At 39.5% G+C, this 288,358-nt stretch overlaps 1 protein-coding gene and 1 non-coding gene across 2 annotated transcripts; one reads left to right on the plus strand and one right to left on the minus strand.

Annotated features, from left to right (window-relative positions):
- The first annotated feature begins 8,741 nt into the window (after positions 1-8,741).
- Positions 8,742-239,617, plus strand: EGFR (epidermal growth factor receptor). Its single transcript, XM_043978587.1, has 28 exons — positions 8,742-9,107; positions 168,562-168,713; positions 169,731-169,914; positions 171,401-171,535; positions 173,270-173,338; positions 174,987-175,105; positions 176,684-176,825; positions 179,437-179,553; positions 182,026-182,152; positions 182,246-182,319; positions 183,458-183,548; positions 187,224-187,423; positions 190,191-190,323; positions 195,135-195,225; positions 196,384-196,541; positions 200,491-200,529; positions 201,786-201,927; positions 203,207-203,329; positions 204,730-204,828; positions 213,057-213,242; positions 221,134-221,289; positions 225,079-225,154; positions 228,097-228,243; positions 233,165-233,262; positions 235,003-235,170; positions 236,060-236,107; positions 236,376-236,478; positions 237,762-239,617. The coding sequence occupies exons 1-28, from the start codon at positions 8,963-8,965 to the stop codon at positions 238,133-238,135; spliced, it is 3,696 nt and encodes a 1,231-aa protein (XP_043834522.1). The 5' UTR covers positions 8,742-8,962; the 3' UTR covers positions 238,136-239,617.
- LOC122737581 lies at positions 85,499-85,602 on the minus strand. The gene has a single exon (XR_006354406.1). It is a non-coding gene; the product is annotated as a U6 spliceosomal RNA (small nuclear RNA).
- Positions 239,618-288,358: the final 48,741 nt, after the last annotated feature.

Here is a 288,358-nt window from a genome sequence, read left to right on the forward strand (position 1 = left end):
TGTTGTATAATAAGGTTGAAAACAATAGGTTGGGAACAGGTAGTGAAGGACTTTAAAAGCCAAACAAAAGATTTTATATTTGATCCTACAGGCAATCTGAAGCCATTGGAGTTTAGTGAATAAAGGGAAAGACAAGATCGGACCTGTGCTTTAGGAAAATCACTTTGGCAGTGATGTGGGAGATATGTTGTGGAGGAAAGAGACTAGAGTCAGGGAGAACGATTAATCTATTTCAATAGTGCCAGAGAAAAGTAAGAAAGGCCTGAATTAGACGAATGGACCTATCGACAGAGAAAAAGGGACAGATAGAGACTTGTTGTGGAGGTAGAAACAAGATTTGGCAACTGTTTGTCTATGTGGAGTGAGGGAGGGTGAGGGTTCCGGCATGTGGCATGGATGGATACCTAAGCAACTAGAAGAGTGGTGATGCCCAGGATAGAAATAGGAAAATTCAGAAGAGATTTGGATTTTGAGGGAAAAAAGAATGAATTGAACTTTGGACCTATTCAGTTTAAGATGCCTATGAAATATCCAGTTTGAAATGTAAGCAGCTACCATACTATCATTAGATCATATTTATCCATTTTGTCCATGAGTTCCAATTTTTTTCAAACGTAATAGTATTTTCTTTTTTTTCCAGTTCCATGTAAATATCGTTTTCAACATCCAGGTTTTTTGTTTGTGTGTTTGTGTGTTTGTTTGTTTTTTGGTGAGGCAATTGGGGTTAAGTGATTTGCCCAGGGTCACACAGCTAGTAACTGTTGTGTCTGATGTCGGATTTGAACTCAGGTCTTCCTGACGCCAGAGCCAGTGCTCTATCCACTGTGCCACCTAGCTGCCCCTCAACATTCATTTTTATATGATTTTGAGTTCCAAACATTTTGTCCATTAGGATACCATAAGATACTTTAACAAGTACTTTGCTAAAATCCAGATATGCTATTTCTACAGTATTACCTTCATTTGCCCACCTAATAACCCTCTCAGAAAAGGGAATGTGGCTAGCTTGGTATAACTTGTTCTTATGGTCCAAATACAGATGTCTGCTGATGAATATTTCGTTTCTTGGTGTCCTTAAACAGACTCTCTTGGAAACTAGATTCTTTACCTTTTCCCTACTCAGAAACCCAATATCATCCTGCTTGCAAATTTCAGCTCAATCAGCAAACCAAATGTACTTCAATTGATAAACCCCACAGATTATGACCTATCCATAGACTGGCTGGTTTCACTTCTGCATCAGGAACCAAGTGAGAATCCAGGAATCAGCCCACATTTAGGATAAAGCCTAAAACTCAGGGAAACTACATGATCTACCAGGCTCCCAACTGAGCATCAGAAGGAAATTCCATTTTCAACTCAAGACATTTCCATTCTTTTTTTAAAAGGACATTTTCATTCTTACAGCCTTGACAGACAGTAAAGAATCAAGAACTGTAGTTAATGGGGATATTAGACACATTAAGAAGTAAAAGGAGGGAAAAGAAAAACAATTCTAATGACTGAGGTTTCATCTGTAAATTAAGTCTGAGAGTTGAGGCCATGAATGTAGTATGGGACAGTGGAGAGAGCAATGAACAAGTTAGATCCAGTTCTTTCTCTGTCACTAACTAGTTTTTGACCCTAGGCAAGTCATTCTCCCAGGGTCTTAGTTTCCCCACATGAAGTCCCTAAATTACTTTCCAGCTTTGATCAAATAAGAACCTCTATCCCATGGCTTCCTCTCTTTCATTTGATATCTCTGACTCAGGGCCAAATCTCTTCCCCATTCTTTGGAATTTCTAAGCTTTTTAAAATTCATCCTTGATCTCAATTCCTATGATTCACCTATTGAGATAGGCACACCCCTATCTCAGATTAATTTTCAAAGTAAAAGCAAGTCGTGGCAAAAGTGATGAAAAATCTGAATGCATGGAGGAAAAGAGGGTTTCCTTTTTTTGCTTCCTCAGAACAAAAGTCACTTCCCTTGGAGCTTTAAAAATAGGTGAATGGTATATCCTAGGCACCGATCAAGTTGAAATGAAATGCAGGTATGGAGAATGGGCAAGATCATTCTAGTACATCTTTCAAAGTAATACTTATTCTGTTTCAGCAACTACTTCTCTATCTTTTCTAATTCTTTTAATTTCTCATCTCTAAAAGGGTAGGAACTGTGATTTCTCTGTATTCTATTCTTGGCCTAGCCCTTTCTTCCCATATAAACCCCTCCAAAACAAAACAAAACCTTTTCATCAATGATGGTAATGCCAATGACAATAACGATGATAGAGATGATAAGGCATAATTTGCAAATGACTGGGACTCAGATTTGGTTTTATGGATTTAGTTCCACCACTAGCTTAACCTTAAAAGTCATGATACCATTCTTAACCTGTTTCCTCATAAATAAAATAAAATGGTTATACAGGATGATCCCTCATCTATGGACTTTTACAAAAGTGCAATTTTATGATTCTATAATTATAAGTGAAAAGTAGCATAGCATAGTGAATATTAATTAGCCTAGAAGTCTGAAAGACCTGCATTCAAGTACCTTCTCTGACATATTGGCTATTGTTTAACTTCTCAGTGCCATAATCATCTTTCTAAAACCACAAATTACAGAGCAGGTGCCATGAATAAAGGAATTCCTCCGTGGAAGTTCCCTACCCCAATGAAATTACAGGCATAGCTAAAAATGCTTATAAACATATGAGTATTTAGCATGCCGCATTCAGCAAAATGCCTCTTTGCATTTAGGCACGTCTATATAAATGGCACCACCTATATACCTAATACTAGCTAGAAAAAAAAAGAAAAAAGGATTAGTCTTGTCGTACTTAATCCCAGAGGGCAGAATTAGGAGGAATGAGTAGAATTATAAGAAGTTGCAAAGAGGCAAATTTAAGGTTGATTTCAATATCAACTTCCTGGCAATCAGTGCTATCCCAGAATGGAATGAGCTGTCTCAGAAGGTGGTGAGCTCAGCCTCATTGCTTTATAACCACTTGTTGGCTGTCTTGTAAAAGGGCTTCTTTAACAAGTATTGATTGAATTAAATGACTACTGAGGTCTCTTCCAGTACTTAAATACAGTGTTTCTAATGACTAACATTTATTTAGCATTCTAAAATGTATAAGGCAGATTTTTAGACATCATCCCATTTGAACCTCACAATGATTCTAGAAGGGGGCAGCTAGGTGGCGCAGTGGATAGAGCACCAGCCCTGGATTCAGGAGGACCTGAATTCAAATCCGCCCTCAAACACTTACTAGCTGTGTGACCCTGAACAAGTCACTTAACTCCAATTGTCTCACTTAAAAAAAATAAAACACAATGATTCTAGCAAATAAAATATCTATATTGCAGATGAGTAAAGTGAATCTCAGAAAGGTTAAGGTGACTTCCCTAAGGTTACATAATATCTTCCTGACTAGCCACAATACTACATCTCAACCTTCCTCAGTTCCCCTCAAATGGCATGATATTATCTGATCCTTAAAATGGCAACCATTTGTTTTTCATCATCGAGAGTCATTTATTCAGAAGCAAACATGAGCTGGCTGTAAGGGGAAGATATGGATTCCTACAAAAGAGGGAGTCACAGGAGTTGAATGGCTGGAGATGAAAAGAGAAAGAAGAGTGAGAAATTTTGGTTCTGGGGCATATAGATCTAAAAATCAGAATTCCTAGCTTCCATCAAGTTTTAGCTCATGAATTTTGTCTTGCTGCTAGTCTTTCCTGATCCCCTCAGCTGTGAGCGCTCATTCCTTCCTTATCCAGCTATCATGTATGCGTACGGTGTCCCCAAAATCTTAGTGCAATCTTAAACTACCAAAGACCTTTGAAATACTCATCGTTGTTCAGTCTTTTCAGTCACTTCCCGCTCTTTGTGATCCTGTTTGGGATTTTCTTGACAAAGATGCTGGAGTGGTTTGCCATTTCCCTTTACAGCTCATTTTACAGAGGAAGAAAAGAGGCCAACAAGGGTGAAATATCTAAAACCGGACACTCTATACATTGTTCCATCTTGGAACATAGACTTCAGCTATGTATATATTGTACCCCCTACAGTATTTACGTTCCTGAAGATCCACAGCTGACTTTTTGTGGGATATTTTGTCTTTGGGGGACCCAGTGATTAATCCAGTACCCTGTATGTAGTAGGCACTCAATAAATTCTGGTTTGGTTGTAACTTCACCAAAAATTGTATCCCCCTCCCCCCTTGGGCAAGATTCAACGTACTCAACATTCTGGGGAAGTATTTTAGAATATTCTGTAATCTTCAAAGAATTATGAACACATTGAACTTCATCACTAACCTTAAACTAACGCAGATGGCAATGGCAAGACCTGATTGTTTTTATGCGGATTATTTCATGCATGGAAGTGCGTCAGAACAATCATAAATTACATGTTCCTTTGTGATACCATCTTAACACACGACAGTGTCTTTAATGCCAGGGGAGTGCAGTTCCCTACAAAGAAACAACACGAGGCTCCAATGTGCATAATTACAAACTCCCCAGCCTGGAATTTAAGGCCTTCTACAGTCTACCTACCTTTCCCGTGTCTTATCTCACCTTGTTAGCATTCACACACTCTGGGCTATCAGTGGTTTCCTGATCTGGACCATCCTGCATTCTGACCTCAATGCATTTACTCAGGCAGTCCCTCACATGTAGAGCACACCCCTCCCTCAGTCACTCTTTCCCTTCCTTTTCGTTTGATCTTAGGTGCCAGCTTCTCCACAAAATCTTCTCTGATTTCTCCCCAGTTGATGGAAATTCTTCAACTTTGTCTAGAGCCCTAGTACAAAGAACTGGATTTGAAACGAGAAGACCTAGCTACTTACTACGTGTGTGACATTTGGAGAAGTCAAATCCCTTCTTTAGTTTTCACTTATCTTTAGAAAGTGAAGGGATTAAACAAAAAACTTCCCTAAAGTTCCTTCCAGATCAAAACAAATAACCCAAGCCAGCCCTTAGAAAACAAAGAATGGAGGAGAAGCTTGGTGCAGACTGAATATCCTGAGGATCGATTGCTGGCTTTGGGTAGCGGTATAGAGTCTGATAGTCATTACCCATGTAACTTTTTCTGGCCTCAGTTTCTTTACCTGTAAAAGGAGGGGTTTGGATTAGATGATATCACGCATCTTTTCTAAATCTATGTTCTTATGATCTAAAGAAACTATGAAGACCTGAAAGCTTTAGGTTATTTCAACAAATTCACTTCAACATTTTAAAAGCCTCTTCTGTGTTCAAGGCATTGACTGTAGGTGTTCAGGGTACCAATATGAAACTTAGTCCTTTCCCAAAAGGACCTTACATGCTACAGAGGGGAGTTGGGGAGGTGTGAGGGGTGGATACCACATGTACATAAGGAAATAGAAAGTAATTTGATGTAAAGGGAAGGACTAGGAAAGACTTCATTCACGAGTTAGCACTTAAATTGAGCCTCAAAGTTTAGGCTTCTGAAATGAGACAGCATTATAGGCATGGTACATGGTTTGTGTGAATGTATGAAAATGAAAAAGAGCATATTAAATTGGGCAATGGCTAGTCATCCAATCTAGCTAGAACAGAGTAGGTGAAAGGAAATACGGTTGAAAAAATAGGTGGGAGGGGGCAGTTAGGTGGTTCGGTGGATAAAGCACCAGCCCTGGACTCAGGAGGACCTGAGTTCAAATCCAGCCTCAGACTCTTGACACACTTGACACTTACTAGCTGTGTGACCCTGGGCAAGTCACTTAACCCTCATTGCCCCACAAAAGAGAGAGAGAGAGAGAGAGAGAGAGAGAGAGAGAGAGAGAGAGAGAGAGAGAGAGAGAGAGAGAGAAAATATAGGTGGGAACTAGATTGCAGAGTATTTTAAATGCCATTTTTTAAGAGGAAGTAGGAAGCCCAAGAATGTTTTTGAGCAAGGGAATGACATGGTCAGACCTCTATCATAAGGAAAAGGAAATTTGATATAAGGGAAGATGTATGGGCTTTGGAATCAAAGAATACAGTTCAAATGCCACAAACTTGTGTGACATTGAGTAAATCACTTAACCTGAGTTTTCTCATCTGTAAAATACAGGGATTTGACTAAATTAAGGCTAAGGTCACTTCCAGCATTAATTCTTCCCTTTTCCTCATTAATTCTTTAATTATATTCCCAATTGTATGAAAGATGGCTTGGAGAGGGAAGAAGAGATGGCAGGGATACCCATTAGGAGGCTATTCCTATAGTCTAGGTGAGAAGTATTGTTGGCCTAGAACAGAGTAGTGTCCTTTTAAGTGGAGAGAAGGATATGGTTGTGAGAGAGGATCTGATTTTTTTTTAATACCACCAACTCAAAAATCAATTGTAATTAGGAACCTAAGGCCTGAGTTTATTCCTTTTATAATTAGTTTCATATTAACTTTATAGAAGAAGCATTCTTACTATTAAATAATCTTATTGTTAAATAATCGGTCAATTAGCCTTTAATCAAGTGTCATCCCATCCATTCACCAAGGTTTCTTTCTAAGGGTGAATTTTTTTTTTTCAGGACAGTGGGGGTTAAGTGACTAGCCCAGGATCACACAGCTAGTAAGTGTCAAGTGTCTGAAGCAGGATTTGAACTCAGCTACTCCTGAATCCAGGGCCTGTGCTTTACCCACTGCGCCACCTAGCTGCCTCCCTAAGGGTGAAATTTTTAAAAAGAGAAATAATTATAATCCATGGCCCCTGCACCATTATAATCTCCACTTCCTGAGCTATGGTATTTATCCTAAGTTCTAAGTACTTTGCCATCATGGGTACAAACAAGATGATTCGAGTTGATGAAAGCCAAACCCAACCCTGCCTCTGTGTGTGTGTGTGTGTGTGTGTGTGTGTGTGTGTGTATGTGTGAGACACAGAGGCGGGGAGGCTAACAAATAGTAAAAAATGCATGCCCAGGCCTTGGAAAACACAGAAATAAAAAGCACTGCTCTGTGTTGCTATGACTAATTTTTGTTTTATTCTTTCTTTGCCTTCCTAATTTTGAACTTGAAAAATCAGTTTTTCTACTATGATAATAGTACACATGGGAATTATTTGTAAGCTTTGAGGGATGGGGGAAGATGTTAGAAAAGGAAGCTTGATAAAAATCTTCTTGGCAAACTGAGGCAAAAGAGCTACATGACGTTCCTTTTTTTTTTTTTTTAACAGATAATAAATCAATGCATTCAGAATAGAGGGTAATCAGCACTTTAGTCTTCTTTCCAGGGTGACATCAGGGAGGATTCCTATTTCCTAATTTATTTCCCACTTTTGTACTTATGTAACCACGTATGTGTGTATATGTGTATATATACACATATAATGAGATTAGGAAGGAAGAATGTATGTAAATGACTAATGATCATTACTGCATTACTAATGGTTCAGTCCCCTTATCTTCATATATATATTTTTAAATGTTTCCTTCACCCCTTGCTGTGCTTTCCCGAAAAACACATCCTTAACTCTTTACACTTTCAGATTTCTGTAACATTCAGTTACCAACTTTTTAAAAATGCACGGTCTTCTAGCTTCTGACCTGGGATTTTAAATCCCTCTACCGTTCCACCAATCTTCGCCATTCGAGTTTCACCTAACCATATGATTTTTAAACTTTTGAGCTTGGGGATCTTCTGGCAAAGATTTCTCAGGCCGTGATGGGAAGTATTAGGAACTGAAAAAGTTTTGTTTTGTTTTTTGGAAAGTTAATGAGCCTGGGAGAACGTTTGCTTCCGCAACCCAGGACTCATTGCACCGAAATGAACCTCTTCCTCACCTCCACCCGGGAGGGAGAAGGGAGGCTACAGGGGAGAGAAAAGCGGCTCTGTCCTTTCTCTTGTAACAGACGCAACCAGAGAGCAGGGTGCATCTTCTGGCCGAACTCTCCGAGAACCCTGAACCACACACTTAGACAAGCGAGATCTAAGAGGTCAGCCTTCCCTTGGGCAGGCAGCAATCACAAATTCTCCTTTTGCGCTGACCACACCTCTGCCCTCCCGGCCCCGCCTATTGTCACCCTGAAATCCACCCACTGTCTTCTGCTTGGCTCTACTACTCGTCTCCACTGGGTGGTAGTGGCCCTACTAAGAGGGGTGGCCTCCTCCCGGCCCCTGTGACGTCGTCCAGCCCTTTGATGGGTGATTCTCTATGGGGAAGCCCGCGAGCAGGACTTGAAGTGCGGGGAAAGTTTTTTGTTGTTGTTTTTTGGTTTTTTTATTTTTTTTTCCCTGAGAGTTTGGAGGGGAAGAAAGAGGAAGAAAGGGGAAGGAAGGGGAAGCAAAGGAGCCTAGAGAGCTTAGGAATCAGCTGTGTGTCAGGGCAATGGCCAGCCTAGGAGTGAAGACACACTCTCAGCGCTTCTTTCCCTGACTCTCCCCCACCCCTCCCTCAAAAGAGAAGGAGGGGGGGAAAACAGAGTCCACACTCGCACGTGTGGGTCTAAGGACTGGGAGTTGACAGCAACCCCCCCCCCACACACACACACACCCAGTCTGTCCTACCCCCAATCCCCACCCCTGGTGCCTAGCGTGCCCTTGGAGCTCCGGCGCGCGCGCGCGCGCGCGCACACACACACACACACACACACACACACACACACACACACAGCACAGAGGCAGGCTAAGGGGCAGCAGCCGCACCGCCTCCTTCTCCTCACTCCTCCTCCTCCCCCTCCTCCTCCTCCCCCCCCTCCTCCTCCTCCTCCTTCTCCTCCTCCTCCTCCACCTCCCCTCCCTCCTGGCGTTCCGGGAGCAGTAGCAGCAGAAGCCGCAGCCGCAGCCGCTTCCCGGCATGGTCTGCTAAGCCAGCCGGTCCGGCAGCGAGGGCGCAAGGGGGGCTTTCCGACGCCAAAGGAAGAAAAGCAAAAGGCACACGCCTCGGCTTCCTTGGGACTGATTCTCCACCTGGCAAAAGTCTACCCTCAGCGGCGTTCCGCCTCCCTTGGGCGCAGGGGCCAGGCAAAGGTGTTGGTGGATGCGTGAGATCACTTTGGGACACCCGGACTGGAACCGACGTCGATCTGGTGGCACGATGGGGCTCTATGGGGCGGCTGGAGCCGCTGTCCTGGGGCTGCTTGTCGGACACTTCTCCCTGAGCTCGGCGCTGGAGGAAAAGAAAGGTAAAGGTGTCGCCCTCGCCTCCCGCCTCCCCCCTGTGTCCCCTGCCCTGCCCCCGCCCGCACCTGGTCTCCCCGCCGTCAGCTCGCCTGCCCCCTTTCCTCACCCCGCCCTAGCCCCAGCCTCAGCCGTAGCCGGCTCCTTGTCTCCCTCGGGCTCGCTCGGTCCCGGTCGGCCGGTGGCTCCCCCTTCCCTCCCCCGTTTCCTGCAGGATCAGCTGTGAGCTCTGGCCTGGACCCTGGTCGGGGCTGAGCCTGGCAGAGCTGCCTTGACAATCCTGTCTGGCCCAGGGAGGAGGGGGGACTGGGGATCTCTGGCCGGGGAATTGAGGTCCAGAGTGGAAACCTGGTGTTAAGAATCACCAGTTCCCGGACGCGCCCTGCTTGGCTGCGCGAGCTCAATCTGCGTTTGTACAGGAAACTTTCTCAGCCGGCTTTCGTCTCCTTGGCCCGCGCCAGTGACTTGGGGTGGGGTGGGGTGGGGTGGGGGGCGTCTTGACATTGGCTGCAGTCTACTGTGGGGGTCACGTTATGCCGAAGAGATAATGGGACAGAATTCCAACACCCCCCCCCCACCTCCAATTATACACAGTTTCCCTCCGGACCATTGCAAGGCGGCCCTTGTATTTCCCAGGAGAGGAAAACACGAAGGTGTGAGATGTCAGGCTGGGGATATGTCCCGCCACTTGGGGGCTACTAAGGCTGTCACCTGTCCAGTCCTCTGGATGGGCGTTGTGGCCGGCCAATAACTCTCATGGCTCAAAATTTAAGACAGACCGCTCTTGCTCCTACCTCACGTTTCATTGATCTTTCTATAGCCTGTCCTAGTCACTGATCCAGGATGGGGTTTGTCGGGGGTAGGAGTAGCCTGAACCCTCACTGCCTACTAAACCTCCAGGTAAAAGAGAAAGTCTCCAGATCCGAGCTTCTCAGCCCCCTTTCCCACTCTTTATACTCACGTCAGTCACCCTTACAAAACGGCAGGATTTAGCCTTGCTTCTCCTTTCCAACTCTTGTTCTGTGTGTGTGTGTGTGTGTGTGTGTGTGTGTGTCTGTCTGTCTGTCTGTCTGCCTGCCTGCCTACCTGTCTCTCCCTCCCTCCTTCCTATTCTTCTCCCCCTCTAACTCTCTCTTTCCCACTCCAGTGACTGTCGGCCTGTGCTCGATCCTTCCCTGCCCTACAAGGTGCGCAGGTCTGCAGGATTCAGCCGTGGAGCTGGGACGCTCCCTGCTCACCTTTGGTTTCCTCACTATCATCCTCCCTCCCTTATGTCTCACTCACGAGTCGCTTCAGACTCTTTCCAGGCTTCTTAAAATACCTTTTTAAACTTTGGCGGGGGATGGGGGGAGGCGGTTCTGGAATCTTGAATGGGTTCACCGGAGTTTCTTTGGAGAATTATATGTTAGATGGGTTATAGAATCCTCAAAACTGACTGATGGCAGGCATCCTTTATAAGGGTTCTAGCGCAGATCATTTTGGGGGAATAACTTTCCAACTGAAGACTTCATACTCTTTCTCCTTTTGGGGATACGGTAGGGAGTAGACAGTCAAACAACTCACGTATATTAAAGAAACCGGTAGAGGTCCACGATTCTCTCCAAACCAAGCATGAGAGAATATGCTTTCGTGACTAATGACAATAAGCTCCCTTGGAACAAGAAACATGCCTCAGAAGATTCTAATTGCACAATCTTAAAATCAAGGAACTCGTGTTCCAAGAGTCAGGTTCCGACCTGTTGTTGATGTCATTGGCACAGGGTGTTGGTGTGTGTGTGTGTGTGTGTGTGTGTGTGTGTGTGTGTGTGTGTGTGAGAGAGAGAGAGAGAGAGAGAGAGAGAGAGAGAGAGAGAGAGAGAGAGAGAGAGAGAGAGAGAGAGAGAGAATATTGGGGGGGGGAGAGGAGTTATAAACTTCTTCCTGGCTATGTTTGCCCTTCTACCGATAAAGATGTTTTGAAACAGTCTATTATATCAAACCTGCAAAATATAGGTGAGAGGGTGAATATTCTCCTTCTATACTGGGGAGAGAATGGTCAGTGTTGAAAGATCAGAGCTGTTTTTTCATTTAGTGAGTAGCCCTGAGATTTCTCATCACAGATTTGGATATTTTGACAAATGTAAAATTACTTTTTTCCCTATTTTCAAAACCAGTGCTATATAAATCCACTTTACCTCACATTCAAGATTCATAGGGACAGACAGAATTCTTTTTCTCCTGGCATGAAGATGCCGTTCTAATAAGATCCAATCTTAATTTTACTATTCAGTTACTTGAAGGTGTCACCCTTCTGAAAAGATATTTTCACAACATGATTGACTTTTGAATATTGATTATGTCTCAACACTTTCTAGTGTTCTGTACTTTAAAATGTTTCAGTTGTTTCTGAGAAAATGTAATTTAATCTGATCTTTTTATATTCATTTAAAATAGAATACCCTTTAATACAGGGATTAAAAGGACCAGCCTATAAGCAATTGAATGTGCACTTAGGATAGTAAAATGAAATGGTTAATTTCTCAATTCAAATTAGCTTTGGGTGAGCCTATTTCAGGAAAAGTATTATGATCAGGTGCATTTAAATTCAACTATGCCTTTAATTAAGAAAGTCTCATCAATGTCAATGAGAGTATTTAAAAGAAATTTGTTTAAATCTTGAGTAGAAATATTTGTACTTTTAAAAGAACAATGACATGTGTGTGTATGTGACTTCAAGCTTTTGACCCTGGGCAGATAATAGTTGACTAGAAAGGGAAATGAACTTAAGCAGATGAACACGTCTTTTGAAAATCAAAGCAAACATCTCCTTGTCCAAAGTCCAGATTTCTCCCCATATTCTTTTCATTCTTCTCTTCCCACCCTCTTCTGTCCAAAATGGTCTCCTTTCTAGGAGGCAGCTCAGGGGCTATACTAGAGGATGAACAGTGATTTCTTTGTGGCACAAAAGCCTCTTCACATCTTGTTGCCTTGATTGCACAGTTGAGGAGCAAACACTGATTTAGGCAGAAGGGTAGGGTGGCTTCTGGGAGCAACTAATAAAATGTTTGTAAACTTTTGCAAATCCAAAAAATCCTGAGTAGTACTATAACTGCAAAAGAGATCTTTGTGTACTTAGTGTACTAAGTGTAAGAGATTAGTCCCATTACTAGTGGGCTGTCACAATGCCTCCAAACTCTTGATTTTTTTTACTCAATAACAAGAAATGCAGTGCAACTTGCACAGGTCAGCCTTGTCCCATATTCTGGCCTGGAGTGTTGGACATAACCAGGATGTCAACATGGGGCAGCTCCCAAATATTCTGCAACTAAAAAATAAGAGATGATGTTGAGGATCTGGTGGCCATTAATATGCTGACAACCTTTTTTTTTTTTTCCTCACTGAAAATGGACAATTCAGCCATGTTTTAAAATACAAACCAGTTTGACTTCTTTTTCCCCCTTTATACCCAGTCTAAGCTTCAGGGCATTCTGACCAATAGCAACCCTTAGTGGAGTATATCTCTTTATACTTGTCCTTCTGGTTACTTCTCTGGTCTGATTTTTACAATGGAATTAGAGTCTAGGAATGTGAGAACATAAAATCAGCTGTCTTCAGCTTCTTCAAGAATCTACCCACAAGACATTTCCTTTGCTCTTCAAAAAAGTTTTGTTTTGTTTTGTTTCTGTTACACTAGACAGATGGATGTTACCCACCAGCAAAAACAAAACCCTGCCACTTTGGACCAAAGCATTTGAGTAAGTGGTTCCACAGAAACTGGTAGAATGGGGTGCCATGACTATTTGAGTGCTTTGAGTGACATGAAGGGTGAAGGAGCCCTTGACACCTTCTCTGCTTCTAAGTATGTCAAGTATGTCTGTCTCAGACTTGGAGCAAACAAATTTTAGCCTGCTGTAAATCTCACATGGGGATCTGAAAAAGCTTACAAGGAAGCATACCACTGACCTTCACTGGTCCTTCCTTGGATAATCAACAAATGCAGAGTACTGTGAACCATCATATTTCTTGCTCACAAAGTTTTCCCATATAATATATTCACATTTGCCTTCAAGATGAGACCACCTTATAACTCCATTGTATTCTTTTGTCCCACAAGTAATTAAGCTTTTTTGGATTTGGTCCAAGGTAGCATAATAAAAAGTACAGTTCTGTCTTTTACCTATGACAGTAGCATTGGTATATGCTGCAGAATGTGATCAGTAAAGTGATTTTTTTTTACTAAAGTGAATTTTGAGCTATTTTTTTCAATATTAGTGATTTGTAATTATCCAGTCACACTATCCTGCTCAGACTGCTCCCCCCTCTCCATGACTTCATGAACACTTTTGCAAGATTGCAGGATGAGGAGAAAGATGCTATCCACTGTTCTCCAACAAAACCTATGACCTTGGCCTCTAGCATTATGCTCTGTTACCAAACTGAGCTAACCATATATACTGAGAATAACATTGATGGTGCTCATCCAGATTATCAGTTTGATTCCTGGCTTGCCTAGGCAGCTGCTCAGTGGACAAAACTGGCCACTGCTTTGTGTTTCTACAGGAATATATGCAAATTGGGCATCATAACACATGTTTATAATGAGCTATGAGACTTTCAATGAGAACTTAGCTAATTCATGTTGGTCAAGAACAGACTGCTCTGGTTTATAAATGAGTGAGGAATCAAGGAGTGGTGGCAGAATGTTTCCCAAACATAGTACACTAGAAGAGTACAGAGGGACCTCATCTCTAGCCAAGCACTTTGCTACCTTAAAGCACATCAAAAATACAAGTTATTTTTTTCATTCTCTTGTTCTTTTTGTTATCCATTTTGGGAGCTTTCCCTTGTTTCTATAGCTACTTTTTAATTTGGGTGGGGGAATAATAAAATAGCATTGATTTGGTATTTTAAGGTTTGCAAAGCACTTTACCTTTTATCTCATCTGAATTTAATAAAAACCCTGTGGGGAAGGGACTATTACCCCTATTTTACAGATTAGGAAACTTGAAGCAGAGTGGTTAATGACTAGCCTGGGGTCAAACGGGATACATATCTGTGGCGATTTGAACTCAGGTCTTCTATGATCTCAAGTTCCGCACTGTACTCACTGGGTCACCTAGCTGCCCACCAAAGAACTATTTAAAGCTCCCTTTTATTGTAACTTTTCACATTTGCTGGCTTTCTTTTCTAGTACCAAATCTCCATTTTCTAGGGACTTTCATAGAAATGTCTTCTATGCCACATATTCATAGGATCATCATAAATTGGGAGCTGGAAGGGACTTTAGAGGCTCGTTTTTTCCAACTCTCTCATGTGAGAAGCTCTAGTTTTACAGTTGGCTGGGGTTTTTTTTCCCTTTATGGTAGACTGGTAGATGTCCACCCATGTGACCTTCATGAAATTGATCAAGTCAAAGGTATTGTTGGTTTTAGAATGCAGATGACTAAGACCAGGTAACATAGGAAAATGAAACTAACAAAGTACTCAGTCAACAATGCTTGCTGAATGTCCATTGGGTGTAGAGAATTAAGCTAGACTTTGGAATACAAACTTCCAGTGAATCAATTTTTTAAAAACCTATTGATCCAATTACTTGGTTTCCTGAAGCCATTAAGAAGTGGCCAAATGGCTAGTTTTAGAGTCTTTCTTCCTGTCTTGCCTATCGGTGGTCCCAATGAATGGTGAAATGCTTCCAATATAGGAAACTAGCAATGGGAAGAGAGGAAGTGACTTGAATTATACTAGGCACAGAATAAGTGTGAAATAACTATTTAATTTGAATTAGACTTGGATAATGACTTTATTGTCATGTATATTCATGAACCGAGAAAAAGCAAATTTTCTCCTGACTTAAAAATGATTGCTTGAGGGGCAGCTAGGTGGCGCAGTGGATAGAGCACCAGCCCTGGAGTCAGGAGTACCTGAGTTCAAATCTGGCCTCGGACACTTGACACTTACTAGCTGTGTGACCCTGGGCAAGTCACTTAACCCCAATTGCCTCACTTAAAAAAAAAAAAAAAACCATAAAAAAAAAAAAAATGATTGCTTGGGGGCAGCTAGGTGGCGCAGTGGATAGAGCACCAGCCCTGGAGTCAGGAGGACCTGAGTTCAAAGTTGGCCTCAGACACTTGACACTTACTACCTGTGTGACCCTGGGCGAGTCACTTAACCCCCCCCATTGCCCCACAAAAAAATGACAGATTCACTCTCTCCTTTCTTTCCTTCCCTCCCCCATGTCCCACCCTGTCCTTTCATAGGCACACTCCTGAAACAACAATCATTTAGTATGAAAATGCTAATATTTAGGATGGATGTTTGTCCTGATGCTTAAAATGTAGTAGTATATAAGAATGGAGGAAAAACGTGAGGTAATGGGTAGGATATATGAAAGTGTTCTTGTTTTTAAGTAGTGGCACATAAATGTCCTTGTTTTTCAGAAATGCTTTTTCTTTGGGTTTTCACATTGGCAAAAAGATGCTGTTATTTCATCAGAAAAGACATCTTTTTTTAAAAAATGCATATTATTTATGACCACAGAACTTAATCTCTCTTACTCCTACTTGTATCTTTCTCCCTTCCTTCCTTCCTTCCTTCCTTCCTTCCTTCCTTCCTTCCTTCCTTCCTTCCTTCCTTCCTTCCTTCCTTCCTTCCTTCCTCTCTTTCTTTCTTTCTTTTTTGGTGAGGCAACTGGGGTTAAGTGACTTGCCCAGGGTCACACAGCTAGTAAGTGTCAAGTGTCTGAGGCTGAATTTGAACTCAGGTCCTCCTGAATTCAGGCCTGGTGCTTTATCCACTGCGCCACCTAGCTGCCCCTCTACTTGTATCTTTCTTGTCTTTTTCTTTTTTGTACATCATCTCTTTGACATGTTGAACTGATACTTCCTGTGGGAAACACTAGGCACTCTTTACTTTTTTGAGTTTATGGGTCATACTTCTCTCACTCTGAGAAAGGGGGCTGCTTGGCTATTTGGGGGTATGGCAGCAGAACTATCAACAGAGAGGGGAAAGAACTGCTAGATCAATGAATAAATCCTTTTCATGCACTCTGGCAAATTTAGTTCATTGTGACTATGAGTGTTTTAGCTATATTCAAAGTACTGCCCAAACATCATTCTCCCCATTTTGTTTATTAATGATTTTGAATGGTATTCTTGATTTCTTCATTCCAAAATGTTAAGATCAATAAAGATTGGGTAATAGAAAAAATATAGATCTTGTTCCAAGGACTCCACTATTATACGGTGCATTATAATAGAACATTATAAAGTATATGAATATTTGCTTGTCAAAATAAACAAAACAGGTATATTATGTTGTTTACTCATTCTACCTTCAAGCTTACTGTTGCTATTACTTCACAATGAATCTTCTTAGCATTAGAGTGTATACTTAAGATTTTAAACATTTAAACAAGTCCCATTTAATTTCATTCATCTTTATCCCTCCACCTTAGAGACCAAGAGATGTCTGAAAATAAATGGTGATTTCTGACCCTTGCGAAATTCATTTTCAGGAGCATTTAGAAAAGAAATCTCTTTCAGAATTGTCTCCTACATTAATGTGCCAAATAATGTGGCAAAAGAGCATGATGGCAAATGGGATTCTATTTTCAACATTAGCCGTTGGTTTCTTCATCCCTGTCGCCATTCTCTTAGAGCCTCAGTAGGTATGGTACACAGATCATATTTATAAAAACATCACTAAGGATTATGTATTGCTCAAAAGTCCATTACATTGTATTTTGTAATCTAATTTTTGCAAGGAAAGAGAACAATTTGGAAATAACCCATGATAGACTAAACACAATATACAACAATTAACTACCTTCACTTTAAAAATCATTGCACTAACTTAAGAGAACACTCATTTATTAGTTAATTCACTCATTTATGTGGGGCCCATTTTGAAAGCAGTGCTATGATACTATTCCTCAACAAAGGCCTTTCTCTATTTTTGGCTAAGAAACTGTCCCCGATTCTAACTGCAGAACCTCTACTTGGGAAAAGAAAACAGTCTAGAATCTTTTTTGATAGTTTTCCCTTCTGTAAAATGAAGGAAGAAATTGCTCAGTCTGATCTTTTAAAAAGTCCCTTCAGCTCTAAATTCTTGAGTCTACAAAAGTTAAAGGCAAATCAAAATGTAGCATTCAGGAAGCCTATTTACAGAACAATAACTGAGGCCTTTACAGTCATAATCACATGTTCCTTGTAAGTTTTCCACTTTATCCATTTCTACACTTGGGTAGTTTTCTTCTGTCACTTCTACTTTGCTTGTGAACTAAAGGAGACTAAATGAATCAAAAGTATTCGATAGACTTTCTGAGTACTACACACTACTGCTACTACTCCTACTACTGCTGCTGCTGCTACTACTGCCACCACCACCACCATCACTATACTACTACTTCTAATAATAACAGTAGTAATAACTAAGACTTATATAGAAGGTTTACAAAGCATTTTATGTATTACCTCATTTGACCCTCCCAAAAGTTCTGTGATATAGGTACTGTTGCTATTTTACAGAAGAAGAAACAGACAGAGGTTAAATAACTCAGCTAAGTACTATAGCTAGTAAATATGTCTGTGGCAGTATTTAAATTGAGGTTTTCCTTACTCTAAGTTTGGTACTCTATCCACTATGTCATATAGTCTTACATTTCAAACTGGAGGTATGTTCATCCCCCCATTCCCCGCTATTTCCCTTTCTCCTTTCTTTTCTCTCTCTCCTAACCCCTCAGTCTCCCCACCTCTTCTGTTATCCCTTCTCCTTAAGGATTTCTGTGGAAATTTCTGGAAAAGTGTGATATATTCTTATTACATAATGGGCTGGGCACTGGATCTGGGAATGGTGAACCCATTTATTTTGGATAGTGAGTGTAGAGGTTCTTTTAAAAATTGTCATGAGCTCTTGAAATTTCATTGAAGAAAAAGGTAAATGGAGAAAATTGCTTCTTTTTTTAAGCTTTTTTTTTTTTTAAGCAGATTGGTCAGTAATCCATTCCTCTGGCAAATTCTAATGGTCTCTGTATATATAGATCAATAACTAGCATTTTCTTCAATTTAAATGAAAACACATAAACAGCCATTACTTAATCTTAACAGAGTTGTAGCACTTAGGTATCTCTGTTTTTAACATAAGCCATTCACCAATCTGGGCTTCTTTTGGAAACTTCGCATGACTATACATTGTCAAAGTAAATATTCTTTTTCTTCACCCTCACTCCATCCCCTATCTAGTACAGAAAATATGACCAAATAGTATTTCTGCTTATGGGGGGGGGGAATTAAAAAGGAGCTAGCCATGAAGGGTTTTCTCCCTTGTTCTAACTTTATTCTCATTTCCTTTTCCCTTGCAAATTGGATCCAATATGTAATTAACCTCTAATAAAAATGAGTAACTGATCTTGAATAACTAAAAACCTTTGGCATCTTTAGCAAGGATTCTATGTAAATTTATTTTGTTTGTTTTTTAAGAGAGATGTACAGTCCCCAAACTTTGATAAATTAGCTGGCTCTGCAGCTAGGCAGCTACAATGATCTGTAGGTTGTTTTCTGGTTATCAGTCCCCAATCCTGCACAAGCTGCTTTTTTTTTTTTTTAGTGAGGCAATTGGGGTTAAGTGACTTGCCTAGGGTCACACAGCTAGTAAGTGTTAAGTGTCTGAGGCCGGATTTGAACTCAGGTACTCCTGACTCCAGGGCCGGTGCTCTATCCACTGCGCCACCTAGCTGCCCCCCATTTCACTTTTAATCAATAGCTGAGGAAAAACAGAAAATTGAGCAATTTGATTAAGTGGGTCAATATTAACTAGTTAAATTAGGTAATTTTTCAGCTCTTTGCTTCATTTCAATTGGGTAAACCTTGTTCTCAGAATCCTCATTGTAGGAATGCACAGTTGTTGATATTTCTGGCTTTGGAAAGTGTTGATTGTCTGAGAAAAACACCAAGTGGGTGGTAGATTTGGGGGGGGGGGTTATCTGAATCTATCTTTCCTCACTATGTTGTATTATATTCAAAATCTTTAGCTTGATAAACTAGACCTTTGGAAGTTGGGTAACAGTTACCAAATATTCACAAAGTTGCCCAGTTACAAAACACTATAAACATTTAAAACAACATGGAAATCAGCAATGTCCTGAGAATCCAAAGCTCAATGAATATAGGGTGAAGGTCTGTGGGGGGGGTGGGGTGGGGGGGTGGAGGGAATCCTTCCTGAAGAGAATCCAATGCCTAGTCCAAAGTAAAGTACTTCTAAGTCTGAAGGAAATTAAATACAAGAATTTGTCACCTGTTCATAATTCAACTCTGATAACTTCAGCTTTCCAAAATAAAACTTAAAAAGAGGGGAGAGGGGAATACTAATAATAGTTAACATCTATGTAAGTACTTGATGGTTTAAAAAGCATTTTACAGTGAGATAATATAGGAGAAGACTACTGTGCTGTCTAAATGGATATCATAAGATTTCTGGATGTCACTCATAAACTCTGAGTTAGGGCCCGAAGGGATTTTCTATTTATTCCCACTTTACACCCACTTCTAATATACTGGATTGTCTGACTTATGAGGTCCCAACAGATCAGTAGCAGCAATTTAGAACTGGGGAAAAAGCTGACAAAGTCAGCTACAACCAATAGTAAGAAGACCTGAAATGTACTTAGCTGTGTGACCCTGGACAAGTCATTTAACCTCTGCCTCCCTCAGTTTCCTCATCTCCAAAATGGGGATAAGAATTGCATCTACCTCCAAGGGTTGTTTTAAGGATAAAATGAGAAAGAACAAACTAACTCTCAAGGCTGTCCATCCCACTTTAGACAACCCTAATTTTTAGGATGCTTTTCCTGAGGTTGGGCCTATTTTTGGCAATTTTGACCCCCTGGCCTTGGTTCTGCCCCTTGGGGTCAAGGACATGGGGTCTTCCACATGGTACTTGAAGACAGCTGTCAAGGGTCTTCTATGTTTTAAAGGCTTCAGTGGATCTTCTTACAACCTGGACATTCATAAGGCAGCCTTAAAACAAGTCAAACAGCCACTTTAGAACTAATGATGCTCTTGTGAACCTCATGGATCCCTTAAAAAAAAAAAAGCGCTAACTAGCACTGGGCATTATCACAAGCCACAAACAAATGGGACAGATAACATTTAATTGTCAGCAGGTGATCTTCAAGTGAGACACCAAAATGCCAGTTCTGTATCATCATCCTAAGAGATGGAGCAAGAACTATTAGCTTTTATTAAGTGTCACTTCTCACCCGGGTGAACCAGTTTAAGTCCCTGACCCAGGGACCTCCAGAAAAAAAAAATAAGTCAACATCTGAAAATCAATTCCTGCTCCCCACTAGGAACTGAGGCAATGGAGATGCCTTCTCTGAGGATTGTTTCACCTGTTCCCATTTTTGCACTGAGCATTTCAAAACTCTGTGACCAGAAGAAGAACCCTGGAAAGATTCTGATTGGTTCAAGCATTTTGTGGTGGGAATATAAATTCAGAACAAAAATAAATGAGATCTGATTACAGCTGGGCAAACTTGAGCATGCACCTTTGACTCCTGAGATATGTGAATATAGTGTTTTCATAGCTGTGAAAGCTGGCTATTACATTTTTTTTTTTTTTGGTGAGGCAATGAGGGTTAAGTGACTTGCTCAGGGTCACACAGCTGGTAAGTGTCGAGTGTCTAAGGTCGGATTTGAACTCAAGTCCTTCTGAATCCAGGGCTGTGCTTTATCCACTGCACCACCCAGCTGCCCCTATTACATCTTATTATGGTTCCTCGAGTAGACTTCACAGTTGTTATTTTTGCAGCAGAGGTCCCCAGTTATTTATACCCATGTATACTACTCACCTCTGCAGCCTAGGGTGCTGTGTCTTTGGCTACCACAATGACCACCTGATACTTTCTTGGTTGGAAGTCTGGTAGGATACATTGATTGTCATGAATGGGGAGAGAAGGGCAACTAGGTGGAGTAGTGGATAAAGTACTGGCCTTGGATTCAGGATGACCTGAGTTCAAATCTGATCTCAGACTCTTACTAGCTGGGTAACCCTGGGCAAGTCACTAAACTTAATTGACTCCCAAAAAAACCCCTTAGTTGTCACTTAATTGCCTCCCCCAAAATGGGGAGAGTATTTGGGAGCATGGTAGTACCTAGATGGTGGAAGGTTTCATCTAGTTCCATCATTCTCTGTGCCTTTCAGTTCCCCCATGGGTCACTGAAGACAACAGACTGAAAGAGACATACACTCCAGAATACTGGTATTCCGGGCGAAATGATTTATTTCTCTATGACCCATCACTGCATGTTTACTATTTGTCTTCCCCTAAGTCTAGGTTCATATCCTGCCTCAGACAAGTAAATTAACTTTTCACTCAAAAACCTCAGTTTCCTCAGCTATAAAATGGGAATAATAATAATAATACTTATAGTATGTAAAGCACTTTGTAAACCTTAAAGGGCTACATAAATGTAAGTCATCGTTATAATTATTATATCTAATGAACTTCTCCAACAAACAGTCCAGCTTCCTACTCCCCTAATCCCTTTTTTCGAAGAAGGGCACACCTCTAGGAACATGTCTTATCCTGTTACTCTCACCTTATCCCTATTCAGACCAAGGTTCCCTCCAGGCTCTGTCCGTCCCTGTCCTCATTCCACTGCGCCCTTAGAAACCCTTGTTTTATTAAAGGTGATTGCTATTATTTTTTAGACCTGTGATTTCATTGTTTAAAAAAAGATCTCTTCATCTTACATTAATTTAAAGACAACTCTCCCCCAATAACTATTTTTCTCAGGGAACTCTGTCTAATACTCTACCTCCCACTCCTCAGTCTCACCAAGCCTAGGATGGAATTGGCATATCCATTGTTACCCTTAGACTTTTTTCCCCCTGGACAGTGAGGGTTAAGTGACTTGTCCAAGGTCACACAGCAAGTAAATGTCAAGTATCTGAGGCCAGATTTGAACTCAGGTGCTCCTGAATCCAGGGCCGGTGCTTTTTCCACTACAGCACCTAGCTGCCCCCACCCTTAGACTTTTGCCCTTCTGCCTTTCACATTCATACCATCTGACTATAACATTCTCTCCCATTCCTTGCTTCTATTCTCAAGCAATCTCTTGGACACTTTCCCCACTTTATCTGATTTCCTTTCTATTGCTTCCCCTTCTAGCATCTTCATAGACTTCAGTCTCCACACTGATAAACCTTCCAACACCCTGTCTTTCCAGCTGGATTCCTCTGGATCCTTTCACCTTCATTTCTGTTGTATTTTTGCCACACAGCAGGGTGAGTCAAACTTGAAGCTTCATTATCTCTTAAAACTGTTTCACGTCAGAAATTGCCTTCTCTGATCACAATCTCCTTCCATTTTTCCCCAGCCCTTCATTCCTGCCATATCTGTTCTTGGACCTCATCATGACCTTTTTGGTCCCTTGACTCCTCTATGATTTCTACCGTAACCTTTTGTTTTCTGACTTTACTTACTACCTACTAAAGTCTGATTATGTCCTCTGGTATTTTAATAGCATAATCTCACCCACTCTCACGTCCTCAGTCTCTTTGACCTTCTACCAATCTCAATTTGCTAACCTTGGTTAACTCCTATTCTCCCCACCTCCATCTATTCCTGCTCCCCGATTTTTATTTAAGATGGCATAACACTGTAATAAAAAAGGAGTTTCTCATCATTTCAGAGTTACTTTGATGGATCATGGAACAAAAATGGAGGAAGGCAAAACACATATAATTTCTTTTGGCATCAACACCTGTATAAACCTGCCTTAGAGGCATTTTAAAATCTGGGTAAAACGTAGATCCAAATATATTTCTGTCCTCAATTTAATTCTAGTCCTCAATTTCTTCTCACCAACCCAACCTAGACAAGGAAGGAGTGGAGAAAGCAACAGGAGCAATCAGATGATTGTGGCCACGCCTTGCTCAACCTTTTTCTTAAAGTTACAGAATAGATTGAATTCTGATCCCTGACCATTTCACAATGGTCACTGGAACACTCTCCCTCCTCATCCCCGAGTCAGATTCCCTGGATCCTTCTGTTCCACCTTCTGCAAGAAACCCCTCAGTCTTCCTTACTTATAATGCCTTCCCTTTGAGACCACCGCCAATTTTTCCTGTATCTATCTTGTTGGTACAGAGTCTTTTGAATGTTGTCTCCTCCATTGAACACAGCTGAACATTTTCATTACAGGGGGGTGGGGGGGGGGCTTAAGGCATATTCCTTACAACAACTCTGGAAGGTAAACTGGTAAATTCCTCCTTTTACCAAGGGGGAAACTAAGGAAAAACTAGATACTTGTCCAGGGTCATGCAGCTAGCTCCTCATTGTCAGAGCTGGGTTTCAAACCTAGCTCTTTCAGTTCTAAGGCCAACACTATTCTATAACAGGGAGGCTGGGCTCTCACCAGTCAATCCCCCTCCCCTTCTCCCCCTGCCCTCCCAATCACACTACTCTGCCATGTGCCCTAGGCTTGGAGGTGTAAATTCATAAAAAGCACGCTCACTGAAATGACATGGGAGCATAGATCTAGAAATGGGAGAGCTACCAGAGGACATCTAGTCTAGTACTTTCCCCCCTCCCCACTCCAGAATATACATTTTTTTTTTTGGTGAGGCAATTGGGGTTAAGTGACTTGCCTAGGGTCACACAGCTAGTTAAGTGTTAAGTGTCTGAGGCCGGATTTGAACTCAGGTCCTTCTGAATCCAGGGCCGGTGCTCTATCCACTGCGCCACCTAGCTGCCCCTAAATTTTTAGTCTTATGCTTTAGAACAGAAAGGAACCTCAGGCCATCTAATTCCCTCCTTTTACAGATAAGGAACCCGAGACTCAGGGAGGCTAAGTGTTCTGTCCAAGGTCCCACAGGTGTTAGAAATGAAATCTGAATGCAGGTCCTCTTGATTCCAGAGCTGATCCTTTTTTTTCCTACACTCTTAAAAGACAAAAACAAGTTGTTTGTGTGAATGGCAGATTAAACCACAGGCTTCCAAATGAAAGGGGGAGGTCATGATTCATCCTATAATAATAACTTACATGTATGTACCTCTTTGCAGTTTATAAGGTGTATTCCTCAAAAGAACATTGGTAGATATATCTGCTCTTGGTGTTCTAGTATGCCTATTTCACAGATCAGAGAATTGAGGCTCCGGGAGATTAAATTAAATGACTTGCCCAAGGTCCCAAAATGGATAAGTAAGACAATTATGATTGGGTGTCACCAGGTCTTCTCATTCCAAGTCCGGGCTCAAGTTTATGAGATTCTGCTGCCTCCCTATAATTAAACGAAGATCCTGCTTCTATTTGTGAAGTATCCTTTGTTCCCAATTATTTTTTTTAACATTAAGAAACTATATTACCCACTTAGGCAAGTTGTTACAATTCCTCTTCCATGCACTCATTAGAAATTGCCTTAATCACTGCACCATAGTAGTAGTAGTAGTAGTAGTAGTAGTAGTAGTAGTAGTAGTAGTAGTAGAACATACTCACAATGTGTTTATCCACTCAAGAAGGCTTGAAAGCTAGCTTCTGGGTGAAGGCTTACTTCACTCTGGACTGGAAAATGAAGGTATCACATGACCAGATGCTTGAAGGTAACTTAACCTTATTAGAATTTGGGGGGCCATTCTTTACCAGCCCAACATTTCTTCTACGTGCCCAGTTTCCCATTCCCACTGTCTGTCAGCCAATAAGTATGTATTTATTAAGCAACTATTTTATGAGAAGGCATTGGTGAAACAAAGCCATCCCCCCCTCCCAACCTGCTCCCCCAAAGGAACAACAAAAAAAACCAGTTCCTGCTCTCAAGGGCCTTAAAGTCTAATGGAGGAGACAACATTCAAAAGACACTGTACCAACAAGATAGAGAGGAAAAATTGGAAGTAGTCTCAAAGGGAAGGTACTATAAATAAGGAAGACTGAGGGATTTCTTGCAGAAGGTGGTACAGAAGGATCCTGGGAATCTGGGAGGTGGGGATGAGGAGGGAGAGTGTTCCAGGCATGGGGGAAACAGTCAATGAAAATGTTCCAGAGTTGGGAGCTGGAGTGTCTTCCATTGTGAGGAGTGTGAGGAACAATAAAGAAGCTACTGGATCCTAGAGTATGTGGAGGAGAATAAAGTGTGAGAAGGCTGGAAAGATCAGAGGAATCCAGGTTACACAGGATTTTCAAAACCAAACAGTATATTATATTTGATCTCAAGTTCATATGGATAAAGAGCTTTTAAAGAGAAAGGATAGATGAATCCAAAAGAATATGATAGGCATAAGGAATGATGCATCCTGACATATGACAATCCATTAAGTTAGATTTAAAAGTCTAACATTTAGAGGCAGCATGACTGAGGAAGACACAGAATGAGCTAGGTGAAGCTGGGCAAGTCAGTTAATTTCACTCAGCCTGTTTCCTTATCTGTCAAATGGGAGGTTGTCCCTTTTAGCTCTGAATATTTGCTGAATATCCCTGCTTTTCCTTGAGAGAAGAGATGAAAAAATGTTACTAAAACACTGTCAGACCACATGGTCTACACATTGCCACTATAGGTGGCAAGTGATGATTTTTCTCTCAGGTCTAATTAAAATGGATTAGTGCCCCTCGGAACAAGTGCAGTTCTTCATTTGACTATTCTTAGGAAGTCAAATTCCTGGTAACTGTCCATACTAGACCTCAGTTATTGACCTTCCGGGGACAATGACACAGTTTGGTGAAGGGTCTGAAGTCTGTCAGTTAAGATTTTTATTTTATTATTTAATGAGCTTTAAAAGAAAGTTTTCCCAAGCTTCTCACAGGACCCTAGAGGCATATAGATATTAAAAGTGTCTGAGCTTATGGCTCCTCCCCCTAGGCTCTAGGGCTAACTCTGACTGCTGGTTGAGTGCTGACTCAGCTTGTGAAGGAATTACTGGAGCCCTGAAGGGATGGAGTAGAAATGAGGAAGGGACCCTGGGAGGCAAATTCAGTGCAGTGCAATGAAGGAGATTTTTAAGGTCACCTTCTAGCTTTTTTAAAGCTTAGTCAAACTTCTGTCACAGAATCACAGATCCAGAGCCTCTTGTTTTAGAGGTATGGAAACCAAGGCTCGTGGACATGAAGTACTTTACCCAAGGTTATGCAGAAGATTTGTACCAAGTTCCATTGACCATAGGACCAGTGCTTGGCTCCATCTTCCCATGTTGCCTCCCAAGAATGTGTTCCATCAAAATGTATTTGAGCATAAGAACATATCAAGAATTGCAGGGTGGATGGGGAGGGGGAGAGAACTCTTCAAACTTACTATTGCAACTTTCCCCCAAGAAGTTTCCAAGAACTTTACATACATTTTCTGTACCCCCCACTTTATTGTACCATGCCTCTTAATTTATTTTCCTACAGGTAGTCATTCTACTCTCCAATTTGTCCTCCACTAACCAAACTAATATAATACTATCATAACTAACATTTGTAAAGAGTACTTTGAGGCTGGCAAAGCATTGCATGTTATCTCAAGCCTGGGGGAGGGGGTGGTGGTAAGTGCTATTATTACCTTCATTTTATAGATGAGGAAACTGAGACAGACAGGTTAAGTGACTTGCCCAAGATCACACAGCTAGCGAGTACCTGAGTCAGGATTCTTTCTAACTCAGGTTTTCCTGAGTCTCAAGACCAACATTTCACCCTCTTCACTACCCCAATTACCCTTAATATTCCTAAAATACTTCTGCCTATGTTAGTCCTTGTTCCTTTCTATTCCCTCTAGGATAAAATGCAAACTCCTCAGTCTGGTATTTATAGGTCTACACAATCTGTCTCCCATAAAACTTTCCAGATTTATTTCATATCATTCCCATCACATTCCAGTTTGCTATTAAACTGGTCTATTAACAGCTCATATCTCAATGTCTCTGCATAGACTCCCTTCCCCAACCCCAACATCCATGTACTGTCACCCCCATCCCTGGAATGCACTCCTTCTCACCTCCACTTTCAGGAATACATGGATTCCTTCAAAGCTTAGCTCAGTTACTGCCTCCTACAAGAAACCTTTCCTGATCCCACCAATTGTCAATAGGGACAGCCAGGTGGTACAGTGGATAGGGCAGTGGCTCTGGAGTCAGGAGGACCTGAGTTCAAATCCAGTCTCAGACACTTGATGCTTATTAGTTGTGTGACCCTGGGAAAGTCACTTAACCCCAATTGTCTCAAACATCTGGGGCCATCTCCAGTCATCCTAATTTATATCTTTTGACTGGACCCAGATGGCTCTGGAGGACAGAGTGAGGCTGGTGACTTTGCACAGTTTAAATCCAGTTCACTGCAAGTCATGACATCACCTCCAAAATGTCCTCTTGGAAGAACAAAGGACAAACATCAATAATTGTCAGTAGCTTCTCCTTTCTTCAAATTATCTTGCACACAAATGTGTTTTTGGTTTTTATTTTGTTTTGTTTTGTTTTTGCTTGGGGCAATGAGGGTTAAGTGATTTGCCCAGAGTCACACAGCTAGTAAGTGTCAAGGGTCTGAGGTTAGATTTGAACTCAGGTCCTCCTGAATCCAGGGACAATGCTTAATCCTTGCACACAAATGTGCAAACTCACCTCGTGTCACACTAGTTAGACTGTAAGCTAATTCATGGGCTTTGTATCAGAGCCCACAGTGACTTATGTATGGTTAGGTATTTAACAAATGATTCCTTAATTGAACTGAAGGTAGATCATACATATAGAGCTGGAAGGTTCTCATATCATCACTGAGAAAATTGATGCACAAAGATGTTAAGTGACTTGCCCAAGGTCAATCAATAAACAGAGTCAGCATTCAAACTCAGCTTCTCCAACTCAATCCAAGATATTTGTCCAACTGTACAATGGTAGATGGGGACAGGTAGGTGGGGCATTGGATAGAGAGCTTGTCTTGGTGACAGGAAGACCTTAGTCCAAATTCAGCCTCGAACACTTCATAAACTGTGTGATCCTAAGGAAGTCATTCATTCTTTATCTGCCTCAGTTTCTTCATCCATAAAATGGGGATAATAATAGCACCTACCTCCAAGACTTGTTGTGAGGATCAACTGACATCATATCTGTAAAGCATTTGGGTAAAATCTTCCCTGAACCTGCCAGACCCTGCATCAAGAGAAATCTGAGTTTTAATTTCCCTATGCACATTTACTAGCTCTACAACTACAGATAAGTTACCTAAGCTCTCTGTGACCCAGTTTCCTCATCTGTGGAGTAGTGCTAGAACCTGTAATATCTACCACACAGACTTATTATGAGAATTAAATGATATAAAGTAAATAAAATGCTTTGATAACATTATAGCACTATGGAGCAATCAGGTATTCTATAGATGATACAACTAAGGCGTCTGGGAATTTGTAGAAGGGCCAGAAACCAAATTCATGTCTCTATTTACCAGTCCCAGCATGAGTGACTTAGAATTCACTTACAGATCCCAGGGGCGTCTAGCGCAACCTTCTGTTGTCACCCTTCAGTGCCATATCCCTCAAGCCAAATCACCCGCCACTAACACCTGTCACTTCTTCTGGTTCCTTTAATTACTGGGGGCCCAAGACAGGTGGAGATGAAGTGGTATCAACTGGCAGGAATATCAACATACTGACCCTCACCCCACCCCACCCACCCTTGAACCTGGGAGGATGAGGAGAGGAACAAGTTTTAGTATATAGTAAGCAGATTCATGCAGTAGACCATGATGTCCCAGTACACTTAGAGATGAGGGAATTGACATACAAAGAAAGGAAGTGATTTGCTAAATAAAGTAACATTTAAGTGACCAGGTACTGGACTAGAAACCCCTTTCCGCCTCCCAGTTCAAGTCTGTTTTCACTGTCTACCTATCCAGCTTTAGAGCATATGGCAAATGGGTTTGGAGACAGATGGACGGCAGTGGAATTGGCTACAGGGCTCCCAGAGTTGGTTTCAACATCACTGGAATGAATTGATTCCCTACTTGCAGAAGAAAAACTCTGGCTTCTCATCTGGCAGTGTATTTCTTAGTCCAGCAGTACAGGGAGGGCCACAAGTGGTATGAAATTGTAGGAGGTCCATTAACAGAACTGCATTTTTTTTCAAATGGCTTACATATGTTTATATAAACTGTACAGTTTAGCCTTGGGTCAATTTCAAGTGAAAATGCTGTTAGAGCTACTGTGAAGATTATATATTCTCCTGATTTTTCTTATCTACATCTTATGGTTATTCACTGTATCAGTTAGAAGAAACACAGAGGGTTGGGTGGGTGGTATTGATAGATACTCATAGTTCAATGGCAGAAGTTTGATGTGCCAATGTCTCACACACAGACACAGACACACTTTTAGTAAGAAAGACAACAGGAGAGATAGAAAACAAGTATTGCAATGGGAGTTAAGGGGGAAAGGATGGAAGGGAGGAAGGGAAGAAAGGAGGAAATGTTTATCAAGCACTTACCTTGTACCAGGCACAAGGTAATACTAAGGACTGGGGTTACAAAGATGAAAGTGAAGCAGTCCCTGACCTCAACAAGCTTATATTCTATCAGGGGAAAATTACATATACATGAATATATAAATGAAGTGTGTAAAAAATAAATCCCCAGGAACTTGGAGGTGCTAGCATCTTGCAGGATCAGGAAAGGCTTCATGTAAATACCAGAACTTGAAGGAATGAAAGGAAGATGGAAGGAAGAACTGTACTTGCTTATTACTAATATTTTTTTGGAGACAGTCTGGGTTAAGTAACTTGACCAGGATCACAAAGCTAATAAGTGTCTGAGGCCCTGTTTGAACTCAGGTCCTCCGGACTCCAGGGCTTCTAAGAATGCATGCATGTATGAATGAATGAATGAATGAATGAATGAATGAATGAATGAATGAATGAATGAATGAATGAATGAAAATGTCTGTATTAAGTGCTTACTATGTATAACACTGGGAATAAAAATTCAAAAGCAAACCTAGAGAACAAGTTCTCACTATTAGGCAAAGACAACATAGATAGGAAGTATCAGCTGCAAATCAAATGGTAAAGCCCAGAAGTCCTTAAAGCATCCAGGGGCAAAGCTGATGACAATGAATTTACTCTAATGTCTTTCTCATAATAAATCCATGTCAGTTTCCAAGGTTGTATCTTGTAAAAAGAAACTTGTACATCCAAGGACAAACTTTCCCTTAAGGTTCTTAGATGTGTAATCTTTAACTTTCTTGTTTCCTTCTCCCAAGTGACAAGTTTTTAGGGTATAGTAAAACATCTATTTGATAACTCCCCATCAACAAAAAACATAATTCAGTGTTAGTAGTGACAAAAAACTTGAATAACACAGTCTATAGACAAATCCTTTTCAATTTATGTCAGGAAACTGCACATACTGTTAAAAAAAACATCATAGCTATTTTCCAATTAAATTTCCAGGACTTGGGCTGGTAGATGAATCAAAGCTATGCAGGAGATTGGCTAATTCCCACTGGCAGCATAGTAAAGTTATTTTTAAAGTAGTTTTAAATTTCAAGTAAAAAATGCTTTTGTTGCAAAAAAACACTCAAAATGGAAGAGCTCTGGAATTTAAGATAATTTATGTCTAAGATATGAAGAGGGAAGGGCTGGATTTGGTATTCAATTGACAACCAGATTGAGGTGTCCTATAATCTCCCAGGTCTACTTTACCTAGCTATGGATTTCTTGATGCTATTAAACTCACTTATGTTTTGATCCTAAGTTCAGTAGTGACAGCACTATTTTTCCAGGAGTCTCAGACAATGGAAGTACCTCTTGCCCCAACAGGTGAGACCTGAATGGAATGAGAGATTCCAAGAACTGAGGTAAGGAGGGAGAAATTGTTCTAAAGGCCACTTTCAGCAAAACAAATGAACACTGGTGTTTTCTTTCTTTCTTTCTTTCTTTCTTTCTTTCTTTCTTTCTTTCTTTCTTTCTTTCTTTCTTTCTTTCTTTCTTTCTTTCTTTCTTTCTTTCTTTCTTTCTTTCTTTCTTTCTTTCTTTCTTTCTTCCTTTCTTTCTTTCTTTCTTCCTTTCTTCCTTTCTTCCTTTCTTTTTTTTTTGGTGGGGCAATGAGGGTTAAGTGACTTGCCCAGAGTCACACAGCTAGTAAGTGTCAGGTGTCTGAGGTCAAATTTGAACTCAGGTCCTCCTGAATCCAGAGCCAGTGCTTTATCCACTGCGCCACCTAGCTGCCCCAACTGGTATTTTAATAGACAGGATAAAGAGCAGTTTCTCATAGAGCTGATCTCAGTCCCTAAGTATGGCAGGCTCCCAATTCTTACTGAGCCACTTTTGTGGCGTTATGAAATCTTGACCTTCACAGCCAATAACCACCTGTGACTTAGTTTTTTAAAAACTAAATTTGGCCTTTTGAAACTTATTGACAAGGCCTATACAATAAAGGCCAGTCAAGGAAAAATTGTGACGATACCATCAATACATTTTTTGACATTTGCCTGGGATAATTTGTAGGTGCTACATTTTTATTCTTGTCAGCAGTTCGTGTTATAAGGTGTTTAAATATTCCATATAAATATACACATAAACTTTTACATTTTGGGAAAAAATACTTTATGCCCTGTGTATATTTTTACCTGTGTTTCCTAGTTGATTATAAGTATAGCCTTTTTTTAGTTACTTCCCACTGACCCATGGTATTTTAGATCAGGAAGGACACTCAGAAAAAGTCACAGCCTTTATTCTGAGCTCCAGGATTTTTAACACACACATACACACACACACACACACACACACACACACACACACACACACACACACGCAAGACACAGTAAGGAATCACACTGTAGCCCAGAGCAAATGACTGCAACATACCAGTCAGGGGGAAGTACTTTTCAAACAAGACCTTAATAGCACTGTAGAAGTAGGAACAGCTATTATCACTCTCTCTCCCTTATGAGGTCCTCTCTATTTTTTTCAATTTATTTATTTTTTTCAATTAAATTTTTTTCTTTTTTTTTATGAGGCTCTATATAAATGCTAGTTATATGGAACAGTCTTTCATATCAGAGGCCATGTCTTTATTTTGCAGGCTGAGGCACAGGGAGGTTAAAAATCCTGAAAATATTGAGTCAGCATCCATTGATATTTCCAGACTTTAAATAAGTTTAATTTCCAAAGTAGATAAGCATATACAAGTGAGACCTTCTTTGGCATTAATCAGTTTTGGAAATTTCATAATAAACATAAAGTTCCAGTTCCAGAGACCCTTCCCAACCTCTCCTCTTCTCCCAAGGTCTGACTCTTGCTGCAAAAATAGGCCTCTCTACCCAGAGCCAAAGTGGGAAGGAAGTTCAGAAGAGAAATGTCCCTGCCCTTTCAGGACAGCTCTCTGGTTCCAACTCCACCCATTCTCCACTAATGGTAGCTCGCAACTCCATCCTCCAGGTACTTTGAACTCTGGAATATATGCCTACAGTCAACTCTGGGAGCAATTAAACCAGAAGTGATTTTCAATACACTTTTGGGAAGGTCTACATGCCTGGTTCCCTTTAAATGCTTTTAAAGGCCAGAACCCTAGCTTCTGGCTCAGTTTTGTTTTACCTATGCTACCACGTGCACACAGGTGATTAATAATGAGTAACTCCTGTACTGTAAAATATTCTCTCCAGGTGTCCTTGTGAGGTCACCTGCTGTCAAAAAGGAAACAAACCCTGATCTCGGCAGGACTGAAAGGAGGATTGGATTCTTCTTAGTTCTAGTGGAAAATGACTTGAAAGAAGAGCCTGATCAAGTTCACCTTTCTCTAGTACATTTTGTTTAGCTACCTTCATTCTTTATTTTGGGGGGGGGCGGCTTATTTTTGGATCATACTTGTGATCTCTCCCTCGCCCTCCCCTCAACAGGGAATTCTCAGTAAAAAATTCTCTCTCTCTCTCTCTCTCTCTCTCTCTCTCTCTCTCTCTCTCTCTCCACCCCCCCAACACCCTCCCACCCCATTAAGATGATACCTTCTCTAAAACTCAGGCTGCCTCAGAGAGTTGCCTACATATACATACAACTGGTATGTATCAGATGGTTCATGGTGTGGTGAATAAAGTCTTCCCTCGGAATCAGGAAGACTCAATACAAGACCATCTTCAGCTTCCCCTTTAATTTCAGCAACTCTCATAGGTTAGACATCATCTTGTTCAGAGGGTCTTTTTCACACAGCCATTGGAATGCCATGCAAAACTCCAGCTTTAGCCAAATTCTATCTAAGTAAGTGAATATCATTAAAATGTCATTGCCATGTAGATAAAGTCCAATATTTGCTGTGTCTAGACGAAACACTGCAAGAAAAGCTTCTTGGTTTGCCATTTTCTTCTCAAGATGAGGAAACTGAGGCAGAGTTAAGTGACTTGCCCAGGGTCACACAAGCTAGTAAGTGTCTTGAGGCCAGATTTGAGCTCAGGAAGATGAGTTTTCCTACCTGCAAGTAGAGCTCTCTATCCACCGAACCATCTAGCTGCCCCTCAGTACTTCTAGAGATAATGCTAAGTGGAGGACTGAGATAATATCAGGCAAAAATCTGACTAGGGTCATCTGAATAATGGTCTTAATCCTCTGTTTGGCTTGGGGTAGAAAGTCTTGGTGTAAGTAAAAAGGGGACCAAGCACTGGTAAGTACAAAATAGATGATTTTTTTAACCTTCATGCCAGTATTTATTTATCAAAATGTTAATGTTTAAAGGTTTCCCAAGCTCTTCTTCATTTTTCACAATTGAGTTTATAGATAACTAGAGATGAATTCGCCTTGTTTCAGTTTTTCAGAGAATGCATGTGCGAGGGTTTGGTTTTTTTTGATGTTTGCTTTTCTGTTTTTAAAATAATTATTTTCATGACTACTATTTTTTTAATCTTTATTTTTTTTTTTGTGATGGGAGTCTGTTTTTTGAAAAGCCTCAGGTTAACATTAAGTAGGCAGTGCATGTTTATCTGATTCTGTTTATAGTAGTATGTGGAACTGAGTGAGGCTTCACATATGCCTTATTCTGCTAACTGGGTGAGAGGTCCTTCGAAGTTGCAAGTTTACATTTGTAATGTTCAGAAATTCAGAAACTCCTCTGGTCAAAGCACACTGAATAAGAATCTGAGGTGTGGTGGAAAAAGCTGGAGATTTGGAATCACATGATACTAGCCCAGATTCTGTCACTACCTTTGAGACGTTGGGCAAGTCATTTAAACTCCTTAGGCCTCAGTTTCCTCATTTGTAAAAAGAAGAGTTTGGATAGAGTTTGGATATTCTTAGGTACCTTCAGCTCAAAAATTATGATCCCATGTTATATATACCATAGGTGAAAAAAATAATACTCATACAAGAGAGCCCAGCTCTATGAAACCATCCAAGACAAAAATTACTCTAATTCATAGACTAACTCATTGGTCTTTTTACTTCCTAATTCTATCTTTAGCAGCACTACTTCAGCATTTCTGTGATGTCAGTATAGACACTCTGGTTAAAGACTCAGATCACAGCTCAATACTTTCCAAGGGTTGCCTTGGCTGAAAAAAGGCGGACCTGGTGGCAAGCCTCTATGCTAGCTGCAAAGAGAGTAGATTAGCTCTCCTTGAAATGCACAGAGATATTCTGATACTTGGATGGATCTGTGCCCTCATCAGCACTCCACTTGTGTATATTGCAACCCCTCCCAGTGTGGTCAGCCTATGCATACCTTGGGCATGTCCATCCCAAAGCCCTCTGGAGACGATATACCAACATGCCGGTAACATGCTTTGAAGTGACTTCCAAGCTGCTGTGTTGTGGTTACTCAGTGCAACACCTGTTCTCTCTCTATTCACTTCAAAACTGACTCCTCCTTTGAAACATGTCCCGGTTGATAGCTTTATGCTACTTCTTTTATGCAAGTCACTGCTGGTGATATACTTGTCTGCTTATCTCCCCCATCCCACCCCCCTCCTCCCTTGTCTTTCTACTGTTCTTTGATTCATCTGTAATTTTAATTCTTCTGAGACTGTGGCATTCCATGATTTGTAGCCATGTACCATCATCCAATAAATATTGAAAAGAAAAGGTGCTTGTTGGATGTCTACCCATGAAACATAAAAGATGCATAGTACAGGGGCAGCTAGGTGGCACAGAGGATAAAGCAGCAGCCTTGGATTCAGGAGGACCTGAGTTCAAATCTGAATTCAGACACTTTACACATACTAGCTCTGTGACACTGGGCAAGTCACTTAACCATCATTGCCAAGCCAAAAAAAAAAAATGCACAGTACAAAACTTATAATAGATGTTCTCATGACTACTGACGTTTTAAGGGTTTCTTTGTTTTGAGTTTCCATCAATAGACCCGGGAAATCTATTGTCTAACAAAGCAATAATAGGAGCTTAGTGGTTTTTTACATTCTTTTTTGCCCTTTGAATAAGGAACAAATAAATTGGTGGAGCTTGCAAAGTTTTTTGTTTTCAATATTTCTTTAACTACCATGTTACCTGTTTTGGTGACTGACAATGGGTCACGATGTCTTTAAACAGAATTGACACTGCCTTTCTTATCAAAGATAGTAAAGGTGGCACCAAACATTGGTAAGCACAGAACAGATGCCTTCAGTTTCGGTAAAATCCGTTTAGATAGATGTGCCTCAGAGCTTCCTTCAGATTCTGCCTTCAAAACCAACCCAGAGCTTTTGACTGTGGATTAAAGGAAACCATGCTTACAGGTTACAGCTGACTCTTTGCAGACCACAGGTGCTATGCTGTAAGTTGGTAGGTTGCTTTTTTTTTTTCCTCTCCTTTCAGCAAGTCAGGATATTAATTTCATACCAGCTCTCCTTGCCAATGAGAGTAAGATCACAGAGAGGCCACATTTCAGAGATTGCCTAAAAATAATAAGCATGTTTTTATTATCTGAATAATAAATCATTTTGAAGCACTTATCAACAAAAAGCTGAGAAAATAATTGGAAGAAGGGGAATTCCACTTAGAGTTAATGTTCAGACAAACTTATCTTTGGGTGTGAGGTACAGCTTCCTTGGTCTTGCCCCTTGGATATGCCTTAATCACTCCACCTACCAATTACTACCTTTGTCTAAAGACAAGGCTATAATTGGGGAAACAGTCTGTATCTGTAGCCTCATTTCAAGACTTGCAAGATTATGTAACTTTAATGTAGAGAATTAGGAATCCTTCTCGAAAGCAGGCCTGAGGACAGATTATTGCATTAGCAACATTTTTCCTCTTATTCTTTTTTAGGCTGATTCTACAGTTTAGTGGAAAGGCAAGAATGGGTCTAGTCTTGGTCCATTTGTGTAATTGGGGAAGTCATAGAATTATAGAGTCAGAAGGGACCTTAAAAGTCAAACAGCTCAACCCCCTCATTTGACAGTGGAGGAGACAGTCTCAGAAAGGTTTGGCCACTTGTCCAATATAACATAGGTAGTATCAGGGTTGGGACTTGAGCTGTGCTTCTATGACTCCCAACACTCTTTCCGCTATACTATAAACTCCTGAGCCTTGGTTTCTCTAAATGTAACATTAGGAATTTGGAGGAGACAATACCTAAGGTTGCTTTCATCTATCAGATTCTAAGCAGAGTTTCTCAGACTTGATGGACAATAATTCTCAGCAGGGCTTTGCAGCTGAGGCATTCACTAAACAAAATTTACTCAGTTGCCATTTTTGACATGTGTGCTGAGGGTATGTTGCCACAAGGGTACAGTGGTATCTAATCCACATGGTCCAAACCAGTGATGTCAAACTCAAAATAGAATCACATATTGACTTAGAAGACCACAAATTAACATTACCTATGTTATCTTGTATTTTTATATATTTTGCTAAACATTTCCCAATCATATTTTAATCTGGATCTGGTGGATTGCTTCATGTTTGATACTTGGTCCAAACTATAATAAACACTTTGTTTTTCCATTGTTTCCTTCAAGCGCTATTCCTCAAAAGGGTACATTTTAAAACATCCGAACCAAAGATTGAAACCCTTCAGAAGATAACTCCCTATGAGGTGAATAGAAAAACAAATGACTAGGGCACAACTTGATACCTTTCTCACCAAGTATCAACACTTTTCCATCATATTTTAATCTTAATTTTTTTTAGTTCAGTTGGCATATTCACAGATTTGATAGAGTACAAAAAGTATCAGAGTTGATATCAATAGACCTGGACTGAAGACCAGGCACTAATAAATACTGTGTGGCTTTCAACAGATCCCTTCGGCTCACTAAGTCTCAGTTTTCCCATTTGTAAAAATGGAGGAAGTAGCTCACAGAGTTGTGGTGAGAAAAGTGCTTTATAAACCTTAAAGCACTATAAAATTTGGAGCTATTACATTTCTGTAGGAACTGTGATCTCATGCTCACAGAGCTGCAAACACTAGGACAGGACAAAGGCACCAGAATCATCCTGGATGGAGCCTAAGGATCTTTTGATAGGAGCCAAATTGTTATGGAAATATTTGATTACAATGTTCTAATGAAGTTATTCTGAATCAGTATGGGGGAAGTATTATATATTTATGTGCATGAGGATACCATCTTTTAGTGAAGTTTAGCTCATCAGGACCAACGACTGACTGGAATAAAGAGCACAATCTGAATAGTATCTGGGTTTCTAATTTTTTTCTGTTTTGAGCAGATTTTGAATGGATAGGTACTGCATATATAGCAAATAGCTGCATGTAGTAGAGGTGAGGGGCAGCTAGGTGGTGAAGTGGATAGAGCACTGGGCTTGTAATTAGAAAGACTCATCTTCATGAGTTCAAATCTGGCTTCAGAGACTTACTAGCTGTGTGAACCTAGACAAGCCACTGAGCCTTGTTCGCCTCAAGGCTTCATCTGTAAAATGAGCTGGAGAAGGAAATGGCAAACCACTCCTGTATTTTTGACAAGAAAACCCCAAATGGAGTCACAGAGTCATGTGACTGAAAAACAACTGAAAAAGAAAGCATCATCCAGGAGGGAGGAGAGAAGATAAAATACTATCATAATCAAACATGTATTGTTTAATTGAATATATTTTTTCATTATCTGGTTCAACCTGTTTGGGGTGGAGACATGGAATATAAAGAAATTATTGATAAACAGTAAGCATTAATTGAACATTTTTCCCCTAAAGGAGAATATGGTTCTGTAGTAGACACTATGAACTTGTAAAGGTGTTTATTAATTAGTGACAAACACCCGAAGTCATGCATGTGTTTCTGTGCCAAAATCTAGCGCAATGCTAGGTAGGCACTGAGCAAACATACCCTCATTCAGCTGACTTGGAATTTGCCACTAGGGAAATAAGGGCCTGGAAGTGGTCATCTCTAAAGGCACTTCAGGTGATAATTCCAGAATGTTCATCTTTAGCCTAATGTGACTATTCCATTTGAAAGTGGTTAAGGACAGAAAAGTCAAATCCTAGATAAAGTTAAAACAGCATTCTGACTTGATTGTCATGAACCAATGGCTAGATGTGAAAAAGAAGACTTTACATTCTCCAAGCTTGGAAATAGCAATATTTTGAAAAAAAATTTCCAACCAATAGAAATGAAAATGAATAATGTACTTTACCATGTAAGAATCTTGTGTGGACCAGCCAGTAATAGAAGCATTAAAAACAAATATGGGGGCAGCTAGGAGGCGCAGTGAATAGAGCACTGGTCCTGGAGTCAGGAGGACCTGAGTTCAAATTTGGCCTCAGACACTTAACACTTACTAGCTGTGTGACCCTGGGCAAGTCACTTAACCCCAGTTGCCTCACCAAAAAAAAAAAAATAAATAAAAATAAGAAGGCACTCTAATGGTGTCAAGTATTATAATGATGAAATAGCATGACTGAAAATTTAAAACCATATCCTGCCATTAGCATATCTTCCTATATGATTCATCCTAAATGATGCTCAAACTCTGCAAAGTCTAAAAACCCTCACTGTGTATGTATGTAAATCAAATATTCATGTTAAATCTTATTTTAGATCCACTATAGAGCTCATGATTGAAAGGATACCTCCAATGTTTTCTAAATTTATCTGCTCAAAGTCTTGGTTTTCCTAGCTTGTTGTTGGTTTGTTTTTTAGTTTCCTAAAAGTTTTTCTTAAAGTTTTCTTTAAAAAACTGCCTATTATTATTATTATTATTAGTAGTAGTAGTAGTAGTAGTAGTAGTAGTAGTAGTAGTATTTCATTCCAGAGACACTGGTCATCTACTCCTAGTATAAAATTGTAGCTTGTGACTTTTTTCAAGATGTTGGGAAGCAACTATTCTGCTAGAATACTTCCTTAATGGGGTAATTTCCAGAACATATTTATCCCCACTGTATTTTTTGACCAGTTTCCAAATGGAAACATTGCATTAATTTGACCACCTTTTTAATGGAAAATAATTCTGGAATGACTAAAACCAAAGAATTCCAAAATGAGTTTCATTCTGGTTTTCAGAATTTAAACAAAATTTGTAAACTTCTATGGAAGATGTACCAGGCCACAATTGCTGACTTTTCCCCCATAACAGCCAATCTGTCACCCTTAAAAGAGATGAAAGAGCATGGATTCAGGGTGTGAAGACTTTGGTTCATATCCTAACTCTGTTACTTAGACCCATGTAATCATAAGTAAGTCACTTCCTTGCCCAGTGCCTTTGTTTCCCCATCTGTTAGATGAGGGAATTCAATTAGAAGAGCATTTTGACTCCTAATTCTAAAACTATTAGAATTCTCAAAGGATCTAGATTTCTTAAGGACTTTACACATCACGGAGCTCAGCTTTCTCTCATTGTGAAGAAGAAACCAATGCCTAGGGAGAAGGAGTAATAACTTGCCCAAGGTCACATATCTAGTATACTGTCCAAATTAGATTTGAATTTAGATTATCCTACTCCATGGTGGGGTCTCTTTTTAAGGCACTGAACCATTGTCTCTGGGTAGCCCAAATCACCACTGAGAGCGGAAACCATTTTGGTCTTTACAGAGTAGTTATTTAATAAATACTTGCTGAGTTAGCCTGAAATAAAGTTCATAATTGATTTCAGCATCACCAAATGACTATATTAACTACCTACATATTAATAGTGCAGAATGCAAGGTAGACTGTCCTAAGCATTATGATTTAAAATGTACTCTAGGATTATGGTAGCCTTGGCAACAAGTGAAGAAAGAATTTGGCTATAGGTTGATCCAGCCCCAGATATCTTTTCATTGATTTTCCTTATGACTGGGACTATTCAAACTTCTCCTTCCTTCCCCAATCGCCCATTTTATGAAATGCCATATCAAAACATACCAGAACATGTCAAGGAAGTATAATTTCCTAAGGGTGCAAATCCTTTTTATTCACCCACACCAAAACCTGTAGGGCACCAGTTCTTAACCTGGGGTCCATGCACTTGGTTTTAAAAAGGTATTTTGATGACTACATGTACTCCTGTGTATTTTATACATTTAAAAACATTCTGAGAAGGGACAAATAGGCTTCATTTATCAGCCTGCCAAAGATGCTTTATGACCACCCAAAAGGGTTAATTAAGGACTCTTAACCTATAGTTTATTAGGTAAATTTCGAAGTCGTCTGAGCCTCTGAGATTGAGATTATGAGATATAATGGTTTTTCCATTTATCGAAAGAAAAATTTGAACCCAGGATTTCCCAACTCCAGTTCTGGCCCTATCCAACTATCTGAACACCCCACATGGACTCTCTCTCTCTCTCTCTCTCTCACACACACACACACACACACACACACACACACACACACTCTCTCTCTCTCTCTCTCTCTCTCTTTCTCTCCTCCTTCCTTCCTTCCTTCCTTCCTTCCTTCCTTCCTTCCTTCCTTCCTTCCTTCCTTCCTTCCTTCCTTCCTTCCTTCCTTCCTTCCTCCCTTCCTCCCTCCCTCCCTCCCTCCCTCCCTCCCTCCCTCCCTTCTTTCTTTCTTTCTTTCTTTCTTTCTTTCTTTCTTTCTTTCTTTCTTTCTTTCTTTCTTTCTTTCTTTCTTTCTTTCTTTCTTTCTTTCTTTCTTTCTTTCTTTCTTCCTTCCTTCCTTCCTTCCTTCCTTCCTTCCTTCCTTCCTTCCTTCCTTCCTTCCTTTCTTTCTTTCTTTCTTTCTTTCTTTCTTTCTTTCTTTCTTTCTTTCTTTCTTTCTTTCTTTCTTTCTTTCTTTCTTTCTTTCTTTCTTTCTTTCTTTCTTTCTTTCTTTCTTTCTTTCTTTCTTTCTTTCTGGGGCAGGGCATGCATTTGCCCCAGATTAGCCTGGGAAGGGCTGGGCTGGGTTGGGCTGGGCCTGGCCTGGCTCCTACCAAGGTTACTTTCCAGCTGCCAGCATTCCAGCCAGCTATACCTGCAGGAGCTTGTTGGACCTGAAAGCTCACCAAGGGAAGGCAAGGACCATTTGAAGAATCCCTAATTATACCCACCCATCAAAGCCTTATGTAAAAAGGAATTTGTGAGGCATTGGAGTTAGAAAGCTGGCTCCTTCACACTTGTAGAAACATCATAAATTTAACATAAAACATTTCTCTCCCCCCTCCCCCCCCACCCCTCCTTTTTGGCAAAGCCACCACCATTCCCCCGGTGCCTGTCCGTGGAATGAATTGCACCTTCTTGCCTGCTCCAAGGCTCTCCACACCCCCTCACCTGACAGCAGTCCCCAAAAAAGCTCATGACAAAAGTTGGGGGCCAGGCAGGAGAGGTGCTTTTAGCTTGCTTAACAGTTCTGATTAAGTGAAAGAAAAGGGTGTGTATGTGTGTGCATCTGCTTTATGGAATTTTGAAATGAATTTTGACCAAAATAATGTGCTCACTTTCAGATGGTTGCAGGAGTGAGTCCCAGATAGGAATGGAAGCAGCCTTCAGTGAGGGTTGCTGAGGATCAGAGGCCCTGCCTGCCAAGGAAGGGTGTGTGGTGCCTGTGTGGATGGGCTTTGAGGTGGAGTAGATCAGGCACTCACTGATTCCCTCTGATTCTTGCAGGGATCCATGAGATGAGGGGTGTGTGTGTGTGTGTGTGTGTGTGTGTGTGTGTGTGTGTGTGTGTGTGTGCTCAAGATACTGTAGCTGTGATCTAGACTTTAGATCTGGTTTCTGTCATTGTAGAAGTTAAGTTCAGAATTCTAATTTTGATTCAATCCTTGACTTTGCTATGGTGCTTGAGGCAAATCAACCAACCTCTCACTGTGTCCCCTCCCTTTTTATACATAATACTTATTGATCCAGCTCAGGGAAAACACTGTGGCTATTAAAAGGATAGCTTTCCCGAGGGCAATAGATGAGAAATTATTAGACAAATGCAACAGGCAGGTAAGTGAACATAATGTGTATGTGTGTGTGCGTGTACAGAGATTTCTGTGCTGGCAAAAGGATGAAAGCATATTGGATTTATTAGCATAACTATTAATAGCAACTAATAATAATGCTGTATATTTATGAAGCGCTTACTGGTTACAAAGGACTTTTACTGACCCTATTTCATTTAATCCTTACAACAACCCTGTGAGGTAGGTGGCACTGATCTCATTATCTCCACTGTATAGAGGAAGAAGAGAGAGCCCAGAGAAATTCAGTGATGTGCTCCAAATCACAAAGCTGATCACTGTCATATCCTGAGTTGTTCCCCCTCTAAGCTCCCTGGATGTTCTATTCCACCACATCTGTTAGCTCCTCAAGGAATACACAAACAGGAAACCCTTCCTTCCATACAAGCCCTTAGGATTTCAAGAGATGAGATGGGTCTTTGGAAGAACAGTCTGCATTTTAGGAAAGATCTTTAAGACTTGAAGTCTGAGAGGACATTCAGTGTGTTGGGAACAGCACCAAGTTTACAGTCAGGACACGTATGTTTAAACACGTGACCCTGAACAAGTCACATAATCTCCTTTAACCACAGTTTCTTCATCCCTAGAAGAGAGGTCATAATACTTTCACTATGTACCCTTGACGGAGTCTTTGTCCACTAAAACTTTGTAAACCCTAAAGTGCTATTAATATGAGTAAATATTCCCATACCCACAATGAAAATCTTGAGTTTTTGCCTTTACTTTCACTGCTTTGGCCTTGAATGCTCTTTTTTTTTCTTTCTTATAAGAATAGTGAGGGGCAGCTAGGTGGAAGAGTGGATAGAGCTCCAGGCCTGAAGGTAGGAAGACTCATCTTGAGTTCAAATCCAGCCTCAAGACACCAGCTGTGTTGACCCTGAGCAAGTGACTACACCCTGTTTGCCTCAGTTTCCTCATCTATAAAACTGAGAAGGAAATGACAAACCACTCCTGTACCTTTGCCAAGACAACCCCCAAAGGGGTCATGAAGAGTCACACAGGATTGTATATAAAACAATACATATGTAAATTAATGTATATTTATTTGTTAATCTTGCTAAGTTATCTTTTGTGAATAAGCCTCTTTTTCCACACCCTCAGGCACTAAAGGGAGTTCATCACATAAAACCTCATCTATAGACCAGTTGGGTCTAAGAAGCTCCCTTTCTTCCCAGCTCATAAAAAGAAGAGAAAGAGCTTAAAATATCTCACAACCTTCCAACTCCCTAATTAATTACTGCCCTGCAATGGGAAATGGTTTTTTAAAAAAATTGTATTATTCTTTAGTCTGTCCTCCTCACCACAGGTACTTACTTTAACCTCCCAATATTAACGTATTTGAAAGAATTCTTCACCCTGGCAACTGGCTTTATGCTTATGTACCTCGGAGCATTTGCTTGTTGTCATTTTTTTGTTTGTTTTCTATACCTTCCATCATACCTTTCTTTTTAGCAGAAAAAAATCCCATTTGAATAAACAAGTAGTTCACAAAGTGCAAACAAGAATTCACATGGTACTTGTGTGGAATTTTGTTTAGAGATTTGTTTGACCTGCAGTTAGACAAATCAATTTCATATAGAAGTAAGCATGTTGACTTTGGGAATCAGAGAGACTCAGTTTGAATCCTGGCTCTGTCATGATCTGCTTAACCATGTGGCTCATCTGTAAAATACGGAGGTTGGATCAAATAGACTCAAAGATTCCTTCTTACTACCTATGTAACTTTGAGCAAGAAACTTGGACTTCATTCTTCTCATCTATAAAATAAGGGGATTGGACTAAATGATGTCTGTTGTTCACTCCCACTAGAATTCTATGATTTTTCCATCTTTAAATCTACAAGTCATAATAGAGGAACTAGAGGGGAACTTAGAAAATAATAACTAACATTTATGTAGCCCTTAGGGTTTGCTTTATATATGTTATCTCATTCAATCCTCATAATAAATCTGGGAAATAAAAGCTACAGATATTCTCTTTCCACTTTATAAATGAGGAAACTCAAACAGAGAAGTTAAGTGTCTTGCCCAAGGTTCCACAGCTACTAAGTATTCAAAGCTGGATTTGAGCCCTCGTCTTCCTGAAATCCAGTATCCTATCTACTATACTACACTTCTAAATGTTGAAGATGGGAGGAACCTTTGAACATAGAATGTTGGAGCCAGAAAGGACATTAGAAATCATATACTCAGTCCTCTTCATTTTACAAAGTAGATAACCAAGGGCTAGCAGGGGTATTACTTCTAATTGATCCTGTATTTGAGTTGTTTTACATAAGTTATTTGCATATTATCTCCCTTCATTAAACTGTGAACTCCTTGAGCAAGGGCTGTCTTTCACTTTTCTTTGTGTTTTACACAATGCCTGGCACATAATAGGTGGATTATATCACTGGATTGCAGAGGACGTGTAGGGAAGTGTGAGAAGACTGGAAAGGTAGGAAGGGGCCAGGGCTTTAGATTGCATTAATTTGTTTAGAAGGCATTTTTTGGGGGGTGGGGCAATGAGGGTTAAGTGACTTGCCCAGGGTCACACAGCTAGTAAGTGTCAAGTGTCTGAATTTGAATTTGAACTCAGGTCCTCCTGAATTCACAGCTGGTGCTTTATCCACTACGCCTCCTAGCTGCCCCTGGGGGCCAGGGCTTTAAATACCAAATTGAGGATTTTATAGTTGATCCTGGATCAAAGGTTCTAGGAAGCCCCAGATAGGAAGCCAATGAAGTTTACTGAAGGGGTATGACATGGTCAGATATGAGCTTTGTGGAAACTTGAGTGGAGGATGGATTGGAATGGGGAGACCAACAAGAAGGCTATTACAATAGTCCAGGTGTGAGGGAAGGAGTGCTTAGACCAGGGGTAGTGTCAGTGACAGAAGGGGATAGGAGGGTATCTATGTGAGAGATGTATAAGATTTTTTTTTTAGCACATCACCCTGATTTTATACACTGATTTCACTTGAATTTTTGAACAAGGATGAGTACATATGTGTGTATATGTACACATGCATATATGTGCATACATGTATGCATGTGTATATGTGTTTATATCTATACATATATAAATATAAATACACATATGTGTGTGTGTTCCCTACTGAGGGAACCACTGGATAATGGTAAGAGAAGAACAATTAGAAAATTCAATAATTTTCTCCTGTTTGTACTTTCACATACTCAATGAGTATTACTAAATGAGATTGCAATTGTATTTCATGAATATCTTTGAATATCATGAGCTTAACAGTAGCCACCTGGGAGTGTCATCAATGCTTTCAATATGGAAACCCCTTTAATAAAAGCCTGACTTAAACTAACATTTAGTTTTTATGTAAATAGAAGGATAATTAATGCATGTCTAATTATTAGAAAGGCAAACTGACTAGAACATGATATGTATATATTTTGAGATGACCACATTATCAATGAGAGAGATGGACTACTGTCCTTGAGGAAAAAATCTTATGTTCTTTATATTCTCAGCCCTAGCACATGCAATAAGCATTCAACAAATGTTTTATAGTTAATGATACCATGTTTAACTTGGGTGATGATATTCTCATTTTAGTTTCTGGTGATTAATATGGAAATTACAAATGAATACAATTAAGAATACCCTGATGCAATTGTCTTTTGGGGGAAATGGATTGACTATTTAAAGGATGGAACAGAAGAATGACACTCCATGGTGTTAGCAGCAAAATAAAAGTGGTGACAACATGGGGAATGTTTTTAAACAGAGATTAGAAACCTTCACCCACAGCAGTATTACAAATGCATGGGGCTACTTTCTCTGCACGGAGTGGAAGATATTCAACTTCTTAAGAATGCCCTCAGAGGTTTGAGGAGTGTACGGGATGGAGGACTGAGTCTTCACAGATTGCTTTTAGGGCAGCTTTAGAAAATGCTGCCCTATCTGTGTAACTTTGGGTCCTTTGTGATGCCATAGGACCTTAGGTGAATATTTTAAGGTCAGTTTTTAAAAATACATGTCACACCACCTTTAATGATATTCATGGGTAGAATACTGTATTTGAAACAGAATAAAAAGCCAAATGAAGTAAATTGAACCAACTGACCTAGAAAGTTTTTTTTCTTTTTCTTTTTCTTTTCAGCAGTAAAAAGTGTGTTGTGTTGTTTTATTTTTCTGCTTTTTGGATGGCTTTGTAAGAAAGGCAGCATGCTGTGGACTTGAAATGAGGGGCCCTCAGTTTGTGGTCCAGCTCTAGGTATGTGGTTCTGGGGTAGTCACTTATGTTCTCCTGGTCTTAGTTTCCTCATCTGTAGAATGGGAATATAAATACTTCACTGCTTCCCTAGCAGGGATCAAATGATTTAATGAAAGTACTTTGCAAATTATAAAGTGCTATATAAATAGTTGCTATTATTATCACATTGCCTAGGAGTGTAAATAGCATGGGGGAAGTTTGTTCTACCTAAAAATACTCAAGAAGTAGAAGCTGCAAAGCCAGAGATGGCTCTTAATTAAGAAGTCCACCATGAATGCTGAGAGCTTGTGTGTAACTTGCACATACCAAACCAAGTCTCTGCAAGACCTTTTTTTCCTCTAGTTAATAAACACTTCCAAGACTTTCTATTTTGTTCTTTGCCTCAGGTACTAAACACCCTTGTTTTTCTGTCCTGATTTATGGAACACTTCCCTAGGGATTTGAATGAGAGAAAAGGTGGAAAGGGAGGTAGAATTCTTAGGTTCTGATATCCAAGTTCTTTGAAATCTGGTGGAACCTTGAGTTAAAATAATGCCTTTTTGTTACACAAATCCATGACAATTGCAGTTTAAACTATGTGTTTCTCTCTCTCCCCATCCCAGGAAAATGGGCAGTTGGGTGGCATAGTGGATAGAGTGCCAGGCCTGAAGTCAGAAAGACTCCTCTTCTTGAATTCAAATCCAGCTTCAGACACTAATTAGCTGAGGGACCTTGGGCAAGTTAATTTAAACTTGCTTGCCTCAGTTTCCCTATCTGTAAAATGAGCTGGAAAAGGAAATGGCAAACCATTCCAGTATATTTGCCAAGAAAACTCCAAATAGGGTCATGAAGAGTCAGATGTGACTGGAAAATAACCAAACAACAAAATTCCATGAAAAATTTGATCTGGCTCAGCTAGCCTGTATCTTGAAGCCATTAAAGTTTTAAGATGAATCCCACCCAATCCTGTTACTCTCTTCTATGGTTCTTTGGGTTGCTTCAAGCTCTTTTTCCAATATTAGGTTGGGCAGAAACCACCCTATTTTTATAAGTTCTTATTTACTGTCAACTTTATATTTGGATTTTTTTGGGTGGGAATGTATTTCACATTTCTTACAAGCTTATTAAAAATATAAAATTCTGTTGGTATCCAAGATTTCATCTCCTTTCTTCCTTCGCTTTTTTTTAGGAAGGGGAGGACTGGTTAGGTTGGGCTCTTGAGGTCAAATGACCATAATACTTTGTCGGGCAAATTTTTCTTGGAAAGCCAGTAAGGAATAATATAACCAGAACTGAACTTGGAAACTAGAGGCTAGGGCTAGAAGTGGGAGAAAATAGCAAGTGGGATGGATAATATGATTGTCATTTCAATAGGAGAGGAAATACACCAAAGAGCTAAAGATATCATATACCTGATGTATATTTTAAGTATTTTTTCACATTTTTATAATACTGAGCGGCAGCTAGGTGCCATAGTAAATAAAATACTGAACTCGGAGTTGGAAAGACCTGAGTTCAAATCTTGCCTCACAAAAGCTGTGTGACCCTGCAGTTGGCCTCTCACAGCCTCAGTTTCCTCATCTATAATATAAGAGGTTGGACTTGATGGTTTCTTGTCTAAGACAAGATCTGGGTGAAGTAGAGGTTTAGTGTACTACTGAGTAACCGTTTAGTGGACATCATTCTCTGAACCACAAGGATTCCCCATTTCAACAAAGCCATCATGATCTGGTATGTCCAATTGAAAGAGTGAAATTAATTATTTGTTAAGAGTAGAAGCAGTGGCTTCACTAATTTGAACCAAATGACAAGTGACATGGGGTTCGCTGAGCTCAGCTCAGAAAGAATCTTGCTAAGAATTTGAGGAAGTAGGTTGAACCTTCTTTTGTTCAAAGCTAGTTGTAGCTTTATCTGGAGATGCTATAAAATTAAAAGATTTTAAACTAGAAGGGATCTTAAGGATCATCCAGTTTGAATACCAATCTGTCAAATACAGGTTTTCCATTTCCCATTCCTATAGGATCAAGGAATCACTTGTTAAGTTATTACCTGATAACTATTTTGTAGGATTTAAATCAGTTTGGATATAATAACAAAAATAATGGAAGAACTCTTTTTTTTTTTTTAAATGAGGATGTTTAGGAGAAAAGGCCAATGCCTTCTGCTTCCTCCTCTTGATATAATCTGCGTCAGAGACTCCATCCCATCCTTGTCATTTCTTTGGGGTATCACTGTCATAAGGATGTCAAAGAATCCTTACCAAGATATTACTTGATAATTAAGTTATAAGCTTATGACGGCTTTTGGAGTAGAAAGTTGAAAAGAAGAGGAACCAAAGAATTGGAACAATGGTGATCGAAGAATAGGATAGGCAGAGGATTTAATATTTGGAAACCGGGAGGCCCAGACCCGTACCCTCTCAAACTATTCTTTTCCTCCCCTAGCAAAGGATAGGGACTCTTCAAAGGAATGCAAACAGCTATACATCTTGGACGAAGCAGAGGAAACGAGGTATGGTAAAGTAAGTCATTAAAGAAGGCCCTTGGCACCTTTCCATAGCCTCCAATTATTCCACAAATCTATATGCTATCAAGTGCCTAATACTACACTAGGTAATACAAAGATGGAAAATGAGGAAGCCAGACAAGCAAAGGAGTAGCACGTACACACACGTCAGGAGAAACTGGAGGAGGGAGAAAGATTTCACTTCCAGCTAGGAAATAAGGGAAGTCTTCCTTATTTGTTTTTTTTTTTTTTGTTTTTGTGGAAGAGAAGGACTTGAGAAGGGCAGAAATGGCTGTGGGGCGAAGTTCATTCAGGATACAGGCACATGTGCAAAGGTATGAAAGAGGAAAGTACAAGATAAAAATGCCAAATAGTGAGTGGGCCACTTTGATTGCAATTGAGTATATAAGAGGAATGCTGGAAAATAAGGCTTGAAAAGTAGTCTGGAGTCAGATTATTGAAAGTGCCTTGAATGTGAGCTAAGGAGAAGCATGTGCTTTATTTTTTAGGTAATAGGGAGCCACTGAAGCATTTTGACCTGGGGGAGTTAAATGATATTAAAAGTCCATTAGGATATAAATGCTGCCAGTGGTGTAAAGCATAGATTGACTGGTGTTAAGGGCTAAAATTCTAGCTAAACTGTCTAAAATATCTAATGAGTGGTCGCCAATAAATTAAAAGCTTTAGCAAGAGTTAGACTTTTAAGCATTTATTAAGGAGAATAAGAATTTGGTAAAGAGAGAGAAAGGCCTAGATTCCTATCTATTAAAGGGAGAGCACATTTCTAGCTCCGCTCTCCACCAGAGTCCAGAGGAAAAAGCGCGAGACTGATCGCCAGTCTCTTCCTCCTTCCTCCCACTACCCAACGTCACTTCCTGATGCCAAAGAAAAGACTCCTGGTCTTGCCCTCAAAGACCTTCGCTTCATGGGCGGAACTCTTCTACAGTAAGTCTCCAGCAGGTGGTGTCATTCCAATCATTACACTGGTGGAGCAGGCAGAGCCTGGATGGAAACAGGAGATGAGTTCAACAGATGCGACAGTAGTTCAGGTAAACTAGGTTGATAGTTAATGGAAGTGGAAGAGAGGGTGAGTGAGAGGTATTATAAGAGCAGAATAGGGGCAGCCAGGTGGCGCAGTGGATAGAGCACTGGCCCTGGATTCAGGAGAGCCTGAGTTCAAATCTAGCCTCAAAGACTTGGCTAGCTGTGTGAACCTGGGCAAGTCACTTAACCCTCATTGCCCCACAAAAAAAAAAAAAAGAGCAGAATACAAAGGCGTTGTTGATTTGTTGGAAGTTGGGGTTGGGGATGAGGGAGAGAAGAATACAAAATGACCCTGGAACTTCAAGTGGGGGTGATTGAGGGGATGGTCCTACCATTTGCAGAATTATTGGAGGAATTTCAGTCCCTATAAATGTGGACCAAATTGTTCAGTAAGTGAAATTCTGGCTATTATGTATAGCAGGTGAAAAAAGGAAACCATTTGCATACTCCTGACACTGAATATTTATTCTTTCACCAAGTCTTTTTTTTTAATTAATAAATTAAAATTTGGGGGGGGGGATGGGGCAATGAGGGTTAAGTGACTTGTCCAGGGTAACACAGCTAGTAAGTGTCAAGTGTCTGAGGTCGCATTTGAACTCAGGTCCTCCTGAATCCAGGGCCAGTGCTTTATCCGCTGCGCCCCCTAGCTGCCTCCCTTACATTACATTTAAACAACACCGAGCCTCCCATTCCAGGGCAGTCTCCCTGACACCCCCAGCTCCCCATTCCCCTGAATCTTTCTCTATGCATACATTTTATTTTGCCCTTCAAGGATGTTGCTCTAAGAGGATCCATTCCAAAATCAGTGCAAAAACATTGTTGTCCCAGACTGTTTGTGTTACAGTGAGGCTTAGGGAGTGACCACACAGTTCGAGAGAGCAGACGAAATTCTTTCCACCACAGAAGCCTCAGAAAGATCTTGCAGATCAGATACAGATCATGGGTACAACAAGGAAGTAAAATGCAGACGACGGTAGAGAAACATTCCTGGCATCTGTTTGGATTCAGCAGCTTAGCACTTCTGGCTCTGTGTCATGTATTGGGGGGGGGGGTGGAAATGAAAGCCTCCAGAGAGTCGGAGTAAAATCCAGAGGGAAAGAGTCCTGGGGCCCAAGGAGACAAGTGAAAGTAAAACATGGATGCTTTCGTGATGGGAGAGGAATGGAATGAAAGCAGCATGACATCACCAGGCGTGTGAAAAAAAGAGAAGACAAAGGATTCTCACCTGCCTCAACTAGAGTTATTGGGGGGAATGTAACCGTTTTTTGAGCTAGGTTTTCTCTTTTAAAAACTTTTGATTACATAAAACAAACATGAAGACCTTCTAGTCACTGGAGGTTCATAAACCAAGACTGTATAACCATTTTGGGGGGGGGAGTGTTATAGAGAAGGAAGAGTGTTGGTCAGGTCTGATGGCCAGTGACCCCAAAGGTCTGAATTTCTATCATTCTAAAAATCACTGGTGATCTTTCACATAAATTGCTTCTGTGCTTCTGGCTGAAAAAGTGAATGCCCATTCCCTAGGGGCAAAATGATTTTTCCACCATCCTGGACCTTGCGTATGAGGGACTAAAAATAAACCCACCCCCTAAGGGCAGCAGGCTTGCTAAAAGACATTGTTTTAGCCTTCTAAGCTGTTAGAAGATACTTTGATTCTTAGACCCAGGGAGGAGAAGAAAAACACCCCATATCCCATTCAACACTCCTCAGGTTTCTGGGCTGTCTTTTTAATTATTACCAGCCTAATGTGTGTTTTGCTTTTTCAAGGAAAATCCCTGTGGTTCCTTTAACATACCATAGTGTCATAGCATCATATTTCAGAAAATATGACTTAATCGGTCTGATGCCTGGGGGAGCACACACACTGTCCAACCTCAAGGTGTGGGGGGTGAAATGGCTTTTCTGAGAGAGTTAACAGAACAGAAAGGGATCTTTTAGCACGACCATCTTTTTTTTTTTTTTTTTTTTTTTGCTGTAGGAACAGGTGAATTGTCTTCACATCTGAACACCCAAACCTAGCAGACTGGTTTTTGAAATGAGTCTTTGGCTGAGTAAAGTACAAAGCTACTGGATTTTAGCCTGCCAGGAATATTTGGTTAAGAAGAGTGAGAAGAGTTATTATGGGATCCATGGGAATGGAGGTGTCCTTTTGGTTAAAGTTAAATCATCCAGACCCGGTTGTCACTGGATCCTACTTTCTGCATGTGTTTTCTGTTCAAGGGGAGCTTAACAAAGTGATTACAGCACAATTCCCATTTCATTAGACAGGCTCAATTTACACTGCTTTCAATTTAGGACTTAACACAATGAAGCTCAAGCTGGCAAAGAGGAGGGGAGAGAGAACAGCGGTTTAAAAAACAGGCCTCTGCTGAGCCTGGCCTTTGGCAGACTCTTCTCTGACACTTTTGGCCATTTCACTCACCACCCCTGATCTACTTTCTCTGTTGGGTGGGCAGAAGAAACCTCCATGATGTTTCCTCTTGTTAGCTTGCCCTGAGCAAAACGACGGAGTTGGTGCTAGAATGATAATGTGGGTTATAAAGTACATTTCAGTTATCCAGTTTCCTATTCTCAATCCCCTAGCTCTTTGCTCCAGATAATGGTGGGCCTTGTGAAATCCAGACTGGAAGGAGATAGAGATAGAATATCTTCTGGGGTCAAATGGTGGTGGGTTTGTCTTTTTTTTTTTTCCTGGTGAGAAGGCCCCCAGGTGACTCATGACGCTCACTCACACTCTCTGGCCTCAGAAAAGTATCTGTTCTATTGAATAATGGAAAATTTTTGTTTGAGGTAAAGAGAATCAGAGCTGCTAAAATTATGTGTCAAAAAAGCGTTTCCTGCCCTTGGAGGGGAGAGAGGGAAGACAGTTTTCTTTCCTTACACTAGAAAATCAAAGTGAATTCAGGTCAGTATAATAAGAGAAATACTAAGACTTTCTGTCAACAACTGCTGCCCTCCTTCCTCCCTCAACCTCCCAAAAAAAAGAACACCTGGGATTATTCTTTCTTCCTTTGTTATTTCCTGGTCATCTTCTGTTAGCCCCATCCTTTCATGTATTCAGTTTAAACATACCTTTTTATTGGTCCAACAGTCTACACCTGGCTCATGCTTTACTCCCTCAGACCACCCTAAACAACTCCTCACATGTCCTCGGGGCCAAATTCTCTTTCTCTGACGTGTGCCCCTCCGCAGCCTGAGTGCCCAGATGAGAGGCAACAACCTGGCTCATCGAGTTCTGGTGTGGCTCCACCTCTCGATGCTGTCTGATCTTGAGTAAGGAACTTGGCCTTGGGAGCCATTTGGCTTTGTGGAGTGGCCCCAGGGAGTTAACGATGCTCACGAATGGGCACTTGAAGATTGAAAATTACTTACTTTTAAGACAGCAGGAAAAAGCTATGTTTGTACAGACAGGAGTGGCATGCAACTGGGTAGAGTGTGGCTCCTATTTAGAACTGTGTAGGGATTTTTTTTGAAGGATTGGCTTTTTCCTGGCTCCTGCAAAGGGAATGGGGCTCTGTCAGGGGCAGAGGGAGAGGGGAGGAAAGTTCTGTGGGACAAGAGCAGCTCCTGCTGTGTGAAAACATTCCTGCTGACCAGGGTGGAGTTGAAAGAAGTGCCACTGTCCATAGGTGTGATGAAGACCCCCTGTTTCAGTCCAATCCAACCTCCATGCAGTAAAGGCTTCCTCTCTGCCAGGCATTTTGCTGGTGGCTATACAAACAAAAATGAAAGAAATCTTTGCCCTCAAGGAGACAAAGGACATCCATGGATGATAAGTAAATGTGAAGGGAGACCAAGCACAGCAAATGAGGGCTATCAGAAAGGCTTTATACATGAAGATGGACCTGAGTAGATCCTCAGGGTTTCCTGACTCCAAGCCAGGCCCTATCCACTGCACCACCGAGTTGCCCCAAATTCCTAGATAATTCCTAGCTATAGCTATTCTAATGATTAATAATAATACCATTACTACTCTTATGAAGACAAAAACTAATACATTGATCATTAAGATAATGGTGAAAGTATTATATATGTAGTTCTTTCTTTTTTTCTCAGCAACTCTAGTTTTCTCTCCTCTCTTCTTCTATTCCCAGGTTTCTGATTTGGGGTCTATTCTCTGTCAAGTTCTATTATGAAAAAGACTGAATATCACTCTCTGAGCTCATTCTGTCATTAACCCACCTCTACATAACTGGGTCTACAGGTCTGGCAGGTGTGGGGGGGAGTCTCATCCAGTCTCTTTCATTTTGTATCTTACAGAGTGATCTCAGCTTAGGCCAGATGCCCATTGAGTTATGGTTGTATGAAGGGAATATAAAGCCCTCAGCTTTGATTGATTGCCTCGTTTTCATCTCTCTGGCTTGTGTTAGTGGCACATATTGAAGCTGGGAAGCTTGTCACTCAGAACCTTATAGGTCAAATGTCATAGCTCCATTCAGTCTTTTGTCTTTCTGCTCACATGATACATGAGATCATCCACACATCAGGAGGGTTTGGTAAGACACACCAATAAACAAGGCACAATCTTCATTAATGGTTTCACTAACCTCTTACAATGCTGAATGGATTCTAATTTTTTTAAAGTTAATATTCTATTTCAGAACTTTTTCAACGCACATTTTATTTCCCTTAAAGCAATATTTTCCACGTGAAAGTTACCTAAGGGAATGCTATATCCTATTTAAAATAAACTTCATTTGGGGCAGCTAGGTGGCGCAGTGGATAAAGCACCGGCCCTGGATTCAGGAGTACCTGAGTTCAAATCCGGCCTCAGAAACTTAACACTTACTAGCTGTGTGACCCTGGGCAAGTCACTTAACCCCAATTGCCTCACTAAAAAAAAAAAATTAAAAAAAAATAAACTTCATTTAAGCAAAAGTTACAAACCTTTAAGTCCATTGTAAAAAGCTCCACACTTTTATTACAGCAGCCTGAAGTCAATCCTATGCTTGGTAACTGGGATGTGGGACTCTCTAAATATCCTTCTCTTTCACCATGAGCAGAGAGCATAGTTCTTAAGCCATGGTTCTTAAGCTTTCTTTGTGTGACGGATGTCTCTGTCAATCCGGCAAAGCCTGTGGACTCTGTGGAATAATGTTTTTAAATAAATGAAGGAAATGCTAAATTTCAATTAAAGATTAAGCCCGCGGCTTAAGAAGTTTTGGACTAAACAACAACAATATAGGACTTTAAATTTTGCAAAGCAACCTTTATCTCTTTCATCCTCACAACTCTGAGAGAGATGAAGAAACTGAGGCCAATAGAGGCTAAGTGACTTACCTGGGGCCACACAATTAGTGCCTGAGGCTTGGATTTAAAGTCTGGCCTTTCTGACTCCAGGTCCAACACTTATGTATACACTGTACTAACTAGCTTCCAATAGTAGGGATAGAGATTGAACCTGTAATTTCACTGGCACAGGGGATTTCTACTACCAGTGCAGTGTAACACCTTCTCTGCAGTTCATAGGGTTAGAGAATTGATAGAGCCAGTGAGAGGTTCAATGACTTTCCCTGAGCAACATAGCCATTATCTATCAGAGATAACACTTGAACCCAGATCCTCTTGGTTTTCAGTCCAGTTCTCTATCCATTATCCTCTGCTGCTGCTCCATAATCTTTTTTTTTTGTGGGGGGGGGCAATGGGGGTTAAGTGACTTGCCCAGGGTCACACAGCTAGTAAGTGTCAAGTGTCTGAGGCCGGATTTGAACTCAGGTACTCCTGAATCCAGGGCTGGTGCTTTACCACTGCACCACCTAGCTGCCCCCTCCATAATCTTTATGAGACATTTAATGTAGCCTTTGATTTTTTTGCAAAGGTAATTCACATATGTTATTCGAACCTTACAAACCCTATATATAACTCATACATGCCATAGAGAACAGGTAGTGATATCTTTATAGATGCAGAAACTGAGGTGTAAAGAGCTTGCCCATCATGACACCAGTGGTGGGCATCAGAGGCAGAAATCGACAGGCCTTCATTACTTCAGGTCCAACATTCTAGTCACTATACTAAGCTACCACTCGTGTTACTCAATACTGTTCAATTTTTCAATTCAACAAATATTTATAAAGCATTTATAACATTTCTATGTGCCAGGCACAGCGCTAAGCATTAAGGATACAAATAAGAAAAAGAAAGACAATCCCTGTCCTCAAGGAGCTTAGCATCTAATGGGGGCAGAGGAGAAATACAATACAAAGGACAGAGCAAATTAAGTGGTTCCAAATGTCCCTCCAGTTCCAGAGTCTTAAGTGGCTCAAGCTCTAGGAGGTTTTGGAATCTTTTCCTTGGTGATGTTATAAAGCATCTATGGTTGTTGGGTTTTTTTGTTTTTGTTTTTGTTTTTTAAATTAATGCTAAACATGACCAGTGGTATGATTTGAGACCTATAGTAAGCTTCTCCAAGTCCCCAAATTTCTTTGTCATCATCTGTTGCCCATCAATAGGTTTCTACCGATAAAACTTCATTATCTTGGGGGCAGCTAGGTGGCGCAGTGGATAGAGCACTGGCCCTGGAGTCAGGAGTACCTGAGTTCAAATCTGACCTCAGACACTTAACACTTACTAGCTGTATGACCCTGGGCAAGTCACTTAACCCCAATTGCCTCACTTAAAAAAACAAAAAAACAAAAAATACCTTCATTATCTCATTCTTGAACTACACATAATTGCATTGTTTAACTATTCCCTTCAGCAATATATTAAAAAAATCTTTGTAAATCTCTCAAAGCCTTATAGAGGTAGGCCTTTGTCTTTGGAATGTAAAAATGTAAGGATTAGTTCTAATGTATTAAATGGAAATAAGAAATGCCCTTGAGCAAAGTGACACTTGACCTGTTACAAGTCATTTGAACTTTAATGAGCTAATCTTACCCTTTCCTAGCAATAGTTAGGCAGATTTAACAGGGGAAGAGAAGAGAAAATGGTTTGAGGTCCGGTGTGGCCAGATTCAGAAGGCAAGGTGGTGAAGCTCAGCTTTCTCCACCTTCACTCTTCTTGCTTTGGGCCAACCCTGTAGACAGAACCTTCCCCTTCTTTCTTAGGGAGGTTTTTCTAAGGTGGTTTATATTTGGAGTTCTTGGTGGTGGCTCCCTCAGCCTTGATCTGAAGGCTGATTGGTTTAGACATTCACTTTGAGATGCCTGTCCTATGTATGTTTTTAGGGCAGATTAGTGGCTTGATTAAATGATTGCATCGACCCTGCCCATTATGATAGCTTGGAGATGAAACTGTACCACAGAAACATTCCCAGGTATGATGTATTTTAATCTCAGGTTCCCTGTCCTCTAAAAAAAGAGACACACCCTACCAGAGAAAGAATAGCCTTCAAAATGTGTATTGTCTCATTCCTGCAGCAAGGTTTAACCAGCCAAATTTAATTCTTCCCTGGCCAGTTCAGTAGTGGCTTTATACATGCAGTGGTGATTACAGCCGGACCAAGGGGCCCACAAAAGCCCCATTCTGTCAGCTAATCTTGCTTTAGGGAAGGATTCTCAGAGGAACATGAGAACACACACGTAGGGGAAAACAGCCCTGGGGACCAGCAACCACAATACTTCCACACCACGAAGGCTCCCCTGGAATTTTTCATGTACCCTTTACTCTCTATTGCTTTGAGTGCACAGTTATCATAGAGCTAGAAATTAATTTCAGTACAATGAACTGGCTTAAGTAAGCCAGTCATATGTGCAGGTTCAATATGAGCAGAAGTGCCATTGTATTCTCTTGGCACAGTACTACAGCACTTCCACCCCACTGCAATTACTCAGCTGCACTGTCTTCCCTGTAGTGCTAACATCTAGTAGCCAAAACTCATCCCACCCCCAACTAGATGACAACGTGTTTTAGTAGGCAGAGCAGTCTTAATAACCCTCAAAAACCACTTGGTTGTAATCATATTTCAAGGCCTGAGATTTCCTACAGTCTTGCCATCTGGCTACTCTTCTTCTGTTGACTACCGTAAGCAAGGTGACAAGAGATAATGATGACTACAGTCAATTAGAAGTTGAAATTCATGCAAGAAAAAAGAGGAAAGTCCAGATTATTCTTAACTAGCTTTAATAAAGCAGTTTGACTAAATACAACCTCATACAATTTTTGTCCATTAAAACCCACCATTGAGGGCAGCTTGGTGGCGCAGTGGATAGCGCCAACCCTGGAGTCAGGAGGACCTGAGTTCAAATCTAGCCTCAGACACTTAACACTTAGTAGCTGTGTGACTCTGGGGAAGTCACTTAACCCCAATTGCCTTATCAAAAAAAACCAAAAACAACAACAAAAAAACCCACCACTGAGAACCATATGCACTATATTCCTTGCCAAACTAGTGGATTCCATTGTGTAAACAATCAAGGATGGCAAAGGAACATTCAATATGTTTCAGTCTTAAATAATTTTCAGCACTTTTAAAGGTTGCCTAGTATTTAGTTTGCAATTCTCTAAAAACAATTTCCAGCTTTGCCATATACTTGGCATTAATTCATTCAGTCAACTAGTTGGTCAGTGAATGTTTCTGAAGGGCCTGTTGTTTACAGAGCACTATGGTAGGTCATGGGGGAGATACATTGAAACATTCAAATTAGCCGTGCTATTTACCTCAGAGCTTGCTTATATTCAGGAAGGAGAGGAGAGTTGGGGGCAGAGAGGAAGGGGAATAAAAAACATATATAGCTACAATTATAACATTATATGACACATGCATCAGTAAGTTGAAAATCAAAGTGTTGTATGGGACCCAAGTGCTGAGGCCATTAACACAGGTAGATCAGAAAAGGAATCATGGGTAAGGTGGCACTTAAGGTAGACTTTTAAAGACAGGGGAGGAATTCAGTAGACCCAGAGGGAGTGGAAAGAAAAAAAGAAATTTCAAAAAACCAGTCCCATCCTTGCTAGGCATTTTGCCTATCATCTGTGATTAGAAAAACAAAATTAATTACTACCTGACAGAACAAGTGTATATGGCAAACCAAAATTAATATAAACTGCATTATAAACTGTATAGTCATTCAACTAGTCACTCTAAAGCACTTTCTTAAATATTTCTCAACCCTTCATTCTCAAATTCATAGGGTTTTCTTGGGGAGGGGAGAATGTAGACACTATTGGAAATATTCCCATTTGGTTCCTCTCTTCTTTCTGGTAAGATTCCCGACTCCTTCCTCCTCAGGGATGTAATGTATAGAATACAGTCAAAGATCTAGACCTGCAAGGGACCTCAGAGTCTATCTAATCTAACCCCCTCATTTTATATATGAGGAACCTGGAACCAAGGGAGGGTAAATGCATTGCTAAGGGGAGGAATCACTCTGTAAATCTTAAGCTATACATTAATATGGATTCTTTATTTTTTTTTTTTCACAGAATGGTCTTGAATAAAATTTGTAGATTATTCAAAGTGCAATGGAGGGGCAGCTAGGTGGTGCAGTGGATAAAGCACTGGTCCTGGATTCAGGAGGACCTGAGTTCAAATCCAGATTCAGACACTTGATACTAGATGTCAAGCTAGCTGTGTGACCCTGGGCAAGTCACTTGACCCTCATTGCCCCACCCCCCAAAAAATGCTACATACATCCAGACCTGGATTTAAATCCCACTTCTGACACTTAGTCTATGTAGCATTGAGAAAGTCACCCACCCTTTCCTTATTTGCCAAATCGAGATAATAGGAAAGAAGGTAGGAAGGCAATGCACTTTGTTAAAAAGCAGGTACAAGGGGCAGCTAGGTGGCACAGTGGATAGAGCACTAGCCCTGGATTCAGGAGGACCTGAGTTCAAATCCGGCCTCAGACACTTGACACTTACTAGCTGTGTGACCCTGGGCAAGTCACTTAACCCCCATTGCCCCACCAAAAAAAAGTGCAATGGAAAGACACATGGTGGGAGTAAATAATCTAGAACACATTCTTTGACTTGAATTTGGGAAATGTCATAAAAGATACTATAGAGGACATGCATGATTAGGAAAGGAGACAAGCTGGTCATGTAGAGAGGGTGAGAAATCACATCTGCACAGCCTTAGTAAAGACCTAGGTTCTAGCAGTAGGTTTCCAGAACATCAAGCATATCTTCTCTGGAAGATTTCTGGAAAGCTTGGGAAAGAATTACAGAGGATAGAGAGGCATGGATGGGTTGAAATCTGGGCTTGTGGAGGGAGTGTCCATATTGATCAGACTGTTCCATCAAAGTATGGAAATATTAAGAATGCCCTCCCTCTTTGCCCCCATTAAATGGACCTAGCTAGACTTTGTTTTATCCATATTATCCAGCACATTGCCCAATGGCCTAGAAATCATTGCTTATTCATGGCCACTCAGTTATTTTGAGATGAATCAATTCAATTTGATGTGATGGCCTAGTAGTAATAGTCTCTTGTGCTCCCAGACATCCCTCATATCTGTGTAAGTGGACTTGAAAAGTTCAGTCAAATGGCCGTTTTCCTGTTGTGTAATTGCAAATATCACAAATAATGTCATCCAAACAGGCAGATGATGGCAAGATAAAATACGCATTCAGCTGTTTGTAAATTCTCTCTTTTTCTTTTTCTCCTATCTAGAAATTTGTGCTAAAAGGAAACTATATACTTGTTTTGACCCTTCATCTGTTCATGTACTTTTCTGAAGAAAGTCCTCATGTGTCATAGAATTCCTGAGTTTTAAGATACTGAAATTAATTTTGAAACATGTCTTTGCTGATTTGCCTCGAGTCAGTCAATTTCAAGGCTTGGCTATTTTCAAGTTTTGGAGGGCAGCTAGGTGGAACAGTGGATAGAATGCTGGAGAAGGAATTGAGTTCACATTCTGACTTAGACATTTACTAGCTGTGTCACCTTGAGACAGTGACTTCTCTCTGTCTTAGTTTCCTTACCTATAAAGGGGATTGATCTATCTGGATAGGTTATTCTCTGTAATGATGATAAGAAAAATCCGGATCATTAACTTGCAAATAACAAAACATTTTAAGGTTTACAAAATGCTGTATCCACACTACCCCCATATATAGGTTAGGGCACACTATTTGGGGGCACACAATTATCCGTCTTTACAGATGAGAAAACTGAGTTTTACAGTGAGTGAGATTAAAATGGGTGTAGATAATACACAAAGTGTTTAATCTACTCGTAGAAGCCTTTATAATGTTTCAGTATTTACTAATTCTAGAAGAATTTAAATGGCTTCATTGATTCACTTTCTCTACAGGGAGAAGGAAAAAGTATCCCGCCCGTTCCCTTTGCTGTACAGATACTTTCCACAACACCCCTCAGATACCTTAGTTGACAATAAATGTCTATTCCTGTATCTCAGAATTTCAGAGATGGAAGAAACCTCCATGGTCACCTTCCCAAAAGAATAACTGCATCTAATTCAAATAAGTGGTCCTTTCATTGAAGACCTCCATTAAGAGGAAACTCACTTTCCCCTGGAGCACCCCATCCCATTTGATTAGGGCTTTCATTCTTTTTTTTCTTTTTTTTTGGGGGGGGGCAATGAGGGTTAAGTGACTTGTCCAGGGTCACACAGCTTGTATCAAGTGTCTGAGGCCGGATTTGAATTCAGGTCCTCCTGAATCCAAGTACGGTGCTTTATCCACTGAGCTACCTAGCTGCCCCATAGGGCTTTCATTATTAAGGAGTGTTGTTGTTTTTTCCCCTTCGCCCCAATGCTCCATCCAGACTAAGTCTACATCTTTGCACCTTCACCCACAGATCTTACTTAGCTCTCCCCTCTGGGGCCAAACTGTGTACCCTTTCAGGCAGGGATTTAGGAGCTCCTGACAACATTGTTCAAATACAATAAAATGCATAACATAACAGTGGGTCAATAATAAGCATTAGCAAACCCTTTCATTTGAGTTTATTTCTGCTATCACATATATAGCTAATTTCCAGGTTTCTGTCTATACTGGAGGAAAATCTATCTCATTGCATTGCTGAAGTTTTTATTGCAGCCAATGGTTGCTGTCTTTTCCTTTATCTCATTCTGTAAGCAAGATAATATGTGATTTTTTTCCAAAAAATTTCTCTGCTCTCCCCTCTTTCCTAGACCCCCATAACCAAATTATGAAGTAACAGTCAACAAAATGACAGATTCCTGAAGGAAATATTTATGACACAAAAGCCCCACACAAAGGTTTCCAAAAATACCCTTTTTGAAAGTATTTGAAAAACTTTTTGAAAAGTGGCCAAATCAATATAAGTCTCATAGAGAGACCAGAAACTTGGGAGCAAGAATTCATGGGTGATTTCACAGACTGTAAACATACATGCAAGGACTGCTGTGACATCTAGTGTTTCTTTCATGGAAATTTTAGCTTTGTGGATCTGAGATTCACATGGGATCAAGCCACCAGCAGCATCAGTGGACAACTTGGGGTTTGCAAATAACAATCAACAAAGTTGAAGAGGTTGGTCACACCTTGACACTGTAAAAAAGAATGGGGGGCAGGGCAGCTAGGTGGTGCAGTGGATAAAGTACCGGCCCTGGATTCAGGAAGACCTGAGTTCAAATCCAGCCTCAGACACTTGACACTTACTAGCTGTGTGACCCTGGGCAAGTCACTTAACCCCGTTGTCCCACCAAAAAAAAAAAAAAAAAGAATTAGGCAAGCTCAGGAAGTAATACAAAAGGACTTAGGATAAGTAGGATTGTAGATTTAGAGATGCATCTTCTAGATTTAGGGTCATCTTGTTCAAGGCTCTCATCAAAAAGTTGATGCAACTGAAGCACAGAAGAGTTAAGTGACTTCTCCAGGGTCACACACATAATAAATGGGAGAGCAAGTAGCTGAATTCATAGTTGGAATAAAGGAGTATGATAGCTAAAGTCCAAAATTCATATCTTCATTCATAAAATATTAGGGCTATAGATTTAGAATTAGAACCAGAACCAGTCCCATTTGTTCATTTCATGGTTAAGAAAACTGCAGTGCAGAGTTACTATGGTACTGATTGTCACAGGTAGAATTTAACCTCCCGTATTCTTAAGAGTAATGAACAGAGTCAGAGGACTTGGGATTTTGCTGTGCCCCCAAATATTAATACCTGTGTGATAATGAACAGGTAAGTTTCCTTCCATAATTCCATGCTTATTTTCAATACAATCAGAACAGATCTACTGGCAGCATATTAGGGTTCCTATCTTCCCACAACATATCCAAAGCTGCTTCTTTCTTTCCTTTTTTTTTTTAAACAGTCATCTTTGGCAGTGAATTTTTGAATTTCGTATGACACTACCAATTTTCACAGGTCTCTTTGACTTCTATAAGGTGGACATTTTTGATACAAAAAGCTCCAGTCTGGCTTCCTTCCAATGAAAATATAAGTGATTCCAAAATAGTTCAGGAAATTGCAACCTAATAAATATCTTATCACTTACAGACATTTCATGATCTTAGCCACTATTTCATGAAAATATCACCTTTCCCCTTAGTCTTCACAGACCACACACAAGGTGACAGGCAGAAGATTGGTTATATGAGAGAAATAATAACTTCAGGGAAGTACTCTTTGCTACAGGCACCATATCTTATATTGAAACATTTCAAATTTGGTCCTACTTCAGTTCATCCAGCAATTATCTATTTCAACGGCATTAATGCCTCAACATTTTATTGAAATGTACCATGGTAAACATATCTTGCTCTGTGACTATTACTCTTATAATAGTGGGAACAGTGGTCATTTTGTTGTTCAATTGTTTCAGTCATGTCCAAACTTGGTGACCCCACTTGGGGTTTTCTTGGCAGATACTGAGGTGATTTGTCATTTCCTTCTCCAGCTCATTTTACAGATGAGGAAATTGAGGCAAACAGGAGTGACTTGCCAAAGGTTACATGGCTAGTAAATGTCTAAGACTGAATTTGAACTCATGTCTTCCTGACTCTGGGCCTGGTGTTCTATCTCCTGCACCACCTACTTGCCCCCATTTGCCTTAGACAAGCTCTTATTGCTGTTTAAACAAGGGACCAATCATTGCTACAACTCTGATGATTTCTACCCTTGCTGACAAGATAAATATCAGCAATTTTGTATTGAGCAAAGAGTAGGGCCTCACCGCAAATTACTTAAGGCAGAATCAATAAGGTTTGCCCACTTTAAATAGGCCATTCAGTGACATTTCCTTAAATCTATATTCTGCCTTTCATTTGAGGAATATGTTGGAGAGGTCACTGGGCCGTGGTGAACCTGGCCACCCACATTAACATAAGAAATTATCCAAATATGGACAGTCCCCCCCCCCCATAATGGTCACAGCTGCTTGTAATTAACCCTAGCATATGTAAGCCCAGTTTATGTCTCCATCAGCTCAATTCTCCCATGTCGATGGGAGTTTTACCCACAGAGGGAAGGGAGACAATGATCTGTATGTTTTTATAACAAAACTCTTCTCTTTGTTTCAGTTAAATAATACAACACTGTGTAATGTAACCCATGTGCTAGATCTTTCACACGGGAGTGAAATCCTTAGTGTAATCAAAAGAGTTTCATAAGTAAGCTTGGCTGTGAGTCTGAAGTCTAACCTACAGTGGGTAAATGCTAAAAACTCTTATAAACATGCAGTATCAAGAGACATATGTGAATTAACATGGGAAACCAGCCTTTTCCACATATGTATTAATTAGGTTAGAATTTAGCTGCAGGAATAAATAGAGACGGTCAATAAACATTAACTAAACATCCACTAGGTGCCAGGCTCCATGCTAATACTAGAGATACAAAGAGAGGAAAAAGGCACTCCCTGCCCTCAGAGCTTACTGTCTAATGGTGGAGACAACGAGGACATCATGTACAAAAAACTACATACAAGGTAAATTGGAAATACTCCGGAGAGGGTAGGCACTAGGATTAAGAGCGGTTGGGGAAGGCTTCTTATAAAAAGTGGGATTTTAGTTAGGACTTATAGAACTGAGGAGAAACGATTGAAGCACAGGGGACAGCTGGTGAAAATGCCCCAGAGCTGGCAAATGGGTAAGTCAGCCATCGTCCATTTTGGCCAGGACTATGTGACCTATTGAATCATCTCATGTTTAATCCTACGCAGTGTCAAGGTCAAATAGACTTGGCATCAGGGAACTTGTGATAAAATTCAAGTGGTTTCTTACTGTCTTTGTGACATTGGAAAATCACTTTATCTCCCTGAGCTTCAGCTTTCTCCTGTAAAATAAGAGAGTTGTATTAGATGTTCCCTAAGGTCCCTTCCAGCTATAAGTTATATGGCAATTACTCCCCAAAAGGTCATCTCTCAGGCATCTCCAAGAGAAAAATAGCTGAACCAGTTTGATTATTTGAAGTGACAGAGCTATATTGACTAATCATCAAATGATTGATTGTTTGGAACTCAGTTCGTTTGAAAAAGCAATAACTAGTTCAGAGGGTAAGGCGATTCAGTGGTGCCATCTGGATATAGTCATAGATGATATGAAAAGATCAGCTTACTACTCATCATACTTAGGGTCGACAATGTATAGAATGAAAATTGGCTGAGTTCACTGGATAGAGCTTCAAGTCATCAATTTGATTTCATTTCCTGTGCCAGAAGCCTGCAATGAAGTACTTGATCAATAGGTAAGAGCAATTTCCCTTTAGCTGTAGTCCTTCATCACTGGTCTTCTGGTTCCTAATGGGTTGCTACCAGCATTTAGGAAGGAAGATTAAGTGGTGAAGTAGATAGAATGCCAGACCTGAAGTCAGTCACACTTAACCCTATTTGCCCTAGTTTCTTCATTTTTAAAATGAGCTGGAGAAGGAAATGGTAAACCCCTCCAGTATCTCTGCTAAGAAAACCCCAATTGGGGTCATGAAGAGTTGGGCATATCTGAAAACAACTGAACAACAATCATTGTCATCTAACTTAGAAGGTTGTCTTAGTTTAGCTACTTAAATTCTTTGAGAGCACAGGATTTCATAGGTACAGGTACTTATCTGAGAATAAGAATGGTGGAATAGATAAAGTCAACTTTGAAGTCAGATGGACCTGGCTTCCAGTCTTGCCTCTTTGGTTCTTGGCAAATCATTTAACCACTTAGTGACCCCAACCAACACACTTATTTGCCAGTCTGTGCTGGTTGAGGAAGTTCCTTCACCGGAAGTTCCCTACAGGCCCGGTCCAAAAAACAGCCTTCTGCAACATGAGATAATCTCCAAAAAAGTATCTGTTGAAGAAAAAAAAATTCAACTTTCTGGCCATCTGGTACTAAGCCTCCTCCAAATTGAATTAAACTGATCCCTAGGCATTGGGCATAAAAAGGACATTACCCAGAGCCCCACTCAAAGCCTTTCTGAATTGGCAAGACCGTCCAGACCTATCAGTTCACTACTAGACTTCAAGAACCCAGTATCACTTGTAAGAATGAGACTTTGCAGTAGTCAGTTGTTAAGGGATAAAATTCTAGCTAAACTGTCTAAAATATCTAATGAGTGGTCGCCAATAAATTATAAGCTTTAGCAAGAATTAGGCTTTTAAGCATTTATTAAAGAGAATAAGAATTTGGTAGAGAAAGGCCTACATTCATCTATCTATTAAAGGGAGAGCACATTTCTAGCTTCCCTTTCTGCCAGAGTCCACAGGAAAGACCCCGAGTCAGAGCACAAGGCTCCCCCTTCTTCCTCCCACAAGCAAACGTCACTTCCTGACGCCAAAGAAAAGACACATGGTCTTGCCCTCAAAGACCTTCACCTCATCGCGGAGCTTTTCTACAGTAAGTCTCTAGCAGGTGGTGTCATTCCAATCGTTACACAGTGCTACCAATATGATTTACTTAACTTATAGATTATCACTCTCCTGTTCTCCCTATTGACAACAGTTACCCACTGCAGAATAAGATCTTCCATGGAACCAGGTGCCTCCATCACAGAATCCTGTATTTTATAACAAATCTCCCATCCCTCAAATATAGATATTTTGTTAAATTAATGAAACCAAGAATCTATAATAAACTGAACTTTCCATTATTGAAGATCATAAGAATTAGAGCAGGAAGGAATAATAGAGGCCAATGTAGTACAGCCCTCTTATTTTATGGTTGAGGATGACTTGCCCAAGGTCCCAAGGGCAGCCTCAGAAATGAGATTTAAACCCTGTCCTGGCTAGCACTGTATCTTGCACCTGGTAAATGCTTTAAAAGGCTTATTGGATTAGGTTATATTGAATGACATACTAGGTGATGAATGCCTTTCTAGAGATATTTCTTTGAGTTTAGGTAATATGGACATTGAAACAAGCAATTAAATTGAACAAGAATATTTGTTTCTTTTTGAGTAACCTACCTCCCAACTTTGCCTTGAGCATAGGTTATATCTTTGAAAATGAAGAGAAGCAGGCAAATCTGACTCTTCCATAAACCTTTGTAGTTCATTTGCTCTCTTTGTGTTGCCCTTATAATTCTGCATTTCTGATGGATACTTTTTGTTGTTGTTGTTGTTGTTGTTTGGGGTTTGGGGGGGGGAAGGCATGGAAAATGGAATTTTCTTTTGGAGAGGGGGAAAGCAAGGAGTGGGCTGGTGGTAAGAGGTGATATTTATCCAGGATACAAACAACAGTGTCTGGACCATCTTGTGAAGCTAAACAAGCAGGGTGTATCTAGCTCCCTGCAAAGCTCACTCCTGAAAAGCACCTATCCCTAAATGAAAAAATGTGATCAGAACGCAGTGCATATAATGGCTGGCATTCCACTCTCACAGATCTGAAATATCATATTCTGAAATGTATACTTTTAAAACTTTATATTTCTGTTGAGTATTAATGAGGGCTTATATTATAATAAAAGGGGTATGTGTGTATGTGTGTGTGTGTGTGTGTGTATGCATGAGAGAGAGAATTTAAACTCTAACCTGAAATCATAAGATAGAGTATTTTTGGTAAGATGGCAGAAATGTACAGAATTCTCCTAGAGTTCCATTAAAGAAGCTATAGCCTAGTCTACCTTCTATTGGCTGGCTCCCACCTACCATGCAATCATGTTCCTATATTCTCCTCATTTGTAATCAAATTGCCCTGCCATATGTTCTTGGGAGATGACTCACCATGTCCTACCCCCATGGATTTGCCCAAGTTGTATGTACCTCACACTCACACACTTTTTTTCAAAAGTACAGCACAAATCAGGTATTTCCAGATCCCCAACTTTCCTTAACACTTTCACCCTCTGAAAAATGACGTATTTTCTATTTATTTCATGGTCATGCTGTATCTTCCCAGTAGAATATAGGCTCCCTGAAACCAAGGACTGGTTTGTGTTGGGATTGTATTCCCAGATTTCACTGCCTCACACATGGCAGATGTTTAATGTTTCATCAATGGATTTGAATTTGCCAGTGGCTTGTGGAAACTATTCATATTCCTTTATTCAAAAGTCAGTACTGGAATTATTTTGTGAATTGTATCTTTTGTCATTTATGCCATGTGATAAAGATATATTCTCTCTTGGGCATCTGTTTATTTGTAAAATAATATGGACACGAGTTCTTTTGTAGTATTCATCTTCCTTCATATAAAAGCTATTTTGGTAATTTATAAACCTTGATCTCTTCTTTCAAAAGCTGAGGAAAAGGTAATATGTGGGCTTGCTTATTGTTAAATTTGCTTCTCTGTTTGGGCTTTTTATTTGACCATCACTTATCTCCTCTTCTTTCCCAATCTTTGGAAACAGCTGGAGTTTGTCTTGTGACATCTTGGAAAGAGACTTCAAATTAAGGGCAGTGATTTCTTCTTCTACAATTCACAAAAGTGCTTTTATTTCTTTTATATCCAGAACTTGTGGGAGTGCTACTAACCTAGGGTATCGTATATTCATTCAGAGGTCAAATTGAAAGAACAGATGGGGTCAAGTTTCTCTCTCCCTCTCTTTGTCTCTGTGTCTCTGTCTGCACCCCCCCCTCTTTCTCTCTCTCTCTCTCTCTGTCACACACACACACACACACACACACACACACACTCACTCACTCACAATTAAGAAATAGATCTACAGGAAGCAACCACTGTTGGCCTCATCTCGTTGGCTGTGTTTGGCTACTCTCATTTCCATCTTTCCCCCTTAGTTCCTCCTTGACTTTGATATGCCTTCTGTTTAAGTCATCAAGGCCTATATTTTTTTTTATTCTTCTTTACTTCATAGTTCAAGATAGAACCACATGTTCTAATGTGACTGAAATAAGATGGCATTCCCTGGACAACCGGGGGAGTGATTTCTTTTCAACTTAAAGATAAAATTGCCAGGTGCGGGGGAGGAAATGTGATGGATGAAGAGTATTATAAAAAGTGAATTTTAAGCCTACACTTATGGAGAGCATTTCCTTCCCAAGGGATCTTCTTAAAGCACTTTACCAGCAGCACACCTTACTCCCCCACACCTGAAATGTAGCCATTTTGGAATCAACCTGATTTCATGCAGGACCAACCATCTTGTACAACCACATCACTGGAACAAAAGCAATAGTTGGCTATTGCTCAATAGGCTAGTGGTAGGCATTGGATGGTGAGCTCCATTGAACATCAAAACAATAGATTGTGGAAATCCAAGAAATCTGAAATATTTCTAGAAATGATTTTCACCCTCATCTTGGATTTGTGATTTATAGCAGTTCTCTTAGTTGGAAAACAAGTATAGGGTTGACTCATTTTTGAGATGCTTTGCTCATTCTGACAAGTTTTTCTTGTTTTCTTTGCCTTTTTTACCTGTGTTGGGAGGGCCCTCCATTAGCCAAAAGAAAAAAAAAAAGGAAATGGAAATAATAGGTTCGTATCCGTCATCATTGTTTGAATGCCACTCTCCCTCTCCAGAGAGCAGTAGCCTCATTACTAAGCTAGTTCCCATTGATGAGATGAATAGTTTTAACTGTTGATCTCAAAGCACTGAAACTCTTCACACCCTTCCTCAGTATGTGAGATATTCATAGAGGGATGTGTGAAATCTGATGCTGGTATTATAGGTTACCATACCTGAACTTAGCTGGAGACAATTGTTTCATGGACAGGGAGGCATTCAAATACAAGTTAAAATATTGGCCAATTCACATCAAAAGGTCATATGTTAATGTTTCTTCTATTCTTTATATGTACTTGGAGTTCATTGAATATTCCTATACATTTGTAAAGAATGAAAGGGGTTTTTTTGTTTGTTTTTGTTTGTTTTTTTAGTGAGGCAATTGGGGGTTAAGTGACTTGCCCAGGGTCACACAGCTAAGAATGAAAGCTTTAATGAAGGGCTATGAATTGGATCATAGATCTCAAGCTGGGAGGGATCTCAATGGTCATCCAGTCCATCCCTCTCTTTTCTGTAGTTGGGGAAATCTGCCCAAGAACAGAAAAGTAGTAAGTCTTCAAAAGAAGGCCAGTGATCTTTCTACTATACCACAACTACTTTTTTTTTTTTTTTGGCGAGGCAGTGAGAATTAAGTGACTTGCCCAGGGTCACATAGCTAGTACCAAGTGTCTGAGGCCCCATTTGAACTCAGGTCCTCTTGAATCCAGGGCCAGTGTTTTATCCACTGCGCCACCTAGCTGCCCTCCACATTACTACTAATAGGCTTTCCTGGTTGCCCTTGGCATGAGAACTAATTGAATTCAAGATACTTCCCCTCTCTGGACCTCAGTTTCCTCTTCTGTAAAGTGGTTAGATTAGACAACCTTTAACTTCTCTTCCAGCTCTAAATCTATAATAAATTACTTCACCTCTCTAGGACTCATTTCTAAAATGAAGGGATTGGACCACATTCCATGCCAGGGATAAATCTATGATCTTATGAATTCTGTCACTCTTTAATTATGAGAAAATTTCAGGATGAGGACTTCCCTTCAACCAAAACAAACCAATTTACTGTTCTCACTAAAATTATACTCCTTACAAATTGCATATTTTCTGCCTTCCAGACAGCATTTCTTTAACAGTTGGTATATGTTGGTAGCAACACACTTTCAATTTTAGTAACAGTTTGCTTATCTGGAATTTACTTGGCTGCTATGTACTAATCTAGAGCATAAAAAATGTCAAAAAACCTAAGCAGTCCCAATAAACGTTACAAAGTTCTTGCACTCTAGTGAAATATGTAATAAGCTATAGAAATCCAAAATGATGCCTTTAATGTTAAGGTTTTGTTGTTGTTGTTGTTGTTGTTTTTAGTGAGGCAATTGGGGTTAAGTGACTTGCCCAGGGTCACACAGCTAGTAAGTGTTAAATGTCTGAGCCCAGATTTGAATTCAGGTCCTTCTGACTCCAGGGCCAGTGCTCTATCCACTGCGCCACCTAGCTGCCCCATAATGTTAAGTTTTAATTGGTTAAAACATGCTTTTCTGAAAAACCTCCTTTCCTAACACGGCCAAATTTGGAATTTGATACTGGAATTTTCTTAGCTTTAACATGGATTCTTGCTGGATTTTTCTTTTTAATCAGTAATCAGTCAGATTCTGTCTGTGGGTAATAATCAACTTTTATGATAACCTATGCATCATATAAAGAATGTATGCATGAATAGAGAACCTATTCATAGAATGAAATAGTTAATATTCCTTTAAAAGATGTTTCATGTATGAATGCGATTTCAGTGATTTGGGGATGTTCTTTCAAGCCAGTTCTCTTACTGAAGTTGTCTGGGTGGGTACTAACTTATTTGCATCATTAAATAGATGTTTTGAGCTTCGGACTGACAGATAACTACAGAGGTGGAGGGCCATAAAAGAAGAGGAGAGTGAATGTGATGTTTATTTTATATTCATTAAAATGTTCTGTTGCAAGAGCAACCAAAAATTAGCTTGGGTTCTTGGTCCAATGAATCATGTTAAAAACATTTGGGCTGTTGTTGAGGATAGGCCTATTAATAAAACGAAGAGAAAGAAATCATTACCTCATCTAGATCAGAATGTTGTTCAATGGAGTTTAGGGCCATCAGGAATTGGGTTTAGTCCAACCCGACACCCCCATCCCCTAAAATAAAAGAGCATTACAGGTATGCAGGTTTTTACTTTTCCTACCTCTCCTCCCACAAACACACCTTTGAAATAAAAGGCAACCGTGCTTCTACATACAGTACATAAACATCCACTGAGAAAGTCAGGATGGGTGGAGTCACAGGCTCTAGAAAAGGGTTTTTGACTTCTGACTTCCTTCAAAGTCCTGAGTAGGAAGGAAGTCATGAAAACAGTTGCCTTGGAAATGTACTTCAGGCATGAGAAGGAAGGATGAACAACTCCAAACAAGGTGGCCTTGCTTTTCCTAACCTCACTTTTTCCTACTAATTATTAGGCATTCATGTGTATTTGACATGTTTTGCTATGCTAAAACAAGCCATTTCAAGGCCATCACTGAATACCAAGGAGCCACTCTATACCTATCACTTTTGGTAATCATAATGCTGGACTTCTAATCAGGAAGATTGAGGTTCTGAACGCTGTCTTGGACACTTAGTAGCTGTGAGATCCTGGGAAAATTACTTAACCTCTCCAGTGTTTTCAACCAAAAAATAAAGGGGCTGGGGAAAAAAATAGTAAAGGGGTTGGGGAATAAAGGGTTTGCACACACTAACCTCCAATGTCCCTTCTAAATCAAAATCTATGATCCTATGATATTCTTCCTTCATGTGGACATTTATTTCCTTGCACTCTTTAGGTGACATTCTGAATTTCAGATTGGGGGGGCAATCATACTTCAAAACCTCTATTGGACAGTAACACAGTAGTTTCAATAATGGCAACATTAATCGTAGCCAACATTAATGCCCCATGTTGATTTAAGACTCAAAACAACCCCTTGTGGGGGAATCTAAGTGGCACAATGGATAAAGCACTGGCCCTGGATTCAGGCGGACCTGAGTTCAAATCCAATCTCAGACACTTGACACTTACTAGTTGTGTGACCCTGGGCAAGTCACTTAACCCTCATTGCCCCACCCGAAACAAAACAAAACAAACAAAACAACCCCTTGAAATAAATTACTGAAGTTTTATTATCTCCATTTGTCAAAGGAACCTATGCTAAAAATGATCAGAAGTCAGATCTTTTTGACCCTAAAACTAGCATTGTATTGATTATGTTCAGATGCCATAGGAGACTATTCATATTCCTTGTAGTATCTCTGACTTTATACTATATCTTTTTGTTTGTTTTTGTTTTTGTGGATTTTGGGGGGGTTTTTTGCAGGGCAATGAGGGTTAAGTGAGTGACTTGCCCAGCATATTATATATTTTTTTCTTTTTTTCTTTTTCTTTTTTCTTTTTCTTTTTTTGGTGAGGCAATTGGGGTTAAGTGACTTGCCCAGTGTCACACAGCTAGTAAGTGTCAAGTGTATGAGTTCGGATTTGAACTCAGGTCCTCCTGAATCCAGGGCCAGTGCTCTATCCACTGCGCCACCTAGCTGCCACATACTATATCTTTTAAAAAGAAATTGTGCTATAATGTGGAGGACTACTTAAAGAAAGACCTGCCCCCAAAGAGGTTTTTTGTTTTTTTTTTTTTAATTTTGAAGCACATTCAGTTATTGGGAGAATGACTATATCAAGGACATCATGATATCTATCTTCAGAAAAATAAGTATTTATTAGGTTTCCAGTTCCAAATCCTTTAGAAGGTAATAGAACAGGGACCAGTACCATATTAACTCTGTTAATTCTGAAAATAACCCTGAAAATAGGGAAATAAGACATGATAGCCATAATTTCTCACCTCAAAGTATAGCAGGAATAAATTTATTTGTGGTTAACACTAAAGTACTTATTATTTAGGGGAACAAGAGAATCACAAGATTTCAGAGTTGGCAGGGATTCCAAGGCCACCTTGGACAGCCCCCCCTGAAAAAACAATCCCTTCTACAACTCACCCAACAAAGGGTGACCTAGCCTTTGCTTGAAGACCTCCAGTTGTAAACAATCCACTAATTCCCAGGAAGTCCATTCCTCTTTTGGAAGGGTCTTCTTATGTCAAACCTAAATTTGCTACCAGTCAACTTCTACTCACTGTTTTTAGTTCTAGTCCCCAAATCCCAAAATGGGACCAGAATAGAACAAAATCCCTCTTCCATATGACAACCTTTTGGATAGTTTAAGATAGCTGGCAGATCCTCCCTGAGTCTTCTCCTTGCCAGCTAACCATTCCCAGTTCCTTCAACTGTTCCTCATATAACTTGTGTTTCCCCAATCTTACCCTCTTGGTTGCTTTGTAGATGTTCTTCAGTTTATCAATGTCCTTTAAGTTTATAAAATGTGGTACTCATAATTGAATACAATACCCTCACCAGTATAGAACACTTTCCTACTGTGAAAGAGGTTCAATACAGGCCAATGTCATTTCAGAATTAGAGGTTCCCTCTCACCAGTGCACCTGAAATTGATTTAATCTGGAAGAAAAAAAAAAGCTATTATAGCCCAGCATCCTTGTGAGATGAACCAGAAAAACACCACCACCAAGAGAGAATATTCCCCTTGAGGGAATTTATTTTGAGGAATTTCATCTATGAGGAGAGGAATTTCATCTACGGAGAAAGACTACATCTTTTTTTTTTTTTTTTTTGGTGAGGCAATTGGGGTTAAGTGACTTGCCCAGGGTCACACAGCTAGTAAGTGTTAAGTGTCTGAGGCTGGATTTGAACTCAGGTACTCCTGACTCCAGGGCCGGTGCTCTATCCACTGTGCCACCTAGCTGCCCTGAAAGACTACATCTAAGCAAAGTATATGCCCAAACAAACAAGTAAAACAATTTTTAAAATCATAAAGACAACTTCTGTCATGTTATGTACCTAAAGTGAGAGCCCTTGCTAAATTTTCAGGAAGAAAATGCAGGTATGTTTTCAAATGGTGTTGTTTTCCTTTTAAGCTCCAGAGAGGATTTCTAGACTTCTAGAGACACCCAGAGAAAAAACTCTGAATTTGGTCTAGGGCACCCTGATTATCAGTGAGCTGCTCTTGGTTACATGGGTACTTGAATATCTTTCATAGTACAAACTCTAGCTGTTATATTCTTTCTCTTACCTGGCCACCAAGTAGCTCAGCGGGTGGTCTAGAGTCAGGAAGATCTGAGTTCCCAGAGTTATTGTGAAGATAAAATGAGCTAGTATTTAGAAAGCATTTTGCAAACCATAAATTGCTATATAAATGCTAGCTATCATTATTATTATTATTATTACTACTACTACTACTACTACTAGTTGATATGATAAAACTTGGGATTTTTAAGTTGGGTTCTTGGGATCAAAGGTGATAATATTTGTAAAGTGTTTAGCAGTGTTTGGCACTTATTTTGATAACAATTACAAAAGAAAAGGTAGAGCTATGTAGATTTCATCTATGTAGATTTCATCTATGTAGATTTCCTCTATGTAGATTTCATCTACATAGCTGGAGTCTTAGATTCAGAGCTGGAATGGCCTTGGAGCATAGAGTCAGAAGACCTAGGTGAAGATCCATTGTTTTCTGTGTAACCTTGGCCTACTTCATTTTACAGATGAGGACCTGAGGCCTAGGGTGGCTAAGTGACTTGCCCAAAGTCACATAGGCAAAATCTGAACTGAGATCCCATGGCTCCAAACCAGTGCTTTTCCTGTTGTAACAAATGACCTTATTCAGGTTATCTTGGACCAGATATGAGTGGAGAAGAAGGAGGTTGTTTTTAAATACTCTCATAGTTCTGGGTGTGTGTTTATATATAGTGCAGGACTCTTGGTTTGGTGATTAGTTTTCCAAGGGATGTTGGGGAAGTCCATCAACTTCTCTTTGCCATCGTTTATATAGGGGAAACTCAGAAAGCACAAGACTTCTGATAAAAAACAGTTTGGGATCCTCAGTTCAAGACTGTAAACAAACTGGAGTCAAATATTGTTCCAAGTTTCCAAAGCCTATTTAGGAACTCAAGTGGAAAAGGTATGCAGGCCCATGCTTTTGCTTTATTCAAATGCATCAATTACCTACTAAAAGATAGAAAGCCAAGAGAACTCTTATAACCAAAGTTGCTGTATATGTGGGTGTGTTTAGCTGGGGGCAAAAATACTTACAGCCTTTTCAGATTAAATCACTTTGTCTGGCAAGATAGAAAACATTTACCCTACATGTAGTAGCATATACCATTCTTCAAAGCAAGTGAATGTAAAAATATTCAGGAATTCTTTCTCCCCCTACCCTTATACCTTCTAACTTCTCGTCTAAAAAAAGAAAAAGCTTTCAATTTATTTAGCAACAAGAACTATGTGTAGTGTGCATGCAATTCTTCTCATAGCTAAGTTTGCATATGCCCTAAGAACAGAGTTACATCAAGGACACATTTTTCAAGTAATGAAAGTTGCTGATTTCCACCACCCCGCCCCCATTCTGTGCATGTAATTCCCTTCTTTATTAAGATTAAAAGTTGTATTTCTAGTTTGTGACAGGTTCAAATTTCGATAACTAAAACATTAATTTTCTGACTTGATTGTTACAGTGACTTAAATGGTAGTGTTCTAGATAGTCATCAAAATCTCTCATTCTCCATCCTTCCCAGCCTACAGCTTTTATTTATGTCCAAATACATTGTGATAACTAGAGTGGAGGAGAGACCTAAACTGTGGAAATTCTTAGCAATTCTCCAAAATGAGCTTTCTCATTAAAGTATGAAATGTGTGGCATGATCAATTGGAAAAAAAATATTGTATCTGCAACCAGAGGGTTTGGGGTTCAAATTTTACCTTTAAGACTTGCTACCTTTATTTGATTTTGGATAATTTCTCTGAGTTTCACTTTCTTGATCCTTAAAATAAGGGGGATAAGCTAGCTGGCCTCAGAGGTCCAATCCTAAGCATCCTAAGCTTCCCCAGAGCCCTTTTAGTCCAGCTTCTTCCTTTCATAGGAATCTGAGTCATGCAGAGATGACATTTCTCTAAATCCTCCAACTGGCCACCATGAGAATTTACATGTACAATAAAATTTTAGGCCACAATAATAATTTTAGTGGCAAAGATAAAGTAAATATTTCCAATGCAGTATAGAAAGCTGTTTTACACATAGCACTCTAACTAGATTTTTTTTTTTTTAGTAACCTACAAAATGAAGATTCTAATCAATACCTTGCCCTTACAAGTTTGCGAGATTCTAGTAAGGGAAGAAGTTGCGTTAGTAGATACAACACTTGGAGCACGGAGTCAGAAGGCCAGGGTGAAGATCTATCGTTTTCTGTGTAACCTTGGCCTACTTCAATTCAATTGGATTTTATTCAGGGGGAATTCATTAAGAACCTACCATACCAGGCCATGTGCTAGATGCTAGGGTTACAAAGTAAAAAATGAAGAGTCCCTGCCCTTTGGGTCTCTCCTCTAAAACCTCCCTCCTAGGTTTTGTGGTAGAGTGGAAAAATATTTTGAATTCAGAGTTAGATAACTAGAGTTCAAATGCAACCTATTTACTATTTGTGTGACCTTGGGTTAGTGCCCAAAGTTCTCTTGGTCTGTGCTACTTCACATTTAAATGAAGGATTTGGAATAGATGTCCTTCAAAGACCCTTTCAGTTCTAAATCTATGATATGCCTCCCAAATGTCATCTGTTTCTTATTTTAATGTTTGTGTTTTCCAAGTCTGGGGGTATAAAACAACAACAACTACATCGTCGTCATCATCAATGCTTATATCTCTGAGCTTCAGTTTCCTTATCTGTAAAGCGATGGGCTTAGGCTAGACAGCCCCTCAAACGTCAATACTACAAATCTAATAAATTATAGTGAAAAGTGCCTTCTATAAGCATAAACAATAATTATTAGTCTTCTGCCCTGTTTTCTCTCTTCTGGTCAGCACCTTTCCTTTTGGTTAAATTAAAGGATTTGCTTGCAAACTGACTTCGATAAGAAAATACGTAGCTGATTTTTGAAACCGTCAGGTCAGAATGTACTATTGCCTCTATCCATGGATGACAAGTGTAAATAGTTTACCAAGTGAGCAGCTGCTGCATTTCCGTTTTCATTCCTTGTGATGATCTTGAAGAAGGAAAAGAGATGGAGAAAGGGAGCAAATCGGTTGGGGGTGGGGAAGAAACACCAAACTGACACATTCCAAGAGATTCTTATTTAATCACAGAAACATACAACGTTTTGGTCTATTCCATGGCAACCTAGTTATACACATTAAGCCAGCAGCTTAAGCAGTGTTGGGCAGGTAGGACTAGAGCCAAATAATGAGGACAGATGAGGAAGTGTCAGTGTGAGCACTGGAATTCATTGCTGCAGCAGTCCTCAGGGTCTGCATTTCAGGATAAACTTATAATTGTCCTTGCCTTATGAAGAGGGCCTCTTGGTATTGGATGCTCTCCAAGATGGACCTGCTTTAGACCGAAATCCCATCTGTAGAAGTGTTTAAATAGAATCCAGTGTAGCCGAGAAGGAAGAAGGAGGCAGAGGATTCGTGCATCTGCTTGTTGAATCATAGGAAGTCTAACTATGATGGGGCAGGCGTGAACTTGTATGAAGAACTCTGAAAATTATGAGCCCATCTTTATTTTCAAAATTGAGGTTGCATTTTAAAAGATCTACTGGTGAGCTAAGAGAATCATTTGCATAACCTATGCTTCTGTGTCCCAACTCTTAGCTACCTCTCATAGAAACCAATCAGATAATGAGGTCTGTGCATGTTAATCTAGGATTTTGAGACTTTTCAAAGTAATAACCAAAGGGTTTCATGAGTTGGTATCATTTTTCAGAATCAGCATTCAGAATTAAGTGCCCTCACAGGGAGGATTCTAAATATTTAACTAAAAGGGCTTCCCTCCTGTGTCTATAATATCTATTCCAAGACACCATAACATCTCTCAGGTATTGTCATTCCATTCTCATTCTCCATAATCTATAATGCATACTCCACCCAAAAGCCTTCTCCACCCTGGAAGATTAGTGACGAATGGTGTACTTCATTCATTTCCCTAGTCTTTTTTTTTTTCACAATACTATTTCCTCCCTCCTTGACAGAATTTAACAAATGTGCATTCAGTATTACATTTTATTTACTGCCATTATGCCCAGTCAAACACCTATACAAAACCTAATAAAATAAAATTACTATTGTCTAATATAAAATTTCAAAATTTTAGTTCATACAATGTGATTATACCAAAATGCAAATTATAATGAACACTTTAAATGGGGGAGGGAGGAGCTACTTAACTTAATTTTTATAAAATTAGACTTTGCTATATTCAGAGCAGATATATAAGGAAAATAATAGTCCATTATGTGTGGGGTTTGTTTTTTTTTTTTTAAATCTCACTAAGGACAATTATCCATGACAGTTCCCTTAGCTAAGAAAGCCAAAATATTTATTAACTAATCAATAAGTGGCATCAATATCCTGACATTTTTTTTTCACTTAGACAAAATTTGGCCACACTCCAGAAATATAAAGACCAGGAAGAGAATCTCAACTGGCTCATCCTCCAAAATCATTCTGGTGGTTCACTTTCTAGCTGACAGATCTTTCTTTTATTATGTGGAATCTTGGATGGATTTGTGATCTTGATTCTCTCTCCATTGGTAGAGATTGTGGCCCATACAGAGTTTCACATCTTGTGCAATTATTATCCAGGTTCTCCCATAATATTACATGGAGCACCCACTCAGTTCACTGGAGGTCTTCCTCTGTTTTTTGGTTTGTTTGTTTTTTGTTTTGTTTAAAAAAAACATATATTCTCACTTATTATCTTTTTTTTTTTGGGTGAGGCAATTGGGGTTAAGTGACTTGCCTAGGGTCATACAGCTAGTAATTGTTAAGTGTCTGAGGCCGGATTTGAACTCAGGTCCTCCTGAATCCAGGGCCAGTGCTCTATCCACTGTGCCAATTAGCTGCCCCTCACTTATTATCTTTTGACCTGAGTTCAATACAAGATCATCCCAGGTTGTTAATTTAACTCCTGATCTTACTACAAGACTCACCCTAACCTCATTTAACATTCTGAAAGTTATGATGGCATTGTCCAGAATCTCAATATCTCAAATTGAGGACTACGCAACTTATTCATTATATACAGAGCATGGAAAGGTTACAAAGTAATTGGATGGATGGATGGATGGATGATAGAGAACTTATTAAGCATTTATGTGCATTCCAGGAGCTTACAGTATAGTGGGGGAAGATGGTATGTTATAGTGATATTGAAAGTTGGAGGAAAGAGATGGGGCAAAGCAACAGGAGAAATGGAGAGTCTATAGAAAGAGTAAAATGAGAGTGCAGTGAAACATTACTGGAGTCAATCTTAAAATGGTGGTCATTGCTAAACAGACAGCCTAAGGGTATAGGCTTCCCAGGATGGTAATGCAGAAGGCCAAGAGAAAGACAAGACATCTGAAGAGAGTCTAGACAAGAATAGAGAAGTATGAGTTTTGATTTAATTTTGAATTTACAAAATATAATTGATCATAATATCAAAATGCAGTTACATTGGAATGTGAGTTTGGTTTTTTAAAGACATTTTGAAAGTTATTTCTCAACCTTGCATTTATTTGGTTTTGGTTTTGGTGGGGCAGTAAGGGTTACATGACTTGCCCAGGGTCACACAGCTAGTAAATGTCAAGTGTCTGAGGTCAGATTTGAATTCAGGTCCTCCTGAATCCAGGGCTGGTGCTTTATCCACTGTGCCACATAGCTGCCCTTCCCTTTGCATTTATTTTGACACTCAAATCATTTGTGTGGCATATTTATGTCTGTAGCAGTTTTCTCCTTCATTGATAAAATGTTTAGAAGAAAATGCATGTTCACTTCATTTTATTTACTACTTTTATTCAGTTCATTCATTCAATGCATTTTTATTAAATTGCTAGGCCAAAGTTTAGATGGGATTGCAATAAGGCCCTCATGGAGCTTCTAGTCTAGGAGGAAGACAGATGCCAACATATAATTTCAAAACAATGGCAAAAGTACTCAGAGGAGAGAGGGATGGATTCCAACTTCCCATTGTGTCCAAATCAATAGCCCATTCTCTGTGCTTTAGGAAACATCATGCTATTTTGCTTCATCTGAACTCTGATATCTCTTTAGCAGAATGGCCTGCAATATAGAAAAGGTACCAGCCAAAATAGATGAGAAATCTTCATAATCCATCTAGAGTAGCTGGATTTTTCAGAAGCCTGAGTAGTGTTGTTTTTTGTTTTGTTTTTTTCTTTTTCAGTGTGTTGACCAGTCAGCTTTCCAAATATTCCAGTCTCTTGAGGTCTCCATCACTCCCCTCGGGAGATGACTCCACAGTTTAGACCATTTTCCTGTCTGGAGATTTTCCTGATATTCAGACTAAGTGTTCCCATCTTTAACTTCATCTTATTACTTCAGAATAAGAAAAGTCTTGGACCTATGTTACAAATAGTTTCTATGTTTTAGCAGCCAAACCTTCTCAGACCATTAAAGATCATGTTTTCTTTTTTTCCCCTTCTAATCCCCAGTTAAGAATTCTGAGTACATTTAGTTCCTCAGTTTGTGTGTTCGCCAAAGAGCTCCTATAATTTGTGCTGAACACCCCCAGGTTTGTTGCTGGCTTGAGAGACTGAGGAACCCCAATTTCCTGGAAAACCCAAGGTCCAGGCTCATACCTATTGAGCATAAAAATGACTTCAATTTCTAGGGTAGTTGATAATTTTTGACCTGACATCATCATGTATATATCATCTCCATCTAGATACACAGTGCTTACCTAGTACACAGTAAGTGCTTAATAAATACTTGTAGTCTATATTTATCTCCTTCTATTTGCTTCTGCAGGCATTGACTTTCTGGTAGGATGCGGGGTTTAACCAATTTGTTAACAGTGATTTTTCCCCCCGAGTTTTATTATTGCAAGAATCAAAGTGCCTGTGGTTCACAGCAATGTGGTAAAGGAATGAATCTGAAAGTGTTTTTGGCAACTTTACTACCTATTCTAAACACTTCCATTAAATTATTGAGTGACCTTCAGTAAAACCACTTTCTTTCCCTTTGCCTCAGTTTCCCCAACTATTGAATAATAAAAGTATTAGAATAGATGATCTCCTTACATCTACTCCCAGGGCCAAATACTATGAATGTATGAGCTTTCCTGTTAAAAATCCTATGATTCTAATTTGATTTATATATCCACTTTTCCCATAAGGTTCAAGGGTTCATTTATCTGATTTGTTTACTTTGGCTCAATAGAACTCAAAGAAAGAAGAGAGAGGATCTATGTTTTGTTTTAGAAGGACTCTTTTTTTAACCCCATTCTGTCCAGAAGGTGGAGAAGGTGTGGGATGAGCAAGTCTGACTCAACTACATTGGGGAAAGATGACTTCCTGGTTTCTCAAGAACACATTTCTACAAGAATACTGATATTCATTGTAGTTGGGTCACACAGGACTATAGGATTTCAAGGAAACTGTGGCCTGATGAGACATTAATATCACAGGGAAAGAGACTAGACTAGTGATTTCATTCCTGGATGAAGAAACTCTCTTTACCAACACAGATGAATACCTTCTGACACTTGCTAGAGCGATGAGAGTTTAAGTGATAGGCATATGATGACATAGGCCATAAGTGTCAGTTAGGATTTTAATGTAAATTCCATACACTCACCATTCCATACACTCCTTTTTGCTAATATCATTATGGATTTTTTTTGAGGGGGGAGGCAGTCAAAATTAAGTGACTTGCCCAGGACAACACAGCTACTTAGTGTCTGAGGAGGACCAGAACTCAGGTCCTCCTGACTCCAGGGCCAGTCAGTGCTCTATCTATCTCCTGTGCCACCCAGCTGCCCCTCATTATAGATTTAAAAGGCTTTGATGAGCTGAACTGAGAACATTATCAACATATACAGCATTGCCTCCATTGGATAATACTTCTTAAATTCCCAATGGCCAGCTTAAAGATGAATTTCTGGGAAATAGGCTGTAAATTGGTGGGGGGGGGCAGGAAGGAGGGATGTCTGCACCATAAACACGCTTGGATTGAGTTTTCTGGTTACTGGTAGTATTGGGGTGAGAAGGGGAAGTGTAATACAGTGGAAAGAACAATGTGACTAGGACTCTGGGGGGATGTATTTGTCTTCAGTCTCTATGTTATGTTAGCTATGTGACTGTAGGCAAGTCACTTTAACTCAGTCTCCTTATTTATAAAATAAGAATAACAATACTTGTACCTTGTACTGATTCATTTTTGATTTTGAATTTCCAGGGCTGATTATGGTACCTAGCACATAGAAAGCACTTAATAAATACTTGTTGATTGATTGATTGGTTATATTATAGAGTAATGAGAAAATGTTTTATCAAACTTAAAAGCTCTACCACACTTACATTATTGTTATTATAGTTTTAGGTGATTACTACTTTACACAGAGGGATGCACATTTATGGACTGTGTTACCCATTGCCATCACTAGTCCCCTATGACATCCCAAGATAGCACAAGTTGAAATCCTAATCGTTTCAAGAAAGATTTCAAGAAAGACTTCCCAGGTTTTTCTGAATCCAAGGGATGACAATTAAGTTGTCATGTGTTTATTTTCAGTGCAGTGTACATTATTGTTCTGGGAAGAGGGTTTAACTGATGCTGTTCCTAGGTAACAAAAGTTCAGTTTTCCCTAAAACAAATCTATAATGGGAATTTTGAGTATCCAGACCACATGAACGTGTATAAAGAACTAGCATTTAGAGTTGGAGGGTGATTCCAAGGCCATCAATTTCAATGCACTCATTTTACAAATAAGAAAACTGAACCCCAGAAAGATTGAATTACTTGTTCAAGCTCCTGTTGGTAGCAGGGGGAGTATCTATTTTGAACCAAGGTCTGCTCCCACTCTGTCTCTAATGCTCTGCAACTTAAATTCAGTTTTTTCTGCCTAGCTAAATTTTAGAATAAGAATGCTTCAAGGTCCAAACTCTCATGATTACTTGGCAAGTTCCAATTTTACACACTTTACAAAACTGTGTATCTCCCTTGTTCTAGGATAAGTAGTGTGTTGGCTGATTCGCAGATCAAATTAAATAAGTTTTTGTTTTGTTTTGTTTTGTTTTTGACAAAATTAAAGCTAGTCTAGCTGGAAATGTGGGTAAGAAGGTCCAACTGTGGTGGCAGACAAAGCAGTTTGACATATGGCCTTGGACTCTGAACCACTTCTGTTCAGGGATGACCCAATATTACTTGTTGATTTTATTAATCATGCATTATAAGGGGCAGCTAGTTGGCACAGTGGATAAAGCACTGGCCCTGGATTCAGGAGGACCTGAGTTCAAATGCGACCTCAGACACTTGACACTTACTAGCTGTGTGACCCTGGGCAAGTCACTTAACCCTCATTTTGCTCCACCAAAAAAAACAAACAAACAAACAAAAAACATCATGTATTATAAATCTTTGGGGGCCACATTAAGATTCCTTTTTGGAGACCATCTAAGCCTCTTACTTATTGAAAAAAATGTCAATCATGTACTATTTACTCCACAATAATAGAGGTAACATTAAAAGGGTCATTCAATGCATGTTTTAACAATAAGCCTCATTCCAGATTCATTTGGTTAACAGGTCCTATTTTAACCTGTTTTCTTCAATGACTAATTTCTCTTGGCTTTAAGAAACCTTAGGTTTATAGGCTCATAGCATGTTAGATCGGAAGGGTCCTTAGAGATCATCTTTGTTTTATAAGATTTGAATTCGAGCTACCTCAAGTTTATGCATTGATTCCTGGGAAGTCCCCAGGGTAGGGCATAACTTCTAGATGTTTGCTTAGTGTATGTAAATCAGAAACAGAAAGGGCAAACAGTTGATATCACATTCCCTCACCTAGCAGGGAAGGCCAGTAAACTCTATATACAAACTTACTTTTGTGAGCTGGGATTTTTTTGTTTGTCTTACTGGCTTGAACAACAGCTTTTTAATAGGTTGCTCTGAATCCCTATTCGTTTTAACCTGGAAATAATACTCCACAGTTTTCTCTCTCTCTCTCTCTCTCCCTCTCTCTCTCTCTCTCTCTCTCTCTCTCTCTCTCTCTCTCTCTCTCTCTCTCTCTCTCTCTCTCAAAGCTTCTACATGAAAACCAAAAGAACTACTGCTGAGTAGATAAGGCGAGTGATGCAAGAACAGTCTTCCTTAGCTTTGGACAACAATAATTGGATTATTTCATCATTCCAGATCCCAGATATAGAGTTGTATCTGCCAAGGATTTGTAGGAAAGCTCTATTTCCCAAGTTTGACCCTTGGAATAGTACAGCGGTCTGCAAATCTTTAAGCTGCCAGATATAACTCTTTATTAAAATGGTCAGAACTAATCCAGCTGAGAATGGAAATGTCTCGAGAATATTGCATAGCATCAGAGCTCTAGAAGAGGAAAAAGACCTGAGAGGCCATTTAACTCAACTCCATTTTGCAGATGAGAAAACTAAGACCAGTACAGGTTGCCCCAGTGACTTGCACCAGTCTACCCAGGCAGTGCGCATCAAAGGAAGGATTTGAACCCAGGTCCTCTGATTCCAGAATGAATGTGCATATACACATGTAATTGGAAAATTGCTTTTTGCGTGTCATCCTTGCACAGGGGCCATGCTAATCTTCTCTGTATTGTTCCAATTTTAGTATATGTGCTGCCAAAACGAGCATGGCAAATTACTTTTTAAAAATTAATTCACGGGGGGCAGCTAGGTGGCGCGGTGGATAGAGCACCGGCCCTGGAGTCAGGAGTACCTGAGTTCAAATCCAAACTCAGACACTTAACACTTACTAGCTGTGTGACCCTGGGCAAGTCACTTAACCACAACTGCCTCACTTAAAAAAAATTAATTCACCACTTGGTGGTGAAATAATTTTCTAGTGGCACAACCTGGATTCAAATCCCCCCTCTTATGTTTACTATCTGTGTGACCTTGGACAAGTCACTTAACATCTTTCATTAGGTTACATTTTCCTCAATTATAAAAGCAAGGTCTTGGACTAAATGACCTCAAAATTCTCTTCCAGTTCTAGAGGTATGATCCATTCACCCCTTTTTAAACCTTAATAACAATGACTGTCTTGTATACAGCAATTTCAGAATAGTTTACAAATATTTTTGTTGGGGGGAGCAGGGCAATTAGGGTTAAGTGACCTACCCAGAGTCACACAGCTAATAAGTGTCAAGTGTCTGAGGTTAGATTTGAACTCAGGTCCTTCTGAATCCAAGGCCAGTGCTTTAGACACTACGCCACCTAGCTGTCCCTACAAATATTTTTTTAGTTTGATTCTTGTAACAACCCCAAAGGGTAGCTACTGTTATCCTCTCCATTTTATGGATGAAGAAATTGAGGTGACTTGCTTGGGGTCATAAAGCTAATAAATTTCAGACATAGGCTGCTCTTTCCATTACCGGGCTGTTTTGGAAGGTTAGCCAATGTAGAGAAAATTCCTATGAACTTTGTTTCAGTTGCTCTCATCAGTTACTTGCTATATTATGTTCCAGGGAGCTTGCTTTGGACAAGGATTGCCATTATTTTCGTACGTGTAATTTAAAATATACAAAAAGCTATATGAGAGGGTGAAAAATGAGCACATGCAAATATACTCTGAGAAAGAAAAGCCCTCAGACAGACTGACAAGTATGTTAAAGGATTACAATAAAATATTGACCTTAAAATAGCAAAAGCAAAAATATTTTCCTTCTTAGGGTTACAGGAATGTGACACTTACTTCATATCTTTTTAATGATTTTGATAGGTCATAGCTCTGGAGTGTTGAGTTTGTTATCCTGTTTTGACGCCTTAAGAGGAGAGTAATCTAAATATTAAAACAATGAAGCTTTCTTTGATGAGCAGAAACCTTCTCTGCCCTCTGGGAAACCTGGGAAACAAATGTTTCATAGAACAAACATTTGAATGAAATGTTTCACAAGGAGGATCTGGCCCCCTTGTCGAGAAAGAAATGGCTGGGTCTGTATGGAATGCTTTGTTCCTTCCCCCAAAGTTTTTCATTACATTGGGAATGGGTCTGTGTTTTGGCATACAGGACTGGGAGAAAGGTGACTCTTCCAGCCACCTTGGAATTTCTCCACTGAAATTTTAACTTGAATGTTAAAAGCACTAAAAAAGAGGAAGGGAAGAAGGGAGGGAGGTAAGGATAGAGGGAGGAAGGAGGGCAGAACTGAAGGAAAAAAGAGGGAAGGGAGGAGAGAAAGAGGAAGGAAGGAAGGAAAGGAGGGAGGGTGGAAGGAAAGGAAAAGAAAAGGAAAGGAAAGAAGGAAGAGGGGAAGAAGATATACGAAATTTAAATTAGAAATTGAAGCAAAAAAGAGACCTTTTAATAACTATGCCACTAGGAAGATGTCATACCTTTCCTGCCTTTTTCATGCTCTAAATTTCAGGTCTCATTTTCTTGACAAACTAAGATGGAAGCTCCTTAAGGGCAGGAGCTATTTTCCCTTTGTCTTTCTTGCTCCCCTTGTGCCCAGCAAGTTCCTGCCACACAGCAGGGAACCAATCACACAGCCTTTATTAAGTGCCTCCTGTATGTATGTCAGGCACAATATTAGGTGTCTTTGTGAGAGAGAGAGAGAAGACTGGAAAGATTTGAAGTTGGTGGAAATGGGTTTGGATATTGGATATTGGCTTTGCTACTTAGAGTAGCCCATCATAGGTATAAGAGAAGCCATTTATATAGCACGCTGAAACATGACTGGCTTTGTTAGCCAAAGACCTGATTTCCAATCATGCCTCTGTCACCTTACTAGCTATGTATTTTGGGCACATCTTAGTTCCTCCTTCTGAAAAAGGAAGAAGTGCTACTAGGATGGTTTCTTAAATTCCTTCCAACTCCAAATCTATGATCCTTTAACCCTAATCCACACTGGGCATTCTTTTCCTTACCTATAAAATGAGAGGGTTGGACTAGACCACTAGATGATGATCTTATAAGTTGAGGTACAGCAGAGTAATGGAAAGAGTGTTGGGTTCAGAGAACTTGGGTTCAAATCGTGGCTCTTTAGTACCTATGTGACCATGGGCAAAGCTACATTTTTACCTGCGCTCACTTTCCTCATTGATAAGATTATCTGGTTGAACAAGATGACCTTTAAGGCTCATCCTGTGCAGCTCTTAGTATGTAATCTTTAGGGCTTCTCTTAACTCTACATCCTCTGAAAATGTTGATTATTCTTTCTGGTTTCTCCCAATCAAACCTTCCACTGTGTTTGACCATACTGACCTCACAGCCAGAGAATGACTCAACAGCAACCTAGCTCCTCAACCTGAGAATAAGTTACACCAAGGAGGGTCAATCTTCCTGAGAACAGGAGCTGGCTTTCATTATTTAAGTCTTAGCAAGGCTGGGCTTTTCTGTTAGGTTCATAAAATATGACTTGGGTCCCAAGAAGGCAAGGCTCAGGGAAATCCAGAGCATGGAGGGTCTGCAGACAATGCCTTGTGCCTGTTACAGCTGGCTTCTCTGGCGAGCTCACAGCTACACGATGTACTTTGGGACTGGGAACCTTCATTTTCAGATGGCTTATAAATGGGATTGCACACACACTCACACATATACACACATCCATGCAAATCAACTCTAAATCAGGGTTTGCTGAGCTAAAAAGACCATCAAATTAAGCACTCTCACTTTTAAAAGAGATGGCATAATAACATAGCTATGCATAATAGTTCCTCTTAAAATGACTAGTAAGCACATTACATGCTAATCTCCATTGAGCCACACATTTCCATACATGTTTAACTCTTATTAACTACCCTTCCATACATCCTACTTCCTGATCATTCTGAATAAAGATTAATTAGTAATGGATTGAGCAATACAGTGTTGAAACTATGTTTCATTTGACAATTGGGAGGGAGATTTTCATTTCTGTTTATAATGGTATTTTACCAATTCAAATTTGTGTTTTATACATACGAACAAGAGTAGATTAAATTTACAAGGTACTTTACATCTATTTTCTCATTTCACCTTCATGACAATCCCATGAAGTAAGTGCCTTTTTTTAATACGTGAGGAAACTGAGATAGAGAAAGGTAACAGGTTACCCAATTGAATTCTGAGGCAGAATTCAAAAGTCTTCCTGACTAAAAATCCAGGGCTGTAGCTGTTATACCACAGAGATACTTTATTTAACCCATCTGAGCAATGGTATTAGAATAGAATTTGCCACTTACTCACCATATAGCTAAAGCATTAATTAAATGATGATTTTGTGTGAGACTCCAGGCTAAGTGCTAGGGATAGTACAAAAATGTAACAACCCCTGTCCTCAAAGAGTCTACATTCTAATGGGGAATGGGGGAGGAGGGGAAAATCATGTAGACATACACACATACACAAAATGAAGAAAGCACAAATATAGGTTATTAGATATTATATTAGAGTTCCTTACAGGAGCTGTTTCCACTAATGAAATTCCTCGTTCTGTTTTTATAGAGGAAGAAAGAGGATGAACTTGTGATTTTATTAGTACAGGGAGATCCCAGTAAAGAATTCCTCCTTCTCAGTTTAACCGCCCCTCCCCCCCAGTTCTGCAATTTAGAGAGCTGCCCGTGGACAATTTTCCTTCCAGAGTCTCCCAGACAGGACGTGTTAGAGGCAAGATGACAGGACTTTTGACCTCTAGGCTAGCCTCTTATCGATTATGTTGCCCCGCCTCTGGTCTATGATACATATATGTGTATGATATACTTCATAGAATCATAATATATAAATGAATGTAGATACATACATACACATGTGCATGTATAAACATATAGTCAAGGACAAAATCATAAGAAGCAGATACAAAAATTCAGGGCTGTATGTAAATTGAGAGAATCTGCTTTGACGAGAGCTCAGGGTGTGTGAGGCAGAAATAGATAAAATTGTGAAGGATCTTGGACATAGTAGAACCTTCTCTCACTCTGTGCCACCTTGGTGTTAGCATGCCATTGGCCCTAAGTCCCTCACTTTCATCTCCACTTGTCATAACCCATGCCATTCTTCGAGGCCCTGTTCAAATGCCACTTATGCCATGAAGCCTTTCCTGATTACTTCAGCCAAAAACAATCTTAGTGCTCTTAGGACACTGATCTTCATACTGTTAACTCAAATTTCCATAGTGCTTTAATGTTTATAAAGCATTTTCCTACCAAAACTAAGGTCATAGTAAATTCCTAATTTTATCAAGAAGGAAAATGAGGCTCAAACAGAGGCTCAATCAGTATTAGGGAAAACACAACATGTTAAAAAGATTTGGACCAGAAAGACAACTAGTCCAACCTCCCCATTTTATAAACATGGAAAATGAAGGTGAGGGAAGTAAAATATTGCCATCCAAAATCACAAGGGTAATCAGTGGCAAATTTGGGATTCATACCCAGGTCTTCTGATTCCACATACAGGACTTTTTCTGCTGTTTCATGATTCCTCCTAATATAATTGAATTTCATTGATCATTTATTTGATTTCATTGATCATTTATTTGATTTTATTTATTTGATTGATTGATCATTTTGCTCACTCACTTTTGTTTTTGTTTTTGTTTTTTAGTGAGGCAGTTGGGGTTAAGTGACTTGCCCAGAGTCACACAGCTAGTAAGTGTTAAGTGTCTGAGGTCGGATTTGAACTCAGGTACTTGTGACTCCAGGGCTGGTGCTCTATCCACTGAGCCACCTAGCTGCCCCTGCTCACTCACTTTTAATCATAACCTCACCCTACTTAGAGATTCTGGATTGAGGGAATAGAACTCTAAATTTTTGGTTTTCAAAGAATTTGCCAGTATCTACAGCAGGAGATTTTCCTTCCCCCCACCTCCACCCCCACCCCTATTGTAGTAAATGAGTATCCCTGAATGATATTCTGAAAACAGGGTTCCCAATAATGAAACAGGAAAGTTACATTAGTAACTGTGTATTCGAATATAATTGGAAGGTATCCATCCCACACTATTGAATGAGGTCACTGATTACTCACTCTAAGGGCCATGTTTCCTCCTTAAATATTATATATTGCTTTTTGAGGGGGTTGTAGGAAAAGCTAATTATAGGTTTTTTTTGTTGTTGTTTCAGGACTACTAGGAAAATCCAAAGGGAACATTTCATCCTGTTCCTCTGTAAGATACAGTTGAAAGCTGTCAGTTTCTTTAATAAATGAACTATTAGTCCGTGATAAATGCTATTTCATTTTAAAAATAAAAGCCTCACATCAATTTAAAAGAAAAAAATGCCCCAGAGGATGCTGAATCATTTTTACCTGTTGATTAACTAGCTAAATAACCAAGAGCTTAGAGCCACATAATGAATCAGAAATTGATCTGAGTTTCCTGTTAATGTGCATATGCACGTTTTCCCTTTTAATTTTTTTTTCTAGAGCTGTTATGCTCTCTCTGATTAAACGATAAAAGGAAATGTTGACTTCCGACTTCTGCTGACCCCAAGTGACCTTACGGCAGCTGTCCATGTTAAGAGACTGAGGTCTTTCCAAGAGCTTTTTCCAAGAACCAGAGAGGGAAAGGGAACTATTCACTCTGACTGACCCAATGCCTGCTGGGAAGCAAAAGAAGCTCTCTACTTAGAATAGCAATTGAGAGAATTTCACTGAGCAAAAATGTTTTGCAGAAGATAACCCCAGGTTGAACTTGATTGAGAACTCATAGGCCTCCAATCTCATCATTTTACAATTTGTTTTGTTTTGTTCTTACTGGGCGCAGTGACAGAGAACTGGACATGACAATGGGAACGGGAGAGAGTGGGATAGAATATTGGTGGCTTTTGCTTTGTTTGAGTATTGAAGTCCTCTGCTGCCCTAATATTTAGCCAGTGAGCTTATCTGCTCTGAACCAATGAAAATCTGGGTGTGGGAGAGAGAAGAAGAAAGAAAGACCAGGTGAGGCCCAGGTAGAAGTCTCAGTAACTAAGGTAGAATAATGCTTATCTTAAAAAAAAAAAATCTCAGAAACATTAACAGAATGGTGCCAATTCTATTTTGGGGAAACATTTGGAACTACTTCATGTCTATAATCTTAATCAGAGTCCTACTCAGATTGCATTAGTAAAATTCAAGCTCTAGAAGATTCTACCAAGTTTCTATCTATCTATCTATCTATCTATCTATCTATCTATCTATCTATCTATCTATCTATCTATCTATCATCTATCTATCTATCTATCTATCTATCTATCTATCTATCTATCTATCTATCTATCTATCTATCTATCTATGCTCTCCAAGGACCAGCTAGCTTAGTTCAAAGAAATTCAGAAACAGAAACAGTTGGTCCAGAAGTTAATGAATTTTTTTTAGCTATTGTAACTCTCAAATCAGTCAATATGCATTTATTAAACACCTGTGTATCAGAAATTGTGCTGGTAATATTGAGAAACAAAATTATATTCTATGTGTATGGAAAGAGCATCTTAACTGATGAAATCATAAATCCTTGACATTCATTTAATGTATCTAAAAAAAGAAAAGTCACCTTAATTATTATTGACTACCAAATCTATGAACAGAGACTATTTTCTTCTATGGTAAGGAAGTCCAGTCTTTGAATTCAATTCAATTTAATTGGCCAAACATACATTCACTCCCTAATATAGGAAGATAGTGGGCACCAAAAATAAACTACCCACTTCCCAATTTTGTCTAAGGTTAGTAGTGATATCATTTGGGAAATTAGTAGCAGCACAATTTCAAAATTTCTTGCTTTGGTTGTCATTGCCTTGGAAGTTACACTATTAGCTTGCCCTCAGCTTTACAAGAGAAAATGGAAAGCCACTGATTAGTGTTCTCATAAGTAACATGTGCATGTTGTAGTCATGCTTCAGATACAAGGTGTCACAGGTTATATAACACAGGGACCCTGACTTCCATACTCAATATTCAGTTAGGGTACCTCTCTCCTCAGAGGTGATGGACTATAGGAAAGAAATGAGGCATACTTTATCAGAATGGCCAATGTAGTACATTATAGCGAAGAGTATTTTGAATCAGAGGAACTTGGTTTGAATCCCAGTGATATGTCCTTTAACAAGTCACTTACTTTCTGAGTTTCAGTTTCCTCATCTATAAGGGTCCCTACTACTTCCAAGTCAATGGTCCTGTGTGTTGGTCATTGGGAAGTAGCAGCAATAAAAACATTTATATTGGGGGCAGCTAGGTGGCACAGTGGATAGAGTATTGGCTCTGGAGTTAGGAGGACCTGAGTTCAAATCCAACCTCAGACATTTGACGCTTACTAGCTGTGTGACCCTGAGCAAGTCACTTAACCCCAATCGCCTCACCAATATATACAAATACACTCTCTCTCTCACACACACACACACACACACACACACAAAACCACGAATTTTGGGCGGGAAAGACAATGTCAGCATATGCTGTGTGTGTGTGTGTGTGTGTGTGTGTGTGTGTGTGTCGGGGGAAGACAAGATTCCATTAGGATGTTTAATTTATTTTGGAGGCACAAACACCCAGCCTCCTTTGCTTTCCTCTTTCCATTACATATGCTATATCTTTGGAGAATTCAGTGAACAAATAAAATAAGCATAGCAAGATGCATCCCAAATGGTATCACTGGGAAGACCCAAAAAAACCCACTCTTGCTGAAGGATGTGACCTATTTAAAGTGAAGGGCTAGCCTAGAATCACTAGATGTGCATCCCAAAGAAGAGGGAGCTGCTAGTTTTTTGGGATTTTTTTTTTAATTCCAAATGACACCTCAAAGTTTCTATCATAGGGCAGTGAATCATGGTCACTCAAGGGAACCATCCAGCCAGGTGTCCTTTCAGGTGAATCAATCTAGGAATGAGAATTATTGACAAGAAGACTCACTCTAACCAACATTTGTAGGAAAGCTTTATTTCTAAAAGTTCTATATGAATGAAAATGCTTCTCAAATTTACTCATAGACTGTTTTAGCCAAAAGGGACCTCAGAGACCATTTTTGCCACTTTTTTGGCACTTTGTGTTGTCACTTATTTTTATGGGACTCAGTTTTTTCACCTGTGTAATGAGAGTGTTGAACTAAACTTCCAAATTTTCTTCAATAACCCTATGACATTCAACATATCTCCCTACACATCACATTCTCTTACATTCCATATTTTGAAAAACCTAAGCAAAATGTCTTGTTTCTAATCGAGATTGTAACTTGGGTGTGGACCACATTTTTTGGCTATAGTATATGAATAGCCTTCTATAGATAATACCAGGTAGAAGTGATCAGTTAGTAAGATAAATAGCTATTAGTTGTAGGTTTTGAGGGGGAGGAAGAAATCATATTTCTTCTATGATTTGTCTCTTCTCGATTTTTCCAGTGTGCATGCTCCTCTCTCCTTCCATCCCTACAGAAAGGATCAATGGTATGGAGAGTACTTGGTGTTTTCATACTCCTAGCATGAAGGAATTGTGTTTGGACGAGATGGTATTCTTTGAAGCATGTGTGTTTCAGATTCCCAGGAAACACAGCTTCCTTAGCAAAGATTGTGTGGGGTGAGGGAAAGAGTGCAGGAAATACTAGAGTCCAAATTGAAACTTGGGTCATGAACACAATGGTGACTTTTAACTGGTTCCTAAACCTCCTGGGTGCCTTAATTTCCCCCTTTTTACAATTTTTTAAAATACTAATATGTACCACCTTGCTATCACTTCCTATCATTGGGCAAGTTTTGCTCCTTGATTGTCTAATGAGAGCAAGGTGGACTAGGAAAATATTAGAGGCTATTAACCATTTTGTTAAGATTTTTGGTTAATTTCTTCAAGAAAATGTGAATTTTTAAAGAAATATCTACCATCCCCCAAAGGGAAAAAAAAACAATCCAAGTCCTAAAACAATAGCTTGTCTTTTTTTTGTTCCTTTGTGGAATTTATATAGGATTACTTAAGAGCCCTAGATTAGGTACTTTGGACAGTCACCTTCGTTTGCAAAAGCCAGTCTCCCAGGCATCCATAGACAGAACCTTTTTAGGGCATTGGTTAAAGGATTCCTAAAAATTAGGTAGGAGGTGGGGCGGGGAATAGGAATCCCAATGACTTCACCAATCTTCCTTCCCAGGGATTTGGACTGTTGTGACATTCACAATAACCTCTACATTGTAGATCTAACCAGGACCCTGGACTACTTTTGTTTTTACAATACAATTATTATTCTTTATCTGCTCTTTCAACCTTCAGGAGACTGATCTATGAGAGAAAACAAAAGACCTAGGTTGTGCAACTTGGAACAATCACTTACACTTTAATTTTTCAACGGTAAACGGGGGATAAAAATACTTGCCCTACCTATGGCACTGATTTGTCCTGAGGCTCACTTGTGACAATGTATGTAAAAGGATTTATAAATCTCAAAGAACCTCATGTAATACTCTTGAGAAGTCTCGAAGATAGTGAGTTGCAGAGAAAGTAGTAAGAGTTTCTTAGCCTGAGAATTCCCTATATCAATGAGGAGTTCATTGTACCAAACTTTGTAGTGCCCCCAAATTCTATAGAAGTCCATCACAATAATGCTATTATCAGCCAGCTGATAAACATTCACTTTGAAGATTTCCCACATTTTTAGACACATCATAAAACCCATTGTTAGTGTCAACTCACCAACAGTACACCAAAGTACTTTCTAGAGTTTAATAGACTTGGATACAGATGTTGGATAACTCTAAGCAAGTAACTTAATCTTTCTCTGACCCCCATGTCTTCATTTATAAAATGAAGGTATTGGATTATAGGCAGTCCTTAACCTTTTTTGTGTCATGGAGTGTAGGGAAGCCTATGGATCTCTTCTCAGAATAATGTCTTTAAATTTATATGTAAAGTTACAGAGGAAACTAATCATTGAAATGCAGCTATCAAACTATATTTAAAAAAAAAATTCACAGGCCCCAGATTAAGAAACCCCCAGAACCTGATGATGTCCATGGCCTCTTTCAGCTCCAATATCCTTGGTTGGTTGGAGCACTGAATTCAGTGGAGATATACACCCTTGTGCCTGTGTCTCGCTATACATCTGTTCTGCATTATACTATATATAGGGGCTTTGAGATGCTTTTGGCCTCTCAGACCTTTACAAGCACTCATCATTTGTCTTGACTGGAGAATGGAGAATGATGTTGTTCCCTCGATGTTACTAGCTCCTATTTTATGATATACATAATGCAATATACAGATCACTGCAATGCAAGTGTTGAATAATGAAAGCTCTCTCTCTCGTGCCAAGAAAGTCAGGCATGTGTGAAAATGGGCTTCTTAAAGACTTCTGAACACACACATTCTCTTCAAGCTCCAGCTTCCCTACCCAAGTACCCATACTCAGCAGAGGTCATTTAAATATTTAAAAGCAAGAAATCAGCAGGCAGCACTATTGCTTCCCCATATGAGTTCTGAATTCTAGAAAAACAAAATGAGAGAAGAGCTGATTCTCATAGGACTTAGATGGAATTTAAAAGGCTTCTTCTCCTTGCTGTGCCAATACTTCCCTATATCCTATCTTTGCCACATGTTAGCTTTGAGTAAGTTTTATTTCAGAGTCTAATGTTTTCCTTTCAATTAAATCACATAACCATCCAGTAGATTTTTTTCACCCACTTCTGGCAATCTGGTGATTGACTAAGTGCCTTTCCAGGAGAAAGAGTGAACTTATTTTAAAAAGTCAGAGAATGGCTTAGTATTCAAGTCAACAAGCATCTATCAAGCTCCCACTGTGTACAAGGCAATGTGCCAAGCATTGGCCATACAGAGACAAAAAAAGAAGTACTCAAAGAGCTTACATTCTGCTGGAGAGATGTGACACCCAAGAAACTTAGCCACAGAGAGAATGCTCACCTTTAAATGCTATCCTCAGGAGAAACCAGTAGCTGTAGTTGGTGTTGATCTTCCTTCTCCCTTACCAACCTGGGCATGTTCCATGTCATTTAAATAGCCATTGATTGGCTTGGACTGGCATGGAATTTTTAGTATGTGTTTGAACCACAACTATTCTATTGGTAGCTTTGATGGATTTAGTTACAAGTCCGAAAGGATGTGAGTGTTGTGTACATGTGTGTGTCATGTGTACTTGCAGTAGAGGAACAGATGGACTGAAGTTTTTAAAGACGTGCTTTGCAAGAGCATGAAGGGACAAATGATGAAGGCAAATATTACAATTTTAAGTGCTGTGTGAGGGCCTTAGTAGAATGAAACCACACACCTTCAAAATGGAACAAACAATAACAACAAAACCAAGTTGCTGTTGCCCTTTCTGGATGAATGGCACTGCCATTTCCAGAAGTATTTGGCTTTTGAAGGACTTCTCTTTTCACTCAGTGGCCAAGGGGGTTGAAGGAGGTCAAGGATAAGTGGAATGTGGGAAGTTTGGTGTTGCTAAATCAAACCTTTGGGTTTGCTCTGGATGACTTCCCAGTCCATGAAAGCAGTCAGGGGACTGGACACTGGATCTGGGAACTTCAAGACGTCTCCTTTTTATCTCACTGTTATTCCTTGTAAATGGCCTGTATACACATTTTGCCCATTTGTTGTCTTTATGTGGCCCTGGCTTAACCTTCCTAAAAATAATGATCCAAGAGATTCTCGATGGTTCACTTTGTTCTGAGGAGGCTAGCAATGAGATATAACTTGTAGGCAGGCATTCACCACTCTGTGTGGTGCTCTAAACCTGCCACATTCTTTCCTGACTTGGCCAGTTCAATGGCATGAATCAAGGTAGAAATGAAGACAGAAAGAGATGTGACCCAGCCGGAAATTTAGATGCTCTCTAACAAGCCAGGAGAATCATAGAACTGAAATGAACCATGGAAAACCACTAGCTTGGCCCCAACTTTTAACAGAAAAGGTACATTGTTAACACTCAGTAATCATGAATAATAAATGTTCTAAAACCTCCAATTTTAATTGGAGGTTTCATGTACCTAAATGCCCTGCTCTCTGCTGAGGGAGAATTATAATTCGTGTGTGTGTGTGTGTGTGTGTGTGTGTGTGTGTGCACATGTGTGCTTGAGCCCTGTAGCTCAGCACCTATTTTGCATAAAACCCTATACTAGGCATTGTGGGTATGAAGACAAAATGAAAAATTACCCTCCCTTAGAGACTGAGCATAGTTCCGACTGTGGATGAACAATTGAAAAATACATGGCTTCCAGAGCACTGAATATGGAGACCTTTATTAATATCCCAAGTCTGCTATTCTTTGGTTGCTGTGGAACCTTAATCAAATCACCTAACCCCTAACCTGTACACCTAACCTGTAAAGTAAAGGGTTTGGACCCAATGATCCCTAATGTTCTTTTTGGCTCTAATACTTATGGCTTATTGTAAGGGGGGAAAAAAGCTAATGAAGTAATTGGACCTGAAAAGGATGTAATCAGTGACCTCTTATGTGACATGGCAGATATGTTTTTTTTGTATAACTTGATTTTCTTTTTCTTTTTTTGTTGGGGCAATGAGGGTTAAGTGACTTGCCCAGGGTCACACAGCTAGTAAATATCAAGTATCTGAGGCCAGATTTGAACTCAGGTTCTCTTGAATCCAGGGCCAGTGCTTTATCCACTGTACCACCTATCTGCCCCCAGATAACTTGATTTTCTACAAGGTACTATATTTGGGCAAATCATTTATACAAGGCACTCTCAGTGAACTATGACTTTACATGGGTGGCCTGTTTTAAATGGACTCACATTCTAACATAGTACATGGCTTCAGAGAAGAACAATCTCAGTAAATTTAGTCTGGGCCTTGTGTTTTACAAATTACACTTTTACAAGCAAACACAGCTGATGCGTTCCTACATCATGTGATTTTTCTTTTTGGGGGGGGGGAAGAGTTTCCTCTCATTACCATAAATAATTTTATGTTTTGTTTTCATTTCATAAGGTGATAGTCATTAGAGCCATTGGAATAACCAAATGGGTTATTTCTTGGTGTGTGTGGGGAAGGGGCTTCATTCCCCTAATTCCTCTATTTTTAGTGGTGATGGTTAAAAATTCAGTTGTCTCCTGCCACTCAAAAGGGGTATATCAGTGGGTCAGGCCATGCATGCATGAGTAACTTCTACAACCCTATCTTGGTATATCCCTACGGTGACTCTCATAGCTTTTTTGTCATTTCGACACGAACACACTTGGATATGTGTTTCTACGGGTCTTTTGTAAAGAACGATTTTTTGGTTTGATTATGCAGATAGTTTCTGAAAGCTCAGAGTTCTAGGAATTCTGGATTCTATCCCTGTTTCACTCAGAAGTTTCAATTTGGAAGGATGTTTGAAAATCACCAACTTGAATGCACAAACGAAGAAAGAACTACTCTTCTCCATCCTTTCAGTTCTGCTCTTCTTGCTAGAACTGCAACGATCATAGCCCTGCCATCCTGAATGATGCTCTATAAATTGGGATCTGGCTCAAATCTTTAAATTTTCATAGCATAGTTTTTCGGGAAGAAAACTTTCTTCCTCCCCACACTTACCCTCCCTATATCCTCTCACATCAAGAAAAAAACGGTCGTAGACTCCATTTAATTGAGGTTTAGAGCCATTAAATTCTCTAAGCAGCGATTGACTATCCCTTCACAGAGCAGTTTTTTGGTTTTGTTTTTGTTTTAACCAAACTCTGCATGGCGACTACAGTCACACTGGATGGCAGTGATTGGAGTGTGGGCTTTAGTGATTGGAGCTGGGCAGGGTCTGAGAACCGAGCCCAGAGATAATGCGAGTCAGTATGCTGAGCCCTTAGAAGCTACAACCGGCAGGCTCTTTCTCACTGCCCCCCCCCCTCCGCCGCACCTTGCTCAAAGTTCACATTTTACCTGGAAAGTAACTGTTTTCTATGTATAGGAGAGAGAGACAGAGACAGATATAGACAGAGACAGACAGACAGTGAGAGAGAGAGAGAGAGAGAGAGAGAGAGAGAGAGAGAGAGAGAGAGAGAGAGAGAGAGAGAGAGAGAGAGAGAGCGAGCGAGCGCTAGGCGTGTTCTGTTGAGCTAGTTCTCTCCTGAAAAGTCTTTGGAATGAAATCTAAATTTTGATGGAAGTCCAGCCTCCCCTGCCCCCACCCCCCTACCCCCACCCCCGAAGCTCTATGCCCTTAGATGGAGAAGAGGAAAAGAAGAAATGCCTGATTCGTTTTATGCCCATTTCCAGGTATGCTGAAAGGTATCCGAGGCTGCAACACGGCCACACCCTTTCTCCCTAACATCCACCCCCCCCAGCGCTGGCCTCTCTGCAGCTTAGCTGGCTTTGGGCTGGGGTCATTTCCTTTCCTCTGCATTTAAAGCACTCCCAGGATTGGGCTGGCAGCGGAGCTGATGGAATGTGTGGCTGTACAGCTAGGGAATGTGGAGGCAGCAGCTGGTCTGCTGAGGCGGAAAGATGTGTGAAATGTGTGGCTTAGACATCCGCGTGAGAAACTGAATCGGGTAGTTTTAAAATGTTATATTCCGTGGAAAGGGATATGCTCTTTTGAACTCAAAGCAGATCGTTATTTACTTATTTATTTTGAAGTAGAAGGGTTAGGGTTCTCTTCAAATTCAAGGCTTGAATAGTCGCTTGGGTTCCCTGAGATCAGTCACATTCTAGTATGTATTAGTTCTAGTATGTATTAGAGGTGGGGGCAGCAACTCGTTCTGTTTACAAGGATTAACCACTACAAACAGTTGATTTTGAGATGTGATGGGTTGAGGGGTAGGTAGGGGAGAGAGAGAGAGAGAGAGAGAGAGAGGGAGAGAGAGAGAGGGAGGGAGGGAGGGAGGGAGGGAGATGGAGATGTAAGAATTGAAGGCAAATTTTTGATGTTGTTTAGTATTCAGTAAAATTATTTAACACTGGTACCTGCAGATGAGGGTATTTTTGTTTTTGTTTTTGTTTTTTTCTGGAAAACTCAAGGGTAGTTAGGTAAGAAAAGTTTGGGGGAAAATACAGTACTTCTGGCAAACTGTAACTGATTTCCTTCCATCCATTTTCTTAGCGGATGGGCAGAACAGTTATGAGCAAATGGATGACTACTGTCAATCAATAAATATTTACTAAGGTGCTATGTGTGGAACTGCGCTAAGAACTAAGGATACCGAAAGAAGCAAAAGACAGTCCCTTCCTCAAGGATCTTTTACATGCGTATGTATATGTATTCACACATAATATGTATATAACGTGTATATATGATACACATATATGTATGTGCACATGTATATATGTGTGGGTATATATATAGGGAGAGAGAGTGCTCATATATATGTATATATCTCTCTATACATACAGAGGAGCTCTATACAGCATAAACAAGACATGATTAAGGAAGGGAAGACACTAGAAATAATAGGGATTGGGAGAGGCTTCCTGTAAAAGATGGGGTTTTAGTTGGGACTTAAAGTCAGAGAAGTCAGCAGGTGGAATTGAGGAGAGAGAACATTCTAATCCTCGGGACAGACAGAGAAAATACCCAGAGCTGAGAAATGAGGGTCTTCTGCATGAAATGAGCAGGAAGCCCATGTCCCATGGAGGGGAGTAAGACTGGAAAGGTAGAAGGTAGAAAACTAGGTTATGAAAGGCTTTTTATGACAGAGCATTTTGTATTTGATCCTGGAGGCAATAGGGAGCCACTAAAGTAAATAATACCTTCTGTAACTGAAATTGAGGGAAATTGCTAGCAGAAGATAAAAGCTACCTTCAAAGGCTTTTGATATCAACTTTCCCTGAAGCCCCAAAGCAATGGAGATGTGCATATTCCCTAAGAAACATTTTGCCTCTAAGTAAAGAGATTCAGGATGATTTGAAAGAAGCATTTTACTCACATCTGACCAAAAAAACAATAACTATAACTGGTAACAGTATGAGAAAATCAGAAAATTAGACATTAGTGAAAAAATTAGTAAATCACATACAGAAATTTGTTTAATTTATTTGCTACTTAGGGTCATTTACTCGAATCTTTAATGGTTATGTTTAGATGTTTTGATTAAGAATTCTATTCTATTTTTTGGAAGGCATAACCAAGTGCAATAAAAAGTGCAACTCTCATTTCCAGCTAACCATGCCCACAGGGAGCCTGTCTATTAAATGGAAGAATAGTCTCTCTGAAGAAATAAACAGTCTCTTGAGGTCTAATTTATATAAACCCAAACTTATAAAGTGACAATAAATGTCACTGTCTTGTGCATAGGCAGAGAAATTGGCCATGTTATTATGACTTCGTGCAGCTGATGATGATCAGATTTATTTTCTCCTAGGAATCTGCTTACCAAAAAAAAATAACAGTTGAATATGCTGAATAATCTTAATCTGCTACCAACATTATCATTGACCTCTAGCAGCATAAGGAAGAATTTATTCACACCACCAACAATACAGTATAGGTGGTGTGGTTGCTTTCTCTAGATGCTAAGGCAGATACTGTAGGGGAGATTACTCTATCAAGCTTGGAATTGGCACAGTGAAAAAGCATGCTACACTTGCAGTTACATTACCACCTGTGTGACTTTGCAAGTCACTTACCTTTTCATGGAGTCTCACTTTTCTCATAAGTAAAATGATAGAATTGGCAAAGACGACCTCCAAGTTCCCTTCCAGCCGCAGGTCCCATGATCCTAGTTCCTGATCCACCCAAACTTTGAGACTATGATAACACATAGAAGGAAAAGACACCATTATTTCTTATTCCTCCTCTTTAACCATTACTTTTTTTTTTTTTTGTGGGGCAATGAGGGTTAAGTGACTTGCCCAGAGTCACACAGCTAGTAAATGTCAAATGTCTGAGGCTGGATTTGAACTCATGTCGTCCTGAATCCAGGGCCAGTGCTTTATCCACTGCGCCAACTAGCTGCCCCCTCTAACCTTTACTTCTTATTCCTCCTTTTGTTTTCTTTTTTTTCTTTTGCAAGGCAATGAGGGTTAAGTGACTTGCCCAGGGTCACACAGCTAGTAAGTGTCAAGTGTCTGAGGCCGGATTTGAATTCAGGTCCTCCTGAAAAGAGGGCCAGTGCTTTACCCACTGTGCCACCTAGCTGCCCCCTATTCCTCCTTTTTAACATTGACATTTCTACTTGTAACATTTGGAAAGCGTATTACTTTGTCTTTGTGAGTATATATACATGAGTATATATATATATACATGAAATATTTTATAGTTACATATATATTATTTGTATATACACAAAGAATATAAAATATATGTATAAACTATAAAATGATTACTACTTGTGTGATTGTAAAATAATTAGTTACTACCTATGTGATTATAAAATAATCAATTACTACCTGTGTGAACTTGGGCAAATTCACTTAACCTACCTTGTGTCTCAGTTGTAAATGGAAGTTGGCTAGAGAGCACATCAATGGACCCTGGAGTCAGGAAAACCTGAGTGGAAATCGAGCCTCTGACACCATAAACTGTGTGACCCTGGGCAAATCACTTCACTTCTGCCTGCCTCAGTTTCCTCAGCTATAAAAAGGGAGTAATAGTACCTATTTTCCAGGGTTGTTTTGAGGATCAAATGAAAGAAAATGTGTTAAGCGCATGGCACAATGCCTGGCATATAGTAGGTAGGTACATTTAGCTAGAATGATGCTCCCTGACAATATAATGTCATACTTGAGGCCTTTTCAACTCATGAAGACAACTCACCAGAGCTAGTGTTCTCCTGATATAGTTCCAAGGCCATATCCTCAAGTCACCTCCAAGGCAGGATGAGGCATTGTATGTAGTTAGATTTAAGAGGTAATATTCTCACCTGCTAATTTTCTCCTGATGCTGAATGTGGGTGTGTGGCTGGTTGACACAGAGGAATCTTCAGTATCTAATTGTCAGTTTCCCCTCCTGTACCTCTTATCTAGCCAAAATCCTACAGAGACACTTGTAAGGGCTCAGAAAGCACACAGCTAATTTAAGGGTAATTTTGAAGTCAACTGCCAGGCATGCACCCGTGCAAATTAAGTGCCTTGTATATTATTTGGATAAAGTAATAGTTCATTACAATATAAATTATAGAGGAACACCTATGGGCAGGTGACACTTACAGTAAAGGCAAATGAGTCCATTGTGCTCTGGGCTTTCCCTATGATTATTGGATGAATTGACGCTAAGAAAAACAAATCATCCACCAGCCTGACTCACTGTTGAGGCAAGGCTCCCTGAGCCTCGCAAAGGGGAGGCCTTAACATTTTAACTACCAGCTCCTTTTCTTAACTGTTGACAAGTTCTTTTTATTTTAAAAGGCTTTCTTGGCAATTTAAACTTCATTCTTCCATTTCTCTCTCTTCCTCACCTACCACCTTTGTGCATCTGAAAATACTGACTTTTCTCCCTTTTTGTATTTTTTTTCCTGTTTATTGTTAAAGGATTTGGGAATAGGGAATTGTTTGGGAATATGTAGGTTAGGAGATAATTAGCATTTACTCAGTGACTGTTTAGGGAAATCTACATTTTAAACGCACAGTATAATAATGGTAACTATATCATGGAAATTTAAAATAGTAAAGCATAATAGCAAAGCATGTTCAACTTGGAAGAGACCTTAGAGATCGTGGCTTTATGGCTAGAAAGGACCTGAAAGGTTATCTGGTCACATCCCCTCATTTTACTTACAAGGAAACTGTGGAAATTCTACCCCTACTCAAGCACCGACTGAATCCAAAAGAGGAAACACTTGGTCCATACCACAACCACACCATATTGGCTTTGCCTTAAGCAAAGAATGATCACGAATGATTGTGTTAACACAGAAGGAGGTCTCAAGTCAGTATATCAGTCTGGATACTGAGGATGTCAAAATAGTTGCAATTATCACAGCTGCCCTACCACCTCACCTTCCATCCTTAGAAATCCAGACAAGGAAGCAGTAGCAAGATTGCATGGGCATTAGGAGAGTAGAACACATTCAATTTTGTAAAAAATAAAAATAAATAAAAATTCAATGAAACTGAAATGAAATTCAATGAAACTACAAAAATGATAGACACTCAGGTTTATAATTAGTGCAGAAGAAGAATTAAAATTTACTTCAGCTCAGGATTAAAAGAAACATTTACAATGACTCCATTCAGTGATCTGGGAGATGCCTAATACAGAAATCATATTTTAAGAAGTCAGACCACTAGTCAGTTGGACCAATTAAGTTAGCTTCCATTACAGCCAACAAGGAGAAATCAACCATACAAATCAATCCACTATGGAAATAGAATAGTTTTGTAAATCTATAGCATTAAATCATGATATCTATATCCATATGGGATGTTGAGTACTGATGTATACAAAGGACAACCTTAGAGCTAGGAACACTTAGACTCAAGTCCTTCCCTTAACACATAGTAACTATGTGATACAATAGACAGGTTGCTTAACCTCTTAGAACCCTGTTCAGACTACTAAAACTTTCAGAAAAAGTTCCTGATCTGGGTTAGTGGAGGGAATTTCCACACTGAGAGTTCTCTATACCAGTAAAATTACAGGACCTGATTTCCTTCTTCCCCAAACTGATACCATCAGTCAACTTGGTCAAAAGTGTTGAAATACAGCTTTAGCTATTTATATAAAACTCTGTGTCTTTTTTTTTTCTGGGCAATTGGGGTTAAGTGACTTGTCCAGGGTCACACAGCTAGTAAATGTTAAGTGTCTGAGGTCGGATTTGAATTCAGGTACTCCCGAATCCAGGGCTGATGCTCTATCCACTTCGCCATCTAGCTGCCCCCTCTGTGTCCTTTTATAGGTCCCCAAACTATTGTTGGTGAACATTTCACTTTGTATAATGGAAACAATAATTTATCAAGGTTTAGTGAGATAATTTGCATTGACCTAGTCAGACCATGTCTGGTGTATTCTGCTTAGGTTGGGATACCACAGATTAAAATGGGTATATTGATAATCAGGAGAATGTCCAGAGGAAGGTGAAATGCCTTGAGAATATGACGATCAATTGAAGGAAATGGTGGTATTTAGCCTAGAGAAGACTCAGGGGAGCATGATAGCTGTCTTTAAGTAATTATTCATATTTTTCAAGGGCTATTCATATATGTGTATATATATGTATATATTTAAATACATATGTGAATTTTTGTGTATATACACACATACAGTTTGTGGGTACCTTGGGGTTATGGGTTCTGTCTCATTGAAAGTCTTTAAACAAAAGCTGGATGGCCACTTGTCCACATGCTGAAGTGTTCTACAAAATCTGCATGATTGGGACATTCGTTGGAGTTCATTTGAGAGAACTGATGTCAAAGGGTACTACCAGAAGTTACTGCTAAAATGGAGTTTAATAATGTTGAGTGGGTTTATAATTTTACTTATATGCAAAATAATGTTTTGATGTCTTAGGATATATCCATTGTCTTTACATCATTTGAGCCAGCCTTACAAATTGTGTGTCCAATAAAAGGGGCAATTTGTGTGGGATTATGTATTAATGCATATGTTTTTATCAATTATAGGCATAGTTACTAAGAAATAAACTTCCATTCACTGAAAAATTGTCTGGCTTTCTTAAGTTTTATTTCTTAAGTTTATTAATTTTACAAGGCATGGCAAACATTAGTTTATATAATATATGTGGACGTTGCATTTCAAAGATTTCGGGTGGTCTATTTTCTTCTCTCTCTCTCTCTCCTTCCTTCCCTCCCTCCCTCCCTTCCTTCCTTCTCTCCTTCCTTCCATCTTTCCTTCCTGTCTTTTCATGGCATGGGAATGAGAAAGAAAAGTTCCATATCATTAGGGGGTAGAGAGGAAAATCATGGTAGAAGTAGAAGGAATGCACAGTTTGGACTCCACCCAAGTCAAATCAGTTTAGTTTTAATCATAGTCAAATATCTTCAATTGTTAATTTTGTCCAGAGAAAATGTAGGCAATGTTTCAACTTTCAAATTCTCCCTGGGAGGCTGAATAAGATCTTATTTTTACAACAAAGGGACTATCTTAAGTGAAGGAGACTTACAGTGCTTGTTAAGGAAGAGATACATGGTCAGACTATGATGAATGGGCCTTTCACCCAGAATTAAATATGACATGAAATGAGAGAACTAGGAGATATATTATGCTGAGTCTGGGATGATGACTACTTATGGAATCTTACATATGGAAAGGGAAGTTGTGTGGGCTGCTCAGGGAATTCATGCCAGGGAAAACTCATAGTGATGTAATGCTTTGGGAGAGGAGAAGAACCATAGATTAGCCTCTAGACATCTTCTTCCAACTCTCTCTCCCTGGCATATATATATATATATATATATATGTGCAACCTTGAAACCTCTAAGGGTGTTCTCCACATATGTAATCATCTGTTAGATAACATGGCAACAGAGACTTGGATTCTTCAATTTTGTAAGTACCAGATGTCGAGTTAAATCCTGTCCTCTGGCCACCAAAAAAAAAAAAATACATATATAGTATGGGAAAACTATTTATTGCTGCTCACATTAACAAGAGACTGTGTGGGTGTAATGTGAGTGTAGTGTTTGTCTGTGTGTGTGCATTTAAATAGCAGCTTTCATATGATTTAAATGGGTGTCTACTTAGCTGTAGCTACTGTAGGTTGTGGGATTTAGAATTCTAAAATTATATAGCTGGAAGGGACTTTAGGCAAATCATTTCCTTTCTCTGGGCCTCTGTTTCCCCTTCTGCTAAATGAGGTTGGAATATGTATGTATATGTATATGTGTATATATATGGCATGCTTAGCAAGTTTTATTTATGAACCAGTATTTCTTTCCTTTTTTTATTTTTTAAAGATTCACATTTGAGATATTTGAAATAATAATCAGACCTGTTTGTTCCCTTTTTAACAGTAAAATGTTTTTTTAATTCATTTAAAAATTTTGAACTCCAAATTCTTTCCTTCCCTCTAGCCCTTCCTCCTAACATTGAAAAGACAAGTAATACGATAACACTCATAGGTGAAGTCATGTAAAACATTTCCATATAAGCCATATTACAAAAAAACAAAACAAAACAAAACCCCAAACCCTCAAACTATGCTTCAATCTGCACTCAGAATTCAGCTATTCTCTCTCTCTCTGGAGATAGAAAGTATTTTTAATCATGAATCCTTTGGAATTGTCATGGATCATTGTATTGATCAGAGTAGCTAAGTCTTTCACAATTGATAATCACTATGATAATATTGTTACCATGTATGATGTACTGTTGGTTGTGCTCACTTCAGTTTGCATCAGTTTTCTGAAACCATCCTGTTCACCATATTTTATTGTTATGTTATATGATTGCAATAGTATTCTATCACAATCATGTACCACAACTTGTTCAGCCATTCCCCAACTGATGGGTATCCCCTGCATTTCCATTTCGTTACCACCGCAGAAAGAGCTGCTAAAAATATTTTTGTACATATAGGTCCTTTACCCCTTTTTCTTTGATCTCTTTTGGGATGGATAGATAGATAGATAGATAGATAGATAGTGTCAAGGGTTAAAATTCTAGCTAAACTGTCTAAAATATCTAATGAGTGGTCGCCAATAAATTATAAGCTTTAGCAAGAGTTAGACTTTTAAGCATTTATTAAGGAGAATAAGAGTTTGGTAAAGAGAGAGAAAAAGGCCTAGATTCCTATCTATTAAAGGGAGAGCACATTTCTAGCTCCCTTCTCCGCCAGCGTCCAAAGGAAAGAGCGCGAGACTGAGCGCCAGTCTCTTCCTTCCTCCTCCCACTAGCCCGCGTCACTTCCTGACTCCTGGTCTTGCCCTCAAAGACCTTCCCTTCATGGGCAGAACTCCTCTACAGTAAGTATCCAGCAGGTGGCGTTATTCCAATCGTTACAATAGATAGATAGATAGATAGATAGATAGATAGATAGATAGATAGATAGATAGATAGATAGATAGACAGAGAGAGATAGATAGTGGTATTGCTCAGTCAAAGGGTATGCACAGTTTTATAGCCCTTTGGGCATAATTCCAAATTGTTCTCCAGAAGGATTGGACCAGTTCACAACTCTACCAACAGTGCATTATAATTTCCCAATTTTCCCACATCCCCTCTAATATTCATCATTCCTTTACTGTCATGTTAGTCAATCTGATAGGTGTGAGGTGTTTTATTTTGCACTTCTCTTAGTAATGAGCTAGAACATTTAAAAATATGATTAGTGATAGCTTTGATGTCTTCTGAAAACTGCTTATTCATATATTTTAAACATTTATTAATTGGGGAACAACTTATTTTTATTAATTTTACTTAATTCCCTACATATTTGATAAATGAGGCCTTTAGCAGAGAAAGTTGCTAAAAAACCCCAACCTTTCCCTTATTTCCTGCTTTCCTTCTAATTTTCACTGCATTTGTTTTGCGTCAAAAATTGTAATAAAAATTATCCATTTTACTTCCCATGATCATTTCTTTGTCTTCTTCAGTCATAAGCTCTTCCCTCATCCATAGGTCTGACAAGTAGTACATTTTTCCATGCTCCCCATTTATTTATGACATAACCCTTTATGTCTAAATCATGCACTCATTTTCACCTTATCTTGGTATACAGTGTGAGATGTTGGTTTATAACCAGTTTCTGCCAGTCTGTATTCCAGTTTTCCCAGTAGTTTTTGTTGAAGAGTGAGTTCTTGCCTTTAAAGCTTGGCTCCTTGGGTTTATCAGACACTAGATTACTATGGTCACTTATCCAGTGCCATATTGTTTGGATAATTACTGCTTTGTAATTGAGATCTAAACCACTTTCCTCCTTTTTTCTTTTTTTTTTAAATTGATTGCCATATTCTTGACCTCTCGTACTTCCAGATTGTTTTCTAGCTCTAGTAGCTTGATTTGTAATAAATAAATTTAGGACATTTTATCATTTTTATGATATTGGCTCAGCTTACCCATGAGCAATTAATTTCTCTAATTGTTTAGATCTGACTTTTTTGTGCAATTATGCTCATATATTTTCTATGATAGATTCCCAAATATTTTATACTGTATAGTTTTTTTTTGTTTTTTTTGTTTTTTGCGGGGCAATGGGGGTTAAGTGACTTGCCCAGGGTCACACAGCTGCTAAGTGTCAAGTGTCTGAGGCCGGATTTGAACTCAGGTACTCCTGAATCCAGGGCAGGTGCTTTATCCACTGCGCCACCTAGCTGCCCCCTGTATAGTTATTTTAAATGGAATTTCTTCTTTCTCTTCCTGTGGAGTATTTTTTTTGGGGGGGGGGGGTAATATTTAGACATTCATTTGGGTTTATTTTATATCCCGCAACTTTCCTAGAGTTGGTAAATGTTTCAGTTTTTTTTTAGCTGATTATCTAGGGTTCTCTAAGTATGCCATCCTATAATCTGCAAATAGTGATGTTTCCTCATTGCATATTAGATAATTTCCAAGATCCCTTCTAGCCTTTGTTTCTAATTCCATTGACTCATTTTACAACCACAGAAACTGAGATCAGGGAAGTCAAGTAACTTGCCAAAGGTCACAAATTTAGAGGATGTCCTGGTCGACCAAGCATTTATTAAGCACCTTCATATGTGCCAGGAACTCTGCTACAAGGAAAAAATACAAAGAAAAAAATGCTTACATTCTGGTTGTGGGTATGGGAGCAGGATAGAACTATGGAAAGCATATGCTCACCAACTTGAGGAGAATGTGAAGGGAGAATCCAGAAAGGTCCCTAGTAGGAGGTCACATATGAGTTGAGACTTGGAGCAAATTAGAAAGAAGAGAGAGAGCATTCCAAGAAGGGTGAATAGCTTGTGCAATGACATGGGAGATGGTAATGCTTCATTTGGCCAGTTTTGATGGAAATTAATGAAATGGAGGGGTAGTATGCAGTAAACTCTAAATGATAGTCTAGAGACAGATTATAAAGGGCTTAAATGCCAAGCTAAATAATTTTCTCTTTAGTTTTTTTTTTTAATTTTCTTAAATTAGAGGCAATACATATACACTGAAGGTCCTAGAGGAGGGGAGTTACATGGTCAAACTTGGGAATTGTCACTAAGGATCAAACATGTTAATTTCCTAAGGATTTGGGAGAGATATCCAGATTAAATTTCACATTCCGAATGACTAATCCTAAGGACTCTATTACTTAGTTTTATTTATTTTTATTTTTATTTTTTAGTAATTTTATTTTATTTTTGCAGGGCAATGAGGGTTAAGTGGCTTGCCCAGGGTCAAACAGCTATTAAGTGTCAAGTGTCTGAGGTCAAATTTGAACTCAGGTCCTCCTCAATCCAGGGCCAGTGCTTTATCCACTACACCACATAGCTGCCCCCCTATTACTTAGTTTTGAAAGAATACTATTAAAAACAAGAGCCATAGTCCCAGCTTTCCTTGTACAAAGCTTGTCCCTCCATAAGGAGAGTGAGATGACTCAGTGTTAGGATGGAGAGATTGGCAAATCCAGTGCCAAAGTCCTTTGGGGGGAGGGTGGGAAGAAAGAGACATGGATTATTTTCTCAAAAAATGTATTAGGATTCAATACCAAGATCAAATAGTCAGAATTTATTCTTCAGTGGTGGCAAGCACCCCAAAGAAATTATAACCTGTTGTTCTACTGTTTGATAAACATGGCCTGATAAACCCCACAAGTTGCTTTGTGTTTTGAATTATCTTTAGCAGTCCAAGAAGTGCCTTGGATAGCTCCACTGCCATGCTAGGGAGTCTTCTTTAATTGATAACTTTCTGTGTGAATGCCATGGGGATTTGGCAAGAATAGAGTGAGCATCTTGGGATTCCACCCCTTTCCCCTCCCTATGTAGCTGGAGTTGTATTAATGATTAAATGATTCAAATTCGGCTAGATTCTTCCAGTCCTATTGCAAGTTTTCCTTATACAAAGTCATATGCCATTGGGATACTGCAATCTCTTGTAGGTGCAGATTGACATTAAGCAGTTGCCTTTCATAAAACATAAGTTATCCAGCAGATTATGGCTAAACCATCTGTGGGAGGGGAAGTGCATCCACCACAATTGTCCAATGCAGCAAGTGTGGGTGCGTGTAATGAATCAGAACTGAAACATTGCATAAAACGTTGTGTTGGCTCAGACAAAGTAACATTTTCCACAGCACAACAGGAATATTTGTCCTCAAGGGGGAACTGACTGACAGGATGACATCTGGTGATAACATTTATTCCCTTAGAATTCATTTTGTAGAAGTGAGTTTCCATTGACGGATGAAGAGAAAAATGTATTGGGTATATCATGGGATCCAGCTGGTTGTCCTCTGGAGCCTTTGCTCTTGGTCTATCATGGGAGGCTTGGAGATGTGTCCTGTTCAAGGGCCAAATCCATGAGGCTGTGATTGGGTTGGTGCCTTCCATAGATTGCAAAATAATATGCTTCACTCTCCAGGCATGAAAATGCTCAGGGGAAAGCCTTGTTGAGTCACTGAGGATAGTCTAAGCACCTACTTTGATACCAGCCCAGGGCCTGGTTCTTCAATTTGGATTTCAGGATTTCATAAATGAAGAAAAAACATGTTTACCATATTTGGTATTAAAGACCTCAACGGGGTTTCTAAAGGTATCCAAAGGATCATACTTTTCTTTTATGTCACTCCCAACCAACAATAACTGCACTCTCTCACCTTTCATCTGTCTCAGGTCCCTAAAGACTTAAGACTTCTATGTAAAGTTCTCTACAAACTGTAACTGACATGTTTAATTTACATTGTGGGTTAAGCATGGAAACTTGATCTTTGGCAGATGGGTTTATTTGCCATTGAATGGTCACACTGATGGGCTAAATAATTAGCAGAATTATTTAGAGCAGGCCTTCTTAAACTTTATCCAGTCGACACCCATTTTCATGGAGAAGATTATCTGTGACCTCATGTATATAGGTATATAAAATAGGTATACATAACCTTTTACTGTTTCCAAATTTTTTGCAACCCCCACATTCAGTTATACCCAATATAGGGTTATGATCCACAGTTTTTTAAGAAGCTTTGATTTAGAGCCATTGAAAATTAACATTTTAGTTAAACTGTTAACTTGTTTCAAATACTTTAAATGTAAATATCCCTGAGTTAAGCACAATAATCAAAATAATTGATCTACTAGTTGATATTTGGAAAACAAGTTTTAAGAACGATGCTTGATGGCTTTGAAACATTCCCTCCCTCCCACCCCACCCCCAATGCATTTCATTGCACCCCCAATGCACTTTTTTTCAACTTGGGCAGGGCCATGTTGAACATTCTGCTTATATCAACTCAAAACTTAAATTCTTTTTTTTTAAAGGGCCACCCAACAATAATGCTTGAATTTTTTTCTTGATATATGGGAACAATGTAATGGAAAGGGTTTTCATAAAACCTGGGTTCAAATTCTGACTCTACAATTTATTTGACATGATCTTGAGGGGAGTGGAAAAAGTCTAGATTGAGAGGAACTGCATTTCACCTTTTGCAAATCACATAGACTCTGGTCCTCCCATTTCCCATCTGTAAAACTTGGGGTTGACCTAGTTGGTCCTTAGGGTCTGCTTCAGCTCTGAGTTGTGTGGTGCACTCCATGGCAACCTCTTGCAGCCTGTATGAAGCTACCAGCTCTTTGGACCCATTTTTGGTTTCTTTTTGACAAAGGAACCCTCTATCACACCTATATAACCCAAAGGAAATCATTGGTGGTGTGTAGATTGGGGGGGTGGCTTTCATTCTGAGTGGAGCATCTGTGTGACATTCATGTAGCTTAGAGAACCAGCAATGTGAAGGTGTTTAAGCCCCTAATGTAGATAACAGACAAATAAGGCAAAAAGCAAAGCACTTTTTCCTCAGGCACCATTTCCAGCATTGCTCCTTCAAATCCCAGAGGAGACAGGAAGCGCAGCAGCTCCAATAAAAATTATTTCACCGCATGCTAAGCCCTTGTATGTTACTTAGCTACAGCCTCATCTTCCCTTCCCATTTGTGGTCCATTTCTGATAACTGTAGATTTCTTTCTTTCTAATAAAGCAGAAGGACAATCTATCTTTACCTTATAGGTCTATCTTTCACTATCTCTTATCTAAATGTCTAATGGAACCATGGAAAGTCAATTGATATTTACTAACCAGGATAAAGAAGACACACAGAAAGAAAGGATGCTGTATATTTATATTACACCTCTGTCCTAGTTAATAAGGATGAGAAAAAAGGGTTAGCTTGAGCACTACTGGATTTTGGAACCTTTAAGGATTTCCTCCTGATTACCTCAACAGTTTCTTCCCACCATGATGTTTCACGTTTGCACAAGTAGATTTAGAACCACTGAATTATTCCATGGATTTATATGAGTATACTTTATATTAGTGAGAAATGTCAGTGATGGAGTCAGGACCAAAGCTTGGGTTGCAGAATAGTCGGGTCTCAAAGTTGGAAAGGAGAGATCTAACCCTCCTTACCTGTGGCAAAAATCCCCTTTCTAGCACATGTGGTCAACCAACCTTTGTCTGATGACCTCCAATGAGGGAGACGATTGTTAGCAAGCTTTTCCTTGTACTGAATCTAAATTCTTCTCCTTTTAAGTTCTAGCACATAGGAATCCTCAGAGAATGGTACAATATGAGCACATTACACTGCTATCTTTGTGGGGAAACTCTTAATAGGTAGATATTCAAATGTCTATTGAAGCAAGTAGTAGTTAAAGCACTGAAATTAGAATTAGGAAGACCCAATTTTGGATCCTGCCTCAGACACACGTAATAGCTGTGTGACCTTAGGCAAGTAATTTTAACTTTTCTCAAACTCAGTTTACCTACCTGTAAAATGGGGATAATAGCATGTAACTTACTGGATTGTTGCTAGAATCAAGTAAGACATGATAATGCTTTACATGTAGACATGATAATGCTTTACATATCAATATCAATAATAATATTTAATAAATAGTAAAAACATTATCAATAATATCAGCAATATTAATATAAATATAAAATAAATTGTCCAAAGGGAAAGTGGGAAGGGAAGAAAACACTGACTCACTTTTGGCAAATCCCGTATCTTTTCTGTGCCTCAGTTTCCCCCTTGTCTTAGAGACAAACTCAAATCTCAGCTGTCTGTGTGACTTTGTCAAGTCACTCTCTGAGACAGTTTCCTCATGAGTAAAGTGAGAGGAGTTAGATCAGAGAACTTCTTAGGTTGATTCTTAGGTAATTCATTGACTCCCACCATGCCTGACATCACTGACAGCTCCTTACACTTTCAAGCTGTTTCTAGACATGGCCAAAATGACAGAGCAAAATACAAGTTCTCCTGCACCCCACTTCCCAGCAGTAAGCAGCACCCAGACACATGGACAATCCTGCTGATAATAATAATAGCTATCATTTACATAGAAAGGCCATTGCCAAGGACTTTACTGGTATCATCTCTCTTAGGAGCCTCAGAACAACCCTGGTAAATGACTATTATTCCCATTGTAAAGATGAGGAAACTGATCCTTAGAAAAGCTAAATGACTTGTCACAGGTTACACAGTTACCAAGTATGTCTGAGATGGGTTTCGAACCAAGTTTAGGATGCTGACCACTATACCACCTGAGGTTAAGTGGTCAAACAACTTACCCAGGATCACAGAACTAGTAAGTGTCTGAGACAGGATTCAAACTCAGGTCTTCCCTACCTCAAGCCCAGTTAGTACTGCCAGAACCATCAAAATAGCATTGTTCCAAAGCACTTCATTCCACTCTACACCCACCAATCTGATGTGCATTGTCACTACAGCCTAAAGGGCAGGAAGCCTTCCTTTTCCCCCATCCCCTACTGTTTTGGCAAATATGCCAGACCTATGATCTGTGGGGGATCAGTGAAAACTTTGAAAGGCTTTAGTATTTTGTGTCTTCTATTAGAACTTATTCATTTATATTTGGTGTGGTTTCAGAGATATGACGTCTCTCCAAGCTGCCTCAGCCTTTGATGAGGAAAAACAAACTTAGGTGACATGGTAGGCCAGGTGTCAGTAAATGAAGTGTCTAAACCACTTCAAAAGAGAGAAGAAATTAAATAGAGAAGAAAAGAATACAGTCTCCTAAGTTTAGGTTTGAATTCAGTAGAGAAAATAAATTTTAAAAGCAAAATGCACTTGAGGAAAAATTGGATTTTATGATGATGCTTCATCATAAAGGATCTTATGTTTATAAAATTACTTTAAGAAGCATAGGTTTGGAAATATAGAACAACATAATGATGGTTTACTGTTAAATTCATTCATATATACTGTGAGTTAAATCACATGCCGAAAGCAGAACATTTCCTTATAGGACTGATGTGCCCAAGCTAGCTCATAAGGTGTTAATCTTTCCCTCTCTCCCCAAAGTGTATTAAAAAAAACATAGGTGGAGGGGGCAGCTAGGTGGCACAGAGGATAGAGCAGTGGCCCTGGATTCAGGAGGACCTGAATTAAAATCAGGCCTTAGACACTTGACACTAGCTGTGTGACCTGGGCAAGTCACTTAACCCTCATTGCCCCGTCCCCCCAACCCCCCAAAAAACGTAGGTGGACATACACATTCATTTATCCACCTGCTTGAAAGATATAAGGTTAGTGGTATAATAGAATAATTCTTGAATCTGGTGAGAAAGAGGACTTCTCAAATTTTGGCTCTGTTTTCTCACTGGCTGTTCTCAGTCAAAAAGAAAGAAAGAAAGAAAGAAAGAAAGAAAGAAAGAAAGAAAGAAAGAAAGAAAGAAAGAAAGAAAGAAAGAAAAACCTCATATTTTTATAGATTTGCAATGTTTTTATGTCTTATTTCATCTGATTTTCACAACAGTCCCATGAGCTAGGGTGCTATTTTTTTATTAGTATTTTAAATATCAGGAAACTGAGGCTCAGGGTAGTTAGTTGACCTGCCCAGGGTCAGACAGATAATGTCTGGAACAGAATTAGCAATAAATCAGTAAAATGAGAGGGTTGGATTAAGGTTCCTTCTGGCCCCAAATCTCTGATCTTTGAACCCACATTGATGCAGGCAGCTTGAGTAACACACCAAGAAGCCTAGAATATGAGTTCTAGTCTAATTTTCATCTGGCCAGTGGAGTGAAGGATCCCTGAGGGACTTTTTGGTTCTCTGTCTTAAGTGACCTTTTATTCTACTCTCCAGGAATCAAATCATAAAATAAAAAAAAATCCACAAAAGATATCTAACATTCTTTCCCCATCCTTCATGTTCAGCCAGTTATAGTTACCATTCATCTTCCAGCTCCTCTGCCTTTCACTGTTTGTATTTGCAAAGATGAGAGTTTAATAAAATCAAATGTTTATTCTCTTAGAACTGATAACTGAGTGACTCAGGGAATGTTATTCAGAATTTACCCTGCCAGGGTCATTGCTGACGTGGGAGACTGAGAAAATTGATGTTCATGCATTGCCTTCCATTTCCATTATTCCTCCAAAGCTCTTTCCAAATAAAAGCACCCAGATTATTTTGTCCTATGGCATTATTTGGAGGTTTTTTGGATCGATCATGTGGTGAGTTCCGAGAGTTTACTGCCTTTCTTCTGCCGCCATCTTTTCACCCATATTATTTTGGATCCCTAGGTTCATTCAAACCAAATAACTTTTCTGATCCCCCCTCCCCATCTATTCCATAAGTAATATAATTAAGAAACCACCATGGGGGAAATAATTTTCTGCCTTCCACCTACAACAAACCTGCCACCTTTTCTACTATCAGTTGTGGCACCTTGCGTCATCAACCAGTAGGGAGGACCAAACCCTGTGATGAATCATGTATAGCAGGAAGCAGGCAGAGGATATGGGCTTATGCTTTGAAAGACAGGAGGGGTGGGGTAGGAAGTCCATGAGGTTGATTGCAATGCCTTCTGAGCATGCCCAGAGAAGTGTTGTATATACATTGGAAAATCCATCTAGATATTGCTTGGTATTGCACTTGTATTGAGCAAATCTACTTCTTCCCACAGTCCAAGGAGTTTTTTAAAGGACACAAGAATTTAAAGATGATTCAAATAAGGTCAATTGAATGTGTTTTAAAGAGGGAAATTTATAAGCACCAGCACGCAAAGAAGTTGGTGAAGCTACCTTCAAGTTTATAACACAGAGGTCAGCAGAGCTGGCAATGTTTAGGTTGGGAAAGACTCGATAGATTCTTGGAGTATTTGAAAGACTATCTATCCCTTTGCCCTAGGGGCAAAGGTAGGAACCTCGAGGAGAATTGCTATAAAAAAGTAGAACAGAGTTTCTTGGTGCGTGCGTGTGCGTGCGTGCGTGCGTGTGTGTGTGTGTGTGTATGAGCATTCTTTCCCCTTGTTAGAGTAGAAAGTCAAGGCAACAAGCATTTATTAAATACCTACTATGTACCAAGCACTGTTCTAGGTGCTAGAGTGACATAGTCAGAACTGTTATTTAGGAAAATGACAGCTGAGCAGACAATGGATTGTAGCAGAGGCCTGATGGCCACTTGTCAAGTATACTTTAGAGGGAATCTCTTTCAGATGGGGATTGACCTAAATGGCCTCTGAGCTTCCTTCTCGCTCTGAAATCCTTTAGGACCGTTTGTAAGATGTTTCAAGCAAGTTTTCAGATCTGGATGTGAGAAAGGCAAATAGTTCTCAATGCGATTATATCTTGGAGACTCAGTTTTATTACCTGTAAATTGATTTTTTGTTTGTTTGGTTTTTTTTCTTTTGTTTTATATTGCCAGTAAATTGAATGGGCTTTAAGCTTCCCCTCCAAAGCATTTTGAGTTTGAGCTATCAGGTAGAGTGTCCACAAGGGATGGGGCATGTCTTTTTTTCATTCGTGTCCAACTCTTTGTTACCCCTATTTAGGATTTTCTTAGCAAATATATTAGAATGGTCTGCCCTTTCCTTCTTCAGCTCAGTTTATAGATGAGGAAACTGAGGCAATCAGGATTAAGTGACTTGCCCAGGGTTACACAGCTACTAAGTGTCTGAGGCCAGATTTGAATTTAGGTCTTCCTGACTTCAGGCAAGGTACTCTATCCACTGCACCACCTAGCTGCTCACCTGTAGTAGTAGGCCTCCACCAGTCGAGGACGACCATGGATCAGCACCTCGAAGAGCCACAGACCACAGTGTGGCTGTGCAGTCCGATACGGGAGTTGCAGCTCCTGAGTGACTTATAACCGGTAACTGCTGCATCCCGTGTTGTATCTACCCTATGAGGAGTAGCTGGAGTGTCCTCTCCAGGACGCTGGCCTGGACAGATCAATATGGAAAACCAGCTGTTGCCCATGCAGCAGATTTTCCCTCTCTGCGACATAGGTGGATCCAAAGGAGAGGCAGAGCCAGTACAGTTTGGCACCAGTGCTGCCACAGGAGTTGCCAGAGGGATGTGATGTCCAACATCCAACTGCCTAAGGGACTCCGACTCCCAAAGCCTTTCCCATATATGGGTATAGCCACAAGGCAGCGGAGGTTTAAAATCAGGGTTTCTTCCCCTAGGCGGGTTGCCTGCCAAGGCTAACAAGCCCCACCTGCTCAAAGCAACTGGTTTTAAGGCACCAGTGACTCGCCTTCGCCCCTTCTCCTGTTAGTGGAAACAGTTCCACCATGAGAAGGACAGGAATTGGGCTTCGTTTGTCAGAGGCTATTTGAGACGCACGCCATTGGAGCATTTTATAGAGAGTGGAAGCTTATCCCCACTCCCACCCTGGCATGACAAACCTTTGGAACCACCTGTATAAATATCCTATTGCAAAGTCAAATTAAGTGAATCCAGAGCATTGCTCTAACTATGGAATAACCCCACTGCCTCCCCTTAGGAAATGCTAAACCAGTGAAAGTCTGTTATGGAGTTGAAGTTGGCTGAATGCTCTTTGGCCAGAGGCTGTCATTAGATATACTTCTAGAAGCCTTCAGGGCAAGGAGAAAGCTCCCTGTCCAACAATTTCCTGCACCACAGGAGATTCCCTCTAGCTATTCAATTCTCTTGGTCACCTTCCTTCTCCCACCCCGAGCCCCCCCCCATTCATCCCTCCAGGCTGTTAATTACAATTATTCCTTATACAATTAGAATTTGGGGCTTTCTTTCTCTTCATTTCTGCCAACCTAGACAATAGGCAGAATTAAAATTTGCAATTGGAATTTGTTTCTTCCTTCCTCTAAAGGATTTAATAAGAATTAACTAGGCCCCAAAAGAGAGGGACACTTGGAGTTGTATATTTTAATTCCCTCTATATCTAATAATAACAATAATAAAAATGGTTCACGTTTCAGTGGTGCTTTTGGACTTGCCAGGTGCAGGTTTCTGGGCATAATACCCAGGGCATTCCACTGGGAGACATCAAGACCCAAGTTGAAAACCTGCTTCAGGCCCTTGACTCTGTGCAAGTCACCTTATCTGTGAAATGAGGCTAAGGAAAGCACCTCCCTCATTAGTTGTGAGGATCAAGTAATTTATATACACAAAGCACTTTGCAAACCTAATTTTGGGACCTAGACCTATGATTTCATTACTTATTGGTAGTTCCCGGTGAGAAAACTCTAACAGGACAGACTTACAATTTAATATTGCCAGTTTCTGAGGACAGTGAGATAAGTGGAAATTGCCTAAGGTCACTTAAGTGTGCCAGAGGATAGACTTAATTAAATCAGGTTCTTCTTGATACCTAGGCCAGCTCTTTATCCAATACACACTAGCTTCCCTCTTGTGAATTCTTCTTCTTCTTCTTCTTCTTCTTCTTCTTCTTCTTCTTCTTCTTCTTCTTCTTCTTCTTCTTCTTCTTCCTTCTTCCTTCTTCCTTCTTCCTTCATCATCATCATGATGTTATCATTAATAATCAATAATTTGAACTATAGGTTTCATCCATTTTTTAAACAGAATAACATAGTTATAGATTTTATAAATGGAAAGCACCCCAGAAGTCATCTAGACCAATATCCTGATTTTACAACTGAAGAAGCTAAATCCTAGGGAAGGTGTACGGTGCAATAATAGTACATTGGATTCAGGGCGCATAGGTTGAAATCCTGTCAGAATGGCAAGTCTCCCCCCCCCCTGAAATTCACTTTTCTCATTTGTATAGTGGATAATAAAACCTTGTGGGGTTGTTGGGAGGACTTTAAACCTCTATATAAATGTTATTTATTATTTTTAAGTAACTTCTTATGTGACAGGTTTATGCAGATAATACAATGATAATACTCAGCATTTAAACTGAGATGATCCCCCCCCAAAAAAAATCTGTCCTTTTTACACTTTAGAAAATGAGACCTCAATTAAGTAGAGATCACCTTAGTTTTGAAGGGAGAGAGCAATTATTTTGTTTGCATCTTTCATTTTAGGAATTCACTAGAGTAACAGTTCTCACTAGGGGATCAGAATCATAATACTAAGATGTTTTAATTTCCAATACAGTAAATATCAATAGATATCATCCACATAAATAAAAGGAAGAGTTGGGATCAGGGGCCTTAAGATAAAAAAGTTTGAGTTTCTTTGCAGGCCAAGGTTGCACATTAGAATTGATCTGCAGGTGCAGCTAGGTGGCACAGTGGATAAAGCACCTGCCCTGGATTCAGGAGGACCTGAGTTCAAATCTGACCTCAGACACTTGACACTACCCTGGGCAAGTCACTTAACCCTCAATGCCTTGCCCCCCCCCCAAAAAAAAAACCAAAGAGAACTTATCTGCACTTGCATTTTGCAACTAGACAGATTACAAAGACAGAGACCGATGTTAATAATAGCTAGTTGCTTTAAAGTTTGCAAAGCACTCACATGTTATCTTATCTGAGCCTTACAAGCCTGTGGTGTTGGTGGCATTATTATGACCACTTAAAGATAGGCAGTGAGGCTCATATTGATGTGCCCTTGGTCGTATGACTGGAGGAGGAATAGAATAGATTATCCCTTCCAGATATAAGCTTCTAGTTCCAGTGACCCTAAATGTTGGAGCCTAATTTGAACCCAGGTGCCCTAACTGCAAGTGTAGTCCTTTTTCTTCTCTACCCATCACATGCCTTCATCAGCTGATGGCACCCATTCACCACTGACCTTAATGTCTGAAGACTGTGGGGATGTGTTATTGAGCTGATGCCCTTCTTAACCACTGCTGAAGGCTGAGCAGATGGTGTCTTCACCATTCACACCATTCAGTGGCACATTCTTCAAGGCTCCGATTCATGAGAAAGCCTGGTTTGAATTTCGCAATGACCACGACCCACCCCCTTTCCACCCCATACACCCAACTCTCTGGCTTTCAAAAAAACAGACCTGGATTTTTTTTTTAATGACAATAAGTCTGAATTCTCAGTCTTAAAAATATACATACTGCTGTTATGCCTAGCACTAGCTGCTAGTTCAGGCTATACTTCAGCTCTGCCTTCATTTTTTAAGGTGGTGGAAACTGTCCAGTTAATAAATGATTGGAATTTAGAAATCTATGGTAGGTGGGTCTAATGAATTTCATGGAGTAGCAATTTATTTTGTGAACAGATTCCAAAGTCAGCTTGGTAGATCAGATATCTTTGACCCCTACCCCTGGCCAAAGAACTCAACAGGGTTGGAAAGGCCTCATGCCATTCGTTACAGATTACCATCTTCTCAGGGCACTCTGGTGAGTGGAGCGGACTGGTACTTACTGTGTGTAACTTTAGTCAAGGTCTTTCACCCTTTCTGAGTTTCAGTTTCCTCCTGAGTTTAAAAAAAAAAAAAAGGTAATGGTGCTTCTAACAACCCCCTCAAGCGCTCCTTAGGAAGAAAGTACTTTGTAAACCTTAGACAACTCCAGAAATGTTTTATTTTTGTCTAGACCTGTGATTTTTGTCAGTAATGAGAACCCTCAGATAAGCAAACCACCACTAGCCAATTCAGATCAAAGTTTTAGTTAGTTCTCTGCAGAACCAAAGAAGTCTTGCCCAGGATATCTCAGTCAAAGGCTAGACTTTATCCAGTATTCCATATCTTCCCTGTACCATGTTGTATTAAGAAGTGGGGGACTCTGTATGTGAACACTAGAAATAAAATGTTGCCTTCGTGAATATGTTAATTTTGTTGAACTGTTGTTGTTGTTTATAATTCTTGATAATAAGGCTCTCTGAAAGGCAGAAGGAAAAGGAATTTATTGGTTATGTGAAAACAGAGGATCAATAAGGGAGAAGTTCAAGGGACTGTTTGTTGTTGACTGGGCAAGATGACCTGCAAGGGTTGCACTGGAGAAAAACAATCAGAAGTTTTCTTCTTCCTCTTTCAGACAGGGACCTTAACCCATGACTTTACCCAGAGCAGGGCTCCCTTCTGGGGGTAGAAGAATGATATGGGGTCAGAATATTCAGCACGGGTCACATCCTTGTATAATCTAATGGCACTCCCAACAAAGAAAAGTCCCAGAAGGCTGGGGAATCCCATTACTTCACTGACCATCGGACTTGCCCGACCTGGTTTCCTTAAACTACCAATCCAATTCCACTCATTTCAAGCACATTGCGTAGCTTTGTGTAGCAAGGGACTTCCTTGTGTAAATCATGAGATCACAGTCACCAGGCCTCTCCAATCACAGCTGTTTCAGGCACACAATAACCGTACACAACCCAGCAGATGTTCTGTGCAAACAGATGTATTAATTATATCTTCCAGCACAGTTCTAGCAAGAGTCTCCTGATTCTGGCCTGGACTTTAAGGTGGGTGGTGGGTGGGTGAGTATGCTTGACAGAGAAAAATATCTGGGGCAACATTCTCTTCCTCTCACAGTTGTTTCTAAACTGTCCTAGAGTTGCCACAGCTGCTTACTGCACGAGCTGACAACTGTGGTTAAAGGGAAGCTTTGGGAAGGAGGAGAGCTGACCTCTGTCTCAGTCTTCATTGAGAATGTGGCATGGAAGTCTTGGCCGGATGGAGAATCCATAGAAATTCTCACCAGTTTTTAGATATGTGTTGATGAAATGTAGGAATGGCAAGCAAAATGCTCTTTTAAGGATTCAAAGGATCTGTGATCTCATCAGATTCAACCTTCCAACAAAACAATCCATTTAGTAAATATATCTGAGGGATTTGCCTAAAATACACAGAGATTAGAGGTTAAATGACCTACCCAGGATCACACTGTTAGAAAGTGTCAAATGAAGTATTTGAACCCGGGTCTTCCCTACATAAAGCCCTACAATAGGTCTGCCATGCAAGCCAGGCTACCTCTTGTTTCAAAAAGAAAGTTACATGATAACTTTATTATATTTAAAAGGAATAGCAAGTTGTGCATAATAGATCTGCAGTTTCATGTACAATCATCTTCCCCCCCCCATTCTACTTTGTTATGGAAGTGCTTATTTTATTTCTTAAGTTCGGAATAAAATAAATGTTTTTGAAAAAAGATACATTACTTGACTGTGTCTTGGAGCCACCTGTAGAAGCCCTGCAAACCTCAAAAGATACCTTTAACAGGTCCTATTATCTTTGTTGTTGTTGTTGTTTTGTTTTGGTGGGGCAATGAGGGTTAAGTGATTTGCCCAGGGTCACACAGCTAGTAAGTGTCAAGCGTCTGAGGCCAGATTTGAACTCAGGTCCTCCTGAATTCAGGGCCAGTGCTCTATCCACTGTGCCACCTAGCTGCCCCACCTATTATCTCTTGAGTACCTGGTAAACCTGTATGTTCCCCCTCCCCATCATCTTCCGTTGCACCTTTTTCTAGATCCTAAGCCTAGATGAAGAGGGGAATAATTATAATGGAGTTGACTTCATAAAAGCCAGCTGTGGGGCCTGTCTCAAGTACTTTTTTTGTTGATATGGGTACATGCCCTAATATTCACAAAGGTGGTTGATATCCATCCTGGATGTATTTGTGTCATGCATATTTTCTTGTTTTGCCCCCAGATTATGGTTCGGTTGTGAAACATTGGGCAAATAACCTAACTTCCCTAGGCCTCAGTTTCCTCCTGTAGATAATAAATGAGTTGAATTAGATCAGAAACCATAGATATAGAACTGAGACTTTCAAAAGTTTTCTAGTCCAAAGCCAGCATTTTACAGATGAGGAAACAGAAGCTGAGGAGATTAAGTGACAACATCAGAGGCAGGATTTCATGATCTTTAAGGTCCCTTTCATCTATGAATTGAAATGTCTATGATAGGATTGTATGCCCGAGATAATATTCACCGGCAAGCCAAAGCTTTGCAATAGGGAGGGTTCTACAGAAGGCAGCTCTACCTGACTCTGATCATTACATTTTCATTGTAAGCATTTCCACCATAGAGACTGGCAGTCACCACAAATCAATGCTTGAGATATTATTTTGTTCACAATTGTCTAACTAGAATTAAGAAAGGAGAAATGTTGGGGCAGCTAGGTGGCACAGTGGATAGAGCACTGGCCTTGGAGTCAGGAGGACCTGAGTTCAAATCCGACCTCAGACACTTAGCACTTACTAGCTGTGTGACCCTGGGCAAGTCACTTATCCCCAATTGCCTCTCTAAAAAAAAAAAAGAAAGGAGAAATGTTTATAAGGCAGATTAAGTTTTAAAGTATTAAAATAGATTTCTTCCCAGAGAGCCTGGTTGTTAAACATTTACCAGAACATCCCTGTATCACTCTATAAACAGTGCTTAGCAGGAGTGCAAGAGAAGGCTCAGGGCATGAAATCATCCCCATCCTGGAGGCCCAGTGACTATAGGTTAATAATAACAATGACAGGCATTTATAGAACTCCCTAAGGTTTGCAAAGTGCATTATATCCATTATCTAATTTGAACCTCACAACATCCTGGCTTTTGTATATCAGTGCAATACAGATAGTAGGGGGGGAAAAGGAGTCTGTTTATCTTCACAATCTTCCACCCATATGTGCCTAAACTGTTGTCACCAGCCTAGTCACTTTTTTCCTTTAACCTTATCTCAGAGCCAAGACACAATCAGAATCAACACTACATTGACTCTTTATTATGAATTTACCAAAATACACTACATATGTAACAGAGGCTGCAGGTATTCAGATGTTAGGAGTAAGATTTTTATCTCCTGTTGCTAATATTAAAGATGCAAGTCTACTTTTATTCTATTGCAGAAATCCATGAGGCCGCCCTCTATGTGAATTTCTCCTGCGTCTTTAAATAGAGCCTCATTGTTAGCTAACATTTCTACAGCTGAGGTTTACAAAACCATTTATATCCATAGTTTTACTTGATCTGTAAAACAAATTTGGGTGGGAGAGATATTTATTGGAGGTATTATATCCTTTTCCCAGAGGAATAAAATATCTTATGTCAAATATCCAGGAGGTATGCCATAATTTGAGCCTAGGTGTCTCTGGATTTTAAATCCAGCACACTTCCCACTATAATTAATCAATCAATCATTTGTTTATCATTTACTATGTGCTATGCTGGAGTAGGTACTGACAAACAAAAAGAAAGCAAAAATCTACCACACTATTTCCCATAAATAAATGTCCTTTCCTAGGTATGACTGTCTTAACTAGTTGCCAAGTGTTCCTTTTATTATAATTTAATTTGGCTTCCAGATTTCATGATGTTACATCCAAAATGAGTGATGTGCACCAAAAATATTGAATTTTGTCCTCTAAATGCTTCCATCATTTGCATAGATGCTCACTAGGCAGTAACTGATTTACTTTTTTACTCAGTTGCAACCTTCCTCCCCCCCCCCAAATATTTTGTTTATTTTTTCTTCTGGTCTTCTCCTTTTATTTTGAATTTGGAATCACAAAGATAAAGAAACTGGGAAACACAATAAGTAATCACTAAGATGATAAATGGAAGAGCTGACATGAATACCCCAGTCTTCTAAATCAAAATCCAGCCCTCTTTCTACTGTATCATTTTACAGTAACCATTTTGGAAGATTATTTGTACCACCACTTCCATTTATGAGGGTAGAGTCACCATTAACTCCTGACATAATCGAAATATGGCTCTCATGAATGAGGAACCTGAACATAGTCTTCCTGAGATGATCCTAGAAAGAAATGCTTCACTAGGGTTCTGTGAAGGAAGTCATGAACACTTGAAGTTGAGTTGAATTGTAAAAGGTCTTGTTATTTCAGGTGTTGTCTTAGATTTGCCTTAAATTGGATGAAATGCAGGTTGGTCAGCCATTTCAAATCACTGTTGTTCTCTATGATGCAAGAATGACTGCTGTGTTAGGTCGTAAGTGTTCAGAAAACACCTCCACCTTCTCGGTGGGAGGGTGGAAAATGACTGTCACAGCAATTCTTTCTGCAGCCTAATTGTGCAGGTGTTTTCAACTCTTTGAGAGCAGAGAGAGTGGGGGGGAGGGAGGGAGGGAGGGAGAGAGAGAGAGAGAGAGAGAGAGAGAGAGAGAGAGAGAGAGAGAGAGAGAGAGAGAGAGAGATCCTGGCTTAATATGTGGTACCTACTGATTTGTCTTCTTTTTTCTTCATTTTGTATCTGGCACACCCATTGGGTGTGGCAGAAATTCCACAGTTCCTTAGACTGATCTTGTTCCATAGATTTAGCAAACTGCTGTCTGCCTTCCATTCCTCATTTTTATTACAGTGATGAAATTAATGCTCTTGAAATTGAAGAACCAAGAATTATATGTTCATGCAGCTAAATTCAGAAATGTTTATTACCAGGTTGGCCACATGATGATGAATTTTTCCACCATGGCAACTGTAAAACAACGTGCATTGTGTATAAACTAATAAATCCAAATTCCTTTCTAATCCCAATTTTTAGCAAAATTCTTCTGCTAATGCAAACTTTAGCATGAAGTACCTATCCATAACACCTCTCAACCCAGATGACAATGTTTAGTGATACATGTTATCCTGCTACTTCTTACTCTCAAACCCAACTAGGCATCATTTCTTGATAACAAAGAAGTAAAAGACAAGCTTAAACTACAGTGGTATTTTTCCTCTATACTTGTAGAAATCTACTCCTCTAAAAAGCAGACCTCTTGTTTGACCTGTAAACACAAGGTTGTTCCCTCAGTCAAAGGCTTGGGATTCAAGCAAACATCTCCTAAGGCCTGGGATGTCTCTCTAGGGTCATATTTCCGTCATGCTTCCAAATTGCCTTCCTCCATGAATTCAGGCTCACATTGCTATTATGCTTGATGTTCCTAAGAGCAAAAAGCGAATTGTATCTTAGAAATAAAGGCTGAAAATGAAACCATGCAAATTCATTCTTTACATATAAATTGGGATTTCACGCACCACAAGGAATAGACAGGAGATGGGTATGTAGAAGTGGCAGAGTTTAAAATCTCGATTAACTCATCTGTGAAGGTGAAGAGATCAATCCATCAGCAATGAGATTATCTCGAACTTTAATGGACCAGATGTTGCTAAATTGGGTCTCTTAACAATTTCATCTTAATAATTTAGGCTTTTCCTTTCTCAAGCACACTTAGGATACCTGTTTTGGCAGTAAAATTAGTGCTAAAGGAAAAATATTAAAAAAACATTTCAGTAACATCTGGTTCATTAAAACTCAAAATAATTTCTTTTGTTGATAGAGGGCAGTTCATGTTGTGAGCACAGTTGCCTCTTCATCCTCTTTGGGTTGTCTTCCCATTTGGTGGTGGGGCATTCATTTCCATCCAAGTTTTGAGAAGAAAAACATCATTCTCTGCAAAAAGTAAAAAGAATATATTTTTCAACCTGATTGAAATTGGGGTCCAGAAACTCCTGGATCTAGCTACTCTCATCTGGGATGAAGCTTGTTGACTGTTAGCATTTTGTTTGTTACATAGTGGACATGAAGGCGAGTTCTACTATAAAATGTCTTTTTATTTCACAGTCAGGAAGATTTTAGCATTCTAAACATCAGTGAAGGAAATATATTAGTAGTGGAGGAGAGCAGAGGACAATAAAGAGACGCCATTATTTGTATCAAGCCCAGGCATCCTGTGACTTTGAATACACATATCCAGGAGCCACCTAGTTGGGCAATGTTGTTGTAGAGTGTGATGGTGAAGGTGGCATGTTTACATTACTTCCCATACTCCTGCAGTGGTGAACTTGCACACAGATTGAGAGAGTCAGCTAAAGTCTTGGAGGTGATTTTTGTAGAAGAGACCCTTTCATTGTGTGGTAGCCTTCACAGTGAGCCCCCTTTCTATCTTCAATGATTTTTCCACATTATCTGAAACAAACCATTCTTGAAACAGCCAGCTTTCTGAAGAAACTGTTTGCAAACTAAGAAAAATATTTAAAAGCCATGTAAATAAATACTGCACACACGCATGCAAATCACAGTAAACACACAGTAACCCATTCTGTTGCAGTCCAAATGAAGTATCCTTTCTTTGTGAACCTTGAAGGTAGAGGCACTGAAGATACTCACTGTTTTCTGTTTCATCTTCCATCCCTTAAATAGAACAAAAGAGCCTTTCTTTCTAAGCTGGCAAAACTTGAGAAAGGTGTTTCTGGGTTTCATGGGGTGACTCATTAGAAAGACAAAAACCCTTCCCTACTCTACCTCTCTTCTCCCCCACCCCTATCTTTTTTTTTAAATACTCTTATAAATTGGTGATTTCATTAAGGTCATACCGTATTTCTCTTATGAAGTAATGATACAGGCTTCACATTCCAATGGTCCCTTAAAGTTGACAAAGTATTTTTCTCACAATAGCCTAAGGTAAATAGAGCAGGTGAAGAAAGGGAGGGCTAGAAAGTGACCTAAGTAAAGTGTGGTTTAGATCTTTGCATTCCAGTTGGAAAACATTAAAGGAGGGCAAACATTTTAAAAAACTAAATAAAGGGGTGTGACCTAAGGCAGGTATGATGACATCCAGCTAGTTCTGCTAAGGGCTGCCCCCATGAGGCGGCTTCTTTCGTTCTTTTCAAATAAGTCTTTTTCAGGAAAGTCCAGTCCTTCCTGTGAAATGAAAAGTCAGTCACATGCTTGTTGCTCCGTAGCTCATAGCACTCCTAGGAATTTGCCAGGAAACAAGGAGAAAGCAAGACAAGACAGGTAATGAAATAACCATTCAAAGCTGTCTCTTTCCCATATGAGTCAGGCTTAGTCAGAATTTTACCTTTGCCATTTATGCCAAGAGTCTGAAAATTGTTTCAGATCTTAAAGGGATACACTCAAGAACATTTGGTGTGAAGATATCTTTCAAAGAGATAGATGGTATCATTCGTTTGATCATAGGATACATTGTTCACCATAGTTTATTTCTAAGGGAAATGGAGCTTTTTTTTGGTTTGTTGAGTGGATCTGTTTAAAAAGCAGGAATTCAAAGGGGAAGAGGTGTTCTTTAAGACGGGACTCACAACTCTTTGCCCCCTGAACTCTGGAAAAGCAATGAAGCCAAAAGAAGTTTTTTAAAGTAATTTTTTTCTACCACCAACTCAACCCCTCTAAGCATCACAGGATCATAGACTCAGAGGATTTAGGTCTGGGAGAGCATTTAGTCTCAATCTTCATTATAACAGATGAAAAAACCGAAGTCCTCAGTTGTAAAATGCGCCTACCAGTATCTTTCCTAAAAACAACTCTCAGGATTATTGCAGGGATCAAAGGGGATGTGACATGTAAAAATCCTACAAAAAGCATATAGTGATGTCAAAGTGTCCAAAGTAATGAGAACGAGCAGACAGACAGAAAACATTCACATTTTGTGAGAGCTCATCATCTTGATGGAGCAAATCCATTTTAAGTCACATGCCAAAGAAAAAAGAAAGAAAGAAAAGCAAATTCTAAGTCTGTCAGTGGAAGAAAATGTTACCCAGAAATGTTTACATTAGTTGCTTCTAGTCTTTCCAAGCATCTCTTGACTTAGGAGACGTTGTCACTGGGAGAGCATAGGCACTGAGCATAGTTCTCTGTTCTGTTGAGGAAGGAGGAGAGGCTTGCATTCCTGATAGACACTGATGTTTCTAAGCACCGATCACAGCTGACATGGTGACATAATGAAACCGAATCATGTCTCATATATACAACGATAGCTAAAATGACACAGGGTTTGGAGGACAGCTCTTCCATGTGTGACACAGGTCCCCCTCATGGCACACTACTAGGAACAGGCTGCTAAACCATTGGAAGTTTGGCACATGCCAAGGTTGTCATTGGCACCAACCTCAACAAATTTCAGTGCTTCATTGTGATCCCTAAATGATTTGAGATCTTTAGAGGGTGCTTATAGTTTATGCAGGTGAATCCATAGCAGATAAAAGATGCCATCACCTCTGTAAAATTCAAGGACCAGGGTATGCCCAATGTTTCAAACTGTCAGTTGCTTCGTTTGCACAGTGCTTCCAGTCCAGTTAATATCAAGAAGTGGAATTTCTACGAAGTTTGGCTCAAGTCAGCATCCCAAATGTTTATCATTTCTCTGCAATTATAAACACTCTATGGGGTTTTTTCAATGTGCAATAAGTTATTGCTTCTCATGCTCTTTTTGGAACTGGTTTCTGTTGCCTGCTTTCCTTTCTCTCCCAACCCTGTGTTGGCTCCCAGCCACCAAACTCCATTGTACAGTGACCAGCTGGCCCCTGGAAGATCTTATGCCCGGTTGTAAAATAGTTGGAGCGTCCCTTTAAAGCTGAGATGGCAGGGATTTCACTCTGCACTGACATTATGGTGAAACCAAGAGTCATACAGAGGATTCAAGTGCTTTCAGAAGAGCTTCCTTCCGATGAGTATGCTTTGGGAGGGTTTCCAGAACCACGCTGCCTTTATTCTTTGAGGCAGCATCATTGCTTGTTTTCCCATTTGTATCCCAGGAACTGCTTTCAGGAGCCATAGAAATCCAATTCTGAATTGTTGAATGTGAGTGGACAGCTGATTGTACTCTTCCCAAGAAAGAGTGCCAACTCTGCGTCAAGTGACACTTGCTATCTCAGTCTTGCATGATATAATGCTTTGACTTCCCCTGACTAAGGCCACTCAGAGCACACAGTGTACTGGAGCCTCACTGCTTTGCTTGAGTCTTCTGCCATTCCGTGGTTTGGGACTTAGGCCGATTGGAGAGGATTTACCAGCCAGAGTCACTGGTTTTACAGCAGCTGTCCAATGTGGGCAGGTTTCATCTTGCTTGACTGAATTTCACCTCACACCTTTGTGATTAGAGTTGGACACAGGCAGCACTCATTTGGGCTAAGCAGAAGCTAGAGCTACCATGTTTCACACAGGGCTACTTGGAAGCAATGAGCTTTATCCAAATAGGGTGGCAAGCTTTGAAACTACCCCAAATTAGACTCAAAATCTATGAAGACAGTGTCCAGATTGACTGAAATCCAAAGGAAATAAACCTTTCAAATCCAAGTATAACTTAGCCAGATTCAGCTCAGTGGTAATTAAATTTAATTGAATAAATACAATTAAGAAGAAATCAAAGGTAATTACCAAAGAGTAGTTAACTTAAGATGTCAGCAGCCTGACCTAGTGGATAGAATAATTGGCTTGGAATCAAATAGACCTGGGTTGCAGTACTGCCTGTGATGCTTGCAAACTATGCAATCCTCAGGCAACTTTCTAGCCCTTATTTACTAGTAATGCAAAACTGTGGGTCAATACTGAGTTTCAAGGGGAAAGGGTGCTAGCGACAAAAGAATAATTTCCCAGAGTATGAAGGAGGAAAGTGGAAAGTATATCATCAATTTAAGAATACTTACAAGGCCATGAAGTAGTGACAGCTGCTTCAAGCTGGTGTTTGGAAGGTACGCTTTACACACGTGCCAATTTTTTTCCATGCCACTAGGAAAGCTCCTGACCTGTAACATTTGCTCCCCCAGATGACCCCTTAAATAGCATGAAAGGATTTTAGGAAAGAAAGCCTGATTGGAAAATTTTTTTTTCATTGAATTCAGTTTGTCACCTTAAAAAATGCATTATTACAATAAATCAAAATACAGAATTTTGGCACCTGGGACATGCTTTACAAAGACTGATCCCTCCCTCTCTCCCTACCTTAGATCCTAAATGAAAGTGATTTCTGTTTATCCACAAAATGTCTCATAGCCCCATGACGAATCATCCTTTATTCTTATCTTACTGTCTCCTTTATCAGTTATTTGTGCACATATCTTTTACCCCTATTAGATTAAAAGCTGGGTTTATGCTATGTTTATCTTTGTATCCCCAGAATCCAGCATGGACACCGTGTACTCTGCTAATGCTTAATAAATGTTTGTTGAAATTAATTAATTCGACATGCAATTTAAAGTATGTTTTCCTCCTGTTCCGTCTTTAGGAGAGATGGAGAACAGTTAGTTATTATGCTGCTACATGCAACATATCACTTATTGATCATGGACTTAGTTTGTTAGCCAGTCAGCCTGGGGCCACTCAGAAGTTTCAGGATTATAAACCATTACAAACAGAGACCTCCAAGTAAGCAGTGTTTCTTGTGTTCTTGGATCCACTGCCACAGTTTTTAGTCAATTTATTCCCAATGAGGAGTTGATTGAGTAGACTGAAATCTACTTAATCCAATCATAATGGAGATAGGTGGGAAGCCAGTCTTTTGGGAGTGGTTTCCAATGTTGCCTATGTTAATACCAAGTAGACATAATGTTTGTACAAGGTCAAAGTCACTTCATAGTTATAGACCAATGGCACCAGTCTTGGATTGTGCTTTCCATTTTATTTTGCATTTTACATTTATGTACATGCATCTCCAAAAATAAAAGAACCTATTTTGGTTGGATGATTTGATGTGGGGGAAGGAATGGAATTATCTTTATTAAGAACTGGGAATATACTGTCTACTTCATCACAGATCAGATCTTCCTCTTTTGAACTGTCCAACTGCCCCACCCCTTTCACATTGCTCTATCTTAAATCACATCATTAGAAACTTACAGAATCAATCAAGAAGACAACCAGAGTGGTTTACATTGAGCTTTATAATTATCTTTAAATTCAGTTGTGAAGAAGAGGCAGCATTGTGGAGAAAACTTTCATAGAAGCCAGGAAGTCCTGGGTTCAAATCTGACCTAAGGCTGTATTATTTTAGGAAAGTCACTTAACCCCACAGTGCTCCAGGACATTTTCCAAGACTATAAGTTGCAAATTTGAATTACTTAGGAAGTTTCCTCTCCCAGCAGTTCCCTATACCCAGGAAATCACAGGTATAGTTCTTAAGGCTGATTCTTAAGTCTATAACTTCAGCTACACCTTGGTGGTGGCATATGCAATAGCACCCATTTGGTTGTCAAAAGTTTTGTCAATTAAATGCCCCTTGAAAACCATCATGAGCAAGGATGAAAGAGATCAGTTAATTCTCATTTGTCAGGTATAATTTCTCTACCCCCCTTTTTTGTCCCCCCCCCAAAGCTATGCTCTTACATGTGATTTGCATTTCTGGGACCCTGGGCTTTTAAAAACTATCCCAAAAGAACATGAGCTCTGGCAGATTCTATCAAGCTGCAAAGGCTTTGCATACGGGGACAGGCATTGAACTGAAAATCCCAGAAAGTGGGTCAACAGGCCAGTCAGTCAACAAGCATTTATTAGGCACCTACTAAACCTACCATTTTGCCTCTCAAAATTTCATATGCAATTTTGTTTCTTAAAACACGTCATAAAATGGGTTCTTTGGGGCTTGTTTTTCATAACTAATCATAAATGATCATCTTAATTAGATTTAGCCAAGCCAGGTCCAAGTCAATGTTTTCTCTTGCCTCATAATTAACTTTTTATTTGACTAGTGGCTATAAAATGATACATTAATGAGAAGACTTGAATTGTTCCTATTTGGGACAGTCTACATGTGAGCAAACTGCTCATGTGATTAGGTGAGGGTATGTCTCACAGAATAAATTATTTAGATGTTAAAAGAGGAAAATAAAAATTAATGACAGGTTAGAGGAACTAGGAATATTTAAGCAGTAGAAGAAGAGATGGGGCAAGAAAAGGAGGGTGTATATATGTTGAATGAAACTTAGAAATCTGAAGTATAAAAATGATACTGTCTTTATTTCATCACATTTTCCATAAAATAATATATAAAAAACCCAAGACCAGTCTAAAATTCTGCTTGATGATGGAACATAGGATCAGGTGCTGGGAGGGACCTTAAGGATGTGTAGTCCAACCTGCTTATTTCACAGATGAGGAAACTGAGGCCCAGCAGGATGAAATTACTTGCCTCCGGTCATACAGTTAAGAGACAGCAAAGCTAGCATGCAAAGCAAGGTCCTCTGACTCCAGAGCCTATTCCTATTACACCAAGCTACCTCAAGATTGTGATCTAGCCCTACCTCTTAATTTCACAGATAAGGAAAATGAGACCAAGAAAGATGAAATGACTTTCCCAAGGCCACACATGTAGTAAGTGTCCAATGTGGAATTCTAATACATGTTCTCTACAAGCCAGCAGAAAGCTTTTTGAAATGCCAAGCAATAGTGGGTATTCTGGACTTCCATTCCTCATTTATAATTCATAACTCTAAATAATGAATTAATTATTGCATGTCGAGGCAGCAGCCATCAACTTATTTTCTGCCTTGTCTTTGCCAAATATTTGCATTTGGCATGCCACACAAGATTTTTTTATATATAAAAATATTTGATGTATTTTTAAAAAGCTCATTGGGTTAATTATAATTAATCTTTAACCAAATGCCTGAGGGGGAAGGAGGGAACCAAGAGTTTTACAGATAAGGTCCAGAAAGAGAAGCTTGGAAAAATTTTTGCAAAGATGCTCTATCCAAGTCATTTCCCTGAAATGGCCCTTGATACTAACATGGAAAGTTGTGATGGAGAAGGATAAAGGAAAGAAAAGAAAGCCAAAAGACATATCCATAGAATTGATAGCTTAGTTCAGGCTGCAAGAAGATGCCTCTCAATGTACCATACAATTCGAGCTGGAAGAGACCGTAAGGATCATCTAGGTCAACCCCTAAGTTGCATGCACAAGGTGAAATGCAGTTCCTTTTAGTCTCTCCTGAAGAAAGGCCCAAAAGTATGATGAGGCCCACTGGGCCTAGGCCTTTTGGGTCCTTTCAGCTCTGCAAGTTGGAATATGGTGCTCCCACTTTGTCATTTGCTAACAATGAAACCAGGTGTTTCTTGAAATTTTTCTGCTATCTCACCTCTTCTCTCTCCTTGGTTCTTTCTCCTCTTCTCACCGGAGTCTGCTGCACATGGACAATGTGGTTCAATAGAAAGCACACTGGGTCTGGGTTCAAATCCTATCTTTACCTGAGTGACCTTCAACGTATCACTTAACCTCTTTGGCTTTTGCTTTTCCACTTTCCACATTAATAAAGTGAGGTCTTGGGCTACATAGTCATTGCAGTAACTTTTCTAACTTAGGCATTCTGTTATTCTGTGAGTTTGAGGGTCAACTGGAAAAGGAAGCTTTATTACAGCAAGGAAAAAAAGACACAAGGTAAATCAAAGTAAAGGGACTCAGGAAGCTTGAAAAAGATTTTGTGGAAAATAGGAAAAAAACAGTTTTTAAATATATAAGAAACAGAAGCAACAATATTTCTTAAATACCTACCATATAAAGAGTTTCCAGTGTAGGAGAGGAATATGAACATAGAAAGAAATATATAATATTACAGGGTAAGTGCATTGGAGGAAGTGGAGTCTGAGGCAGAAAGAAGGCTTCATGAAATAGGTGGTATTTGAGTTGGGATTTATAGATGCGTACGTATGTATGGGTAAGATGTAAGAAAAGGCATGGATAAATGAGAACACAATGCACATTTGTAGGGGGTTCCATTTTTTCTGTGGCATTCAGGGCATGGAGGGGATTAGTAAGAGCTAGGGCTAAAAAGTATAGTGTTGGGGGCAGCTAGGTGGTGCAGTGGATAGAGCACCGGCCCTGGATACAGGAGGACCTGAATTCAAATCCTTCCTCAGACACTTGACACTTACTAGCTGTGTGACCCTGGGCAAGTCACTTAACCCCAATTTCCTCACAAAAACCCAAAACAAAACAAAAACAAAAATATACATCAAGGTAGCAATTTGATGTGTCCCTCTTACTCTACAGGGAGCTAGAGATGAAGCAGCTTCCTGATTCTTTTCCTTCTGTAAAATGTTTAAAGCTGAATCTGACATCAGAAATGATGGAAATCCTAAATAAAAACACTACCGTTTGGGCATGTCTAGAGCAGAAAGCTCTAAGCTTTGAAATTTCTAAACCATCTAGAACTGGCAAGAACACTGAGATAAAGGAGATAATTTCAGATGTCTAGATTCCACTTTATCACTGATTAACTTTGGTCAAGGGGTACACCAAGTGAAGTTTAGGATCTCAAAAGAAAGTTGCCCAGAGTGGGAAATGGGGAAGGAAATCATGTGATAGATTAAGGCAGATATAAGGTCTTTGATCAAAAATATCTTCAAAATTGAGCACATGAGGGGAATCCCCTCCTATGGCTGAATGGAAATGTTTATGTATAATGCTAACAAGGAAAGGAAGCATCTGTCATGAATACATGACATCCCTGCACATGGAAAGTTTCTGAATATAGATAAGTGCATAGAAGGTTTTTGCCTTGCAATTGCATTCAGCCAGATGTTAGAGAGTGCCAGAAATTCATAGAGGCCATAGATGAAATGAAGAGCATGGATGAGTCTGAATTTTTTTTTAAACTATGGCAGAATGAATGCACCATTGCCACAGTAAGCATGGCAGTTTCCATGAAGAACAATGGATTTGACCACAATTCCAATCCAGGCTCTTCTGCTTACTATGTATGTGACTTGGAAAAGTTGCTTTACCTTCTCTGGGCACTAATATCCTTTTCTGTAGAAAGATGGCAGGGGACTGAATAGACCTCCAAGAAATCTTCCAGCTCTAGATTCCTCAAACTGAATTCTAATCCTCTGTCTTGACCACCCACTCTGTGGCCTACCGTGTGGACAAATCATTTACCTCTGTTAGGTGTCAGCTTTTGCATCTATAACCCTGTGGTAAAAAAGAACTGTTATCTGTTCCACATTGAACATTCAGATTCAATTTTATCATTCAGTTTATATCACAATAAGTATTTTACAAAGTCCCTCACAACAAGTACATATAGTATCTCTAATTTACAGATGAGAAAACTGGGGTTAAGTAATTTGGTTTCAAGAACAGATCTCCTGAGACGAAATCTAGTGCTCTCACATTACACAGCACCTTGTAATGAACAAAATACAAATACTACAACATAGAGCAAATAGTTGCATGTACTAGGACTGTTTCTATCTGTCCCAATTCAAATATTTTCTTCTCTCCTTCCCTTTCCCCACTACTGATCCTCGTGTGTTTTTTTCTTGCATCGTAGCTTATTTTATAGGCAATGTCTATAATTCCATATATATTCTATTAGCATATTGGCATGTATGTTCTAGCTAAAGCAAGGAGTCCTTTAATGAAACCAAGGAATTAAATGAAATTTCTTCTAGTGTTATAAGTGGCACTTGTTTTGAGCAGATAGAGCCCATAACCAAAGTCTCTTTGGTATTGGGTAGAATCTTCTCTGGATTAGAAATCAGAAGAATTGAATTCCAGTCCTTACTTTACAATTAAATTGCCATATGACTCCGATGAATTCCCAACTACTTGCAGACCTTTGTTGTAACATTAAAGGGTCATAATAAGTCATGATAAGTAGTTTTGCAGATCTCTTACAGCTCTAAAATTCTATGATTCTCTGTTCTTTTTATCATTTGCATGATGTAGATACCTGTCCCAATTAAGGAAGCCAAGTTTTATCACTTCCTTTATGGGGGGTGATGGCTATCCTCAGCCATCCTAGACCTAATTTGTTCTTATTACTTAGTCCTTTTTGTCATCAGCAAATTTGCCACATGTCCCATAGATTAGCCAAGTAGTTCACCTTTCAAGAAATCATCCTTCTTCCCTCTATTCATTTATGATTGCTAAATGATCCTGTTACAAATTCCTCATGCTTGCATTATAGATCTAAGTTTGGGATGGGGGGGGTTCTCCTCTCCTAGAGCCCTTCTTCTGGGTGGGAATCATGCTGACAGTCTGCCAAAACTTCATCATGATAGCCATCTGGGACAACAGGTTCCACATTCTGTCCACTAGTTTCATAATTCAGCCCACAAATTCTTCAAAACTCTTGGATGACTGTCATCTGATTCCAGTAATTAATTTACCTTGTTTGTCAATTAGATCTAAAACATCGTTTGTGTTTACCACTATTTGATAGCCGTACATCAAAATGCCACCAACTCCTTTTACTTGCCAGTTCAACTGGTTAGTCCATGTATTACACAAGAGTTCAGTATGACGTTAATAGCTCTTGTAATCTTTGGGATAATAATTTAGTATTGTAATTTTCAGCTTTAAATACCAGTGAGCATGGTATATGTAGGAAGATGCAAACACACACTGCCCAATCAGCTTTGAGATATGTCCATATCTTGGACCATAACAAGAGCATTCCTGAACAAGGCTACCCCTTGGTTCATGACCCATATCTTCATGCTTTGGTTACTAGGTTTAGGGCAAGAAGAATTTGTTAGTAGGAATTCATGGGATTTTATGTTTAGCTATCTGATTTTGAAAATAGATTTCATCATCCTAGGAGAAGAATGAATATAATGTTTTGCTTGGGAAGACTTTGCAGCATAACTTCATAACAAAAAAGGTCAACTCTTTTTAAGACATGATTCTTTGCCTTTTACTGGCTCAAAGGGGGTGGGGTGGGGAATGTTGAGGCATGGCAGGGTGATAGAAGGTATACATGAATCTTTTATTTTCAAAAAAAAACTTTTCTAATTTAGGAAACGTCAGGATGAATGACCACAGATGCTTGCTCTATCTTTGTATTGACATTGTTTTCTTAAAACATACTGAAAGTAGTATGCTTTTCTTTCCATACTTCTTTCAGACATACACAAGGCATGTTCTGGGCATGGTGCTGACAGCATCTGTGACTGGTTTAGTTGAATTAAATGGAGCTCTGTGCAGAGAAGGACAGAGACAGTCTGTGGAGGTCAGTTGGCTTTGCTTTGTGAAAGGATCATATATCAAGAGCTGGAAGGGAGCTAGAGGTCATTAGGGTCCAGGTTCCTTACTTTACAGATGAGGAAACTGAGGCACAAACTTACCCATAGCTATCAATGTATGAAGTGGAATCTGAACTCAAATCTTCCTGAGTTTTAAAAGCAGGGTTCTATCTACTCTGCCATTTCAATCTAGATCCTCTAACTCCATCCCAGTGTTCTCTTTACTACATGAAAATAACCTTTAATAACTAAGTAAGTAACTTCTGAAAATTCCAATGCCTTATCTCAAGTCTTGCCTCAAGTCCCAAAGTCATAGAGACTGCCGATGAATCAGCCATCTTCCAGTTGAATGCAATTGGTCATGAGGGATAATGGGAGTATGTGTAGCAAGATCAGTATCAATATGGAACACTTGTTTATGGAAAACAACTTTAGTCTACTGCTTATTGTTCAGTCAGCATCTTCGGCTTTCTCCATGGCCAGGGTAGCTGCATTTTCAGTGTTCAGGTGTTGTGTGTGGCAACACTCTAAGTAACCACTTCATTTAAATAAAGCATCCTTGCTAGGCCAATTTGGTTGGGTTTCAGTCATAAATGTAGGCCTAGAAGAAGCCCTAGATGTTACCTAGTCTAATCTTACATGGGAGGCAACTTCTCTGAGGTCACACAAGTAGGAAGCATCCACTTTGGAAGTCAAACCCAAGCCCAGCGCTCCTTCCTATCTGTCTTATTGCCTCTCTCCTTCCGCACTCTTTAAACTTGACTGGAATCAAGGTGTGACCCATTCAGAACTCCTCTGATTGCACTGCTCTGATATTTACACCCAAACTTAAGTTAGTCAATTTATTATTTCTAACTCAATCCACTTCCTGTATTACCAAGTGTGATCCCAGTTTGGAGAGTTTCACTACCCAGCTGATCTGACTTTTCATCCTTTCCCTTCTGGGTGGAATTCTTATAATCCTAGAATGTCAGAAATGGAATTTTAGTATCATCTAATCTAACTTCATTTGGCAAATGAAGAAACTAAGACCCTGAAAGATGAAGCCCAAAGTCACTCAGCTCAGACTAGATCCCATGTTTCTTCCTTTATCTTTCTTTCTTTTTTTTTTGGTGAGGCAATTGGGGTTAAGTGACTTGTCCTGGGTCACACAGCTAGTAAGTGTCAAGTGTCTGAGGCTGGATTTTAACTCAGGTCCTCCTGAATCCAGGGCCAGTGCTTTATCCACTGTGCCACCTAACTGCCCCCCATGTTTCTTTTAAATGGATCTAATGCTTCTTTCCACTACTCCATGTGGCCCCTATGCTAATTAACATGCTATACAGTGTTTAAGGAGACATTAATATGCTTATATATTAATATGCTTATATATACACAGGCATATATATATGTGTATATATATATATATATATGTATGTATATATATATATGTATGTATATATATAATTTCAGACAGGTGGGATCTCTACAATGGCAATGTGTTTCAAATTGTACAAATTAAATATGAAACTATTGTGCTGGGCTTTCTTTCTCCCAATGACCAAACAATTTAGATAACAAATAGAATTCAAATGCAGGAAGGTATACTTATTTTCAAATATTTCTATTTTTATTCAAGAGTGGATAGAGAGGGGGCAGCTAGGTGATGCAGTGGCTAGAGCACCGGCCCTGGATTCAGGAGGACCTGATTTCAAATCTGGCCTCAGACACTTGACACTTAATAGCTGTGTGACCCTGGGCAAGTCACTTAACCCTCATTGCCCCACAAAAAATAAAGAAAAAGAATAAAAGGAACCTCAGAGGTCATATAGTCTAACCCTTTCATTTACAAATGATAAAACTGAGGCCCAAAGGGCTTACGTGAGTTTTTCAAGGTCACACAGGTGACAGAGTGGAGAGAGAGCCAGAACCGGAGTCAGAGTTCAAAGATCTGAGTTCAAATCGAGCCTCAGACACTTACTAACTGTGTGACTCTGAGCAAGTCACTTAACTGTTTGTCTCAGTTCCTCATCTGTGAAATGAACTGGAGAAGAAAATGGCAAACGATTCCAGTATCTTTGCCAAGGGAACCCCAACTGGGGCCACAGAGATTCAGAAACAACTGAAATCACAATGCTTAGATTGTACTGATTCTTGTTTGGCATTATTCATACTTGACTGCTCATTTGTGGCACCTCAACTGACCCATGTTATAAATTTCTGCCCCCAGACAAACACACACCCTCTCAGTGCTGAGACTGGTATATTGGTGTGTTTGTTATTACGGTTTTCTCCGGGTGGCTATGCCCCTCACCATGAAGTCACATTCCTATCGATCACAAGTTCCTATAGTCAAGAATTTCCTTAACTTGAGTGTAACTAATAATCAGTTGATATGAGTGCCAAAATTACTTCTTTCAACATACCTTTCACCCACTAGGTCTGCTGGAATGGTTCAGACCTTGGGATTTCATAGATATTAGGAACTGCTAATGAGGAAACTCCCTCTACCCATGGATAAAGACCAGCACCTACTCTGTCTTTAAGATCAGGTTCCTGGTCTGACTCAGAGGTTACACTGCTTACAGTCACATTTCTAGAATATGTCAGAGATAGGGTCACAAGCCAGCTCTTCCTGGCTAGGATGCTAGCCATTCAATAGTTATTCCAATAAATTCCAGAAGCTCCCTATCTCCTCCTCCAAGATCAAATAAAAAAGTCTCCTTTTGTATATAATGTCTTTGTGTCTCATATTCCTAGCATAGCTCCTGATACATAGGAAGAATCTATAGCTATATATGAATGTAGATATATAGGCATATCTGTGTATAGGTATATATGTGTGTGTATGTAAATACACATAGAACTTGCTCAAAGGAAATTAAGAGAAAACAATCTTTTTCTTCCCTTTGAGTATATATGTTCAGTTGTGCAGTGAAGAAAGGCAAATAGCTGCATTTTGATGAATACTTTTCATGATAAATAATCTATAACTTTTCTGTCTATAAAGTCCATGTGAGCAGATTCTAAGTTTTAGAACACCGAGCGCAATGACTTTAACTTGATTTCAAGGAAAGAAAATTAATAGCTTTTTACTACTGTAACATAATGGAAACCTTTCTCAAAAAATAGAAATTAAGCAGGGCATCTAGGTGGTGCAGTGGATAAAGCACTGGCCCTGGATTCAGGAGGACCTGAGTTCAAATCCAGCCTCAGACACTTGACACTTACTAGCTGTGTGACCCTGGGTAAGTCACTTAACCCTCATTGCCCTGGAAAAAAAAAATAAGATGCTAAGGTTCTCCTAGATATGTGTGTTGGGGTGGGGGGGGGGGAAGCTCACAAAAGGTTAGTATTCTACTTGACATGTTCACTTTATCATGGACATGATCAAATACTTTGTTGCATTGAAACAATGAATTTGCTAGATCTGTTTATCTGTAAATATGGATTCATATGTGCATTGTACAAAGGGAAATGCCGAGGTTCACATTAGAGGTAAGCAGGCATTTCATCAACATGTAATGATTGAAAAAGATGTAGAATACTATCAGAAAAAGGTAATATCAGGAAAATAAAGAAAAGATGGGGGGGCAAAGAAAGAAAGAAAGAAAGAAAAGAAAAGAAAAAAGAAAAGATGGGCCAGTCACATGCTAAAAGCAAGAAATGACCAGCCTATGTGCTTCTTTAGCACCTCCACCCCACATGATGTCAGGAGAACAAAAGAAAGATGTCTCACCCCTGCATATTGGATGGTCTCCCTGTAGTGTGTATATTTACAGAAGTACATGGACAAGACTGTTTTCACACCAGGAGTTATCCTACATTGATGAAATCACAGTTCTCGAGCAAAAACCAAAACGGAACAAAACCTACTTCCCACTATGACATTAAAAAGAGTTCTCATTTTGAAGACTTTAATTATGTAATATATATTTAGATAATGTATATTTAAATAATGCTTAATGTCTAGTCATTGCTGATAAGAAATAATAGGCTATAAAGCCATCCCTTGGCTAATTGTAACCTTTTGTTTTTAAAAAAAAAAAACTGCTGTGATGATATGCTGAGCAGACTTTCATATATCACACATGATCCTATCACCTCCTTTCCTAGGGAATCTGCTGTCTCAGAGATTCCGGACCTATTTGTGCAGGACAAACCACGGGGTTCTTGCTTTTCTTGAGTAGGAGGGTCATATAAGCTGAATGGCCAATCCTAGAGAGGCCTTTGGACTGGATGATCTCTTTCTTTGCAAAGAGATTTGACAGATTCCTGGAGTGGACACATTTCTCACATGCTTTTTTCAAGGAGTCTTGGGAGCCAGGATAGAAAATAATTTTGATCAGAAATGCTCTTATCCTAGAGAGCCTTGTAACAATAGAGTAGTCCCATTTTTCAATATATGCATTGAATTGTCCACTGAATGGTCTCCTTGAGTTTTGGGGCTGGGGCCTGTGGCCCTTTTCTCAACATAATAGTTTTGCCAGTAGCTCTCAGTTGATTTTGTGATACACACACACACACACACATGCATACACATACATATTCAGAATGTATATATTATTATATTAATTGATAATATATTACACATGTAAATGATTTCTTTGTCTTCACCATTCTTTCTACTTTCTCATGAAGATTAACTTTAACATAAATTGTATCTTAACAACAGGTTAGCCTTAATAGCAAATGTGTTTTGCCTTTGATGTGGGTGCCATTCCACATGTGAGTAACATTGTAGTAAGATTCCTGAGGGCAGAGACCACACGTTTCATCTCTTTTTCATACTTAGTTGGTACTAAATAAGTATGTCTGAGAGGGAGATGGAGGTGAGGTGGGGAAGGAAAGGAACGGGTCAGAGTCCAGTCTTAGCAGATGAATTTTCATATGGCAAGCTCACCTTGCAAAAGTATTTCCCTCTCTCATCCAACCCACACAGGCTGAAAACATAAATACAAACACATACACACGTGCCTAACCACAGGTTTTCAACTTGACATGGTTTATTGATGTACTTTTAACATTTATTTATTTTATTTTTAATTTATGGAATAAAACAAGCATTTCCATAACATAGTGTGATTTTTTAAAAGTTGATATACTGGGGCAGCTAGATGGCGCAGTGGATAGAGCACCAGCCCTGGAGTCAGGACTACCTGAGTTCAAATCTGGCCTCAGACACTTAACACTTACTAGCTGTGTGACCCTGAGCAAGTCACTTAACCCCAATTGCCTCACTAAAAAAAAAAAAAAAAAGTTGATATACTTTTTAACAGGCCTTCCCATCTTCTTTCCCACTTTATTGACACTAAGAAGGAGTGACCCCAGATGAGATTTCTTAACTAGTATAGATTATTGTCAGGGGTGACTTGAAGCTTGCTTTACAGGTTTCAGTGTGACTATTTATAGCTTGTGAATTGCCCAATGATATTGTTTTATTGATTGTCTACAGTTAAGAAAGCGATGGGGAAAATGTCAGTGCTGCAGATTAAATTTAAACGTGTGCCATGCACTTATTTCATTCTTCTCCCCTCACCCCTGCAAAAGCCAGTTGTTAAACATTTAATAGTGTACCACTGATTATTGTCCTAAAGAATTCTCTCCTGTAGCAGTCCTCAGGGTGTTGTCCAAGGTGTCCTGGAGGTCTCCCTTTCAGGAGATCTGTGAGGTAGAAACTTTTCTCATAATAAAATAAAAAGCTCTTTGGGAGGGGGTCCCTGATAATTTTTAATAGCATAAATAAATTCTGAGAACTGGTGCTCCAGTGCAGGATCAGGCCTGTGATAAATGCATCAGGCCGAGACCCTGTGATTCATGTTGGTACTCAGGCACCCAAACTCATGAGCATAAATATGCTCCTAACAATCACCAATGTCAGCAACTTCTTCAATTTAGTTGCTAAAGAGCAGCTTATGTTGGTGTAAATGGTCATCCTGCATCTAGCGACAGACCAACTAAAAATTCACCTTTTTAAAAATTTTATTTAGAATTTTATTTTACGAAATTACATGTAAAAACAAATTTTGACATCAATTTTTAAAAACTTCATGTTCCAAATTCTCATCCTCCCCTCCCTCTCCCTCAAGAACTCAAACAATTCAATATAAGTTAAATTCACCTATTTTTCTCTCTGTCTCTGTCTCTGTCTCTGTCTCTCTCTCTCTCTCTCTCTGTCTCTCTCTCTCTAGTATGTACACAAAATTATTTGGAAGTTGCATTTATTTCCAAGTGCATTGGGATTCACTTTTGTGCATTCATTTGTGGTGGTATAAAAAAATCATTAAAATGTTAAAACTAAATAAAAATTAATGAAAAATCACTGAAATACTGACCTAAAGAACAGGAGTGGGAGTTAGCATCCAACTGCATTTATCGTTATTATTTTTTTCCACTTTATGTTATGGTTTTACAAACCTCAAAAAGTGCATGAATAATGCTTCCTAAAGGAGATGTGGATGGAAACAACTGCAAATAGGTCAAAGGCTTCCAAATGGAATTATGGTTAGAAACTTGTTAGGTATCATTTTTCCAAGATAAGATAAGTCTTTTGGAGGAAAGAGGATGCAGCTTGTTGGGAGTAGGGATGGGGCTAGGAGGGTGAAGGGGGGTATTCAGGAGATGTTGAGCTAGTGAGAGGTCATCTATTTTGCAAGTCTGGAAGATTCCATAAACTCATTCCAATGGTTACAACACAGAATGGTGTCTCAGATAGGGATATGTGATTATGTCGTCCATTTGAATATCCCCCTCACAAGAATCACCCGATAGGCTCTGTGGAGTCTTCACACAACCATGTGACTGGTTGTTCTGAACTGAAAGTAGAATTTGGGTCTGGAGTCTGACGTCAGCCTTTTGAAATGTTAAGAAAGGCTAAATGCTGATGTTATCTGTTTATTAATTAATCATTGCTGCTGTGATCCTGGCAATGGGCAGAGGAAACTGCCCTAAGCAGAGTCAACCTACCAGAACTTGTATTGCAACGTGAACTTGATTCTCTTACAGCAGACCCTAGAGAGTCTCCATAGGCTTCTTTTTGCATTGCTTCTCCTGAAAATTCTGTGTCATCTAATGTCTCTTATTATCTTTTCTGTGAAAATAGCATCAAAAGGATTTTTTTTTAATGTCTACTTTAGAGCATGCAATGGGTCAACAAATAAGAATTTTCTCTTAGGTCCTCAGAAAATGGTGCATAATGTCGTACTTTGTGGCATTTATATAGAGAGAGCACCAGACTTGAAGCTGAGAAGACCCTGCTTCAAACCCTTACTGCCTCTGTAAACTTGAACAAGTCATGTAACCTTTTGGGGTCTTAGGGGCTGAATCCTACACTGGGATTCTGGTAGATGTCCTTAACTTATAGGAATCCCGGCCCATGGGAATTAATAGCTCCTAATTCATATTTTTATGAGGCTCAACTGAAATCATGTATAAAGTGTTGCACAGAACTGACCATAGCAGCAATGTCCATATATATGCTAGTAAGGTACCAATTCTCCTTTTGTGGTAAAACTCAACTTTCTAAAGTATAGAGCTGGGACACTCGGAGGCTACCAAGTATGGCCACTTCATCTTAGAGCTGTGGAAAGCATAGCAGGAATCTCAGAGGTGGGATCTGAATCTGATCCTCTGATGTCAAAACCAGTATTCTTCATATTCTGATTTTATTCCGTGTGTTTTTTTAAATTTTCATTAAAAATAAGCTCTCTAGACAGAGTCCAGTCTCTCTTTTTTTCTCTTATATCAATTTTCCTTTTCTTTAAAAAAAAAGGTACTTCTGGTTTAGGGTATTTATCATTAAAACCAGCACAGAAATATGTCTTCCAAAGATTTGACCTGAATGGAAATACAGTGTCTAGACTTTTTTTACCAGAGGAACCTTAAAAGATGTCTACAAATTCCATTTCACAGGATGACTTCATCTCCTTCTGCTCTAATCTCTGCACTAACTTTGTTTCTACAATGGCAGACTCTGCAGCCGGACAGAGAGATTTTGCAACACCAGTTGGATTTAAAAAAAAACAAAACAAAAACTTTTTTAACAGTACTGAATGGAATTCACCATGTCAGTTGGGTTACATGGCACATATAGATTCTTTCTGTCTTTCTCTTAGATGACACCTCAAGTTTCACATCAGCAACAAATTAAAATTTCGTGTCTCAAACGTTGTCACTATTCTCTTCCCCTGATGTGCGTATATGTGTAGAATAAGAATCATTGTCCCCAAATTCTTATCCCTTCCCCACTTCTAGGGGACCTAGAATCAGGGGCCTGGGCTCATATCCTCACTCTGACACATATAATTTGATTCATGTCCTTTGCAAAGTCACCTATGTTATTATGAGTCTGTTTTCTTATTTGTAAAATTAGGGATTATAATACTGACTACCACACAACAAGCTGTTATGGGGAAAGAAAGGGTTTTTTTTGTTTTTTTTGGTGGGACAATGAGGATTAAGTGACTTGCCCAGGGTCACACAGTTAGTAAGTGTCCAGTGTCTGAGGTCGGATTTGAACTCAGGTCTTCCTGAATTCAGGGTTGGTGCTTTATCCACTGCCCCAAGAACTTTTATATACATATATAAAAGCCTTTCCTTTTGTTTTTGTCATTTTAAATTCTTATCACTTAAATAGCTTTCTTTTCATGTAGTAATCAAACCATCATTTGCAGCTAGGTGGTACAGTGAATAGAGTGCTCAGCATGGAGTCAGGAAGACCAGAATTCAAATCCAACCTCAGACACAAACTAGTTGTGTGGCTCTGGCCAAGTCACTTAACCCTGTTGGTCTCCTCAATTCCTCATCTCTAAAAATGAGCTGGAGAGGGAAAGGGCAAACCACTCCAATATTTTTACTAAGGAAAAACCAAATAGGGTCATGAAGAATTAGACACAAATAATAATAATAAAAAAACCCCAACAACAACTAAACAAAAGTAAGCAAACAAAGCCTAGAGAGGCAATGTGCAGTAGACCTGAGTTTGCTAATATTGTGATCCTGGACAAATCATTTAACCTCTCAGCTTCAGTCTCCACATATATAAAATGGTGATAATAATAGCATTTTCCTCACAAGGTTGTTCAAATGTAAACCTTAATGCATTATATATGTTGGATGTTATTATTGTTGTTATTAATTGGCTTGGGATACAGACTAGGAATTAGGACCACTTTGGTTTCAAGTGTTGCCCCTGAAAGCAATTCCCTATGATTATAAACATATATTATAAATATATATTATTCCTTATGCTGATGATCACCGGTCTGAAAGGTAAAAATATAGTAAATAAGCAATGAAAATTTTGTGTAAAGATGAAGATAAATTCTTATTCTTTTTCAAGTGAATCTTTTAGGCAATATTTCTGTAAATTACTTTAAGCCAGTAATCTTGCAGGAAATAATGTCTACATTGCTGAAATTTTATGTGAACTTTGTATTAAAGGAACTAGTAATGACATGTTATAGAGTGATATATAGTTATTACATAAAGCTTTACATACATTTCCTAATTTGATTCTCACAATCACCCAGTAGAGTAAGCTCATGGGTAGCATATGAGTATGAAGTATAGAACAGGGAGAGATAATCTAATCCTATATTCTCATTGAAGAGACAAAAAAAACCCACCTGAAATCTAAGAGAGGAAAGTGATGACCTGCCCATGGTTACACAAATCTGATTATCTCCATTTTTCACATGAGGAAATGGAGTTTCCTTTCCCAAGATCACATGGCTACTATGTGATAGAGCTAAGAGTCAGACTGGGTTCTATAATTCTAACTTTTTAAGATATTGTGCTTTATAAAAATAATCCAAGGCTATCCCTTTAGGATTTTCAATTCATATCTATAGAAGATGGGGTATTGATGTGGAAACTGTTACATGTTGATATGACCCACTCAGTTTAAAAAAAAATATTTGATGGGAGGGGACAAGGCTTGAAGTTGCTTTTTATGGGGAGAGTTAGTGCTAGTATGAATGTGAAAGAACCTGGAAATAAAGACAGAAGAAAAAAGGATTTAGTGCTATCACAGTAGCCAATCCACATGTAATCATATATATATATATATATATATATATATATATATACAGGCCCCATTCTTTTTGCATGGGGGTAATGGGGGTTAAGTGACTTGCCCAGGGTCACACAGCTAGTAAGTGTTAAGTGTCTGAGGTCAAATTTGAACTCAGGTCCTCCTGAATCCAGAGCCATTACTTTATCCACTGCGCCACCTAGCTGCCCCCCATATATATACACACACATATTGATAATAAACATTTTTATTTAAAGTTTTGAGTTGCAAATTCTATCCCTCTTTCCATCCCTCCCCTCCCCCCTTCCTAAGGCAGTAAGTAATCAGATATAGGTTATACATGTGCAATTATGTAAAACATCACCATATGCAATCATGTTCTTAATGAACTTTAAAATGAAAGCAACTTGAAGTGTCTTCAGAAGAGTTAATCATCTCTAGTATATCATAAGGAATTCATGCCTTGACTTGTATCTTGCCACACTAAGATTTTGTCTTCTTTCCAAACCTTCCTAAGCCAGCTCAGAATAACTCATTGGTAGATAATACATGATGTTCTACCTGGTACCTTTTTTTCCCACTTTGGTGTTCCCTCTTCATATACAAAAGCCTCCTCTTATTCTAGCCCTTTCTTGATATATCTCCAATTTTTATTGTACTCCTTTCATACCCTGAAGAATTTTTGTTTATTCTGTGTATGTCAAATTTTTATCTTTATCTTTGTGTAATGTAATTTCCCCCCACAATAGAATAGAAACTCTTTGAAGGCAGGTACTGTTTCTCTTGTCTTTTTGTTCCTGGCAGGATAAAGACAACAGATAAGTCATTATTTCTTATATAAGGGTCATTTTTTTCTTACATTTTTGCATCTCTATCAGAGATTAGGAAGTACCACTTTTATGGACCAATTTGCCTTGTGGTTATTTGTCTGTGCTCTTTGTGACCCCATTTGGGGTTTTCTTGGTAAAGATACTAGAATGGCTTGTCATTTCCTTCTCCAGATCATTTTACAGATGAGCAAACTGAGGAAAACAAGGTTAAGTGACTTGCCCAGATCACATAGCTAGTAAGTGTCTGAGACAGGAGTAGAACTCAGGAAGATGAATCTTCCTGATTCCAGGTTTAGCACTCTAACCACTGTGCCACCTGGCTGCCTAGCTTTCTGTAATCGATCATAAGCAGCCCTGAATCCAAATCCTGCCTCTGATACACACCTCTTTACCTCTCAGAATGCATGGAAGATTCTCTGAATTTCTGATGCGCATTAATGGATAGAGCTTCTTCATTCTTATAATTCTGAATAACCCACTGGGGCCCATCCACAGTAAAGACATGCTTCCTGGGGGGGGGGGTAAAGTACAAAATATTATGATTACAAAAGAGCCACCCAATTTAGGATGATGTGGTATAGAAGAAAGTGCAAGACTGTAAGAGAGGAGACCAGCTCACAATCATGAATCTGTGACTTACTTGTGTTACCATAGCACAGTCACTTAAATCTCAGCTTCTTTTATGAAATGGGAATGTTGGACTTGATTGCATCTAAGATCTTGTTAAGCTCTAAAATCTTTTTTTAAACTTCATCTCTATGTGTCTTAAACTGTTAAATTTTACATAAAGATGTGATTGTATGTAATAGCAGTATAGAAACGTAGGGAAAAGTATTCTTTGTTTTCTGTTTTTAGCGCCTTCACATCTATGTATCTTTAGTCTATAAAATGAGACATCTGAAGGTTTTGTCCATTGGCTGTGCTTTGGTCTTAGTTTGGTGATGTTCAGGCTTGTTACACATCTCCCTTGAAGCCAAGCATTGGCAACAATGTCTCCTGTGAAATTCCATGCTTTTGCCCAGCAAGGTGTGCAGAGAGCCCCAGTTCTGCTTCAGCTTGCCTCATTAGGATCAATACATGTCAAATCTCTGACATTGGTTGGTCCAGGTGTTTGATAGAAATAGAATAGTCAGGATATATTCCAGCGGATCCCATGACTTTTCCTGCTTTTACTCATTTCCTGAGCTAACCTGCAAGTGCAGGATCTAAGATTTCCCTCTCACTCACTTCTACTCTTATTGTCTTCTTTTTCCAAAAATATGTTTTCTTGACTCACAGTTAATACTAATTTTATATAAATAAACTAATCTGCCATGAGGAGGGTAGACCACCAATTGGGGCAGACCAGGAAAGTCTTCCATCAAAAGGTGGAATCTGGACTGAGCCTTGAGGGGAGGTAAAGATTTCCAGAGGCCAAGGTGAAGGGGAGGACATAAAAAGCCTGCACAAAAACATGGTGGCAGAAGACGGAGTACTGTATACTGAAAATAGCAAGTGGTCCATTTAAGCTGGAATGAAAAGTGTATGAGGACATGAAATTAGTTTGCAAAGCCTGGAGGATTTGCTAGAGCTAGAGTCTAAAGCACTTTAAAATGTCAAACCAAGAAGTCTGTGTTTTATCTTAGGGACCATAGGGAGACACCTTCTCAAGCAAGGATGTGACATGATCAGAGTTATTCTTCAGAAATATCAAACTGAAATCTTTAAAAAGGGAGGATTGAATAGGGGGAAGCCTGGAAACATGCTCCTGGAAAAAGTGAAAGAAACAGTATATAGGACCTTAATTTCTAGTGTTAGTCCCCAAAGCTTTCACACAATCATTTCTTTGTTTTAAATTACTCTTAAGAAGAGAAAGGCATATGTTGGCAAATAACTGTATTATCTTCTTCTCTTGGGAAGGGGATAGGACATCACTTTTGTGAACAGCTTGAGGGGAGGCTTGTGAGTAAAAGGTTAATTAGGGATTGCACTGTGGCAAAATCTCCCCCAAGCATTTGCACAGACACAAAAGCTCCATTTAACCACAAACATTTCAACATTGACTACTGTGTGAATGGACTTGTAAATTTGCTTGTACCCTTTCTTTTCCCTAGGGGAGAACCCACTCCCTTGTGGTGTGAATCCATGCTTTTCTATGACCAAAGATGCCATTATTCTCGCCACCTCTATTTCTAGATGTGCCATTGAGTATTATTACATCATTAGTTAGCACTTGTAAGTAACTTATTCTTTGGTTATATATTTAGACAATTTCCCAACACTTTCCAGCAATTTCCCAATTGGCAATCATAGAATTACAGGATATAGATTCAGAAGAGACCTTAGAGGTCACCTAATCCAATCCTCTGATAAAGACAAATGGCTTGTCCAGCTCTAGTCCTCTGAGTCCAAATTCAGTATCCTTAATAGTCGATAAAGGGCAGGAGAAGAAACTCAAACTCAGAGATGACAGGACTTGTCCAAGGTCACGTGGCAAGTTAGGCACATGGCTTGGTTCTCCTGGCTCTAAGCCCTCTGCTTTCTTTTTACTTCCACTCTCCTGTGAGCAGCACTGTCTGTGCTCCTTTAGAGACAGGCATTAGACAGAGTGGGCTAATAAGGCCAAGATCCTGCTTCTTTTCCATAGTTATGGGTCTATGAGGTGCTTTTTTTTCAATTGCATCACCAATGTTTTTGAACTTTAAAATTACCCTAAGAATTGATTTTATTTTTCCACTGAAGGATGTGTTGGCAGTTTTCTTCCCCACAAAGGGAATGCTTCCTTCCAATCCTTTCCTCTGTCTCTTCTTCCCACCCACCTCATCCTTGTCACCACCCACACAACATCTGTGGTTCTTAGGCAAAAGCACAAGTTATTACAAAAGTTAATCAGATCTACCAAAAGATGCTTGTGTGGAAATGTTTCTTTCTTTTTTTTTCTTTCCCTTTCTACATCAAAACAAGTCTCCTGAATGGGCCTTGAACAGCAGACAAATGAGTGGACCAGAAGATCTCCTTGGGGCCCCACTCCCCACACCCCACCACCCCTTCTTGTTAGGTGGTAAAAGCTGCCCACTTTGGACAAGGAGCTAGAACAAACACCCTAAGGATGAATGTGGTGAAAGACCAATGCATAGGCTGATAGCTGTCAGTTATCCAGCCACAGGCCCAATTGAGAAAGCATACACCTTTTACAAAAATGCCCTCGATCATTCCTGTGATTACACACTCCTTGAAATATGGCCACTGCATTAGGCCTCCTGCACATTAGTAACTGCCTTTCCACAGCAGGGATGATGCAGTAGCGTGCAAGGCTCTGGGGTTACCAGTAATGACTTTATCTTTGTCTCAGCATGTCCTGTCAGGTTGCAGGTGTTGAGACCAAAGCAGGCAAAGTTGGAGTGAGAACAAATGGGCCCAGTTCTGAGCTCCCCAGTGAATTGTTTTGTTTTTCCTGTGGTTGGCTGATCAGGAAAATCAAGGAAGAATTTCTAGTGGGCTTGTTCAGGGATCTCATCTCTGTTTGTTCCACACACTCCACCCCCCATCCCACCGCTCATTTCCACCAAAATGTCAAGAGTCTCCCTGGCTTTAAGGGGAAATACAAGTTACATATGCAGGTCTTTCAGTAAATACACTTCAGAGGAGAAGGTTGTCTTGTTCACCTTTGAATGATTTGTACCTTTCTGGAGCCTATTCGACATAGCTAGCCTTTATAAAGTACTGTCTAAGTCATCTCATTGGATCCTTACAACAGTCCTGTGAATTAGATGCTGTTTTTATTCATTTTATTAATAATTATTAATATTATATTAATTTTATTAATAATTTTTATTAGATGCTGACCATTTTACAAATAGAAAAACTGATTCCTCAAGGTTTAAGTTACTTATTCCCCATCAGGGACATGGAGCCAATAAAGTGAGGAAGCAACATTTGAGCTCTTACTCAATGCATTGCCCAGCTGCTTCTCATGAAAGCAGGTAATTTATCTTTGACCTAGCATAAACACATACAAAGCCTGTTGTCTTTCCAAGGAAGCGGTAATGACCATAGGATTTAGACCTGGATGAGTCTTTCTAGATAATCAAATGAAATGACTTCATTTTGAAGATGAAATCCTAAGGTCCCAAATGACAAAATTGAGTTCAATTATTTTTAACAACCTACCCTTATTAAGCAACCATTGTGTACCAGGGACTGGGGGTACCAAGTCAAAAACAAAATTGTCCTTTACTTTAAACATCTTAAATTCTTGGGAAAAGAACATGTACCATTAATATATATATATATATATATATATATATATATAGGAAGTAGCAGAGCTAGGAACTAGAACCAGTCTTGGGACCTCACATCAGTATTCTTTCCTTTGGACCACATGCCTTAATCCTTTCTTTTAGAACTTTGGTTCTAATATACTCATTTTGAACTTTAGTTATTCATAACATACAAAAATGCAACAAAGGAATGACTTATTGTAAGGTGGACCCAAATATTATGCAAAGTCCCTAAAAGAGTACCCCAAAACAAAGTAAACAAAACAAAGCAAAAACCACCTGAAAGGAAGAAAAGACTTTGAGGGGGAAGAAAAAGAAAAAAGAAAGAGGTTGCTTGAGGGGGAAACAGGATATCAATAAGTCATTAGCCTAGAACCCAAGGTTATCTCTGTCATGGTTGTAATTGCTGTTTATAGATACAGCCTCATTCTTAACTAGAGGTTTGTCCATAACACTGGTGATCAGTGAAACAGGAGACCATCAACTGCAAGAAAATCGTAATGTTGCCAGGTACATTTCAGACACAGGAAGAGAAGAAGCTGTGTCCTTATAGAATTGTTGCCTTGAGGTTCTGCTCTTCTCTGGTACCTAATGGGAGTAATAGGGAAGGAAAAGGAAGAATGGAATGGAAGCAATGGAAAGGAAGGGGGGCAGCTAGGTGGCGCAGTGGATAGAGCACGGGTCCTGGAGTCAGGAAGACCTGAGTTCAAGTCCGGCCTCAGACACTTAACACTTACTAGCTGTGTGATCCTGGGCAAGTCACTTAACCCCAATTGCCTCACCAAAAAAAAAAAAAAGAAAGAAAGAAAGAAAAGAAAAGAAAGAAAGAAAGAAAATGATCATAAAGGAAAGGAAGGGGAAGGGAGAGGAAGAAAAAAATCAATCTTCCCCCAGAGCTCTATTGAAAGTGAACTTATGGTTGCCTGGATCTGAGATCCTCATCATTTAAAGAAATTGGCTTATTTGTAATTCTAGTATAACCTTGAAGAACAGATAAATCCAGAATCATTTGCATTAATAAATAAGATTCAAAAATTTGTGTGAATCAAAAATAATGCAACAATGTCCAAATGGTGCCTTGGTCTGTAGTTATTGTTTAAGGCCCCTATTTTGCAGATGAAGACCTCAGTCTCAGAAGCAGGATTCCCAGCTTTAAATTCAGGTTGTTAAATAACTTCATATCACAGTTATGTGTATTTCTCACCTTTGCCACTATATCATTCCAAAATAAATGAACTTTCATAGCCTTCAAACTATACTATACTCTAGTCTGTAGACAGAGGCTAAATATTTATAATTTCGTTTTTTATCCTTCTCCCTGTTACTTAATATGCAACATCATTCAGTCATACAAATATTTATATTTTAAAGTATGGTATTTTTTCCCTAATGGTCCCAAATCCCAGGGCTGAGTAACCTGTAGCAGTGATTGTTTAAAGCTCTCGTGTGACTCTGTATGAAATTCCCAAATAGAACGTTCTTTCAGACTCTATACAATTGAAACCTCTCTCTGAGTTGGTGTTGGTTAAAAATTTACAGCCAGGTTTCTCACAAAACATCTGCAGTTGTCTGTTCCCCATTGGTCATCTTGGGAACATTCTCTGTCTTTTTCTTAATTGTTTTTTTCCTTTCTGAAATTCCTCAGATATGGTTATTGCTGGCTTTTTCGTTAAGTTCAGCAGTTTTATTTTTTGTGGACCTCATCCTACCAATAAAGAGAAATTTTGTTATTACTTTTTGTTATTACTTTAAAAAATTACATTCCACGAGGGAATGTTTTAGTATAGAAACGAGAATGGCTTTAAAAAGAGATATGCAAAGGTGGGATAAGTGAATGCTTGTTTGAATAGACAGTCGTAGATTTGGATCTACAAAGGATTTCATTGTGTAGATGAAGAAACTGAAGGTAAAGATGACCTTGTATGACATACAACATGGTGACATGAGATATAGAATTTTAGGTTTCCTGGTGATTGAAGGCATTTAACAACATGGCTGGAGGATCATTTGTCAAGGATTCTGTAAAAATTATTTTGATTCAGGATGAGGTTTTCATTCAGGAGTTGGTTTGACTGGATGACTACAGAGATCTCTTCCAGCTTTGAGATGCTGTATTTCTGTAATAGATTGCCAAAACACCTGGTTGTTTCTTTGAAATTCTCTTAATTGGATGGCTTCATGTAACTAAGACTCAGGGTTGCTTGACTCTCTCTTCCACTATTCAACAATGTCCATGGTTGACAGACACTGAGGGCCTTCATTGTCTTATACCGACACATTCAAGGGTCTGAAAAAAGTAATGCAACTCCTATGAAGAGATGAAAAAGAAAGCAGTCTTCTGATTGGTAGAATCAGGTCCCAATTTTTCCAGGGTAAGGGAAATTTGTTTTGTTTGGTTTTGCTTTCCACTCCCCCCTTTCTTTGTTCTCTGCAATAAAAGCTTGGAGACTATGGCTACTATGTAAAACCGATTCCATTATGAAACAACAGATCCCAGGTGTAAGTTTGCCAAATAATTTGGAAATGTCTGCAGAGTGAATTCTGTCCTTCACATCTCAGCTCTTTTCCCTCTCACCCCCACCCCCACCCCCACCCCCACCCCCACCCCCGCCCCAGATCATTTAAGAGTATAGCTGAATATCCCTTTCCTTATCAGCAGCCAATTCTTTATTTCCTTTGGGCCCATGGATTTCCTTGTTTAACTTGAAATAATGGATTCAAAACCTTAGCCTTTTATAGTTATCACCAGGGGACTTCTCTGCACACTAAGTTGGAGAAGATATTCCCCAAATTTTCCTTTGGTTATGTTATTGTTCACCCAGAGTTGCTTGTCATAGTCTCAGCTTTCATGTGGTTTTGTTTCCTCTTCTGCAAAACTGGTATTCAGCAATTTCTTCACCCAGCAAAATCTGGGCTAGAGAAGAAGCTGGGAATAAGGATCTGGTACAAATGTGACAGAGCAAATCTCTCAGCATGTAATAACCCTTCCTGATGTCTGTCTCCTTCTTACATTCCCTGAGCATATGGGTTAACACCATTTGGCACTTCTGTGAAAATATCTGGTTGTTTTTCTTGGAGCACTAACTGCAAATGAAAACGAAAATTTTCATTTTCCCATGGCCCACTGGCCCATGGGATGTTGGCAGAAATGACCTTTGAGAGAGAGCACCAGATTGCGATGCAAAGGACCCCCAAATTGAGGTATCTGCCCCTCACTACACAGACAACTCTGCTCAAAACCATATCCATTCTTATAATATGCCTCTATCTCCTTGTTCCTGTCATTTGATCATAGATTTAGAACTCCTTCATTTTACAGATGAGGGACCTAAGCACAGAACTCTGCAGTGAAAGTGACTGCTTTTTTTCTTTTTTAAGAATGTACTTTTTTTTTTAGTGAGGCAATTGGGGTTAAATGACTTGCCCAGGGTCACACAGCTAGTAAGTGTTAAGTGTCTGAGGCCAGATTTGAACTCAGGTACTCCTGACTCCAGGGCCAGTGCTCTATCCACTGCACCACCTAGCTGCCCCTAGAATGTACTTTTTAAAAGTATGTACTTACCACAGTACCTAGAACATAGTAAACTTTTTTTTTGTGGGGTAGTAAAGGTTAAGTGACTTTCCCCAGAGTCACACAGCTAGTAAATGTCAAGTATCTGAGACCAGATTTGAACTCAGGTCCTTCTGAATCCAGGGCTGGTGCTTTATCCACCTAGCTGCCCCTACATTGTAAACTCTTAATATATGTTTGACTTATTTCTCCAGATCAGCTAGGAAATGTCTGATTTGGAATTTGAAATCATATCTTTCTGATTTCAAGACCAGTGTTCTATCCACTGTAACATATTCTCTCTCTTCTTCCTTTCTTCCTTTTAGGAGGAAAAGAAAGGGAGAGAGGACATCATTATTGCTGTCTCCTCTTTTTTACAAACCAGTAAAAGCATGTTCCGATATCTTGCTTTCACCTTCTGGACTAAAAGAAATGGTTTTTATACACCATAGATTAGAATAGGTGTAGTGACACACAGGTGTATTGGTGAGGAAAAACCTTTGGGAAGGGTATGAAATGGAGGCAGACTGCAACTGTGTGTGGGGAGCTTGGAGCCAGAGTGCTTGCATTCAAATTTGTGCTGGGCTACTTTATTACCAGTATCAGCTTGGGAAGGTGCTTCAATGAACTCCCTGAGCCTCTGAGTTACTTACCCATAAAATGAGGTCGTTGGACTAGATGTTCTCCATCATCCCTTCCAGTTCTTGATCTGCGATTGTATGAAAGGGTTCTTCTGATTTTATTCATAAGTCAGAGAATGTCATGTTCATATTAAGATGTCGCTAAAAAAGATTCTTTGCTCCTCCATGAAGCTGCCTCCAATGGCTCCAATGATCACTGTGGATTCTTCCCCTTCTTGGAAACCCATAGAACTTAATCATCTGTACACTATTTGATTTTCCCCCTCCCTCTAAAATTGTGATTGAACTACTGTAGGGTATTCCCCCTGTGGAAGCTCCCTTTAGTGATGTAGACTTGCCTTGGAGTTGTTCAGTCATTCAGTTGTGTTCCATGCCTTGACAAAGCAGTGATTCAGGAGGCATGCCTTGGGGTACTGAGAGATAAAGAAAAAACAAATGAAAGCACACAACCAGTATGTCAGAGACCAGGAGTGTCTGGCCAGCCTTCTCTATCCATTAGGCCTGGTTTCCTTTCCATCTTACTTAATTCCATTTACTATATACTGTCTTTGAAATTTATATTGTGATATTATGTCCTAAGTCTGATCCCCTCAGCAAGATCATAAGCTCTTTTGAGGGTAAGGACTAGGACTTCTGTTATATCTTCCTTGCACAGTACTGTACTCAGAGTTTGAGATGCAACGGATAACCTTGGTGTCATCACAATGCCTGCTTTAGCTGTCTTCATGGCCTCTGGAACAAATTGTTCTCATCCGCCCTTTCCACCAGGGGGAGTCTTCATATACTTGGGGAAGACATATCCCAAATTCACTGGTGGGTTTGAGATCCCTTGGTTATCTCAACGTGGTTTAGCCTATCTTCCATAATGGTTTACTGGGGTGATAGCTACCCATGCTCTAGCTTCTTGGAGCCACAGGTGAGAGTTGGCTGGATCAGGTGAACACCAAAGATGGAAAGCAGCCCTGAAAAGGGCTTGACAACCTTCATACCATAGGCACTAAGTCTTCCCTGAACATACCCTCCACCCCTCCACATGTGCTTGCCTAAAATACTATTTTATGAACGGCTCACCCAGTGCAAGCACTCAAATGATGGTTTCTCAAGTACTTTGGAATTGATTGCGTGACATGGGAGATGCTGACACAGGACCTCCCAGCATGGTGTGCCTTCATCAGAGAAAGTGCTGTGCTCTATGAGCAAAGCAGAATTGAAGTAGCTCAAAAGAAATGCAAGATGTGCAAATTTAGAGAATCCAATCCAAATGTTCACAAAGCCTTCTGAGCTCATATTGGTCTGGTCAGCCACATTCAGACATACTGTACCTTGACTCTTGCATAGTGAGGTAATTTTGGTCCTTTTTGAGAATAAAGGGTAACAACCATACTGCACTCATAAGGTTATACTTACTGGATTGGATTCTCTAGTAATGAAAAACTTCAACAACTGAGCATTCTAAGGACCTTCTAAGTTCCCCTAGAAAGCAGGACACAATAGAACTGGGGGGAATATTCCTCAGCCTTTGTGATCCAGTGAGTGAAGCCAGTCTTCTGGAGAAGACTTGGCCCGGTGTGGTCTGTGCCATTCAATAACGAAATAGTGTCCCAGACTTACCGGATGGACCTTATATTATGAGGAATACCAGGCTACGTGTTCTCTCGAAGCACCCCACCTACTCAGGAAAAACCCTGGGAACATTTTTTCTGTTGGCGATGCCTCATTGGCAATGGATATAATTCCTATTTCAGTATCCCAAGCTCTCATAAATCACTCTTTGATTCATGCCCCCATTGAGGCTCTCCCTGAAATCCTCTGACTTTGGCTTATTGCCACACCTAGTATCTCTGCTAGGAATAGAGCTCATGATTATATCACTTACATGTCATGCAAGCACTCAGACTAACAATGTATCTTGATACTGTTTACCTACTTGACCTACTTGATACTTGATACCTAGATTATATGCACATTTCATATCTTTTTTTCTTTTTAGAAAATGCCTCAAACTAAAAGTTAATTCATTGGTAAAAAGTGTTCAATTTAGAGATTTGAGCACTTTGTTTTGCTACTTATATCCTGTGCAACCTCAAGCAAATCATATAGTCTCTCTTGGCCTCTTTATAAGTGAGAGGGCTGGATCAGATGAACTTTAAGGTAGCTTTTAGCTTTAAAATCTATGATCCTATGAATAATCATGGGAACCTCAGGTAATCAATCTATCAACAAGCATTTATGTTAGTGTTACTATGTGCTAAATACTATGTTAGATACTAGAATTTAGCTGATCCTATGTCAGGCTGGTGAAAAAAAAATACTAGGGTCTTGATGGAGTTCAGCCATAGGCTCTGGGGCATAGGTGATCACCTAATCTAGGTATTCATCCTTACTATGCTTCTGACACGTATTAAATATAATAGGTACCTTTATTCCAAGAGGAAATTCCTACCTTGCTTGTCAAACTGATGAATCATTTTTCTTAAAATGACTACCTCATGGTAACAACAGCCACTTTTACCCAGGGGAAAAACAAACTCATGACTAGACTTTTGTACGTGTCCTTTTAACAAAGTATATTCTTAGTAACAATTTTGATAGTATTATGGTTGTATAATGTGATGTACCAGCAATAAAGCTAGGAGCTATGATTTTGTAGGTGTTCTCAAACCAACTATAAATAGCAAACAAGCTTTGATGATTCAACTGGTGTCTATTAAGGGACTTAACCATGATCATACATCTGGTAAATGTCAGAGGTGGGATTTAAACCCAGCCCACCCTCATTCCAGGTCCAGCCCTCTATCTGCTACCTACCACTACTTAGGTGCATTATTTTGGGATAGATAGTAGGGTAGATAAGTTCCTTCTGACTTCTGTATTCCAAGAAGATTTCTATTCCTTTCAACCCCATAATACTGAAACCGTTAATTTCTTATGTGATTGAAAAAGCAGGGAAGGATGATAGGGGCAGTGGTCAGAAAACTGTTTTATCTCCAAGATCCAATAAACACTCTCCCTGTCTCCTCACTCACCCATGAGGGAAATGTTTTCCCAACATTAAAGGACAGTAGACATACTGGGACTCAAATGTGTTTCTTGAACTGGTCCTTGTCCATATTGTTAGTTCTCTAATAGTAGACTCAGATGACATGATCCATAAATAAGTTGGAAGCACAGATTCGGTGATGAGGAGGAGGGGGTAAAGGTTAAGCAGTGTTTCTGGCTTACAGACCTTTGGAAGAGGAAGTTGCATTATTCATTTGAAAAAATATGCCTCTATGTGAATAAGCAGCATTAAGTCCCCGCTGAATGGTTAAAAAAATAGAATCCCGGCCAGTGATGAGGAGTTGCTTACTCATGATATCTCCAGGGGGAAAATACCAAGCAGACCACATATGTTACTGTTTATACTTTTTATAAAGATAGATTGAATGCTTGTAAAGGATTTTGAGAAATGTGAGATTTAAGAAACAGAAACACATGCATGTATCATCTTGTCCCCTCAGTCTTCTTCAAACACAAAATATCCTTTCAATACGGACTGCATATCTCATCAAAATCCTTGATTGTTGGCCTGCAAGATACCAAAGACTTAATTTTGTCAATTTTCAATCAAAAGTATTGCTGTAGATGGAGTTTGATGGGCATTGGATGCCATTGGGACGTCTTGAAAACATACTAGTGCTTTGGACTTGCTACCATTGATTTGAAGCAAGGCTACTTATCCCAGGGTCTATAGACTTCCTTGCCATGAATAGATTTCGGGGCAGGGCAGTCCAAGAACTACTTTTTTTTTTTTAAACTGACATATATATATATGTGTGTGTGCACGTGCGCGTGCATGTGTGCATGTGTTTGTGTAGGTAAACCTGAAGTGGTTGCTCCTTCACTTACCTTTACACAAGCCATCTATCCCCATTTCCTGAAATGCACTCACTCCTTACCTCTGCCTCTTATAGATTCCTTAGCTTCCTCTAAGGCTCATCTCAGGTGCCACCTCCTATGGGAAGCCCTTTCTTTCTTTTTTTAATTTTTTAATTTTTAAATTTTTTTTTAGTGAGGCAATTGGGGTTAAGTGACTTGCCCAGGGTCACACAGCTAGTAAGTGTTACGTGTCTGAGGCCGGATTTGAACTCAGGTACTCCTGACTCCAGGGCTGGTGCTCTATCCACTGCGCCACCTAGCTGCCCCGGGAAGCCCTTTCTGATCTCAATAGTTTATAGAGCTCTCTCATTCCTAAAATTTTATAGTATTTACAAATAATACATACTTCTTTCCACACTCATACATGCACACATGAGGACACACATTGGATAATAAATAGTTTCAAGGTTACATTGAAATGCACTGTGTGCCTCGAGTTCAAGAAAGTCTCTCCCATACTCTCAGTTCCATGAAGGCATCTCTCTTCCTGGCACAGTGCCTTCCTTAATAAATATTTGTTGAGTTGAATTTTAAAAGTTAGAGTTTACATTTCAGGAATATGACTATTTATAATAAATAAAATTCATTCCCAGAAACATTTGTAATTACAAGAACTACAAATAACCCAATTTGTAGCCATCCTTCATATGGAAAGTGCTACCTCCTCACAGGATTTCTTTGGCGATGTAAAGAAAATCTTTTCCCTACAACTTCCATTCTTCCCCCCTCAGATGGATTATATGAAGTTCTCCCATTTTTATTCTAGCTCTGCTAATTCTACTTCAGAGACTTTTTCTTATACACACACAAGGCTTCTTCCTCTCTTGTCTTTCTTTTTCAGCTGTATTAGAGCAGGAAAATATCCCCCTCTCTTGTCATATGTAGTGACATAATGTTTGTTATAAGAAATGCTAATTGGTGATTAACATATGGAAGAAGAGCTGGAAAAATATAATATATATGTGTGTATGTATTATATATTTATAATTTAAAATTCTATGATCCCAATGCCTCATCATGGATTGAAGGTAACATTCAGTTCTTGAAGTGTATGCTAGCAAAGGGCAAGCTTTGACATTTCCTATCAAGCTGGGAGGGATTTGAATATGGACACTGTGAGATGTATTGTCAAGGGACCAGTCTATATGAACTTAGCGAAATGTATCATAAGATTGACAACAGGGTGATAAATATTTCTTCCTCAACAACTTTCAAAGTTATGCATGGAAAAAATATTATCTTTTAATTGTTGAGATATATCTATATGTTCCTCTATGTGTCTGAGAAATAATCAAGGAGTCTCTGTACATATGTCAGTAGACCTACTTCCTAACTTGTGGCTGCATTCAAAGCTAGCCATTTCCCTGGGTGCCAGACATTTGGACGCTAGCACAGGGAGACAGCAATTGATTGGTTCAAGCAAAAGTTATAATGAGAAAGCTTCTGGAATTGTTTGATCACCAAGTATATAAACATGCAAAGCCTCTTTGTCTTACTACTGCTGATAACCATCATGTAAATGGTTTTTGAGTCTACTTATGAGTAGACTCATGAGTCTGTGTGTGTGTGTGTGTGTGTGTGTGTGTGTGTGTGTTGTGCTAGGGGGGTTAGGTGGGAGGAGGTGGGGGAATCCCCATAAGATGATACAGGATGAGTAGATTAGTCCATGTGTGATGTTTTGGGGAGATGATTCAATTTACTTCAGAGGTGTCTGAACACATAGCTCATTTTTGTGGTCAAATCATGTAGGATGCAAGAATCACATGATGTTATTTAGAAAATTTAACATGGAGGGCGGGGGTCAACACCAGACTATACAAACATAGTTAGAAATGTTTCCTCAATGGCCCAGTTTTCCAGAAGAAATGTGCCAGCTGCTCACTGAGAGTGAAGTTACCAGGCTGCTTTATTGACTTCCAGCCTAATTTTCATGGCTTTGCATGACTGGGCCATGTGTAATCTCAGCCACAGCTCTTTGGCTGGATATGGGGGGAGGGGAGGAAAGGAAGGAAGAGGAATCGGGCCAATTTTGAATCTAATTTCCAAAGCCACAGGACGTATTTCTTTACTCTCAAGGTAATTTGTGTGTTCAAAGCACAGCCTTTCCCCCCAAATGCACTCTTTCTATTTTACATTTGTTGACACATGTCTTTCAGATATCTGAGTTCTATTTTTCTGAATAGTTCTCCTTTTTCTCTTAAAATCATAGCAGCCAATCATGAGCCTTGATCATTTCACTGCCTCTGCTGAACACTTGGCCAACTTCCCAAGGGATAAAGTGAAACTTGCCCACAGTAAACAGTTTATATAGTAAGTAATACACTAATAATTGTAATTCCCTGGGGGATGAGAGGCAGCTCAGCATAGCAGGCAGAATGCAAGATTTGAGATTAGGAAGTTCTGAGTTCAAATCTCATGCTTGTCACTTACTAGCTGTATGACTTTGGGCAAATCTAAAATCAGTTTCCTCATCAATTAAATAGGAATAATACTTGTAATACCTACCTCAGGGTTGTTGATAGGCTCAAATCAGATTTTGTTATGTATGTATATGCATACACACATATATCCATATCCATATATAATGTATGTACATATATGTATGTGTGTGTGTGTTTGTGCCTATATATGAACAGGGGTATGTGTTGTTGTGGAGGAGGAGGAAATTCAAATCTGTCCTCAGACACTTAATAGCTGTGTGACCTTGGGCACATCACTTAACATTTGTGTGCCTAGAAGTCAGCTAGATGCCCTTAATGCACTGGAGAAGGAAATGCAAACTACCCCAGTATCTTTGCTAAGAAAACCCCATAGATAACATGGTCCACAGAGTCACAAAGAGTTGGACACACCTGAACGACTGAGTATACACACACACACACACACACACACAATTTATTTATTTATCTATCTATCTATCTATCTATCTATCATCTATCTATCTATCTATCTATCTATCTATCTATCTATCTATCTATCTATCTATCTATTTATTTATTTATTTATCTATTTATCTATTTATTCAGTTTTGGCTCAGGTCACCAACTCCATGGTTTATTTTTTTTTCAGGGCAATGGGAGTTAAGTGACTTGCCCAGGGTCACACAGCTAGTAAGTGTCAAGTGTCTGAGGTCACATTTGAACTCAGGTCCTCCTGAATCCAGGGCCAGTGCTCTATCCACTGCGCCACCTAACTGCCCTCAACTCCATGGTTTTTCAACCAAGGTCAGATTATGACCCCTCTGGTCTATACTCCTGGACATCCCTCTTCCTGGAATTGATTCGTAGGTTTACCAAAACATAAGTGGTAGCTAACCAGATCACTCCTTCTTTTCCCTGCTTCCTCTCTTAGTTCCCTCTCTTTCTATCCCCCACCACCTCCAGCTCTTGGTAAATGGAATCGATGGCTGTACTTCCAATAACCAACAATAAGTGTGTCATACTTTAAAAGGATTGTTTTGTATTCAGAACATTTTCCTCCAGGCAGACTATACAAAAAGGCTCTGCCAAAGCATGAATTTGCATTGTTTCAGGATCCCCCTTTCTCAAGTGCTGATATGGGGGGGCATTTTAATTTTAGCTCTGTAAAAAATAACATGGAAATTGTTCTAAGATCACTTTTGTTCCTTCTCTTTTTTATAACACTTCCTCCTTACTCTAGCTTTGCTGCAGCAGAGCAAGTTGAATAAATAATGGGTAAATATTTTTAAATACTTTGTTATCAGGGTTTTCTCTCTGCTTACTGCAGATTCTGGTCTTGTTTTTCTACTAACTTCATATAGTGTCCTCTGTAGAGAGTCTGTACATGATGCCAAACTTCTGAATAAGGAAAAAAAAAGTCAGTTTACCAGCTGTTGAGAAACATCTGGGGAAGCTGCAGATCAAACATCCAATCACTGACTAAATGTTTCAGTCTTTTCCCAGATGCTTGGCATTATATAGGCAAAACTATGTTGTTCCTGTTATTAATGGATTTCTTTTTTACACCTGAACCTCCATTAGTCCCAGTTCATTGATATATAAAATAAGTCAGAAGTGTCTGACAGAAGGGTCCTTTGATCATTGTTTGAATGTGTTTTATTGGTATCAGTGCTGCCCTTAGCAATAAAATTCTGAGGGTGCCTTCAAGTATTGAGAATTCATAGTCTTCTCCTTGTAGAATTGGGTTTTTAATTCTAAGGGTTCGGGGGGGGGGCGGTATATGCATATGTGTGGATGAAAGAGATGTAATTTACAATGTAATATTTTCCCCATCAATCTAGAGGAATTCAAAGAATCATGCGAAGGCTTATTTGAACTAAAACAGAGAAATGAAAGAAACAAGGGAATAACATACTCAATGGCTATAATAATTTAATTGGAAACAACACTAAAAGGAAAATCCTTTTAGTTGGTCTTAATAATAATAACAAGGAAGTTGGTCTTAATAATAATAATAGTTTACATTTATATAGCACTTATTATGTACTATATAAATTACTATTGTGGGGCAGCTGGGTGGTACAGTGGATAGAGCACCTGGCTTGGAGTAAGACATGAGTTCAAATCTGGCCTCAGACACTTCTGAGCTATGTGACCCTGAGCAATCACTTAACCCTGCCTTAATTTCCTCATCTGTAAAATGAGCTGAAGAAGGAAATGTCAAGACACTCCATTATCTTTGCCAAGAAAACTCCAAATGGGGGTTGTGACTAAATGACAGCACGACAACAATATTATGTGCCAGATACTATACTAAACATTTTACAATTGTTATGTCATTTGATCCTCACTACAATCCTCGGAAGTAAGTCATATTATTATCTCCATTTTACAGATGAGGAAACTGAAGCAAACGAAGTTTAAATGACTTGTTCAGGGTCGTGCAGGTAGGAAGTGTCCGAAGCAGGTGTTCTTGACTCCAGTCCCAATGTTCCCTCCATTGTGCCACCCAGATCAAGCTTCTCTAGGTTTCAATTTTTGTGTCTGTAAAATGAGTTAGTCTAGATGCCATCTAACATGCTTGTCAACTTGAACTTCATGATTTCATGTAAATTCAGTGCTAAGTCTTCCTCCCTGAAGAACCATGAATCCCTCTGCTAGAGAGGTGACTGACTATGTTTGGAATATTGCTTAAGCTCTTAGAAATAATCATTATGTGCACTGGTTTTGTTGAATAGGATTGTTATAAAACAGTGAAATAAAAATAAAAGGCATACAACTTTAAAAAATGGATCAGAAATGCATGAAGATTTTTAGAAACTCTAGTTGACCAACTTTGAAATAGTTCAAGCAATAAAATATTATATATCTTAGCTTCTTAAACTGTGGGCCTTAAACGCTGTTGTTGCTTTACTAAATGTGGGATTCACAAAATTTTGGTAACAGTAAAAGGTTATGTATACCTATTTTATATCCCTATGTACCCTGGGTTGCTTAAAAATTTCTCGGGTAAAAAGGGGTCCAGTGGAAAAAGTTTAAGAAGACTTGCTATATAGCAACTCAACCCCCATCTAATTTGGTATTAATACCACAATGAGTGGTCTAATTATGATTAACTAAGCAAAAGCCACTTACCTCTGTGGGTGGCTGTCCTTTCCCCAGAATTCTGTATGACTTATGTGGTCCCCACACATTCTAAAATTTGCTCTCAATATTTCAGGGAACATCATTTTTCTTCTTTCCCTCCACCTCTCTCTACAGTTTGCCAAGGAACAAGTAACAAGCTGACACAGCTGGGTACTTTTGAGGACCACTTCTTGAGTCTCCAGAGAATGTTTAATAACTGTGAGGTGGTACTTGGAAATTTGGAAATTACCTATGTCCAAAAAAATTACGACCTTTCCTTCCTAAAGGTGAGTATGACAGAGCTGATTGTCCTCTTCATCCCAAACCCAAAGTAGGGTAAATGAGAGATCCAATGGGCAATAAAAAGTCTGGCCTGGAGTTATATTCCAGTGTACTTTGGATCCCGAAATTAAGAGTTCAAGACAGATCCATTTAATAGAAAATGTTCACTATGTCAAAATAAGCTGAAATTGAACATCCATATGGGGGAAGTTTGGATCCCGGGAATATTTTGCACTATATCTCTAATTGTAATTTTAGAGTTTATGCTGGCTTCATGGAGGTCAGGGTGGGGAGTTGATGGGTAGGATTTTCATCCAAGTGTGAGGGAAAGTGCAGGAGATTGGGACTTGGGTTTTCCAGTTTTCAACTAAGTTTAAGCAAATACGTCGGCTATGTGTTGAGCTTCCTAGTCAAATGACAGAGCCAGTGACTGGGGTGGGGGGGGCTCTCTACATTAACCAAGAGAGGCCTCCTTTAAGGCCAATTGATTTTGTAAAGTAACTGATCATTTATCTAAATCCTAAATGATTAAGAGTGTCAGCCCCTGATTAGCCAAGTCTAAATACAATGATCTTTTGTACACTGTTTCATGCATTTTTATACTGTTCTCATGCCATGTACATCCAGTGTACATGTTTCCATGCCCTTGTCAAGTTGATCACCATGCCTCTGATGCACAGCCTTCATGATTCTTTCACCCAGGAGGCAAAGCCTAAAATGGTGCCTTCTGCATGGGGCTTATCTTGCTCTATGCTCCTTCCCAAAGTAACTTTCTATTTACCCTGGATAAATTTTGTATTTACTGCATTCATGTTGTCCCCGCCCAGTACTACTCTCCTAAATAGAATAGAAGCTCCTTAAGAGTAGGGAATGCTTTTTGTTGTTGCTTTTAGTCGCTCTGAATTCTATAACTGGCATATAGTGGGTACTTGATAAACACTTGATGGATGGATGGATGGATGAATGGAATGACAAATAATAACACAGAGAAGTATAAAAACACTTCCTTTTTATTTCTCCAGACAATCCAGGAGGTTGCTGGCTACGTTCTTATTGCTCTCAATGCAGTAGAGAAAATTCCTTTGGAAAATCTGCAGATCATCAGAGGAAATGTGTTGTATGAAAATTTTTATGCCCTTTCCGTGCTCTCCAACTATGATGCCAATAAAACAGGAGTGAGGGAACTGCCCATGAGGAATCTACTAGGTAAGAGACTACCCAGGGGTATACTGTAAGGATGAAGAAATTGGAATTTTAAAAGTTGCTCCCTGACCCTCAAAAAAACCCAACAGCACAAAAGTTGCTCCCTGATGAATTAGCAGGCTTTGGATATGGTAAAATAAAAGGGGGGGGGTGGATTGGATGGGACAGGAAGATATTCTAAGCAGGAGAAACAGCATGAACAAAGGTCTGGGTTGGATATGACCTGTCTGTAGGAAGCCCCTCTTTTGAGTCACCAGAAAGAACTTAACTGAGGCTCCCAGTTAAGGCTAGGATAAGTGGTTTCACAAACTCCCCTTTGTTATCCTGCTACCACCATGTTTTCTGTTCCTTGGAGCAAACACTTGTTCAGAACATGGTAAAAATCAACGTAGATTTGTCTGAGTAAAAAATCCACTATAAAAGTACAGTAGCTAATAACAAGGAAACAGGGTAATTGATACAAGGTTTTTAAGGAGAGAATGAAGCTGGGGAGGAACCTAGGAGCAGTAAAGCAAGCACAATCAAGCCACTGGAAAATTCCATCCATGTAGATCAATCCTTAGGCATTTCAGTGAACCAGACAAGTGTCCAACTAGTCAGTTATATTCTGTTTGTCATAGAAACTGGAAACCTTTGAGCCATCTCTGCATTACTCATGTCCTCCATCCTCTATATATGAAGAATTACCAACTGCCTTCAGTTCTTCCTTGAAAATTTCTCATTTGTGCTACTGAATTTCACCCTAGGAGAAGTCCCCATCACCCCAATCATTTTGGTTATTGTGAGACTCATCATTAGTTCTACACAATGTTACAACATAGTCTTCTTCTAATACCATTTTTATCTTTAGCATTCAAAAATCGTGACTGGCTCCCCATTACTTCCAAGAAATGAAATGTTAGGGACAACACTTGTGATTTTATTGATCTTGGGACCTCTCATATGAGAAAACTGCCTTTCTTTCCAGATTTCTAGTCATATTTTCTTCCATCCTCCAACATGAATCTTCTACTCTCAACAACCTCCTCAATGTCCCTATTCTGTCCTTTTGATTTCCCTTCCTAGAATTCTCATTTTCCTCTCTTTTAAAAAAGAATACTTTTTATCGATGGCTTTTGTTTTTATCTCACAGTCACTTCTGTACATGTCTAAACACACACACGTGTGTGCTTGCGCGCACGCGCGCACACACACACACACACAGAATCCTACCTTGTGGTTCCCTGCTGCTATATACCAAAAGGAAATCTCTCCCTTCTCTCCCTTTTCTTCCCATCATCGATCTTATCCATGTTTCAGAGATCAGGTCAAATTAAGTCCCAGTTCCTCCACGAAACCTTCACCATCCACTCTGGCCCCCACTGACCTCCTCTCTGTTACCCTCAGTAGGGCACTTGTCTTTCTTAGAAATGAAGATATTAAAAAAAATATCCCTCAGAAATATTTTAATTAGAATACAGTTAAAGCTTGCTTTCTTTTACATATATAGAAATCCTTGTTGGTGGTGTTCGGTTCAACAATAACCCAACCCTGTGCAACGTGGAGACAATCCAATGGAAGGATATTGTGGACTCTGCCTATTTCAACAATATCACAATAGACAATAACAGCCATCCTAAGAATTGTAAGTGTTCTATAAACTTTCTTCCAGCCGCCAATTCTAGCAATTCCCTGGTTGTGGAAAGCAGAGGAAGAATAATCGCTCAGCATCTTTTCTACATGCCCCTCATTGTTTGCCCGCCCCCCCCCATTTTATTTTTTGAAAGTTAAATTCTTAAGGTAGGTAAAAGGACCCATATAAAGGGTTAGAGGGAGAGAATACACTATTATACAAGAGAAAAGAATCACCTAAGGGGCACAGTGTATATTATTATTACCTGTATGACCCTAGGCGAGTCACTTAACCTCTGCCTATCCCAGTTTTCTCCTCTGCAAAATCAGGGGAAAGGATTGACTTAATAGTCTCTAAGATCCCTTCAGCCTCCAAAATATAATACTATAAACAACTCATTTTATAAAAAACTGAATCCTTTATCTTAGGTCTGTATAGTCTCATGAGCTATGAGATACAGTTGGCTTTTAGGAAATTATTTAATGGGCAGTAAAAAGGATGAAATGTCCATGCTAGTAACCAAACTATCACTCAAGAAATGTTTCTCTAAATATCCTTTTTAACTGTTGAGCCATAGGTTAATCAGATTAGGCAACCGAGAAAGCCTTTCTTTCTCCCCAAATGAACAGTCTCAATTAGGCACTCTTTCTTTAATGATTCTTGCAATGCTTTTAATTCTTCTGGACTGGGGTGGGAGCTATCAGAAGTTAGCCCCTGTAAACTCTGCTCCATGGCTAATCATTGTCAGAATTTTTCTTTCTTGGGTATTCTCCAATAGAGAAGTGACCACTCTGTACAATATCTATGCCATTAATTCAACATAATAAGTGTAGTTTGCATCCAAAGCATGAAGTTGGTCGTTGCTGTTAATGCCTGGTTGCTCTCAATATTCTCCACATTTTGAGTTTGCTCCACATTGTATATGTCAGAGGTGAAAACCAATTATCTGTTAAGGAGTCAGTTTAGTTTTCTAAATGTTTGTTTGAACCAAGTTACTTTTGCCTTCATAGAATGATATTATTGGCTCTCAGTAAATGATAATGAATACATTTTACATTCAGAGTCTGAGATTCAGTCAACATTTTCCTATATTAATACCTATAATTATAACATGGGGATTTTATTAGTATGTAAGTTGATTTTCAGAAAAGGAACTCTAATTCGGTGATTGTTTAATCTTAAATCACTGTGCATATATATGTATATATGTGTATATATAAACATAAGCATCTTTTACACACACATTTTTACAAAGATGTGCATGCACAATAGAGGGCATGAGGACACACACACACACACACACACACACACACGAGGAAACCATCAATTGTATGTGAGGGAACTAAGATGAAAATTGTGAACCCCATAGAAATGAGCTATTTTGAAGGTTGTAAAACAAACAAAACTCCTTTTTACTAATCCTGGCAAATAATAAATATTTTAATTTACCAGAAAAATAAAGGAGAGTTCAGAAATAAAGTTACTTCTAAGTTATAAAATTATTACCAAAAATATATATCCTAATCACTGATTTATTTTTAACTTTAACATCGTTAATGGTTTAGATTATTGATAAACTTTCATTTCTTCATCTGCAGTAGTTTTATTGTTTATTTTTGCTGTGTTTCTATTTTTGGGATCTCAGAATTCATAATAAGCTGGGAATAATGGACAAAATTATTTCAATTGATCAGGCTCCTCATGCTGGAATATTATGAATTTGTCTTTTTTTATAATTAATTTTAGGTGAAAAGTGTGATGCTAGTTGTCCCAATGGAAGCTGTTGGGGTCCTGGACCACAGAATTGCCAGAGTTGTAAGTATATGGATTTTTACATTTTACACACACACACACACACACACACACACACACAGTTTCTTCAAATGATTGGGCAATAACTTGAATATCTTCCAGATTGAGGGGACAATAATATCTGCATTGCCTTCCCCTGGAAGGCTGTCATGAGGTCCAAATAAGATAATTCATATAAAGTACTTTTTTAAAAACTAAAAACATTCCATTAACTGTGTGCTATTATTTTAATTATTTCTTCCATTGGACACATAATCACATAAGTTATTTTTTCTGATAATGGCCCAAATCCTGGGGAACTCAACCTTATTTGACCACAGGAAACAGTAGGCTTCGTAGTGAGTTTTTCCTAGCTGAAACTCCATTAGAATTGCTAGTAACTGAAGTCTTGCAGTGACTAAATCAAATTTGGAAGAAAAATTTTTGGATGAATTTTAATCTCTTCAGATACTTTGGATGTTTTGCTGACTTTCATCCATTCCGGATTGTTCTTCCTTCTGGATCTTCAAGGCTGGATCCAATATTGCCAACTCATTTCAAGAACCTAAATAGGCCTCCTTACCTCTGGTCCTGTCTGTTTAGTTAATATCAGATGAAAATTAAAATTCAGCCTTTATATGACCCTGAATTTACTTCTGAAACTCCATAGAACCTCATACATCTTCTGAACCCATCTATTACCATACTATTCCCCTTACCTGTGAAAAATCTCTATTCTCAGCACAGGACAAAGGTATAATAATCACAAAGATAATTCTAATCAGTGTTTGTAATGGAAAATGCCTGTGATGTTCCTTTATACTGTAAATACAATGGAGACCAGGTTCGATCACTGATACCCAAACAGAAACCATCCTCTTCAGAACTGTAGACCCAACAGAGTATTCTGAGGAAGAAGGCATTTACATATTCATGAAATCCTCCAGGCAAGACCAGTTTAGAGTAGAAACTCATGTGGAACTGAAGAGGTTGTCAAAAGATGACAAGTAGTGTTGCTTTACCAAAAACGTAGGCCTGAGATTAATTTCTGAAGTTCTTAAAAAAGCCTTAGGGCAATGACGAACATATCCCCTTCCACCTTCGAGGGACACAGCAGCACCCACCCTTTCTCCCCTCTCAGCTCCACAGCATCCCAAGCTCTTTTTTTTTTTTTTTGTGAGGCAATTGGGGTTAAGTGACTTGCTCAGGGTCACACAGCTAGTAAGTGTCAAGGGTCTAAGGCCGGATTTGAACTCAGGTACTCCTGAATCCAGGGCTGGTGCTCTATCCACCGCGCCACCTAGCTGCCCCAGCATCCCAAGCTCTTGACACAATTGGCAAAGTAAACTCCCTAATGCATGTGAAGACAGCCTACTCTTATCAGTTTTGAGGACTGGCACCAGAACCTAACCCAACTGGGAAAGAACTCGCCAAAGATTGAAAAAAACTTCCTTTTTAATAAACCTCCAGTTCACCTTTGATAAATCTTACCCACCTGGGAAAGGACTCACCAAATCTTGAAAAACTTCCATTTTAATAATCAACCATTTCACCTTTGATGAACCTAACCCACTTGGAAAAGGACCGCCAAAAATCTTAAAAAGAAAAACAACAAAACACAAAAAATAACTAATGAACACCTGGTTCACCTGTGACCTTTGCTCTTTTTCAGTGACAAAGACCATCTGTGCCCAGCAGTGCTCAGGACGGTGTCGAGGTAGTTCCCCAAGTGACTGTTGCCACAACCAGTGTGCAGCTGGTTGTACTGGACCCCGAGAGAGTGACTGCTTGGTAAGAAGGAGCTATGGTGCAGTCTTCAGCCTTCAGGGAGTCCCGATTCCTGCAGTGTCTGATAATAGGGAACATAACCCCTTAAGATTGGCCAAGTACTTTACATATATTATCTCATTTGATCCTCATAAAGACCTGGTGAGATAGTGGTATTAGTAACCTAATTTTACTGATAAGGAAACACAGTAAGACAGAGGTGAGAGAATTTGTCCAGGTTTACACAGCTAAGTAGTAAGTGTCTGAAGCTGGATTTGAACTAACCTAACTCCAAGTCCAGTATTGTACCCACTTGCTGCCTCTACTCATTTATCTTCGATATTGAACCTTCAGGGATGGGGGGTGGGGATGGGGAAAGTCCTCTTGCTTCTTGGGGAATCAGATGACTTTGGTGGTAGTGACATCACAGAGAGGTCTCAAAACCACTTTGTTTTTCATTGTGGTGACATCTGCAAGAAAGCCTCAGAGGCTGCTTCAAAACCTCCTAGGATCCATTTCACTTGACTAAAGGGATCCTGGACTGGCCACACACCCAGACCTAGGGTTCCTTTGGAATTGGTGTGATCTTGGAATATAGGTATAGGCTGGACAGGAGAGGGACCACAGACTTCCCCTGGAGGGTTGGTGGTGGTTCATGCCTTTGTTCCAGTGACACTGGTCTCCAGGCTGTTTTATGAACAACAAGACCCTCTGTCTCACCACTCGAGTTTTTTGGGGAGCTGTCATCCATGCCTGAAAAGCTCCCCCTCCTTCTATTTTGCTTTCTGAACCTTTAAGACCCAGCCAAAATCACATCTTTTACAGGAAGTCTTCCCCAATCTCTCTTAAGCCCAGTGCCTTCCCTTTGTTAATTCCTATTTATCCTGAATAGAGCTTGGTTTGTATTTATTTGTTTGCATGTTGTCTCCTTGATTCTATTGTAAGCTCCTGAGGATAGAGACTGCCTCTTCTTGTATCCCCAGTACTTAGCACAGTGCCTTATTAATTTATAAATGTCATCATAGAATAATTTTAACTCATTGGAAAGATATATTTCAGGAAATATTTTGCTCCCTGAAGAATACAATCTACTTCTAAGGTACATGTAGCTGATGTTTCTTTCAGATATGGGTTGGCCCCTGAACTTTCCATTCCTGAAATTCATTCTATTCATTCCAGGCTCCATTATATTTTTCTGAGCTAGGCTCTTTCCCAACAAGAAAGGTGTAAGAGATTTCAAAAATGTGTCCTTAAATAGGGCTTGGAGGGAATCAAGTATGCTTGAATCTGAAAAGAAATAGACTCTAGTTAATAGAATAGGTCATAGCTTCATAATGTTTCTATATGTTAGTTGAAAAGTTATGAGACACTTCTTCCTCTAAGCATCCTAATACATACAATTGCTCTAAACAGACCAGGTACAGCAAAGAAAACAAAGAAAAAGTAATATTGTAACTCATTTTTAAGTGACTGGTCTAGTTATCTTTCACTGAAATAAAGTATCTTCATATTGCATAACAGACAATGTTATATAATATGTGGTTTGGCCTGCTTGGAAGTATGTGCCCAGTCCTTTAGCATTGGTATTCTATCTTGCAACAGGTCTGCCGAAAGTTTCGAGATGAAGCCACGTGCAAAGACACCTGCCCCCCTCTGATGCAGTATAACCCCACCACATACCAGATGGATGTCAACCCAGATGGCAAATACAGCTTTGGAGCCACCTGTGTACGCAAGTGCCCACGTGAGTTCACCAGAGCCTCGATGCAAAGGTTGTCAGTTTAACTTCCAGGAAGACCCTGCTGAGATTTCATAATTTAGGAACCCTTGCCAAGTCCTCAGTAGTCTCATTGTCAGGGGTCTGCAGTCTTTTGAACTCCCTTAGCATTTCATTCTCATCTGTCCTTAGGAAGGCATTAAATTAGAGGATTTGTAGATAGAGACCTATCTTCCGCATTGCTGTCTTTCAGTTCTTTTTTTTAAAATTTGTTTTTTTTAAATAAATGTATTTTATTATTTTCCAGTTACATGTAGAAATTGTTTTCAACATTTGTTTATATAAAATTTCCAATTTCAAATTTTTCTCCCTCCCTCCCCTCCCTCCCCCCTCCCCTAGACATCAGGTAATCTGATATAGGTTATATATACATAATAACATTAAACATATTTCTGCATTAGTCATGTTATAAGAGAAGAATCAGAGCAAAAAGGAAAAACCTCAAAACAGAAAACCAACAGCACCAAAAACAAAAGAAATAGTATGGTCCAATCAGCATCCATATTCCACAGTTCCTTTTTTTTTTCTGGATTTGGAGAGTTCTTTCCATCATGAGTCCTTTGGAACTATCTTGTACCATTGTGTTAGTGAGAAGAATCTAATCTGTCACAGTTGATCAACACATAATGTTGATGATACTGTGTATAATGTTCTTCTGGTTCTGCTCATCTCACTCATCATCAGTTCATGCAAGTCCTTCCAGGTTTCTCTGAACTCCTCCTGCTCATTGTTTCTTATAGCACAATAGAATTCCATTACATCCATATACCACAAATTGTTCAGCCATTCCCCAATTGATGGACATCCCCTCAATTTCCAATTCCTTGCCACCACAAAAAGAGCAGCTATAAATATTTTTGTACATGTGGGTGTCTTTCAGTTCTAAAGCATTCCCATCCCCTTGTCTCTTTGTGGTATATTGGAATTTCCAGTGTCTCCTGAAAAGGAAGAGAAGGAGAGATGTTGAGGGAAAAGTGGTTTCTCATTAAGGCCTTTCAATTCCAGTTAAAACAAAAAATAGGCTGAGGTCTTAGATAAGCACATATGGAATAGGAAGTGAGAGATAGCATCATGAACTCATTGACAGACCTTATGCATTCTGTAGATCAGCCCTGTAAAAGGTCAGGACCATAGGAATAATGACGATGATTCTCCCTCAGCATCTATCAGTGTTTTAAAACTTGTAAGGCATTTAAGAAACGATCATTGAATGAATGAATGAATGAATGAATGAATGAATGAGTGTGAGTGTGTGTGTATGTGTATAAAACTGAGGTTGAGAGAGGTAAATTGAGTTGTCCAGGGTCATATAGTAATTTGGTAGCAGACAATGGTTCTTCCTTTCTTAGAAAGTAGTTTAGGTAAGGAAAATTAGTTATATGCATGGATGCTTCAGTCTTTTAGCCTTCAATCTTCAATCCTGTATAGAGGACACTATCCTCAGTAGATTCCCTAACCTATTGAATCCAAAAGGATACTGGATACAAAAGGAAGAGTAGATATTTTGCCTACATGTCTACTGAAAGATTGTTGACTAACATTCAAGAGCTTGTGTGTGTGTGTGTGTGTGTGTTTAATTTCAATGAACAGAGTACAAAAGAATCTCCATGTTGAGTTTGGGTAAGAGACAAATGTGAGGGAACTGACCATGTCAGTCTTTCTAAGAGAACTTAAGATGCCACATAATGAGTATGATGCCAGTAAATATTTAAAGGACAATTTTTGCAGAGCACTTTACATTTCTAAGTTCAAGTCCCACAACAACCCTGTGAGATATGTAATACAAGTATAATTATCCTCATCCTACAAACAAGGAAACTGGCACTCAGAAGGCTGAAGCAACCTGTCTGCCCATGTACTTACCTATGCTACTTTCCAAGAAAGGAAGGGCTATTGTCTGCCATCAAATTACTATATGAGTAAATGGGGTTTGAACGCCAGGCTCCAAGTCCAGCACTCTCTTATGTCAACATCAATTACAAGGGAGAAGTCACCCAAAGAACATAATAAAATGCTAGAAGGAATATCTTAGGAAAGATGATCTGGTCACAAATGTCTGTGATTGAATCATTTATATGTACACACACACACACACACATATATATATATATATATATATATATGCTCACACATACACACAAACACACATATATAATATAACTCATAATTGAGAAGTCTTAAAGAAATAGCTAATTTCAAAGAGTTTAGACTTAGAGATTTTTATGACCATAGGTTTTCTAGAACTGTGTAGGTATTTTGAGGATGAATAATTTAAACACTATTTAAGTAATTTAATATAACATTTAAAGAACAAACATTTTAAATAATTAAATTTATTGAGAATGATTAGAATACATTTCTCCCAGCAACTGTTTACAATGATTTCCAATTTGACTCGTTCATTTTAGTTTCTTACATGTGTTTTTTCCATATAGTTTTATGTTCAAAATCAATAATAAGGGAAGGCACTGTGTCCATTCCACAGTTTGGATGCTGTGGAACAAGAGAGGGCTACTGAACTCATTCCAGAAACAATCAGCTCTGTTCCATGATTCTTTTCTCTTTCCGTCTTCCTTAGATAACTATGTGGTGACAGATCATGGTTCCTGTGTTCGTTCCTGTAATGCTGAGACCTATGAAGTGGAAGAAGATGGTGTCCGAAAATGTAAAAAGTGTGAGGGTCCATGTAGTAAAGGTAAGAAAGCTACAGGAGGCCACAAAGGGTCATTTTTGTTGTTCCGGATCTTTACTTCCTAGGTCAGCTGGAGGAGTCTTCCCAGATTTCTTTGAAACAGTACTTAAGACACCATCTACTTCATATACCATGATTTGTTGACTATTTTCAATGCAATTCAAGCAGCATTTATTAAGTGCCTCTTCTGTGTCTTGTGAATATAAAGACAAAAGTGGAAATCACTAACCCTGTTAGCATGTTAGTGCCAAAAGCTATACATCTGAACTTCACATGATGCAGGATAAAACTCATTTGGGAGCATTAAAACAAGAGCAGAAAACAGTCTGAGATAAGTGTTTGGAGATAAGTCTGAAGGGGTGGGAGGGAGAAGAACGGCAGAAGCAGAGGGGTGAATGCCATTAAAGAATTGGGGGAAAGAGCCTCACTCAGCAAATCTGGAACCTTCAGGAAAGTTCCAGGCACATGCCCTGCCCCCCCCCACCAGGGGGGAATACCTAAAAACTTGGAAATAGGACCCCAACCTAAGGGAGTTCAACAAGGAAAGGTTTAATCTTCATGAGGACAGAACAATTATCAATCATTTTCATTTGGAAGGAGGGACAAAATGAAAGCTGGCCTTTCCCCTTAATTTTGAATAAGCCCTTCATTTTCCATCATATCACAATGCTCTATTTCCACTCACTGCCCCTTCCACATCCTAGAATACTATCTCAAGGCCATAAGAAGAGAGGGAGGGCCATCTGGCATCTGGCAGGCTATGTGAAAAAATGTTGGATTAGAGAGGCAGAGGATGTGGGAAACAGATATTTCCCACAGGAGGGCCCCAAGTTTTTCTCTCCCCAAATTGTGTGTGTTTGTTTGTGTGTATAAACTCACCAAAGAATCTGTGATTCTGTCAGGCTTGGTGATTTTTGTCTCTCCTTAATGTGGAAATTTCTTCTAAGATATTGCACCCTACCTCCATGAGTCAGCTAGGTATTGCTGTGGTTAGAGAAGGTCTTCTTAAACTTTTTCCACTTGTGACCCCTTTTTGCCCAAGAACTTTTTACATGACCCCAGGTGTATAGGTATTCAAAAGAGATATACTTAACCATTTACTGTTTCCAAATTTTTTGCACCCCCCCCATGTGGGGTCATGACCCACAGTTTAAGAAACTTTTAGTTAGAGTTCGGGACTCAAAGTCAAGAAAACCTGCCATAAAATGCTTAGTAGTTGTGTTACCCTGGGCAAGTCATTTAGCCCCCTCTCAGCCTTAGTTTCCTCATATGTAAAACAAGGGGGTTGGACCTGATTGATTCCAAGTTCTAAATCTATGATTCCATGATTATAGGAGATAGTTGGCTGGGACACTGTCTGCACCATGGAATCCATAGACCCCTGGGCATCTCTGAATAGATTTTAGGGAACCCATGAATTTTAAGAAATATTTTGGCAAATGCATTTCCATATACATCCTTTTTTTGTAATGTGGTGTATTTATTTTGTGAATTTAAAAGTATGCTTCCATAGGCTTCACCAAAGGGGCTCAGGACATAAACCCTAACTATATTAAAGCAGATCTGGAAAGACTTTATGCTTCTTCTTATGTTTTACATAAACATATATATATATATATATATAAATGTATAGATTTGTGTTTATTCATGAGCATGTATGTAGTAGACATGGCCATATATATCACATTCCTTCTTCTCTGCCTCCTCCTTCCCTCCCTTCCTTCTTTCCTTTTTCCTTCTCCCTCCTTTCTTGCCTTCCTTCTTTCTCTCTCTCTCCCTCTTTTCCTTCCTTTCTTCTCCCTTCTGACCCTAGTACCTAATATTATGGTACTATTAATATACTTGTTGATAAATGCATGAAAGAGCCATTTCTGTGAAATTGTATAATAATCAGCTGCTGTTACTGATCAAAGGGGGTGACCTTAGGGAAGCACATCACCCTAAACATTTCCTTGGACTGGCAGCCATGCCAGAATTAATGTCCTTCCTGTTCAAAGAAGGAAACTGAGATCCACCCAGGGAGGCAAAACAAATAGTCCCACATCACACTGGTGTCTGGAATGCTAATCTAATTCTCTTTTCTCACTGACTATGATGGGAGAGGGAGAGGGTGCCCCCCCCTCCCCGCAAATGAGTAGTTTAGTGAGATGCTCAGCTGCCATACACCTTCTGTTTTACCTGCCTGGAAGGAGCCAGGGTTAGTGGTTGGCAGATGAAGTTGGCAATATTGAAATAAATAGATTGTTGAACTGAATCTCTCTCATATGGCCTAACGATGGAGTCTTTCCCCTGTCTGAATGGGATTTAAATGCTAGTGATCAGTAATCCACTGATTGCAAAATGAAATGAGGCTTATTTTGCATTCAACAACTGTATGGAGAGCCAAAGGCAATGAGGGAGGCATTTTGAAGTTCATCTGGAGAATTATTCATTCTAGAAACCTGGATTGCATAATCATGTCTGCTCTCTTCATAGTTTGCAATGGAATAGGAATTGGTGAATTTAAAGATGTGCTCTCCATCAATGCGACAAACATCAAAAAATTCCAGAATTGTACCACAATCAGCGGCGATCTGCATATCTTGCCTGTTGCATTTAAAGGGTAAGAAGTTTTGGAAAAGTGGCTTGCATGAAGAAATTGCTTCTTCTGGTGGGTCTATGATGGCTGAGTGGTACATTTCTCTCTTTGTTTCAGTGATTCCTTCACAAATACTCCACCTCTAGATCCCAAAGAATTGAATATTCTCAGGACCGTAAAGGAAATATCAGGTTTGTACAAAACCCCAAAGAACCTTTAAGTGTTAAGTGCTGGAATCAAACTTAGAGGTCACGTTCTACAAAATTCCTCATTTTATAGAAAAGAAATAGTCACAGGGCAGTAAAGTGACCTTTCCCAAAGTCAACTGATTAGTCAGCCAAAAGGTTGTCATTAGAAATCACCCTTATGGCATAGGGTTCAATAATTAAATACATATTTCTATACATGTGCATGACCAGTGGCATAATCTGAGGTATATTAAAAAGAAAGCCAAGTCTCAAACAATATTTAATTGAAATTTCATCATTTAAAATTCTTTAAGTTAAAAAACTAGTGACTCATATACTTGCCCCTAGGTTGTTTTCCATAATCCTTCTGTCTCATCCCAGTAGTCCAATTTCTGTTTTGTTTAAGGGAAGCAGGATTACATCCAGAACAGTCCTATAATTAGATTCCAGAAGGGTAAATTATCAGTTGTCCAAGCATTTTTGATTTCCAAGTCAGAGATAACACATCACTATCCACTAACCTCCTTAAGGTAATGAAAGTTATGGAGAAGAGATAGTTTTCAAGTATTACCGTGAGAGGGTATACCTTGATGGGCAAAACAAACAAGACCATCCCAGAGGTTGGACAGGGGTCCCCAGAAAAGAGATAGGACAGATTTTGTCTGTTGCACTTTTTCATAAGCCTAGCCCTATACATAGAGGGAGAAGGAAAGGAACTAAATCACTGTTTTGCATTTATTCCTCAAGTTCAAATTTCATGGCAGAAGCAGATAAATATATGACATCAGCTGGTTTGTTTCTAAGAAATTGCATAACCTGTAAAGAACTTTCTATTTTGTTGATTTAAATTCTCCCCCCACCCGCCTTCTTTTTAATCAAATTGACTGAAGGCTTATCGAGTTTATTAGTCTTTTCAAACAGCATTTAGTTTACATTTCATTTCTATAATTTTTTTTGTCTCTAGTTTGTCTATTTCTCCTCTAGTTTTAAAAATCTATATTTGGCTTTCTGATTTGTCGATGCATATTTAGTTAATCAACTAGTTTTCTATTTTGTTAATGTACATTAGTAGGAATAAGGTTTGGGGTTTTTTTCCCCTTGGGGACTATGTTAGCTAACTCTAAATCATATTGACTTTCAGGATTTTTGCTGATTCAGGCTTGGCCTGAAAACATGACCGACCTCCATGCTTTTGAACATCTGGAAATTATACGAGGCCGAACAAAGCAACAGTGAGTAGCCAGCAATAATAACTATAGGTATGCAGTAATATCTAAGTCAATGAGAGGTAGGACTGAACTTGATCCATTCCAGAAGCTAGCTCTTTAGGAGTGCAACAAAGACAGGCTGTGGAAATTGCCAGATAATTCAGGTAAAGGTGGATATTTGGGATTTGTTTGAATTATTCAGGAAACTTCCATTGGCTTTGGGAGTGAAATCTGACCAGTTTATAATATAGTATGTTTCTGGCTTTGCTAGCTTTCAACTGTAAAAAAAAATCAGCAATTATTAAATAATCAATATAACCATTTATGAAGGGTTTTAAGGAGAGGGCTTAAGAATGACTTTGCTCTAGCTGTGTGGCCCTGGGCAGGTCACTTAACCCCCATTGCCCTGCCAAAAAAGAAAAAAAAATTACTTTGCTAAATAAATACTTAAATTACTCTTGTTACTGCTGTTTTGCATAACTAGATTTCTAATTATATTCTATATCATCATGTAAAAACCAAGTAAGTTCAAGTCTGGTATTTGTAAAAGCCATTCCTTTCATATTTTTTGGTGGGGGTGGGGGGAAGCAATTGGGGTTAAGTGACTTGCCCAGGGTCACACAGCTAATAAGTGTCAAGTATCTGAAGTTAGATTTGAACTCAGCTCCTCTTGACTCCAGGGCCAGTGCTCTATCCATTGTGCCACATAGCTGCCCCTCATCCCTTTCATATTACAAAATCCTCCTACCTCCTGGTAGTTAACCTGGATTTTCAAAATGCCCACCTTTGGCCAGAATTTATTCAAATCAATTTATGTAATAAGTATTTATTAAGCACCCACTATGTTCAAGATACCATGAATGACACTGAAGACAGAGAGGTAAAAACAAGAAATGCCTTGCCTCTAAGGTAAGGAGCAGACATTCTATTCAGGGCATACAATATGAACCAGATAAGCAAATAGAAAATAATATGCAAAAAGAAATAAAAAGTAATTTCTGGTGGGTGGAGAGAACACCAATAATTGAAGGGATTGGGAAAGGCCTTCAGGAGTAGGTGGAAGCTGAGCTAAGCCTGGAAGATACAGGATGAATGAACTAAGTAAGGACATAGTTCTTACCCAACTTACATTCATGTAGCTTCAAAGCATCATCATATGTGACAAGTCCTTGGTATATTCCTTAGGAACAATAGATCTCACATCCCAGCAGTATGTCTTTGTGGCTCCTTGCCAGGACTACTTCCTAGAGACCTGATGCCAGTTTGTGCATGGTGAATGGAAAGGGGCCAACTCAGGACATCCAGTTTATAGAACACAAGCTGTGAGGAGTGCCCTACCTTTGTGGACCCAGCTTCTATTATCCAGTACCAGATAACCCTGGAGCACCTCACGCGCTTCTGCTTGAGCTATGGGCTCCTATGACTCTCCCAAGGAGAGATTTGCTACTAGCCAGAAACTATTCCACACTTTGCATTCAGTGATTTCAAATGGCCCATTCAATAATTTTGTCACTCATATACATTTGTATTCTCAGTGCCTAGCACAGTGATGAGCAAGCACATCAGAGGCATTTAATAAATGCTTTTCAAATGAATGAATGAATTGAATAAATGAATTGGGGAAGGAGAAGATGGAGAAAGATAATAGGGTTACTAAAAAAAACCAAGCTGCAAATACTGTGGTTTCCCTATGGATTTGCTGAATAGCCTTCTCTGCTGTGCTGATATTAGAATCCACAGAGGGAAGGCTAGATGCCAGGAGACGATTTTTAACCAGAATGGTGTGTCTGGTAGCATTTCACTGATATAGAGAAAATTTGCTCATGAGAAAATCAGAACAGTTATCCTTTCCCAGGGTGGGAGCTGCTGACATTAGTAGTCAGGGTGGCCAAGCAGTGAGTCTTCAGACGGTACAGTTTCACTGCTCTTTGTTAGACCTGGAGGGTGGCATTTGAGAGAGCTTTAAAGACATGGCAGTATACCCAGGAAAGACCTGGTATGTTACCTTCTCGAACCTGTGCCATTTGACTTAACCCCTTGGCACAATTCCCTTTCACACTCATGGGCAGAACGCCTGCCAGGGTATAACTAACAGTGCTTATATGGCCTTTTCTTGGAGATCTCCAATGTGCAAGAATCTCTAGGCTGTAATAGAGTTGATTTGTTGATTGTAATTAGGTTGATGCCTTTGGTTGATGCCCACCAATTGCCTATGCTTTGGGTGGGGAGGAGGGGATCACTTACCACTTCGGGTTTGGCATTGTGATTTGCTTACTCCTCTGCTTTCCTAAAAGTGCCTTTTTTAAGTTGAAGAAAATCAAAGTTCATTTTGGTCTTAGAATGTTTGAGAGTTCTTTGATACCCCTTGAGTTAATTGGGACTTAACTTAGATCAGGGATTCTTAAACCCTTTTTGTGTTTAGCCTTTTTGGTAGGTTAATGAAGCCTAGAGACGCCTTTTCTGGATGCCTACATTTCAGGTAGTTTAAAGAAAAAAAATTCCCATTCAAGTTCAGGGACCACCTGAAATCTATCCATGGCCACCAGGCCACCTTGCGCCTTAAATTATCTCAAAAACATATTTACTAGTTAAACTTCTGGGCACATAATTTCCCTTTTCTTTTGCACAATAATGAGAGTGAGTGGTCTCGAATATATCTTCTAACTATAGAGGAATATCATTATCTATTACTCTCTCTAATCGCTGACCTACCATTCAAAATAAAATGAGAATAAATCTTGATAGTGAAATTACCCTCCCACAATCATGATCAGATCCTCCAATGAATAGTCCTATCCATATAAGGAGGCAATTTTATTCAAAAGGACTATTGGTTTTTGTAGAGAATTATTTACTCTATCAGAAATTTTCTGTAATCAATTTCCATCTTTCTATAGCCCTAAGAAATAGTAGAGTAGGCAGTCACCTAACTAGTGCCCCTTCATAGGACTATGGGCAGCAACCACTATATAAAATTACCAACTCTCCCATATGTCATTTCAAAATTAGCTCTCCATTCCTTTAAGTTTTTCCAGAAAGATTCTAACTCTCCTAGGAGAGGTCACCTATCAAGCCCTTATAAACTGAGATCTTAGTAATGAATGAACCGTTTTTCAAATATTGACAAGAATTATAGTCAGGATAGGTAACCAGGGCTCAGGAGAAGACATCACACGAAGGGAAAAGATGTGAGACTTCACTTAAGAAAGACTTCACCTATGTTCAGAACTCACTGACATGCATCCAGCCTAATCACTAACTTCCAAGTAGGGCTATCCTATGATTCCTATTTAGATTTATAAAAGATACAAAATTCTGACTTTCCCAGACAAAGATAATCATGCATTTCAAAGCTATTGTTGAAAATGCCGGGGGCGGCTAGGTGGCACAGTGGATAGGCACTGGCCCTGGAGTCAGGAGTACCTGAGTTCAAATCCGGCCTCAGACACTTGACAATTACTAGCTGTGTGACCCTGGGCAAGTCACTTAACCCCCATTGCCCCGTGAAAAAACAAAAAACAAAAAAAAGAAAATGCCAGTTTCTTTATAGTCTCCAGGAGCCACAGTGCATGCCTCCCAACAGTTGACTTCTCATTGCAGTGTGTATAAACCTGGGGGCAGAGGGGAACAGGGTCTTCTTTTCTTCTAACTCATTTATAATTATATATCACAATGTTGTTTGTTCTCTCTCCCTTTCAGTGGTCAGTTTTCTCTTGCTGTTGTTGGCGTGGACATAACTTCCTTGGGCTTACGCTCCCTTAAGGAAATCAGTGATGGTGATGTCATCATTTCAAAAAACAGACAACTCTGCTATGCAAACACAATAAAGTGGAACAAACTGTTTGGAACATCAACTCAGAAAACCAAAATCACAAACAATAGAGATGAAAAAGAGTGCCGTAAGTGATCACGCCCTGCTCTTTCAGCTTTTAGGACAAACTCTCTCCCAATTACAGTCATCCCAAGTGGCGTGATCTGTCTTGGTGGGCTTCCCTTCACTGGAGGTCCTCAAGTAGAGACTAAATAACCACTAGTCATGAGCATTGTAGAGGTAATTCCTGTCCACACGTGGAGCTGACCTTTACAACTCTGAGATTCTATAATTGTAGAAAGGATTAATTGGCTGTGATTCAAAGTTATTATCACTTAGATGACTAAACCATCCTTCAGGCTTTAAGCAAGATAGAAGCATATCAGAGAGCCCCTGGTCACTAGCTTATCTTTCCGTTTATGTGATCCAGACTATAATGTTCCTAGTAATTCTTACCTCAACTGAGTTTACCTAATGATGAGTTTTCAGAGTGATGATAAGTGACATTCAAACTTAGATGTGAATGAAGTAATTTCCATACATCAGTCTATTTTCCAATTTCAAATTCTTCCATGATTGTTATTGTTGTTCTGCATTTAGTTATAAGAAGTTGCCTTTTAAGTTTCAGCACCTATAACAGAATAGCCTGTTTGCTGCCATGATTCTAATAACCCCTGCCCCTTTCTGCTTTCCCCCAAAATATTTTGATATAGTAAAGTAAGATTTTCAAGTGGAAAGTGAGTACTAATTTTGTATAAACAGTTTCCAGGGATTCCTAATTCTCAAGTCCTCATCACACACATGACAGCACATGAACATACCTTTGACCTGGGGTAAAAAAAAATCAACATTATAAATGCAGAAGGTCAAAATTGCAGCTGGAGATCACAATTTTGATGAAAAGGGGAGTCTTTTAGTAGAGTACAAGGTGAGACAAGTCTACAGGGTAATAGTTGGAAAACAAGTAATCATCCAGCCTCTGCACTAGACTTTCTAGTGATGGGGAACTGACTGCCCTTGATCAAAACCTTCAATGTACTCAAAGTTCGCTTGAAGACAGGTATAATGTCCAGATGGGTGGAGGTAATAATAATAATGCTACTACTAATAAAAATGATGAGGATGATGAATGGCAACAACAAAAACAATTCAGATGAGAGAACTGAAGCTGGGGCAGGTTGAGTGACCTGCCATGGGTCACACAACTAGTCAGTGTCTAAATCAGGATTCAAATTCAGGTTTTCCTAACCCTACATTCAACACTCCATCCACTGTGCCACCTAGCTGACCTGTAACATAGTTCCACCATATTATGTAGCTGTAATAGGTTGTTTTTTTGTTTGTTTTTTATCTGTAATAGTTCTGCTGTGGTCAGATCATGTTTGGGGTATTATGCTCAGTTCTGGGCAACATAGTTTAAGAGTAGCAGAGATGGGGCAGCTAGGTGGCGCAGTGGATAGAGCACCGGCTCTGAAGTCAGGAGGACCTGAGTTCAAATACGACCTCAGACACTTGATACTTACTAGCTGTGTGACCCTGGGCAAGTCACTTAACCCCAATTGCCTCACCAAAAAAAAAAAAAAAAAAGAGTAGCAGAGACAAACTTTAATATACTTTCCCAAAGATGCCATATCATAGAAATGCTCTTTCTTGCTCCTGCTTAGTGCTTAGAAAATCCTGAGAAAAGCAAAAAAGACACCCTGAATTTGAAAGACATTTGAATTTGAAGCAACATACCTATGGAACACACTAATGCTATGAGAACCTTGGAATTGACTAAACATAATGTTTAACATCTTTGGATTAATCCAAATGGAAGTCCAAGGGGCAATTTTGAAGTTGAAATGGAGAAAACAGGAGCCAGAGGCATAATTAGATATAAATAAAGTACAGAGTTAAAGAGGATGAATTAAATCATGGGAAAGACTTGGTATTCCTAGGTAGGAATACAAGAAGGTGGAAGCTCCAACCTTCTTTTAGATTTCTTCAGATCTGGACATAATGTAATCAAGTTTGATGTCTCATATCTTGAATCTTACCCCAAATGTGGAAGCTATGATGGTGGTGAGAAAAGAAAGAAGACCATGTCATGAGGATTAGCCTGGAAAGGACTTAACTTTTTTTGATTTGGAGGGCTATCATTTGGAAATGGGATTAGATTTGTTCTGCATGATCTCAGTAGCAAAAATGGGTTTCAGAGGGGAAGTTTTGTGCTTTGCATAAGGAAAAAGCCAGCGAGGTGGCTCAGTGAATGGAACATTGGAATCTGGAAGACCTGAGTGCAAATCTGGCCTCAGACACTTACTTGCTGTGTGACCTTGGACCAATCACATATTCCATTTGCCTCAGTTTCCTCAACTGTAGAATGGGAATAATAATTTTAGTACCTATCTCCAAGGGTTGTTATGAAGATCAATTGAAATATTTTATAGGCACTATAGTAGACACTATATAAATGCTGTTATTACTAGAATTAAAACATGGAACATGCTGCCTTTGGAGGGAGTGATTGTCATTACTGAGGATGAAATTGGATGTCCGTTTATTGGAGATTCTTGGTCAAGTGCTTAAGATTATAGACCAAAGGCTGGAAGAGATCTCAGAGGCCATTTAATACAACCCCCTCATTTTAATGATTAGGAAACTGAGGCAGAAAAAGTTTTAAGTGAATTTGCTCAAGGTCACACAGGTTACAAGATTCAGAGATATTTTGGGCTAGATAGATGGACTTGAAAGATCATTTCTGACTTTGAGATTCTGTGAAACAACACAGGACACAAATCAGAAGATCTGTGCCCTAAAGCAGGACCAGGGTACTTCAACCACTCCCCTGAAACTTCCTTTGTCTTCCTCAGGGGCTCTGGGCCATGTTTGTCATGAGCTGTGCTCTTCTGATGGCTGCTGGGGCCCAAAGCCAAGCCATTGCTTGTCCTGTCGCTATGTGAGCCGTCACAAGAAATGTGTCGAGAAATGCAATATTCTAGAAGGGTAAGAAATTTTCCTTTGGCTTTTCTCTATTGTGACCAACAAGAAAAATACTCATGACATTGAAAAAATCAATTTTTAAAGGTTCACAGTTATTTGTTTACAAAATCTCTTTCAGAGGTCATAGCTTCCCCATAAAGTAATTGCTCATTGATACCATACCTCAAGGTTTCCAAAGTACTTTTGCCAAAGCAATTCAATGATATCTGTAGTACAAATATTCTGTCCCTTTTATATTTATCTGTGATTTCATCTCTGTGCTGAATACCTTGACCAATGCAGGCACAATGATATTAGTGAGGTTAAATGACCTGCTAGTCGTCTCACAGGTAGACCCAAGTTTAGGTTTTCCTGATTTTGAAGGTCTGAGCACTATTAGGCTGCCTCTTAACCCACATTCACACAGTTAGCTAGAGCCAAGGTTTCTGCTGCTTTTTGTATGGCTTATTAATTTATAATAACAATAGCTAGCATGTTATATGATGTTTTAGGGTTCACAGTGCTTTCCTTATCATTCCAATCGATACCCACAACAACCTTGCTCAGAGTCACGTGATCTGAATTGCAAGGGACCTAATAGGCTACCTAAGAATCTAGTCTACATCGTACTTAATAATCCACCACAGGCTCAAAGCCTTCCAGTGAAGGGGAACCAGCTGCTGCCCTCTGTTGCAGCCTATTCTACTTTGGGAGAGTTATAAATGTTACCCAACTTAGGAATCCAAGCAAATACATCCATTTGCACTCCTAGTTTCTAAAGTACTTCTAAAAATTTCTAACGAATTTCTAAGAATTGATAAATATAGCCTTTGGCCATCACCCTCCACAGTGAGCTGAATTTAGTCCCAGTATTTGAAGGATTGGGGGTCTTGTTAAGGAGAGCCACTTTTGTTTTTTTAATCACAACATGAAGATGATTCTGGGTAACCCTCTTCCCTACATGTTGACACAATGTATGCATGTTTGTGTTCATGGGTGCCCAGACAATGCACTGAATTCACTGTTCCTTATTACCATTCAGGTTGAAACCTATAGTCTCAGGTATATCCTGTGAAGGCTTTTCACACTTTGGGGATTAACCCCAAGGCTTTTAATGATAAAAGTGTTTGTAAATCCTTATCTACCATAGAAATAGAAGGGGGTGTGCAAAAAATGACTATTCTCTTGAAGATGGCAGGTTTACACTCATTATAATCCAACCTAAAACAAATCCGGGTAGTTGAGTGAGATCATATTTCCTCTTTATTTATCCTCCTCCAGTTACTTCACGTGCTTGTTGTGAAGATCAAATGAGAAGCTGTACGTATGGGAAAGCACTCTGTAAAATGTAAAGTGCTATAACAAATGTCGAAGCTATCTTTGATCTCAGCACATTTCCCAAATGCCTGGCTTGCCTTAAGAAATCAAAACGAGGAAAGCTCATGTACCCTGTTCGCTAAACCCTGGGTCTTTCCTGTGCCTTGAGAAACTGACATCCTCTAAAGTCCCAATCATGTATTATCTTCCTTACTCATTTCTTCATGCTAAGGCCTGGAGAATTCTTCATCCTGACTCAGGACTCTTTGTTAAATAATTTTACTTGAGATGGAAAACAAAATGTTCTGCAAATACTGCAGGATCATGTTTCCTCACTTAGCCAGCGCTCTGACGAAGATGTATTCTTCAGGCATTGGCTTCATCTTTCAGGATGTTCCATTTCCCCCCTAAAGGAATAGCTCTGCTTTTCATTCATTACTTCTCAAGGCCTCCTTCCTTCAAACTTCTGGTTTTTCTTTCATCGTAATCCTAAATGCAATTGCCTACCTCCAAATTTGGACCAATTTGCAGGGTGTGGGGCAGCGAGGGTTTACTATCTGTGGGCATCAACTTTCTGGCTATATATTTGCTTAACACCAAAACAGCTGCTTAATTTACTCATTGCTGTACAGGTATGGACTACATGAATTTGGGATTGGGTTTTCTGTGAAACAAATCACTGCATTTGGATTCAAGGAATTTGCTGGGAAATGGTAGTGACACTAGAGCTTATTGAGTTTGGTATCCAGATACATGTGTTGCATGTATCTTTGTGGAGGGGGATGGGATGTTGGTCTGACAATGGAGAGATCATGCCTCCCTCCCCCAGTGTCCATAAAGTCTTATTTCTTTATCACACAGACAAAAAGATTCATTTTTAGGTAAGACCCTATGTGAATTGTCTCAGAAAAAGAAAACTTTATGCTACTTTTAATGTCCATTTCTAAACCACTGAAATGTTTAACATCCCTCATGATTTCCCTTCTGTGCTTCAGATCCCTCCTCAATAAAATGAAAGATTTTGACTAATTAGCCTGTAAGGTCCCTTCTATCTTTCACATTCTGTTATTCTTTGGAATTCTTTTTTTAAAATGTTGACTCTAAATCTTTTATTGTACCTGAAAACCACTTATTAGTGTTCTACTTTCAACAGAAAAAATTATAATCATCAGCTCTAGAGTAGAAAGGGATCTGAGAAGATGAGCTAGGACAACTGTCTCTTCTTAAAGATGAGGGAAGGGGCAGCTAGGTGGCACAGTGGATAGAGCACTGGCCCTGGAGTCAGGAGGACCTGAGTTCAAATCCAGCCTCAGACACTTAACACTTACTAGCTGTGTGACCCTGGGCAAGTCACTTAACCCCAATTGCCTCACTAAAAAAAAAAAAAACAAAAAAACAGATGAGGGAAGCAGTTAACAGGGAGCTGGAGTGGCTTTTCTAATGTCACACAATTACTAAATAGCATAGCAAGAATGGAGAACATCAGTTATCAGCTTCTGAACAATTAAGCTTCTTCTGTTTGATGCATCATGGTAAAGTCAGGAAGACACAACATCAAGTCCTGACTTTGACACATAATAGTCAAATGACCAGGGGGGAATCACATTACTTTTCAAGATCCCAGGTATTCTCCAAGAATTTGTTTCAGCAGAAGGAGTTTCCATAGTGGGAGGTAGGATACCACCATATGCCACCACCACCACTGCCAGAAAAAAAAATAATAAAGACACTTTTCTCCCCAAGAAGATTTTAAATAACGGAGTGGACTGTAGAAAAAGACTAGAGTCTCTGTCACTATATGTATATTATCTATATATTATAGTCTTCATTCTGAACCATCTGAATTTCCTTGATAAGGCAAAGTGATGTTAATCTCAGTAATGAAAGTTCATAGATAGCAGCAGCATGTATTTGGAGTCAATCAGGATCCAAACCATGCATGCTCTTCAGATTTAATATACTTTCCCAAAGATGCCATATCGTTCCCAAGTGGTATTCTTAGAAATTCTCTTTGTTGCTTCTACTCAGTGCTTAGAAAATCCTGAGAATAGCAAAAAAGCATTTGAATATGAAGCAACATACCTACAGAACACATTAATACTGTGAGAACCTTGGAATTGACCAAACATAATGTTTAACATCTTTTGGATTAATCCAAATGGAAGTTGAGGAGGCAGTTTTGAAGCTGAAATGGTGAAAACAGGATCCAGAGGCATAACTAGATAGTACAAAATTAATAGGATGAATTAAATAATGGAAAAGACTTGGTATTCCTAGGTAGGAAGATAAGAAGATAGAAGCTCCAACCTTCTCCCAGATTTCTTCAGGTCTGGACATAATGTAATCAAGTTGATGCCTCATATCTTGAATCCTACCCAAAAAGTGGAAGGTGATCCGAAAAAAGATTAGTTCTCCAAGATTCACTGGGCCTAGATTGTTACTGTTGCAAAGACAACTATACTCAATTAGTATAATGTTAAGTGTTAACATCAAAGAAGGAATGTTTGCACAACCACAGTGGCATGTATAAATACTTCCAGAATAATTCTTATTAAGGAAACATAGTAACCAAGTCTAATTAAATAACATTTGTGGTGTCCTAGCTAGAAACTTTCATATTAGCATATAGCAACTTATCATTCAGTAGCTGGTACCTTTGCAAGAAAATTTCTTTTGACAAGTGCCTACAATAAAAGAAGAGATGAATTTGGGTGTCAGATTATGAGGGGATTTGATTTAATGAATACCAGTTGCCTCAAATGAAAGTGCTTCCTTGCAATCTGAACCATCTGTGCCAAATTTACATGTTTAAGCATTTATTGTGTGCTGCCTAGAGCAAAGACATGGACTTAATCAGCATTCACATTTCACTTTTCTTAACATCTGTCATTACCATTTCATCTTTTGACTCGGACATCCACTTTTTCCTCAACTGGCATTACAATATATATTTGAAAAAATCTCTACGTAAAACCTTAGTGGTAATAGGGGTGGAGGGGAGGGGGAGTAACCTGATTCACATTTGTAGTTTAATAATCCCTCACTAATAGAAGGTTAATACACCTTGCTTTGTTTCCTCACCTACATTCTACAATTAGCGTTTTCCTACCTGTAATTTTCAAGGTTTGTGATCTCTTTAAGAGGTCACTTAAGACTTTTCCTACATCATTTTTAAAGGCATGCCACTGAGAAATGTAGGAAAGATGTTTTATTATAATTCATTGTTATACTTCTCTTTAGCACACAGATGACCATGGATCCAGGTGACAGGGATGTAGTCAATAATAAACCAATAATGAGTCCTCTTTTTTTCCCCTAGGGTTAACCTGTTTGACCTCTAATCCGTGTCACCAAGTTTGGCTGTATTTCTATGTTGGGTCACATAGGAAATGTTTGTCTTGCATGTAATTTTAAACCTGCCACCTGAGCCAGTCTGAAACTGCATTGAGTAAAGAAAGACTCTTCTGGGATGCCATTTAGTAGAATTGATCAGTTTTCTTCATTTTCTCTTCTCCCAGAGAGCCAAGAGAGTACATGGAGAATTTGAAATGTATGCAGTGTCACTCTGAGTGTCTGCCTCAGGTGATGAATCTAACCTGCACAGGACCGGTAAGGAGATTATCTGATACCCTGGACTCACACTTTTTTAAAAAATTAATTTAATTTGGGGCAGCTAGGTGGCACAGTGGATAAAGCACTGGCCCTGGATTCAGGAGGACCTGAGTTCAAATCCGACCTCAGACACTTGACACTTACTAGCTGTGTGATCCTGGGCAAGTCTCTTAACCCCAATTGCCTCACCAAAAGAAAAAGTTTCATTAAATTTAATTTTTTAATTTTTTTTGGACACACTTAATAGAGATAAGATTAACTACGGTATACTAGTTAGTAAAATTTCACTTATATTCATCCTTTAATATACCTGTTCTTCCATCTGGTCCTTGTTCTGAGCCCATGCTTATACAATAAGCATAAACATAGCACTATGCTACATGATATAGATTCCTCTATTCACTTTCTTCTGAGGAAGTCACAGGGCTTGGCATATTAATTGTATTAGTGATTAATATTCTTCTTGTTTTTAGAAATATTCAGGGTGACTCAGTTTAGGATAGACATTGGAGAACTTCCAGAGGAGGGTAACCAGGGCTATTTCCACGGCATGAGGTCCATGCCATCCAAGGACTAGTTGAAAGAGCTGGTTATATTAAGCCTTACATAGGGAAAGCAGAGAGAGGGTGCACAATAGCTATCTTCAAGAATTATGGAGAAAGAATTCTATTTATTCTATTTGATCCCTCCCAGCCCCCAGTGGGAACAATCAAGGTGAAAGGGTGGAAGTGAAAGGGACCAGTTTAGGGCTTAATACAGGGGGGGGGAGTCTGTAACCTTTAGTGCTTTCCCAAATTGGAATGACCTGATTTGAGTTGGTAGATTTCCCTTCATTGAATGTGTAAGCAAAGGCAAAATGTAGGATTTAGATTAGTTTTTAGAAACAGAAAGGAGTTTAGCAACCATCTGCTCCCACCTCTTCATTTTAAATATGAGGAACCTGAAGAGGGAGAGATCAAGTGGCATGGCAGACCCAGGTCTTGTGCCTCCCAATCCAGTGAGATCTTCCCATGATACCACATTGACTCAATATCCATGTTAGAATGTCTGGCTTCCTTATTTTCTTCCTTCTTAGGATAAAATACAGAATTGAATAAAACATTTGCCACCTTAAAGGATAAGAAAGCTTATAAAATTTACTTTGTTTTGTTCTAGGGTCCTGACAAATGTATCCAGTGTGCCCACTATATAGATGGTCCTCACTGTGTGAAGACTTGCCCAGCTGGAATCCTGGGAGAAAATGATACCCTGGTCTGGAAATATGCTGATGCTAACAAGATTTGCCAACGATGTCATCCTAATTGTACCTATGGGTAAGTAAAAGCTTTAGGGGGAAAAATGTAAAATTACAAACTAATTAATGTGAAAGCAAATGACAAGAAGCTAAGGTTGTATCAGCATGGACCATCTTTTTGCCACAATAACACATCCAAGAAGTCGAACTAGTTGCTGTTTGTTGGTCTGCATTTTCACTTGACTATCTTAGCGGATGGGTTCAATTAATGACAATGTAAATACAAATGCAAAAATCTCATTGGAGCACCATTTCTTCAGCTGGACTGATGGCCTGATTATGTAAGGCTAGTACAAGTACAGGTTGTGCTGGTCACAAAAACCAGTGTCCTCAGACCCTAGGAGTAGTTCTCCGATTTTTCATAGTGAATTTTGGTATTTTCCCATAAGCCATTTTCCATTCAACAGCTCTGCTTCTAGTTTGAATAAAGAAAACAGAGCTAATATGACAGAAAATCTTCTCCACATCCAGAGAAAGAACTATGGAGTCTGAATGCAAATGGAGGCATACTATTTTCACTATTTTTTGTTTTTTGTTTATCATGGCTTTTCATTTTTGTTCTGTTTCTTCTTTCACAACATGACTAAGGTGGATATATGTTTAACATGATTGCACGTGTATTATCTCTAGCAGATGGGGAGGGCACATTGGAGGGAGGGAAAAAATTTGGAACTCAATCTTATAAAAATGAATATTGAGGGGACAGCTAGGCAGCACAGTGGATAAAACACTGGCCCTGGATTCAGGAGGACCTGAGTTCAAATCCGGCCTCAGACACTTAACACTTACTAGCTGTGTGACCCTGGGCAAGTCACTTAACCCTCATTGCCCCACAAAAAAGAAATAAATATTGAAAACTATCTTTACATGTAATTGGAAAAAATGAAATACTATTTACTTAAAAAAAGAAAACAGCTAAGTTTAGAGAAACCCCATAGTTAGGTTCAAAAAGTATAAATCATCAGTCACCCAACATTTTTGAGACTTTTCCAAAATTTCTTAAATCAGAGTAAATATGGCATGATAATAGCACCACTGACCAGGGAACTAAAGCTCTTGTAGTCTTTCCAATGCCTATTAAAATTTTTCATTATCATCATCACATCATTAAGAGTCCTATCTGACATCTCCTGCCTACTCTCTTTGAAGTCCAGTGTTCGTTATTTTCAAGAGCCCAATCGGCCTATGTTATTAGGCAACATACCTTCTTGACAGATGATCGGAAGCCTTATCTCCTATATTAAAGGCAGCGTGTCTTCACTAAATATAGTATGAAATTTCAACACATCTATGATTTCACAGGTTTGGGCACCCACTCGCCTGCACTGGTGAGATCACAGCCCATCCATATCATCTCGCTCTGTGTGTTTCCTGTCCACGGGCTCCAATAAATCCTCCGTACAGGATCCATCTAATGGACTGGGAATTCTCCTCAGGGTCTTAATATTCCACCACTTAATAGGCCACCAGTATAGCACAAAGCAGTAGAATGATTACTGGATTCAGAGATAAAAATCTGGGTTGAAATCCTGGCCATGCCATGGCCTCTCTGTGTGATATTTGAACAAGTCACTTTTCTTCTCAGGGGCTCAGCATCCCCATCTGTAAAACAAAGACTTTGGACTACATGACCTCACAATTCCCTTCTAGCTCAAAATTTATGTTTCTATTCTATCTAAGGATAGAATTAATGAGATACTTTAGCAAATGTTTTACTAAAACACAACGTCATTCTCATAGGGCAGCTAGGTGGCACAGTGGATAAAGTGCCATGTCTGGAAGATTCATCTTCCTGAGTGCAAATCTGGCCTTCAGTGCTGTGACCCCAGGCAAGTCACTTAACCATGTTTGCCTCAGTTTTCCCAACTATAAAATGAAGGGAAGAAGGAATTGGCAAATCACTCCACTATCTTTGCCAAGAAAACCCTAAATGGGGTCACAAAGAGTCAGACACAACTGAAAAATGGCAAATGAAAACTCTTAACTCTCCCCCTCATTACAACACTTCCTGTGTACAAATCATCATTGGCAATAATACTTTGTGGCCCACTTACACCCACTATGCATCTAGCCATTATTCCTTGGAGTCCCTACAGTTTTGATTCTTTGATAGCAATATCCCACAAGTAGTCAGATAGAATTACCAAGAAAATATTGGTATTAATTTTTTTAAGATGCATTTTTATATTGTTAAGCAGCTTGGGAATTACTGAAAGTACTAGTCAGTTTCCCAAAATGCAATCCAGGGGGGCAGCTAGGTAGCACAGTGGATAGAGCACCGGCCCTGGATTCAGGAGTACCTGAGTTCAAATCCGGCCTCAGACACTTACTAGCTGTGTGACCTTGGGCAAGTCACTTAACCCCCATTGCCCCGCAAAAAAAAAAAAAAAAAAAAAAAAAAAAAAATGCAATCCAATCTCATCTCCTTAATTCTGAGCCTGGCTTATTGTCCATCCTTAGCTTTTGTCTGGCTCAGCACAGCATTTTACTCAAGAAGGGGTAGGAAGTAGATATTCACTAAATAAGGGTTTGGGGTCCCCCTCCCAATCTGTTGCATTTGCTTACACAATTAGCATTTAGAGCTATCATCTAAAGGGAAAAAGAGTCTTTAATAGACAGGATCCAAACTGGGTTACAATCTCAGTGACTGAGGGGACATGTTAATGTGATTAAGCCTTTAAACTTTTATAATAGTTTCTATTTTCTGCATTTCTCTTCTCCTGGGACCACAAATCACTTTAACCTCAGGTGGCAAAGGAGCTGAGTAAGGAGTATGAAAAAGAAATACTGCTCTGCAATTAATAATGCTTGGCCTTATCGCCGATGGCTTGGTCCCACAAATTTTGTGGCCACGGGTTTATAAATTCTGCCATTAATTCAACTAAGCACCCAGGAGGAATTTTCAGTGGTTGGAACCCAGATCTTCATTTTCCTTTGGCATTGGGACAATGAATGAAAAGGAGAGGTCATGGGAAGGTCTTGGGAAGCTTAGGAAATTATAAAAAGATAGTTTCTCATTTTGATTAGGCCTGGAAGTAACCTATGCTATTATAATTTGTTTCACCCCCAAAAGGCCATAAATTAGACAGAAACTGACCAGTTAAATTAGATTCAAATGAATAATTATGGGGAAAGTTAATTTTTTAAATCTTGATGGTAATGAAAAAAATTGATCTGACTGCTTGGGGTGGGGAGGGCTGGAAGAGGTTGTATCAGAGAGGGAAAGGGGTCCAGACCAATTATTTCATCAGAGCAGAAAACTCTTGTTGGAGAAACTTCCCCCATTAGTTCAGATCTGTATTCTTAATGAGAGCTACTAGGGGCACTGAGCAGTTAAGCAACGTGCTCATAGTCACACAGTTTGTGTTAAGACCTGAGTCGATTTGTCGATGGACAAATTTGAATCTTGTACGACTGTGAATGAGGATCCACATAATCTCTAAAGAATCCAAAGTGCAGGTCAAGTCAACAAGCATTTAAGTACCTACTTTGTACCAGGCATTGTGTTAAGATCTGGGCCTACAGGGCACCATGCTGGGAATGAGCAACCTGCCACATATTCTTTCTACAATGCTACATATCTGGAAATATCTGCAAGAGTGACTGCATTTTTCACTTTTCATCTGGACAGTAGTCACATCCCCAGACATAAAGACCCCTGTGAGATACATGTGCCTATGGGACATTTATACATTCAGTAATTTAAAGGAAATGTATTTGTAACATTCCTCCAGCTTGGGCCATATCTGTAAATCAATTTGCAAACTTTAAAGCTCAATGTAAATGCCAGTTTGGGGGTTTAATGTATTTTGTCTCATAGGTTGATCAGATTAAAAAGAAATAACGAAAATTCATTTGTGACCAATAGTTCCCAGTAGAATTGTTGACTTTCATTAATTTTTTTTAAGGTATGGTAGCTGATGTTGGTTTGTTTTTGTTTTTGTTTTTTTCTTTCTTTCCTTCTACAGGTGTGAAGGTCCAGGTCTTGAAGGCTGTCCCACACCTGGGTAAGTATTGCAGGTATAACTCTACTGATTTATTAGTCAGTCAATAAGCATTTGTTAAGAGTTTATGGTGAGTCAGATACTTGCTAAACACTAGGGATAAAAAGAAAGGCTAAAAAAGGAATTCCTTGCCTTCAAGGAGCTAACTTTTCAAAGGAGAAGACATGTAGATACTAGGAAATTACAGGATACTCACAGAATCATATGGAAGGTAATCTAAGAGGGGAAGGTACTACCATCTGAGGGACCAGAAAAATGGAATCTGAGATAACCCTTGGAGGAAGCCAGGCAATAACATAGGTGGAGGCAGAGCAGGAGCAGGGTGAGTAAGAGACGATTTGTATTTGATCCTGGATGTAAGAGAGATCCACTAGAACTCACTGTGCAGGGAAGTGACAGGACCATGTTGGCTTCTGAGTGGAGGATGGATGGCAGTGGTAAGAGACCAGTGGCTACAAGACCTGTCAGAATACTACCGTAGTAAATCTAGACTGGGGGTGCTTCGGGCCCACCCCATGTTTTAGGCCTTACTGCTAAAGACCACATCAACTGCCATTGTTTTTCTGGCTTCATGTTTAGACTCTCCATTGCACTGATGGAAACAGTATTGACATAACATTCAAGTTACTTCAGATACTTTAAAGTAGTAACTATATAGTAAGTCTAAATTCAGCCTCCCCTAATCCAGAACCGTTTTCCTCTGGCAGGTTTGAACTAGTGACCATTGATTAAATCAAGTTTTCTTTAAGATATGACCTCCTTCTCATGGGACAAATTACTTGGCACTGTTTTCATTTGCCCTTCTCTATGATTTTAAGGCAAGAAGAAGTTCTTTTCTTCACCCATTCATCACTTCCTCCTTCACCTGTCCATTTCTGAGCCATGACACCTATCTCTCTTTCTATGGATCTTGTATTGGTTTATTCTGCCTTTTTATTCTACACCAGATTTTTTTTTTTGTACTTTGGATGTCATAGAGCCTCCTGCTTTTGCTGTTCCTAGCCTTAACTGCATCCTACCTCATGCCCTACAGAGGGAATTAAGGCAGCTACTTCCTATACTTTTCATTCTCCTGTTGTGGTATTTGACATTTATAGGTTGGGTTTTGTTTTATTTTTTGGTCTTAGATGAGGATTTTTAGCTGTGGGATAGAGGGGAAGGGGAACTTCAGGTGCCAAAATACAAGAAATAAACTCAATCTTATTTCATTGATAAGCCCATCAAACATGCTTTCCTCTTTTTCTCCTTCTCCTTTCCAGCCCCAACATCCCTTCCGTCGCCATTGGAATTGTAGGTGGCCTTCTCTTACTGCTAGTACTGATGCTTGCCATCGGTCTCTTCATTCGAAGGCGCCGTATTGTCCGTAAACGCACACTGCGCAGGCTGCTACAAGAAAGGGAGGTAAGAGGCTAGGATTCCATCTTTCCCATTTGAGAGTTTATTATGCAACTGACTAGACTTGTATGATATCATAGAAAGTGTTCTGACTCCAACGTCGGGGTACCTGGTTCACCTTCTACCTCCAATTAACCTTCAAGTGAAGAGTGAAGCCAAATTTAGTTAAGTTGGTCCTCAGGTAATTGATACTGGACTGTGGTCCACCACTGAACCTCTTCTTGAAGGCTTTCTGATCAAAGCTTTCATAATATCCAAGAACTCAGAGTTGTTTCCATATCATGATGAGACATCAGTGTAGGACTTTATTTAAGGAAATATGGTATCATGAATGAGGGGAGATATATATAGATATAGATACAGATATTTTATACATATATTTAGATGATATATTTTATGTATGTATAATATATATGTATATATTATGTAGCTGTATAATTATATATAATATACATCTATTTATATATATATATATATATATCATATAGCTTCCATTAGGTAGCTACTTTTGGGTGGTTTTATACTTGGAATTATAAGTCAATTCATGCCAGCAACTATATGTGTACTCATTGCTATGCTCACTGTATGGTGTACAGAGTTCAAGAAGTTTAATTCAGTGGGAGGAGGGGGGGCAGGAAGGAAATCACAACTTCCACCAATTATTGCCAGACAACAATGCCTATGGTACAGTGTAGAGAACTGAGTTTGGTCTCAGGTCCTGCCTCTGTTATTACTTACTCATGTGACATTGGCTAAGGTAATTAAAATCCCTAGGCCTCAGGTTTTTCATCTGTCAAATGAGAGCACTGGATTAGGTACCCTCTGAGTTCCCTCCCACTCATAATCCCAGTATACCATCAAGATGGTCACCTTCTAGATGCCTTCTTCACTAAATGCTTTCACTTCTTTCCTGAATCAAATTTTTCCTTGCCTTGGAAACACATCTCCCATATTCTAATCAAAGTGATGGGATAAAAGGATTCACTTGACGAAACAGTGTTCTGTAGCCAACTTTGTTGGATTATTATATATTCCACAAAGCAAGCAATGTTTACATGTGAACTGCTGCTATATTCAGTTACTCTTCATGTTCTTCTGGAGAAAGAACCTCTTTTCTATTAAAAATTTTCCGATAATTAATTGAGATTAAATAAGAGCCACACACAGCTGTTCATTAATATTTGACCTCTATGGATGTTTATGCTCTGAACTTCTGGTTTTCACTGTCCCTGTGTATCATTCACAGCTTTTCAACAGGTCCTTTCATTTGTTTTTCTCTTAATAGCTTGTAGAGCCTCTTACCCCTAGTGGAGAAGCTCCCAACCAGGCTCTTTTACGGATCCTAAAGGAGACAGAATTTAAAAAGATCAAAGTCCTTGGCTCTGGAGCTTTTGGCACAGTGTATAAGGTAAGATGATCTAGACACAAAGTCATAAAGTGAATGAAAGGCCTTTGGTCTGACACATGGACTGTGGATAGGGAGACATACACATGTGAGAGGTGCCAAGCACCACAAGCAATGGCAACATAGGTATATATTTTTACTTATTTTTACCATTTCTTGTCGGTGGCATCAAAGACTTGGGAGCTTCCAAAGTCTTATTCAGACAGCTAAAGCTTTCATGACTTCTGTGAGAGATCAGTGGCCCCAGGGACAGCTTGCGCCAGTGGACCCCACACATCTTGTCACGAAAAGTAACCTGTCTCTGAGCAATGAAGTGAATATAAATAAAGCATGAAAGGGGACATATTGAAAGCACATGGCGTCTAGTCCTAAAATAGGTTTTGTTTTCTACTTTATTTAAAAGCTTCCTTGCTCTTAGTCTAATTTCTTTAAGTACCATATTTGTTTCTTAAATGTCCTAGGCTTACTGTTGTACATTAACCTCAAGACTTCCATGCACTTTATCTAGGTAAATGTACTCACACAATACAGCCTACCCTCTAAACACTTCATGAAAAATCATATCCTTTTATCAGAAAAAAAAAACCTGGAAAGACTTATGTGAGCTGTTGCAAAGTAAAATGTACTGTATACAAAATAACAGCAATATTGAAGATGATCTGCTGCAAATGACTTAGTTATTTTCAGCAATGCAATGATCCAAGACAACTCTGAAGGACTTATGAAATATGCAATCCATCTATAGAGAAAGAACTGATGGTATCTGAATACAGATGGAAGTATATATATTTTTGTTGTTAGTTCCTTTTTTCTAAAGTTTTTTTGTCTGATATGTTTTGAACAACTGAACATATATAACTTCTATTGAATTGTTTGAGTTCTTAAGGGGGGGTAGGGAAGGAGGAAGAGAATTTGGAACGCAAAGTTTTAAAAATTGGAGTTACAATTTGTTTTTACATTTAAGGTGGGGAAAATTCTAAATAAATTTTTTAAAGTTCAAAGCAAGAAATCATAGCCTTTGTCCATCCTTCCTGGCAGGCAGTGACTAAGAAACATGTCATCCAATTGGAATTTATATTTTTTAATATTCATTTTTATTATGAGCCTGACCAACATCAAAAAGCATGAACCTATCTTTTCACAAAGAACAGGATGAATGTATATGTCTCCATGGATCTCTCATGCACATAGCTTTTTTAAAAAAGCATATTAAATTTAACATGACAGTTCCATTATATTGCCTGATTGATCCATACCCCCTTGGTTCTTTTGTATGGATCTATATGGAGTATATTTTCAATAAAAATAATCACATTTGCAATCCAAAGCACCAGAGATAGCCTTTCATGTCTTGTTATGATATGAGCCCTTCTAAGCTAATAACCTCTCTGTTCTTATTGCAGGGACTGTGGATTCCAGAAGGAGAGAAGGTAAAGATCCCTGTCGCCATTAAAGAATTAAGAGAGGCCACATCTCCGAAAGCCAATAAGGAAATTCTTGATGTGAGTTTTCCTTTTCAGTCTCTAGGCCGAAATCTTCATGTATCTTATATTTCAAATAATTTGGGATTTTGGCTGCCAGAGGCCCCTCTACTTGAAGTAAGCACACTACAGTGTGCCTATGCTTATTTTATTTAAGCTTTTTCTCCAGTACTACTTTCTACTTTTCTATTGGTTTTACATGGCTCTTCTCCCTGTTGTAGTTGGGATGAAGCAATGGAGTGAATGAAGCCCCTCACTCCCAGATTGTCTCCTAAAGCGTTGTTCTCCCTTGGCTTGTTTGAGAGGAAAAGGTTTGAGAATTCCAGAACTGAAGGTTATACAATGAGACCCACAAAACAAAATATCTTCAAAATCATAGACTTTTTAGATTATTGTAGTTTAAGTGCTTTTTGCATTTAAGCTCAATGTAAAGGCGCTAAATGCTTATTCATTGATTAAATGCATTGCACGTTGCCCATCATAAAAACACTGCACTGGGGGCAACTAGGTGGTGCAGTGGATAAAGCACTGACCCTGGATTCAGGAGGACCTGAGTTCAAATCTGACCTCAGATACTTGACACTTACTAGCTGTGTGACCCTGGGCAAATCACTTAACCCTCATTGCCCTGCAAAAACAAAAACAAAAAAACAAAAAATAAAATAAAAGCACCATTCCCTCCATAAGAAAATTTGGAGTCAACTCTTGGATATCTATATGTTGCTTATTTACTTTTGAAGCATTTCCAACCATGACAACTTGCTATAGTTTGCCATGTTCCCAGATCTCATTCTATGGCTGTCGATTTGTATATGCTCAGAAAATGCAAGCTCGTTTTAACATTAGCCTAAGCAAAACATCATTAGGGAGATAAGCCTGCTGGAGTCCAGAGGAACAAAGAAAAAAATTCTAGAGTAAAAAATATGTGGAACCCATCCCAAAGCTAAAAGAGGATGTTTGAGATTATGGACATAATATCAAGGGTAATTCATAGTGGAAGGAGACCTACATCAAATAAGGCAAAACAGTGAGAAGAAGCATATTGTAACCTTGAGGTGCTTCATAATTTTGATCTTTATAGTATCCTCTATGAAGTAAAGAAAACAAAAATTGTTATCGTCATGTTTTATATGAGGACATGGAAATCACTGGGGTTGTGACTTGTCCAAGGTCATACAATTAGTGAATATTCACAATCAGTGAATAACTGGTATTTATATAACTCTTTAAGATTTCTAAAATATTTTATAAATTTTAAAAATTTATAAATATAGTTAAGTATTTAAAAATTTATAAATATTTGTAAATGTAATTTTATATAATTTTAATATACATACAAATATAATTTACATGTAAATATAATTTTATATACATTTCATAGATGAAAAAACTGAGGCAGATAGAGATAGTATGACTTATTGTACAGATAGTTAAGTATCTAAGGCTGGATTTGAACTTTCTGACTCCAGGTCGAGTGTTCAATCTACCATGCCACCTCACTGCCTGAAATGCAATTTCTGGTCTAGTGTTCTTTCCAATATACATACAAATAAGAAAAACTCAGACTTTCCTATTTCTAAAGCTCTGAAAACTCAGTTTGTCTTGAAGCTTGGTCACAGAAGTCAGATAATTTTTCCCCTCATTTGGATCCAACCCACAGCATGAAAACACAACAAGAAGCCAATGGAACATAGGCCTGATTGTAATGTACATTGACATGATGCATTCCTCTGTGGCCAAGTAAAACACCTTCTCTGCATTTCACACCTGAATTAATTAACTCTGTGAACCCCTCCCTGCTTTTATGACTTGCTTTGGTGGAATCCTTCTGGATACAAGATGCTACACTAATCAGTTTGGCATCATTGAAATTAATTATAGATTTATCAAATAAATACATGTTCTATTTTAATGATTTACAAGCAAACCACACTACCTACCTCATAACAAGCAATGGGAAGGAACATTTGCTAGTGAGTGACAGCTGAGGTGGGGTGAGAGTAGGGGGGACAAACACATGGCATTTTTCATGTACTGGCTCTGCCCCACCCACTGCCCCTTCCCCTCCCCCAAACCGAGAGAGATCATTATACAGTAGGGTTCCAGGAGATTTCTCATGGAAACTCCCTTTGGTACAGAGTGCTAGAAAGAGTCCTGGACCCAAGACTGAGCTCATGAAGTAGCTGTTATATTAACTTGCTATAACTTTGCCTCATTTGATGTAGATCTCCTTCCAGTATGAAGTCAGGCAAATCATTTCAGTATTTTGTACCTCAGTTTCATCCTCTTTAAAATGATTGAAGTGACCTATATCATCTCTTAGGTCCCAATTATTTTTTTTTGGATTGGACCTTTGATTTCATCAGTGTAGAAAAATATCCAGTGAGGAGGGAACAAACATCCTTGATTAACATACTAATCAGTCAATCTATCAACATGCATTTATTAAGGGCTTCCTATGTGGCAGGTAGTAGCAAGTTGGACTAGTAGATAGAGAACAAGATTTGGAATGAGGAAGATCTGAGTTCAAATCTATCCTCAGATACTTACTAGCTGTGTGATTCAGGGCAAGTCACTTAAACGCTATTTGCCTCAGTTCCTCACCTGGAAAATGGGAGCACACCAGAGAATGAAATGGCAAACCACTCTTGTATACTTGCCAAGAAAACCCCATGGAAAGAAGTCCATAGTGTCACGTAGAGTTTGACACGACTCTACTGTTCATGTGAGACAGTGTTTGTGTGTATGAGAAGAGATGGAAGAGATCAGGCTAAAAAAGTAAAATTTTTAGAAATTATTTATATTTAAGTTAACTCATTCCAATGTACAGACTATTATAAGCCTTTTTAGTCTCTACTGTCTTTGAGGTTCCATCAGTATTTTTAGTGCATTCTTTATCATTTACCTTTCCTTATATGATTGCCATTATCATGTATTCCATCCTTTCAATACTGCTTTTTTTCTCACTTTACATGATTTCATTAAAGTATATGAGCCCATGATCCTATGATCCCTTGTAGATTTTCTCTGAATTCCTATCAACTTTCTTTTAATCACCATATCAGTCTGAACTTTACCAAATTGAGGAGGGCCAGTGAATAAAGGGAAAATGTGATGAATCTGCTGAAGTCCTCATGTTCACAGGCCAATGTTGGCCCCGAGTGCAGGAGAAAATTATTCCCATGGTATAATTGTAGATGAAGGGAAATGGTGTACTTTTGAATTATCAAAGGCGTGTAATTTAAGTGGTTCAGATAACTGAATGTGCTCTGCCACCCCCCCATTGGAAGGCACTTGGCAACTCACACACACAGATTCCAGACCATGTTTACTTTTTATCATTTGGTTAACTAGATAAATCCTTTCCAACTCTTCATACATTAAAAATGTTTCAAAGAATACAGGGATAAAGAAGAAGCAAGACAGAAAAATCATTGCAGGGGTTGGAACAAAATAATGGGCATTTCAAGGTCACCAAAACAACACCAAAAAACCTGAATTTGCTGCTCCAAAAACATCTATTCTCATCTTTTCGTTTGCTTTTTGATGACCAGTCCCACCGGGGCTGGGCTAATTTAGGAGATTGTTGAGGAATACCACGCATACTTGGGGTGGGTCATGGTGTACCTTAATGATTTCCAAGATAAACAGCTAAAAACAAAGCTCACTTTAATTTCTGTGCATTCTGAAAGGGACACCGGCCTGAACAATGATCTTATTATGCTTTTCGTGGATGGGGGGGGGGGGAGTCATGACCTAGTTTCATTTGGGATATCAGATTTAATAGGCACTCAGAGAATCGGGAAGAGGGCCATGTTCTGTGTGGCCCATCCACCCACTCCCCACATTCAGTCCCCCAAATCCCTCATCTCCAGGTCAGTTCCTTTCAGACTGTACAACAGATGGGCAGCTTGAACTGCTCAGGTTTGCAGATTTTTTGTCTTTCCACTAAAATAAAGACAACATGGACCAGAATCTCGACCAGATCGAAAGGAAATCAGAATGGAAAGAGAATTTCTTTGGTGTTGTGATTGTACTGCTTCCCAGATGTAGGGGAGAGACCTGATTAGTACTTGTTTGTAATTCAGCTGTGTGCTGATTTTTGCCTCAAACTTTACAACATCAACTTTACAATATTCAGCAATGATGATGGAAAGAGAATCCAAAATAGTATTGTTAGTACCTCAGGAAAAATCAAATAAAAGAAGCTTCCAGCTTCTGTGTAACTACAATGCTGAAAAGACTATCTTGGACCGAGTAGAAGCATTATGTCTTTTCACACTAGTTTCATGGGAGGAAAACTGAGGCATAATTGATAACTCCTTGAGAATAAAGAATGCTTCAGTCTTTGTATCTGATTCCCCAGTACCTAGCAGGTGATTAATAAGTAATTGTTGACTGACTGGATGAATTGCATGGTGAAGCAAGGAGATCTGTAATGGAAAACAAATGGTACTATGGGTTAGAGCATCTGGGTCTAAGTTCTACTTTAACAAAAAATGGGCCAGTCAAGTCACTTCTCCATTGACATCATGGATTCAAAACTGGAATGGAGCTAAGAGGTCATCTATACCAGCCTTCTCAAAAAATAAGGATAAGAAAATTGAAGCCCACAAAAGTTGTGACTTGCTAAAGGTGACACAGCTAGTATGGGCAAAACTGTGGTTTGAACCTCTGTCTTCTGACTCCAAAGTACTCTTTCCCTTGTACCATGGTGTTTCCTCTTCCGTAAAATAAGGTGCAGCTAGGTGGTGTAGTAGATAGAGCATGGGTCCTGGACTCAGGAAGTCCTCAGTTCAAATCTGGCTTCAGACCCTTACTAGCTGTGACCCTGGGCAAGTCACTTAACCCTGTTTGCCTCAGTTTCCTCATCTGTAAAATGAGTTGGAGAAGAAAATAGCAAAGCCCCTCCAGTATCTTTGCCAAGAAAACCCCAAATGGGGTCATAAAGAGTTAGACACAACTGAAACAACTACAACAATGACACAAGTGAGGGATTCATCTAAATGATACCCCTGGATCTTTCTATATCCAACATTCTACAGGGAAATGTTCTTCCAAGGATATATCTTCCCTACTCAGGAAAATAGCCATCCCAATAGGCTTCAGCTGGTACTGACTTCATTCATTTACGACTCATCTTCTGAGCATCTACTAGGAGCTGAGCCCATGCTCAACTCTTGTGAAGGAGAAACTGTCTCTGTTGTCAAGGATTTCCTGGCCTAGTGTGACCATCAAGTCACACAAATGACTTAGATACTTGTAAGTTAGATACCTCAGCTTGCTCATCTGTAAAATGAGAAAGTTGGACTAGATGTCTGCTGGGGTGCCTTCTGGTTCTAAGTCTAAAGTAATTCATAGGAACATAAATGACGCAAACTTTAGAAATCGTCTGGGCCTAAGCCATATTATAGCCAAGAAAACTGAGGGACATTGGAGAGAAAATAATTTACCCAAGGTCAAACATATGGAATGTGTCAGAGCCAGGACTTGTTCTTTAAACTAGAGTAGAGTTGCACAATTCACTTCATCTCCATTCAATTCCATGACTATATTAGGGATTTACGGTGCACAGAGCACAGTGATCAATAGGAGATAGACATCACTTTAGCTATAATGTGAGCCTTACCATCAGAAATGGAACTATGATCCCTACATATGAACATATGTAACACCTACTGTGTGCTAAGTACTTTACAAATATCATCCCATTTAATTCTTTAAAAAAATTTTTTTAAGTGGGGCAATTGGGGTTAAGTGACTTGCCCAGGGTCACACAGCTAGTAAGTGTTAAGTGTCTGAGGCCAGATTTGAACTCAGGTCCTCCTGACTTCAGAGCCGGTGCTCTATCCACTGCGCCACCTAGCTGCCCCCCATTTAATTCTTACAACAATCCTGTGATGTTTGGTTGTTGTTCAGTCACTATCATGTCTGACTCTTCATGATGCCATGGACCCCCCCCAGGCCCTTTTATCCTCCACTATCTTCCAAAGTTTCTCCAAACTCATTTTCATTGCTTCCATGACACTATCTCTCCATTTGCCTCTTACTTTCAATTTTTCCCACTGTCCGGGTCTTTTCCAATGAGGTAGGTGCTATTATTAGGCCTATTTTACAGTTGGAGAAACTGAGGCAGAGGCTAAATGACTTGCCCAAGGTCACATGTACCATTTGTACTTTAAAGCGAGAGTCCTAGAATTTAAGGATGAAAATTTACAGCTCTACTTTTATTAGAGCATTTTTTTTTTCCTTTCTGAGAGTTGGGCCAATCTCTGTCCAAGAATGGCAGGAAGGTTAAATAAACTATCCATTTATTGATTGGTGTCAACTTCAGGACCCTGACTTGGCAGTCCTTGGTGGATGGTGTGGGTGTAACATTGTGTATAACTCCCTGGTTTTCTCATCACAGGGATGTGGGAAAGTTCATAGACCTTTCCCCACACCATTCCACACACACACACCCCAGCCCCTTTCCCCCCATGGCCCCAGGAAAACAGATAATTAGTTCTGGGTATCTAAATGAAATCCAAAGTGCCTTAACAAGCATCAATTGGAGTTCCTTTAAATCACTTTTTGCACTGTTTCAAATAGGGAATCAAAAGTATATCAAAATATGTTCATTCAAGTGGCCTAAACGTTTTCTCCACAACGAATTAACAAGATGCTATTAAGAACTTACTTTGTGCCTAACATTATGCTAAGTTTTTGGGGGAAAGGCAGAAAACTATAAAAAAAAAGGCAGAAACATGGTCCCTGCCCTCAAAAAGCTCCCAATCTGATAGAGGAGACAGCATGTAAAACCTTGGTACATATAAGATATATGTGTGTACATACAAACATACATAGTCAAGATTTCTCTATGGAAATTCTGTGATTTGTTGGTTCTGTGGTTTGGATGTCCAAAAAAGAATGGAAACCCTGATATGTCATTGTTATCTCCTTCCTTACTGCCCCATTGCATTGTATTCTTGAAGCATTTGACAATGTAGCACAATTTCCGGCATATCCTACAAGAAACTGGAAAGGCTTTGAGTCCAGACCCCACAACAGAATGTGTTTTAATGGTCAAGGGCCAGCCAAGCAAGTTGAGAGGCTTGTCACCAGAAGGCTAGCCACCAGGTGATTTTTTTTGGCTATGGCACCCAATTAAACTGACTCCTGGCATCATTATGGAGTTCAGGTGCTACCAATACCAAAGTTTCTGAGGTTAAAGGACTTCATAAATTAGAAACAAGAACCAAAGGTTATTCATTTCATTCATTCATTCATTCACTCATTCATTCATTCATTCATTCATTCAACAAGCATTTTGGAAGCACTTAGCATATGCCAGTCACTTTCTTTTTTTTTTCAGTCACTTTCTTAGGCAACAGAGAGCACAGAGATAAAAATGAAATAAACTTCCCTTCAAAGAGCTTACATTTTCTTGAAAAAGGAAATGTAAATAAATATAAAATATGAACTAAATAAAGTCTACTTGTTTAATACATTTAAGACCTCTAAAAATGCTTTCTCCATCACCTCAGTTTGACTGACTGCAATAGGGTTTAGTGCCTTCAAATCACCCTAATGGGGTGGATACATTGCTATCTTCAGGGTCCTAAAACACCAAAAGGTTCGGTTGCTCTGGCACCTTTTGGATCTGTAGTAAATATGACTTGAAGGTTGTTCATCAACACCATAAGACAAGATGAAATATGAAAAATTCATCATGCTGTATCTACATGATCCTGATTGGTCTTAAATTTGGAAATATCTAGAAGGTTATATTGAGACAATGAAGTGGTGTAATGGATGGAATTCTAAAATTGCAGACAGGAAAACCTGAGATTGGAGATTGAATCCCTAAATATTCTCTCTCTCTCTCTCTCTCTCTCTCTCTCTCTCTCTCTCTCTCTCTCTCTCTTCCTCCCTCCTTCCCTCCCTCCCTTCCTCCTTCCCTTTTTCCTTCCCTTTTTCCTTCCTTTCTTCTTTTCTCTCTTATCCTTCTTCATTTTTTTTTCCATTTAAAAAAAATTTGCAGGGCAATGAGGGTTAAGTGACTTGCCCAGGGTCACAAAGCTAGTAAGTGTCAAGTGTCTGAGACCGGATTTGAACTCAGGTCCTCCTGAATCCAGGGCTGGTGCTTCATCCACTGTGCCACCTAGCTGCCCCTCTTACCCTTCTTTTTAAATATACCTTGTGACCTTCCCTTTTGGTCTTTGCATTCAAGGTGGTACTGATGTTGTTTTCTCTCTTTCTTTGAGCAGGAAGCCTACGTGATGGCCAGTGTGGACAATCCCCATGTGTGCCGTCTCCTGGGAATCTGTCTGACTTCCACAGTCCAACTCATAACACAGCTCATGCCTTTTGGCTGCCTCCTGGACTACATACGAGAACACAAGGACAATATTGGCTCCCAATACCTTCTCAACTGGTGTGTGCAGATTGCCAAGGTAAATAAAAGGGCTATAGAGCTTGGCAGAAAATATTCATAGAAGCAAGCAACCACAATGAAAGGGGCTAACGGGAATAGTCAAAGGCCTGGAGGCCAGGCTTTGTGAGAATTAGTTGAGGGAACTGTCAATGTTTAGCCTGGGAAGAAGTCATAGTTGGGGGCATACAGTGTTTTTGAATTTAAATGGCTATCAATTGAAAGAAGGTATACAGCTTCAGTGAGTCCAACTAAGAGCAATGGGTGGGAGTTGTAGGTAGGCTTAAAGTAGTTGAGAAGTAGAATTAGGGTCATAGATCTGAAGCTGGAAGGGAGCTCGGACATGACAAATAACCCAAAATGATGATCTCTGAAGTTCTGTGAATGCCTCTGTCATCTCTTCTTAAGTTGGTAAAAATGATTCACACTAAAAAGGAAAGAAAGTTCAACAAGTTCCCAGTGTTTCATTGGACAGCACACAGAGCTCAAAATTGATTCGACATTTTAGAAACCCACCTCTTTTTATCAATTTTTATTTCCTTATCCATAAAACTTCATCAAATCGGGGCAGCTAGGTGGCACAGTGGATAAAGTACCGACTCTGGATTCAGGAGGACCTGAGTTCAAATCTGACCGCAGACACTTGACACTTACTAGCTGTGTGATCCTGGGCAAGTCACTTAACCCTCATTGCCCTGCCCACCCCCATCCCCCCAAAAAAGAAAAAAAACTTCACTGAAGCTATTAACAAAGAACAGATTTAACTGGTGTGACTTTCTCCTCTTCTCCAATCCACTCCCCGGTCTCAAGGAAGATGCTGATGAACCAACAGGTAGCCAAAAGTAGCTGAAGGGAAATAGAGACCCAGAGATCTTCTCTGAAGTGATTGTGTATTCTATTGGTGTGTGTGTGCGAGTGTATATACATACCCTCTTCAGCATTTTGTATTTAAAAATGACTCTGAAAGCACTTTTAACTTTTGCTGTCCTTCAGGTGAAGCTTTATTCTCAGTGTACTTTATTCTAATACCAGATGGAGTCAGCTCAGTATGACCTACATGTGACCAAACAAGTGCCCCAAAATGAGAAGTTCCCTGGATGGAGAGCCCAAGGGGTTGGGAGGGGCATGAAAACTAGCCTCCTGTCACTGTCTGAGTGAATGTTCTGAGTCAGTAATGTATAGTGACTTAAGTCTGGGATTGGAAGTCAGAGAATATAGGTTCAGATCCCAATTCTTCTACTCATTGTCACCTTGGAGAACAATAATTGTTCACCTTTACATAATCCTTTCAGCTTTGCAAAGTATTTTGCATACCATATATCAATTGAGCTTCAATATAACCCTTTGCGGTAGACATTGTCTCTGATTTACAGATGAGAGAACTGAGGCTGAACTAGGTTAAGTAACTAACCTTGGGTCACCCAACTAAGTGGTATTTGAGGTAAAATTCAAATAGAGATTTCTCTCAGTATGCCCAGCAATATGGTATGCCACCCTACCTCCTTCATTTAACAATGGACTGGACTACATCAGGAGATCTTAATTTCTTTGCCTCTTACATCCTTTTGTAGCAGTCTGGTGAAGCCTATGGGGCCCCTCTCAGAATTTTGTTTTTAAATGCATAAAATAAAATACAAAGTTTTTTTTTCTTTTTTGAGTTCACAACCTCCCAGTTAAAAAGCTGGCAACTTAGATGATTTCTAAGTTTTCTTCTGGCTTTTATTCTATGGTTCCATAATTACCTTTGGATATAACATGGGGAAAATTTGATAAAATTTCAAGAGCCATTGTAAAAAAGATTCTTTTTTGTAATTAATCCCCAAATATCAATTTTCCAAGTTATTTTTCTTTCTCTTTCTTTCTTTCTTTCTTTCTTTCTTTCTTTCTTTCTTTCTTTCTTTCTTTCTTTCTTTCTTTCTTTCTTTCTTTCTTTCTTTCTTTCTATTTATAATACTTTGATGCTTCAATGCATCTGCAATGTTACAAGTAGAGGTTCTTTTTCTTTCTTTCTTTCTTTTTCTGCAGGGCAATGAGGGTTAAGTGACTTGCCCAGGGTGACACAGCTAGTAAGTGTCAAGTGTCTGAGGCTGGATTTGAACTCAGGTCCTCCTGAATCCAGGGCCAGTACTTTATTCACTCTGCCACCCAGCTGCCCCTCCAAGTTATTGTTATAATTTTTCAAGTGTTATTTTTTCATAACCTGAGAAGTAACAATTTCTTAGAGTCACATGTCCTAAATTATAGGGCCAGCCATGATAGTGTCTGTTTGTCACCAACTCCACATTGTCAAAATGGAAATCACCCTTCTTCAGAATATCATATTAAAATAGGGTAGTGGTGAAAGATAGTGAATAGCTATCACACTATGTTAGAGTAGTAGAACGGGTCAGTTGCTGGTGTTATTTCTTTTATAGACAAAGATAAACTTGGCCTTGATAATATCTTCCTGTTTCAGAAAATATCCCAAATTAGTTTTCATTAATTTGGGGGTTTGAGATATTAATGAGTAGCCTACTTGGCAAGATATTATGAAGAAAAAAAAGATATTATGAAGAAGTGACTCAGTTCTAAGGAAGATTATAATATTTATGAACTCAGAAGAATTCCTAACTTCCTACTCTACTGAGTTCTCAAAATACCACTACCATGCACAAAATTATATATACAGGGTGGGCCAAAAGTCATGAAGGGGTTTCAATATTTAAGAAATCCTTTATTTTTTGTTTTTTAATTTACAATACCAAAACATCATATTCATTATATACAGGAGATGAAGTTATATCACATGTGAAAAACCAAATCTCATAAATGCTGAAAAATAAAGGAAAAAAATCATTTTCAAAGTGATTAAAGTATCTTGACTTTTGGCCCACCCTGTATGAAATGTGCTTAGTTTTGTGCCCCATATTAACTAAGGACTCAGCATATCTATAAATGCTAAGTCAACTTCTCCTTTCTCCTTCATGATCTATGTGGTCCAATTAACCAAATTTTCTTTCTGAGCTCCCAAAGAGATGACCAGAATAATTAGATTCTTTATTCCCCCATAAATACATTGAAATTTAGTCATCAGAGAGTGTTAGTTCCTGCGAGCTATTGAACAAGAAGAACCAGACACTGACATGTCCTTCACTCTGGAAGTGGTTATATGCACCATCAGACAGAAAAATATCAATCACAGGAATGATGTATGGAGGTCCTGGGGTCCTCCCCAAAATGAAGGGCCCCAACGGAACTCACCAGTGGAAGGATGGCAGTATGGTAGAAAAGATGGTGCTTGTGAGAAAATCTCAGGCATTAAGGGAAGTTCCATGGTGAGAAGCCAGCTGAGTCATAACCCATTCTCTAATACTCACACCATTTTGATTACTCTTGTCTCCATCACTGTATTCCTACATCATGAAGCCCAAAGAAGAATAGACTACTACAGATGTGATTTATCTGTGGTAGAGAGTGACAGAACTATCCTCTGGTTGGCTTTGGACCCTGTCCCTGACTTAATACACCCTAAGATTTCATTGGCTTTTTGGAGTGTTTTCCCATACCATTAACTCAGCAGTGAGCTTATAGTCCACCAATACTCCCAGATGTTTTTCAAAGGAGTTTTTATCTACCTATCCTGTACTTTTATTTTATTTTAAATCAAGTATCAAACTTTACATTTATCCCCATTAAGTCTGGTCTTATTCATTTTGACTCATTATTCTAGTTTGTAGAGATCTCTTTTCATAGTAACTTTGTTATTTAACATGGTATCTTTCACAGCTTTGTGCCATTTGCAAATTTGATGAGTATACTACCCACACGTCATTGATAAAGATGTTGTTCCAGTTAGAGAGGGCTGAGGCAGGCTACTGAGTACAGACAAGCTTTAATAACACAATGCTCTCCTTTCTTTCATTAGCCAGATTTGGATCCCAGGTAATTCTACCCCATTGCTTATTAACTGAGTGTCCAAAATGTGTTTGCCTTTAGCACATGAAGAATAATATTTAATAGCTTGTAACAAGCTATAGTATTGTGCAACCAAGCAAGGGAAGAAAAAGAAAATATCAATTCCCCCCAGCTGCTTCAGAGACATTTGCCCTGGGGTTAGCAATTATTTATTTGAGCACCAATTTCATTTTTAAAAACTCAAAGTGAGATTACCCAGAAGCACTTAGCGGCAGGCCAAAAACTAAACTACTAGCAATTTTCAGAGTGAGATTTATTGATTCATAAATTGCATATCTTAAGCCATGAAACCATCAGCGATCCTGGGATGTTTTCTAAATATAGCTTTTTTGTGTGAATCTGTCCTCTATAATACAAGTTTACTGACCTGAACAAAATATCAAGGAAATAAGCAGAGCAAGAGTGATATAGATATAAAACGACTGGATTTGGAGTGAGAAGACCTACATTTAATTCCCGACCCACTGCTCCTTATCCTGTGTCACCTTGGAAAGTCACTTCGCCCTTCTCGGCCTTAATTTATTCCTTTGTAAAATAAAGGATTGTACTTAATGACCTCTGAGGCTCCTTCCAGATCTAAATCCTATGATCCTACTGTTACTTAAAGGAAATGGGAAAGCAATTAGTAGTGGGTTAAAGGATGGTTATGGGTGGGAAGGAAATGTCGCTCAACCTTGCTGTGTTGGGTGTGACTAGAAAGTCTTGAGCTTGGTTTCCCACAGGCCATGTACAAAAATTAGTCTCATTTTATTCCAGCTATAGCTCATATTATTGTAGGTTTCAAATGAGATTATTGTTTGTAAAGAACTTTGCAATGTCCTGTATCAATTTCTGTTGTTATAGTAGTCATTCCTTACCTCTAAATAAGACATTTAGGGAGGGATGTATACTTGTTCCAATCCTCTGGATTGTTAAGGATATTGCTGCTGCAGTAATATAATCACCAAGAAATTTCTAGCAAAAAAAGCCACCTCTCTATTATTGAAGTGACTAGGCTATAAGCCTGGGGCAGCCAGGAGGGGCAGTGGACAGAGCACTGGGCATGGAATCAGGAAGATCCGAGTTCAAATCTGGCCTCAGACTTAACTAGTTGTGTGACCCTCGACAAGTCACTTAACCCTGTTTGCCTCGGTTTCCTCATCTGTAAAATGAGCTAGAGAAGGAAATGGCCAAACCATTCCCATGTCTTTGCCAAGAGAACCCCAAATGGGATCATGAAGAATCAGAACAAGAACAGCAGCAACAGAACCCCTCCATGTAATGAAGAAGGAAAGTAAATTGAAAGAAAGCAAACTTGGCTTAGGTGAATGTGATACGCCTCATTCTTCATTTATAGTCTGCGATCTTCCTGCAGAGGGGAGGGAGTCACTTCACCATTACTCTTCTAAGGTCAAGAAGAGGGAAAGTGAATAAAAAGCACAATGGATTTGGGATCAGAAAACCCCAATTCGAATCCTTCCTTCCTGCACTAATTAACTGCTGTGTGATACTAAGCAAGTCAATTAAGCGGTCTGGGCCTCTTTTTCCTAATCTATGAAATGACGGGGTTGGAGTAGATGATCTCTGAGGTCTCCCCTCCCTGTTATAAATCTAGGACTCAGAGATTAGTCACTGACTCGCTTCTTTGTCTTTGTTTGTGACTTTCAAAACCATGGAAAACACCTCTGTGAGAATCCACAGGATCTTTCATCAAATCCACAGAAATATTTAAAGCAGTGCTCAGTCTTTTCACATCTCTCACTGGCCATCTTGCAGTCATTAAGAACAACAACAAAAATCTGAAGCTTTTCAAGGAGAACGCAGGAAACACACTTCCCAAGAGACTCTCTGAAGACCTATTCTTACTCTACTTCCTGAGACTTGTTTGTTTGAATACAGGGATTTCATAAGAGAAATTATGGCTCTTATCTTTGGGGGGCTGTATGAACTCTAACCCTTTGGGGCCCTCAAGTAGAATTTCAGATGGTCTCTTGGACAGTGTACAGATGCAAGGATGAATAGATAAGAAAGGAGTTTTATTTTATTTTATTTTTTGGCTGCGGGGCAATGAGGGTTAAGTGACTTGCCCAGGGTCACACAGCTAGTAAGTGTCAAGTGTCTGAAGGGGTTTTATTTTTTAATTGTTATTCTCTAGCCTTGGATGAAACTAAGCCCCATAATCCCAGGACTCCTTAGTGGCTTCATCCTTTATCATTTGGCTTCTTGGTTGCTTCTACTGGGAGACTTAAGATGTTCCTTGCTCCCCCTTTCCACCCTCTTTGAAGACTAGGTCTCAATGATGAGTAACTTATGTTTATCAGTAGGTCTTGAGTTCCAGTCAAGGAAGCTGCACAGTTAAGGCAACTCTTGGACTTTTCAAAATCTTGGGCTTGGGCCGGAAGCAGAGGCTGGGGGGAGGGGCTGGGTTAGATTTATACAATGAAACAAATTTACCAAGTGGCCCAAGGCCAAGTTGCTGGGATGTTTCTTTTGGCAACACAAACAGGCCTCTGCACAGCGGGGGAAGTTCCGCTCACAGGGCCCTGGCAGGGGAATTGGGAGGAAAGGATCAGATGGTGGTCCTTGAGGCTCAGAGGATGCAAACTGCTGAGCCAGAGGATTCCCAACTGCATGTGTTCTCATTATCTTCTCCTAAGTAGGTTGGTGCTTCGGTTGCCAACAACCAAAATAAAAGGTGGAGTGGGAAGGGGTCTTTTATCATTAATCCTCTGTCTTTAAGAAGATATTGTAGAAGAGTGAGTGACTGTGGATCTCAGTGGAACTGACAAGACCCTCAGAAATCCCCATACTTTTGTTTCTGGAAAACAGAAGGAAGGAAGGGAGGGAGGAAGGAAGGAAGGAAGGAAGGAAAGAAAGAGTGAGGAAGGGTTTCAAGTACCTGTTGAAGGTAGTGGTTTCTTTTGCCTGCCCCCAGAAATGAATGGCCCTTAAATGAGGAGGAGGTGTAAGTGAAGGATAAATGAGGAAGTAAAGGGAGGGAAAAAGAAGAAATGGGAGGGGGAGGAAAAAAGAGGAACACACAAAAGGAAAGCTGATTTACTCTTTTTTTTTTTTTTTGGTGAGGCACTTGAGGTTAAGTGACTTGCCCAGGATCACACAGCTAGTAAGTGTCAAGTGTCTGAGGCCGAATTTGAACTCAGGTCCTCCTGAATCCAGGGCTGGTGCTCTATCCACTGCACCATCTAGCTGCCCCTTGATTTACTCTTAAGAAAAAAAAAAGGTGCCATGACTCAACAGCCTTAAGAAGCCAGGCACAATGAACACTTTTTACTTTAGTGTGACTTTTGCACTGCAGATAATTAACAGATTTGCTCTTCTACAAGAGTCTTTAGTAACAATACCCCATACTTATGTTGTTGAAGTGACACATTGGGAGACTTCAATGGCTACATCATCACATTTGGTTCTTCCAGGGGCACAGGTTTTTCTGATAGAGACTGGTCTTAACTGGATAACCATTTCTTTTCCAGAAAATATTGCTATATGTTTGAAATAAAAACCTGGAACAAAACTATCATTTGTATATAAAATAATCCTATCCACCCCCCCAAAAGAAAAATTGTGATTAGCTGTCTAAAAAACACACTGCAAAAGCTGCTCATGATATAGCCTGTGAAACAAAACCTGGTGCAACATAACATCCCCCTTTTATAGAAGAGGAAATTGAGGCTCAAACAGGTAAAGAGTCTTAATTCAAGTCATGAAGCTAGTAATGGCAGAGCTTAGCCTCAAACCTGAGTCTTTTGATGCTAAGTCCTACTCCCCACCATAGTTGCTTATCAATTTCTGCCAATTCCTTCCAATGTCTGATACAGTGAAGAGATCCCGTGGTCTCTTCACAAGCTATTGGGAAGATTGTAGATTTGTGCATTTCTTCTCTGTATCCACAATAGGACAATGGTTTTGTGAGGGACAATGTCTTATTCATTCAATTCCCATTCCATGTCTATGCTTTTTAGGGGATGAGTTACCTAGAAGACCGCCGTTTGGTACACCGTGACTTAGCAGCCAGAAACGTCCTTGTGAAGACACCTCAGCATGTCAAGATCACAGATTTTGGGCTCGCAAAATTGCTTGGAGCTGAGGAGAAAGAATACCATGCAGAAGGAGGCAAGGTGAGATACTACCAGGTTTGACCTAGCATTCAAGGAAACGCCCACTTAATGGACAGAAAACACACATTCAGACTCCTCATCTATGTTGTAGCATGATCGTCTCTGTTGTTATTTTGCCAGAAACCTTTATTATTATATGATGTCATCCCTGAATTTTTTTTTTAATCACAAATCACTTTTAGCTCAGCCACAACAGGTATTGACTACTTGACACGATTCTGTGTGATGTGAAGATAAATGGAGTATAGCAGGCAGAAGAAGCCAGGATCCTAAGTATTTCAGTGCTTTAGTAATTCAAAAGGTCCGTGATTTTATCCGTTTGGATGCTTAACCCCCCAATGCAGATGAGTGCCATCTCTTCATGCTTTATAGTAAATGGCATGATCTCCTATTGCTGTCTTTCTGTTGATGGGCTGGTCCTCAGCTGGTGATCATTATTAACCCTATCCTCAAAGCCCTCCTAATTTTTCAGAATTTTGCCAGAACCTGTGGTCTTCTGGCATAGTCTCTGAGAAGCCAGAGTGACCTCCCTACCCCAATGAAGCAACAGAGAAAGACCTGAGTCAAGAGGCTGAGCCAAGGCCAATAGAAGGAAATTACCAAGTGCTCCTTGAAGACAAGATAAGAGCAATAATAATAGCTCATAAGGCAATTTACAAAATGTGTAGGAACTGAAGTGCACAGGTGAAGTTACTCAAGCAAGGTCACATAGCTAGTAAGTAACCACAACAAAATTCAGTTCAAGGGAAGAATATGGACATGGATTCAAATCCTACCTTTGTGACCTTGGGAAAGTCATTTAATCTCCCCATAGACTTCATTTTCTTCTTTTGTAAAATGAGGAAGCTGGACTAGCCAGTCCCTGAGATCCCTCTCAGCTCTACCTACATACATGATCCAATGAGATACAAACATTTATCAAGCACCTGTATAAGGCCCTGGGATTATAAAGATGAAATGAAACTGTCCCTCAAGGATCTGACCACCTAAGCAGGAAATATCAAACATACATGCAAATTGTTATGTGAAGTATATAGGGATGAGTATAAAAGTGCTTTGGGAGATGAGGAAAGAAAAATAATTTTCAGCTGGAGGGGAAAGGGGGTGATTTTAGAGGAGAAGGAACATGAGCTCAGTCTTTAACAAAGAATTTCAACATGTGGAGTTGGGGGTTTTCTGAAGGGGAAGGGAATAATAATAATGGGGGGAATTTCCATTTCAGCCATGGATGACGTTCTGATCAAAGTCCACACTCCTCCTCTAAGACTTTCTCTTGTCTTTTCAGATGACCGAAGTCCTTTCCTGCCCCTCCCTTTTCTCTCCATCACTGGCAATTTATCTCACTTATACTCCTCCCCAAAAGATCACCCTCCTCTTAGTTAAACCAAGGTCTTATGATGACTTGGTTTGGTTAAGCCAGTGATGACCACAGCCAAAGACCATCCATAAAACCTTCCAAGCTCAGTCACTTGATAATAGAATTCAGTTCGGTTCCATTGGTAATCTATTTGGTTTGTGTGTTGTTATTTTGGGGGGTAAAGGCAATGAGAGTTAAGTGACTTGCCCAGGGTCACACAGCTAGTAAATGTCAAGTGTCTGAGGCTGGATTTGAACTCAGGTCCTCCTGAATCCAGGGCTAGTGCTTTATCCACTGTACCACCTAGCTGCCCCCTTGATTATTTAAAAAAAAAGCATTAGGTTTTGTTCATCTGAAAAAATAAGCAATCTTCAAAAGAATTTTTAGTCAATGATGGTGCTAATATGGCTTGAGTTCACCTTGTTTATTGATGATTCTCATACATTGCGCTTGCCCAACGATTTGTGAGGCAGAAATGATTGGTATTGCTGTTTGCCCAGACTTGTCATTTCTAATCATTGTAACATCCCCAGGAATCTTCCTTACCTTCCCCCAAGGAAAAGGGCCAAACCTGGACCAATGACTCATCATATCAATGTAGGGAAATACTTGAATGCCTGGATGAGGTTTAAAAGAGAGATCTCATGGCTATTGACTCTAGGGTGTGTCTTCCAGCCCAGTTGTGTCAATGAGCAAAGTTTTGATTACAGAGGTAATTTGTGTGTATATATACTGTAAGTTGGGTGGGGGCCCAGGCCCCAAACCTATGTGACTTAGCTATAAGAGGACATTTGCATATCAAGGGTTGGGCCAGCCAGGAAAAAAAAAAAAGTGTGTTCAGTGGAATCCATTTGTCAAGTCACAGGAGCCTGATAAGAGGGATGAATCAAGGTGAAAAAGAGGCAGTTCCAAGGAGTCAAAGACCAGGACCTTTTTCTCAAAGGAAAGATGAGGGGATAACAGACAAACCTAGAAGGGAAAGCTGAAGAAGAGTCATTTTGGCTGGCATTCAGGAGGTCAAGAGATGCCTTCTCAAGTGATCTAGGTGAGGCATCCTGAAGAGGATGTTACTGGAAGATTGTAGGAGGAAAGAAACAACCTTACTGGAAGATTGTAGGTGGAAAGTACCAACCTTTATTCACATTACCACACCCCACAACCCAGAGTTGGTCATCTTATCATCTCCATGATTCAATGAAGCCATGCTCACCATCTGAAGTAGTAACAATAACAGCTAACATCAATATGGCCCTGCAAAGTGCTTCACCTATCTTATCTCATTTGATGCTCACAACAATTCTGTGAGTTAGGGGCTATGATTATCCTCATCCTACAGACGAGGATACTGAGGTTGAGGGAAATTAAATGGCTAACCCAGGGTCACTTAGCTGCTAAGTGTCTGAGGCAGTATTTTAGCCATTTCATCCATCAGCTGCCCCAAGGTTGTAAAGGACTTCCTTGACCTTCATTCTTCACCTATATAAAGCCTTCCCTTTTTTCAGTACCTTACTCGGGTGCTCACCTCTCCATCAAGACTTCCTTCCCACCCCTGCTTCACTACAAAGAATCCACATCACTTTTCTCCTTACACTTAAATTGCAACTCTTTCACTTTTCCCATTCTATTTTCTATCATCATCCTTTGTGTGCATGTCAGCATCTTCCCATTAGTTCATGAACTCCTTCAGAGCAGAGGTTTTTAGTATTCCTATCCACACCACCTAGCACAATACTCTACACAGTCAGTGTCTAATAAATGCTTGTGCAATTGATTTGAATAGATAAAAAGACCCGTCAGGAGAAATACTCAGCTTGTGCCAAGAAATACTATGTTTCTAAATTTGCCAGTTACTGCTCCAACTGTACCTCAGGGGAATGAGTTCTAGATCTGGGGTCCAAGGATCTGAGTTCAATTTCCACTTCTGTCCTTACTACCCATGTGACATCAAGCAAGTTACTTGACTTCCCCAGCTCAGTTTCCTTATTTGTAAAAAAAAAAAAAAAAGGTCGGGGTATGGACTAAATCAGGGCTTCTTAAACTTTTTCCACCCCTTTTCACCAGAAAAATTTTTATGCGACTCCAGATATATAAAATAGGTATGGATAGCCTTTTACTGTTGCCAAATTTTTTTGTAACCCCCACATTCAGTATGGGGTCAAGAGTAGAAAAAGTTTAAGAACCCCTGTGCTACATGATCTCTCGGATCCTTCCAGCTATATAAATCCTTGATCTTCTGATCCTGAAACTTAAATGCCAGTATTTTCCTCATTTATGCAGGCCCCATATAGGGGGTCTCTGACCAAGCAAGAAGAGACGATGTGTTTTTTCCCTCTCCACCCTCCAGGTGGTAGGACACCTGTTTTCTGCCTTTTTTTTTTTCCTTGAAGAGGAGAGCCTAATTGTCTTGCTATTTTCTCTCTAATTATCCCAAGGTGCCTATTAAATGGATGGCTTTGGAATCGATTTTACACCGCATTTATACCCACCAAAGTGATGTCTGGAGCTATGGTGAGTCAAAACCCTAGGTACTAATGAATTGAGACTGAGACTAAGCTAGACTTTTATGTTTGTTAATTTGTATTACATGCTCTGTCATCCAATTATTATCGTTCAAGAGAGTGACTAATAATAATGTAATGGCTGCTGTCTATCTGATATACTAAGTATACAGAGAAAAAGAAATCGAAAATGACTGCTATCCAAAATGCCATTGGAGACACAGTGGAATATGTCTTAAAGCTGAATGTGTGTGTTTGCCTGTGTGCTTGCTTGTGTGTGCATGTCCAGTAATGAATTTAGGAAGTATTTAAAAATAGATTCTTGAAAATTGCATTCCATTGTTTAGATTTGGAAGGTGGAAGACACAAATGTGCAGGATGCGCTTTGCCAGGAACCAGAGGGGGAGACTTCAATTTCAGTTTACCCTATCACAGATGAATTTCCCAGCATCCCAGAATGAGTTTCTGTGGAAGGATCATCATTGTTGTTTAGTGAATCACAATTTTTTTTCATTTAGGAATCAGTGAAAACTGGTTTATACTTAATGAGTGATGGAATTCTAACCACTGTCATCTATCTCTAGGGACAGAATCACCAAAGTGATGTTTTGGAAAGAGGACTTTACTTGTAATCAATAGAAGTAGGTCCAAATTCCAGCTCTGCAAAAGAGCACTGGACTCGGAGTCAAGAAGACCTGAATTCAAATCCAGTCTGAGACACTTAATAGCTGTGTGACTGGACAAATTACTTAACCTCTCTTTGGCATTCAAAACAAGAGGGTTTGATTTGATGGTCTCTAAAATAGGTCTAGATCTAGGATTTCTTTTGCGCCCCAGTTTCCTCTTCTGTAAAAATGAAGGTGACAGGGGCAGCTAGGTGGCGCAGTGGTTAAAGCACCGGCCCTGGAATCAGGAGTACCTGAGTTCAAATCCGGCCTCAGACACTTGACACTTACTAGCTGTGTGACCCTGGGCAAGTCACTTAACCCCCATTGCCTGCAAAAAAAAAAAAAATGAAGGTGACACCTAAAAGTCACATCCAGCTCTAAATTTATGTTCCTGTGATTTCAGAGTGGGATGATACTTCATAAGGCATCTAGTTTTAAGACATACCTGAGGAGGAATCCTCTACCACCCCTAATGAGTTAATTCACTGGTAATTTGATTACATGGTGGGGGAGAAAGCATTAATATTTATGATTGTTACTAATAATAGGTAACATTTACATAGTGTTTTATGGCTTGCAAAGCACTTTATATATATTGTCTTATTTAATCCTCACAATATTTTACAGATGAAGATTCAGAGACTTAAAGAGATTAATTTTTAAGTGACAGACACAGATTCGAACTTGGGTTATGGATGTGACAGCTCAGGGATATAGATATATAGCTATAGGCTTTGCCCCCTTCTTTGGTCAAAAGGTGCATGTGCCAAGGTATGGGATGGTATTTGATAGAGAGGGAGTTAGACATATCTATTGAAAATGAAGTTTGGGGATTGCTCTTGAACTTTTTATAACTTGAAAACTGGGTGTCAGCGGCAGCTAGGTGGCCCAGGATTCAGGAGGACCTGAGTTCGAGTATGACCTCAGACATGTGACAATTGACTTAGCTGGGTCACCCTGGGCAAGTCACTTAGGCAAAAATTAAAACAAACATAAACTTACATATATAAACTGGAACTCTTCAATCCCTTGAGGCAATTTAAGCTATTTCAATGAATTAGGCCTCAGGCACAGACTGATTATCCCCACCCCTTTCCTGTCTAAAACTCTTCCACTTCCTCTGTCCCTTTCCTTAATTATGTTATCCTCGTAGGTTTAATTCAGGATTAAGGAAAATCTATTTGGGCTCCCTTGGAGCCCATGCCTTCCATATCACTGATAGTATCAAATAGTACCTTCCATAAGACACTGATGCAGGAGGAGCCAGGGTGAGGGAACACTCACTTGGTGTGAGTGCCCAGATTTTTCTGGGACTCCAGGCAGCTCCACTGGCAAGAGTTGCTCCCCATTAGTCCAGGGGAAGGCTCTCCCTCATCACACTCCTTTCTCCCCACCTCCACACCCAACATCAATCCTGTCTGAGTCTATTCCCATGCCAATCACAGCACGTTTCAACAAGTTCAGTTTTCTCCACTTTATCATGAAACCCAAAGAGGAGACGATGAGGCAGGTCATGTTCCAACATCTTCAAAGGCAGAGTGATCCAAACACAAAAGATTAAAGGAAAAATGTACAATTCAGCCATTCATCTTTCCAAAAAAGGAATCCCTTACTATGGCATAACTTTGTGGTGTTTTTCCCCCTCCAAGATTGATGGGTTATGAAAAAGAGCACTGGGTATTAAATTATTTGAGGCAAAACCAATTTCCATTGTGTATCCTAAAGCCTGTCTTATTAAAAAAAAATAGAATAGATTGAAGACATAGATCAAGAAACAATGTTTTCTGCCTCTCTGCGCTCATGTGATTACAGGGAGCATAGGGAAAAGGCTAAATCCATTCCCTTACCGTTGAAGGATTGGTTCTTTCAATAGATTTTTCCTATAAGTTGATTTACTAACCAAATTTACTTTCTGTTCTGGTCTTTGGAAAATCCAGGCAATTCTACAGCAAGGCTTGACCAGTGGCCAAGTGTGAAGACATTGTATTGTATGGTTGACTAGGAGTCAGGAAAATTTCTGTGTTCCTATTTCTGTCACTTACTCTTTGAGTAAGGGTGGGCTCATCTGGGTAGTGTCAAGTCAGCGTGTGTGGGGGGGGGGGGGAGGTCTACTCTGGCTGCAGCAAGGGACAAGCCCTCATCTCCATGGCAAGGTATAAAGTGCAGTCCTAGAAGGAAAACGGAGCTATCAGGATCTTTTGACTCACTGAAGAATAGATAGGGCTTACTGACTCAACACTGACTCATTTTCTTCTACTTCTTTCTCCTCCCCCAACTTCTACAGGTGTCACAGTTTGGGAGCTGATGACATTTGGGTCCAAACCTTACGATGGAATCCCTGCAAGTGAAATTTCATCTATATTAGAGAAAGGGGAACGCCTGCCTCAGCCACCCATCTGCACTATTGATGTCTACATGATCATGGTCAAATGTGAGTTGGATTGGTGGGGCTGCAAACACCTCATTCAATTCAATTGTAATTTCATTTAAGTTCAACAATCATTTATTAAGCGCCTGTTATGTATGAAGTACTATGCTAAATTCTGGGGATATAAAAACATAACAGTACCTGTCTTTAAGGAGATTTACCTTCCACTGAGGGGCAAAACCATCTACACACATCAGTAAACACAAAAATACAGGGCATCCCAAAAGTCTTAGTGCAATTTAAAGCTTTAATAACGTAGGCCTACACTAAGGCTTTTGGAACAACCAAAGAGCTATTAAATGTGACACATACGTTATTTTGTTTTGTTTTGATTTTTTGTTTTGTTTTGTTTTTTTGCTGAGCAATAAGGATTAAGTGTGTTAAGGGCTAAAATTCTAGCTAGTCTGTCTAAAATATCTAATGAGTGGTCGCCAATAAATTATAAGCTTTAGCAAGAGTTAGACTTTTAAGCGTTTATTAAGGAAAACAAGAATTTGGTAAAGAGAGAGAGAAAGGCCTAGATTCCTATCTATTAAAGGGAGAGCACATTTCTAGCTCCGCTCTCCACCAGAGTCCAAAGGAAAGAGCGCCAGAGTCAGCGCCAGTCTCTTCCTTCCTCCTCCCACTCGCCTGTGTCACTTCCTCATGCCAAAGAAAAGACTCCTGGTCTTGCCCTCAAAGACCTTCCCTTCATGGGCGGAACTCTTCTACATTAAGTCTCCAGCAGGTGGCGTCATTCCAATCGTTACAAGTGACTTGCCCAGGGTCACACAGCTAGTAAGTATCAAGTGTACGAGGTCAGATTTGAACTCAGGTCCTTCTGAATCCAGGGTCAGTGCTCTATCCACTGTGCCACCTAGCTGCCCCTGACACATAAGTTATTATACTAAGTCATGAGGTCTCAAAAAGAGCACTCAGATATAGGTTAGGAGAGATGTCATATAGAAGACAACACGTACAGTAACTTGCCTATTGTCTCCTTCTTTAGAACATATTCTTCTTGAAAGCAGACAGTGGTTTTGCCTTTATTTGTACCCCTATTTATTACCTGGAATGTAATAAATGCTAAATATATGGCTGGTGACTGACAAAAGAGAGTTAAGGATTTCCGGAGGCAGAGATGAGGAGGGATATTACTCCAGGCATGAAATTCAGACAGTATAAAGTCACCACGGAAGTGGGAAATGGAATGTTGTATAGAGTGAACAGTAAATTGGTTGGTTTAACTGGGTTGTGGAGTGTGTTAGGGGTCACAGTGTGAAACTCTCCAGAAGACACCATGTAGCTAGAAAGCCTTTGTGGGACAGAAAGAACTGAGCTGTTATGATAGCCTTGTGTTTGACAGAAATTCCGAGGGACAGGGGGTGTGGAGTGGGGCTTGTCCATGTAGAAATCCTGGAATAATTTCCAATTAAGAAATAAAGTCCCAGAAACCCATATAAATATGCCCTTTAACCATTATTCAGAAGGCTGAAGTCTGACTCATTGAACAATATGACCTGACACTTGTCTGGGTTTGAAAATATATAAATAAACTGAAGCCCAGATTGTACCATAGCAGGAACAGTTCCTGTTGGCTCAGCCACCTGGTGGAAATCTCAAACCACTGGGAATTAGTTTGGAGGCCTGTTTCCACAGAGACTGGGTGGCTCAAAAAAAAAAAAAAAAGGGTTTTAGTTTTTGTTTTTAAAGCCTAAGATTGGATAACCACATACAGCTGTTAGAAGCACCCTTTCTATTTGGGATCAGGCCCAGTACGCATTGAATTTATGGGAAGATAACTCCCACTTTGTTGTATTTAAATATTTTCCAAAGTCAGGCCTAGATGAATGCCTAGATGAAAGAAATTACCCCAGTAACGTCATCCTTGGAGGAAGCTCTGAAGAGCCAACTCTAGGAGTCATGGAAGCCAGTATTAGATAGTGTAATGGACATCACCTGACCATGCTAATGTCAATATGGATGATCTCGCTTAGTGATGGCTTGTCATAGAATCATGTGTGGGTGTTTACTTAAGTAGAGTAAACACACCCCCATGGGAAGAAGCTTGCTGCTTCTCTGCTTTGGAGTTGGAATCCAAAGTTTACTCCCTTGACCTGCCAGCAGAGTGGTATTATAAGTAGCCATGTGATTTCTAGGCCTTCATTCTGGGCCTCTTGTTTTTTGTTTTTCTGTTGTTTGTTTGTTTGTTGTTGTTGTTAAGAGCCCTTTGCAGGAACTATGATTTATTCTAGGTTAACTTTAGCTCTAGGAGGAAGTAGTTTCCTATTTAGATGAAACTGTTTAACATAAACACTGCTAACAAAAGATAAGGAAAGAAATTACTTTGGTCACGTCTAAAAAGGGATTAAAATGTTTTGCATTGCCACAAGAAGCAGGCTGTCTGCTCCTCTAGCTTTGAAAGCATTTGTAATTGATCTTCTTCAGGGTTTCTTAACCAGGGTCTGTAAAATTTTTTTACTTTTGTTTTGTTTTTTATCTTGATGACTATATTTCTACATAATTGGTTTCCTTCATAATAGTATGTGTTCTATATTATTTATTTTGAAATTTTTTGTGCGAAAAGAGATCCACAGGCTTCACCAGATTGCCAAAGGGGTCCATGACAAAAAAAAGAGTTAAGAAACCCCCTTTCTACTTCAATAATAGATCAAATAAAAACCAAATCTACCTAAGTACATGGGGATCATAGATCCAAAACTGAGAGGAAATTTACATGTCATTCAGTACCTTCATTTGAGGAAACAGAGTCCTTAGAGAGGATAATTAACTTGTGCAAGGTTTCCAGCCAGGAGGGGATGGGACCAGGGTTCAAATTAAGGTCCTGTGACTCCAAATTCAGAGCAAATGGCTTGAAATTCCAGTTAGCTAAGCAGAAATGCAAACACACTGGGGGTGCTAATATTTCACTCTAAAATTTTAGTTTGTTTAATTTGTATTACTGCATATGCGGGGGAGGGGTGCTGTTCTGCTAGTCCTGTAACAGAGAGATCAAAAGAGCAAAAATGTCTCATTTCCCTGAAATGATATGCATTGTTGCCTAATATCTGTCAGACAATGGAAGATTCAAGCCAGGGGCTTTCCCACAATGCTTGGCCTAGTAAGTGTTCAAGGCAGGGTTCAAACCCAAGTCCTTGATCTTGGCTTCTTTGACAAAGCCTTGATGCCCCAAGGAATTATAGCAGGCTCCCAAAAGCATCCCAGAACCCTAGACTGCTCATGGTTTTAAGGTCTAGCTCATAGAATCCAACTCTCTCATTTTACAGATGAGGAAAATGAATCTCAGATAGGTTAAACTACTTGCCCAAGATCACACAGGTACTGTGATTTGAACTAAGGTCTAGTAATTTCATCCTGCTGACTAAAGAGAAAAGCTCTACCTGAGGCAATAAGATTTCACTGCATAGCCTATGTTAGGAGGTGGAAGGGCCACTATTAAAAATCTCACATTTTAATAAAGAGACCAAAAAAAGCAAAACCCTCTGTCTTTCCTGAGATGCATTATTATATAATATTCAAGACACAATAGCAAATATAGATAGAATATAATATCCAAGATATAATGGTCAGGGGTTTCCCCAAACCCAATCCTGCTACATATTTCACTCACTTCAAATGGTGAGAAGACCATATCTGATCTTCTCCAGACACTCTACAATGCATGTGTATGAAGGTTTTTGCTGGAAAAGAAAAAGGGTTGGGATCTTTGTAGCATACTGAGTCTGGGAAACTTCTGTATTGCTTCAGTGTACAAATTGTTAAAGTTAACCCCAAGAAGAAGTTGAAGGACCTTGAGTAATCATTTATTCAATTGATTAACTAACAAACGTTTATTAAGCATTTGCTGTGTGCCAAGCAATGTGCTAAGCATTAACAATAAAAAGAAGTAACAAATATTACTTTAAAATTTTACTTTCTTCAATACTTCAAGACCTCATGATTCCATGAGTATGGGCACTTCCTCGATCAGTTCAGATAATGACACTTCCATACCTTAGCACATGGTCTTCTTGAATTACTGCAGCCACAAAGAGACCATCCCTGGTCTCCTTGATGGTAAGCTTCTCTGAACTAACCTTTTAAATTTTTTTTTTTTTTTACTGTTGAGAGCTCATTTAATCTCTCTGATCTTCATCTTCCTCATCTGTATAATAGGATTGATGATTTTCAAGATTCCTGGGATAACATCCTTCTTTGTCAGAAAATTGACTTTCTTTTTTATTTATTTATTTGTTTGTTTTTAGTGAGGCAATTGGGGTTAAGTGACTTGCCCAGGGTCACACAGCTAGTAAGTGTCAAGGGTCTAAGCCCGGATTTGAACTCAGGTACTCCTGAATCCAGGGCTGGTGCTCTATCCACCGCGCCACCTAGCTGCCCCAGAAAATTGACTTTCAATCCGTTGTCACACTCATACTGGAAGCCTTTTCTAATTTTATAGGACTTGTATTCTACTAGCATAGATTATTTTTTTTTAGTGAGGCAATTGAGGTTAAGTGACTTGCCCAGGGTCACACAGCTAGTACATGTCAAGGGTCTGAGGCTGGATTTTAACTCAGTTCTTCCTGACTCCAGGGCCAATGCTCTATCCACTGCACCACCTAGCTGCCCTTACTAGCATAGCTTTTGAGAACCCACTGTCACCTCTAGCTTGATGAGGCACTTTAAAACAGCTTTAGTGGAGGTAGAAAAATTGACCCCATAAAGGTCTTTTGACTAAGCAAGGATCTGCGCTCACCTATCAAACCTGAAGTATTCATCCTAAAAAGCAGTAAATATAAACTGTCTGGAATCTCTGGGGTTAATTGGACTGAAATGTGCTTCCTTTAAGTTCTTTAAAAACAATCATATTTAATTTTCCTCCCCAATGTTTAACTACATTGCTTTATTTTACTATTTTTGTTTTTGCTTTGCTTCGCTTCTCTAGGCTGGATGATAGATGCCGATAGTCGCCCCAAGTTTCGTGAGTTAATCATAGAATTCTCTAAAATGGCCCGTGATCCCCAACGCTACCTAGTTATACAGGTAATGACTTTTTGTGTTCAAGTTTTGCTCAGCGTAAGAAAACATCTTTAACGCAAATCAAATCAAGGGACAGAAAATCATTCTTTTCACATAAAAAAATAATATAACCCTGTTATTATCTAACCACTCACTTTGGCTGATTATAAGACTTGGATTTGAATCTTGGCTGCCACTTAGTCATTTTCTCACTTCTCAGGGTCTCAGTTTCCCAATATGTAAAATGAGAGATTTTAGCAAACTTCATAAGGTGGCCTTTGAGCTGTCTTTAATTGCCAATTAATGGCAATTAAATGAAACAAAAGCATGACTAAAAATACCTCTTTTCTCTTTTTAAGATTTTAACTTAGATCCCTTTGAGATGAGAGCATTATGAGTACATGAGTCTAAACCTACTGATGGTAAAAATAACCTTGCAAATTTATCAATTTAGAAAAAATTCCAGTCTGCTCCTCTGCTAAGAATCAAACTGGTAAAGAAATAAATCTTGTCTATTACACGTAGGCCTAGAACCTATAGGGTTTTTTAAATTCTAAATGAGAAGGCATTTTAAGAACAAATAGTACAGGGGGCAGCTAGGTGGATAAAGCACCAGCCCTGGATTCAGGAGGACCAGAATTCAAATCTGGCCTCAGACACTTGATACTTACTACCTGTGTGACCCTGAGCAAATCATTTAATTCTCATTGCCCGACAGATTTTTTTTAGTTAAAAAAAAAAAAAGGAACAAATAGTATCAGATTCCAATTCAGAAAACTGTATATGTGATGTGCTGCCCCTCAGCAATGCCAGGACTTTAGTCTCCCTAGTTTTCCTATCAAAGCATTTAACTTCCAAGTCAGCACCAAGCCTACAGTCAGCACCAAGCCCAGCTGAAAAGTAGGTGCTTTGTGTTTGGTACCTTCCCACCTCCTCTTTGTGTTGCCCCTCCCCTCTTCTCTCTCCTCCTGATGTTGTCCCAAAGAAATTCTATCACTCTCCCTAGGACCTAACCTAAATCCCATTCCTATTATAGTTTCTCAGCTACTTTACACTAAAATGTCATTGTGCAGGCTTAAGATTGTAGGGTAATAGAATTAGAACTGGAAGGAAACTTAGAAGTCATTTATTTATTCCAACCACCCACCCACTTTGTAGATGAAGAAACTGAAGTTTAAGATATTGCCCTCCTCAGAATAATTCTCGTTTTAATAGTGAATGCTTAAGGACTAAAAAGCCTTTCACACCAAAGGTACACTTCAAATTCAAGTCTTACAATCAGCCAAAGTGGCAGATGAATCAGCCTCTGCTTACAATAGCATGATAAGTAGGGTTGAAAATAATTAGAAAGATTGGATGGGGGCAGCTAGATGGCACAGTGGATAGAGCACTGGCCCTGGATTCAGGAGCACCTGAGTTCAAATCCGGCCTCAGACACTTAACACTTACTAGCTGTGTGACCCTGGGCAAGTCACTTAACCCCAATTGCCTCACCCCAAAAAAAAAAAAAAAAGATTGGATGGTGGGACCCTGCCCAGTGTCCTGCACTATGTAAGTGACCAACCTCTATCTACTTGTAAAAAAAATTTAGATTTACATGAAATAAAATCAGAATAGGTGGCCTTTATTCCACATGCACAACAAAGAGGCATTATATTTGTATTTTTTTCTAGCTGAAATGTAGCCTCATATGAAGTCAATATAACCTAGAAGGTAACAGTATGTAAAGTGCTGCTGCTTATGGGATCCCCTTTTCTTTGACAGGGAGATGAAAGAATGCACTTACCAAGCCCCACTGACTCCAAATTTTATCGCACCCTGATGGAAGAGGAGGACATGGAAGATATCGTAGATGCAGACGAGTACCTTATTCCACAGCAGGGATTCTTCAACAGCCCCTCTACATCTCGAACGCCCCTCCTAAGCTCTCTGGTAAAAAGCTGTTCTAACTGAAGCTGCATCCAGGGTGTCACCACATGTAAACCCACTTAAATGAATTCCACCTACAAAATGAAAAAACATTGACATCTCAGGCAAAGTTCCATCGAGCAACCAAGCATCATTTGTTCATCTATCTCAAAATTACCAGTTTAAAAGAATTTTTTTCATTATTCCACTAGTAATTTTGGTGTTTTGTAGCCATAACCTTACATATAGGAATGTGGACCAGATTATTGATTTCATGGGGATGGACAACTCTCACATGAGGAAAACCCTCTACTGTTGCATGTATAAACATTCAAGATCAATCAATCAACAAGCATTTATTCAACATATACCAGACACCTTACTAGGCACTGGCAAAATAGTCTATACCCCCAAAAATACCTTCTAATTTTTATTCCATGGAAGTAGGGAGGAAGCTATTACCCCAAAATAAGAGTGAATCCCATAGATTTGCTGAACCCTAAATATTCAGATATTAATTTCTAACTCAGTTGTAAAAATTCAACTAAGACTAGGTGAAAACCAATTCCAATACCAGAACCCAGCTTCTGTTTCTTAAAATTCCTAAGAGGGGGCAGCTAGGTGGTGCAATGGATAAGGCAGGACCTGAGTTCAAACCCAGCCTCAGACACATACTAGCTGTGTGACCCTGGGCAAGTCACTTAAACCCCATTGCCCTGCAAAAAAAAAAATCCTAAAACAAAAACTGAACATTTTAGAATCTCACCTCCTGGCTATTTCTTGTGGAACAGAAAATCTGGGGGGTGAGTAGCTCTTGAGTTGAGCCTTGGCAGGCAGCTAAGGATTCCCTGTGATAGAGATGGGACTGTGTGATGTGTGTTCCCTAAAAGAAATTTCTGAATTTCTCTTTCAGAGTGCTACCAGCAATAATTCTACCACAGTGTGCATTGATAGAAATGGGGTAAGTCTGAATACATACCAACCCATTACTGCCATTCTCCTGTACTGTATCTGTGAAACTAGATAATCTTGGTTTTATAGTTCCCTCTGAACCTCTCTTCCTCTATCTTCCCTATCCATACCAGTGTAATCATAGATCCTTAACATGTTGAAAGATGTTTTCCCCAATCAGTGTCATAAGCAGCCAGTTGATGGGCATAGAGTTGGGCAGCAGTGCTTTCTTGCTTCCTTTAATAATCTTGTGCTTATTTTCATCCCTCTACCAACAGACTTGTCCCGTGAAGGAAGAAAGCTTCATCCAGAGATACAGTTCTGATCCCACTACTGTCTTACTTGAAGATAATGAGGATGATAGCTTTCAGCCTGTGCCAGGTGAGTGCGTTTGTAATCAATATATTCATTGCCATCTTTCATGCCCTTAAAATCCAGCAACCAATTTCACTTGATTCTTCTATAGCTGTCGCAGTGTCCTGGCAGATACCTTTCACAGAATGCAAAGCTATAAATAGAATGGAGTGACCAGGGCTTTGACTTGGAGTGCCAATGGATTGAGGAGGGTGGGGGGAATTCCTTCCTATAGTGACTTCTGTTCCCCTACTTTGTGATCCTCCATGAGACTGCAAGGTACATTAGTACAACTGGCAATGCCCACCATCCTCAGGGTCCTGTTATAGTGACTCTCTTTCTTTACCCACCTTCCTTTTCCACTCCTACAGATTACTAACTGGACTTTTTGCAAACATACCTCATTACTTGACCTCCAGCAACTCAGTTTACCCCAAAGATGAGACTTTCTAGTTGTGGCTCTGATCCGGCATTTTTCTACCTTTTTTCTCAAGTGCTGATACAGAGTCCAAAATATTCAGTTGTCTTCATGAAAATTTTGGAAGAGATATTAAAACAGAGTTTGGGATTGCATGTCAAGCATTATGTAGTGGGAAAAGCACTAGACTAGAAGAAAAGAGACCTGGTTTTAATCCTCATTTCCACATTTCTAGCTGTATAAATGTGATCAAGTACCTTAATTTCTCTGTGAACCAGTTGTTTCAGGTGCAAAATGGGGATTACATCTTCCCTGTCTAATGGAAGAGAGCAAGATTAGATAATCTTTTCAGGTCTCTCCCCCTTCCCTAGTTTGAAGATATCTGTTTCTATGTAAATATTTGATAAATGAATTTTAATGAAGCTTTTATATTGAATTTAACTGGCTGCCTAATGGTTTAGTATATTGTTTCACCTGAGCATGTGCAGACTGCCTATGATTAGACCCAAACAACTAATCAAGACAAATAATTGACAGCCCTGAGCTGTTTCTATCTACATTTGCACCTCAGAGGTACTCCCTGAAATGCCTACTACAGACTCTTAGCCCTATCTCCACACTGTCACATTCTTCACCCCAAATCCCTTAATTCCGTGGTGACATATGATTTCCAAAGAGCCATGACCTCATCCTGACCTCTTAGTCTAGCACTGTACCTCTTACACCAAAGAGTAAAGGAAAGAGAAAAGGTGGGATCTTAAAGAAGAGAACTATTCTCCCCAAGATTTCCTATTTTAATATCACTAGTCACCCAGAGAAAGAATTGTCCAGAGTAGACTGTGTATAATTATCTGACTCATGAGGTTCATTCCCTATTTCTTTTTAATTCTAGAATACATAAACCAGTCGGCTCCAAAAAATGCCCTGGGCTCTGCCATCCAGAATCCTGTCTATCACAACCAGCCTTTAAACCCAGATGCCTCTAAAGACTCTCTGTACCAAAACTCACACAACAACAGTGCAGTGGACAACCCTGAGTATCTCAACACAACCCAGCCCAACCTGGTCAAAAAGACCTTCGACAGCAATTCCTGTTGGAACCCAACAACCAACCACCCAATCAGTCTGGACAACCCTGACTACCAGCAGGACTTCTTCCCCCAGGAAGCCAAGCCAAATGGGGTTTTTAAAGTCCCAGCAGCAGAAAATCCTGAGTACCTCAGGGTAGCAGCACAACAAAGCGAATTCATCCAAGCTTCAGCATGACCCTTTGCCAAACGCCTTCCTTTCCTCCTTCAAACAACCAGGGAATCCAGCTGCTCCAGGACTGAGCTACGGACAGCAAAGGCAGCAATCATGCCGTGTAGAAACTCACTTACACCTTTCCTTTCTAGCCCATGGGCCAGATGTCGCCACAATTGGCTTTAATTTCCTTTGGTACGCTCTGGGGCCCGTCTTCCATTGGAATTGTCCCCCAACCTGGGCATATAATGGAGCCAATAGCTCGCAGATTTTCTGCAAGTGACAAATTGCAGGTACATTCCTTCATCTTGAATCTATGAGGCTTCCCAAATCAACAGCAAGATGCCCAAGAAGCATATTTTTTTCCGTTTGTACAGAAGTTAGTTGTTGTTCTTTTGTTTTGTTTTGTTTTTCTATACCATACATTTGAAAAAATAATAATAATGTTTGTAAGTATTTTTCTTCCTTGCAAGATCCCACTGGCACATTCCTGAAAGAAATGCTTATTGACTGTAAGATACACTACCCTGAAGGGATCCAGACCGGACTGGACAGAGAAGCATATGCTGAAAGAATATGAGCTTTGAGCACTTCGCACTTAGCCAACTTAACAATTTATTCCCTTGGCTTTGTCCTCAGTGACCCTCTTTACAAGCCAAAGGCCAAAAAAAAAAAAAAAAAAGCATTTCTTGGTTCCGTACAGCATCAGCTCATGTTAGAAAAAGAGAAACAGACCAGCCTATAGGATGCTGGCTTCAACAGTTACAGAAATGGAGGGGAGGGAGTCTCTTCCTACACTTCATTGTAAATGTGCACGGTACTTCAAACTGTTTGGTGGTTTGTTTTTTTTTAAGTGTTTTCTGGTTATGAATATTCATCTGATTCTTTCCTTTTTCATTCCATGTCTTTGCAGCTATACTTGTTAAAAAATTTTCTCTCAGTGCTTCTTTTATGGAGTAGGGAAGGTGGGGAGGGAGTAAAGACCCTAAAATAAAAACAGCCAAAGCTGCGGCTCCCTTTTTACTCACCCTCATTTGGACAAAGGGCCTTTCTTTAAGATGGGATGAAAATGCAAAAGTTTGCCAGTCCAAGCAAGAACTCAAGTCTCAGGTGAATCGACACCAAACCTAAAAGTATTTACCTAAACACTAAAATGAATCTTAAACCTAAAAATGAAGATATCCAAAAGGGGTGTGGGGAAAGATTGAAATTGTTCTCTTTTTCTAAATGCTACCATGGAAATTAGATCTTAACAGTTTTCAGATTTAAAAAAAATAATGAATAAGCTACTTTATTCACACCTAAAACATTCCCTAGTGCATTTCCCCCAAATCTTTTCCTTGTCCCCTTTTTTTAGGTTGCAAAAAAAAAAAATGAGCTAGATCCTGTGGAAAAACTATATAGAATGTCTTACAACTCAGTTGTGTGTGTATGTGGCTCTACTTTTCATAGAAGAAATGCAGAGGCAATAATTGAGAGGATGCAATAAAAATCCTAAATGTTAAATAGTGAATTTGAAGTTAATGGCCGTATCTCCACAATAGTCCGTAAATATTTTTGGAATGGGGGAGAGGTGGAAATGACGATTTAAGGTTTGTGAAGACGTCCAAAATGTTTTCATTTTAAAAAGGAGGATTGTGCAATGTTAAGACAGATAAACAAGTTGGACTAGTTTTTCAAATGTTTGAAGCTCCCATCCCACCTTATCGACTAATGACATTCAATGATTGGCAGATAAATTCCACCAGAGCACCAAGTTTGTAAAGAGAGCCCATGACAACATAATGTCAAAAAGGACCCACAGAGCAACTAGAGGAGGTGGTGTTGAGAGCATATAAACGCTGCACCCATGAAAATATGGACTTGTCCTAGAAAATCTGTTACTTTCAAGAAAATGGGTGCTGCAAAGAAAGTTTTTATCAAAAACGTTTGTCTGTCTCCGTAGAAATGCAGCCAGTATTCTTTTGTTTTTTAACTACAAGGTAGCCATGTGGCTGAATCAGACCTCAACTCTGCAGGCAGAAATACAATTTTATGTTACTTTTTCAGGAAAGAGTCTTTTTAGGTTGATATTGCTTCCCAGAGTTCTTCAGATAGCTTTATCCATCACCTTTTACTGTTTGTTTGGTTTTTAATAGAAAAATGAAGCAGTATTTATAAGAAAAAGTACTCGAGGCATCATAGGTAGATTTTTTTCATCATTTCATCTTTCTTGTTCAGAAAAAGCATTTTGTCCTGTAGTACCTTATTATCAGAAAAGCAACTGAGTAATTCACACAATCCTATCTCTAACTTGTTGAAAAATTAGTAACTCTTAGAAAAGAGCAGCTGGAATGTAGCAATGAAAAGGCAAGATGCCTTTTTAAAAGCATTTCTTCTTAGCATATACTGTAGCATCCTCAACTAAGAAGTTAGTTTATGGTACTTTAGTGGGGCACCCTCCCCCCCCAAATATGGTTATAGCTCTGATTATTGTTATTAAATTTGTCATGCTCCCTCACATCAATACAAAGGTTGGGCCACATGAATGTCTAAGGTCCCTTTTAGCTCAAACAATCTATGTACTAAGGTCTCTTACAACTCAGATAGTCTATAGACTATGACTATCGTGCCAAAAGCCTTGATTAAACAGATTAGGGAAAAATGACTTTAATAATTGGAGAAGGCATTTTCAAATGGTTTTCCCAACATATTTGAAGGTCTGCTTTAAAAATGACCCAAGAAAGACTAAATTTCATGTTGCTCACCCAAGTGAATGCCAATCACATACTTGGACATCTACCCTACCCCCATTCTCCACAGTACCACTACTTTGTCATTCTAGGGATGATGTTAAGATTGATTGTCATGGTTGTTGTACTGGAATGACAAATAGGCAAAGCTAAGACATTTGGGACGCTGTTTAGAAGGAGGGGAGTGGTCACTGTGGTTTCCCAGTCCTTTTAGAAGAATCTCAAAAGTGTGTCAATCCAAACAGTCATGGCTTTAAGCAACTATTAGAAAATGCAGGTGCGGAAAGCAGTTAGTAGAAATGCCAACGCCTCGTGACCAGCTCAGTTGCCAGCCTCATTTCCCAAAGACAAAGAGACTCACTAAGAGGATTTTTCTTTGTAAGCTAAACCATGTAGTGGGAAGCTGACAGCTGGCACTGAGGTGATTTCATTTTTCGACAGGGTGAGATTTAGCTGAGTTACCTAATTGTTAAGCATTTTCTGCCCCCATCAAGAGTGAGTAGAACAATGTTATTTGGGCCCAGTGGGAAACATGCTCCAAAATCCTTGGAGAGATCATTCCACCAAGATTCTGATGGACTGGGGTTGAAATTGGACAACCCGGCCTCAAAACTTTAAAATTAGCAGGCTGGCTCTTAAATCAATGCCAAATACTCCTTATGCCTCAGCTTCTACAGTCCAACAGCTCATTCTTTCAGATTGACAGAGACAGTCTTAAGAGTTTTTAAAGTTTTCAAAGGGTCAAGCTTGTGTCTGCCAGTGCCTTCACTTACTCTCTTGGCTTTAAGTTCCATTAAACTACCCCTAACGTTCAATATTTTTATTGCATCAGAATCACACCCCAACCTGGTCAGATCTGAAAGGTTGGCACCACTCCATCCATTTTACTCCTCTTCTGTTATATCCATTGAAGTCTTGATATATAAAATACTCTGAAAAGGTGTGTATTTCATTAGCAGTCTCTTCATTTGTCTTTTTGGGTAAGACTTTTCCCATGACTGCAGTGTCAGGTTCTCTCTTTGGAAACACAGGGTTCAAAGAATGAGGAAGGGCTCACATCACTCCATGAGAAATAAATGGGTACTATCCTCCATAGTCCACATGGTTGTGGTTTCCCACCAGGTCTGCAATTTAAATTATGCCAGATTCCCATAAGCCACTACCCCATCCCCCACCCCAGGGCTTCAGGCACTTGTTAGATTAAACCTGTGGTAAGCCTCATTCTGCTTGAAGTGGATGGATCTGGGCACTTTCCTCTCACTGAATTTACTTGAGAACCAATTATTCAATTCTGACTTCATGTTGAAAGGGGCATTACAAGTCCAATCTAGGAAGATGCTCATGTCCATTCACCCTATACTCTTGGCAATGTTCTTTCACTACTGAATGTGACTACCCACCCACCCCCTCCCCACCCCAGAGGCCGCAAATTCAATTATTAAGCAAGATGGCAAAGTGTGGCAGAAAAAGACTGGGAATTTGAGTCCGCAGACTATTACTATTCTAGTAACTTGTATGGCCTTGGTCGAGTCATTTAACTCCTGCATCACAGTTTGTTCATCTACAGAGTAACAGCTATCATGATATAGAAATCTATGGTGTCTCCCTCTAGCTCCAACTCTACTCCCCAAATCAGGGAAGTCTAAAATATATAGTAACGGGAGAATTCATTAATTGGATCAGGCCATCGTTTATTCTGGTACTTAGTTTTATCAGAAATATCTGTTCATAGATTGCTGGCCTTTTATTTTCATGATTTTATCCAATTGTTAGGTCAGTAGAGGTATGTATTTGGAATTTCTCATTTGTAAAAAATCCCCCATGCCCTTACAGGTTGAGCACATGGTACAGAAATCTTTGATGTAGTAATAACGATAGTAATAATAGTTGGCTTTTTATATAGCACTTTAAAGTTTGCAAAGCACAAGAGACATAGAAAGAGCTGGATAGGGGTTAAACCAGTGATTTTATTAGTATAAAATGTTCTCTTCACCAATGCAGATCAGCACCTTTCTCTGCCATTTGAAGTTAAAAATGACTCTTTAAAAGTTGATTTGGAAAAAAAAATTTGATTAGAGTTGAGAAGTTTGGGGCACATAGCTAGTGGATGTCAGTGTGTCAGGTGGGACTTCAATCCAGGTCCTCCTGATTTTGAGGCCAGCTGTCTCCTACACCACAATGAGATGTGTTTGTGAATGTGCACACACCCCTGATATTTGGACCCTATGCGGTAATTACCAAATGTATTATTATCTTTTACAAATCAGAGTCAGAGAAGGAAAGAGACTTGCCCATGATCACAGTTATCACCTAGTAAATGTTTGAAGTAGGATTTGAACCTAGGTCTTGGGATGCCAAGTTTGTGACTCTATCCACTATACCACTCTATATCTGCTTTATGGATATCTACTCTATCCACTATATCTTGGTATTTATAATTGCTAGTATCCTTTAAGTCTTCACATCCACTTCAGTGTGAATCAGATGGAAGATTAGAGTGATTTACTTGGTAGGACAATTACGTGACTCTGAGTAGGGCTTCATTGGGGAGGTAACAAGAATAAGCACTTTGACATTTTGTATTTCCTAAAGGACAAATACAAAAAATAAATATATAAGCTCCATTTCTCTGATTATCATAGAAATTGACCTGTATTTCTCTTTTATTTTTTTTCTCATTTGTCTTGTTCAATAAGTAAATGTCATATTGCAATAGGATAATATCCCTTTGCCAGGGGGGTAATATAAGCACATAGAAGAAAAATAGACCAATTGGGAAAATTGTGTCTATTTTCATTAACAATGCTTTTGTTTTAGGGCCATGTCTCTCTTTTCACACTATTAAAAGTTAACTCCCAGGTTTCTTCCACCAGTATCTTAGTTTTCTAACTTTGCCAGTACAAAAAAAGAGACTGCTACCGAGAAGACACTCAAGATTTTAGAATTTTTTGTTTGGGTTTTTTCTAGAAAATCTATTTTTTGTGATAAAAAACTCATTAATAGACACCAAAAGGGCTGCAATCATCACCAAAATATTAATAACTCACATTTATTTAGCACTTTACAGCTGGCTTAAACTGCTTTCCTTGCAACAACCCTATGAGATAGGTCTTGCAAAGAGGGTTATCCCTTCCTTCCCCCCCTCTTTTTTTTACTGATGAAGAAATGCAGCTCTGAGAATTTAAACGACTCACCCATAAACACATAGCTAGAAAGTTTCAGATAGGATTCGAACCCAGATATCCCCTTGCCTATCCAGTCTATTCAGTCTCCCACTTTCAATCTTTAAGTGAGGTATAGTACCTCTGTCTGAATTAGTGGAGATATCATCTTGGTTGGGGCTCAGTCCCAATTACCCAGAGTGCAGAGGAGAAAGTTGCTGCTACTTTTCAATGTACAGTTTCTACCACTCTAAGGTCTAGGGAAGTAATCGCATTGGGCTTTAAGCATTTCTGCCCTCCAGTCTGGGTTGAGCCCTGTTGGGTCAGTTGAAATCTCTGTTCTTATTCTAGGGAGAAGTCCCCATGACATCCCCCACCCCCCCCCCACACACACACACATACACGCACACACACACACCATTTTCCTAAGAAAAAGTAATGTTAGTATTGTAATGATTTCCTATGGGCTAAAGAATTATCACATCAACAAAAAAGTTTGTGGTAAATATGTGTGCATGTATGTATGTGTGCATATATATGTTATATATATTATATTATACACAAATTAACACAAATATAATATAGGAGTATTTCCCCATGAATGAAAATGGATTTTAAATGAGTTCCATTTTCATGTCTAACCACTTAGAGTCCCCCGTTCACTGGAACTGAACACAGATTCTACAGCTAGAGGGGCCAGGGCTATATTAGCATTTGTTTCTTTACACATTAAATGAAGACTTTGAAGTAGATGACTTTTCAGGAACTCTCCAACTCTAAATCCTAGGATTCCGTGCACCTCAGTCCCAAGTCACTCTAGGCCAATTTCAGTTCCATTCATCCAACACCTGTCATGTGCTGGGTCCTGTGCTTAGCCCTGGGGATACAAAAACAAAAAGGAAGATGGTAGCTGCCTTGAAGAAGCTTCCATTTTACTTGCATCTGTAATCCTGTTGCATAGGATCAGAAACAAGGATAGAGTCATGAGTTTGGGGTGGAGTGGGGTGGGGTGGGGTTGGGGTAGGGAAAGCAGTTAGTAAACCTGCACAAGGCATCTCCTCTCTAGCATATAAGATAAAGCAAAACAAAACAAAAACAGATTTAAATGGGGAAGGGTGCAGGATAGGTCGTGCTAACAGTAAGATAGCCTATTTCCCCCCTTTTTTGACAGCCTTACCCTTTATTCTAGAAATAGCTGCTTGTAAAATTAGGTAAATACATATTCTCTCCTTTTGCCCCACATAAACTCTTGTTCTACTGTTGTAGGAAAATAGAAACTGTTTCTAAAACTGTCTTAAAACATTCCATTAATGTGGGGTAGGGGGTAATGGGATGGGTTTTGAGGGTATGTTACACTGGTAGGTAAATGGTGTTCATGGTGTTACGTCCAAGAAAGGTATTCTTGCCCATGTGATAAATGAAGAGGGTTGCATCATGTGCCTCTATTAATAGGGGAAAGCCAGCAATATTTGTCCAGTGCTCACTAGATCATTGTATCTATCCCCTTATACAAAAAAAAGATCACAGTCTCATCCCTATTACATAACACTGCAAAAAATTCACATAAATCCATACTGTATGTTGACAATAACAAAAAAACTATTCTTCTAATTTGTATCTAAGATAGCAGTCTTGAGACAGATGCGGTTAATCTCTTAAAATTAATCGAGATCCCATGGATCCACTGACCAGTTAGACTAGTGTCAATATAGCTATTTACTAACTAGGTAACAAGGTCTTCATTTTAGGGACTATTCAGGCAATATCTTTGTTGATTTCTCCATATGCGGTACTTTTTAACAATTTAGTTATGCCACAGTGAAACACTTTGTACACATGAGAAGAGGCAAAACTTTTATATGGTTTCTACTATCAATCAGAAATACTTGTTTGTATATTACGTGATGAAAATAAGGTGTATATTATTCATTGTTTTTTTAACTTTTGAGAACCTATATTGTAATAATGCTGTTTCTTCTCTCTGAACAGTTCTGTATAATTAAAGGAGTAGATGTTAGTCATAAATGGCTTATTGTTCATGCTTTTACATGATGCAAATGAACTTGTTTTTAACGAAGACAAAACCAAGCAATTAGGATGGAGACATCTCCAGGATTGTGTGTACTCAGACATAGAAATTGTATTTTTTCCCTTGTGAGTATTTTGATTTCCTCTCCTCATATCCAGCATTAATGATGAAATTCACCAGGTGCATTCTAAACAAGAGTCTTGAGCTATAATAGTAACTTCCAACCCCACCTTCCCATTGCTGCCGAATGTCTTTGGGAAGTGTTTTCACCCTCCTTCATTTCCTCCAGCCTCCTGGCAGTCTCAGCAGAAGTCAGGGAGAACTCTTGGTGGAAGGGATTTCTTGTTGCAGGCCAAGTTGGTTTGGTTTTTTTTTTCCTTCTCCCAGTCTTCAAAGGGAACAGAAGTCTCTTTGTAATCCCACCACAAGTTCTGAAACCCAAAAGGGATTCCCATTCTGAGCTCCTGATGAACAACATCAGATAGGGCCACACAATCAGCCATTCACAAGATGAATGCTTTTTTTTTAAATGGGTTTGTTGCTTAGATTGTCCTCGTAAGAAAATCCCCTCCAGTGGCACAGAAGACACCAGGGAGGGTGAACATTATTAAAGAAAACCCAAAACAGCCAAAAAGCTTACACATCAAAGAAATTGATCAGAAGCCTCTGGCTCAAGGACGGGGGAACGATCCCTACAACATGAAATGGAGAAAAGTAACTGAAACTTTTGTTCAGACTTATGCAGAGAAGTCAGATCTGTTCTCCTTTGAACAGGCATTAAGTAGTCTTTAACCTGGTAAATGGAGAAGAATGACTTCCTCCATGGTATGAACTGGGGAAGGGAAAGTTTATGTCCCTTTACTCATTGCCTCATGGCAATGGGCCAGAGACATAGGTGTAAATTCATCATCCTCTTCTATGAGATGGGAGCAGATCAACTTTCAGAAGGATCTGGGTCTCAGCAAGGTGGTTAATGGCACAAGATTGAGCACTGGGAAATGTGATTCATAAAATGAGCTATGGAGAGAGGAAATCACCTGGAAATTTCTCTAGTATATTAGTAATGCTTAACATTTTTATTTTAATAAATACTTGGGAAAATAACGGTGTGTTGTCTCAGTTTTCTTCCCCCTGGTGACCAGCAGAAAGAAAATAGAACTGGGAATCAGGAGGCATGGGCTTGGGTCTGGACTCTGGCAATACCTCACTTCATCTCTCCACCCTAAGCTCCTTCATATAGAAAATGGGGAGATTAAAAAAAGATGATCTTTAAGGATTCTGAGAACCCTAAAAGTCTCTTGAATATGACTATCAACCCAATACCAACCAACTCAGGGCCAAGAATAAAATGTTTCTTTCAAATGGAAGACTTACAAGAAACAGCCAAATCTGTGACAACTCATCACAAAACCCCAAATTTGGAAGATACCGCAGGCCATTTAATCCAACCCAGACCTGAACAAGAATCCCCTCTAATAATTACCATACTTATATAGAGCTTTAAGGTTTAGAAAGTGCTTTATAAATATTACATTTGATCCTCACAACAACACTGAAAGGTAAATACTATTATTATTTCCATTTTACAGATGAGGGAACTGAAGCAGAACTTAAGTGACTAGCCCAGGTTCACACATCTATTAAGTATTTGAGTCCAAATTTGAACTCAGGTCTTCCTTACTCCAGGTTCAGCACTCTATCCACTGTTTCACCTAGCTATCATTACAAAATCCTCAACAAATGATCATTCAATCTTCACCTGAAGACTCCAAATGAGAGGGAATTCTCTACCTGTGGTGAGAATTCATAACACATTGTGGGAAGTTCTAATTGTTAGTAAATTTTTCCTTATATCCATGCTAATTTTGCCTCTCTTTAGTTTCTGTCAATTCATTGCTCCTGGTTCTGTCCTTTGGGGCCAAGAAGAAAAAAAACAAATCCCATATCCATATTCACTCTTCAAATATTTAAAGATGTTCCCCTTAAGATTTTCTTTTCTTTTGGGGAGGGGGGCAGGGCAATGGGGGTTAAGTGACTTGTCCAAAGTCACACAGCTAGTAAGTGTCAAGTGTCTGAGGCTGGATTTGAACTCAGGTACTCCTAAGATTCTTTCTTTCTTTCTTTCTTTCTTTCTTTCTTTCTTTCTTTCTTTCTTTCTTTCTTTCTTTCTTTCTTTCTTTCTTTCTTTCTTTCTTTCTTTCTTTCTTTCTTTCTTTCTTTCTTTCTTGGCAACGAGGGTTAAGTGACCTGCCCAGGGTCACACAGCTAGTAAGTGTCAAGTGTCTGAGGCCGGATTTGAACTCAGGTCCTCCTGAATCCAGGGCCAGTGCATTATCCACTGTGCCACCTAGCTGCCCCACTAAGATTTTCTTCAAGTAAAATACTCCTAGTTCCATATTCAAATGGCAAGATCATAGGGTACTTAACCAACTAGTTTTCTCTCTTCTTTCCCTCTAGTTTATTAAGTATCTTTCCTAAAAGGTGTCTTCTAAAACACAATATTCCAGATATAGTCTGATCAGGTTTGTTTAATAGGTTGATCAAATAAGTCTCTTGTTCTAGAGCCTATTATTCTCTAAATACATCCTTAGCTGCCCTATCATACCCTAGACATTGGACCATTCTAACTGCAGCTCTGTCATCTCCCCTAATCAGAAAGTGAACTCCTTGAGAGGAGTTAGGGACCCTCTGATTTTTTCAATTTGGACTCTCAATACTTAGCATAGTACTTTGCACATAGTAAGTGCTTAAATAAGTATTTTTCCATGTCATTCTGTGAAATACACCATCAATATAATATTATATTGTTGTACCAGACTTTGAACCTGTTTGAGGAATTCCTCAATCTTTTTCCTCCTTGTTTTTATGTGATACTTTTACAACAATATTCCTACTGTTTCTCCATATATATACACATACATATAAACATATATATATGTGCGTGTTATACATACACACATATATGTATATATATGTGTGTGTATATATATGTATATATATATGTATATATATGTGTGTATATATGTATATATATATATATATATTGGTGAGGAAATTGGGGTTAAGTGACTTGCCCAGAGTCACACAGCTAGTAAGTTGTCAAGTGTCTGAGGCCGAATTTGAACTCAGGTCTTCTTGACTCCAGGGCCAGTGCTCTATCCACTGTGCCACCTAGCCGCCCCTCTCCATATATCTTTATCCAAATGCTCTCCATCATGCCCACCCCCTCCAATTCTTGGATTGCCTCAACTGAAGACATTGAAACTTCAATGGATCTGTGGCCTCATCAATATGGGTATCCCCTCAAACACTGGTAAGTTGCAACCCACCCATACCTTTAACAATCTACCATGCTCCATAATCCACAATCCACAATAATGGTATTAAAAAAGATGGACTTTTTTCTTCAGGGAGAGATATGCATTATGGAAAGCACTTGACAATTTCCCAAACATAATCCTTCCCACATTCCTCTTTCTGGGAAATCTTGGGCCTAGTTTGTTGTGCATTTGCAGTATTTTTTCAAGACATATGGATAGATGGATGGAGCAGCTCCATGGACTGACTATCCAACTGCCTATCCTGGTCTGTATGTGATTCTTTATCCTTGGTTTTTCTGACTCAAGTGATTATAGATACCATTTTAGATTCTGCAGTGTTCCAGATTGCAATGCAATCAGCTCAGTGTCATCTGCAAATAAGATCATTTGGGATACTTTACCATATATAGAGAATCCTTCTTCAATTAGGACTCACACTGAATATTCTCCAAGAGTGTCAGTATCTTTGGTGAAATTTATATTAATAATTAGATGGCCATCAAAGAAATCTCTCATTTCATTTTTACTAGACTCTCATGTATTGCTTACCCTGTCTGCTAAAGACACCTTTTGGAAGTAGAATTTTTAAGGTGACATTTGCTCAGCAAAATTATTTTTAATAGCAAACAAGCACAGTAGAATCTTATATTCTCTTCACCTTCCAGTCAATTGTATCACTCCAAAGATGGGGTTGGCTTTTGTTGGCCAAAGTGTGACTGCTCCTTCCCCATAATTTCATCAAGAATGCCATTCATATTTATATAAATTATTCTCCCAAAAGTTTGGTAGGGATGGGAAGGTAGAAACCTAAGTAGATGGCTATTGATTATGTTTTTGTTCACCTCAGATGAGTATATCTTCTTAATATGCAATACCATTGTACCTTATTATTGTACCTTAATATACAACACTATTGTAGCTACCTGATCCTTTTTTTTCCCCAGGGCAATGGGGGTTAAGTGACTTGCCCAGGGTCACACAGCTAGTAAGTGTCAAGTGTCTGAGGCCACATTTGAACTCAGGTACTCCTGAATCCTGGGCCAGTGCTTTATCCACTGCGCCACCTAGCTGCCCCCTTGTATTAGCAGTCTATCGCCTTAACCACTCAGCCACCTCGTCTGCCCCTGATCCTTTTTAATAATATTTATACTTCCACAGCCATATTCCTGATACAAATCCCATCTCATCATGTCTCAATGATACCATTTAGGTCAAATTTGTCTCTTTGAAATAGGATTTCATATTTGACATATATTAACAATAGTTGAAGCTAAAGGTGTTAAACATGTGGCTCATGCCACAACACACAAGTATGGCTAGAATCAAATTAAAATATAATTGGGAGGGGCAGCTAGGTGGTGCAGTGGATAAATCACTGGCCCTGGATTCAGGAGGACCTGAGTTCAAATCCAATCTCAGATACTTGACACTTACTAACTGTGTGACCCTGGGCAAGTCACTTAACCCTCATTGCCCTGAAAAAAAAAAAAAGAAAAAATATATAATTGGGAAATATTTAATAAAATAAATTAAAATGCAATAAAATATAGATAATGTTAGATTTTAAAACTAAGTCAATAGGCAGGCACAATGATCCTTATGTGTGGTTTAGTGGCTCCTGTTTCTATTTGAGTTTGATGTTACTGCTTTACGCAGTTGTATACAGACATGTGGTGCCATGGATTTATGTATGTATATATGTATGTATGTATTTGTTTATTTATTGCAGGGCAATGAGGGTTGAGTGACTTGCCCAGGGTCACAAAGCTGGTAAGTGTCAAGTGTCTGAGGCCTGATTTGAACTCAGGTCCTCCTGAATCCAGGGCTGGTGCTTTATCCACTGTGCCACCTAGCCACCCCCAACTTTATTTATTCTTAACTGTTTTCTTGGATTTTTGCTTCCTGTGATGTGCTGGAGAATATCTGTTGCTATTCTTTAACTATTCTGGTCTTTCTGATTTATAGGACTCTAGGCAAATGCATTTTCACCAGCATTTCTAAGGTTTGCTCTATCCCTGGCCAAGAGCCCATTATTTCTGTATTGTAAGCCATGGTCCAGAAATCAAGTCAAATTCTTAGATACTACCTTTTTAACTAGATATTCACTTCCAAACCCTAATTTTCTTCCATATTCCTTATTTTCTACTGGCAACAAAAACCACCATTTGGTCTTCCAAATAAATTCCTTGACCCAGTCAAGGCTGGCCCTGAGCAAAATTGTGAGGTAAAGTTAGCTTCAGGGTCCCTCTCCCCACCCTTTGTATCCTGCCTTAGGCATTGTGTTTCCCACTCACATACACACCCAGCATCCTCATTCTTTCTCCTCTTTATCAAAATCTTCAGATATTTTGAACCCCATAGATCAGGGATATAGATGTGGAAAAGCTCCTGGTGCAGACGGTATCACAGTTGAATTGATCAAATGCTCTAAAAACATTCTCTTAAAACCCCTGCATGAATTGTTGTGCCTGTGTTGGAAAGAAGGTGAAGTGCCACAGGATATGTGTGATGCCCATATAGTTATTCTTTATAAGAACAGTGGAGACAGGAGTGACTGTAACAACTACAGAGGAATTTCACTTCTCAGCATCATTGGGAAGATGTTTCCTTAGACTGTGTAAACTTGCCGGTCATGTTTACCCCGAATCTCAATGTGGCTTTCGAGCAAGGAGGTCAACTATTGATATGATTTTCTCGCTTCGCCAACTGCAAGAAAAGTGCAGAGAACAAAGAAAACCCCTCTTCATTGCCTTCATAGACCTGACCAAAGCATTTGATATGGTTAACAGAGAAGGTCTTTTGAAATTTTCTCCAGAATTGGTTGCCCTCCTAAACTCCATAGCCTGATTCGCTCCTTTATTGCAACATGCAGGGTGTCATACAGTTCGAAGGCAACACCTCTGAAGCATTCAGCATAAACAGCAGAGGCAAGCAAGGATGCATGCTTGCTCCCATGCTGTTTGGAATTTTCTTCTCCATGCTGTTATGTCATGCTTTTGGTTTGTCAACTGATGGCATCTATCTGCATTCCCGGTTGGATGGAGGCCTGTTCAAAACCAGAGTGAGAAGTAGCACCCTTAGAGACCTGCTTTTCTCTGATGATGCTGCACTTGGAAACACTGGGCAAACAGTAAACTGACAAGATGAACCAAATTTGCTGTCTATAGAGCATGCATCCTAAGTACCTTACTGTTTGGCAGCGAAACATGAACTACAAACACTAGACAAGAGAAGCTTAACAGCTTCCACATGGGCTGCCTTCAGCATATCCTTGGCATATCTTGGTCAGATAGGATCACCAACACAGAAGTGCTCCAACGCCTGCAACTTCCGAGCATCTACACGCTACTGAAACAAAGACGGCTGCGCTGGCTCGGTCATGTGCACCACATGCAAGATGGGTGCATTCCTAAAGACCTATTCTATGGTGAATTAGCCTCAGGCCAAAGACCTGCTGGACGCCCCCAGCTTTGCTACAGAGATGTATGCAAGCGAGACTTCAGGGTTCGGGGAATAGACACTGGCAGCTGGGAGGAGATGGCCAAGGACCGCGCCCAATGGAGTTCAATACTCAGGAGCAGCTTGCACGCAGCTGAGATGGGCCTTCAAGCTCTGGAGGAAGAAAAACGAATGAGACACAGGAACTGATGGGCAACAGAGAGCTCAGTTTTCCAATGTCCTCCTTGCAGCAGGAGCTGCGGCTCCCATATTGGATTGCACAGCCACACTGTGGCCTGTGGCTCTTCAAGGCGCTGATCCATGGTCATCCACAAGTGGTGGAAGCCTACTACTACTATAGATCAGGGATTCTCAACCCTTTTTTTTGGTTTCAAAAAGCCCTTTGGAAGTCTGGTGAAGTCTATGGAACCCTTCTCAGAATAATGTGTTAAAATATATAGGATTACAAAGGAAACCAATTAGATTGAAATACACTTATCAACATATCAAGAAAGAATAATTGGTTCATGGACTCCAGGTTAAGAACCTCAGCTACATTACTGATGTTATAGTATAAATCAATTGTCCATTCCTACTCACCTCATTCTGTATCAGTTAATACACATCTTTCCATGTTTCTTTGAAATCTCTTTTGAAGATCTGATGAAGAATAGAATTATCATAACCAAGAGAACAATTTATGTGAAAACACCACCACTATAAAGACAGCTTTGAAAGTTGTAAGAACTCTGGTCAATGAGATGATCATCCATGATTCCAGACCACTGAAGATAAGATATTCTATTCACCTTTTGACAGGTAGATTCTGGGTGCAGAGGGTTACAAACGCTTGTGTGTGTGTGTGTGTGTGTGTGTGTGTGTGTGTGTTTGAGCATGGCCAATGAGAGAATTTGTTTTGCTTAATTATGCATATTTGTTACAAGGAAATGTGTTTCTTGCCCTCCTTCTACTTCCTGTACAGGGTAGATGGGAGGAAAAGTAGATTTCTGTTCATTTAAAAATTTTTAACTAAAAAAGAACCTCTCTAATAGATGTCCCTAAGGTCCTTTCCATATCTAAATATAGCCTTTCTTCTATGAAGTTTTAAGTAACTAACTTTCTGTATATAATGTGAAGTTTTAAGCTTTGTTTATTTCATGTACATTTTATACAGCAGATTCTTTATCCTGGTTCCACATCCAGGAAGCATTTCACTTCTCTACCTATTGCACTGAAATGGATCACTGAGAATTTGACTCTATTTGCCCTCTGGTTTAACTTGTCAACAACTTGTCCTTTCTCCCCACCAATATTTCAACAGGGATCAGTAGTTTTGTTTTGGTTTGGTTTTTTTAACGTGAGGAACATTGTGACTAGGACAAAAGAAATCAGTGTGTGCACTTTCCTCTGATCCATATGCAATGTTGATTTGGTGAAATGATGGGATTTATTAAATGTCTGGTCAGGTACCTTCCCATGCAGATGTTGTAAGACTTTCTGTTGTTGTTCAATTGTTTTCAGTTGTGTCCAATTCTTCATGACCCCATTTGGGGTTTTCTTGGCAGAGAAATTAGAGCAGTTTGCCATATCCTTCTCTGGCTCATTTTACAGATGAGGAAATTGAGGCAAATAGGATGAAGTGACTTGCCCAGGTTTACTCAGCTGATAAGTGTCTGAGGCTGCATTTGAACTCAGGTCCTCCTGATTCCAGAGCCAGTGGTCTATCTACTATGCCTTCTTACTTTGCTACAATCATATTTTGTACCTTCAAATACTCCTTTTTGTTGAAGTAGCATCAGTATTTCATAATAGGCACAGTTCTTCCAGCTCTCATTTTGTGGTGCAGCCCTGGATTGGGTGTTGGGACATCTGGATTCTCAGTCCTAACTCTCCTTATTTGTTGAGTGACATTGGGCACATCACTAAGCATTTCTGAACTTCATCTTCCCTTCCTATAAAATAGGGGATGTAGTGGTGGGATTAGACTATCTGGTCTCTAAGGTCCCTTCCATCCCTAGCATTCTAAGCTTCCCCAAATACCATCTTCTGCCCTTCAAGGGACATTGGAACAAGGTTTAATGAATGAGACTGTAGAGTGTCTTCCTTAGGTCAGGAAAATATATTGACTCTGATCTTTCTGGGATGGCTCTAATCAAGGTAAAAGGATAAACCAAAAGGAATTCTTCTAGGTTTAGGATTATAGGTTCCATAGTATATTTCAGTCCATATTGAAAACTATTATAGTAGAAAGGTAGTGCCCAGGCTTGAGCAGTGACTGTTTAATTCAATCAAGATCATGTTTCTCTGGGTCTTGACTTTTGAAGAATCAGAACACTTATGTGGATTACAGAATGGATTAGCTCAGAGGTTCTTGATCCCTTTGCTTTTACTTTCTGCCTTTACCCTAATTTTAGAATGGGAGGAAACAGGCAGGCTCCTTGAGGGTTGCTATATTGATAGCAACAGCTCTCTTCCTGACCCCAGAGATCAAATGCTTTGCTTCTCTTTGAAAACAGTTTGTGATAGTTCAGAAAACACTTAAGTTCCTACTGAGTAAAGACCACTCTGTTAGGCAATGGATGAGATACAAAGTTTATGTGACACATTTACTGAACTGTAGGTAGATTATAGTCTAGTAGGGGTATATAACATTTACAAAAATAACTATAATACAAAATGATAAATGAGTTAGAAAATTTTTAAAAAACCAAGGTGAATAGGTATTATTGGAAGGAAGGTCATTATTTGACTAAGGGTAATGGAAGGTTTCTTGGAGGAGGTAGTATTTGCCCTGGGTTATGAGGAATGGGAACTAATTCAACAAACGTAGAAGAGAGGGAACATTGCAGTCATAAAGTATGACCAAAAGGCATGGAGTTAATGAAGTAAAAATTTCTTTATAACCTGGCCCCTTCTTACCTTTTCATCTGTAACAGGAGCCATCCCCTAACTCTGGAAAGTAAAACTCTCACCCAGGAGATGATTGGCCCAGGGGGTTAAAGTTTAGCAGCTTCCTCCCTGCTGACCAGATAGCTGTTCTTTCTACATGGAGGCTAGTGGGGTTAAGCCTACATAAGCTAAGTGATGGAGTATATTTGTTTAGTAGCTTTTCTATGGTATGGCTAAGGAAGCCTCCCATTGTTGGCTACTGAATGACCTACAAGTGCCTCACTTTGTTCCAATATGGAATATGAACAAAAGGGATCCCCCTCCCACCAGTCTTCTTACACTTCATTCACCTAGACAAACAAGGATATTGACTTTTTTGTTCCTATGTGAATGCTACAACCCAACAATACCCAACTCTGTGACTTTTCCCAGGTGTTCCCCCAATCCTTCACCCCCAAGCCTGGAATGTGCTTCCTCCCCACCTCTGCCTCCTGACTTCCCTAGAATCCTTTAAGACTCCGATCAAAGATCATCCAATGCAGGAAACCTTTTCTTGTTCCCCAACCTCACCCCTAGGTGATGTTCCTGATGTCTTCCCCTGAGACACCTTCCCACTATTATATATTTTATATGTAATTAGTCATTTCCACATTTTCTTTCTCATTAGAATGTGAATTCCTTGAGGATTGGGACTGGCTTTGCCTTTCTTTGCATCCCTAGCCCTTTGCACAGTACTTGGTACATAATAAGCACTTAAACCTCTGTTTGACTCAATCTACTGGAGAAGGAAATGGTGAACCACCCCAGTATCTCTGCCAAGAAAACTCCATGGAAAGCATGGAGGGCATGACTGAATGATTGAACACAACAACAACAACAAGCACTCAATAAATGCTTGTTTCTTGCCTGCCTGCCTGCCTGTGATCTCATTAATTTGGAAATTCCCTCCAAGGGTAGAGCTCTCAATGCATCTGTGCTGACCTATCTTAGTGTGTACCACAGGAGGTACAATAATAAACTAGAGGGTTTTCTGACTTTCTCCTGAATAAGACTGCCAAGGTGGTGGTAGGCTGGGGTAGGGGGACACTTTTCTCCCCGCAAGAGGAAAGAAAAGAGACAAGAACATAACCCTAATGAACAAGGTATATGGAAGGAGAGAAGGGGCCAGGGAAAGAAAAAAGGAGGAACAGTTAGTAGAAAGCCCAAAGAGCAGAGATTATCTGAAACCAATGGAGTGGAGCCTACCAGTAGGAAGGAGCAGTTAACTGTATCATACACTGGGAAGCCAGAGGCTGAATGAGAATAAAAGGTCATTGGATTGGGTAATTAGGAAGTCATTAGTGAGCCTGGGGGAAGTCATTTCATCACACAGTGGAAACAGAAGTTGGAATGAGAGAACAAGGGGTTGAAGAGATAATGACTAGAGAGGAAGGGAAGGCCTCACATCTAAACAACATTTTCAAGATGTTTTGTAGTGAAGAGGAGATGAACTGGGATGATAGCTAGATACCATGGAAGGATCAAGGGAGGTTTTTTGGTTTTGGATTTTTTCCCCCTCAACTATTAGAGAAACATACTCATGAAATAATAGGGAGAATGAATGAATGAATGATGGTGGTGGTGGTGGTGGTGGTGGTGAGGGAGAGGAGGAAAAGGAGGAGGAGGGAAGGAGACAGGCAAGGAGTAAAGACAGGGGGGGCAGCTAGGTGGCACAGTGGAGAATGCACAGGCCCCTGGATTCAGAAGAATATGAGTACGGAAAGTGGAAAAGTTCTCAATTAAGAGTCAAGGGGGAGGGGCAGCTAGGTGGCGCAGTGGATAGAGCACCGGCCCTGGATTCAGAAGGAACTGAGTTCAAATCCGGCCTCAGACACTTAACACTTACTAGCTGTGTGACCCTGGGCAAGTCACTTAACCCCAATTGCCCCACCAAAAAAAACCAAAAACAAAACAAAACAAAACAAAACAAAACAAAAGAGTCAAGGGGGAGAGGGAGCAGGCAGCTAGGTGGCGCTGTGGAGAACAAACCGACCCTGGATGCAGGAGAACTTGAGTTCAAATCTGACCTCAGACACTTGACACTTACTAGCTATGTAACCCTGGGCAAGTCACTTAACCCTCATTGCCCTGGGCAAAAAAAAAAAAAAAAAAAAAAAGTCAAGATAGTTATGTTCTCATCATAGAATCACAGATTTAGAATTATTGGGGGATGCATAGGTCATGTAATTGCACCCCCTCATTTTATAAATGAAGAAATTAGTTAAGTGACAAATAGCAAGTAACAGAGCTGGGATTCAAACCCAGGTCTTCCAAGTGACCGCACTATCTCTGGTTTTGCCATTAACTCACTGTGTGACCAGCTTAACCTCTCTGAGCTTTTGTCATTCACAAAATGAGGGTCCTGGGCCAGATGATCAAGTTCCTTCTAATTCCAAAGCTATACAATTCTATGAGTTATTATTTTTTTTTTGAAGAAGCAATGAAATGGAGTAAGAAAGAAAGTGGCAAAAGTCCAAAACTGGGAGGGAAAGGGGGAGGGGTAAATGGGCCAGTCTACACCACATGCATATTCATGGTGTTCTCAGCAGAAAGAGGCTCCCCATTGTCTTCTTAGACTGCCTCACTGAGTGTGGTTTGGGTTGGAGATCACCCAAGTCTTTACTGGCAGTTGATACGAGCTTCATTTCTCCTTTCTTTCCAAAGAACAAAACCCCCCAGTTAGAATGCAGCTCCTCCATATGTAGAGTGCTGGCCTTGCCAGTGAGAAAGACACCCTGTGCTATAGCAACTCCCGAAGTTTTGACCAGCAGTCACGACACACTTGCTAAGGCATGTGGTCAGAGGAAAGAGCACCCACCCCCTTTCCAATAGAAATTCTAGTGTTTAGATATGACCCAAGCTCTCAGAGCTAGAACTAGGATTGGGCGAATGGGGTGTGTGTGGGGGGGGTGACTTCCTCCCCTGGAAGGTGCACTCCACTATGCCTGGCTCTGATGTCCTCAGGCATTATACAGAATGATCATCCTTATTCCTCTGCTCCCAGAAACCTATTATTGTTGGGGCTCTTTCCCAAGATGCAACTGCCCTTCCATCCTCTATGGGTGCATAGGCCACTCCTCCTGGAGGGATCCATAGTGATCCTTTCCTCAGCATTGTAGTTGCCAGGCCAGGCCATGACCCCACAATTTGCCTTGGCCACAGTCATCGGTCTTCCTTCTCTTTGATTTCAAATGTGGTATATTGGAAAGGACACAAGATCAGGATACCTGCTTACCAGTTACACTTTTGCCATGAATTGTGTAACTTCAGACAAATCTCATATTTTCAGTCTCAATCTCCTCATCCATGAAATAAAAACACTTTACTTCTTTGTAGTGATTCAATTTCTTTCTTTTTTTTTTTTTTTTGCAGAGCAATGAGGGTTAAGTGACTTGCCCAGGGTCACACAGCTAGTTAAGTCTCAAGTGTTTGAGACTGGATTTGAACTCAGGTCCTCCTGAATCCAAGGCCAGTGCTTTATCCACTATGCCACCTAGCTGCCCCTGATTCAAATTTTATAAAGTACCTTCATATATATTACAGTATCTTAGCTGATTCATGCTTGCAATAACACCATACAGCAAATAGGGATTATCTGTATATTATATATGAGGAAACTGAGGCATGGAAAACCTAAGTGCCTCAGCTAAGGTCGCATCCTTTGGTTTTGGTTTTGTTTGTTTGTTTTTGGTGAGGCAATTGGGGTTAAGTGACTTGCCCAGGGTCACACAGCTAGTAAGTGTCAAGTGTCTGAGGCCAGGTTTGAACTGAGGTTCTCCTGGCTCCAGGGCCGGTGCTTTATCCACTGTGCCACTTAGCTGCCCCTGCCTCCTTTGTAAATGGTAGTTCTGGGACTAGAATCCTTTTCTTCTTGCTGCAAGTCTGGGGCTTACACCACTAACATGGTCTTTCTTTTGAGGAGATTGGACCTAATGAGGACCTGAGCAAATACTACCCAGGTCCTGTGCCAGCAGCCTGAGATTTGGAATTAGAGGACTGGTATTTAAATTCTACCTGAATGCTTAACCATCAAAGTGATTATCAATAAGTCACTCCCCTTTTCCAGGCCTCAGGTTATCCATCTGTATAATGGGAGAGCTGGACTAACCGATCATCCAAGTCCCTCATGCCTTCTATGACCCTGTGAAGTTAGCAGCAGGCAGGTTTGCAATGACGCCAAGCAATGACAGTTTATTTCATCCCCAAATGTCATCTGCTTCCAGGCCTTAGATTCAGGACCTTAATGATGAACATCCCAGGCTTTGGGAGGCATGACAGGATACAAAGTCAAGGAGAAAATACATTTTTCCCTTTGTGATGTTGCTAGACTACCTTAGGAATACATTTCCCTGTGTACAGCTCACACTGCTATAACATTTTAAAGCTTACTGTCCATATAGCACTCCTGTAAGGTACAGAGTGGAAGTAGACTTTGTCTTCTGTCTTCCCATTAGATGACAGACAAAGATGGAGAGAAAGGAGGGGGTGGGGGAGAAACAGAGACAAAAATAGAAACAGAGATAGAGAAAGGGGCAAAGAGAATCAAACAGAGATAAGGTGACAAAGAGAAAGAGAGAGAGTCACACAGAGAGAGACAGAGACAGAGCAGCAGAGAGAATCAGACTGAGATAGACAAAGATAGAAAAAAATTAAGGAGAGAACATTTATTAAGTGCTTACTGTGTGCCAGGCACTTTACTAAGCATACAGAATACAAATGAAAGCCAACAGCCTTCGAGGAGCTTACATTCTTTGGGGGTTTTTTTTGGTTTGTTTGTTTGTTTGCAGGGCAATGGGGGTTAAGTGACTTGCCCAGGGTCACGAGGCTAGTAAGTGTTAAGTGTCAGAGGCCAGATTTGAACTCAGGTCCTCCTGAATCCAGGGCCGGTGCTTTATCCACCATGCCTCCTAGCTGCCCAAGGAGCTTACATTCTAACAAAGGAAGAAAATATACCAGGGGGTGATGGGAAGGGGTGGAGACTTGGAGAGGAGACTGCAGGAAGTGTCATGAAGGCCTGATTCCAGCAAGATGTAAGGTTAAAAGGTTCACCTTTCAGAACTTGACCACAAGAAAACTGAGGTTCAGAGAGGTCTTGACTTGATCAAGGTCACATAGCTAGTGCCCAAGTGTAGATTTGAAAACAGGTCTTTTAGCTCCAAGAACAGTATTTCTTCCCCTGCACCAGACTGTAGCAGTTGTCATTCAAACTCTTCTCTTCCCCTCCCCCACACCCCCGCCCCGCCCCACACCCCCGCCCTTTTCCCTATTTCAAAAAACCCTTGGAAGAAAGGAGTCTAAGATATCAGTGGCCAAGTATACAAAGGGCCCCTCTACAGAGCACAGGACCATTTATTCTCCCCCAAATTCAGAATAAGAATAATTAGAAGCTAGTTTAGTTTGGAGAAAGAACTTCCAAGCAGGGAAGGTTTTGAAACACAAAGTTGCATAGCTTTGCATGGTCAAAATGGTTTCCAGACATCTAAAAATCAGCCCGAGGAGTCTGGATGTATTCAACTTTTACCTTACATCAGAGGCCATCACTGAGACATTCCCTCTTAACTCCATGAGGCTAGGAAAAACCAGCACAATTTTTAATGCATTCCTGTTCCTGCAGAGCTAGCCTCTGATTCATGTGCCCAGTTGTGGTAGACAGATGTTCCAAAAAGCTGGCCTCGGTTCCGTGAGTTGGTCTTTATCAGGGAGAAAGAAAAACTCTATGGAAACTCTTGTAACATTTGAGGTTCATCTTTAGGAAGCTGAGGTACCAGCCTCAGCTTTGGTTCAACCCAAATTAGAGGGTGAAGTAAGGAAGCAGGGTTAGCGGCAACATGGTGAGCACTGAAGAGGAAAGAAGAACATCACTCTTCCCCAGTTTCCTTTTCTCTCCTCCCCTCCCCTTCCTCAATTTTGTTCTCTGACACAGACAAACCAACTGGCCCAATTGTGGGAAGGAGGGAGGTGTCTGGGTCAGTCAGCATGGTGGTTCAAGCTATTAGTATTCCAGTGTGGTGCTAGACCTGCTTTTAGCGAACTCCAGCTGGGATTCTCCATTGGGGCAGCAGTTTCATTAGCAAGTTTTCTGCTGTCAGAAATATGTCGCCGTGAGGACACAGCAGAGCCAGGTGGCTCAGGCCTCTGAGGTGAGATGAGGGGGATGGCCTTGGCTAGAAGAGTCCTCTGCCTCGCTGATCTCCCACTGAGGGGCCGTTAAGGACTGGGCAATCTTGGGCAGACGCGTCAATCTGTTCAGCATTCCAGCTGAGAACCCAATAAAGCCAAAGAATAACCAAATGTAGTAAAGAAGGGAGAGTAGATAAGAAGCATCAAAGCATTGTACTCTGAACAGTATTTGTCAACAAAGGAGACTTGACCCATTTTACCAGTGGGAGGGAACAATCCCAGCATTGTCTGTATCATCTCCACTGCTATTTATTTCTCTACTAGCTTCTCTTACCTTGTCCTTAACCTCACCCTTTTCCTTTCCATCTCTTTTTACTAGTTGTCTCATGTCTTAATTGCTTATTTCCTGTTCTTCCCTTCTTCTCTTCCCTCATCCCTCATCAACAAGGATCATCAGATCATAAATCTAAGACTGAAAGAAAACCCAGAAGCCATCTTGTCCGATCTCCTCATTTTATTGTTTAAGAAAACTATTGAATATGAATTGACTTGCTGAGATCACATTGGGTCATATGTGTCAGAAGCAGGACTGGAGAACGTAGAGAAAAGAGAATTAGCAAACCAAGACTGAGACATTAGCCTTTGTTTAAATGTCCATGTGCAGGGAGCAACTAAGTGGCACAGTAGATAGAGCACAGGCCCTGGAGTCAGGAGGACCTGAGTTCAAATCCAGCCTCAGACACTTGACACTTACTAGCTATGTGACCCTGGGCAAGTCACTTAACCCCAATTGCCTGACCAAAAAAAAAAATGTCTATGTACATCTGAGAGGAAGCATGGCATGATTTAAAAACAACAACAACAATATAAAAAGCAAAACCTAGGTCTGAATCCAGTCCCAGAAACTTACTAGCTGTGTGACCCTGGGCAAGTTGCTTAAGTTCTCTGAGCCTCAGTGATCATATCTGCTAAACGGGAATACAAATAGCTCCTGCCTTTCCGGGTTCTATCGAGGATAAAATGAAATATTGTATGCAAAACGCTTTGCAACCCTTGATGTGCTACATACAAGTGAGCTATTACTATCATTCACTATGTCTCTATCACAAATATATCCCTTGACATGTTAGCACATGATCAGCACTTAGGAAATTATAGATCCCAAGGGTAGGAATAGGCATCACAAGGAGTTGCCCAATGTGAACCCTCTTCCACAAACCCTTACTCTGACACCCCACTGTGACTTTGGGCTCTCAAAAGCTATGCCAGTGAAGTATGAGCTCTAGCCTGTCTAACCAAAATGGAAAAGATAGTAAGTTCCAGCCCATTTTCTCCAGATCTACTCTTCAATCACTCCCTGTCTTTCTCCTTTTCTTCTTTCTCTCTATATACACATGTCTATCCTCTGAAAGTCAGCCAACTTAAAATCCAGAGAGGCTCTTCCCTAGAGCATAGGTCACTGGGAATGAACATTTTAGCCACAGGAACTTACACACAATGCTCATCTCCAGTCTTCCTGCCTTTGTACAAGCTGTCTATCCATCGTGCCTCTTAGATTTTTTAGTTCCCCTGCAAGCTCAGATTGAACGCTGTGGACAACATCAGGTTTTCCTGATCCCCCACCTCCAGCTGCTAGTGTTTTCCTTCACCTGAACCTCCACCCTGAACATCTCCAGGCATATTGCTATTTACCTTGATATCCCCCTGCCCCAACTAGATCATCACCAATCAAGGTCAGAGACCTTGGCTCTCTGTCTCAGTAAGTAAAGCAACTCATCTTGGAACTTCACCCTGTCCACTGAATATCTGAATACCTGTCCACTCCTTCCTATGTTTTGCATTTGTAATACTAATCAAATCAATACTCCAATTGAGTTGAGAAAGGGCATGACAGCCACTGCTCTATAGCTCTACTCCCATCCCTCTCCCTCTGCTTTGACTCTTAAGACAAAAACTTCCTTCCTGGCCACCATTCCCCCAGCTTAGAGTGTCTCCTCCCCTAAGAACGTATGATATTCTATGAAGTAGTACAACCATTCTGGAAAGCAATTTGGAACAATGTAAATAATGTGGTTAAAAATGTTCCTACCCTTTGACAAAGAGATTTCACTCCCAGATATATACCCCAAGGAGGTTGTTGTCAAAAAGAAAGGAATTAGAAGATTCTTTCGTGGTAGCAAAGAAATGGAAACAGTTTAATCAATTGGACAATGGACAAATAAACTGTGGTACCTGAATGTAATGAAATATTTTTGTACAGTGAACCATAGAACATATAATGAATACAGAGAAGCATGGAAAGATTGATATGAACTATGCAAAATATATTTTCATTCTTTTGACTTTGTTTTTATTGTTTCTTGTGTTAAGGGTTAAAATTCTAGCTAAACTGCCTAAAATATCTAATGAGTGGTCGCCAATCAATTACAAGCTTTATCAAGAGTTAGACTTTTAAGCATTTATTAAGGAGAATAAGAATTTGGTAAAGAGAGAGAGAAAGGCCTAGATTCCTATCTATTAAAGGGAGAGCACATTTCTAGCTCCCTTCTCCGCCAGCGTCCTCAGGACAGAGAGCGAGCCTGAGCGCCAGTCTCTTCCTTCCTCCTCCCACTAGTCCGCGTCACTTCCTGAAGCCTGGTCTTGCCCTCAAAGACCTTTGCTTCATGGGCAGAACTCTTCTACAGTAAGTATCCAGCAGGTGGCGTCATTCCAATCGTTACAGTCCCCCCTGTTGTTCCTCAAGAAACAAAATGTTTCCTTGACGGAACAGTAAAAACAATATAATAACTATTGCTAACTAATAATATGTGAACAACAATATAGAAAAGGAAGAGAGGAAAGTTTTGTCCAGAGGGGCGATTTTTTTTTTTTTTTTTGTCCTCATGAACCGACGCTTTGACATTGGTCTTGCAAAGGGAGGGCCTCTGCAGAGAATACATGTTACAGATGGTGTATATTATAACAGAAAGAGAAAAAAACCAACAAAAAGAACAAATCAAAACTGTTCATTTAAAGTCTCTGAAAGTCTTTTCTCAGATGTCCTCTAGGTGTAGTAGTGGAATGGAAGTCTTTTCAGGGGTTGATGTGTGGATGCTGGTAATCAGCCAGGAAAATTTCCTACAAAATTGAGCTTAACACAACTTTAAAATAGCTTTGTCAATAATCAAATCAAACAATGAAAGTTCTCAAAAACATGTCTAAGGGAATTCAGAATCTTAGTTGTTACACATGAAACATATAATAAAACAAAAATTGAACCATTCTTTAAAATTATAATATTACTATAGTCCCCCCTTATGGAGGGTATTTGAGAAGACAATTGCTGCGATATTAATTATTAAAAATAATTTTTTATCTTTGTTTCATCACTTTTTGCATCATCTGCCTAATTATCCTCATGCCATTATGAGAAATTAAAAAATCTAATATAATTGGTAACAGGTGTCAAGGCCAAATTCAACACTGTATTTATCATGACACCTGAGATAATTATGGGGGTTACCATAAAAGAACAGAAAAATGATGGGATATGAGCATTCCCACACTTGAGCAATATATACTGCCCATGCAGTATGCCAGGTTTAAAATAGGTGGATGGAATATATGTCCATGCCACCGAACATATTGGAGGAAACTGAGTCAGACTTAATCAGATGCATGGGATTGAGATGTCCATGGCATCAGGCATATAGGAGGGAGCATAGAAGCCAGGTGTAGAAGTGAGATGGGTGGGATGAATACTTCCAGCCATCTGTACAATATTGTGGGGAAAAAGAGAATAAAATATTAAACCAAGAGAATCCAACCTCAACATTTGTCAAAAGCCGTTCCCTCGGCCATACCTTGACTTCATGCATGTCTCCCCTCATGTGACAGTTCAGTGTCTGCTCTTGCATGTATTCCTCTTGTGATTGGATGGCATCTTGGCCAACTGGCATCTGATAACTCAGAATAAAGGCAATTAATGTCTTAAATGATAAGTTCCCATAATCCAAGTCTCATATGGATTTAAAATTGAGGATAATAAATGATTGCAAAAAATGTAAATACATCTTGACTCAAAATATAATATATAATTATGCAACAATTTCAAATAATACCCTTTTTTTTACTTAGTATACAATTACTTTTGTGAAAAATCAGAACATACTTAAATACAAGTTAAAGCACAACAGAATCTCAAAGAACTTTTTTTTTTTGAAAATAGAAAACTTTTACAAATGTTCCCCTCTTTTTTTTTTTTTTTTTTGGGAATATGCTTATCAAAAATAATACTTCTAGAATCAATTTACACTTGCCATGGCAACCAATTTGCCAGGGAAATGCTTTAAAGAGTTTGATCAAATAATCAGTTGAGAAAAAATAACAAAAACAAACAACTCAGAATATGGGAGCACAATACTCCTAGAATTAACATTGTATAATAAAATCAAAACCATCTTGCAATGTTTCAAAATTAGATAGACAAATGAATAGAAGAAAATACACATGGAACAATAAAATACAGTGAAATTCAAACTAAGGAAATCTAAATGAATATGAACTTAATATCAATAAGAGTATTATAAAATATAAACTTGATCACATGTCTATAAAAAGCTTTTACAAATATTCTCCTTGTTTTAGAAACTAAGTATAAGACACAATCTCAAAAGCATTAAAATCTCTATGAAAATAAACCCATACCATTAATTTCAAAATGTATATGTAATAGCATAGAAATCCTATGTAACCTCTGAACTGATACTATTAATAATCTGAGTGAATTTAGAACACTTTTGATTCCGATATCTAAAATCCCCAATACTCATATCAATACCTTGCTGCTTACTTCTACATTTCTGTAAAATATATACCCTTCCATGGCAAAAGAAGCGGAGTCTTGAACTATGTTGATGATTGTCATTCTTATTCGGCTTAAGTTTTTCTTCTTTAACCCCTCTATATTGTCTGTCGGGCTTTTCACCATACAAATGCTTTATAAGATTACTAATTAAAGACAAAAGCAGGTTAGCAAAATTATGAACAAAACGAGTATATCTGGAATTTAAAGGGCTTTCTAAGGTTGTCTCAGAAGCACAGCCAGGCTGGGGAAGGGCTGAGCCTGAAGCTGCAAATGTAGTTAGAGAAAGTTGAGCATGCGCATCAGTTCTCTGGACTTCCCAGGCAGGGGAAGCAATGGGCTTGGCCATGGGAGGAGTAGAGGGTGGGGTCTGGAGAGGAGGGGAGGGACCAGAGCAATTTGAATCAGACTTGATTTTGAACTCAGGCCTGGATTCCTCTTCCCCCACTTTGCCTCCAGGTGCTAGGGGATTAAAAGCTTCTAGAGGGTGGGTCATTGCCTCCAGGCATGCAAAATTAGAGCAACAATTAGTGTTAGAACTGGGAAAAGCTGCGGGAATCTCTACAGGTTTCTCTGAAAAAGCATGGTTGGGAGAGGGAGAGATATTTCCTTGTGTGAGTAAGTTGCTGGCTCTTTTAACAAAAATAAAAAGAAAAATAGAAAATCCACAAAAACAAAGCATTAACATGATCTTATCTCCCATTTGTCTGGTTAAACAGACCAAAATCAAAAATAGGATAATTAGGGAGTTTAAAAGGTCCATTCGAAAAAATTCAAAGGAAAAACACAGCCAGTACACCAGTACTTAGCAGTTAAAGGGAGAGGGAGGGGAAATTTCTTACCCAACCAGAAGATCAGAAGACTGAGGGTTAGCTTTCCTCTTCGTGGTCGCCATCTGTTAAGGGTTAAAATTCTAGCTAAACTGTCTAAAATATCTAATGAGTGGTCGCCAATCAATTACAAGCTTTATCAAGAGTTAGACTTTTAAGCATTTATTAAGGAGAATAAGAATTTGGTAAAGAGAGAGAGAAAGGCCTAGATTCCTATCTATTAAAGGGAGAGCACATTTCTAGCTCCCTTCTCCGCCAGCGTCCTCAGGACAGAGAGCGAGCCTGAGCGCCAGTCTCTTCCTTCCTCCTCCCACTAGTCCGCGTCACTTCCTGAAGCCTGGTCTTGCCCTCAAAGACCTTTGCTTCATGGGCAGAACTCTTCTACAGTAAGTATCCAGCAGGTGGCGTCATTCCAATCGTTACACTTGATGTCTCATAGAGTTATTCTTTCTTTCTTTCTATTTTTTTTTTTTTTGGTGAGGCAATTGGGGTTAAGTGACTTGCCCAAGATCACACAGCTAGTAAGTGTCAAGTGTCTGAGGCCGGATTTGAACTCAGGTCCTCCTGACTCCAGGGCCTGTGCTCTATCCACTGCACCACCTAGCTACCCCGAACCAATGCAACATAAAGTAAGCAGAACCTGGAAAACAATATAGACAATAACTATAACAATGTAAGTGTGTGTGGGAAACAGCCACAAAACAAAGAATAATGTGGGGGGAAGGAAAGGAAAAGTTTGACTCAAAGAAGAGTTATGAGAAGATACCTCTCCCTCTTCCTTTACAGGGGTGGGGGGGGCAATGGGGGAAGGGTGGCAGGCCATGAATGTGGAACACTGCATATAATTTCAGGATTTTTAAAAAACATATTGTTTAACTGAATTTTTCCTCTTCTTCCTCATTTCCCTTTTTTTTTAATGTAAGGAATGACTAAAAGAGGAAGGGGAATATTGATTATGTAAAAACAAACAAAAAATCAATAAAAATCTTTTTTTAGAAAAAGAAAATAAATCCCTTGAGGGAAGAGACTCTTTCACTTTTGTCTTTTAATCCCAGCACCTGATGGTTCTTGGCACATAACAGACATTTAATAAATGATATTTATTCACTCATTTGTAACTATAACAGAGGATAGGTGTTCAACTTAATAGAAAACTACCTATTCCTTCTTTTTTTTTTTGAGGCAATTGGGGTTAAGTGACTTGCCCAGGGTCACACACCTAGTAAGTGTTAAGTATCTGAGGCTGTATTTGTACTCAGGTCCTCCTGAATCCAGGGCCAGTGCTCTATCCACTGTGCCACCTAGCTGCCCCTACCTATTCCTTCTTAACTAGCTCCCACCTTCAAGGGGGCAGAGCCACTCTCTTGGGGCTCTTTTCTTCCCTATTGGGAATGACTTCACCCTTCCTCTTTCTTCCTCAGGATCATTTGGAATAACTGATTCTTTCAGGATAGATAAATTAGATTAAAAATGCCTGTGGCTAACCAACTCTAATGGAAATCCTTCTGCTTCCCAGGACTTCTCTCCCCGCAAAAACCATTGTTTTAGTTCAGTTATACCCAGGAGAACCATGAGGTCTGAATTCAAGTGGTTTCTTATTATGCTTAGGAAGTTTCTAAAGTATAACACTGAGAGTCTCTCTCATATAACTCAGAAGCCCCCAGGTGAGGAGAACTCCATCATCAACAACAATAATAGCTAGTGTTTATAGAGCATTTAAAATATTGGCAAAGCATTCTGCAAATATTATCTCAGTTTATCCTCACCCCTGGTAGTAGTATTATTGTTGTTCCCATTTGGCAAATGAGAACACCAAGGCAGACAGAGGTTAAGTGACTTCCTCAAGGTCACACAGCTATTAATGTCTAAGACTTGATTTAAACTCCAGCCTTCCTGACTCTAGACCTAGTTCTCTATCTACTGTTCCACCTAGATGCCAAACAAAGCTCTATTCTGTCATTCTCTATGCATGAGATACCTCTCTTTTTATGACTCGCTAATAAGAGCTAGAGGTTGTTGTGAGATGAAATTAGAAAATATATATAAAGCACTTTGTAAACCATAAAGCATCTTATAAATGCTAACTGTAGTTGTTGTTAAGGTTTGCAAAACATTACACTGGTATCTCATTTAATCCTCACAATAGAGTCTATAAATGTCCCCATTGCACAGATGACAACTTGCACGTGGTTCACAACTAATAGGTATTTGCAGCTGGATTTGAACTCAGGTCCTTTTCCAAGTCCAGCTCTCTTAGCTACAGTGTCACCTAGATGCACCTCCTATTCATAATATGCAAATATAATAATCAGAAACAGTTATAGATTAACTATATAGAAACTAATTAAATGGAAAGTTAAAGAATAAGAAGTCTTTGGATTTAACATCTAAGCTCTCCTCTCCCAAACCAAAACAGGGAAGGGGCAAGGAGAAAAAGGAACATTGCCATCCATTATCTCCTCTCTCCCCTCTCCCCTCTCCCCTTCTCCCTCCCTCCTTCTCTCTCTCTCTCTCTCCCTCTCTCTCCCTCTCCCTCTCTGTCTCCCTCTCTCTGTCTCTGTGTGTCTCTCTGTCTCTGTGTCTCTCTGTGTGTGTCTTTCTCTGTGTCTCTGTCTCTGTCTCTCTCTGAAACATCTGCAACAATCAATCCACTCTAGACACAGCCTTTAGCTGTTACATTAGGCTGCACCCTGGAGTCCATGGTATGTGGCTCAAATGCCAGCCATGGAAGCCACCTCTTTCTCCCTTTCTTGCTAAAATCAACTGCTCAAACCCCAAATGCTAATCACACACCCAGCATCCTCACTCACCCATGTCCCAGTTTTCCCAACGTTTTTCCTCCAGGGTGAGTGGAATTAACATATCAAAAACCAATCAATGCTATCTCTTTAAAATCCATTCAGTTCCTCTTCAGTCTGGGGGTCCTGATAAGTCAAAGAATTCTGTTCCAGCCAAGAGAACTTTATTTCTCAGTACACATTACTCTTTGTGAGAGAAAAGTACCAGTTTATACATTCGTTCATTCATTCATTCATTCATTCATTCATTCATTCATTGAAAGAAATTCCGACATCCATGTCATCATGGATCCATTTAAACACTCAAATGTCTGAAAACAAGATGACAGAGTGAAACATTACTGTATTTGCAGTCAACAGACCTAGGTTCAATTCTCGGCTCTGCTGCTTATTATCCATATGACCTAGGGTAAGTCATTTAACCTCCTGGGTCTCAGTTTACTTAAGTGTACAATATAGGGGTTTGAGAAGAAGATCTCGAAAAACACTTCTAGTTCTAAATTTACACTCCAATAAGTAAGCACTTTGAATCATAATGAAGTTACTTATTTGAAGAGTTCATTGTAGTTGATCAAGGTGTTGTGGAGAGAACAGAAAATTTAGAGCCAAATCCAAGTTAAATCCAATCTGGATTAAAGTCCAAGATCTGCAACTCACCTTCTAGTTAATCTTTTTTTTTTTTTTTTTTTTGGTGAGGCAATTGGGGTTAAGTGACTTGCCCAGGGTCACACAGTTAGTAAGTGTTAAGTGTCTGAGGCCCGATTTGAACTGAGATCTTCCTGATCCAAGGCCTGTACTCTATCCATTGTGCCACCTAGCTGCCCCCTTCTATTTAATCTTGAGGAATTAATTTAATCTCTCTAAGCCTCTATTTCAGGGAGGTGCTGGTAAATATTTAACAACCAGTTCTCCAGAAAGAAAAAATGTACCTATAATATACTTTTTTTTTCTTTTTGTTTGTTTGGGGTCTTTGGGGAGGCAATGAGGGTTAAGTGACTTGTCCAGGTTCACATAGCTAATGAGTATCAAGGTCAAATTTGAACTCAGATCCTCCTGAATCCAGGATAGGGCTGGTGCTTTATCCACTGTGCCAACTAGCTTCCCCCACAATATACTTTTTTTTTTCAGGGCAACAGGGGTTAAGTGACTTGCCCAGGGTCACACAGCTAGTAAGTGTTAAGTGTCTGAGGCCGGATTTGAACTCAGGTACTCCTGACTCCAGGGCCGGTGCTCTATCCACTGCACCACCTAGCTGCCCCCCTACAATATAGTTTTAAGTTTAATCTAAATTATATTTTTCCCATCATTTTCTTAAGTCGACAATCAGCAAAACAGTCAAACTCTGATTTGTAGCATGTGCTGATTTCTAATATTAACACTGACAATGAGGGGTGGCTAGGTGGCACAGTGGATAAAGCACCAGCCCTGGATTCAGGAGTATCTGGGTTCAAATCTGTCCTCAGACACTTGACACTACTAGCTGTGTGACCCTGGGCAAGTCCTTAACCCCCATTGCCCCACGAAAAATTAAAAAAAAAAACAAAACACTGACAATGAAAATTTAACATCCAGTTCTCATTAGTCAGTTTGAGCTGGCTCCAGCATAGGCCTGTTCTATCTACTAATTTTCTTTTCTTTTCCTTTTTTTTTTTTTTTTGGCAAGGCACTGAGGGTTAAGTGACTTGCCCAGGGTCACACAACTAGTACATGTCAAGTGTCTGAGGTCAAATTTGAACTCAGGTCCTTCTGAATCCAGGGCCAGTGCTCTATCTACTGCACCACCTAGTTGCCCCCTCCATCTTTTCATTTTAAAAATGGAAATCATAATGCCTCATGGACCTTATAAGGCAGTTGTGAGCTCTGAGTGAGATATGGCATCAACAAGCATGAGGTGGTCCACTCAAAACATGTGGGTTTTTTTTCAGCCTCAAGTTCATGCAATTGTCTGCATTATAGATGTATAAAACATTACCTCTCTCCATTTTTCACTGGTGACATTTTGAAATCAAAGTAGGAGAAAATGCAATACTTCCAGATATGTACAATCATATGCAAAACAAAATGTTTTCCTGAGGGCAGCTAGGTGGTTCAGTGGATAAATCACCAGCCCTGGATTCAGGAAGACCTGAGTTCAAATCTGGCCTCAGGAACTTGACACTAGCTGTGTGACCCTGGACAAGTCACTTAACCCTTATTACCCCACCCCACACCCCAAAAAATGTTTTCCTGAATTCTCTGAAATAACATTGTAAGTAGAATCTTACTTGGATTTTGGGAACAACTTTCACTTGAATTCAGAGTAATTACTATTTGTGCTGCCGCTGTTGGGTGAGCTAAGCTAGGTACCTAATAATTGTCCTGTCTGTTGCTTCCTCTAAGTGCAGAAAGAAACTTTTTTTATATTTGAAAGGAGTTTCCAACTTTAACTATTCAATAACATTAATATTAATGGATCAGTGGTGATTCTAATGGTACAAGTGATGTATAATTGCTCCGCTTGTATTCTCAGCGTGTCTTTGTAAGCATAATAATGTTCCAGCAATCATCATCATCAATAAACATTTACCAAGAGTAAGCTCTAGCTCTGTGTAGGGCACTGTGCTGGGCATCACAACACTTATTAATTACTAGATGAAATAAGCGATGTGGTCTTGTGGTTAGAACTGTGGCCTGGAGGTCAGCAGGATTTGGCTCTCTCCCCAGATTTCCACTGACTCACAAGAGGGTGACCACAGGAAAGGCTCTGAGGCTGCCAACATCTGTTTTGCTTAAATTAAGATGATCTTGATTCTCCCCTATTTTAAAAGGTACATAAATTCAGCTTGGAGATATTACCTACATGCAGAAGCAGAGTCATAACTAAGAATTCTTGTGCCTGTGGCAAGTCCCACAAATTTGACCCAGGAAAAGAGGCATGAAGGCCACCCTCAGATGAGTGGGTAGAAAGAGTTAGATAACCTGGTATGCTAGCAGGAGATGACACAGTAGGGAAGGAGCTCACCCCTTCTGACATATGGTAGCTTCCTATTTTAACTAACTTTTTTTTTTTTTGCTAATTAGCCCCTTTTCTACACAGCTAAATGAATACAAAGATGATTAAAGGCCTCTAAATTTGACACCCAACAGCATCAGTCTCTAATTTTTTTAATTCCACACTCCTTTTAATTAAAAAAAATTGTGAGCACATACCTTCAATATGTATGAATTTAGAAATTAACTTATTTATGTTATACACACATTGCACTGTATCAATAATTATTTACCTTATAAAACATAGAAGTAGAAATTTTTAGAAGATGAAATAATGCAGTCAATAGAGAGGCATTGGAGTCTACTGAGTAGTTGAGTGATATAGCCAGCCCCACACTTTAGGAAAATCACGGTGCAAGGATGAGAGTGTCATGGACAGTAATAGAGAAATGTGAAAAGGGTGGGTTTGGGGAAAGACCATGTAATGAGATCTGCTGTAGTCAATATCCCGATATCTGCTCATCCTGTGGCTCACTCAGAATGGAAGCTGGGGGCTAGGGGAGACAGAGCCCTATTCACCAGTCACTGATTTTCTGAGGATCACCTTGTACAGCAATGAGGTGATGGGGGTGGGGTGGGTTTAGAAATGTCGGGGAGGGGAAACATTCCCCATGATACTGGTTTAGCTGCTGCTGTGGGTGCTATTTAGTGGTTGGGTTATAGCTCCTCTCAAGATGGTGGACGAACAAGAAGAAGTACAGCAAGCTCCCTTCCAAAATGTACCAGAGCAAATCCTGATGGGGAAATGCAAGAAAAAGTCATAGTGAATCACTTTTTCAGCCCAGGTAGGTAGAGGGAGACAGACAGATGTGTGTGGACATTGAGGACTTTATCTAGTAGCATGCTATGTCAGGAACAGTCTAGGGCAGGGAAAGGCAGTGCACCAGTGCAAGAGGAGGTCCCAGACCTGTACCAGGTCACCTGGAAGGGAACAGATGCCACCTGGCACCAATGGGGGCCAACTTTGTCACCTACTTCCCAGTTCTAGAGCCAGGGTGGACTGAAGAAGGTACCTGGGGCCCAGTATGCTGGGGTAAGGAACAGCTGCAGGCCCTGAGCAGTATACTGAGAAAGGAATAAACTTAGCTGCAAATAGCAGCCCTGTGACTCAGATCCCAGGAGTACAGTTCCATACAAACACGGGGTAGGAGGTAGGGGGAGTGTCTAACACTTGTATCTCTCTCTCATCTGGTCAGGTCAAAGGAGGAAAATGCACACACACACACACACACACAGTGGGCTACAGAAATATATTTCACTCAAGTGAGGAAATAGAAGGAAGCAATTAGTCCAGAGCAAAATAAATTCTAAGGATATACAGAAATATTTAAAGCTTTTTATGAGGAGACAAAGGCTAGAAATCTGAGGACGCACCCATTAACTGGAGAATGGCTAAACAATTTATGGAATATAAATGTGAAGGAATATTCATGTTGTAAGAAATTATGAAGGGGGTGGTTTTAGAAAAATCTGGGAAGAACTGTATGAATTGATGCAAAGTGAATAGAACCAGAAGAGCGATTTATACAATGACAACAGTACTGTAAAAACAAACAGCTCCAGGAACTCTTATCAATGTAATGACCAATTATAATTCCCAAGGAATAATGATGAAATTTGCTACTCACCCCCTGATAGAGGTGAAGGACTCAGTGCAAAATGAAACATACTTTTTTAGGTCTGGCCAATGACAAACTTTCCTGCTTTGATGATACATGTTTGTAACAGGGGTTTTGCTTTTCTTTTGTTCTCATTTCAGGATCGAGGTGTGAACAGTGAGGTGAGGGAAAAAAGTAAATTTTGCTGATTGAAAAAATGTGTGTATGTGTATACATACATATGTGTGCACACACATATGTATATATGTGTATATACATAATTTAAAAATATATTATAATTCTAGGGGCAGCTAGGTGGCACAGTGGATAGAGCACCAGCCCTGGAGTCAGGAGTACCTGAGTTCAAATCCGGCCTCAGACACTTAACACTTACTAGCTGTGTGACCCTGGGCAAGTCACTTAACCCCAATTGCCTCACTAAAATATATATATATATATATATATATATCAGGAAAGGTGAGATGTGACTCATATTCCCATACTCGTTTGGGGTCTGTGCCTTTGGCTGGGCTCCATGCCAAGAACGCACTTCTTTTTGACTTCTGCCTCTTATAATCTCTGGCTTCCTTTAAGACTCAGCACAAGTGCTGCCTTACCTCAACCCTTTCTTGATTTTCACCCCCACCCCCAAGATGATAGTACCTTCTCAATATTCTGCATTTATTTGGGTACAAGGGGAGCTAGGTAGCACCATACTGCATAGCATACAGAGCCTGGAGTCAGGAAGACTCAGTTTCCTGAATTCAAATCCAGCCTCAGACACTGTGACCCTGAGTCAGTAACTTAATCACTCAGTGATCCAGACGATTCTCTCAAACTATGAGTTCCAGAGCAGTTGCTGACTTTCCTTGGTAAAGAGTGTTCCCTCACCAGAATTTTTCCACATTGACAAAATTCTGGATCTGAACAAAAAGCAGTCAACTGATAAACATTTAGTAAGCATCAACTATGGATCAGGAGAAGTAGCACCTGGAATATATAGAGAGAGCTGGCTTTGAAGTCATGAAAACCCGGGTTCAATCTCTGGCACATAATGTTATCCTGGGCAAAGTCACTTAACTCCTCAGTGCCTTAGGCAACACTAAACTATAAGTTGTAGAAAAGATGTTGACCCATACATGAATATATGTGTGTGTATATACACATACATGTGCACATTTACACCTTTTATATATGCACACATTTACACACATGTTTATATACACACATGTCTAACAGGGAAAGGTAACACATATACACTATATAAATGTGTTTATATATGTACACTAATAAATGCACATAAACATATATGTGTATATACATACATACACATACACAGATACATATAGTTGCTGCCCACAAGGAGGTAACAGTCTAATAGGGCAGATAGATATGTGTATAAATATATACATATATATCCATACACATATATATGCACACACATATATATGTAATATGCATATATAGTCTCTGACCATAAGGCAGTGACTAAGAGGGAAGATAACAGGAAAAATATATATACATTTAAGTACTAGTTATATATATATATATATATACACACACACACACACATACATACATATACATATATATACATATACACACATGTATATATATATATATAACTAGTACTTAAATTCTAGGTGGTTACTTGCCTTTTTATCATCTTTTTGCTACTCACTTATAGACTCAGAGAACTTGAGAGGCAGATGAGACGATAATATGGGACAGCTAGGTGTCGCAGTGGATGGAGTGCAGGGCTTGGAGTCAAGAAAACTTGAGTTCAAATCCAACCTCAAACGCTTACTAGTGTGTGAGTCACTTAACTGCTGTCTGCCTCACTTTCCTCATCTATAAAATGAAGATAAAGATAGCATTTACCTCAGGGTTGTGGTGAGGATCAAATGAGATCATTGTAAATCAGTAGCACAGTGCCTGGCATATAGAAGGCACCATGTAAATGTTGGCCATCATCATATTCAGTAGTTTCTTTTGTCTGCCAGAGGCTGCTTTCCTTTGCTTTTCTCTCTACTCTTTCTTTTCTTATTTCCTTCTGAATGCCATGAACTTCCATTTGCGGTGAAGAACTTAACCCTTTGAATATCCCATCCATCTATCCATCCATATATCCCAGACAGTCCACAGTATATGGACAAAGAACTGGTCCCTGTTTTAAATAAAAACTAGCTGGGATTTTATTTGGGAAATGGTGCCATGCTTTCAGTGGTCCCAATCTGTTCTCTATCACCAAAGCTGATGTATTTTTTTCTTTTTTCTTTTTTGGTGGGACAATGAGGGTTAAGTGACTTGCCCAGGGTCACACACTTAGTAAGTGTCAAGTGTCTGAGGTCGGGTTTGAACTCAGATCCTCCTGAATCCAGGGCCGGTGCTTTATCCACTGAGCCACCTAGCTGCCCCCAAAGCTGATGTTTTTTTTAATGCCGGTATTTTCTTATTCTTGCTTGTTGTTGTTTTGGTGGTGGTGGTGGTTGGTTGTCATCAGGAGGTGATGTCATGACTTGCAGTGAATTGGATTTAAGTGAGGGAAGGTTGTACAAAGTCACCAGCCTCACTCTCTCCTCCAGAGTCATGTGGCTCCACTGGCAAGTGACTGGAGATGGTCCTAGATGTCTGAGGCAATTGGGGTTAAGTAACTTGACCAGGGTCACACAACTAATAAGTGTCAAGTGTCTGAGGCTGGATTTCAACTCAGGCCCTCCTGAGGCCCCAGGGCCAGTGCTCTATTCACGACACCACCTAGCTTCCCCCTATTGGGGCTACATGGAACCTAACAAATCTCAGAGCAATCAAAATCTGAGGGACCCAAAGTACAAGAGATGCATGTATGGTGGTTGTAGGTGGGCCACACCATATTGTCAACAATGACTGGTACCTAAGAAGGGACACAAAGTACATCCTCACCAACATGTAAAGGAGGTGGTTAGTTATGTGGTGAGAGTGTGGGATAACAGATGGATAGACTTACTATTGTAACAGTAGTCATGAAATATGCCAAGAAGCAAAAGAAGGGCCTTCAAGGACATTGGTACACACCTATAGAGGATTTCTGGAGAGATATCAACTCTTAAATGCATATGGAAAATATGAATGGGATATCCAGGTTGTATTGGAGTCAATACTTACCTGTTTGTTAATTTTTCAGTGCAAGCATTTACACATCAGAAATCAATGAATGCTAGAAACCTGGATTTGATTGATTGTTTTGTTCATTTCGTCTTAAGAAAGTAATGGAGAGTGTGTTGATCTACTGTGATGGACTGGAATCTTCTTACCAATGAAATGGTACAGAAGAGCTCCAGGGGACCCATGATGGAAGGAGATATCCAAATCCAGAAAAAAAAAAAAAAAAAAGAACTGTGGAGTAGAGATGCTGATTGAACCATACTATTTCTTTTGCTTTTGGTGCTGTTGTTTTTCTATTTTGAGATTTTTTCCTCATTGCTCTGATTCTTCTCTTATAACATGACTAATGCAGAAATATGTTTCATGTCATTATGTATATATATAACCTATATCAGATTACATGCTGTCTAGGGGAGGGAGAAAAATCTGAAATTGGAAAGCTTGTATAAACAAATGTTGAGAACTATTTTTACATGTAACTGGAAAAAAATAAAATACTTTTATCAGAAAAAAAGAAAGTAATGGAGAACATGTTCATAATGAAGATTAAACTCCAAAGTGTAGCATGTGTATAGTTGTTGTTATTTTTTGGGGGGGGGGAGCTAGTTATTAAACATTTACCAGCATACCCCTGGATATAATGATACTTACCCTGTCTTGATTATTTCCTATTTTTCCTCTATGTAGATTGTATGTATTTGTTTGCATTTTATCTCCCCATTAGATTGTGAGCTCCTCATGGGCAGTGACTGTCGTGTGCCTTGTGTCCCCAGTCAGCACAGTACCTGCTTATTGATTGAATTACTGACTGGTGCAAAGATCTGTAAAGGTATGAAAACATCTAATCAAGAAGCATTGTTTAAATTCATACTATATGCAAGGTACTAGTGATACAAAGTGAAAAATTAAATAGTGGCTTGTCCTCAAGCTCACATTCCTAGGCAGAATTTCTTAACTTATTTTTTAGTTAGTTTGATAACTATTTCAAAATAATTAGTTTTCTTTGTAAACCTATGTATTTTATATTATGCATTTAAAACATTATTCTTAGAGGTCCAGAGACTACACCAGACTGCCAAAGGAGGCTACAACACCAAAAAAGATGAATTCCTGTTCTAGGGAGAAGTAATGATGAATAATTGAATGCATCCATGATGTAGATGGGGAAAAAAAGGGCCATTACTTGTTGGTAATGCTACAGAGTCTCGGGGAAGCTAGGTGGTTCATTGGATAGAGCACTAGCCCTTGATTCAGGAAGACCTGAGTTCAAATCCTGCCTCAGAAACTTGACACTTACTAGCTGTGTGACCGTGGGCAAGTCACTTAACCCTAATTGCCCCACAAAAAAATAAATAAATAAATAAAACAAACAAAAAAAATGCTATGGCGTCTCAAATAGAAACAACAATTAGAGAAGCAGGAGTTATTTAAAAGCCAGCCTACTAATTCAGGTGGCTAGGTGGCACAGGGGATAGAGCACTGGGCTTGGAATCAAGAAAACTCATCTTCTTGAATTCAAATCTGGCCTTAGATACTTACTGACTGTGTGACCCTGGGCAAGTCACTTAACCTTGTTTGCCTCAGTTTTTTCATCTGTAAAATGAGCTGGAGAAGGAAATGGCAAATCACTCCAATATCTTTGCCAACAAGGCCTCAAAACAGGGTCACAAAGAGCTGGGCACAACTGGAACAATTGAACAACAACCACTAATTCAATTCATAAAAAATATATTCACAAAGTATCTCATATGGGCAAGGCAATGTGCTAGGCACTAGAGAGATACTACACTAAATAGGAAAATTCCAAATTCCTTCACCTGGGAAACATTGTAGAATTCTTACCAAAACAAATGGCCTTGAGAAATATAACAGACATTGCGGTGCTTATGCCTTCCATGGAAAAATTATTTAACTTTGATTTTACATACCTTGTATTCAAACACACCAAGGAACAAGACAACACAGTTCATCTGTGTCATGAATCTACACCAGCTGATGGTGATGGTAGAAGATCATGACTATGTCAAGATTTGACACACAGCCGATCATCTGTGTGATCCTGGGCAAGGTGCTTCCCCTCTCTGGGCCTCAGCTTTCTCATCTGTCAAATAAGTGGGTTGGAATATATGTCTTTGATGCCTCTCAGTTCTCTGATGCCATGATCATACCTTAGTTATTTCTTACCTTTAAGCTAGTCTAACATTTTATTTATACCATTCTTTCACTTAAAGTCTGCCTTATGTTATGATTACTTGGGTACATGTCTTTCCACTACTACCATATGGTAAATTCTGTGTCTTACAAATCTTTTTTGTGTGTTTCACAATATTGTATTCATACTAGTCACTCAAAATTGGTTGGACGAACAAATGAAAATCAGAGCTGATTTCCAATATTCTCATTAAAAGCCAGGGTGGTACATTGGAAAGGTTAATTTTTTGGAATCAGGTGATGGGTTCAGTCCTGTCCCTGCCACTTATTATGTGACCTTGAGCAAGTCAAATGACTTCTCTGAGTCCCAGTTTGGCTATCCTAAAAATGAAAGATTGGACCACAAGGTCTCTGAGGGTCCTTCTAGCTCTGAATCTCATATTCCTGTGTCTCAAATTCTCTCTCATTTGCATACATCAAATAATCATTGCATTGCATTCATTTTCAGTTGAATGAATTCACTGTGTTAATCTTTCTTTTGCTGCTGATGATATTTGAACTTTGTTTTCATAGAAAAAGGGGGGAGGCGTGTTTATATTGGAGTTGTAAATGAAAATATCCAATAATTTTGTCATTCCTTCATATGCCCATCCCAATGGAATTTGTACAAAGATCACTGTTTCCAATCAAGTCCTAAAGGACTATTTCCTGGGCAAGCACTATGATAATAATAATAAAAATAATGAGCACTTTAATATAAAGTATAGTACAAAGTATAAAAATAATAAGGTACTTTATGAAGAAGCTACTCCTCCAGAGGTTACATTGTTGTCCAGTTGAAGAATATAAGAGCTTTCTTTTTGTAATTTGAGAGAACTATTAGTAAGTCTTCCATAAGAAAGAAGTAACTCCCTTTTCCCTCTACAATAAAATCTTTGGTTTCTAAAGCTTTTCACAACCCTGGCTCCATTCATTCTATCTTTCTAGACTCATTATACATTATCCCTTTTCCTTTAATATCCAACCCAATTGGCCTTCTCTTTATTCCTCACCCCTCTTCAATGCCTATACTAGGAATGTACCCTCTTCCTTACATCTATTTCCTGTGACTTCCTTAAAGACACAGTTTAATCACCATCTTCTACAGGAAGCCTTTCCTGAATCAATTGCCAGAATCTTCCCCACCTACCTTGTATTTATTTTGCATTTATTCTGTGTATAGCTATTCTGCATATACTTTTATCTGTACATGTCTCCCCACTGAGCAAATGTAAGTCTTTAAGAATGGGCAGAATGATTCTTTCATATTCATATCCCCAGTGCCTAGCATAGTTCCTGCTATGTAGTAAACCCTTCATAAATGCTTGCTGATTAATTGACTGACTGATTGAGGCTTAGTCCTCAAATCCTTCCTGTCACCAGCAGACCACTAATAACTACTTGCTGATTAATTGATTGAGGTGAGTCCTGAAACACTTCCTTTCTTCAGCATAACAGTCTCCAATTGTAATAGAAAATACAACCATAAGTCCATTTAGATGATTCCAGGAAGAAGACATAATCATATTTGCACAAACCTCTTAACTGGGGACTAGGATGAAATTTAATAGAGCTAAATATGAAGTTTTATACCTGAGTTTAGAAAATCAACACATATAAATTGATGGAAGCATAACAATAATTGAAAAAAGATCTAGGAACTTTTATCAACAAAAGCACTATATGAATCTCCAGGGTGGCGATATGAGAGTCAAGAACCCTAACATGATTATATGCTGTAGTAATGGAAGCTTATCATTCAGAAATAAGGAAATGGCACTCGTGTTGTACCCTATGCTGGTCAGATCACCTTTGGAGTGTTCTGAGCTGTTGTTATTGTTGTTTGTCCCTTGTAATTGAAAAGGACTATGACGTGGGGTGATGTCATGACTTGCAGTGAATTCGATTTGTTACCAGCCTCACTCTCTCTTCTGGAGCCATCTGGGTCCATTGGTGAGATGATAGATACATAGATGAAAGATGGATGGATGAATGGATGATAGATAGAGAGATAGATGGATGGATTGATGGATGACAGATAGATAGATAGATAGATAGATAGATAGATAGATAGATAGATAGATAGATAGATAGATGATGGATATCAGGATGACTGGAGATGGCCCTGGATGCTTAAGGCAATTGGGGGTAAGTAACTTGCCACTACATTTTAGGAAGAATCTTAATAAGGAAGGAACAAAACAAGCATTGATTAAGTATCTCCTATGTTCCAGGAATCATGCTAAGAACTTTACAAATATTGTCAAGTGTTTGAGGGAGATTTGACCTCAGGTCCTCCTAAATCCAGGGCCAGTGCTTTATCTACTGCCCCACCTAGCTGCCTCCCTGCCCCCAGTTTTCTTAATAAACTATGACACATCTAGAGGAGAGCAATTAGGATGGGGTGATAGTATTACCAGAAGGCTGATTGTTAAATACCTGCCTACACAGAAGGGACAGTGAGAGGAAGGCTGGTTGGCAATCCAAATCACAGTGGGAAAAGCTCTCAAGTTAATGCCATTTTCATTTGGCAGTTGAAGAAACTGGGTGTGTTTAGCCTGAAGAAAGAAAGATTTCTAAGGGACAAGTATTTGAAGGGCTGCCATGTCGAAGAGGGATTAGACGGTGTACTGGTTGACACCAGAGGGCAGAACCAGAAGCTATGGGTGGATGTTAGGAAAAGGCAGGTTTAGACTCGATATAAGGGAAAAACTTCCAGAATGCCTGCACTGCTCCAAAGTAGACTGAACAAGTGCTTCAGAATAGGGCATGGGTCCCTCTTAATTGATGGTTCTTGGGCAGAAGCTGCATGGCTACTAACTGGATGTGTTATGGAGAGAATTTTTGCTCAGCTCCAGGTTTGCCTGGCTAGTCCCTCAGTTAGCTCAGCTCTGAAATTCTGGGATCCTGGAATGACCAAGTCAATGAACTGTTCACCTGAATATTAGAAAAATACAAAACAAAGCTGCAGGACAGAAAGGAAGTTGGTTTTATATGTTGGGAAGAACAAGGAGGGAAAGAGAAAGGAGGGTAGATACTAGATGTCAAAGTCTTTCATTTATATAATCTCATGATGGAGTGAATAACTTTTTCTTTTTTTTGGTGAGGCAATTGGGGTTAAGTGACTTGCCCAGGGTCACACAGCTAGTAAGTGTTAAATGTCTGAGGCTGGATTTGAACTCAGGTCCTCCTGACTCCAGGGCCAGGGCTCTATCCACTGTGCCACCTAGCTGCCCCAGAGTGAATGACTTTTTAAGTCTATTTTACAAAAGTTATGAAGGGATTTTGTACCATTTATAGATTAAAGGACACCTGAAGGTCAAGAAAAAAATGGCCAGATTCTCACAAGAGCTAGAGTTTTCTGAAATGCTTCTGTCAGTATAAGAAAATGCACCCTGTAGAGAGATAGAAGGGTAGAATGGAAAGTTCACAGGCTTTGAAGGCAGGGGACTTGGGTTCAAAAATAACATTTAGTATTTGTGTGACCTTGGACAAGTCATTTCCCACTCTGGGCCTCTGTAAAATGAATTGAGGACTAGAGGACCTCTGAGGTCTCTTCCTGCTCCACATCTGTGATCTAGTCCAAACGGGGAAGGCAGTGGTCCAGAGTTCTGATCATGAAGACAGACAGCCTAGCTTCCAGCCAATTTCACCCATTATCACCAGCACAAGGGCTAGGATGCTTGCTTAACTTCTTTCAGCCTTTGTTCTCAGCTTATAAAATGGAAACAATACCTTCCTCGCCTCCCTTGCAGGTTATTGGGAAGATCAACTGAGCCCATGGCGTGTGAAAGCATTTTGTGAACTATAAAGGGCCGTCCATATAAATATCCATGAGAGGAAGGAATTGTTATGATCATCACAGTGTGAGACCAGCTTATATTCTTGTGGCAATCAGAAAATGATTCTCCCCTTGAGGGCCAGCATATGAATGATTTCCCTTTCCCATAAATTGCATGAACCAGTGAAGCACCCTGGGTCTCACAGCATCTACATATGTATGGGGGGAAATGCTGGAGGAAGGAATTAAACTCTGCAATTAAAAAAAAAAATTCACAACTCTTTGAGATAAAAAGTCTGAAGGAGAAAACAGACACACTACAGAACAATATCAGTTGGTTGGCAACTTGTTGAAATTCTCATATATGGTAAAATTGTTGTTGTTTGTCCTTCATTTTTTTAAGACCAATGACATCACCATGCTTGAGTCAGGGTACAGTATGTTCAGTTGTGGTTGGTCAGTCCACTACAATTTCAAAAAGCATTACCACATTTCAGTCACAAGGGACAACTTCTAAATGTTAGAACATTTAGGGTGGAGGTGGCTCTGGATTTGTGTAGCTCACATTTTCTTTGTGCTTCTACGATACTAATTCTGCTTTACTCATGGAGTATAAAACCTTCTTTGATTTGGCCACACCATGCTGAGAGGTCCTGTGCTAGTATTTCCCACGTCTCATAGTTAATACTAAAGTTCTTCAGAGATACCTTGAGAGTGTCCTTATATCGTTTCTTCTAACCACCTTGTGAGCGCTTACCTTGTGAGAGATCTCCATAAAACAGTCTTTTAGGTAAGCGTTTGTTCAGTATGCAGGCTATGTGGCCAGCCCATTGGAGTTGCACTCTGTGCCATAGAGTTAAATGCTTAGCAGTTCTGCTCTAGAGAGGACTTCATAGTCCCAGTACCTTATCTTGCCAGGTACTCTTCAGGATCTTCTAGTAGTCCAGTATAATCTTTCCCATTTCTACCCAATCTGATCCATTCTTTCTATTATATCCAGAATAATCTTTCTGTAATCAGATGTACAGCTCTTGGCCTAAATTAGCTTTGAAATGACAGCATGAAGTTGGACACTGCCTCAGAGAACAGAAGCATATGAAGGCTATGCATTAGTGTAGCTTCAAGAAAAAGTAAAAAATACCTCCTACAAAGGACCTTAAAACAATGGTAGAACTCAAGGAAGGTGGGATGGGAGTGTCCTGTGAACATTTATGAAGGATGAAATAAACTCTTTAAGACATCGTTAGAGTGAAATATATTATAAAGGGAATAGACCGCTTTTTGGGATAAGGGTGTCTCCTAGGGTCTGCTTCAGAGCCCATGAACAATCTGAAACTGATTCCTCCACTGATCATTGCATCCGAATCAGAAGGTATGCTTATCAGACATCGCCTCCCACACAGCCCAGATTTATTAACTGGCTCTGACAATCAAGATGTCTCTCACTATTTCCCCTTTCTTTCAGAAAGGGGAAGAATCCTGTTGGCAGGCAATTCCTGCTGCCCACAAACCCTTGGAAGGTAGAAATATGTGATGATAGCAATGCTACTGCATCTACGACAAAACAAGTGATACCCTGTGGACATTATATTGAGAATTACCTCCAGATGCTGCAGAATAGAGACCCAGGTATTTAGTACAAGTATGGAAACTGAGATTACACCTGCTGTGCTAGGGAAGCAAGAACTTACCACCATACAGCTTCTGGTAGTATCTCTCATTTCTCAGCTGTTGAAGACCACACCATCTTCTGCAGGATTTAAAGGAAATATCTATATTTAGGAATACCCCAAACCAGGAAATAATATAACAGGCAAAAGGAAAAGGAAACTCATAGCAATCTGGGCAAAAATTCAGTTTTCAGATGTTTCTGAACATGATAAAAATGAAGCATTAGAAAAAGCAGGAGTTGCATAGAGTAAGAGCTCAGAAAATTATACTGATCAATCAACAAGCATTTTTTCCTTTTATAAAACTATTTTATTATTTTCCAGCTACATGTAAGGATAGTTTTCAACATTTGTTTTCATAGGATTTTTAGTTTCAAATTTTTCTCCCATCCTCTCTTCCCTACCTCTTCCCCAAGACAGAAAACAATCTGATATAGGTTATATATATATAATCACATTAAACATATTTCTGCATTAGTTGTATTGTGAAAGAAAAATCAGGGCACAAGGGAAAAACCTCAAAAAAGAAGAAAAACAGCCCCAGAGTAGAAACAGTATGGTTCAATCTGCATTCAGAATCTATAGTTCTTTTTTTCTGGATGTTGAGAACATTTTCTATCATGAGTTCTTTGAAATTTTTTTGGATCAGTGTGCTGCTGAGAAGAGCCAAGTCTATCATAGTTGATCATCACACAATGTTGCTGTTACTGTGTACAGTGTTCTCCTGGTTCTGCTCCTCTCAGTCAGCATCAGTTCATATAAGTCCTCCCAGGTTTCTCTGAAATCCTCCTGTTCATTGTTTCTTACAGCATCATAGTATATCATTACATTCATATACCACATCTTGTTTAGCCATTCCCCAATTGATGGACATTCCCTCGATTTCCAGTTCTTTGCCACCACAAAGAGAGCTGCTATAAATATTTTTGTACATGTGGGTCCTTTTCCCTCTTCCATGATCTTTTTGGGATACAGACCTAGTAGTGGTATTATTGGGTCAAAGGGTATGAACAGTCCTATAGCCCTTCAGGCATAGTTCCAAATTGCTTTCCAGAATGGTTGGATCAGTTCACAGCTCCACCAACAATGCATTAGTGTTCCAATTTTTCCACAGCTTCTCCAACATTTATCATTTTCCTTTTTTTTTTTGGTCATATTAGCCAATGTGATAGGTGTGAGGTGGTACCTCAGAGTTGTTTTAATTTGCATTTCTCTAATCAATAGTGATTTAGAGCATTTTTTCATATGGCAATAGATAGCTTTGAATTCTTCATCTGAAAACTGCCTGTTCATATCCTTTGGCAACTTTTCAATTGGGGAATGACTTACATTCTTATAAATTTATTTACTTCCCTACATATTTTAGAAATGAGGCCTTTATCAGAAATACTGGCTATAAAAATTGTTTCCCAGCTTTCTGCCTCCCTTCCAATTTTGGCTGCTTTGCTTCTGTTTGTACAAAAACTCTTTAGTTTAATGTAATCAAAGTCATCCATCTTGAATTTCAACAGGTATTTTAATGTAGTCTCAATAGGTGTTAAAGGGAGTCACTGGTGATTAACTTTGAAATTTAAAAATGTCCAATTAACAATGTTAATTAGACTGGAAATTTTACCCATTTTAAAAAAATGAAGTTGGTTAGCTGCTCTTTGGGAGCAATGTAACATATTGTTGTCTTGGTTACTATGAGATTTGGGAGAAATCTCCATTGTGACCCATTCCTTACAACCCAAGTTTGTTTGTTTGCTTTGCTTTGCAATATGACCTCAAAATGACCGGGTATATATGTGCTTTACATAACTAATGTTTGAGGTGGTCACTCTGTCTGTCTTTATTCTGCCAATACAATCATCAGCATACAGCCCCTTTTTCTCAGGTCAGTAGAGAACAGTGTGAAAGAAAAGTAGCATCACAGTCTACCAGCTACCCTCATCAGTGTTGAGCATCTTAGTCAGCAGTCTGTCTGGTAGGAATTTCTTTCTTTCTACATCTTTTACCCAAGGCTTCTGCTGAATGGAACTCCTCAAAACCCCAGGGCTCCCTCATACCTTTCCCTGGATTTTTTTTTTTTTTTGCGGGGTAATGAGGGTTAAGTAATGTGCCCAGGGTCACACAGCTAGTAAGTGTCTGAGGCCGGATTTGAACTCACGTCCTCCTGAATCCAGGGCTGGTGCTTTATCCACTGTGCCACCTAGCTGCCCCTCCCTGAATATTTTTGCTCCTTCACCCCTTCCAAAGACCACTGCCTCTGAGACATCTTACATATCCAGGACTACTCACTTCATTGGAAGGCAGCTAGATGGTGCAATGGATAGAACTTAGCAACTGGAGTCAGGAAGACATCTTCCTGAATTAAAATTTGGTCTCAGACACTAACAAGTTGCATGACCCTGGGCAAGTCACTTAGCCCTGTTTGCCTCAGTTTTCTTCATTCATAAAATGAGTGGGAGAAGGAAATGGCAAATCACTCCAGTATCTTTGCCCAAAAAAAACCCAAATGGGGTCACAAAGAGTCAGATATAGGTGACAAATGACTGAACAACTCTTCCTACTATATCCTAAATCGTATGAAAAGCTTCACCCTATCAAGTCTTTCATCTCATCTTTCACACCGCCAATCATCCCTTCATCTCAA

The sequence above is a fragment of the Dromiciops gliroides genome, chromosome 1, assembly GCF_019393635.1.
Source record: "Dromiciops gliroides isolate mDroGli1 chromosome 1, mDroGli1.pri, whole genome shotgun sequence".
In the NCBI taxonomy this organism is placed as follows: Eukaryota; Metazoa; Chordata; class Mammalia; order Microbiotheria; family Microbiotheriidae; genus Dromiciops; species Dromiciops gliroides.

Coding starts and splice junctions, on each gene's coding strand:
- EGFR (XM_043978587.1), top strand. CDS start 8,963: ATGCGTGAGATCACTTTGGGACACCCGGACTGGAACCGACGTCGATCT. Junction 190,324..195,134: donor AAATGCAATATTCTAGAAGG/GTAAGAAATTTT, acceptor CTCTTCTCCCAG/AGAGCCAAGAGAGTACATGG. Junction 201,928..203,206: donor GGCTGCTACAAGAAAGGGAG/GTAAGAGGCTAG, acceptor TTCTCTTAATAG/CTTGTAGAGCCTCTTACCCC.